The 288,358-nt window shown below is 42.8% G+C and overlaps 2 protein-coding genes across 4 annotated transcripts in view; one reads left to right on the top strand and one right to left on the bottom strand.

The window, feature by feature from the left end:
* Positions 1-364, top strand: part of rgmb (repulsive guidance molecule BMP co-receptor b) — a 6,678-nt gene extending 6,314 nt beyond the window's left edge. The window contains exon 3 of the mRNA XM_068029755.1: positions 1-364. This exon is cut by the window's left edge and continues 2,269 nt beyond it. The gene's annotated coding sequence lies outside the window, so the exon portion shown is untranslated.
* Positions 365-10,791: 10,427 nt separating this feature from the next.
* Positions 10,792-222,547, bottom strand: chd1 (chromodomain helicase DNA binding protein 1). Of its 3 annotated transcripts, none has more exons than XM_068029758.1 (37): positions 222,350-222,547; positions 221,177-221,374; positions 139,615-139,825; positions 139,105-139,209; positions 138,052-138,125; positions 128,205-128,330; positions 109,791-110,056; positions 108,874-109,099; positions 105,211-105,311; positions 95,542-95,720; positions 92,694-92,821; positions 91,131-91,347; positions 84,837-84,926; positions 83,145-83,335; positions 81,622-81,810; positions 80,036-80,195; positions 76,484-76,636; positions 73,478-73,549; positions 70,737-70,886; positions 70,258-70,406; positions 66,220-66,316; positions 57,505-57,600; positions 55,887-56,054; positions 50,000-50,157; positions 46,656-46,697; positions 46,357-46,484; positions 42,129-42,267; positions 40,288-40,438; positions 39,331-39,450; positions 34,956-35,090; positions 34,212-34,475; positions 31,515-31,646; positions 27,658-27,836; positions 19,679-19,778; positions 13,987-14,038; positions 13,582-13,798; positions 10,792-12,915 (listed from the first exon to the last, which is right to left on the bottom strand). In XM_068029758.1, the coding sequence occupies exons 2-37, from the start codon at positions 221,227-221,229 to the stop codon at positions 12,531-12,533; spliced, it is 5,403 nt and encodes a 1,800-aa protein (XP_067885859.1). In that variant the 5' UTR covers positions 221,230-221,374; positions 222,350-222,547; the 3' UTR covers positions 10,792-12,530. The 3 variants fall into 3 exon arrangements, with proteins under 3 accessions (XP_067885859.1, XP_067885857.1, XP_067885858.1); XM_068029756.1 differs by having other exon boundaries at positions 138,052-138,128; XM_068029757.1 differs by lacking the exon at positions 222,350-222,547 and adding an exon at positions 221,630-222,181 and having other exon boundaries at positions 138,052-138,128.
* Positions 222,548-288,358: the final 65,811 nt, after the last annotated feature.

A 288,358-nucleotide genomic window follows, 5' to 3' on the forward strand; every position in this document is an offset into this window, starting at 1 on the left:
TAGAAATGAGCTGTGGTAATTTTGCTTACTATGTAGCTGTCTAACTGAATTGCTGGAAACTATACTGTAGCTCAGCATGTTTATCACATCTATAGGATGTATTTTCGCTACAGAACAAAGTGTAGGAGTCATAGATCAGCCATGAGGCAATGTTGACCCCGGATTTTTTTTTCTGCCTTCTCTCTTTTGTGCTAAAATTCTGGGGATTCCAGTAAGGTTAGTTAGACCACCAAGTCTCTCTTTTGTACTCAGCTACCATTCCTATTTCATCAAAGTGGAAAACCTGCAAGTTTGTATATTTAAAATTGCTATTGAAGTCAAACATACTGTTTAAACATGAATTAAAATTCTGTTAGGAAGTATATGTCTAGTGTCTCTTTCTTGAATTAAATTGACAAATGCAGCACAATTAACATATATGGAGGAACTGACTTAGTGATTTGGATTTTATTCCTTCACCAGGAACGTTCAAAAACAGTGATTTATTTGGAAAGTGTTTCTAAGCTACATGTTCACACTTAGAAGTAGATAACTTTGCTATAACCATAGCAGCTTGTACCTTTCAAACTGTATTAAGTTAATGAATATAATAGTTGGCTTAAGGGGCTGGATTTTGTTCTCCAGGTGCGGATTGCATGGTAGCTTCAGATCCCCATCTGGGGAAACGTGGCACCACACTGGTGAGGAGGTACATTTGTCAGTGCCGGGGTGGTGGGGGGGGGGGGGGTGGAAATGGAGTCAAACATACATAATAGGTGTAAGAGATGGTGGGAAGCGTTGAACTTTGTGCAGTTTGAGGGGGGGTCAGATGCAAAAGGTAAGTGTTGGGGGGTGGGTTAAGGGAAAATACTGTAAATGTTATCGGGGTGGGAAAGGCATTAGAAAATTGTAATTATTGGGGGTGGGGGTAGGAAAAATTTAAATCGGGCAGCAGGGCTGGCTGCTCTTTAAAAATGGTGCCAGCGCCTGTACATAGGCAGCTGACGCTATTGCTGGGGACAGGCAGCCCACCCCAACTATTTAATGAGCTGCCACGCTTGAGATTGCAGCGGCCTTTTTTTTTTAAGCTCGCTGCTAAGGTGTGCCGTCTGCAATTGTAGTTATATAGAATACATAAGAAATAGGAGTAGGCATAGGCCCTTTGAGCCTGCTCCACCATTCAAAAGATTTATCCCCCTATCCCTTAATTCCCCGAGTACCCAAAAATCTGTTGACCTATGTCTTGAATATATTCAATGACTGAACATCCACAGCTCTTTGTGTTTGAGGACTCCAAAAATTTACAATGATTTGAATGAATAAATTTCTGCTCATCTCTTTATGTAGTATGAAGCATATATTTAAAATGTAGTCTTAATCACTTACATTTTATTTTTGAGAATACAACCTGGCCATTGTGGAAAGAAAATCAGACAGGGTATATAACAAGCAGCTGATTGGATGTTACTCATTTTAGACCAGCACCAGAAGTTAGCATGAGCCCCCCAATGACATAAGAAAACAGCACTATTAAAAGGTATATTTTAAGTTCAAAGGGTAGTGTGTATGGATTTTATGGTCATGTTTTTAATGCACTGAGAGGTTGAATGCACTCCAGTTCATGAAGGTCATAAACCTTAATACAGGGATGGTTGAGGTGAATTGGAGTGCCAGTTGTGCGCTTGAGTAGTTCATTTTGTTCATGCTTAAAAGGCGGGTAGGCTCAGTATGCTTAGGCCTGGTTCATTGAAGGAGGCCATTTGGCACAGCATGCCTGTGCTGGCTCACTGAAAGAATTACCAATTAGTCTCTCTCCACCTCTCTTTTCCCCATAGCTCTGCAAATGTTTTCTTTTCAAGTAGAGATCCAGAAAGATTGTGAGACTAGTCCTGATAGAGGAAACACAGGGTAGCAAAATCTATTATTGAAACATCTCTGGAATATTTCCCAGTTAGAATAAATTATTTTCAACTCCTGCCTATAATTAGTGAGATACCAGGTAGTCGGTCAGCTCCTCTGAGAGGACACAGTCAACACAAGCCTACTCTCAAAACCCAGCAGGAAAGAATAGAACAACAATGGAGAATAAGCCAATAACAATAACTCACCCGATACTAGCAAAGGGCTGTTTGAGGTAAAAATTACATTGAGTCAACGGAAGTTAATGTTAATCTGTCCCCTTCCAGCCACTTTGCTCCCAGTCCTGTACATTCCTTGTTCCATTTCCAGCCAATCAGCAGGCCTTCAGCTTTTTGCTGCTTCCTGTCTCTAAAGAGAAAACAAGTATGACTAAATGTGAATCCAAAATGAAAGGAGGAAATATAATTGGGTGAAAGAAAAAAAAGAAATTCGTCTGAGAGACACAGAAGCATTTTTAGGATGTATTCCAACTTTATCACTCCCTTTGCCAGAATTCTAGGGGTGCAGCTGGTCCTGTAACTTCATAATTGCTGCTTAAAACAAGAAGGTTCACTTACTGAACTTCAAATTTTAGTTGGATCGTTTGCTGTGTATCATTTATTCGAGAGAGTGTGGAGGTCTCTAGCCAGCTGCTAGGTCAACTTGCCCTCCAATTTTCCCCTCCATTTAACTCTACCTCCTGATAACACATTAGACAAGGGAATGATGACAGGATCTTAAATACCTAATTTCTTGACACAGGTATGCAACTGTTTCATGCCATGGATACTTGGCTTTTACAGTGAACAGATTAGCAAAAACTTGGTGGGTGACCCCTGGCTGCCATAGTGGGTTAGTTCATGGTCTGTGGTTAAGGGACTTTGTTCAGGCAGTTGAAAAACTAACATTACTCTGCATCTAATCTAATATGTGTGCTTTGGAAATGCCAAATGCTGCCATTGGATATATAAAAAAGGAAAACATTCATCCATTTACAAGCATACTCAAACTATACACGTAAGTTATAATACCAAAGAAAAGTTGGTGTGAACGTAAAAGAGCAGGAGGGGTTTAATATTGCTAAGGAGTTACCATTTTTAAACCCAATTACGTTCAATTATGTTCAGATTATATTAATTACCAGACTGCAGCCTGCCATTGAATATATAACTTGATTAGGTAAAGGTAGTTTTTATCTCCAACAATAATAAAAAAAAATAACTTGCAATTATGTAACAGCTTTAATGTAGGAAAACATCCCAAGATGCTTCACAGGAGCATAATCAGCCAAAAATTGACACTTGGGCAAAGGAGGCGATATTAGGATGGGTAACTAAAAACTTGATTAAAAAGATAAAAGTTTTAAGGAGGGCCCTCAAGAAGGTGGAGAGGTGAAGAGGTTTAGGGAGGAAATTTTAGAGCTTAGGACAGTTACGGCTGAAGGCACAGCATAGGTACATATATCATTAAAATGTCATAAGCAAGTATAACATTGCTGGCCTTTCAATCTAGCTAACTAGAATACAATGGGTTAGAAGTCATACTTCAGCTATACAAAGCCCTTGTTAGACAACACCTGGAGCATTGTGAGCACTTCTGGGCACCAGACCTTAGGAAGGAGATATTGGCCTTGGAGGGAATGCAGTGTAGATTTACCAGCATGATATCTGGACTTCAAGGGTTAAATTATCAGAGCAGATTACACAAACTAGGATTGTATTCCCTGGAATTTAGAAGGTTAAAGGATGATTTGATCAAAGTTTTCAAGATATTAAAGGGGAACAGACAGGGTAGATAGCAACTCTTTCCATTGGATAGGGAGTCTAGGACTGGGGGCATGGTCTAAAAATAGAGGCAGACCTTTCAGGAGTGAATTTAAGAAACACTTCATGCAAAGGATTGTAGAAATTTGGAACTCTTCCACAAACGGCAATTGATGCAAGATCAATTGTTAAATTTAAAAGTGAGATTGATAGATTATTTTTAGCTAAAGGTATTCAGGGATATGGGGCAAAGGCAGGTATATGGAATTAGATTGCCGATCAGCCACGTTTTCATTGAATGGCAGAACAGGTTCGAGGGGCTAAATGGCCTACTCCTGCTCCTATGTTCCATTGTCCACCATTCATATTATCCATCACAGTGTCCTATACGCATCCAATCTAATTACCTTGGCAAATTGCTGCTCAAAGATAGCAAGCATTTGTGCATTTAAAAACTCTTAGGCTTTCATATTAAAATGTTTAATTTCTCTCTTCTGCATTAGGTACTCATTCAAAGGAATAAATATTAATCGGTGTTGCATTACATAACAATTTGGAATCATTATATGATCAAAAGCTGAAAATATTGATGAAAATACTTCCATAAATCAACCAGGATGATCTTCTGTCGATAATTAAGAGACCGTTAATATTTAGAGTCATAGAGAGATACAGCACCAAAACAGGCCCTTCGGCCCACCGAGTCCACGTCGACCATCAACCACTCATTTATACTAATCCTACATTAATCCCATTTTCCCTACCACCTACCTACAGTAGGGGCAATTTTTTTTTTTAACAATGGCCAATTTACCTATCAACCCGCAAGTCTTTGGCATATGGGAGGAAACTGGAGCACCCAGCAGAAACCCATGCGGTCACAGGGAGAACTTGCAAACTCCGCACAGGCAGTACTCAGAACCGAACCCAGGTTGCTGGAGCTGCGGTGCTAGCCACTGCGCCGCCCACATTTGAGTAGTCAAATCATAGAATGGCACGTTGTGGTGATTGTTGGAAACCACAGCAGTGAAAATGATCTCACAGATGAATATATATAATTCTAATATGAACTGTAAGTAATTATAAAAATTATTTGAGTACAAATAACTAACTACTTTTAATTCTTCTGATCATTCAATATACAACAGAACTATTTGCACTATCAAGACAGAATTTATCTGGTGTCTGCTATTGTGATTTGACAAACTTTTGTCTCTAAATACTGATTTTTAAAAAAAACATTAGCATATGCTTATATCTGAATTGTGGACAATAACCTGAGAATGATTATTACTATTTGAAGCCTATATCATCATCAGCTTAGAAATAAATTCATGCATGACAACGTACAAAACTTGCAAAAGTTGGTACAGTCAAAAAGCATTGCATAACTAAATAGCCCTTAAAATGACCAGTTTCAAAGTGAGCACATAATCAAATCACTTTTTAATAGATTGTATTTCAAGATCTTGGTGCTTTGAGGTCACATTCTGCAATTCAGCTGGTTTCTCTATGGAAAATGAAACCTGATGGTCTCTAGTATGAACAATGAAAAAAGTTACAATGGGTATAAGCAGGACATGAGCTTGTTGTGACTGAAGCTGCAGCAATAGCAAAATTCCATCAGTTATAGGGACAGTAGTAGTTCACAAATGTATAACTTTTGTTAAGTTGTATTTAGCATGTCTTTGGCGGGGGGGTGGTACGAAGAAAATTTATTTTCTGAAGACCACTGGGGAAATGCCTCACACAAGGAAACTTTGATTGTTGACATTTAGAACATAAGCCCTAGGAGCAGGAGTAGGCAATTCAGCCCCTCAAGCCTGTTCCGCCATTCAATAATATCATGGCTGATCTCATCTTGGCCTCAGCTCCACTTTCCTGACCATTCTCCATAACATTTCAACCCATTACTAATTAAAAGTCCTATCTCCTCCTTAAATTTACTCAATGTCCCGGCATCCACCGCACTCTGTAGTGAATTCCAGACTCACGACCCTTTGAGCGAAGTAATTTCTCATCTGTTTTAAATCTGCTACCCCTTATCCTAAAACTATGACCTCTCGTTCTAGATTGCCCCACCAGAGGAAACATCCTCTGTACGTCTACTTTGTCAATCATCTTATATACCTCAATAAGATCTCCTCTCATTCTTCTAAACTCTAGTGAAGGTCTAAACTGCTCAATCTCTCTTCATAAGACAAACCGCTCATCTCTGGAATCAATCTGGTGAACCTTTGCTTGATACACATTCCAGCAGTTTGAAGTGCATATGCTTTTTTACCTTGTTTTCTTTCCATCATAGAGCGTCCTACAATTTCCAGCGTATAAAGCCTATTTTGTGTCACCTGACCACTACTTCTTGATTAATCTTTCCTCGTTGTTTATTCTTTTCCTCTGATGGTATCTTAAACTGTGGGCCTGAGGCCTGTACTTAAGTGTCTCAATAGCACAGGAGCAGTAAGCTGTACTTCAGATGTGGTTTAATGAGAGGTTTGCAAACAGAATCCCACAGTGAGAACAACAAATTGGGGATTCACAGATGCTGTAAAGACCCAAAAGACCTTAACAGGTTCTACTTTGTCACTAGAATTGTCAAGGTATCTTCAGCATGTCAAAGGTTCGTTAAAAGTATTACAATGTATTGGATCACCAGTCCCAACAGTACTTACTATTCGTTTTGAAAATTATCAGCATAGCTTCAAGTCATAACTATCATTACCCACCAAGATATCAAGAATTAGATCTATTATTCTGCTAGTGTTAGTCATTCAATGGCTTTTCGGGAGTGAGGTGGGAAGCTGCTCAAATAACAAAGGGATTTATGACAAGACCTTTTATCTTCACAATAGTCCAGTCACAAATTAAAAACAATTATATAGCAATTGACAGATAGGAAAGAAAAATAATTTGCATTCTGAATAAGTTGGATGGTGATAATTTTCACTCACCTGACTTGGAAGCTGCAATTCAGAGTTAATCTTATCATATAGTGGAGGAGTGCAAAGACATAATTATTGTCTCCTATATGGTGCTCACCTGTTAGGGGGCAGTGTGGAGTTGTGGGTCATAAAGGTTTGTAGAAAGTTAAAGTGGCAAACCAGAGGTACCATATTGCGAAACCTATCTCACATTTTCTCTTGAAATGACAAGCATTGAGCTTTCAGAAAAGGCTCAGGTGGCAAGAGATGAGGTCACCACCCTTCACCTTACTTTAAACATCTCATTGAAACCACATATTTTCTCGGATTTTACAGGGTCATGTATGAAATGAGATTCGCTGGAAGAGCTTTCTGTTGTGGTTTGCCAGATACATCTTGTGTGAGATTTATAGCACTCTTTGTGATAGGCTTGTGTTTCAGGAGATATAGGAAAAGGTTATTCAAAAACAAGCTTTGTACAAGTCATTACACTGATACCCAGATTGACAAAGGAATTCTCCAGGACAAAACCCTACTGTAATTCTCACCCTTATATCTAACTTCAATTTATTTTTAATTTGAATATTTTTTTTTACCAAGACACACCTGGTTGGAAATGCCATTTTCAGAACTTACCGAGGCTGGAGCATCTAATGTTGGCCTATTAAGTTGCAGCTTCTATTTTTTTATTCCATCCTTCACGTTCTACTGCTTCAAAAATATTTATGCACTGAAGCAGATTTAGATATTCAGTACTGCCACTCCATAATACAGCTTATAGATCTGCCAACACACCAATCCACTTTTCACATCCACAGACTCTAACATTCTGTCCTTGGGGTAATGCAGTTTTACAATCAATATTTTTTTGAAGATTGTTTTTATTATAGAGATACAACTAGTACCCTGATAGTAAACATAGATCACACAATCAATATCATTCGATTTAGAATGTGAATGTAGAGGTAGAGCAGTAGGGGCGAGAGTGTTCTTTTTGCTAAAGTTGGAGTGCGATACCTGCATTTAAACCTGAGGACTTCCCTAAATCAATGGATATATGGGTCAATTTGGAATCACGTAACCAAAGCACACAAGACATGTGTGCTAGCCTAGAATTCTGAAAGCACCATTTGTTTTCATGTAAGTAAATGTGCGATTTGCAAGCATGTATAAATAACTAAAAACGTATGGTTTAGAATTTTTTTTTAAACTCACTATTTTTATAGTTAATTACTCTGCCCTCTTTATGTTTGGTCCCTTTCATTGCTGACAGCACAGAGCAGCAATCTGCAGTCTCTGCTTGCTTGCTATTCATCCCCAGAAAGCACATGGGAGACAACAGCTAACCCAAAGCCCTTCACTGGCTGTTGGCACCAGACAATGCATCCCTGGTGCTTCTGGCACATCTTGAGTTATGTACCTGGAGTGCTAGTAAATTAAGAAAGTGGCCTGATCTCTTCATCCATATTGCATTGGTACCAACGGGCCAGTGTGCAAGATGCATTATTGACTTCAGGGAAACACATTTTATCAGGTGTTAAAAAAAATGGAAGATATATAGAACAAGAGCTAGGCAATCACAGACACACAAAGTATGAGACACAGAGCAGTTAACAAAAGACAGTGAAGAGATTCTCAATATTTTAGCTCCCCCCTAATACTTCTCTCCCCTTTCTACCTCCTGATCAGTATCCATTTGCTGTCCTGTAAAATAGTCCTAGATGTCCCTCTGTACGAGATGATTTTAGAAATGTAACCTGTTGCATAGTGCTGACGAGAGAAAGTGGAAGTGTCAAAGACAAACACAGAGAGCCAATTTGTTATCTTAGTAGCATAGAGGATAAGCGATGAGAGTTGGAGGTAAATAAAGACAGTTAGAAAATGTAAGTTTTTCCCTTGCACTCTATGCTTCACATTATTTCTCTTTCTGTCTGCATGTCTTCTATGCTTAGACAATCAGAAAGTTAAAAGGAACAGAAATGTACAATTCTTCTCATTTTTGACAGCGAGCAATGTCATGCAAGATCAATTATTACCTAATACATTTAATTCAATGACACATTCAACATTATATTTATTGTAGCTCCAGTAGCTATGAGGAAAGATTGGATAGCCTGGGGTTGTTCGCCTTGGAACAGAGAAGGCTGAGGGGGCATCTGATTGAAATGTACAACATTTTGAGGGGCCTAGATTTAAAGTGATTGGTAGAAAAATTAGAGGGGAGATGAGGAAAAACTTTTTCACCCAGAGGGTGGTCGGGGTCTGGAACTCACTGCCTGAAAAGGTAATTGAGGCAGAAACCCTCAACTCATTCAAAAGTAGTCTGGATATGCACCTCAAGTGCCGTAATCTGCAGAGCTACAGACAAAATGCTGGAAGGTGAGATTAGAATAGGTGGATAATTTTTCAGCTGGCACAGACACGATGGGCCAAGTGGCCTCTTTCTGTGCCTTAAACTTTCTATGATTCGAGCTCATTTTGTGATACTAAGGGTAGCATTATTTCTGAAAACCCAGGTCACGTTGTTCACTTCTGATGAACTTAGACACCTAGGCAGCTCACCACTACTTTCCCAAGGGCAATTAGGGATGGGCAATAAATGCTGTCCTTGCCAGCGATGCCCACATCCCACAAACAAATAAAAAGTCAAATGTGGAAAGAGATCTTGAGTGACATCCCCAAGGTAAGGTTGTCATTTTGCAGTCACTCACTCAAGCTTCACCTTCATTCGATATAAGACTTAGAAATTTTGGATGCATCTTAATGTTTAGGTGGGAAAAAAATCTGAAGTTTGGGAAAAATATTAAATAAATTTCTACTGGCTTCATGTAATATTGAACACAAATTTGTTTCAGTACATATATAGATGCTAATATCCTGAAAATCACATTGTCACTCCATCGGGGAAGAGAATCACCTGATAATGAGCAACTGAACTTTTCATGATATTAAATGTTCAGAATAAACACTTTGGTCTAGGTCTATTCAGTACTTAATTTCAACGGATTTATATTTTAAAGTGCCCTAAGTTTAAAACTTTAAATATATGTTTTCCTTTTTTTATTATTTTCTTGCCTGCCTTTATGTTCCTGAACTGCACCCACCACTCTCACCCTGCCCCTCCCAAAAAGAATGGTCCATATGACACTGTCCAGAGACAGGAAAGAGAGGGTGAATGGGACTATTGGATTGCTCTCTGAAAGAGCTGGGCAACAGCCTTTATCTTGTGCTTTACTATTCTAGGATTCTATAGTATGGTGAGATGGCAATCTTCTCCTTTTGTAATTATCATTACAATTCCAAAATCAGCATCCGACAATGGTCTGGGGTGATCCCCTCTTTTGAAGCAGTTGGCTTCTGCTCGCCGCCTGCCTTATGCTACAGCTGTGCAACACAGTTATGAACTGTGAATGATTTGAGTGAAGAACGATTGCTGTTCCAGCTTAGCTCAGTTGGTAACACTTTCATCCCTGGATCAGATCCTAACCAGGAATAAACTCAATTGCTTAGACTGACACTATAGCACAGCACCGAGAGAATGCTGCATTGCCAAACATTCTTACCGTTAACTTAGGATTCCTGTGATTATACCCTCAAGGGCCACAATACCCATCAAATGATCAGGTGATGATTTCACAAAAGATCCAACAAATGCTTTATGAAGCATTACCTCATTAGTTCCTCTGCTAATTAAATCTAGTAGCATGGCTTGACCTGAACAGTAACAGCAAGAACTGATAAGAATCAAGCTGACAGGCTCTGCAGCAGATAAGCATTCCAACTACCAATATCATATAATCCTCATATCAAATAAAACCAAGAGCGCACTAGCCATTCAAAGAATATTTTGAATTTAAAAAATCTAGGCTTTTGTACACTTACATTATTCTATTTTAAAATATTTAACAGTTGCCAAGCTTAAAAAATAGTGCCATTGCAAATGTGTGACAAACATACATTACTGCACAGGATGAAGGATTTAGCATGCAAAGCAATAAATGTCCATTGTTGAGAGGATAGCAACAATTACTTCAACATAATTATTGATAAATGTACTTGAAAAGAGTCAATACCAGTGTGTTTTCATAAGTATTCAATGGTTTCAGAGTATGGATTATTCATAGGGTCTGTGTATTGTCACATGACACATAACACAGGTGGAGTTATTAGAACATCTGTGGTACTCCAGTTACCCAACCTTTCATACAACACCCAGGGACAGAGAAAAAATTAGTCTCAACATTTAATACTTTATCAGAACCCTTTGATTGAGGTACAGCCTTCCCATGTTTTATTCTATATCACAATTATATTAGATAATAGAATATCATTTATCCAGCCCTTTAACACATTAATGCAACTATTTTATGGAACTACAAAAATACTTTTTGTGTCTAAGTAAAAGAATTGTGTTGACCATTTCTCCTTGAATTGTCACTTTTTAAGGGGTGAGAAATATGAGATTGAATGGCATAAATCACATTTTTCAGATCACAATATATTTGCATATAAAACTATATGTACATCTCTAACAGTTCTTTCGGTGTATTTATTCACAGTTATGTTGTCTACTGCATTATCATTTGGCACAGCTGGCAATGCTTACCAATTTGAACCACACATTTGCCTGGGAGAGTTACAAAATTACTTTATTAAAAAGTCTGTGATACGTTCTGGCAAAACAAAGGGGATGGGAAGAGAGACTTATGAATTTGTTGGTTTGTACAAATCTGACATTTTTCTTGCATGGTGAAAAAGATGTCAGAAATCCACACATTTCTCTGTAAATTTAATTTGCAATATATAGTATATATTTACATCGGTGTGCATTATAACAGCATCTAATTTCCCCAATTTATCAATACATTGGAAATTCATCTGAATGCATAGCACATAATTTCATATTATTGCCCATTTTAATAGGGAAAACAAAATAGGGAAGGTGTTATATCAAATTTAGCTAACTTTATTTTTCTTGTTGCAGGTGGAATCTTAAGGGGAGAGGTTGGTGTCTGTTTATAAAATGTATCTCAAACTATAATCTGACATCTGGATTTGTAAGGAATTTCTTTGCACTATTTAGTTACTACAGCAATCACAACGCTGACTTTTTAAAGGAAATAAACACATTTCTAATACAAGTTATCAATAAAAAAAGCACAATGGGACTAAATATAATGGAACTGATCTTCCCTTTCCCCTTTTACATTCTATACAGCAATTTAATCAATGACAATTCATTAAAAACTGTACTACACGGATTTTGTACTCATGATGTGAAGGCCTGAGTTGGTAGGGAAAGGAAAGTTGTCAAAAAGCCTGAGAAGAAAAAAAGCTCAGATTCGATCCACTAAATTTACAATAATTTACAGTGTATCTTCAAAGGCATTACAATTGATCAACAAAAAAATATTTTACAGTTGTAAGTACAGAATTTAAATATTCAAGCTTGCCGAGAACTGGGCAATGTGGTCGCAGTGTAAAATGTAAACAGACTCGATACAAATAACTTTGGAAGGTGAACCAGGGTCCTCTGCCTTTTGAACAGTCTAAATTTTTACTCCGTTCCTAAGTTCCTGCATAATCTTCTGTTAAAACGGATTTAAATTTGTTGTTCTTCAACACAATTCAGGTTGATTAGGGTGAAGCTCTCCAGATCGGAGAAGATTGAATACTATGATCCAGTGTGTTTGGGGCAGTTTTCCAATATATGAAGTAGTAAACATGTCCATCTTTGAATTTAAAAAAAAGGAACAAAACATGCCACAGAGCTTGTAGCACAGTGCAGCATTAACCTCAATACAAAAATATTTTCTTCTTGAGATAACAACCTTGCAACCTGTAAGGAGGAGTAACAATACTGCTCGAGAAGCAGCTCTTGTCTGCACGTTTTTAAGTCGTGTAAGGCATTTACTGTGTTCACTTTTTTATGGCTGCATTGCGCGAAGACATGGCATCACATGCCCTGTTATGTTTTACGGCTGTTCCAGATGTGCTCTGGGGTACTTTTGTGATCAGAGGAGTATTCAAGGGGAGATCTGTGTTCCAATGGTGATCTGGAGTCATAAGGGGACCTCTGGTCCAAGGGTGACCTTGGTCCACTACCGGATGGCCTGTGGTCCACTGGCCAGTCTGAGTGGTATCTGTAATCCCTGGAGGATTTGTGATGGCCTGAGTATTCTGAACTGGATCGGTGATCTGAATGGGATCGATGCTCTGAGCTGGATCGGTGATCTGAGTGAGATCTGTGGTCTGCATGTGATCTACTCTCCTTTGAGCTAGCTTCTGGGCCGGACCGGTGATCGCGACTTCTGTGATCATCAAGTTTTCTGTGCTTGCTTTCACTGTAGTACCTGTAAAATCAGAAGCGATAAAGTTGACTGAATTCATTTAAGTACAGTTATGTGACATATTGTTAAGTCAACCAGGATTCATTGTAGTTTGTGGGACCTGAAGCAGGAACGATCAATAGACATTTAATAGTTGTTTTTACAATTAAAAGGAGGGTTTTTTATACGATGAATAGGAAAATAATATTCCCTCTGGTTCGAGTGCCAATGAAGGTTCAATTTGAAATGGTCAGTAAGAGAATTAGGTTAGGAGAAATGTTTAGAATTGTTAAGCATGGCATGCTTTGCCACTGAAGTAGTTGAAGCCAAGATCATTGCATATTTTAAGGTAAAAACATTTGATGCAGAGGATAGAGTTTTATTAGCTGACACCGACATGTTGGGCTAGACAGCCTTCTGCTGTGCTTCTATGTAGCTGCCAAGTCTTTAACCCTCGAGTACTAAATTGCTCCACTTTCGATAAGTGAATGGAAATAAATCCACCTAACAACTTCTAAACTGTTCCATACATGTCCACTGCTGAATATTGTAAGGCAAAACAATTTTATATCAATAGTCTTTTCCACATAAAACTTAAATAAAAGCTCGTAAGACTCCAAAATCCTCAAAAGCTAAAGTATTTTATAATTGAAGTGGTACCTTTCGAAGTATGCAGCTGCTTCAACCTACCTGCTATCTGATCGGTAATGATCTCTGTCCCTGTGGTCTTTGCCATTGCTAAATGAAGAATATGGTCTCTTTCTGGAGGAATCACTTTTTCGATAGGAATCTCCATGGTGCCGATCTCTGTGATGGTCATGATAATGTGATGAGTGATGTCGTTCAGATGAATGGCTATCCCTACTGCTATCATCGTTGTGAGAATTCTCCTTAGATTTTTCAGATTCTGTTCAATAAAAATGGAATCATGATTTTGTTGTCAGACACAAGTTTCTTTCACAACAATTATTGGCTCCCTTTATCCATCCAATTGGAAGATCGCCCTTGAACTTTCACTGGAAGTTGTGGGTTACCTTAGAGAGAATTTAATACTTTATACAACTGGCATGATGAAAAAGTAAACTACAGTCTTACCTGTGTGTTTGGCATTGTGAGTGTTGAGGCTACTGCTGTGCTGATCGTTATGCTGCAGAGACAAAATACAGATGATGAAGCACAAAGAATGGATCCAGACAAGTTGACTGCAGAGAGGGTTTCACAACACAAACGAATTATGCTATTACATCAGACTTGCTCTTCTTCAAGAGCTGCTTGTTAACATTCAGGATGTTGTTTGCAGTGTCAGTTTGGCTCAGTTTGAGCCATGATTGCCTTAAAGCTATAGGTATAAGTCCAACTCCAGGACTGAGATACGAGCTAGCTCGACCCTTTGGTGCAGTTTTGATGCAGCGCTACATTACTGGCAGCGCAGTATTTCGCTTGAGACATTTAACTGAGGGCCACTCTGCCTGTTCCGGCAGTTCAGGTGAATATTAAAGATTGCACAGCAATATCCAAAGAGCAAGAAGTTTTTCCTGTGTCCTGGCCAACACATTTCCCTCAAATAATGCCATCAAGGCAGAATGACTGGTTAATTACTTTGTTCCTGTTTATGGTATCTTGTTGTGCACAAATCAGATTTTACCTATAGTTACTGCATTTTAAAACAATTAACTATATGAGGAACAGTTTGTGGCATTTTGGAGAGACGTGGTAAGGTGCTGCAAGGGTGCAGATTTTTCCTTTTTCTATGTTGATATACCTGTAGACCTCTTTTGTCTAATGCCCAATTCACACATTCATATCATGAGTTTTAATTACTTTTGTTAAGCCTTCCTTTCTTAAATAACACACTGATTGATTCAGGAAATTAAAATAAACTGTCAGCCTTTGCTCAGTAGTAACACTCTCACCTCTGACTCAGAAGGTAATGGGGTCACTTCCACTCTAGAGACTTGAGCACATAATCTAGGCTAACATCACTGGAATACTGAAGAATTTTTCAGTCAGAGATATCATCCATATTATGAGACATTAAATCAAGGTCCCATCTGCCCTCTTCAGTGGGGCTAAAAGATCCCATGTACTATTCAAAGAAGAGCAGCAGAGTTTTCCCAGTGCCCTGGCCAACATTTATCCCTCAACCAACATCGCTATAACAGATTATCTGGTCACTTATGATAGGGCTGTTTATGGGACCTTGCTGTGTACAAATTGTCCACACTTCCTACATTACAAAGGCACTTTGCAACACTAATTGGCTGTGAAGTACTTTGAGATGGTCTGAGGTTGTGAAAGTCGTTATTTAAAATGCAAGCTTTTTCTCTTATTCTTTTCAAAGGCTAAGAAATATCTTAGGAAACAAAATGTTGTGTGAGCTAGGAATCATACAGAAGCCAAAACGAGTAATAAGGGAGAGAAATCTACCATCTTCAGCTGCTTCATCAATGACCTTCCCTCCATCATAAGGCCAGAAGTGGGGATGTTCGCTGATGATTGCACAATGTTTAGCACCATTTGCTACAGAAACTGAAGCAGCCCATCTCCAGATGCAGCAAGACCTGGACAAAATCCAGGCTTGGGCTGATAAGCGGCAAGTAACATTTGTGCCACACAAGTGCCAGGTAATGACCATCTCAAGCGAGAGAGAATCTAAGCTTCTCCCCTTGACGTTCAATGGCATTACCATCGCTGAATCCCCCAACATCAACATCCTGGGGGTTACCATTGCCCAGAAACTGAACTGGACCAGCCACATAAATGCTGTGGCTACAAGAGTAAGTCAGAGGCTGGGAAATCTGCAGTGAGTAACTCACCTCCTGACTCCCCAGTGACTGTCCATCATCTATAAGGAACAAGTCAGTAGTGTGATGGAATACTTGCCTGGATGGGTGCAGCTCCAAAAACACTCAAGAAGCTTAACACCATTCAGGACAAAGCAGCCCACTTGATTGGCACCCCATCCACCACCTTCAACATTCACTCCCTTCACCACCAAAGCACGGTAGCAGCAGCGTGTAGCATATACAAGATAAACTGCAGCAACTTATCAAGGCTCCTTAGACAGCACCTTCCAAACCCGAAACCTCTACCACCTAGAAGGACAAGGACAGCAGATGCATGGGAAAACCATCACCTGCAAGTTCCCCGCCAAGCCACACACCATCCTGACTTGGAACTATATCTCCGTTCCTTCACTGTTGCTCGGTCAAAATCCTGGAACTCCCTTCCTAACAGCACTGCAGTTGTACCTACACCCCAAGGACTGCAGTGGTTCAGAAGGCAGCTCACCATCACCTTCTCAAGGGCAATAAATACTGGCTTAGCCAGCAATGTCCAAATCCCACGAACGAGTATAAATAACAAGGATAGTTTGTTGAATGTGATCCTGAAAATACTTTATGAAAGAAAATCCAAAATCCCAATTTGGCTTATTTTTAAATGAGGATTGTTAATCACACTGAACCCTTATTTCAGTTTATTGGTTACATGCTTACTTATTCAGAAGTTTTTGAGCTCTGCAGGCCACCAATGAATGTGTCCATCTTTCAGCAGCCTTTTCTTGTTTAATGCAATTTTACATGACAAATATTGACCTGGCCACACGCATAATGACCCCAGGTCAATATTCTTATGAACATACGAATTAGGAGCAGGTGTAGGCCACTCAGCCCATTGACCTGCTCCACCATTCAATAAGTTCATGGCTGAACTGATTACTCCACATTTCAACCTACCCCCGATAACCTTCCACCCCCTTGCTCATCAAGAATCTATCTACCTCTGCCTTAAAAATATTCAAAGACTCTGCTTCCATCGCCTTTTGAGGAAGAGAATTCCAAAGACTCACGACCTTCTGAGAGAAAAAATTTCTCCTCATCTCTGTCTTAAATGGGCGAACCTTTTCTTTTTTAAACAGCGAACCATAGTTCGAGATTCTCCCACAAGGAGAAACATCCTTTCCACATCCACTCTGTCATGACTCCTCAGGATCTGGTACGTTTCAATCAAGTCGCCTCTTGCTCTAAATTCCAGCAATACATGCCTAGCCTGTCCAATCTTTCCTCGTAAGACAGCCCACCCATTCCAGGTATTAGTCTAGCAAACCTTCTCTGTACTGCTTCCAACGCATTTACACCCTTCCTTAAATAAGGAGACCAGTACTGTACACAGTATGCCAGGTGTGGTCTCACCAATGCCCTGTATAACTGAAGCATAACCTCCCTACTTTTGTATTCAATTCCCCTTTGTGATAAACGATAACATTCAATTAGCTTTCCTAATTACGTGCTGTGCCTGCATACTAACCTTTTGCGATTCATGCACTAGGACACCCAGATCCCTCTGCATCTCAGAGCTCTGTAACCTCTCACCATTGAGATAATATGCTTCTTTTTTTATTCTTCCCAAAGTGGACAATTTCCCACTTTCCCACATTATACTCCATTTGCCAGGTCTTTGCCCACACACTTAACCTATCTATATCCCTTTGTAGCCCCCTTAGGTCCTCTTCACAACTTACTTTCCTACCTATCTTTGTGCCGTCAGCAAATTTAGCAACCATATCTTTGGTCCCTTCATCTAAGTCATTTATATAAATTGTAAAAAGTTGAGGCCCCAGCAGAGATCCCTGTGGCACACCACTCGTTACGTTTTGCCAACTTGAAAATGACTCATTTATGCCTACTCTCTGTTTCCTGTTAGCTAGACAGCCTTCTATCCATGCCAATATGTTACCCCCTACACCATGAGCTTTTATTTTCTGCAATATGCTTTGATGTGGCACCTTATCAAATGCCTTCTGGAAATCTAAGTACAACACATCCACTGGTTCCCCTTTATCCACAGCACATGTAACTCCCTCAATGGACTCCAATAAATTGGTTAAACATGATTTCCCTTTCACAAAACCATGTTGACTCTGCCTGATTACCTTGAATTTTTCTAAATACCCTGCTAAAACGTCTTTAATAATAGCGTCTAACATTTTCCCTAAGACAGATGTTAAGCTAACTGGCCTGTAGATTCCTGCTTTCTGTCTCCCTTTTTGAATAAAGAAGTTACATTCGCTATTTTCCAATCTAACGGAACCTTATCCAAATCTAGGGAATTTTGGAAAATTAAAAATAGCGCATCAACTATCTCATTCGCCACTTCTTTTAACACACTAGGATGAGGTCCATCAGGACCTGGGGACTTGTCAACCTGCAGCTCCAACAATTTAAGTATCACTTCCCTGGTGATTGTAATTTTCTTGAGTTCCTCTCTCCCTTCCATTTCCTGACTTACAGCTAATACTGGGATGTTACTTGCATCCTCAGTAGTGAAGACTGATGCAAAATATCTGTTCAATTCATCTGCCATCTCCTTATTATCCATTATTAACTCCCCAGACTCATTTTCTGTAGGGCCAACGCTCACTTTAACTCTTTTTAAAATATCTATGGAAACTCTTACTATCTGTCTTTATATTTCTAGCTAGCTTTCTCTCGTATTCTAATTTTACCTTCCTTATCAATCTTTTAGTCATTCTTTGCTGTTTTTTATACTCTGTCCAATTGGAATTAAAATTAGAACACTACAGCGCACTACAGGCCCTTCGGCCCTCGATGTTGCGCCGACCTGTGAAACCATCTGACCTACACTATTCCATTTTCATCCATATGTCTATCCAATGACCACTTAAATGCCCTTAAAGTTGGCGAGTCTACTACTGTTGCAGGCAGGGCGTTCCACGCCCCTACTACTCTCTGAGTAAAGAAACTACCTCTGACATCTGTCCTATATCTATCACCCCTCAACTTAAAGCTATGTCCCCTCGTGTTTCCCATCACCATCCGAGGAAAAAGACTCTCACTATCCACCCTATCCAACCCTCTGATTATCTTATATGTCTCTATTAAGTCACCTCTCCTCCTCCTTCTCTCCAACGAAAACAACCTCAAGTCCCTCAGCCTTTCCTCGTAAGACCTTCCCTCCATACCAGGCAACATCCTAGTAAATCTCCTCTGCACCCTTTCCATAGCTTCCACATCCACAATCTTCTGACCTGCCTCTCATCTTTGTACGATTATAGGCTTTTTCTTTAAGTATGATTCTATCTTTAACTGTTTTAGTTAACCACAGATGGCGGGTCCCACCCTTGGAATTTTTCTCTCTCATTGAAATGTATCTATTCTGTGTATTCTGAAATATCCCCTTAAATGTCTGCCACTGCATCTCTATTGACCTATCCCTTAACCTAATTTGCCATTTCACTTTAGCTAGCTCTGCTTTCACGCCCTCATAACTGCCCTTTTTATATTTAAAATACTAGTCTTGGACCCACTCTTCTCTCCCTCAAACTGAATGTAAAATTCAATCATATTATGATCGCTGCTACCTAGGGGTGCCTTAACCCTGAGGTCATTAATTAATCCTATCTCGTTGCATCAGTCTTTGATCTTTATTTGGCTGAATAAAATCAGCTTCTGAGGTCTGTTTTCACCAATGAGAACTCAGCTTTTGAAGTTGCTCTCATCTTCAAAATGAACAATAAGATAAAGCAGGGAGGTTTTAAAGTTACTATGTTTTTAAACCAAGAGAGAAGATTAGGTGAAAAAAAGTTAAAGTTAAAACAAAAAGGACACAGGAGAGGGACTGATGGAGAAACAGACGTAAAAGTGCATAAGATGTTTTTATTTAAAGCAAAATTTAGTAAACTCGTCTAGCACAATGAGATCAGTTTCTTGACCTGCCAAGAATATTCTGCTAAATAATTTTTCCACATGTATCAATGTCCCCATACCCGAGAGTTCTCTAGTCGTTTCTTGATTGCATGCTTGTAGAGTTTGTGTAATTTTCTTGCGTCAAATTCTGTGAACTTCGAAACAAAGATCCAGAGATTTCTAGAAATAAAAATCAGTTACATAGGATTAACAAAAGACAACATGAACAAAGTTCTTTTCTATCAATAATGACTCACTTGGGGACTACTGGCAGCTTAAAAGTGCAAACATTTAAACTCCACTGACTTGGGGGATCAGAGTACTGGCCTTTCACTTCTGGGATTAGGTTCAAATCGAGCCCATATTGATGGATCAACGTTCTCTTTGTTTACTCTCTAAGAATTCGATGTGAAATAAGCTTGGCAGTCTTTCCAGTTACTAGTGGGCTTACAGCCCAAAACTGGCCCTAATTTAATGCTAATTAACAATGTCACTCAGACAAAGTATGGCTGATGAAGAAATGAGAACAAAATGCCAAACTGTTGAAGCATATGTATGCCTCTGATGTTGAGGCTAATGCACATTGTTGGATCAGTGTGGTGTGCTTTTCTCTGCATCTAAAATGGAAAATTTCGGATCCCTAGAACTTACATCTCTCTCCTGATGAGCAGAAAAATAACTTTTTTTAAATACAAAAAAACTGCACTGAATCTACGGCTACTACAAAGGGACGGGGCGGGGGGGAGGGGGCGGGGAGAGATGTGAACAACAGAAAATGTAAATGCACGTACATTCTTTGATGTCCTACTTAATGCAGATGGCACATCAGTATATAACCTACATAATTGATAAATAATACATCACTTATTAAAATAAATACTGAATGGTTCCCTAGGAGAATAATATGAAGTACTGGATGGATTCGCAGACCAAGTAACCGCCTTCATAGCAGCCAACAAGGTGTTTAGTCCCAAATGAAGGGAGGGTTTTATGGGTTCCCTTAGCCCATGGACACGCACGCCACTGGACACAACTATTCAACTGGATATCAACCCAGAATTGCGAGTGGGAGTCCCAGTCTCTGCTTGCTGGGACCGTCTGGAACATAGGAACAGCAGTAGGCCATTCAGCCCCTCGAGCTGGTTCAACCATTCGATAAGGTCATGACTGATCTGAACGTGGTCTCAATTCCACTTTCCTGTCTGCCCCCCCATAACCCAAGACTCCCTTGTCGATAAAGAATCCATCTAACTCAGCCTTGAATATATTCAATGACATAGCCTCTATTGCTCTCTGGGGAAGAGAATTCCAGACCAATGCCCCTCAGAGATAAAGGTTTCCTTCATCTGTCCTAAATGAGAGACCCCTTATTTTCAAACTGCGTTCCCTAGTTCTAGTCTTACCGAAAAGTAGAAAACATCCTTTCAGCATCCATTCTGTCAAGTCCCCTCAGGATCTTATGTGTTTCAATAAGATCACCTCTCATTCTTCTAAACTCCAATGGGTATAGGCCCAACCTGTTCAACTTTTCCTCATAAGATAACCTCTTCATCCCAGGAATCAGTCAAGTGAACCTTCTCTGAACTGCTTACAATGCAATTTCATACTTTCTTGCATTAGGAGACCAAAGCTGTACACAGTATGCCAGATATGATCTGACTAAGGCCCTTTACAGCTGTAGCAACACTTCCCTACTTTTATACCCCATCTTCCTTGCAACAACATTCCATATGCACATAGCATTCAAAACAAAACAGATGAACTGAGAGCGCAAATAGAAATCAATAAGTACGATCTGATAGCCATTAGAGACATGGCTGCAGGACGACATAGATTGGGACCTACATATTGAAGGGTACATGACATTTAGGAAGGAGAGGAAGCTAGGAAAAGGTGGAGGGGTAGCTGCTAATTAATGATGGGTTAGTGCAATCGAGAGGGATGACCTAAATTCAGGAGACCAGGATGTAGAAGCAGTTTGGGTAGAGATGAGAAATCATAAAGGCACTTGTGGGAGTGGTGTATAGTCCACCTAACATTAACCATACTGGAGGACGGGGTATAAAGAAAGAAATAATGGCAGCTTGTCAGAAAGGTACAACGATAATTATGGGGGATTTTAACCTACATATAGAACGGAAAAATCAGATGGGGGCAGAGGTAGCCTAGATGAGGAGTACACAGAACGTTTTGGGATAATTTCTTGGGATAATAAATTCTAGAGCCAACCAGAGAACAGGCTATACTAGACCTGGTATTGTGCAATGAGATAGGATTAATTAATGACCTCATAGTAAAGGCGCCCCTAGGAAGCAGCGATCATAATATGATTGAATTTTACATTCAATTTGAGGGAGAGAAGAGTGGGTCCAAGACTAGTATTTTAAACTTAAATAAGGGCAATTATGAGGGCATGAAAGCAGAGAAAGCTAAAGTGAACTGGCAAATTAGGTTAAGGGATAGGTCAATAGAGATGCAGTGGCAGACATTTAAGGGGATATTTCAGAATACACAGAATTTCAATGAGAAAGAAAAATTCCAAGGGTGGGACCCGCCATCCGTGGTTAACTAAAACAGTTAAAAATAGTATCAAACTCAAGTAAAAAGCCTATAATTGCGCCAAGATGGGAGGCAGGTCAGAAGATTGGACAGAATATAAAGAACAAAAAATGACTAAAAGATTGATAAGGAAGGTAAAATTAGAATACGAGAGAAAGCTAGCTAGAAATATAAAGACAGATAGTAAGAGTTTCCATAGATATTTAGAATAGAAAAGAGTTAACAAATTGAGCAATGGCCCTATAGAAAGTGAATCTGGGGAATTAATAATGGATAATAAGGAGATGACCGATGAATTGAACAGCTATTTTGCATCAGTCTTCACTATTGAGGGTACAAGTAACATCCCAGTATTAGCTGTAAGTCAGGAAATGGAAGGGAGAGAGGAACTCAAGAAAATTACAATCACCAGGGAAGTGGTACTGAAAAAATGTTGGAGCTGTGGGCTGACAAGCCCCCGGGTCCTGATGGACTTAATCCTAGTATGTTAAAAGAAGTGGCGAGTGAGATAATTGATGCGTTAGTTTTAATTTTCCAAAATGCCCTTGATTTGGGAAGGTTCCGTTAGATTGGAAAATAGTGAATATGTAACTCCTTTATTCAAAAAGTGAAGACAAAAAGCAGGAAACTACAGGCCAGTTAGCTTAACATCTGTTTTAGGGAAAATGCTAGATGTTATTAAAGACGTTATCACAGAGCATTTAGAAAAATTCAAAGTGATCAGGCAGAGTCAACATGGTTTTGTGAAAAGGAAATTATGTTTAATCAATTTATTAGAGTTCTTTGAGGGAGTTACATGTGCTGTGGATAAAGGGGAACCGGTGGATGTATTGTACTTAGATTTCTAGAATGCATTTGATAAGGTGCCACATCAAAGGTTATTGCAGAAAATAAAAGCTCATGGTATCGGGGGTAACATATGGGCAAGGATAGAGAGTAGGCATAAATGGATCATTTTCTGGTTGGCAAGGCTACCTTTGTCAATCTGATTCGTCCGATCTATATGTAGATTAAAAATTACCCATGATTATTGCAGTACCTTTCTTATAAGCCCTCATTATTTCTTCCTGTGCACTCTGTCCTACAGTGTAGCTACTATTAGGGGGCCTATAAACTACTCTCACAAGTCACTTCTTTCCTTTATTATTTCTTATCTCTACCCAAATTTATTCTACACCTTGGTCTTTTGAATGGTCATCTCTCACTACCGTACTAATGTCATCCTTAATTAACAGAGCTACCTTATCACTTTTTCCTCGCTTCCTGTCCTTCCGAAAAGTCAAGTACCCTTGAATAATCAGGTCCCAGGCATGGTCACCTTGCAACCATGTCTCTGGAATGGCTATCAAGTCATACATATTTATTTATGCTAACGAGTCATCTGTTTTGTTACGAATGCTGTGCGCATTCAGATATAAAGCCATCAGTTCTGTCTTTTTACCATTTTTGCAAGCTCTTGCTTTATCTGTTGGTGCACTCTTAAGTTTGTACACTCTGTCCCTTTCTGCCACATTCTGGTTATCATTACGCACGTCGTTACCCTGCACTATTGCTTTGTCCCTTCCCTTTGATTTAACACATCTCCCCTCACTTTACCCACCCCCCCCCCCATCCCCTCCCACTATTTAGTTTAAAGCCCTCTCTACTGCCCTAGTTATACGACTCACAGAACACCAGTCCCACACGGTACAGGTGAAGACTGTCCCAACAGTACAGCTCCCACTTTCCTCAGTACTGGTGCCAATGCGCCATGAATCAAAACCCATTTCCCCCACACCAGTGTTTCAGCCACGCATTCAAGTCTCTAATCTTACGTACCTTACACCAATTTTCTTGTGGCTCAGGTAGTAATCCAGAGATTACCACCTTTGTGGTTCTGCTTTTTCATTCAGCCCCTAGCTGCTCATAATTCCTAAGGAGAACCCCTCACCTAGTTCTATGTCGTTGGTACCCATGTAGACCACGACAACTGGATCCTCCCCCTCCCACCGCAAGTTCCTCTCCAGCCCGGAGCACCAGGCAGGCAACACAGCCTTCAGGACTCATGATCATGGTTGCAGAGAACTGTGTCTATCTCCCTGACTATTCTGTCTCCTACTACCACTACATTCCTATTTACTCCCCCCACTTGAATGGCTTCCTGCACCATGGTGCCATGTTCAGTTTGCTCATCCACACTACAGTCCCCGCTCTCATCCATACAGGCTGCAAGGACAGTGTCGCCTCCACTTGTACCTTCGCGATCCCCTTGCTTGCCTGCCTCACACACAGTCACACACCCCCACCCCAGTCCCTGACTACCGACCAAATCAGAAGATCCGAGCCCAAGTGTCCAGGTAATTTTCCTTCTCCCTGATGCATCGCAGTGTCTGTAGCTTGGCCTCCAGCTCATCTACTCTGAGCCGAAGCTCCTCGAGCCGCAGACACTTACTGCAGATGTGGTTGCCTTGGATCACACTGGTGTCCACCAGCTCCCACATACTACAGCTGCAACATATCCCCTGCCCTGCCAGCCTTACTGTGTTTTACTTAACTAATTGTTTTCTGAATTAATTTTTAATTAATGCCTCTACTCATCAGTCACTTACATTACTAACTTAAACCCGAATACTGATCAACCTTACTACTTATAAACAAAACAGAAGATTCAACAGCTTCTTACTTTCCTTCTACTGGCATTTTTTTTATATAAGGAATTCATTATAAGGAAGCTAACTGAGCTAGTTAAAACTTATTTAAAAAAATCATTTTTTAAATTTGTTTTTCTAATCTCCACTTCTTTACACATACTCAGCAGCTCTTTACACACACACCCTAACAGCAGTTCCTCACCAACCAACTTACGGCTTTCCTTTGATGTTATTGCCCACTCCCCCACCTTCCCCTCAAACTCAGGGCTCATCTGGACTCCTCCTACAGATCCATTATCCGTTCCTCTCCGGGAAGGTAAATGGCGAAGGCCATGTACCTCAGGCTCTGTTTAACTGCTCTCTGGATATGGCTGATCTGTCACCCAATTCCATATACCAGCCTTTGCCCCATATCCCCAATACCTTTGGCTAACGAAAATCTATCCATTTCATATTTAAACTTAATAGATCTCGCATCAATTGCCGTTTGCAGCAAAGAATTCCAAACTTCTGCCACCCTGTGTGTGTAGAAGTCTTTCCTAATTTCACTCCAGAAAAATCTGGCTCTAATTTTTAAACTATGCCTCCTAGTCAGAGATTCCCCAACAGAAAGAAATAGTTTCTTCCAATCTACTCTATCTGTTCCCCTTAATATCTTAAAAACTTCCATCAAATCATCCCATAATCTACTAAAAACACATCTCAGTACTCCAGATGTGGTCTAACCAGGGCTTTGTGTAGCTGAAGCATGACTTCTACCCCTTTGTAGTCTAGTCCTCCAGTTATTCCATTAGCCTTTTTGATTATTTTCTGTACCTGTTGATGACAATTTAATGATGTGTGTCCCTGGACCCCCAAGTCTCTATGGCCCTCCACAGTTTCTAGCTTTTCACCATTGAGAAAGTACCCTGTTCTAGTTCTAACCTTTTATAGGTCAAAAACTCTTATTTGCCTACATTGAAATCCATTTGCCGCAGTTTTTGTCCGCGGATGTATATTGTACTTGGCTGTAACTCTTCCTTGCCGCGTGGTTTTGCCCTCAGCCATTTCTTTCAGTTTCAGGGATGAGAAATTTCTTCCGGTCCACCAAAGATTTCTATAATTGACGATCTGCCGCCTCTGCTGCTTTCAGTGAGTGAACACCCACTGGGAAATGTAGCCACCCCTGCTCTCCGGTCCCTATGGACCGAACTGTAATCTGGGATGACAACTCCCAGTGAGCACCGTGACCCCAGAGGTTAATGAGCAGAGGATCTCATGATAAAGTCGGCAGTCACAGTCAGCATGCTGATCAAAGCGAAGGTGAGCCCGAAGCTCGCGCCCTAGGCCCGGCAAGAGCTAGAGAGAGGTGGCCAGGGGGGAGTGGGAAGGCAGAGCGAGAGTCAGAGAGGGGGAGAAGCCAGGGAGGGAGAGAGTCACAGAAAGACGGGGGATGGAGAGAGACAGGGACACAGACACTGAGAGGGGGAGAAGCGAGGGAGAGAGAGAGAGCGGGGGGGGGGAGGGGCGAGGGAGAGAGAGAGAGCGGGGGGGGAGGGGCGAGGGAGAGAGAGAGAGCGGGGGGGAGGGGCGAGGGAGAGAGAGAGAGCGGGGGGGAGGGGCGAGGGAGAGAGAGAGAGCGGGGGGGAGGGGGAGGGACACAGAGCGGGGGAGGGACACAGAGCGGGGGAGGGACACAGAGCGGGGGAGGGACACAGAGCGGGGGAGGGACACAGAGCGGGGGAGGGAGAGGGACACAGAGTGGGAGAGAAACAGACACAGAGGGGGAGGGAGGGCGATCGCGATCACTCCTGACAGATGGACATCTGGTGTACTCTGCAGTCATTGACTACTAGTGCAAGCAAAACCAATGCCAGGCATCTCACTAAATCAGTGTCCAACATCGCAAATTAATAAATTAGTCCTCATTCAAAGCTTGTTCACAAAAAAATGCACATTTTTTTTTGTTGATTTGAATAATAGTAGAACAAATTTCTAATGCCTTTGTCGTTCTGAACTTTGCTCACCGGCCCCCTATGTCAGACAAAATTTGTAATGTGGCCCCTCACGAAAAGGTTGACACTCCTGATTACACCCCGCAACCTCCTGTCTTAGAGGCAGGAATGCTATCCCTAAGTCAAAAGCTCACTTCTGACTGAAAGGTTTTGTGTTATCAATATTGTCAAATTTATGCTGCTTGTTCATGATATTAAGGAACTGTTCCACTGAGGTCATTGAAATTCTGCCATCATCTTTACATTTATTCAACAGATATTACCATCAGAAGGCCAACTTCAAGAGGAGCCATTCATATCAGATACAGGCTCAAGCATTTAAATATTGGATTTTAATAAGGGACCCCTACCTGAAGTGCTAAAAAAAAAAATTCAACTTAAAATTCACAAGAGATGTCTACATTTAAACCATGAGCAACTTTATTCATGAATAAGCAGTATATTATTTCCACTGCAACAAGTGTCATTTAAAAAACGGAAAAATTTACTGAAAAATTTATCAACTTGGGACTTTACGCGGATTGTGCTATCACGCAGATCCCTCTCACCCTTCCCTCAATCTCTTCCATAAACACAATGTTTTTCTCTGCTGTATATCCTGTACTTAAGTTGTCATTGTCGAATGGGTTTTGCAATTGTTTTGATCATCAACAAGCTGTTCCAAAAGTCTGTTTCTTGTCAAGAATACAAAACCTTCTATGTAACTTGGCTTCAAGGTCTATGATGAAAATACTGCTATGAAAAGTGAATACATTGTGTATAATTTTATAAACTCTCGATCTTAGCAGGGAATATCCATGTGATGTGTTCCCCATTGATTACTTATTGCTTCAGTTTCATGTGAAGTTAAGTGAAGAAATGACTGAAATTGCTTACTTTCGCCATTGTTTGATTTGTTCCGGGTTTGAGTACTCTTTCAAACACTCAGTGATGTGGTCGCCAATTTTAATCAGGCACTGCCTGGTGTGCTCTAGCTGCTCCTTTTCTGAGAGGCCCTTCTCAGGCCTGTCCAACTGTTTCAATGCCGCCTTTACAGGCCTCATCCTTTCTTTACACTGAGAGAAAACATAAGTAATAGGTTATAATGACTGACTCTTGAGTTATGGCAGTGCTGGACAAGACATAAAATTGTATTCCCCATATTTATATATTACAAACATGTGACAGGGCAACTCACTTTCACACGCGTGACTCATTTAAAAAGGGTCTAACACTTTGGGTTGACTTGGGACTTGATATGAAGCCGATTATACCAAGAGCAGCACAGTACCAGCCTGCATATTCAGCTGGTACAAAGCTTTAGAGTTGGTTCCCAGGCCGGTTCCAAGTGCCTGTCCTCAATTAAGTAACTAGTCTCTGGGAGCGACTTGACTCTTTCATAATTGAAGTCAATGAAGCAAGGAGGAGAAAAGTGGATCCAAATTGGCTGATTTCTACAAGGCTGCAACTTGATCATATTTTATTTGGGAAAGCATATACTGTTATTAATATCCTTTTCAACCAGAACTGGGAAGGGGAAGCATCAAACATTTTTGCACAGATCAATTAGCAAGCTCCACACTGCTCTTTGTAGAAGGAAAACAGTCTTCATAGCATAGTTAACCAAGTGCTGTATTTTGTAATAAATGCAGATGTCCTTTTGGATTGAGATACCTTGGACTAGCTGTAATATTCTGTACTCAATTTAACCAAGAGAGGGCACCTTTTGTGCTTGGCGCAGACCAAAATATTCTTGGGGTGCAGGCGATCCATCTAGGCCTCCTCCTGAAGTCCCCAGCATGACAGATGCCAGACTTCAGCCAATTTGATTCACTCCGCGTGATATCAAGAAATGACTGAAAGCACTAGATACTATAAAGGCTATGGGTCCTGACAATATTCCAGCAATAGTACTGAAGATCTGTGCTCCAGAACTTGCCGCACCCCTAGCCAAGCTGTTCCAGTACAGCTGCAACACTGGCATCTACCTGGCAATGTGGAAAATTGCCCCGATATGTCCTGTTCACAAAACGCAGGACAAGTCCAACCCGGCCAATTACCGCCCCAACAATCTCCTCTCGATCATCAGTAAAGTGATGCAAGGTATCGTCAACAGTGCTATCAAGTGGCACTTGCTTGGCAGTAACCTGCTCAGTGATGCTCAGTTTGGGTTCCGTCAGGGTCACTCAGCTCCTGACCTCACTACAGCCTTGGTTCAAACATGGACAAAAGAGCTGAACTCATGAAGTGAGGCAGCATTTGACCAAGTATGGCATCAAGGAACCCTAGCAAAACTGAAGTCAATGGGAATCAGGGGGAAAACTCTCTGCTGGTTGGAGTCATACCTAGCACAAAGGAAGATGGTTGTGGTTGTTGGAGGTCAATCATCTCAACTCCAGGACATCACTGCAGGAGTTCCTCAGGATAGTGTCCTAGGCCCAATCATCTTCAGCTGCTTCATCAATGACCTTCCTTCAATCATAAGGTCAGAAGTGGGGATGTTCGCTGATGATTGCACAATGTTCAGCACCATTCGCGACTCCTCAGATACTGAAGCAGTCCGTGTCCAGATGCAGCAAAACCTGAGCAATATCCAGGCTTGGGCTGATAAGTGGCAAGTAACATTCATGCCACACAAGTGCCAGGCAATGACCATCTCCAACAAGAGAGAATCTAACCATGTCCCCTTGACATTCAATGGCATTATGATTGCAGAATCCCCTATCAACATCCTAGGGGTTACCATTGACCAGAAACTGAACTGGAGTAGCCATACAAATACTGTGGCTACAAGAACAGGTCAGAGGCTAGGAATCCTGCAGCAAGTAACTCACCTCCTGACTCCCCAAAGCCTGCCCACCATTTACAAGTCACAAGACAGGAGTGTGATGGAATACTCTCCACTTGCCTGGATGGGTGCAGTTCCAACGATTCAAGAAGCTCGACACCATCCAGGACAAAGCAGCCCGTTAGATTGGCACCCCATCCACAAACATTCACTCCCTCTACCACCAAGTCACAGTGGCAGCAGTGTGTACCATCTACAAGATGCACTGCAGCAACGCACCAAGACTCCTTAGACAGCACCTTCCAAACACGCGACCTCGACAAACTAGAAGAACAAGGGCAGCAAATGCATGGGAACACCACCACCTGCAAATTTCCCACCAAGCTACACACCATCCTCACTTGGAACTATATCGCTGTTACTTCACTGTCGTTGGGTCAAAATCCTAGAACTCCCTTCCTAACAGCACTGTGGGTGTACCTACCTCACATGGACTGCAGCGGTTCAAGAAGGCAGCCCACCACCACCAAGGGCAATTAGGGATGGGCAATTAATGCTGGCCTAGCCAGTGATGCCCACATCCCATGTATGAATAAATAAAAAGAAAATAATATGGCTAGGTCACAGTTACCTCCCATGCCTAACTGCCAATACTAGAATCAGAGCACAGGAGGCCATGCAGTGCATCTTACCTGTGGCAGTTCTTTAAGCTATCCAAGTAGTCTAATTGCACTGCTCATTTCCTAAGCCCCTGCAGATTTTTCCTTTTCAAGTTTATATCTAATTGCCTTTTGAAAGTTACTATTGAATCTGCTTCGATTACTCTTCAGCGCTGTGCATTCCAGATCATTGTAACTTTTTTTTTTATTTAGAGATACAGCACTGAAACAGGCCCTTCGGCCCACCGAGTCTGTGCCGACCATCAACCACCCATTTATACTAACCCTACAGTAATCCCATATTCCCTACCTACACTAGGGGCAATTTACAATGGCCAATTCACCTATCACCTGCAAGTCTTTGGCGGTGGGAGGAAACCGGAGCACCCGGGGAAAACCCACGTGGTCACAGGGAGAACTTGCAAACTCCGCACAGGCAGTACCCAGAATTGAATCCGGGTCGCTGGAGCTGTGAGGCTGCAGTGCTAGCCACTGTGCCACCCTTAGAGCAGAGAAGGCTGAGGGAGGACCTGACTGAGGTATACAAAATTATGAGGGGCATAGCTGGAAGAAACTTTTTCCCTTAGCGGAGGTGTCAGTAACCAGGGCGCCGCCCCTAACGTGCTGTGTAAAAAATCTCCACCTGCCCTTCCCTATTTCTTTTGCCAATTATATTCCTAAATCAGTGTCCTCTGGTTACCAATGCTCCTGCCAGTGGAAAGTTTCTCATTTACTCTTCATAATAGGTCTCCCCCTAACCTTCTCGGCACTAAGGAGAACAACCCCGGCTTCTCTAGTTTCTCCACATAACTGAAGTTCCTCATCCCCGGTATTGCTCCAGTAAATCTTGGTTGTACCCTCTCCAAGAACTTGACATCCTTCCTAAAGTGTGGTGCCAGAATTGAGCACAATACTCCAGCTGAGGCCTAACCAATGATTTATCAAGGTTCAGCATAATGTCCTTGCTTTTGCACTATATACCTCTATTTATAAAGCCAAGGATCCCATTTTTCTAACTGCCCTATCAGCTTTTCCTGCCACCTTCAGAGATTTTCAAACACGAACGATATGCAAACTGCCAAGCATATTCCATTAACTAGCTGCAGCTGGAAACACAATTCTCACCAATTAAGCCAATCTTCAACTACGTAGTAACAGGAGTAAAAGGGAAAAGAAATGCCGAAGGGAATAGAATTAAACTAACACTGCTCATGGGACAACTGAGTGTCTTCATCTGGAACTCTAAGAAACAGCAAACCTTAACGTATCTTAAATGGTCAGCAGTGGCTATCAATACTTATACTTACAATGCTAAATGTGTTTTGATCAAGTTCTTCTGCCTCTTCTGTGATGGGAACTGGATCATTGCTTGCTGTAATATGAACTGGGATATCAGTCTTTTTCGGCTTCTCCTTCATCTCTGATTTAGCTTCAATTGCCTACATCAACCAGTTACCCATTAGTAGCAGCATTAGTCAAAAGAGAAATGCACAAAGTTCATAGAAATTACAGAAGAGGTTATTATTCATCCTTTGCACCTTTTAGCATTAATAGCTCTTCACTTGGAGATACCAACTTTTATTTCCCTCCTTTTCCTTGAATTCTTTTATATTTTTCAAATACATCCAATTCCATTCCATATTGGCCCAGATTTTGTGTTCAGCGGTACAATGGCAGTGCTCACCGCTGGCCTCAAAGAATGATGACCACAAAGATCTAACATTCTCTGTGGTGCGGATGTCCCCTTTCCTGACGTCGTTTTAAATCTGGCACCAAGTCAAAAGAGTCTCCAAGCATCCAGCAACAGTGATGTCCTCAAACAAGACAAGCAGTCTGTCACATTGAAGTATTCTCTCAAGTAGCAAACCAGGAAGTTAAAATGCACTGATTATCCTTCACTTTAAATTTTACTGGGAATGATATAAATTATTGAGACACACAATAAAAGCTGAAATATCTAAACTTTTAAAAAATATTTAAAAACCTGGAATTATCAGAATGGAAAAATTTGACATTACACAAAAGTAAAATTTGTTTTTCCAGGGCCAAAGAGGTTCTTTAGCAGTAATTATAACTTAATTTGTCATTAAAAACCCAACTACACCTCATGAAAGGTGCAATGTTTTCGGGGGCTTTCAACGGCAACATTACAATAAAAAAGGGCAAGTTCAGTGATTTCTAATTGATAGAAGTCTGTGGGGACTTCAACAGTATACTCTGGCAAAGCATAGAATCACTGACAGCAACTTCTGGATTTGCATGTCAGTTTCAGAAAGATGACGGCAAACGCTGACAGTTTTTCCGTCATCACGACCACAGAGTCTCGGCCGTTATGTTATAATCTTTGCAGTAAAGCATTTCATGATGCAAGGCTGATTTTTAAAATTTCACCTTCTATTTTGCTTAAATATTTTCATAGTTTTCATAGTTTTTTGCATGCATTATCCCCTAAATTTATCAGATGCCCTTTTGGGCAATAAAATGCTGGCCTAGCCAGCGATGGTCACACCCCATGATCAAATAAGAAAAACCTATTTATCCATGTATTGCCAGCCATTGATGCATCACCTTCTCAAGGGCAATCAGGGATGCCCTTGCCAACGGCGCCCACATCCCAGGAAAAAAAAAATTAAAAATTACTTCCAGTCAGTATGTATATAGCTTATACCGTTTCAATCCTGTATTTCAACATCTACTGACTGACCTGGCATTATTTCCAAACAATTAATGGGTGCTATGCCCTCTTTCACCCCATTTAAATGACCCAAGTCCAGACCAACAGCTTTATCTTTGATTTTTGTTAAATATCCATTTTCAATCTAAACCTAACTAAGTTGTGATCATTATTTCCAAGCAGTCGCCGATCTTTTGGTTGCTTGCTCTCCTTGTTGGACATGTTACAGCTTCATTAAAAAAATAGTTCTGGATGTATTCTTAAAAACCTTTCCCCATTTTCACCACAAACCTTTGTCTTGGCCCAGTCTACTTTAGGATAGTTAAAATACACCATTGTTAGAATCTTCTTACTGTTGTAAATGTATATAATTCTAGTTTCTTTCAGCTTACATTGGTCTATAATGTGCTCCCAATATGGTAACAGATCCCTTATTATTTCTGAACTCAACCTAGACAGACTCCAATAAAGGACCGTTCAATGAAGGGTCAACGACCCAAAATGTTAACTCTGTTTCGCGCTCTCAAAATGCTGCCTGACCTGCCGAGTATTTCCAGCATTTTTTGTTATTTCAGATATTCAGCATCTTCAGCATTTTGTTCGTGTCTTATCAGATTCCATCTCAACACAATCACCAATAAGAACTTGCCTGTCTTCAGCCGTAATTGTGTCTTAATTTAATAAAGCCACCCCATGCTCCCTTTTTTCCTTCATCTCCCCTAAAAATTTTAGATTCCTGACTTTACTTGGCTGAAGCCTAATTCCTGCCAAAGTGACACCATTTCTTCAACTTTATTTCTAATTTCTTTTACATTTGCAAATAAACACTTCAACACTGTCCATTTATACTCAATTTCCTTCTTTTTTTTCTATCCTTCATTATCCTCTTTAACCTGTTTCCTATTTGCCCTAAGGTATGTCTCTCCATACTCCACTTTGAGCGGAGATTGCTTTTCCCTTTCACTGCACTTATTGTTAATACCCGCGCCCCCACCCCACCAATACCAGCTGTTACTCTGCTGTATTTTATGACATGGAAATCGAACTACTATAAAATTGAGCGGTTAACTCAAACTCTCCAATTCGCATTTGCCGTTTGTGAAATTCCTACAATTCCACATTGTCCTGAAGCTACATCACTCTATTTGGAGGAATAAAACAGGTATGAAGGCGCAACATAGTGGTATACAATTCAACACAGCCAACATTGGACTATTTTCTTCAGGAAGTTAGTAAAATTGATTGAAATTTACTATTTAATGCAACTGTAACATTTACAGTAAAGCTTTGCAAACATCCACATCAACCATTTTGTTAAATATAATTTTACCTTCTCTTCTTTTATTTCTTTATCTTTAGAAACAGGTTCTTTATCTTTTTCCTCCTTTTCTTTCATTTCTTTCTTGACATCTTTCTCTTTTGCTTCTTTCTTTTCCTCCTTTTCTTTTTTGTCTTTTCTTGTTTCCTTTGGCTCTTTTTTGATTTCTTTCTCTTCAGCCTCTCTCTTGATTACAGTTTCTTGTTCTACTTTCTCTTCATTTTCTTTTTCTGTTTTCAATTTCTTTTTTGTGGGCTTTGTTCCTGCAGCATCATCCTATAAATAAAGAAAATTCAGTTCATCTAAAACTCTGCTGCACATATCCTATTCCACACCATGTCTCCTTGCCCTTTGCCCTTGCTAACGTACATTGACCTCTGGTCCCCAAAAAGCCTCCAATTTTAAATTCTCATCCTTTTATTTAATTATTTTCATAGCCTTGCCCATCGCTTATCAGCTCAGCACTAACAGGACAACAAATCTGCACATTGTTTGGCTTGGCTTGAGTGAGCAGCAGGGAGACAAATGGAATGGGTGACAAGAGTTCGTTGTTTCTGATGCCAACTAAACAAGATAACTTTGCTCTTGCTAATGCTTAGCTGGAGGAGGTTTGGGTTTGTCACTGTTAACGTCAGACAGGTCGTCAAATAGCACAGCAGACAGTTGTGGAATCGAGGGTGAAGATGGAGATGTAAAGCCAGTTAATAATCTTCCAGTTTAATTAAAAATACCATGATCTATTTGCAACAATCTTACCTTGATCTCTCCTTCTTCATCTGAACTTTTGACTGAAGGTGGTGGTGGTGATGAGTCACTTCTAACCTCTTCTATCTTCACTATTTTTACAGCTTTACTCCTTTTATTCCTGGGCTTCCTTTTCTTTGAATTAGCCTTTTTAAAATAAAGCACAAGACCAGCTTAAGCAAGTCAACTTCAACATGAATTCAATATATGCAAATTTAAAGCACTAGGATCGATCATCAGTGCTGTCATTACAATGATCAAATAATTAAATGCTTTTTATTACATGGCTTTCCAGGATTTTTTGGAATCACATTCTGTCCAATTTTCTGTGAAACCTGGAAATCAGTTGCCTTGAATGCATCCTGCAGCTGTTCACAATAACTGACAAATCACACTATTATACGCGAGGCCAAGTGTGTTACATATTGAAATAAAACAGGCGCCGAGGTGTGTGCTCATAAACATTTTCCAAATTAAGAAAGAACTGGAATTTAACAGCATTTCGGCATATCCTTAAGACATTTCAAGAGCTTCATAGCCACTTTATTAATTTTTGAAGTGCAATGACTGCTGTTGTGTAGCCAAATGCAAGTCAATTTAACTTAACACAATGTAAGCAATGCATTAAATGAATAACCAGTTAAACCAGCGTGTCAAATAGATTATGTGCCCAAGTCAAGAATGGGTTTAAACCACAAACTTCTGACTTAATAAAAAGTGCTATCAACAGAACCATGTGCATTAAAAGGAATACTTCACCCAAATTTCTGACATCTGATCTTGAAATTGTTGAAAATTTGGCACCCACCTTCACCATAATATTTTAGTTGGCACTGTATTTCTCCAATCACATAACTTTAATTAAAAAAGTGGAAAGATACCTGTACAATTACTGTTTGCTATTCCCTCTTATTCCTGTCATTTTATACATGAAAAGTATATGGAAACAACCTTGTGTTTATGACTGTCTCTGATGTGACATTGTGAATCCCCATTCCAGGAACAATGCAATTGAAGAGCACTGATCGCCCATTCCCAGGCTGAAACCATGGTGATGACCACTATATTGGAATCTGAGGTCACCGTACATGGAGAATTCCACACAAAAGGTCAGTTCCCAGCTTGCCTCTGATTAGCAGATCTTGAGCCACAGTGAAACAATGGGCTCAATTTTAATGTCCCGTGGTTCACCCATCAGGTGAGAACAGTGCATGGGATGGGTTAAAATCAAGCAAAGTGACTAGCCAAACTGAGGGTGCGCCGACCCCTGGAGCGGCAACTTTCAAGTTGGCCAAGGTTTCCACTACAGGCAGATAGGAGTCTAATTGAAATGCAAAACATTTTGGCCCGATCACATAATTGGTGTCACATTGCTGTTTTTACTGCATGCGGGGGAGGAGTGGTGGCAGGCAGAGAAATCTGGCACGAGACAGCAGAGTGGCCATCAGAGGCCAAAGTAAGTTCCATTTTTTTATTTTTGGAAAGATTCCTTGGGTGCCAGGAACAGCAGAGCAACAGGGGTGCTCCTTTGGGCCCTTCAAAGGAACCCTCCCTCCCCACCTTAATCTTCTCCCTCTTTCACTGGAATGACGGAGGTGGAGGGGCGACATGATAGAGGTTTACAAAGTTATGAGCGGCATGGACAGAGTGGATAGTCAGAAGCTTTTTCCCAGGGTGGAAGAGTCAGTTACTAGGGGACATAGGTTTAAGGTGCGAGGGGCAAAGTTTAGAGGGGATGTGCGAGGCAAGTTTTTTTACACAGAGGGTGGTGAGTGCCTGGAACTTGCTGCCAGGGGAGGTGGTGGAAGCAGATACTATAGCGACGTTTAAGAGACATCTTGACAAATATATGAATAGGAAGGGAATAGAGGGATATGGGCCCCGGAAGTGCAGAAGGTGTTAGTTTAGGCAGGCATCAAGATCGGCGCAGGCTTGGAGGGCCGAATGGCCTGTTCCTGTGCTGTTCTTTGTTCTGACTGGCATCGGCTATGCAACAATCCACCGCAATAAAAGTTGACTTGCAATCACACACATAGCTCTATAACACAGAAATCATACAATCAAGCAACGTTGTTCCCTTGTTGTCAAAATGCTGGAATTAACTTCCAAATCCCATCGTGGGAGCACAAACACTGCTGTGGCTTAAACAGAATGCCCACCAGCACCACCAGCTCATGCCAACTAGGGATGGACAATAAATGCAGCCTTGCCCACATCCCAAGAACGAATACAGACTTTCATTAGTCATCACAACACCTTTACTGGCTTCTAAAATAGAGTCATTGAGTTATACAGCACAGAAACAGGCCCTTCAGCCCATCGTGTCTGTGCCGGCCATCAAGCAACTATCTATTCTAATCCCATTTTCTAGCACTTGGCCCGTAGTCTTGTATGCTATGGCGTTTCAAGTGCTCATCTAAATACTTCAGAAATGTTGTGAGGGTTCCTGTCTCTACCACCTCTTCAGGCAGCGTGTTCCAGATTCCAACCACCCTCTGGGTGAAAGATTTTCCTCAAATCCCCTCTAAAGCTCCTGCCCCTTACCTTAAATCTATGCCCCCTGGTTACTGACACCTCCGTTAAGGGAAAAAGTTTCTTCCAGCTATGCCCCTCATAATTTTGTATACCTCAGTCAGGTCCTCCCTCAGCCTTCTCTGCTCTAAGGGTGGCACAGTGGCTAGCACTGCAGCCTCACAGCTCCAGCGACCCGGGTTCGATTCTGGGTACTGCCTGTGCGGAGTTTGCAAGTTCTCCCTGTAACCGTGTAGGTTTTTGCCGGGTGCTCCGGTTTCCTCCCACAGACAAAGACTTGCAGGTTGATAGGTAAATTGGCCATTATAAATTGCCCCTAGTATAGCAGGGGTGGTAGGGGAAGGTGGGGATGTGAGAGGGTAAGGGGATTAATATAGGATTAGTATAAATGGGTGGTTGATGGTCGGCACAGACTCGGTGGGCCGAAGGGCCTGTTTCAGTGCTGTATCCCTAAATAAATAAAAATAAATAAACCCTAGCCTTTCCAGTCTCTGTTCATAGCTGAAACGCTCCAGCCCGGGCAACATCCTGGTGAATCTCCTTTGCACCCTCTCCAGTGCAATCGCATCCTTCCTGTAGTGTGGTGACCAGAACTGTACATAGTACTCTAGCTGTGGCCTAATTAGCGTTTTATACAGCTCCGTCATAACCTCCTGCTCTTATATTCTATGCCTCAGCTAATAAAGGCAAGTATCCCATATGCCTTCCAAATCACCTAATCTACCTGTGCTGCTGCCTTCTATGGACAAGTACAACAAGGTCCCTCTGACCCTCTGTACTTCCTAGGGTCCGACCATCCATTGTATATTACCTTGTCTTGTTTGTCCTCCCAAAATGCATCACCTCACTTCTCAGGATTAAATTCCATTTGTCACTGCTCTGCCCATCTTACCAGCTCATCTATATTGTCCTGTAATCTAAGGCTTTCTTCCTCACTATTTACAACAGCACCAATTTTCGTGTCATCTGCAAATTTACTGATCATATCTCCTATATTCACGTCTAAATCATTAATGTACACTACAGCACCTATCCCTGTGGTACAACACTGGTCGCAGGCTTCCAATCGCAAAAACAACCCTCAACCATCACCCTCTGCCTCCTGCCACTAAGCCAATTTTGGATCCAATTTGCCAAATTGCTCTGGATTCCCTGGGCTCACCTTCTTAATCACCCTCCCATGTGGGACCTTATCAAAAGCCTTACTGAAGTCCATGTAGACTACATCAACTGCTTTACCCTCATCTACACATATGTCACCTCCTCGAAAAATTCAATCAAGTTTGTTAGACATGATCTCCCCCTGACAAAGCCATGCTGGCTATCCTTGATTAATCCCTGCCTCTCCAAGTGGAGATTAATCCTGTCCCTCAGAATTTTTTCCAATAGTTTACCAACCACTGATGGTAGTCTCACTGGCCTGTAATTATCTAGTTTATCCCTGCTACCCTTCTTGAATAATGGTAACACATTCGCTTCCTCCAGTCTTCTGGCACCTCTTCTGTGGCCAGAGAGGATTTGAAAATTTGTGTCAGAGCCCCTGCTATCTCCTCCCTTTCCTCACTTAACAGCCTGGGATGCATTCCATCTGGGCCTGGGGATTTATCCACTTTTAAGCCCGCTAAAATGTCCTCCTTTTCAATGCTGATTTGTTCGAGTGTATCACAATCCCCCTCCCTGATCTCTACACCTACATCGTCCTTCTCCATAGTAAACACAGATGAAAAGTAATCATTTAAAACCTCACCTACTCCTCCGGCTCCACACACAGATTGTCACTTTGGTCCCTAAAGGGCCCTAATAATGTACAAATCCACGAGGCAGGAAACAGTAAACACTACAATATATCATGTACCTCAGCAAGCCTTTGTGCCTCCTTCCTGGCCAGGTCTTTACTAAGTAATTTGATGAGGTAGTCAGCTCTGGTCTGCAATTGTTTGGCCTGAGGCTTCTTATCTGGATCATCAGGCAAAATCTTAAAGAGCAAGAAAATGTTGTTACAATTAACAAAAGCCAAAGAATATCAAACATTTTCCGAACTGGAAATGGCAGCAGGAGTTAAGCAGAAAAAAAAGCTATCCCTTTGCACAACTGGTCGAAATTAAAATTATTCTGCTTTTAACATGATAAACCACCTTCAAAGATGGCATCCTTAACCCAAACCAATTAAGTTTATTGCAAGACTTCACTTTCTTCCAACTATCCCTGTTTGACAGGGACAGCACAATGCTTTTTTTTTTACATTAACGCTACTTCTATTGTCCATTTTATATTAATCTTCCAAGAAACTGTGCTTTTATATTGTAGAACTGCTTTAAGCAGCTGATCTGGCCAAAAAATAAATCATCTATTTTTGCTACAAGGCGATTTTAACACCAACCAGGGCCAAAAAAAAACAACCAAGGCGGAGAGTCAGTAGAGGTATGATCTGGTTGGAAACCAAAAAACTCAAAAATTGATTAGTTTTCAGCAAAATATCCTGGAACAATTAAATCTAGTAGCTGGAAACAGATGTGCTCAAATGGATGTTGTAATTTTAGAAAAGTGGAGACATATAGATGACAAATGCATAGGCTTGTAAATGAAGTTAGGACCCAGGTTGAGATGTCTTATATCAACACCTTAGCAACATAGTTGTACCACAGAGGGAATGTTTAATTAAATGCAAGTTTAATTTATAATGATGACCACTTAGTAATACATATACAACTTTACAAGAGACCTAAATATGTGTAAATTATTTTGACCTTTTACAAAATAATTATGCATGCAAACTATCAAGTTGATTGACGTTCAAAGATCAATCTTGTACCTTGTGCGTTAAATTGAGGTCAGGGTCCATTTTAATCATTTCCCAGCTGCCATAGCCATATTCATAGATGCCTATTAAAAGATTGGAGTCGTCTTCCTTGTTCCACTCCACATCAAAGTGAGCTGCTTTAGTGTGACATGGGATGGTGTACCTTTGGGAGAAAGAAAAAATAAGTACATGAAATTGAAGTTAAGAGCAACACATTTGGTTGTGAATACCGAGCACGGTTGGTCCATTACTTTTTGATCAAAGGATTACTATGAATTTTATAACGGTTTCTGTAAATAATGTGTTCTCTGTAAAGTACCAAATAATGCCTACAAAACTACAATACTTTACAAATCTACATTTTAATGCTCTTTTCAGGATAGCCAGAAACAGTTATTTATTTTGTGTATGTGGTTTATGAGCAGGGAACATTTGAGCCTCTAACATTGTGTCATCTCAATGTATTATGAAAACTCAAAGCTGAGATCAATCTTACTATTTGTATATTTTTTCCATTTGTTCTCGGGGGGGGGGGGGGGAAGGAGAGTTAACACTGGCATGGCTGCCCATTCATAGTCACCCTGAGAAGATAGTGGGCTGGATTTTATCAGCTAGCCCCCAAAATGGTGACCTACGACATCGCGGAGCTGCTGCGATATTCAGCGCGGCAGATCATTTAAATGGCCGGGGGGGGGGGGGGACCGCCCCCACAATCACATGGAGGGGGCGGGCGGCCTGTCCCCAGCAACGGCGTCAGGCGCCAACTCTATTTTTTAAAGGGCTTCAAGCCCTACAATACAATTTAAATTTTTAAAGGGATAGTGTTAAAATAGATTTGAAAAAAATCAAAATAAATGTTTCCAGCCCCTCTCCACCCCCCCAATAACCATATAATTAATTCCTTGCCCTCTCCCACCAACACCCCCCCCGCCACCCGAAATACTTACCTTGTGCACTTGAACTTTCCCCTCCCCAAAGTTCATACACTATGCACGTCACGACCCCTGATTTTGGGGGGGGGGGGGGGGGGGGTAAAATCCAACCCAATGAACCTTCTCTGTGAACCACTGCAGTCTATGTGGTCAAGGTATTCCCCCAATGCTGTTAGGTAGTGAGTTCTAGGATCCTGACCCAGTGATGATGAAGGAATGGCGATGTATGTTGTGATGAAAGGTCACCGAGCTGAAATGTTAACTCTGTTTTTCTCTCCACAAATGCTGCCAGATCTGTTAAGCATTTCCAGCATTTTCTGTTTTTTATTTCAGAATTCCAGCATCTGCAGTATTTTGCTTTTGAATGTTGAAGTCAGGATGATTTGTGACTTGGAGACAGCGGTGTTCCGACAGGATCAGTGTTGTTGTCCTTCTCAGTGGTACACATCACGGTGAGGGCAATACTGGAAAGGCTGTATTTAATGCCCATCCCTAGCTGCCCTGAGATTCTGGTGAGTCTGCATGCAACAGTGTAGTCCATGTGGTGGCGGTGGTCCCTCAATTTGAAATGTATTCCATGTTGCATCTCTACTGCCTCCCCCTTCCCCTCCCAGCAGTTACAGACCATACACTAGTGTGTTAGTTCAACAGATCCAATATTTTTGACATTTCTTGTGATTTATGCAGATGACACCAACTTATGAAATGAGGCCAAAGATAATTTTTTTTGTGAATTCCATTTTGTCAAGGTAAAATTAAAGCAGCACAATAAAACAGTTTGAATATCACATGGGGAATTCTATTTTTGTCAAGCCGAACAGTTTGTATGATGTATCTGATAGTTGCTGAGGAATAGGAAGCAATGATAATAGAGGCAATAATACCAACACATAATAGCGTTTAAATAATATAAAAACTTACTTCTTCCTGTCCTCTGGATCTGGTGGAATGGATTTGTGCAAAGGTGCCAGTTCCTCTTCATGAGCAATGACTAGCTTAGCGTTCACCTGAACACCTGAGATTCGGAACGTAGGTCCCTTCACTTTACCACGTCTGGCGGCTGTTTCAGAAACAAAATTTCAGACACTTTCACTGCATGAGTTCTGCATCTGCAAAAAAAATCTATTTCAACAGCAAACACAATATTAGGACTTAGTTATATTAAAGGAGGTATGACCCTTGGATGGGTTTCAGGAGCAGCATTAGATCAGTAATCACTGTCGACAGCTCGATAATGGTGCGATGATACACATGAAATTAAGAGTCTGCTGCCACAGCCACCAGACATTTTAATTTATGTCTTAGCTGCTCTTTACCTATTCTTGGACAGGCTGCTTGGTGAATAAGGCGAGGATAGCAGCATGGATAGAAACTAGATATTCGTTGTATTTGCTTTAAAGTCAGATAGAGAAGGGATTAGGAAGGAGAAGTGGTGAATGAGGGAAAGCCTGCGACTGCTTCTTAATTTTTTCTTGGGACATGGGTATTGCTAGCATTTATCGTTCATCCCCAGTTGCTTAAGAAGGTGATGGTGGAGCACCGCCGTCTTGAAGTTGTCAAGTTCATAATTTATGTGGTATTTCATGCCAATAGGTCAAACTGATGAACTTTTATAAAGCCATGGTTAGGCCCCAACTAGAATATTGCATCCAGTTCTGGTCACCACACTTTAGGAAGGATATGAGGGTCCTTGAGATAGTGCAGAGGGGAATTACCAGAATGGTTCCAGGTATGAGGGATTTTAGCTGCAACATTAGTTTGGAGAAGCTGGTGCTATTTTCCTTGCAGCAAAGGAGATTGAAGGGAGATTTGATAGAGGTGTGCAAGATTGTGACAGATTTAGATAGGGTAGATAAATAAAAGTTGATCCAAGTAGCTGATTCGGGAAGAGATGCAGAAGGGATGTGAGGAAGAGTTTTTTTTACGCAGCGAGTGGTAATGACCTGGAATTTGTTGCCTACCAGGATAAAGGGATCAAAGGATATGGCGGGAACAGGTTACTGAGTTGGATGATCAGCCATGATCATAATGAATGTCATTATAGATGGCAAAATAGATGTCAACATGGAGTTCTAAATATGTATCACAATGAAAAACCCGTGAAAAAAACGAACTTGGGAATGGGGGAATCTATTAAAATAATGCAGTTGCTGTCTGTCCACACTTTGATAGGTCGGTGGATTTAATAGGTGGCCGGAGCCAGCACTCAGCAGAAAGCTTATTGGCCCCATTTTCCACTGCAAGGGAGGTGGGTTGTGCAAGTGAAAACTTTTTTTGGCATTTACATTTGGCTCTAAACAAGATAAAGTCTACAGTGGATATTGTTATGAGTGAGAAGGCATCTGTCTTCAGATAATTACTCAGCAGGGATCTTTTTTGACTTAGGGAAAGATGTCTACAAAGAAGTGACAGGTCAAGATTTACAGGGGTCAGGAGGCTTGACTCCGGAGATATTTTTGGTTTCACTTTGGACAGGCAGTTGAGATAGGGACAATGTTTTGAAAAGGAGTTAAAGAATCAACCTGCCAAGGACAAATCCCAACTCAGCCTGTCCCAGCTCTTCGAAACGCCTGCCAGTTTTTCATCTCTTTGAGAAGCAAGTGTAAGAAACAGAATGAAACTGTTGCTGCATTTTTCTTGGAAAGCCTGCCCAAACTGATCTTCAACGTCGCCAAACAAGAACTGTTCTTGGAAGATCCCAGTGACTGCCGTCTATGCTGGGACGCCAAAACAAAACAAAGGACATCGACATCTTTCCATATCTTCTCTTTTTGCTTCAAGCATTAGCAAATATTTGGCCAAATAATTCTTCTCGGTTTTTTTTGTAATAGAGCTCTAAAGAGTAAATCTCTACTTTTTCAGTTAACCGATAATTTTATTGTTTATTAAAGAAATCTGGTTGGTGTATTTTATTCTGGGATAAAAATAGAGTCTATGATTGACCGTATCAGTAACTGGGAAAAAATTTAAATATATGTTGCGATCTGTGGAGAAATGAAACTAGAATAAACAGTGCACTCCTTCTGCCTCAGTCGTAACAATTTGTTTAAGGTTTTCACATGTACAGTGGGAGGTGAGTTTCGTATGCACTTGCGAGACTACAATATATAATTGAGACACTGAGGTAAAATTTAATCACTGTAATATCAAATAGAAAGAGACAGATTTTAAATATAGCCAATATAATATGAAAGAGAGATTGAGGTACAGTAAGTTAGAGATTGCAGAGGGAGACCCATTTCAAAAATAGGACAATTTCAGTTAGGTTTATAGGTCATGGTTTGTGGAGTGTTTTGTAAGGTCCAGTGAGGTTTTGCACCTATGGACTGACGGTTGATTAGATATTGTAACATTTTGTTCTAACATTAAAGTAGTGTGCGCTGAGTGACAGTTTTATGATTGATTTACTACAAGGGATCTAGTGAATAGGGATGACACATGCTAGGCGGGTGGTGCCTGGCATGCGTGGAGACGCGTAGGGAGGGGACTATGGTGATCAGTACTGGAAAGGTTTGGAGGTATATCGGGATAAAAGAGGTTTGGCATTGCAGAGTTTAAATAAAAAATAAAGACTGAGGTAGAGTGCCAAGAGGATATATTGTTAGAAGTTGTATTAACAAAAGCAACACTTGGCCACAAATGAGGAAATTCAAACTTGAGGAAAATATGGCATGAACACCCAACAAAAAAGTGTTTGTGCATTGGCTGCTTAATCTAGGGGATGGAAATTCGGGAGATTCAATTCAAATACAGGAGAATTGTTTTTCCGAGGAGTCACATTGTGCTGATTTCCTATTTGGTGAAAGCATTGATGCATTTGATACAACTTATTATTCCAAAGCTATTCTTTGTGCAAAGAATAAAGATTCACTATATTTGAGCGAAAATGTTTTAGAAAAGCTGTTCGGTGAATTAAAAGAATACATCAGCATTGACTCTATAGAAGAAGAAGCTGATAGCAGTCTGCACCCTCCAGAGTTTTTACACAGTTTAACTCTAATGGGCAATGATACCGCACAACCTTAGACTCAACTAAGGAGCGCTTATAATGTTGCTACGAAACTTGAATCCTAAACAAGGACTTTGGAATGGAACAAGATTGGCAGTTAGGAAGCTGTTTTCTTTGATGATAGATGCTGACATTAAAACAGGCAGATTTGAAGGAAATTTGGGAGTTTTTATTTCTCGAATTATATTGAGCCCATCGGATGGGATGTAATCCTGTCTCTTCAACTCAGGAGAAAACAGTTCCCAATTAAACTTTCATACTCTATGACTATAAACAAGTCACAAGGCCAGACGTTTGTCAAAATTTATATTTATATACCTAGCCCTGTTTTTGCACATGGGCAGCTTTTTGTACCTTTTTCTACAGTGAGAAGTTTTGATTCTGTTAAAGACTTTGGTGAAATAACTAGAAATCCTGTATTTGAAGTACAGTTGTAATAAAGATACTAATTTGACTGCAAATGTTTTGCTGGTCTCTGCTAGTTTAGTAATAACTAATGTTTATCCACTGAAGGTTTTCCCACAATACTTGTGTTCATCTTCTCCTTGGACAGTTCTACTGCAACATTAGTAAGAAAGACAGACTTGTACTTTTATAGCACTTTTCAAAACCTCAGAATGTCCCAAAGGGCTTTACAGCCAATTAAGTACTTTTTTGAAGTCTAGTTATTATTGTCATATAGGAAGCGTAGCAGCTAATTTGTATGCAGCAAGCTCCCAAAAACAGCAACGTTATAACAACCAGATAATCTGTGTTAGTGGCATTAGTTCAGGGATAAATATTGGCCAGGGCACAGGGGATAACTCCACTGCTATTCTTCGAAATTGAGTCAATTTAATGTCCACCTGAGTGGGCGGACTCAATTTAACATCTCATCCAAAAGACAGCACCTCGAACCATGCAGCATTCTTTATGTACTGCATTGAATTGTCAGCCTAGCTTTTGTGCTCAAGTTTCTAGAGTGAGACTTGAGCCCACAACCTTATGACTCACGAGGTGATAGGGCTACCCACCGAGCTACAGCTGAACAAATTATAAATGTTAGTGTCAAGTTCACTGTATGTATAATTCAGGGCTACTGCTTCACCATTCTGTCCACATCAATAATTTTCAAAGGAATTATGAACTATAAATGTGTACCTGTCTTCTCCTGGCCTGTGGACTCTCGTAGAGCCTTAATACAACCATTGTGCACCATCTCTCCCAACCGCCTGAGATCCACCTCCGACTTATCCACCAGTTCAGCATCTCGTGCAATCGCTTCTAACCTGTAAAACAAGATCCAGCAGATTACAGCAAACAATAGTTTTAACTATAATTTTGCAACTATTATACTGTTATGGGCAATGGGTTGAAAAATAAATCGTTCAAATTCAGGATAAGTTATTCCTTATTCTCTGCTCTAAATTGTACACAAACTTTATTTACACAAAGCATACCTTTCCAGAGGTCCACCAAACTTCTTGTAACTCTTGATAAACCTAATAAACACAAAATAGTATTAATAGACACATAGAAAACAGGAGCATGAGTAGGCCATTCGGCCCATCGAGCCTGCTCCGCCATTCATTATGATCATGGCTGATCATCCAACTCAGTAGCCTGTTCCTGCTTTTGCCCCATATCCTTTGATCCCTTTAGACCCAAGAGCTATATCTAACTCCTTTTTGAAAACATACAATATTTTGGCCTCAACTGCTTTCTGTGGTAGCGAATTCCACAGGCTCACCACTCTCTGGGTGAAGAAATTTCTCCTCATCTCAGTCCTGAAAGGTTTATCCCGTATCCTTAGACTATGACCCCTGGTTCTGGACTCCCCCACCATCGGGAACATCCTTCCTGCATCTATCCTGTAAAGTCCTTTTAGAATTTTATAGGTTTCTATGAGATCCCCCCTCACTTTTCTGAACGCCAGCGAATATAATCCTAACCGACTCAATCTCTCCTCATATGTCAGTCCCGCCATCCCAGGAATCAGTCCGGTAAACCTTCGCTGCACTCCCTCTATAGCAAGAACATCCTTCCTCAGATAAGGAGACCAAAACTGCACACAATATTCCAGATGTGGCCTCACCAAGGCCCTGTATAATTGCAGCAAGACATCCCTGCTCCTGTACTCGTATCCTCTCGCTATGAAGGCCAACATAACATTTTCCTTTTTGACCGCCTGTTGCACCTGCATGCTTACCTTCAGTGACTGGTGTACGAGAACACCCAGGTCTCGTTGCATATTCCCCTCTCTCAGTTTACAGCCATTCAGATAATAATCTGCCTTCCTGTTTTTGCTACCAAAGTGGATAACCTCACATTTATCCACATTATATTGCATCTGCCATGCATTAGCCCACTCACTCAACTTATCCAAATCACCCAGAAGCCTCTCTGCATCCTCCTCACAACTCACCCTCCCACCCAGTTTTGTGTCATCTGCAAATTTGGAGATATTACATTTAGTTCCCTCATCTAAATCATTAATGTATATTGTGAATAGCTGGGGTCCTAACACCGATCCCTGTGGTACCCCACTAGTCACTGCCTGCCATTCGGAAAAAGACCCATTTATCCCTACTCTTTGTTTCCTGTCCGCCAACCAATTTTCTATCCATCGCAATACACTACCCCCAATCCCATGCACTTTAATTTTACACGCTAATCTCTTATGTGGGACTTTGTCGAAAACCTTCTGAAAGTCCAAATAAACCACATCCACTGGCTCCCCTTCATCAACTCTACTAGTTACATCCTCGAAGAATTCTAGTAGATTTGTCAAGCATAATTTCCCTTTCGTAAATCCATGCCGACTCTGTCCGATTCTACCACTGTTCTCCAAGTGCTCTGCTATAAAATCTTTGATAATGGACGCTTGAATTTTCCCCACTACCGACGTCAGGCTGACTGGTCGATAATTCCCTGCTTTCTCTCGACCTCCCTTTTTAAGTGGCGGCACAGTGGCGCAGTGGTTAGCACCGCAGCCTCACAACTCCAGCGACCCGGGTTCAATTCTGGGTACTGCCTGTGTGGAGTTTGCATGTTCTCCCTGTGTCTGCGTGGGTTTCCTCCGGGTGCTCCGGTTTCCTCCCACATGCCAAAGACTTGCAGGTTGATAGGTAAATTGGCCATTAGCAATTGCCCCTAGTTTAGGTAGGTGGTAGGGGAATATAGGGACAGGTGGGGATGTGGTAGGAATATGGAATTAGTGTAGGATTAGTATAAATGGGTGGTTGATGGTCGGCACAGACTCGGTGGGCCGAAGGGCCTGTTTCAGTGCTGTATCTCTAAATAAAAATAAATAAAAATAGTGGGGTTACATTAGCTGCCCTCCAATCTGTAGGAACTGTTCCAGAGTCTATAGAATCTTGGAAGATGACCACCAATGCTTCCACTATTTCTAGGGCCACTTCCTTAAGTACTCTGGGTTGCATACCATCAGGCCCTGGGGATTTATCGGCCTTCAATCCCATCAATTTCCCCAACACCATTTCTCTACTAATACTGATTTCTTTCAGTTCCTCTCTCTCACTAAGCCCTGCATTCCCCAACATTTCTGGTATGATATTTGTGTCCTCCTTTGTGAAGACAGAGCCAAAGTATGCATTTAGTTGGTCAGCCATTTCTTTGTTCCCCATAATAAATACCCCTGTTTCTGACTGTAATGGACCGACATTTGTCTTCACCAATCTTTTTCTCTTCAAATATCTATAGAAACCTTTACAGTCAGTTTTTATGTCCCCCGCTAGCTTGCTCTCATTCTCTATTTTCCCCTTCTTAATCATTCCCTTGGTCCTCTTTTGCTGAATTCTAAACTGCTCCCAATCCTCAGGTCTGTTGTTTTTCCTGGCCAATTTATATGCCTCTTCCTTGGATCTAATGCTATCTCTAATTTCCCTTTTAAGTCATGGTTTGGCTACCTTTCCCGTTTTACTTTTGCGCCAGACAGGAATAAACAATTGTTGCAGTTCATCCATGCGTGCTTTAAATGTTTGCCATTGCCTATCCACTGTCATCCCTTTAAGTAATGTTTCCCAATCCATCATGCATTAAAATGCTTGACTGGACTAATAACTGCATTAAAGTGAATCAATTCTCCAACCTCAACAATTCACAATTAACCCAATGTATACAAAACAAAATTCAAAAACAGTGCACAGATTACGCATTCACTTTTCAAACTGTGATAAAGAAACAAATGACACCACACCACTCTGCCATGTGTGTGCATGCCACTAAAAATTAAATGCAAGTGGGTTTACATTGCATATTGCACAGTCTATGTACTATTTGTATTCGGATTCTATAGCAGTGATTTTGCACCATTTACGGACAGACCTCCCATAGTGTCACTCATATTAAACCAGATCATATACAGTTTGATAAGGATAGAAGAAGTGCCATACCACGTAATTCTCAATGTATTATTCTGTTACGGTGAAACTGTCTGCCTTTAATCCAAATCATTGTGAACACAGACTCGAGGCAATCAGAATTTATTTTTTCTATGGCCAGAAAACTTTGCAGATTGGAATATACTTATTGGTTTCAGGTGAGCAGCATCTGGCATTTAAGATTGTGATGCATCTGTAACAAGGTGAGAGAACTGGGCCTCCTAACCACATCATTTTTCATGCATTAAATATTGATGCATATTTCTACTAAATTCCAAACCATTAATATTTTATGAAAGAAGCTTTAGAATTCAGTAGATAAAAGCAATTGGTGTGACAAGATGAAAAAGGAAGAGTTGTTTCATTGCATAAATTAGTATAATTTATATTCAAAAGCATACCTTCGAATCTCAGCATCGCTAAACCCTTTAATATTTTCACGAGGAATTGTTCGAGGTCTCCCGCGCTTTTTAGGGCGCTTTCCTTCAGAAACGGAGTCACTGTCTGACTCTGATGAACGCCTCCTCCTGCGCCTCCCTTCGCTTCCGTTAAAACTAATCTGAGGTACAAAAAGAAACATTAACAAAACACTAATGCTACATTCTACCTCATCAAAGGCAAAGTTCTTTACCTTTATAAATATCACTAAAAATATTTAAGACTCACAAATTGTATTCTTCACCGACTCTGAAAAATAGGCTACTATCCTACTTTCCAAGAACAACCTTTATAAATATCACTAAAAATATTTAAGACTCACAAATTGTATTCTTCACCGACTCTGAAAAATAGGCTACTATCCTACTTTCCAAGTAAGCCAAAGAGAGCATTCTAAAGGAATTGTCATTCGTCTTGCTGTTTAAGAATGGATTGACAGAAAGTTGTAAAATTGAAAAAAAATGCAAACCTGTTATTGCAATGTATTTTTTAGCCACAGGATGGCAGCAGTGCACTTTACTAGCACAGTAAGTTTCATTTTGGGGTATTTACATCAAAATACATAGTTGCAACAGACATGCACGAATACTCACTCATTTTGATTACATCAGATCAGAGGATTAAATCATCCTGTTTGTTGTTATCTTGATCTGTTTCTAACTATAATATGTCACAGTGCTTGGGGAATAGTGGGTGAAAATTAGCACCACAAACTAAATGTCCACAAAGAAAAAAATTACATTTAATTAGCACCTTTAATTAAGAAAATGCCCACGATGTTTCAGAGGCATAATTCTGTCCCCTCTCTGCACTCCAAAGGCACCATACCATCTGTGACACCCGGGTCCAATCTTCCACCACCCCATCCTCCTACACACACATACCACCCCCCCCCACCCCACCCGCCTCAATCCCATCCCCAAGCACAAGAGAGATAATGTCTACCCTTTCATCTTCCCACTGTCCAGAGGCCCCAAACATCCTTCCAGGTGAAACAGCAATTTACATGTACTTCTTCCAATTTAATACACTGTTCGCTGCTCACAGTGTGGTCTTCTCTACATTGGGGAGATCAAACACAGATTAGGTGATCACTTTGCTGAACATCTCTGTTCAGCCCACAAGCATAACACTGACCTTCTGGCCAGTTTTAATTCTCCATCCCACTCTGACATCTCTGTCCCTGGCTTCGTACACTTTTCCAATAAAAATAAAGCTCAAGGAACAGCACCTCATCTTTACATTGGGCACTTTAATGCTTCTGTGAAGTGCCCTGGGGCGTTTTATGACGATAAGGCACTATATAAATAAAAGTTACTGTTGTTTACAGCTTTCCAGCCTTAACAGTGAATTTAAGAACAGTAGCTCCCACGTTCTCAGACAGCAGGTGCTGATAATGTAGGATGGCTGCAGCAGACTCATTCGGAATACAGGAGATGTGGGCTGGTGCTTGGGGTAGCCTGCACCCCGGGGTTTACCCAACTTTGTCATTTTCCCGGGCCACCGGAGCCTTCTCCGCTTTGCCAGATTGTTCACGCTTGGCCCCACCCCTCTGCTCTTCTCCCAAAACCATTTACACATGAGTTCTGTTTCTTTACTTGTCCCATTAACACGCCCTATGACAGACCTTTGCTCTTGCCCGCTCCCAATTTTTCTCTGCCTTTGTACTTGCTTATGAAACTATTACATCTCTAGCATCTTCCAGATCTGATGAAAGGTCATTGACCTGAAACATTAACTCTGTTTCTCCCTCCATAGATGCTGCTTGACAAGCTCAGTATTCGCAACATTTTCTGGTTTTGTTTCACATTTCCAGCTTCTGCAGTATTTTGCTTTTAGTTTCTCTTTCCTGTTGTGGCACTTAGCTTTGTGGGCAATGGTGCCAGCAAAATAAAGGAATGCAAATGTTACAGCCCTGTTCAAAAAAGCAGAGAGAAACCCAGTAAGCACAGGCAAGGCAGCCTAAGTGGGGAAACTCAAGAGACAATAATCTGGGACAAAATTAATTGGCTCTTGGGAAAAATTTGGGTTAATAACTGAAAGCCAGTATAGATTCGTTCAAGGCAAATCATGTTTGACTCACTTGATTGAGTGCATTGATGAAGCAACAGAAAGAGTTGACGAGGGTTGTGCGGTTGATGTGTATATAGACTTTAAAAAGGCGTTCAATTAAGTGCCACATAATAGACTTGTTAGTAAGTTGAAGCCCAGCCCATGGGATGGAAGGGGCATTGGGTGCGTAGAAAAAAAACTGGTCAAGGACAGGAAACAAATAGTGGCGAATAGTTTCAGACAGGAAGGTAGTGTGCAATTGTGTCCACCAGGAGTCAGTTTTGGGACCATCACTCTTTTTCATGCATGTTAATAAACAGAACAAGGCAGAATTTCAAAGTTTGCAGAGGAGCTAAACCTTGAAAATGTACGACGCAGTGAGGAGGATAGCAACAGACTCCAGGAGGACAGACATGGGCTGACAAATAGCAGATGAGATTTAACACTGAAGTGTGAAGCGTTTCATTTTGGTGGGAAGAATGAGACAATATAAACTAAAGACAGTGTTTGCTGACAATGCAACCACTAGGCGGCACAAAACTGGCACATGCGCAAATGCAGCCTCATCCATTGAAACGTCACTATCTGCGACGTCTCAGGCAGCTGCCAGGATTAAAGATGGCCCTGCTCAATTTATCACAAAACAAATTAAACCCAAATCCCCTCAATGGTTGTGATCACCGCCTCCATCCCACCCCCAACAGTACCCCCGCTCTCTCCTGTGCCTGTCTCCGTGCCGCTCACTCCCAGCCTCGCCACTGCCTTCCCTCACTCAGCCACTCGCTCCCGGCCTCGTCGCTCGGTCCCCGCTCTCCCCCACCTCCCAACCCCCCCCCCCCCCAGCTGCTAGCTCCAGGCCACGCCGCTTCCCTCCTCTTGGCCAGTCGCTCCCGCGTTGACCCATCACCCCTCATTCCCCACCTTGCGCGTCAGCGGCTTGTTCCCCGCTGCTTCTTCAGGCGGCGCGGAACAATTGGCGGGGGGGGGGGGGGGGGGGATGGTGGGGACAAGGCTGGGAGCGAGTGGCTGGGGTGTGAGTGGGGGTGGTGATGGCGGCGAGCCATAGTGCGAGCGGCCAAGGAAAGGCAGTGGGGAAGCGGCGATTGAAGCAGGGAGCAAGGTACTGTTCGGGGGAATGGAGGAGGCGACTGATGGGTGAGGACATCATTGCGTGGTTAAGACATGCGCGCATTCATACTGGCAAGCTGCCAAATGTTCGCACACACTGATGACACCTATGATCGCTCTGCGTAGTCAGGAGCCACTGGAAAACTAAATGATACAATTTCAAACAGGGTGCAGCAGCAGAGACCTCAGAATGTACATACACAAGTCTATGAAGGTGGTAGGATAATTTGAGAAGGCTGTAAAAAAATGTATATGAAATCCTTGGCTTTACTAATAGAGGCACAGAGTACAAAAGCAAGGAAGTTATGCGAACCCTTTATGGTTATGCCCAGCTGAAGTACTGTGGGTAATTCTGGGCACCACTGTTTAGGAAGGATGCCAAGGCAGAAGAGATTTACCAGAATAGTAGCAGGGGATGAGGTGAAAGCAGATTCAACAATAACTTTCAAAAAGAGATGTGACACAAATAGTAAGGGAAAAATATGAAGGACTATGGGTAAAAGCAAGGAGGTGGGACTAATTAGATAGCTTATTAAAAAGCTGGCACAGGCACAATTGGGCCGGAAAAAAGCTTTTGTGAGAATTGCATGAATTTGGTACCGAAGAGGTAGTCTTTGAGGGTTTTGAAATCTCACTTGATTGACACTTCTGTATCCAGAGACAGCTCAGGTTATTAATAGTTATGGTAAGCTTTCTATATTGTTTTAATTCATCTAGCCACCCTCCCCCCTCCACCCAATACACTGTGATGAGGTGGAAATCCTTGGTCCTGCAATATCATGCAAGTAAATTTATCAAATGCTGCTAAGAATCTCAAAGTACTTTGGTATCTTGCCTCAGATACAGCTTTATGATGCCGGTGAAAATTAAGAACTGCTACTTTTAATTCCTGCTTCTGAAAAAAAAAACTGTACAGTATATTCAATCCAAATTAGTAGTTTTGCTCTGAGCTACACATTTATCAATTCAGTGCTCTTCCATCTTTCAGAGAGAACACAAGTATGACACTGCATACTATTTTCACTGCAGAACCAGCAGTATAGGGTAAATTTTTTATTTTAAGTTTGTTCATGGGACGTGGATATCATTGGCAAGGCTAATAGCCCTTGAGAAGCTGGCATTGAGCTGCCTTCTTGAACTTCTGCAGTGTGTGTGGTGTAGGTACACCCACAGTGCTGTTAGGGAGGGAATTCCAGGACTTTTCACTCAGCAATGAAGGAGGAATGGTAATTTAGTTCCAAGTCAGGATGGTACGTGCCTTGAAGGGGAACTTACAGGTAGTGGTGTTCCCATGTATCTGCTGCACTTTCCTTCCAGGTGATGGAGGTCGCTGGTTTGTAAGGTACTGTTGAAGAAGCCTAGGCGAGTTGTTGCAGTGCATCGCGCAGATGGCAGCCACTGCAGCCACAGTGTACCAGTGGTGGAGGGAGTGAAGTTTAAGGCGATGGATGGGGTTCCAATCAAGCAGGCTGCTTTGTCATGGATGGTGTTGAACCTCTCGAGTCTTGTTGGAGCTGCACTCATCCAGGCAAGGGGAGAGTATTCCATCACACTTCTGACTTGTGCCTTATAGATGGTGCAAAGGCGGAGTCAGGAGATGTCACTCACCGCAAAACTTCTGATCGCCTCTTGTAGTCACAGTATTTATATGGTCCAGTTAAGTTTCTGGTCAATGATGACACCCTGAATATTGATAGTGGGGAATTTAGCAATGGTAATGGTGCTGAATGTGAAGGGGAGGTGGCTAGACTCAATCACGTTGGAGATGTCATTGCCTGGCATTTGTGTGGTGCGAATGTTAATTGCCATTTATCAGCTGAATGTTTTCCAGGCCTTGCTGCCTGAAGGCAGGAACTGCTTCAGTATCTGAGGACTTTCAAATGGTACTGTACATTATGCAATTATCAGCGAACATCCCCACTTCTGACTTATGCTGGATGCTAAGTCATTGATGAAGTCAAGAAGACTGCCCTGAGGAACTTCTGCAACAATGTCCAGGGGGCTGAGATGATTGGCCTCCAACAACTACAGCCATTTTTCTTTGTGCTAGGTATGAGTCCAACTACTAGCGAGTGTTCCCCCGATTCTCATGGACTTCAGTTTTACTAGGGCATCTTGGTGCTACACTTGGTCAAATGCTGCCTTGATGTCAAGGGCAGTCACTCTCACTCTGGAATTCAGCTCTTTTGTCCATGTTTGACCAAGGCTGTAATGAGGTTTTGAACCGAGTGGTCCTGACTTGAGCATCAGTGAGCAGGTTATTGCTGAGTAAGTGCCGCTTGATGGCACATTTAACGACATCTTCTTCATTTTGCTGATGTTTGAGAGTAGGCTGATGGGCTGGTGACTGGTTGGATTGAATTTGTCTTTTTTTTTTTGTGGACTGAACCTACCTGGGCAATTTTCCACATAGTCAGGCAGATACCAGTGTTGTGACTGTACTGGCACAGCTTGGCTAAGGGCGCAGCTAGTTCTGGAGCACAAGTCTTTATCACTACAGTCGGGATGACATCGAGGCCCTTTGCTGTATCCAGTGCGCTCAGCTATTTTTGACATCACGTGAGGTTTTAGTTCATAAAATGCATGAGTTTGCCTGTGGAAACTGACCCTTTTTTTTTTCTTATTGAGTACCAGTGAAGAAACCTGAATTGCAACACCTTTAACACTTACCTGTTTGGCACAGTTGCGCATACGAGGAAGCAAGTAGATCTCTTGAAGTTCCTTTTGCCGCTCCTCTTCTTCCATCCTTCTCCGTTGTGCTTCTGGAATAATGTCATCCCAGTCCTTGATATTGCGCTGAGGTTCAAGGTCATCGTCCATTGTGGAAAAATTTGCCACCTAATAGTGAGAAGAAAGTTCCAGAATACTTTCTACAGGAGTGCACAGGATTAAGTTAGACAATGAGAAATCAATGCATTGAACAGCAATATAGGCAACGACCAGCTAATCCTACCAATAAAATTAAACTGTAAATCTTAGGTCAGTAATATTTATTGCGTGACACAGGAGGGCTATCTGCAGGCCTAACTCGCCCGTGCTTGACTGAGAGATGTCAGCTGAGCTGGAATCTTGCGCTCCAGCACAAGAAAGCACATTATATAAGAAGTTGAAACATCTTTTATAAGGGACAGATAGGCGGCTAGATTCCCTACCCTACAAACAGACAATGTAACCTTTGAACACAGCTTTCCTGCTGTAACTTGTACATATTATTGATTAGGCTGTAGTTAGAGCACTGTGTCTGATTTAGGCAGCTTGGAATCAGACAAGGGTGATCATCCAGAAAAACAAGGAGCAACTTCTCAAACACTGCAGGCAACATTTCCTGAATTCAGTGCATCCAAGATGAGTGCCTCTGTTCTGTTTCAATTGCACTGCTGAAACCCCCAAAATAAGACAAATAACTGCATTCCATTAAGATTCCTTACCCCTTTGTCATTTGGCATTACAGATTTACTTTTTTTTTTGAAGCAACCACATACCTCATTTTCACACCTGCAGTTCTCTAATATTCACTTTTAAAATGGAGGTGGATAATATGAAAAACAACAAGGGTATGGGGAATGAGATTAAACAGATAGGTCTTTCAGGGAGCTTCTAACTGTGCAATGGGCCTAAATGATCAATTCTGAAGCTTGTGAACAGGTAATACAGCTAACCTTTACATGTAACACAATTAAAAACAATTAAAGTTAATAGCTCTCGATGCTTTGAAAGAAAGCAGCTTAAGGAAATGACCAGCTTCCCCCACCCCTCCCCAACCAACACACCCTGATGCTAACACATATCAAGAGTATATCATTGTTATATCACTGAACAATTCAAAAAACAGTTTTAAAGATTTTTCTTTTGGTCTCAGCATCCACTCATTCCACTGCTCATGTTATGATACTCCATGCTTTAACTTCTTTCAATTTTTGTTTTCAAATTTAAGTTCTCTATATATTTTTTTTTATGTGCCCGTGTAATTTCAAGGACCATCCTGGAACTGGAACTCAACCTGCCAAAATTTATATTCCGACTTGCTTAAAAGCCAGGTCCAAAAGCCATTTTTTGTTTTAAGCTATTTTAGCTAGTCAAGGTTCTTGGTACTGCTAATTGACTTGGCCTTCAAACTGCAACAGCTATAGCAACAATTTTTGTTTCACTGTTCGTTTGGGTGATCGCATTGGTCGGATTGATGAGTTATCTCATCAATACCCCAGCAGCGCAGATGCTTATTGTATCTTGAAAGCTATGGACAGGTTCGCAGATCCAGCTGGATGCAACAGCAAATACTTTCCAGCACCTTGAATTGGGATAGCAGCTCCTCTCCCACAGTGGTAGGTCCAGGTTCATTCTCTCGAGTTTCAGCACGGCAAAGAATTTCATCAATATCCATTTCCTACAAACACAATTCCCATTTTTAAATATAACTGCATTGTTAGCAAAGTTCATTATAGTGTGTTTTTAAATTAAATTTTAAAACAGTTCATCCTAGTTTTCATTCTATGCCTTTACAGGAAAGTTTTAAAAAAGCATAAAGATATTTTAAAATGGATTTGAAGTACTGGAGAGAAAGCTAAGATAACCTGCATGTTCAAAAAACGTAATTCTTAGTTAGAAATCATATGAGCCTACATTTTCCTCTATGTTGGTCTCACCACCAGAATTGCGATGGGGCGGGACATTTTGCCTGCTCCACTGATCTCAGTGGTATTCCTGCCTGCATTGGATGTGGAGGAAGAGGGGGAAGAAAGGGGGCACAGAGAAATAGATATCACTATTTAAATTGCTTCTGGCAATAAATTCAAGGTACAGGAATCAGCAAAAGAAAATCTTTTTTTCTGGCAAGTGGGATTATTATTCGCAAAGTGTCTCAGAGTTCAGCTGCAAGGTACAACACCCCCAGCTTTTCAGAGGCATTCATAGAAGTGTTGGTAAACCAAATTCTGAGAAGGAGACTTTGTTTAGGATGCAGGGCAGCCAAGGGGACTGCCCAAGAGAATGACAGGAAGTGGAAGTGCTACCTCGTCGATCCTGTGTCACAAAATTTTAATGACTCATCAGTAAGAGTTAATTTGCCACACCCTCCAAGAACGTCCTGCATTAAATATGCTTGCCACTTACGACCACCTTCCCTTTACGGAGATAAAGTCCTTCAAGAGCTTAACATTATGGTCCATAAGGATCTTTACACCTTCAATGGCATGAGATTCTTCACTGACAGCATTACATGCAAATTCCACATTAAAGTTTAACATAGTATCTGAGTACTTATTTCAAGTAAACGTTAACTCTGCTTCTCTCTCCACAGATGCTGCCAGACCTCCTGAGTATTTCCAGCATTTCTTGTTTTATTTCAGATTTCCAGCATCTGCAGTATTTTGCTTTGATTTTAGTGTTCAATTCACTGCCACTTCTCTTCCAGGAATGCCTACCTTGAAGAAGTTCTGCTCTTCTATCTGACGGGATTTTCCTTTGTCTTTTTTTACCTTGTTTGCCTTCATTGCTTTCTATTTCCCTCCTGGTATATGATAAAGTGTCTACCAAAACTTGTTTTCACAGCCACATCTCCTTCCTCAGTAACTGTCTCCGGCTCCGACTTATTCCACGTGGATTCCAATTGAAGTTTCATCCTCCACGTTTTGAATCCACCCAGGATTACAGGTATCTCCGAAAAATACAACGTTCCTCGGACTGCGGTTCTCGTCACATCCTGAGATCCAAACACAGTGCCATGCACTGCCACATGTACACACTGAACCTCTCTCTCCAGCAGCACCGCCTCACCTTATCTCAAAGCTGTTCTACTCTGCAGTTTCATTTCATCCTTCGTCTTACTGACGCATTAAAAAAAGCTTTTCTTCTTCCTTTCAGGTGTTAAGGAACGCAAGCCCCAGCAGCTGATGGGGACTAAAGCCCCTCCAGATCCTTCTTCTCCTTCACTTCCCTCTGACCCCACCCCTTCTGATCTGACCCCTTGCCATGTATTCACTATACCCTCTGACCTTTCCCTCACTGACACTGAACATTCTGTACTCAGCAAAGGACTCAGTTTTATCCCCTTGCGCCCCTCAATGAATTTTGTGCTCGGCATGATGTTGAGCATTCTTCCGTCGCCTTCATCTCCAGGCTCGCTTCTTTGACCAGAGTCCTCCCCCCGACCCATTCTGCCGCCTCCAGAATTCTCCCTCTACCTGGACCCCTCCCTCTGATCTTTGCATTGAAAACCGTCAGCGAGACATCGGCCGTCTCAATTTCTTTGCCCTCCTCACTCACTCTAACCTGTCCCCTTCTGAACTTGCCGCACTCCATTTTGTCAGGTCTAACCCTGATAGTCATCAAACCTGCAGACAATGGTGGTGCTGTTGTTGTCTGGCGTACCTCTACCTTGCAGAGGCTCAGCGCCAACTCTCAGACACTTCTTCCTACTTCCCCCAGACCATAATCCCACACCAAACATCAAGCTACTGTCCACAGGACTGTCACTGACCTTATCTCCTCTGGAGATCTTCCCTCTACAGCTTCCAACCTCATAGTCCCGCAACCCCTTACAGCCCGCTTCTACATCCTTCCCAAAATCCACAAACAGGACTGTCCCGGCAGACCCATTGCTTCAGCCTGTTCCTGCCCCACTAAACTTATTTCTTCCTATCTTCACTATCTTTTCTCCGCTGGTCCAGTCTCTTCCCACCTACAGCCGTGACTTTTCTGAAGCTCGACGTCATTTTGACAATTTCCAGTTTCCTGGCCCCAACTGCCTCTTCTTCACTATGGACGTCCAATCTCTCTACACCTCCATCCCCCACCAGGATGGTTTGAGGGCTCTCCGCTTCTTCCTTGAACAGAGGGCCAACCAGTTCCCATCCACCGCCACCCTCCTCCGCCTGGCTGAACTTGTTCTCACATTGAACAACTTCTCCTTCAGCTCCACTCACTTCTTTCAACTAAAAGGCGTTGCTATGGGTACCCGCATGGGTCCTAGTTATGCCTGTCTTTTTGTGGGATATGTTGAACATTCCTTGTTCCAGTCCTACTCAGGACCCCTCCCCCAATTCTTTTTCCAGTACATTGATAACTGTATCGGTGCCATTTCCTGCTCCTGCCCGGAACTGGAAAAGTTTATCAACATTGCTTCTAATTTCCACCCTTCTGACACCTTTACATGGTCCGTCTCCAACCCTTCCCTTCCCCGACTTCTGTCTCCATCTCTGGGGATAGGCTGTCTACTAATATTCATTATAAGCCCACCGATTCCCACAGCTACCTCGACTACACCTTCACACCCTGCCTCCTGTAAGGACTCTATTCCATTCTCCCAATTTCTCCGTCTCCGACGCATCTGCTCTGATGATGCAACCCTCCACGACAGCGCTTCTGATATTTATTTTATTTTTATTTATTTAGAGATACAGCACTGAAACAGGCCCTTCGGCCCACCGAGTCTGTGCCGACCATCAACCACCCATTTATACATTAATCCCATTATTTATTTAGAGATACAGCAATTTATTTAGAGATACAGATATATCTTCCTTTTTCCTCAACCGAGGATTCCCCTCTACTGTGGTTGACAGGGCAGTCAACCGTGCAGGGCCCATTTCCCACACCTCTACCCTCACCCCTTCCCCTCCCTCCCAGAACCACGACAGGGTTCCCCTTGCCCTCACTTTCCTCCCCACCAGCCTCCACATCCAAATGATCATAGAGTCATACAGCACAGAAAGAGGCCTTCGGCCCATCATGTCTGTGTCGGCCATACAGCACCCAACTATTCTAATCCCATATTCCTGCAGTTGGCCCGTAGCCCTGTGTGCTATGGCATTTCAAGTGCTCATCTAAATACTTCTTAAATGTTGTGGGGGTTCCTGCCTCTACCACCTCTTTAGGCTGTGCGTTCCAGATTCCAACCACCCTCTGGGCAAAAAAATGTTTCCTCAAATCTCCCCTAAACCTCCTGTCCCTTACCCTAAATCTATGCCCCCTGGTTCTTGACCCCTCCACTAAAGGAAAAAGGTTCCTCCTATCTATCCTATCAATACCCCTCATAATCTTGTACACCTCAATCATGTCCCCCCTCAGCCTTCTCTGCTCCAAGGAAAACAGCCCTAGCCTTTTCAGTCTCTGTTCATAGCTGAAATACTCCCGCCCAGGCAACATCCTGGTGAATCTCCTCTGCACCCTCTCCAATGCAATCACATCCTTCCTATAATGTGGTGACCAGAACTGTACACAGTACTCCAGTTGTGGCCTAACTAGCATTTTATACAGCTCCATCATAACCTCCCTGCTCTTATATTCTATGCCTCGGCGATTAAAGGCAAGTATCCCATTTGCCTTCCTAACCACCTTATCTACCTCTGCTGCTGCCTTCAGTGATTTATGGACAAGTACACCAAGGTCCTTCTGATTTTCTGTACTTCCTAGGGTCCTACCATCCATTGTGTATTCCCTTGCCTTGTTAATCCTCCCAAAGTGCATTACCTCACACTTTTCAGGATTAAATTCCATTTGCCACTGCTCTGCCCATCTTACCAGCCCATCTATATCTCCCTGTAATCTAAGGATTTTCTCCTCACTATTTACAACACCACCAATTTTCATGTCATCTGCGAACTTATTGATCATACCTCCTATATTCACGTCTAAATCATTAATGTACACTACAAACAGCAAGGGCGGTAGACTACTAGTCACAGGCTTCTAATCGCATCCTCCGCCATTTCCACCACGTCCAACGTGATGCCATTACCAAACGCATCTTCCCCTCCCCACCCGTCAGCATTCCAAAGGGATCGTTCTCTCCGCGAAACCCTGGTCCACTCCTGCATTACCCCCACCACTCGTCCCCTTCCCACGGTACCTTCCCATGCAACCGTAGGAGGTGTAATACTTGCCCATTTACCTCCGCTCTCCTCACTATCCAAGGCTCCAAACACTCCTTTCAGGCGAAGCAGCAATTTATTTGTACTTCTTTCAATTTAGTATGCTGTATTCACTGCTCACAATGTGGTCTCCTCTACTTTGGGGAGACCAAACACAGATTAGGTGACCGCTTTGCAGAACACCTCCGCTCAGCCTGAAAGCATAACCCCGAACTTCCGGTTGCTGGTCATTTCAACACATCCCCCTGCTCTCATGCCCACATCTCTATCCTGGGTTAGCTGCAGTGTTCCAGTGAACATCAACGTAAGCTCGAGGAACAGCACCTCATTTACCGATTAGGCACGCTACAGCCTGCCAGACTGAACATCGAGTTCAATAATTTCAGAGCTTTTTTTATATTATTTTAGTTTGTTTAGTTTGGTTCTACTGTGCCTACCCACTGTTTTTTCCATGTTTGTGCTTGGGACCAGGCTGTTCATTTTTCTGTCAATTAACACCCTCTCTGCACTAACGCTCTGTCTTTCAACTCAACATTAACATACCGTTTGCCTTTGCTCCATGACCTGCTGGTCAGTTATTCTTTGTGACCTTGTCCTATCAACACCTTCTCTTTGGTTATCTCTTGCCCCACCCCCGCTTTACTTGCTTAAAACCTATTACATTTCGAATATTTGCCAGTTTTGATCAAGGGTCACTGACCTGAAATGTTAACTCTGCTTCTCTCTCCACAAATGCTCCCAGACCTGCTGAGCATTTCCAGCATGTCTTGTTTTTATTACTTATTTCAAGTACCTGTCAACACCCACATATTGACACCCTGGTTTCACTGCACCTAGGAAGCATTCTTCTTAAAGGAGAATATAGGTCAGAACAGCAAAAAGGGAATGATAAGTGGTGGACTATCTAATCACCAGTCTCTTAACCATGAAGAGAAAGCACTGAAGTTCCTGGGAAGGCAGAAAGAATAGGTCAGTCAAACACAGTTCCTGGTAACAATGAAGCTGACTAGAACTGCTGCAGAGATGCAGTCCACAATGCAGCTTAGGAAGTCTTGGGCCCATCTGTCTATAAACAGCAGAACTGGTTTGATGAAAAACACTGCCTGGACTCATCATGGATAAAGGACAAGTCATCAACCAAGAAACAAGTTTATGATAACATTTGTAAACAACTCCAAACTGAACTAAGGATTGTGCGGGATTCCTGGTGGAGCAAAAAGGCAGATGAATTGCAATGAAATGGTGACCAGAATGACATGAAGAACTTTCAAGATATGCTTAAAACAGTATATGGCCCTTAATCTAGTGGCTCCACCCCTATTGTCAGCACTGATGAAACCATTCTTCTCACATCCAAAAGTCAAATCCTGAAAAGATGGACTATTTCCAAAACCTTCTAAATTAGCTATCAATGAGTAAGCCATTGATCAGCTGCCTCTGTGCCAACGATATCCTTGCAAAAGAACATACTGTAGCTGAAAAAACCATTTGGTTATCCTCAAATGTGAAGGCACCTGGTTCTGATACTATCCTAGCTGAGACATATACAAGGCTGGTGGCGACTACTTAGTCAAACACCTCAACATTTTAATCTATGTGGCACTGAGGAAAGATCCCCCAAGAGTTCAAAGATGCTTCAATTGTCCACCTCTAGGAGGGAAAAGGAAATTGTTTTATCTGTGCTAATCACTGGGGAATCTCTTTGTCATTGCTACAAGATCTTTGCAAGAGTGATGCCTAATCACTTCATTCAACAGATTGCTGAAAACTTCCTCCCAATCAACGTGAGTTCAAAAAGGCCCAGCTGATGTGATCTTTGCAGCCAGACAGCTCCAAAAAAAAAGGTAAAGAACAAAATGCAGACTTCTACTGTGTTTCTGTTGACCTGGCAAAGACATTTGACACAATCATGAAGAGAAGGTGTCTGAAAAATCCTCACCAAGTTTGGTTGTCCACACAAATATACTGAAGTGATCAAACTGGCTAGTGTGATGGAAGACAGGGACAATTTAATCTCCTTCCCCTTTAAAAGCAGCATTAAGCAAGGATGTGGCCTTTCACCATCACTCTTCCACATTTTCTTTGCTGCTATCCTTGAGGCTTTCAGTGATCTTGAAGTTCGAGCAAAGATTAAATTTAGGACTGATAGGTGGCTCTTCAATTTTAGAAAGTTACAAGCTAAAATAAGGGTGCTGTCAGAACTTCTTTGTGAACTTCTATTTTCTGATAACTGTACTCTCATGTCCCACTCCCAAGATATAATGCCAACAATCATGAACCATTCTGCAATCGCTTGTCTGCAATTTGACACAGCTATCAGCCTTAAAAAGATGCTGGTACTTCTCCAACCAGCCCGAGGCAAGGATTACACACCAATTATCAACACTATTGGCAATAACATGCTTCAGGATATTGCCAGATTCGTCTACCTGGGTCTAGGGAAGACAATATCAATACAGAAGCATCTTGCAGAATCCCCAAAGCCAGCTTCGTTTATGACAATTTCAGAAAGTGGCTCTGGAACAAGAGAGGCATCAGCCTGCAGACCAAGCTTAAAGTCTTTAGGACTGTCATTCTGATTACCCTGCTTTATGCCTGTGAAACTTGGTCCATGTATTCACACCACATTAAGAAACTGCATCACTCAACTAAGCTGCCTGAGATGACTTATGAAGGCTAGATGGCATAACAAGATCCCTGACTGAAGTTCTTAAAACAAAGCTTGCATGCCAAGCACAGATGCTCTAATCATGAAGGCACGGTTATGCTGGTCAGATATGGTGCAAATGCCTGATGACCGAATCCTGATCCTTTATGGTGTATTGATAACTAAGAAGCAATCTCAGTTGGATAGCAAGAGTTATAAAGATTGCTTAAAAGTGACTCTGAAACAGTGCAACACAGACATTCACAAGTAGGAACAACTTTCTCAAGCTAAGAGCAAGGCAAGAAACCACTCATAAAGGCAACTCTTATTATGAGAGCCATCGCATTGCTGATGCTGAATGTAAATTCCAGCTGAGTAAGTCTCACTTGAAAAATCAAGAACGCCAACCTGGTCTATTTGGGATCCATTGTTCACTCTCTGGACGCGCATTCCAAGCAGAAATCAGTCTCAGCGGTCATCAAAGAGCTCACTGCTGAAAATATGGGGCTGGATTTTGTGATCAGTGACAAAGCAACTGCGCTCGCCACTGACCTCGAAGAAAGCTTTACGCAAAGATGGCTATGGTGTGGATTTCCCTTTTCCAGATGTCAGTTTGAATCTGGTGCCAAATCAAGGGGATTGTCAAGCTCCCAGAAGTCATGTCATCAAACAGGGTTAGCAGCCAATCACATCAAAGTATTCTCACAGACAGCAAATCAGGAAGTAGAAACCACAGATTCTCTTCACATTTGAGTTTAATCTTAGAGAGAGAGAAATAAATGCTTGGGACATACACAGGATTAAGGTAGAAGCTAAAATATCAAACTTAAAAAATTATTTTAAAAATGGAGAAATCTGGCATTCAACAAATATAAAATTACTCTTTCAGGGTCAGTGAGGTTTCTCAGCAGTAAATATGTACGCTGTTAAAAATCCAATTGCACCTCATTCAATAAGATGTAACTTTTGAGGGCTTTTACAGTAAGTCTAAGAACTTAAGAATGGAAGTTCATGTCAGTTCAAGGATTTCTAATTGATTGTAATCAGGGAAGATCTCAAAAGCGCATCCTCTGGAGAAGCGCAGAATCACTGACAGCAACTTCTGGAATTCCACTTTTAACTCTGCATGCGCAGGCTCCAGAAGTTGCTCTGAGTTTCAGGGGAGTACTGAAAGCTGCTGCTCTCAGTTTCACCATTATTACTACCACAAAATTATGGTACTTTAGCTGTCATTTCCAATATTGAAGGATGAATGGATTGGGTAGCAAACAAACTTTTGATCTCAAGAAACTCGAGTTGGTTTTAGAGACAAGGTCAGTAACACTAACCAAAGAGACTGATGAGGATAGGGATGAAATTTGTAAGCAAGACACAGAAATGAAGAACAACCAGTGAACATACCAAACTGAAGTAAGGTACATTTCCAACATATAAATTTCAGAAAAGCATTATTATGTGAGTGTACAAAAGATGGTTGTGGTTAAGCTACCTGTGGTTCTTGCTCTTCTCCTTCTGGCTCTTTGAAAAGTTCCTCTGCTCCAAATTTCAGGATAGCTGCCAGTTCTTCTTTATTAAAAGGGGTAGAACTGAAATTAGAAGAGATAAGCCATATAAAATGTGAATTTTTGATTACAATCTTATGTATGAGCACACTAGATAGATTAGAAAATGAACTGAAATTCTGGTACACAATCTACAACATTTAGCGGTGCAGTTGAGTCCCAGAGGTAAAATGATTTCTAAGTTCTTTGTAGCATTTACAAAGACTAGACCCAAATTTCTGATTACTCGTTTACAGTAGATTATATACAATGATATGTGCAACATTTTACCATTTTTATAGGACATTGGACTAAACAAAATAAATTACACTAAAGTAAAACATTGAAATAAATTTGACTTGTACCATGAATCTGTGAGTATCCTACTAATGTAAATATATTAAAATAGAAACAAGAAATTCCCTGTTTTCCATTTGAAAATGACATACTTAAGATCAACTTTTTTTTTGCAATAGTGAACTTTTAGATTTCTCTCTCTCTCTCTGTCAAGAAAGTACAACTACATAATGGACAGCCTATTCTCAAATACATCAGCACAAGAAGAGCAATTACCAGATGGTGGAGCCTATTCCAACATTGGATATAGTCTTGCAGTTTAACAAAAGAAAAGCCAGACTTCAATGCTCCTTTTCCTTTTGTATTAAAGGAAAACTTTAAATGGAATATAAAGTTTAACCAAAGCAGAACACCACAGAGTGGCCTTTTAAATGGATTATGTCTAGAAGCTGATAACAGTGGCAATATTGTCACTCAAATTTCAGTATAATGTAATAGTGGGTGCATAAAACCTTCATACTGTGCCAAATTGGACTGTGGAAAACATCTAGCAGTGTGATTGAAGAACCCTAGTCTCTTGAGGGCACTTTTGAGTTACAGTCAAGAGGCTATAAAACACTGTGGGCAGCAATGGTGGGAGCAATTTGACAGCTTTACAGTATCATACAAAATTAAAATGCATTGGTTTAAATGGAATGATTCCTACACTGAATTGGTGCAGGACTAGTACTAATACATTAAAAAATACTAGTTATAACAATTTTTAACACACTTAGTTGTACAAAGACAGCACCCCTCCCCCCTCCACAGTAACAATAAAATCTGAGCTCTGAACAAAAAACAATTAACTGGATATTTTGAGACAATTCTATTTTGCAGGATTATACTTTGCATTGAAAGACATTACAGCCATGACAAACATAATTTATTATGGGTATGGTAGCATTATGGTTATGCTGCTGGATTAATAATTCAGAGACATGAGTTTAAATCCCACCACAGCAGTTGGTGAATTTAAATTCAGTTAATTAACTAAATTGGAATAAAGAGCTAGTATCAGTAATGGTGAATGAGACACTACCAGATTGTTGTAAAAACCCTGGTTGGCCTTTATGTGACTCCAGATCCACAACAATATAGTTGGCTCTAACGGCCACCTAAAATGGCCTAGCAATGCCACTCAGCAGTCACTACCACCTTCTCAAGGACAATTAGGCATGGCAATGAACACTGGCCTTGCCAGAAATGGCCACATCTCGTGAATGAATAAATTAAAAAACGTACTTTGTTTTTATATATATATGCAAATCTGAGATGAGTTTCATGATCACTGTGGAGCGCAGTCTAATCAAATGGGGTAATTTTTAACCGCCAGTCCACTGCTTCTCAATCAGTGGTTGGGTTGTGGGGGCAACAAAGCCATTTCATTGATGCCCAAGGCCTATCTGATATAAAACCAATGCTTTATTAACTGTTTTGTTAATCTGTCCTACCAACTTCAAAGATTTGTGCACAAACACTCCCAGGTCTTGCTGCTCTTGCACCCCGTTAAAAATTGCACCATTTAGCATGTATTAGCACTCCTCATTCTTCCTACCAAATGCATCACCTCACTTTTCTGCACTGAATTTCATCTGTCATGTGGGCTGGATTTTGTTGCCCAGCTCAGGGAGCAGCATGGGTGTAGAAAATGGCGGCTGCCCCCTCCCCAATCATGTGGCAGGGGTGGCATTGGCGACGCCGTTCACAGTGTCACCTAATGCAGGAGCAGGTACTATCCCCATTTTTAAAAGGCTGCCAGACCTGCAAACAGTTCAACATACAAATCATGCAGAGTTGACACCTTCCCCCACTTCCCGATACCAATCATGCAGCGCTGACTCCTTCACCCCACAAATCATGCAGAGTTGACCCCTTCCCCACCTCAGTGGCACCAGCTTCTCCTGGATGGGAAAGTGAAGGCGGGTGAGTGCCACATGACATGCTCAAAATTGGGAATTAAGGCAAGATTGCAGCTAATTAAATTTAAATTTATGCAGAGAAATATTTTAAATATTTAAAGTAGGGTCCTGTCACAGAGTGGCGGAGCTGCCGGCACGGATCCTTGCCGCCGCCAGGAAGATCAAGCCCAGCAATCCAGGCATTGGGCTCCTTGGCAGCTGCTGCCGCTCCGATTCTCCGGCCCCCACTGCCACAAAACCCGATATGGGCTGAGAACAAAATCCAGCCCTTAGTGTGTTCCACTGAAGTCTGTTACTATCCTCTTCATTGTTTACAACATTTCCAAGTTTCAGGTCATCTGTAAATTTCAAAATTGTGCCCTTTACTACCCAAATGTCAAATCAAAAGCAGCAGTGGTCCTAGTTCTGAATTTTGGGGACCACCACTGCCTATCTCCCTCCAGTCTGAAAAAGAGCCATTCATCACAACTCTCTATTTTCTATTCCTTAGCCCATTTTGTATCTATACTGTTATTGCCTCTGTCATCGCATGGGCCAGGTAAGGGCTCATGGTGTTGGGGATAATATATTAACGTGGATTGGTTAACAAACAGGAAGCAGAGAGTAGGCATGAATGGGGCATTTTCAAGTTGGCAGGCAGTGAATAGCGGGGTGCCGCAAGGATCAGTGCTGGGGCCTCAGCGATTTACACTCTCTATTAATGACTTGGATGAAGAGACAGAATTGTAATGTACCTAAGTTTGCTGATCATACAAAGCTCAGTGGAAAGGTAAGTTGCGCGGCGGATGTGGAGAGGCTGCAAAGAGATATAGACAGGTTAAGTGAGTGGGCAACAAGATGGCAAATGGAGTATAATGTAGGGAAGTGTGAAGTTGTTCACTTTGGTTGTAAAAATAGAAAAGCAGAATATTTTTTAAAAGGTGTGAAACTGGTAAGTGTAGATGTTCAGAGAAACTTCGGGGTACTCGTACAAGGAATGCACAAAGTTAACATGCAGGTGCAGCAGGCTATTTGGAAGGCAAATGGCATGTTGGCCTTTATTGCAAGGGGATTGGAGCACAGGAATAAAGTCGTCTTACTAAAATTGTACAGGGTTTTGGTGAGATCGCGCCTGGAATACTGTGTGCAGGTGAAGGGAGATTTAGAAATCCAAACAGAAAGGTGCTGCCTCCTCAAGCTTGCGTTGATGTTCACTGCAACAATGGAACAGGCCAAAGACAGAAATGTTGGTACGAGAGTGACGGGGCGGTGTTGAAATGGCAAGCGATTGGAAGTGCGAGGTCATGCTTTCAGACTGAGCGGTCACTCAACTTTTGCCCAAAAGCAATTCATTATTTGATGTGGTTTAAAAATTAATGCTGTGTTGAATTCAAGTATTTCTTTTCAGAAATTAAAATAATTGATCATTTTTCTACAATACTGCGAAACCTAAATTCAGGGTGAAAGTTCACATTGTAGGTCATCAACAAAGCTGAAAAGAATAAAAGACCAAGTAAATCAGGAAGCATGTGTTATGTGACTCCAAGATTGACCTTGAAGAATCTGCCAAAATGGGAAATCCCTTCTTTTCTCAGTAAACTGTTAGTGCATGAAGATAACCTGATAACACCAACAACAGAGAATCGAGGGCAAGAGATTTAGTTGAGCTTTCGAATAACAATTAATAAATGACAAATTTTTTAGTTACTTGTTCCAGTACCACAAAAGATATCACAGAAGGATACGTACTTTGTAGGATTGGAACCAGTGTGTAGCACAGTTTTCCCTGTTGTATCCATTCGCTGTATAACAAGGTGATCCAGCACCATCTTTTTCTTTGCTCTTTCAATGATCTCTTCTTCTACTGTTCCCTTTGTAACCAGCCGATATATATTAACCTGAAAGACAAATTACATAAATTATGTCCTCACAAATGAATTTTGAATCAAACTTTTAAAAAGCTGATGGTTAGGAAAAAAAGTTCAAAAACAATCACAAGTTTTTAAACATGGTGCATCTTTGATAATTAGACATAAAACAATTTTTGGGTTTGGAGTATGACTTTTTAAATAAGGGAAAGAAAAGTGTGTATGAATATTTACGGAGAACTTTTAAAGTTAACAAATTACACTCAACATGGTTATGATTAAGTCCCACTATGATGTTAATCATAAACATTAACATTAAGTGAAATGTTGTACCTTAACCAGCAGCAGGGGAATAGTTACCTGCTTTTTCTGACCGATTCTGTGAGCTCTTGCTTGCGCCTGTAAATCATTCTGTGGATTCCAGTCTGAATCAAAAATAACTACAGTGTCTGCAGATGCCAGGTTTATACCCAACCCTCCCGCTCTGGTTGACAGCAGAAAGCAGAAGTCCTGTGGTTATAAGGAGACAAATTCCTAAAAGATTCTTCACAACAGTGCACAAGCAATATCCCCTTTCCCAGTAACCAAAGCTGAAAATTATATTCATACATCATTTGGTTTTCCAGTTTGAATAGCTACAGGTAGCTAAACATTCTAACTTTCTCTTCCTTCCTATTGTTGTAAAATAAACATTGCAACCAATCTTTATGTACAATAATAAACATAGTAATCGATGAATGCTAAATCTATGAAATTCCACAATACCGAAACTAAATTAAGTAACAAATTAAGCTTACTTTAATTGCTCTTATGAATGTACCCAAATAATCTCTCACTATGAACAGTCTTGGACTTACAGAAGTTGTTGAATACCATACTTATTTCGCAAATGAAGACAATAGCAACTTGAAAGTGAGATATCTGGGCTGTTTTACAGATGGAACAAATATCAATTCAATACCCGCCCATATAAGACTGTTTATACAATGCATGTGTTTGATTTAAAAAATAATAATTTATGCTTTACACATCGAGTTTGATCCAATAGAATGTGTTTTTCTTTGAGAAGCAGTACAGAGAATGTCATGCAAGAGTTATTACCGCATGTGATTACCACACGGAGGGTGGCTGGCGAAGATCTAAAGGGGTGCTGCTGGTTATTGGGGTGTCGAGGGCAGATTTACCTATTTCATTCTTGGTTTAGTGATAAAAACAATAAATACATTACACAGTGAGTGTTCACATTTAAAACAATTATAAATCACTGGTTAGGCTTCAGCTGGAGTATGGTGTCCATTTCTGGCACCACACTTTATGAAAAGGGTGTAGAGGAGATTTACCAGAATGGTACCAGGGATGAAAGACTTCAGTTACGTGGATTAGAGAAACTGGGATTGTTCTCCTAACAGCAGAGAAGGTTGAGGGGAGATTTAGTCGAGGTGTTCAAAATCATGAATGATTTCGACAGAGCAAATACAGACAGACTATTTCTAGTGGCAGAAGGGTCAGTAACCAGAGAACACAGATTTAAAGTAATTGGGTGAAATGAGGATAATTTTTTTTTGATGCAGCAAGTTATGATGATCTGGAATTCACTGCCTGAAAGGTTGTTGGAAGGAGAATCAACAGTAACTTTCAAAATGGTATTGAATGAATACTTGAAGGGGGAAGGTGTGCATGGTTATGGGGAAAAAGGTGAATAGAATTAATTGAATAGGTCTTCCAAAAAGCTGGCAAAGGCATGATGGGCTGAATGGCCTCCTTCTGTGCTGCATCATTCCATGTTCAGAGAGAATTTTAACATTGCCTTATTTCTTCTGCCACTACTAGAAATTTAAAAGTAGATATTTCAGGATCTTGCTGTTTGTTATAAATTCTCTGTACAATTCAACTGGATCTTTGGAAAGTACATGTGATTGCCTTTATATGTCACAATATATACAATCTAAATGAAAATTTACATTCTAACAATCAATTTCATTGCTTTCTGTCAAACAAAAATGTTTGTTAAATGATACACACAATAGGAAAGTTATTGGACAGTTGCTGCTGTGGGTATTGCTACAAGTGATTTGATTATGACTTTTGCCCCTCTCAATGTCAATTATGGGAAAGCAGTTTAAGGTTGGTTGATGAGTTATCTGGTCACATATGTGGGGTTAACTCTACCTCCCACATACGTGTGAGCAATTTATCAGCTACACTGGTCATATAAGTATCAAAACCTTGGTCACAAGCACAGTTTACAACTTCCAGGCTAAGAAATGTAATAATGGCTCCTGAAGGCAGGATTAGTCGGAACTGCTGTATTTCAATATATTTCTACATTAACTGTATTGAAACTTTTTCACTATTTAATCAAACCTTTGGTGTAGCTAAATTCTCTCGTGGCATTTTTCTACAGCTTATGGCAGTGAGTTTTCCTTTTGTAGATAGAGTGCAGCATCAGCTATCGCACATATAAGAATCTCTAAAAGGTCAGAAACAATCATTTCACTAAAGCAAACAGACCTTGGGCAATCTCACAATCACTAACAGTAACTACACTATCATACTAAAATCTGAAATAAGACAAAAAAATGCCAGAACTTCATAACAGATCCAACAGCATATGAACCAGAAAGATAGATCAAAATTTCAGGGGTAACTCTTCATCAGAGCAGGAAAAGTTTGTAATAGTCATAATTTAAATGAAAAAAAATCTGATGACAAGACCATTTCTATCTCATTTCAGAAGATGACAGGTTCAGAAAATTTCAAAATTGAATCACTTTCCCCACCTTTCTCCTCTCCCTTGCTAGCTGTTCACCAACATTAGGTAGTGAACAAAGGATGAACTGAACCATGGCCTTACCCCACAATCAATGGCTATGCCAGTTTAACTGGCTGGCTGAAAATGTATTGACTGGATGACGTACATCATTTCTCCCTCAAACGACCTGGCTAGGACCAGATGAAACTCAGCTGAACAAAATGGGCAGCGTCAAGCCCTGGGAATCAAATCCACAGCCATCTGAAGAGGGGTTAAATCCCCACTTCTTATCCAATTGCTCACTCTCTCCCTCTCGTGCGCTCACACACAAAAAACTTAAAAGTCTTACATCTGATCCTTCTGCATTGAAATGGTCCAGTGCTTGCTTCCTCAGCTCTCCCTTAATAGATCCATCTAGTCGCTGTAAGAGAAAGATCAATAACCAATATTGTAAGGCACACTACAGTGAAGTGCAGAAAAATTACTACATTCTTCAGATATGTCTTTTGCTGATGGACTCTGGCTATTCATTAGAACATAGAACATAAGAGACGGATGAGAAAAAAGATTTGGCTCAAAGACTGATCCTCTAATACTCAAATTTACCTATTTTCACATCAAAAGTGTCACGTGTAAACAAGTTAGTTTTGAAATCTTACATGAAGCAATTTTTCATACCTTTGGAATATGAGCTCAAACAAATAAGGGGAGCCAGGTGGATCATATTAAGTATGCCTTTTTGTAACAGGAGCTTTTGAAAATTCACCTTTTATTCCTAAAATTTTAAATTTAGGGCCACATGCATGTGCTTGTGCTCATAAAAGGCTGTTTCTTTGTCATTATCACATCAGAATACAGAACATGCAAGAGTTTCACCTTTACAATTCATTAGCACCAGAGCTTTGTTTTGTGAGGGGAGATGCACATATTAACATAGTAAAAACACAAAAGATTAAAAATCACTTTGAACAAAAATCTGGCAAAACTCTTCACTGACTGTATAAGGCTGCAGCAAAAAAACATACGATGGAAATACGAGGATGGTAATCTAATTGGATAATTCTGTAAGATCCAGCAATTGGCTGCACCAAATAAATTGTGTGCATTTATTACAATTGCATGCTGGAATGTATCTGTCAGTCACAACAATGATCCTTGGAAAAGCTGCAAACTGCAGGTGGCCCCAGAGGAAACAACTAATGATGTGATTCACAGGTTATGTTGCCTTGTGTTTAGTGGCCATTATAACCACTTGGAGCAATTTTGGATAAAGTAAATAAACAAAAAACATATCACAACCAATTTGTATAGTGGCTATCAGTATAAATCAGGATTTGAGCATTCCTGGAACAATTTAGCATGAAGTAGCTTTCAGTGATTTTTTTTTTTTTACAGTGTTATAGCGTAACTTAATAATAAGGGACTTCCAGATCAATCCCACGGTGAGGAATAAGTATGCTATGTGAAAATTCCTTTATTGGAGATCAGCTCACAAATGGAAGAAACAAAACAACAACCGTCATTTGTCCCACTGGACGTGAATAAACAAATTATTTGCACGAATTAGCTCATGTGCATGATTCAGTGGGTTCAAAAAGAGTGTTTGAAGCTGTTATTTAGCTGGAAAAGAGTTAATCCCGCTAAAAAAAAAAACACAAATTAAAAAGGTGGAAATATTGCAGTTCAGTAATCGCAGAATCATACAGTACAGAAGGAGGCCATTCGGAGCTTCATACCTGTGCTGGCTCTTTGAAAGAGCTATCCAATTAGTCTCACTCCTCTGCTCCTTCCTCATTGCCCTGTAAATATTTCTGTTCCAAGTATTTATTCAATTCCCTTTTGAAAGTCACTATTGAATCTGCTTCCATCAACTTTGCAGGCTGTGCATTCCATATCATAACAATTCACCGTATAAAAAGAAATTCTAATCACCCCTCTGGTTCTTTTGTTAATTATCATAAATCGGTGTCTTACAGTTACTGACCTTTCTGCCAGTTGGAACAGTTTCTCCCTAAACCCCTTAAAATGTATTCAATCTCCCCTTAACCTTTTCTACTCCTAAGGGGAACAACCTCAGCTTCTCTAGTGTCTCCATATTACTGAAGTTCCTGACCCCAGTACGATTCTAGTAACTCTCCTCTGTGCCCTTTCCTAGTCTTTTCCTATATTACAACAGTGACCACACTTCAAAAGTACTTCATTGACTGTAGAGCACTTGAGAACATCCCTTGGTCATGAAAGGAGCTATATAAATCCAAGTCTTTCTTTTTTGACATTCTTCCAAAAGTACGGTGCCCAGAATTGGACACAAATACTTCAGCTGAGACCTAATTAGTGATTTATAAAGGTTTAGCAATACTTCCTTGCTATTGTACTCTGTGTTTATAGTTATAAAGCCAAGGATCCCAATTTTTGTTAAAATCAGTCGTATCAACTTGTCCTGCCACCTTCGAAGATTCACATATGCACACCCCCAGGTCCTTCTGTTCCTGCACCCTTTAAAATTGTACCATTTATTTATATTGCCTCTCCTCATTCTTTCTACCAAAACTTTCTTCACAACTCTCAAAAGATGCCACTACAAAATGACTACATTTTCTTCCCAACCAACACACCTATTCCTAACATGGAGAAGAGATAGGCCACCTGCAAGCCTTTTCCAATGTTGTACTGTAACTAATTACCTGGATCAATGCAAGAGTAAACCAGGGTTAATTTGCTTCTTCCATGCAGAAATTTTAACATCGGCTCAGTTCAGAGCCCAGATGAGATCAGGCGCTCTCTGTATGGTGAAGCACAATGGCACCAATGACCTGCTGCAAAAAAGAATTGTCTGCAAGCACATAATTTGGATCAGTCACTCCAGTAATGCGTCTGCTAGATCTGTGCAAAGGTACTTCTGAAAATTTTCATTTTTCCAATCATGCGGTAATATTTAAGGGCATGTCATCTTTTACCTGCCGATAGATTTCTCCCTTGCAAGTCCTTTTTGGATCCTGCACTTCCTTGGTGCCTGCTCCTAGACCACTTATGCTACACCTAACCACATAAAGTAGGGAATGAAGGAAACGTATCAGCTGATTTTCACTCTACTTAGAACCTTCACACGTAACTTGGTTGAGATTGGGAACTCAACAGATTGGGCTGGGAGGAAGGAAGTTAATCCTTTCATTCCATGATGCCATATATTGGCACTCCAATATGCCACGATGCTCTATGATTTTGTTCTACTACCATTGACACATAATGCAGTATATGTCTGAAGAGGAAGTGACATGAAAGACTAAAAGCACTGTCATCTACGGTTATGTGTAAATTTTTCATAATGCTTAATAACTAGAGTGAGAAAACTGACCTGGAAACAAAACTGTTGGCACTTCAAATATTCTGCTAGAATGTCCAGCATCCGAACCATTTGAGAGAAGATAAGAACTCTGTGGCCTCGCTCCTTTAGTCGACAAAGGAGCTTGTCCAACAGTATCAGCTTCCCACTATTACGGATCAAATGCTAGGAAAAGAAGAAATCAGGAAAAAATGACTCAAGCGAAAAAAAGAGACCCACATAGCTTTTCATAGATAGTTAAATGCATAACCAATTGAACGGCCTACAACAACCATAGTTATTTTCACAGAAGGTTTTGTAGCATTATAACTACATTCATTTCAAATTCATAAATGGACACTGCAGATTTTCTCCTGTCTTCTCTTAAGTTAAAAGTGAAACCAATCATTATCTGTACACCACTATTTTTAATATCAATAAGTAAATTGTGAAGATGATTATAGAACATAGAACAGTACAGCACAGTACAGATGTTGTGCCGAACCTTTAACCTACTCTAAGATCAAACTAACTACCTACCCTTCATTCTACTATCATCCATGTACCTATCCAAGAGTCGCTTAAATGCCCCTAATGTATCTGCTTCTACCACCACCGCTGGCAGCGCATTCCATGCACCCACCACTCTCTGTGTAAAGAACCTACCTCTGATATCTCCCCGAAACCTTCCTCCAATCACCTTAAAATTATGCCCCCTGGTGATAGCCCTTTCCACCCTGGGAAAAAGTCTCTGGCTAGCCACTCTATCTATGCCTCTCATCATCTTGTACCCCTCTATCAAGTCACCTCTCATCCTTCTTCGCTCCAATGAGAAAAGCCCTAGCTTCCTCAATCTTTCTTCGTAGGACATGCCCTCCAGTCCAGGCAGCATCCTGGTAAATCTCCTCTGCACCCTCTCTAAAGCTTCCACATCCTTCCTATAATGAGGCGACCAGAACTGAACACAATATTCCAAGTGTGGTCGAACCAGGGCCTTATAGAGCTGCAGCATAACCTCGCGCTCTTAAACTCAATCCCCCTGTTAATGAAAGCCAACACACCATACGCCTTCTTAACAACCCTATCAACTTGGGTGGCAACTTTCAGCGATCTATCGACATGGACCCCAAGATCCCTCTGTTCCTCCACACTACCAACAATCCTGTCTTTAAGCCTGTATTCCGCATTCAAATTCGACCTTCCAAAATGAATCACTTCACACTTTTCCAGGTTGAACTCCATCTGCCACTTCTCAGCCCAGCTCTGCATCCTGTCAATGTCCCGCTGCAACCTACAAACAGCCTTCCACACTATCCACAACTCCAGCAACCTTCGTGTCATCGGCAAACTTGCTAACCCAGCCTTCCACTTCCTCATCCAAGTCATTTATAAAAATCACAAAGAGCAGAGGTCCCAGATCCTTGTGGAATACCACTGGTCACCGAGCTCCATGCTGAATACTTTCCATCCACTACCACCCTCTGTCTTCTATGGGCCAGCCAATTTTGTATCCAGACAGCCAACTTTCCCTGAATCCCATGCCTCCTTACTTTCTGAATGAGCCTACCATGGGGAACCTTATCAAACGCCTTGCTAAAATCCATATACACTACATCCACTGCTCTTCCTTCATCAATGTGTTTTGTCACATCTTCAAAGAATTCAATAAGGCTTGTGAGGCATGACCTGCCCCTTACAAAGCCATGCTGACTATCTCTAATCAAACCATGCTTTTCCAAATAATCATAAATCCTGTCTCTCAGAATCCTCTCCAATAATTTGCCCACTACCGACGTAAGACTGACTGGTCTATAATTCCCAGGGTTATCCCTATTCCCTTTCTTGAACAAGGGAACAACATTGGCCACCCTCCAATCATCCGGTACTACTCCAGTGGACAGTGAAGACGCAAAGATCATCGCCAAAGGCGCAGCAATATCTTCCCTCACTTCCCGTAATATTCTTGGGTATATCCCGTCTGGCCCCGGGAACTTATCTGTCCTCATATCATTCAAAATTTCCAGCACATCCTCCCTCTTAACCTCAACCTGTTCCACGCTGTCCTCACAAACGACCAGGTCCCTCTCACTAGTGAATACTGAAGCAAAGTATTCATTTAGGACCTCCCCTACCTCCTCCTACTCCAGGCACAAGTTCCCTCCACTATCCCTGATCGGCCCTACCCTCACTCTGGCCATCCTCTTGTTCCTCACATAAGTGCAGAACGCCTTGGGATTTTCCTTAATCCTACCCGCCAAGACTTTTTCATGTCCCCTTCTAGCTCTCCTAAGTCCATTCTTCAGTTCCTTCCTGGCTACCTTGTAACCCTCTAGAGCCCTGTCTGATCCTTGCTTCCTCAACCTTAAGTAAGCTTCCTTCTTCCTCTTGACTAGCTGTTCCACATCTCTTGTCACCCGAGGTTCCTTCACCCTACCATCCCTTCCCTGCCTCATCGGGACAAACCTATCCAGCAGTCGCAGCAAGTGCTCCCTAAACAACCTCCACATTTCTGTCGTGCATTTCCCTGAGGACATCTGTTCCCAATTTATGCTCCCCAGTTCCTGCCTAATAGCATTGTAATTCCCCCTCCCCCAATTCAATATTTTCCCATCCCGTCTGCTCCTGTCCCTCTCCATGACTATGGTAAAGGTCAGGGAGTTGTGATCACTATCACCAAAATGCTCTCCCACCGAGAGATCTGTCACCTGGCCTGGTTCGTTGCCAAGCACCAAGTCCAACATAGGCCAACTAGAGGGGAGACTATCTACATATTGAGTCAGGAAACCTTCCTGGACACACCTGACAAAAACTGCTCCATCCAAACTATTTGCACTAAGGAGGTTCCAATCAATATTTGGGAAGTTGAAGTCACCCATGACAACAACCCTGTTACTTCTGCACCTTTCCAAAATCTGCCTCCCAATCTGTTCCTCCCTGTCTCTGTTGCTATTGGGGGGTCGATAGAAAACTCCCAACAAAGCGACTGCTCCTTTCCTGTTTCTGATTTCCACCCATAATGACTCAGTAGACAAACCCTCCTCGATGACCTCCCTTTCTGCAGCTGTGATACTATCCCTGATTAACAATTCCACTCCCCCACCTCTTTTACCTCCCTCCCTATTCCTTTTGAAACATCTAAACCCCGGAACATCCAACATCCATTCCTGCCCCTGTGATATCCACGTCTCCGTAATGGCCATTGCGATACACAAAAAACAATTGAACTTCCACATATAGTCTTATTCATACAGTACACATTGGGGGCAATTTTGTAAAATGGCGGTATTAACCCCGCCAGCCTTTAAACAATTCTCCCCATTTTCCTTTCTGCTTTCAATGAAAATGAAAATCGGGGGAGGTGTTTAACCTCAAGTCAAAATTACTCCGATCAGTGCTAGTTACTAAACTAGCAATCCATAGGCCTGGATTAATAATCCAGAGAATGTGGAGTTCAAACCCCACCATGACAACTTGAGATGCTTTGATTTTAAAAAAAATCACTCAAAAGGACTGTCATTAATCCAGTGCACATGCACATATATCACATACATACTTCCCGTATGCACATCCTCTCTGAAATTATACCTGTAAGGCCTCCTGCCTGTCATAGAAATTATCTTCTGGCAGTTTAATGAGGTAGCAATGGTTGCAACACTTTTTAAGTTCCATCATGATATTGAGAAAGCCGGACGTGCTGCCTTTGCACCCTTTGCTCAAGGCTTTGTAATTCCTGGTTAAAATCCATCTATTGCATTGCAAGAAAAAAATATTGACAATTAATACCAACATTATAATAAAAAGCAACAGTAAATACAGCCAACTAATTGAACTATTAGTTACATCACAGAGCTTATTTTGGAGAAGTCTGTTGAATGTCCAGAAGTTACAGTTCAAAAAAAATTGAATGGCTTTATACACAAACATTATCCACTACTAGTCAAAATCAAACGCCTAACAATACCACAGGTAACCATTCACTTATCCATTCAGTGCTCCTCTGAGCAAGTTTCATGCATTATACTTCCCCACAATGACTCAAAAAGTTTATATACATTTGACCTTTTTTTTGCAGGTCTGTCAGCATCTGAAAAGGGAAATGATTAACACTTCATGTGTAGACCCTTCAACAGAACGCAAAACCTGGCCAGTCCTCTGAAGAAGGGCCTCTACACCTGAAACATAGGTTTACTTTTTTTACTTACAAATGTCAACAGACCTGCTGTGTATTTCCAGCATTTGCAGATTTTTCTTTAACGCCTCATAATCTTTGTATATGATCTACAAATACTGCTCGAGTATTCAGTTTAGCCAATTCAAATTGCTTTTGTATGCACAGGACTGGATTTTAGAACCTCTCCAACGTCGGGGGTCATGGTGGGGGGGGGGGCGAAAAATGCCTCTGGGAGAGACCCTCCATGGGCCTTGGCGCCAGGAAGGCCCCGCCCGATATTGCCGGTGGGAGCGAGGCCTCTTGGCAGCCTCCCTACTGCTTGGCGACAGGACCAGGATTTACATAAGCAAATTTATTTAAATACTTGCATTAATGAGCATCTTGCTCCCGACATCCATGCTGCACCGATATTAGTGCCAGTGGCCGCCACTCCCGCGCCTTCGGATCTCCATTCGGAGAACTGAGGCGTAACACTGGTGGGGAGGGGGGAGCAGGTAAGTTTCTCTGTGCGGGGTGGGGTCAACCTATTCTGATTGGTCTGGGTATAGTGGGAAGGGGTTGAAGGTAAAAGTTTATAAACATTGGGGGAGCGGAAAGGTCAGATACATGGTGGGGGGGGGGGGGGGGAAGAGGGAGGGCAAGGAATGTATGGTTATTGGGGGGTGCGGGAGAGGGACTAGAAAATTTAATTTAATTTTTCTAATTAAAGTTAACATTGGTATATCTTTAAATATTTTAACTAATTTGAAGGGCTCAGAGCCCTTTAAAAATGGTGCCGGTGCCTGCGCAGTGGCGCCGGATGCAGTTGCCGGAACACCCGCCCCCTCCACATCCTTGGTGGATGTGGCCATTTAAATGAGCTGCCGTGTTTAATATCTCGGCAGCTCCGCACGAACGGTCCACGCGTGCAGGTCGCCATAGTCTACGGCCACCGAATCCAGGCCACCACCTTGGCCAATAAGAAGTCTGAAAGAATTTGTTCTTATGGGGCATTACTTACTTATAGTATTGCTTTTGTACTGCACTCATTTCCACTCGCAAGATTTGTTCAACTTTAGCAGGTAGAGATTTCTCAACGTCTTTTTTCACTCTTCGCAGCAAGAATGGCTCCAGTTCCCGGTGAAGGCTTGTGTATCCAACTTCTCGTCCTTTACCGTGTTCCTCTTCAAACACTTCCCAGGAAGAAAATCTTTTCCCCCCCAAACAGAAATATCACTTTTATTTAGTAACATACATAAGCTACTCACAAACAAAATTATTTCAAAGTGATTACGGGCAGCAATCTATCGGACAGTAAATTTTCCTGACAATTTTTTCAAACATTTTTATATTGTCGATGCCACAAAAATAAATTCTCTACTAACTGATAAAGACAGATAAGCCTTTCAAATCAATGATTCAACTGACAAAAACATGATTTTTAATCATTTATTTTGTATATAAAATATTAACCAAGGTACCTTTTTCAAAAAACAATTACAACGAAACGTAAAATTGCCACTGCTATTAAAAATTGCAATCACGAGAATTCAACCGAGATATGTACAGGCCATTCATGATCACTTGCAAGAAACAAAACCCAATTGTCAAGGTTTCTTTCACAGGCAGAAGAAACGGCATTTGGATTACCGTAGAATATTAAGTTGTGTCAATAAATTGATGGGCTAAATTGTTAACTTTTAATGACTGTATTTTGCAAAAAATTACGAGACCACGAGATTCACTGCAGTTTCTGCCACAAAGCTGACGAGTCTCCTATTCTTCAGCTATCATTTTGTGAAATACTTATTTTTATGCTCTGCACCTACAGAAACTGGAATTGTCAGGAATAAGCCATCAAAAATTAGCATAAACTAATTAAACTTTTTAATTCTGGCTGTCAGGCTGCGTATTTACTGAAAATACAGAAGTAAAACACAGACACACACAACACACACATCCCATAAAAATTGTTTTAAACACCAATGCCTGACAAATAAATCAACAAGGTCGGCTTAAATCAATTCCAAAGAGGGAAAGAATTTTTCCAACAATGAAACAAAATGTGCCATTGTTGTTGTTGAGTCGATTGGATAAGCAAAAGCTCAAATGAGCCACAGTACTATCAGAAGACAAGGCACAGAAATAGTGCAGGGCTAGAGATGGAAGAGTGAACAGCTGACTTGAAACTACAGAATTTTTTATAAAAACCCATTAAAAAAGACCCTGCATTTATATAGCACCCTTCATAACCTCAGGATGTCTCAAAGTGCTTTAAAGCAAATGAAACGCTTTTGATGTGTTGCAATGTAGGGAACACAACAGCTAATTTGCGCTCAGCAACATCCCACAAACAGCAATGTGCTAATGACCAGATAATCTGCTTTACTGGTGTTTGTTGACATAAATATTGACTGTGACATCGAGGATTCCCTGGGTTAAGATATTTTCCTAAAGGGAGTGAAACTTTCCTGCTGTAAGACACCTTTACCCTTACAATTTTTGCTCCTATATTATCAAACTTGAATTCTTAGTCACACTTACTTTTCGGGCATGATGAAGTGAAGGAGAGACCAGAGTTCTTTGAGTGAGTTTTGGAGTGGAGTCCCAGTAATGAGCAGCCTGTGATTGGACTTAAAGTCCATCATGGTTTTATAAAGGAGAGAATCATCATTCTTCAGACGATGGGCTTCGTCCACCCCGATGAAAGCCCAGTTTACACCTCCAAGGAATGACTGAAACAAAATGTCAAACCATAATATTAGAAGTATTTTAAACCTACAATTTGGTGACATTTCACATTTTGAACTTTTATCCGGAAATGGTTCAAAATCTTGGAATGGATTTTACTACCCCTCAATTCTGTTATGTTTCTATTCAGTGGCCTAAAAAACTTTCCACATTAAAACTACATAACTGTAAAATCTAGTGACTCATACTAGGATATAGTTGCAGAGGTTGGCAATCCACCTGTAGCTCACCCAAATGGAAGCTGTTTGAGCATGATCCTAGGCAATGTCCAAGGGCTATTTTACACTGGGCTCGTACAGCTCAACCTGATCCTGACCTCACATGATATACATGTTTTAGCACTTTCGAACACAGCTCCCTTGATAACTGATTTTTTCATCTCCCTTGCCCAGAGATTTTAACTTATCAAAGATATGGACCAAATCTTGAATCTTCCACAGCAGTGAAAGCTGCTACCACACTATGTGTTTATCCACTTAGCCATCATAGGTCTGTTCCAATGTTATGAGCTTTCAAGTTGAATTTTTATTCATCTAGTCCCAATAATGTCATAACCCCACTGTCTGAAGAACATCCTTTACTATCATGTGACTTCCTACTTTCCCATAGCAACTATCTGACCTCTGAATGAAAATGCATTGCTAATGAGCAGTCTTTTCCCTAGTATGTTAAAAACGTTACATGATCAGTGCTAGCTACATTCAGATTCATGTTTCATAGGTGAAAAGCATTCAAATACACAAAAACAAAATACTACGGATGCTGGAAATATGAAATAAAAACAGAAAATTCTGGAAATCCCCAGCAGGTCTGGCAGTATCTGTGGAGAGAGAAACAGAGTTAACATTTCAGGACATGACCAAAACTGATGAAAGATCATTGATGTGAAACGTTAAACTCTGTTTCTCTCTCCACAGATACTGTCAAACTTGATGAGTATTTCCAGCATGTTCTGTTTTAATTCAAATACACATACTTTCTTTTGCTACTTCCCATCCCGAAAGTGGAAAATTTTAAAAAGTGTTCAGGGACCTGCATACAGAACTTATTTGTTGAAAAGTAACAGGGCCTTCAATGAAGATATTCCATAAATCTAAATCAAATCACGTCAGATGAACCTGTTTTATTGGTCCTCAGCCCTCAATTTTATTAAAGCCACATCGCGGTCTATTACACATTCAATACTATGAATTGCATTTCTAGATCTCGTGTCATCTTTGGCATTTCCTTGGTTATTAGCATAATTATGCGCACTAAACAGTACAGCTTCATCAGATAAGTATAAGAAGCATTTTAAACTTATGGATTATTAAATGAAAAGCTCCACAAATATGAAGGATTTTTGCACTGTAGCAAACCTGTAAATTACAGAATTGCTGGCTTTTAAAGACATCACTGGGGCGAGTGTGGAGTGAGGATTTACATCGGAAATGTCCCTTTGTGATGATTATAACTTAAAAAAAAGAGAGCTGGTTGCATACTTACTTTGTCCTTCAGCAAAATCTCATATGTTGTCAATAAGATATTGAATTTTAACCGCTTAGTCTGAGGATGCATCCATTCATATGTTCTTATCTAATAGGAAGCAAACAAATTTAAAATAATCAAAGGGCTGGATTACATGCTTATTGATAGATTATTTCACTTTGACAGATTGGCAAGGGGACATGTATTTAAGCTATGAAATAGTAAGAATCGGGGAGGCAGGGGCGTAGCGATGATGTCACTGGACTAGAAATCCAGTGCCCAGCTAGTGCTCTGCGGACATGGGTTTGAATCCCACCAAGGCAGATGGTGAAATTTGAATTCAATTAAGAAATCTGGAATTAAAAGCTAGTCTAATGGTAACCAATGTTGATTGTTGTAAAACCCATCTAGTTCACTAATGCCCTTTAAGGAAGGAAATTTTACCTGGGGTCTGGTCCAGACCCACAGCAATGTGGTTGACTCTTAAAATGCCCTCTGAAATAGCCTAGCAAGCCATTCAGATCTAGGGTAATTCAGGATGGGCAATAAATGCTGGGCAGCAACATACACATCCCATGAACAAATAAAAAAAATCAGGCCGTTTGTTTCCCAGGAAGTAGTGAGCCTCTGGAATGTGTTGCCAGCTGGTGCAGTGTATGCTGACTCTTTGCATGCTTTCAAAGTAGAGTTGGACTGGTTGTTCGCTGGGACAGAGATCGCATCATAATTAGTTTAACAGTTAAAGTACGCATGCTCAATGCAATCTCCCAGACTGGTTTCAATCGGGATTGAATCAAAAGAGAAATTTTCTAGATTTTTCCCTCCCTTATTGGACCTGGATTTTTTTTTTTTACCTCAGCCAGGAGATTGCATGGTTGTGGGAAGGGTGGGAGGTGCTGAGGGTCATTTACGACTTTCATTTTTTTATGTTCAAAAATGAAAGTTACTGGTAAGAACAACCTCTGTAAAAATCTCCACAAAGTTAACTTTTAGCATACCAAAACTCTGGTTTAGCCATTCTGCACCAGATCTAGCTGGACCACATAAAGCGCCATTGGGTCCTACTCTCATCTGCTAAAACTGATCATCCTGGAATGCAAAGATCATCCCCAGCTTCTTTTCTCTGCTGCAAATCATCTCAAACCCCACACCCCTGTTTCGCCCACCTCCAGCAAGTTGCAAGAGCTCATGAACTTCTTTGTCCCCAAGACTGAAACCATCAGCTGCCTCTGCTGCTTCCATCGCTCCTTACCCTAGCCCACCAGGCCAAACTTCTTCCAAGATTCTCCCTGCCCCAACCTGGAATTCCCATCTTTCTCTAGTTTTTCTCCTATCTACCCTCATACTCCCTCCGATCTCATCTCGGCCATGAGACTCATCTCCTGCTCCCACACCCTATTTTCACTAAACTGATCACCCAACATCCCTTCCGAGCTCCGATGATAGCAGATACTGTTGACAGCTGACCACGCCATTCTCCTCCAATGCCTCTCTGTCATCCAGCTGGATGGGACTGCACTCACCTGGTTCCATTCTTACCTATCCAGTCATGGTCAGAGAATCACCTAAAATTACTGCTCTTCCTGCTCCTGCAACATTACCTCTGTTGACTCCAAGGATTTATTGTTGGCCTTCTATTTCTCATCTACATGCTGCCTCTTGAAGGCATCATCCAAAAGCACACCATTAGTTTTCACATGGACAATGATGACACCCAGCTCTACCTTACCACCACCTCTTTGTTCCTAAATTATCAGACTGCTTGCCTGACATCCAGTACTGGATGAGTAGAAATTTCCTCCAACTATATACTGGGAAGACAGAAGCCATCGTCTTCGATCCTCATGTTCGCAACTTGATGTCAAATCTGATCCGAGATGAGCTTCCAATCACATATCCATGCCATCAATAAGACCGCCTATTTCTACCTCCGTAACATTGGACGTCTCTGCCCCTAGCTCAGCTCATCTGCTGCTGGACCCTCATCCATGCATTTGTTACCTGTAGAATTATTCCAACACACTCCTGATCAGCCTGCCGCATTCTGCCCTCCATAAACTTGAGGTCATCCAAAATTCTACTGCCTGTATCCTAACTCTCATCAAATTCTGTTCACCCAATGCCGCTGTTCTTAATGACATACACTGGCTCCAGGTTAAACATAGCCTCGGTTTTAAAATTCTTATCCTTGTTTTCAAATCCCTCCATGGCCTAAGGTGGCTGAACAGCTGGTGCAGGAGGGAGGGTTTCAGATATCTGGATCATTGGGATCTCTTCTGGGACAGGTGGGACCTGTACAAGAAGGACGGGGTGCACCTAAACTGGAGGGGCACAAATATCCTGGCTGCGAGGTTTGCTAGCGTTACTCGGGAGGGTTTAAACTAGTGTGGCGGGGAGGTGGGAATCAGAGCAGTAGGACAGCAGGAGAAATAACTGAGGGGGAACTAGTAAATAAGGCCAGTAAGACTTAGAGGAAGAGCAGGCAGGGAGATGTTGCTGAGCACAGCGGGACTGGTGGTCTGAAGTGCATTTGTTTCAATGCGAGAAGTATAACAGGTAAGGCAGATGAACTTAGAGCTTGGATTAGTACTTGGAACAATGACGTTGTTGCTATTACAGAGACTTGGTTGAGGGAAATCAGAATTGGCAGCTAAATGTTCCGGGATTTAGAAGCTTCAGGCGGGATGGAGGGGGATGTAAAAGGGGTGGGGGAGTTGCATTACTGGTTAAGAAGAACATTACAGCTGTACTGCGGGAGGACACCTCGGAGGGGTCATGCAGCGAGGCAATATGGGTGGAGCTCAGGAATAGGAAGGGTGCAGTCACGATGTTGGGGGTTTACTACAGGCATCCCAACAGCCAGCGGGAGGTAGAGGAGCAGATATGTAGACAGATTTTGGAAAGATGTAAAAGCAACAGGGTTGTAGTGGTGGGTGGTTTTAACTTCCCCTATATTGACTGGGACTCACTTAGTGCTAGGGGCTTGGATGGGGCAGAATTTGTGAGGAGCATCCAGGAGGGCTTCTTGAAACAGTATATAGATAGTCCAACTAGGGAAGGGGCCATACTGGACCTGGTACTGGGGAATGAGCCCAGCCAGGTGGTCGAAGTTTCAGTGGGGGAGCATTTCGGGAACAGTGACCATAATTCCGTAAGTTTTAAGGTACTTGTGGATAAGAGTAGTCCTCGGGTGAAGGTGCTAAATTGGGAGAAGGCTAATTATAACAATATTAAGCAGGAACTGAAGAATTTAGATTGGGGGCAGCTGTTTGAGGGTAAATCAACATCTGACATGTGGGAGTCTCTCAAACGTCAGTTGATTAGAATCCAGGACCGGCATGTTCCTGTGAGGAAGAAGGATGAGTTTGGAAAGTTTTGGGAACCTTGGATAACGAAGGATATAGTGAGCCTCGTCAAAAAGGAAAAGGAAGCATTTGTAAGGGCTAGAAGGCTGGGAACGGACGAAGCCCTTGAGGAATATAAAGAAAGTAGGAAGGAACTTAAGCAAGGAGTCAGGAGGGCTAAAAGGGATCATGAAAAGTCATTGGCAAACAGGATTAAGGAGAATCCCAAGGATTTTTATTCGTATATAAAGAGCAAGAGGGTAACCAGGGAAAGGGTTGGCCCACTCAAGGACAGAGGAGGGAATCTATGTGTGGAGCCAGAGGAAATGGGCGAGGTACTAAATGAGTACTTTGCATCAGTATTCACCAAAGAGAAGGACTTGGTGGACGATGAGCCTAGGGAAGGGAATGTTGATAGTCTGGGTCATGTCGTTATCAAAAAGGTGGTGGTGTTGGGCAAAGCATTAAGGCAAAGCATAAGTCCCCAGGGCCTGATGGGATCTACCCCAGAATACTGAGGGAGGCAAGGGAAGAAATTGCTGGGACCTTGACAGAAATCTTTGTATCCTCATTGGCTACAGGTGAGGTCCCAGAGGACTGGAGAATAGCCAATGTTGTTCCTTTGTTTAAGAAGGGTAGCAAGGATAATCCAGGAAATTACAGGCCGGTGAGCCTTACGTCAGTGGTAGGGAAATTATTAGAGAGGATTCTTCGGGACAGGATTTACTCCCATTTGGAAACAAATGAACTTATTAGCGAGAGGCAGCATGGTTTTGTGAAGGGGAGGTCATGTCTCACTAACGTGATCAAGTTTTTTGAGGAAGTGACTAAGATGATTGATGAAGGAAGGGCAGTGGATGTTGTCTATATGGACGTCAGTAAAGCCATTGACAAGGTCCCTCATGGCAGACTGGTACAAAAGGTGCCGTCATACGGGATCAGAGGTGAGCTGGCAAGATGGATACAGAATTGGCTCGGTCATAGAAGACAGAGGGTAGCAGTGGAAGGGTGCTTTTCTGAATGGAGGGCTGTGACTAGTGGTGTTCCGCTGGGATCAGTCCTGGGACCTTTGCTGTTTGTAGTATATATAAATAATTTGGAGGAAAATGTAGCTGCTCTGATTAGTAAGTTTGCGGACTACAAAAAGGTTGGTGGAGTTGCGGATAATGATGAGGATTGTCAGAGGATACAGCAGGATATAGATCGGTTGGAGACTTGGGCAGAGAAATGGCAGATGGTGTTTAATTCGGACAAATGTGAGGTAATGCATTTTGGAAGGTCTAATACAGGTGGGAAGTATACAGTAAATGGCAGAACCCTCAGGAGTATTGACAGGCAGAGAGATCTGGGCGTACAGGTCCACAGGTCACTGCAAGTGGCAACGCAGGTGGATAAGGTAGTCAAGAACGCATACAGTATGCTTGCCTTCATCGGGTGGGGCATAGAGTATAAAAATTGGCAAGTCATGCTGCAACTGTACAGAACCTTAGTTAGGCCACACTTGGAATATTGCCTGCAATTCTGGTCGCCACACTACCAGAAGGACGTGGAGGCTTTGGAGAGGGTACAGAAGAGGTTTACCAGGATGTTGCCTGGTCTAGAGGGCATTGGCTATGAGGAGAGGCTGGATAAACTCAGACTGTTTTCACTGGAACGACAGATGTGGAGGGGCGACATGATAGAGGTTTACAAAGTTATGAGTGGCATGGACAGAGTGGATAGTCAGAAGCTTTTTCCCAAAGTGGTAGAGACAGTTACTCGGGGACATAGGTTTAAGGTGCGAGGGGAAAAGTTTAGAGGGGATGTGCGAGGCAAGTTCTTTACACAGAGGGTGGTGAGTGCCTGGAACTTGCTGCCGGGGGAGGTGGTGGAAGCAGGTACGATAGCGACGTTTAAGAGGCATTTTGACAAATACATGAATAGGATGGGAATAGAGGGATACGGTCCCCAGAAGTGCAGAAGGTTTTAGTTTAGACAGGCATCAAGATCGGCGCAGGCTTGGAGGGCCAAATGGCCTGTTCCTGTGCTGTACTGTTCTATGCTCTAAGGCCCTCCCTACCTCTGCAATCTCATCCAGGTCTACAACCCTCCGAGATATCTGCACTCCTCTAATTCTGGCATCTTGCGCATCCCTGCTATTGATCAATCCACCGTAAGGGGGCAGTAGCATAGTGGCAATGTCACTGGGCTAGTAATCTGGAGGCCCAGGCTAACGCCTTGGGGACACGGGTTCAAATCCCATCATGGCAGCTGGGGAAATTAAACTCAATTAATTAATAAATCTGGAATAAAATGCTTGCCTCATTAATAATGATCGTGAAACTACCGGATTGTTGTATAAACCCATCTGGTTCACTAAAGTCCTTCAGGGGAGGAAATCTGTCATCCTTACCGAGTCTGGCCTACATGTGACTCCAGACCCACAGCGATGTGGTTGACTGTTAACTGCCCTCTGAACTGGCCTAGCAAGCCACTTGGTTGTGGGTGTCTCAAGGAGGATGTGCAATAAATGCTGACCTTGCCAGTGATGCTCACATCCCAAGAAGAAATAAAAAAAACCACATTGGCAGCCACGGCTTCCCTCCTTGAACCATTCAGTCTCCATTTCCTCCTTTAACGCATCTCAATATATGATTTGGTGTCAAATTTTGTTTGATCATGCTCCTGTGGAGCACCTGAGCATGTTTTACTGCTAAAGGCGCATTATAAGTGCAAGTTGTTGTTGAATGAAACAGCTTGGAACACAAGATATTGTCCCATCTGATACTTATTTGACTTATAAATTTACATTAACTAATTTGAACTCGTAGAAAAACTGCACTGCTGCACATGCAAAATTATATGATGCATCATTTCAAACTGACCATGTAATTCAGACTATACAGTTAAAGTTCAGCTGTATCCCTTTAAGGACAAAAAGTTTAGTTGCTTGATGCAGCAACATATATGACATCAAAAAACAATTTACCATATTACGGCTACTGATGTCACCCAAATAAACTACGACATTCATTTCAGGTGCCCACATCTCAATTTCTCGTTGCCAGGAAGTGAGTGTTGAGAGCGGAACTACTAAAAGGAAAGGACCATATAGCTGGTGCTCATGGAACACGTAGCTGAGGAAGGAGATGGTTTGTATGGTTTTCCCAAGACCCATTTCATCAGCGAGAATAACGCTATTGTTCCTAGGAAATGAAGACAGCAACAAATGATCATTGGAAAATAGCATACTTTAACTGCTCGCTTTTATTTGTCTAAACTGTCAAGAGAATTAAAATGCAGGGAAAGCTATTTAAACCATAACATTTAGATTGTTTAATGTTAGTTTAAGTACTACATCACTGCACATTTTATGGTTATCACTACACAGGCAAGAAAACAAATAGGAATTTTAAAAAGTACTTCAGACAGGAAAGTTCCCATTTCAGAGATCTGATTCTAAAGGAATCTTATACATATAAATGGGTAATGTGCTAAACTGATTACCATGCCAATGAAAAAGGAAAACTTGCAATACCATTAAGTGTACATATGGTTAATTTCACTTTCCTGAATAATACTGGCTACAGACTTAAATCAAAATTGTTTCCCTTGCCTCAAAGATTCAAAAGACAAGAAATAATAGCAATTGAAACAATTACAAATAAAGACCTAGCGTTTCCACTAGTTTTATGAGCACAATTTTTTTTTCTAGAAAGCAAGGTGATGAAGTACAGACTAGAGCTAATCTTTGCACACTTTTATCAGCATTATTTATAGATACACATTACAAACATGTACCTGCTAACCTAGCCACCACAGTTTCAGTCTGCTCCTATTTATAGGAACACACAATTAATAAACAATTAACATACAGAGTGAAATCAGCTGAACCAGCACAAGGTTGGGGAATATTAAACTTCAGTTTCGTCAAGCTACAACTGAGTTTCTACAATCTTTAACAATAGTTTAAAGATAATATTGTATGAAGTTGGCTCTGGCCACAAAACTGGACATACCCCCATATCAAAATAATGAGCTGCCAAGATTCCACCAACTGTGCCATTCGAGGAGGGTCTTCAAATTGTGCTCATTTTCTTAGGCACATAGGTACTACTAGGCACATTTTAAATGTTCTACATATCAAATATTTTATTTACTAAGAAACTGGTGTATACCAACGAAACTAGTAAAAGGTTCAATGATTTAAAAAGCAGGTTCATTACAGGTGGAGGACTAAATTCTCATTAAAAATGCTTATTCTTTGTGATAAACAATTTTGAGCTGTATTAATAAACCTGTACCAGGTTACCACTCTTAAGTACAATTAATGCTTTTCAATGCAAGAAAAAAATGATTTTTCTATTACACCGACCAGTTGCACTGGCTCATGGAATATTTCACATTTGTGATTATGTCAATGCATTTTAGCAGGAACTTGAACTGTAACCTAACCAGTGTAATATGCACCCGATTTCCCATTTCCCATTCCTAAAATGGAAACTTACCCCCATAATCTTGAAATCTCAAACATGGATGAGTAACTACTTACTTGCACCAAGAGTGTGCCAACCAATTCAAACCATTTAACTGATAGTCTCGGAGCTCCAATACATCAGAACTTCCAATATAGGCTGGCTGCTTCTTCAGTGTAACAAACCTGGGTCTTTGTTTTAAAACCTGCATAAGAAACAAAAGTAAATGTCTGAGCACTGCTCGACGAGGCAGCCTTGCTATATATCACTAAAATAAAAGCAAAATACTGCGGATGCTGGAAATCTGAAACAAAAACAAGAAATGCTGGAATCACTCAGCAGGTCTGGCAGCATCTGTGGAAAGAGAAGCAGAGTTAACGTTTCGGGTCAGTGACCCCCCACCTCACTTGCTTATAATCTGTGACCTTTCTAATATTTGTCAGTTCCGAAGAAGGGTCACTGACCTAAACTGATAAAATGCATATTTAGAGTTCTATAAGCTTCCCACAATGGAAAGGTCATTCCATTTCTAACTAAATGGGTAAAATGATTAGGTAACTTCTCATTGCACTAAGAAGCAACTTTAGGTTAAAAAGTTACCAATATCAGATGTCAAATCAAATATGGATGGTCTACAGTCAAGACTTGCTCTAATTTCACAAGTTAAAACTACTGACAGTTCGACTTTTTAAAGAAAAATCTTTAAAACTCGTGTTCAAAATAGGTTTGAATCATGGGTACATTAGTTCCTGAAGAACAAAATAAAGGTCTCAACTGGGAAACAGAATGGTCCTAACTAAGCTCAATTTCCTAATAGGTTTCAAGAGGAACACCAAATGATATTAACGGCCATGAAAGACTGACATAGCAAGATGACCTCAAATAGGGGAGGCGGTGGCATAGTGATATTGTCACTGGACTAGTAACCCAGAGACCTAGGGGCATGGGTTTGAATCACAGCAGAAGGTGAAATTTGAATTCAATTAATAAATGTAGAATTTTTTTTTTAAAAGCTAGTCTAATAATGGCCATTGTCGATTGCTGTAAAAACCCATTTGGTTCACTAATGTCCTTTAGGGAAGGAAATCTGCTCTCCTTACCTGGTCTGGCCTACATGTGACTCCAGACCCACAGCAATGTGGTTGACTCTTAAATGCCCTCTGAAATGGTCTAGCAAGTTGTATCTAACTGCTACAAAGTCAAATAGCATTAAGTTTTAAACCAAATCTTGAACAGGAGCTGGAGATATGTCAGATTATCTGTAAAATTGGACAAGCTGACTTACCGCAACATTATTACCCATTGTGTTGTAGCGTCTATTCATGCATGTTGTGCAAGAACTAATTAAGGTATGTTTCAGTAACCAGGCCATCAACTTGAATGTTTCAGAGTTTGAAAGCAACATTTGAAGACCTAAGTGCAAGGGAAGATCTCTGCTGCAAAGCAGTGGGATCCTGCCTCAGGTAATTGCCAATGTCAAAGAGCTGTACAGAGGAATCCCGATATGAGGAATAATGCTATTCTACTCGAGCTTAACATTAATCACACTCCAATTAGTGGATCTTGCATCCCCTACAATCCACAAAGAACAAACTTCAATTTATGCAGCGTCGATTATGTCTTCAGGATATTTCAAAATTCCATGGTCAATAAATCTGTTCCAATGTACTCTGGCTTACTGCAAAGTACATGGGTTCCATAGTGATTTTTTCTTTTCTTAATTTTAGTAAGTGGATTGAATATACACCATCAGATATCTAGAATCGGTCACTGGTGTTCTCATTTGATTTACAGCACACAGTTTTTCTTTCTTGTTTTCTGTTGCTGTTCCTGTAGCCAGGCTATCTCAAGAAGACTAATAATTTCCAATTTGTCAGGATATAATGGATGAAGGGTCACTGACCCGAAACGTTAACTCTGCTTCTCTTTCCACAGATGCTGCCAGACCTGCTGAGTGGTTCCAGCATTTCTTGTTTTTATTATATAATGGACATGTAACCATTCTATGATTCTAACACAGAAGGAGGCCATTCAGTCCGTCACATCTATGCTGGCTCTCTGCAAGAGTAACTCACCTAGTCCCACTCCCCCGCCTTCCCACCAGCCTGCTAAATTTTCTCTTCATATAATTATCCAACTCTCTTTTGAAGGCCTCAATTGAATCAAGACCAGTCAACATTAAGTACAAAATATATTACGAACTTTATCATTTTTATAACTAAAAACATATCAAATTAATTAAGTTTTGCAATATAGTAAGCTATGTAGAAATAGTTTAACATGTATGAACCCAGATAGCCACATAACTACTGTGGCTACAACAGCATGTCAGAGGGTGGAAATTCTGTGGCGAGTAACTCACCTTTTGACTCTCCAAAGCACAAATCAGGAGAGGGATGGAATACTTTCCATTTGCCTGGATGAGTGCAGCTCCAACAACACGCAGGAAGCTCGACACCATCCAGGACAAAGCAGCCCGCTTGGCTGGCACCCTATTCACCACCTTCATCATTCACTCCCTCCACCACCAACGCACAGTGGCAGCAGTGTGTACCATATACACGATGCACTGCAGCAACGCACCATGCCTCCTTCAACAGCACCTTCCAAACTGGTAACCTCTCCCACTAAAAGGACAAGGGCAGTAGATACGTAGGAACACCACCACCTGCAAGTTCCCCTCCAAGTAACACACCATCCTGTTTGAAACTATATCGCCATTCCTTCACAGTCGCTGGATCAAAATCCTGGAACTCCCTCTCTAACAGCACTGTGGGTGTACCCGAAGCAGATGTACTGCAGTGGTTCAAGGCAGCGGCTCACCATCACCTACTCAATGGCAATTAGGGATAGGCAACAAATGCTGGCCTTGCCAGTGATGCCCACATCCCATGAAATGAATTTAAAAAAATTAAATTTAACTACCTTGCACTCCTTCAAGGGGATGCATCTTGATTGATTCCGGTTTGTATATGCATCAATGTGGGACTGAAACTTTCGGGACATAAGAGCACCATCCTCCCAGCTGCACTCAGAGTATGAAAGGCCTTGCCATTTGCATAAGTAGTCTGGATGCCCCGAAGCAGATTTCTGGTTGGAGTGTGCTGAAAACAATTAACCATATTATTTAATTGAAGACTTTCTTGATGGAATGTCAAAAATATACATACCTAAAAAGACTCATTCTTGCATACTGTTCTGTCATTCATAATTCTCAGAGTCAAACAATTTTACAAAGTATTATACAGATTACAAGAAGGAAACAGTTTGGCCCAAATAGATGTTGGCATTTATACTCCACACGAAAAGTAGCACTAAACCATGTGCCCACTCAGTACCAATATTCCTTTACGATCCCTTTCTTACAGCCATCTAAATAACCTATTCTTAAATTTTGACAGTCACTGCTTCAATCACCAACTCGACAGCCTCCCACCTCAAGAAAAATTTTCTTCTGCTCTCTGTCCTTAATATTTTCCATTTAAACTTAAAGCTATGCCCCTTATTCGAGCACCCTCAATCAGTTTGAGGGCGAGAAACTTGGGTCTTAAACTTAAATAAAGGCAATTACTCGGGTTTAAAGACAAAGTTAGCTAAAGTAAACTGGGAAAATAGGTTAAAACGTAATACAGTAGAAAAGCAGTGGCAGACATTTAAGGAGATATTTCATAACTCTCAACAAAGTTATACTCCATTGAGAAAGAAAGACTCTATTACAAGGATGCACCATCCATGGATAACTAAGGAAGTTATAGAAAGAGAAGGCGTAAAATGTTGTGAATGTTAGTGGTAGGCCAGAAGATTGGAAACATTTTAGAAACCAGCAAAGGATGGCTAAAAAAGAGAAATTAGAGTATGAAAGTAAACTAGCAAGAAATATGAAACAGACAGTAAAAGCTTCTACAGGTACACAAAAAGGAAAACAGTAGCTAAAGTAAGCATTGGTCCCTTAGAGGGTGAGGCTGGGGAATTAATAACGGGAAAGGAGGAAATGACAGAGACTTCAAACATGTATTTTGTATCTGCATGTACAGTACAAAACACAAAAAGCATCCCAAGAATAGTAGAAAATCAAGAGACAAAAGGGAGGAACTTAGAACAATGATCACTAGAGAAAAAGTACCAGGGGAAACTAATGGGACTAAAGGTTGACAAGTCCCCTGGCCTTGATGGCCTGCATTCTAGGGTCTTAAAAGAAGTGGCTGCAGAGATAGTGGATGCATTGGTTGTAATCTTCCAAAATCCTTTAGATTCTGGAAATGTCCCAATAGATTGGAAAACTGCAAATGTAACACCTCTATTCAAGAAAGGAGGAAACTACAGCCCAGTTAGCCTAACGTGTGACATTGGGAAAATGATGGAATCCATTATTAAGGAAGCAGTAACAGGACATTTAGAAAATCATAATACTAATGAGCAAAGTCAACATGGTTTTATGAAAGGGAAATTGTGTTTGACAAATTTATTAGAGTTCTCGGAGGATATAACAAGCAGGTGGATAAAGAGGAACCAGTGCATGTAGTGTATTTGGATTTCCAAAAGACATTCAATAAAGTGCCACATAAAAGATTACTACACAAGATAACAGCTCATGGTGCTGGGGGTAATATGTTAGTATGGATAGAGGATTGGCTAACTAACAGGAAACAGAGAGTTGAGATAAGTGCAGCATTTGCAAGTTGGCAAACTATAACTAATGGAGTACCACAGGGATCAGTGTTTGGGCCTCAACTATTTATAATCTATATTAATGATCTGGATAAAGGGATCGAGTTTATTGTAGGCAGATCTGCTGACGGTACTATAAAGAAAAATTCAAAGGGAGGATCCACCATATATGGTTAATTAAGGAAAGCATTAAACTTAAGGAAAAAGCATATAATTGCGCAAGGTTGAGTGGCAGGCCAGATGATTTGTCAGAATATAAAGAACAGCAGAGAATGACTAAAAGGTTAATCAGGAGAAAGAAATTAGAGTATAAGAGGAAGAAAGCTAGAAATGTAAAAACAGATAGGAGTTTGTACAGGTATTTAAAAAGAAAAAGAGTAAGTAAAGTGAGTTATGGTCCTCTAGAGAGTGAGAGTGGGGAGTTAATAGTAAATAATAAGGAAATGAAATGAACAAATATTTTGCTTCTGTCTTCACTATAGACGACACAAAAAACATTCCAGTAATAGTTGTAAATCAGCAGGTGGAATGAAGAGAGGAACCTGGTGAAATTACAATCACCAGGGAAGCGGTACTGAGCAGACTGATGGAGCTACAGGCTGGCAAGTCCCTGGACTTCATCCTAGGGTCTTAGAAGAGGTGGCTAATGAGGTAGTCAATGCATTGGTATTAACTTTTCAAAATTCACTAGATTCTGGAAAGGTTCCATCAGACTGGAAAGTAGCAAATATAATCCCTGTATTCAAGAAGTGGGGGGCAGGAGGCAGAAAACGGGTAACTATAGGCCAGTTAGCTTGACGTCTGTCATGGGGAAGGTGTTAGAATCGATCATTCAGGAGTTAATAGCTGGGCACTGAGAAAAGCTCAAGGTAATTGGGAATAGTCAGCATGGTTTTGTGAAAGGGAAACCATGTTTAACCAATTTATTGGAGTTCTTTGAAGGAGTAACATGTTCTGTGGATAATGGGAAGCCCGTTGACGTACTATACTTGGATTTCCAGAAAGCATTTGACAAGGTGCCACATAAAAGGCTATTGTGCAAAGTAGGAGCTCATGGGGCAGGGGGTCACATATTAGCATGGATAGAAGATTGGCTGGCTGGCAGAAAACAGAGTATGCATAAATGGGTCCTTTTCTGATTGACAAGATGCGACGGGTGGAGTCCCGCAGGGGTCTGTGCTGGAGCCTCAACTTTTTACAATTTATCTCAATAACTTAGATGAGGGGAGCGATGGCATGGTAGCTAAATTTGCAGATGACACAAAGATAGGTAGGAAAGTGAGGTTGTGAAGAGGACATAAGGAGGTTGCAGACCGATATAGATAGGTTGAGTGGGTGGGCAAAAATCTGGCAGATGGAGTATAATGTGGAAAAATGTGAATTTTGTCACTTTGGCAGGAAGACCACATCTCAAATACTGTATGCAGTTTTGGTCTTATTTAAGGAAGGATAGAAACATAGACATAGAAAATAGGAGCAGGAGTAGGTCATTCGGCCCTTCAAGCCTGCTCCGCCATTCATGATCATGGCTGATCATCCAACTCAGTAACCGGTTCCCTCTTTCGCCCTGCATCCTATAGAAACATAGAAAATAAGATAACTCATCTATTGCAGAAGTTTGCATAATTAATTTTGTCTGAACTGTTTCCATCCTTCCACAAACCAAGACACCAACACTGGACACACTCGTTCCAAGATAAGCACTAGCTTTGCATCGACTGGAAATCGAACCTATGCCTCCCGCATGGCAAGCCAGAATTCTACCACTAAACCACCAAAGCCATGTAAATGCGTTGGTGGCGGTTCAGAGGAGGTTTACTAGATTGATATCTGGAGTGAACGGGTTGTCTTATGAGGAAAGGTTGGACAGACTGGGCTTGTTTTCACTGGAGTTTAGAAGAGTGAGGGGAAACCTGACTGAAGTATACAAGATCCTGAACGGAACTGACAAGGTAGACGTGGAAAGGATGCTTCCTCTTGTGGATGAGTCCAGAACTAGGTGGCACTGTTTTAAAATTAGGGGTCACCATTTTCGGACAGGGGAGATATTTTTTCTCTGAGGATTGTGCGACTTCGGAACTCTCTGCCTCAGGTGGTGGTGGAGGCGGGGTCATTGAATATTTTTAAGTCGGGGGTAGATTGATTCCCTTGCCGAACAAGAATCTAAGGTTATCGGGGTAGATGGGAGTGTGGAATTTGAAACACAAACAGAGCAGCCATGATCTTATTGAATGGCAGAGAAGGCTCCAGGGGCCAAATGGCCTACTTCTGCTCCTAAATCGTATGTTTGTAAAGCTGGTAGGAAAGCCAAGTTGTGAGGAGAACATGAAGAGTCTTCAAAGGGATATAGATAGGTTAAATGAATGGGCAAAAATCTGACAGATGAGATATAATGTGGGAAAATGTGAGGTTGTCCACTTTGGTGGGAAGAATAGGAAAGCAGATTATTTAAATGGAGACTGAAGAATGCTGTGGCACAGAGGGATCTAGGTGTCCTTGCACATGAATCACAAAAAGTTAGCATGCAGGTACAGCAAGTAATTCGAAAGGAAAATGAAATGTTCGCATTTATTGCAAGGGGGATGAAGTATAAAAGTAGGGATGTCTTGCTACAACTGTACAGGGCACCAGTGAGACCACACCTAGAATACTGCAGTTCCGAAGAAGGGTCACTGACCCGAAACGTTAACTCTGCTTCTCTTTCCACAGATGCTGCCAGACCTGAGTGGTTCCAGCATTTCTTGTTTTTATTTCAGATTTCCAGCATCCACAGTATTTTGCTTTTATCCTAGAGTACTGCATACAGTTTGGTCTCCTTATTTAAGGAGGGATATACTTGCATTGGAGGCAGTTCAAAGAAGATTCACTTGATTGATTCCTGGGATGAAGATTGTCTTATGAGGAAAGGTTGAGCAGGTTGACCTATACTCAAAGGAGTTTAGAAGAATGAGAGGTGGTCTTATTGAAACATATAAGATTCTGAGGGAGCTTGACAGGGTAGATGCTGAGATGATGTTTCCCCTCATGGGGGAATCTAGTACTAGACGGCATTTCAAAATAAGGGCTCTCCCTTTTAAGACAGAGTTGAGGAGGAATTTCTTCTTCCAGAGCGTCATTACTCTTTGGAATTCTATTCCCCAGAGAACAATGGAGGCTGAGCCATTGAATATATTCAAGACTGAGTTAGAGTTTGCTCTACAAGGGAGTCAAGGGTTGGGGGGGGGGGGGGCAGGGGGATGGAGGCAGGAAAGTACAGTTGAAGTTGCAATCAGATCAGCCAGAGGAGGTTCACTAGATTGACTCCAGAAATGGGGGGGGGGGGGGGGGGGGGTTTGTCTTATGAAGAGAGATCGAGAGGTTTAGGCCTTTACTCTCTGGAGTTTAGAAGAATGAGGAGATCTAATTGAGGTATATAAGATGATTAAGGGATTGACAAAGTAGACATAGAGAGGATGTTTCCTCTTGTGGGGCAATCTAGAACGAGAGGTCATAGTTTAGGATAAGGGGTAGCAGATTTAAAACAGAGATGAGGAGAAATTACTTCTCTCAAAGGGTCGTGAATCTGTGGAATTCAATACCCCAGAGTGCAGTGGATGCCGGGACACTGGGCAAATTTGAGGAGATAGACAGATTTTTAATTAGAAATGTGTTGAAGGGTTATGGAGAACAGGCAGGAAAGTGGAGTTGAGGCCAAGGTGAGATCAGCCATGATCGTATTGAATGGCGGAGCAGGCTCGAGGGGCTGAATTGCCTACTCCTGTTCCTAGTTCTTATGTTACGTTCTTATGAATAGCGGAGCAGGCTCGAGGGGTCAAATGGCCTACTCCTGCTCAAGTTTCTTGTGATCTTATTAGAGTCATCCAAGAGGAAACCTTTATTTTAAAATTAGGCCAGTCTGAACATCTGAAGTGGTGTTCTGGCCCTCCAGTTGCATTTGAATGAATGTTCTGGTTTTAATGAACCTTCCACTAATTCCCTAGCATGTCAAGTGCTTCTTGGCTACATCGCTATCCACTGGTCACATTCAGCTAGCGATGGGTCTCAGATCTCAGTCCTGCTCATGTACATGCTTCCTACTATATTAGTGGCCACACTTATCCTGTGCTAAATTTTTTGTTACTTGTGATTTAATTTCTATTTAAAATTGGTGACTACGGCATTTCAGAGATCTTTTATGTAGATACAATTAAAAAATCATGTTTTATGTATATTTTCTCTTGCGATGGATGAACTGCTCATTTAGAGTAGTCAGAATTACAGCTGAGTATTAAAAAATTCTTTAACAAATCATCTTCATGTGTGTTTTGTTTTAAACATCTCAGTTTAATAAAGATTCATACTTAAAAGGTTTGCCTATGCACTTACTATTCTTTAAGTCAAAGGAATTCTGCCTTGGATATCTCTATAACATGAGGCAAGACTGTGTAAGTATCATTAAAGGTAAATACCTCTAGACTTTAATGAATATTAACATTTATTTTGATAGAACCCTTCTTTTAACAAATATTTGGCAGAGACATAAAATATCTATGCTTTAATAAAGAACAAAATGCAAGGACACCAGTAAAAGTGTTAGAGATTTCCTTAGATGAAATCAGGCTAAACATCCACTTCAACATAAGTTGAAAAAATGGCAGTATACAGAACTCAAGGGTGACTGATAAATATATTGTAAAAAAGACAAAAAAAAACACATGGGGGTGATTTACTAAGCATATTCACAGGGAACAAGACCACAAATACAATATTAATTGATTGAATTACAAACACAAAGCTTAACCAGCTGGAATAAATAGAGAATCAATAAAAGGTCATGTCTTAAATTATATTAAAACCAGCCTCTGTTCTGATCAAATTACTACAATTTTACATGGATTTGTTGCCAAGTACACGATCAGATGTTATAAGCCTATTTAGCACTAAATGCCATGAAATAATTTATTATCCCCAAGCAGCATACAGTTATCGTGAATCTATAAGTAATCTCAACGTACTGCTTGTAAATAATTTGGTGTTGAATTTCCTCTTATTTTTAACTGTGGTGCTGAAGACCAGTGCACCAGAATTAGCCATACCTGTAGCCAAGCTGTTCCAGGACAACTATAACTCTGGCATCTATCTAACAATGTAGAAAATTACCTAGGTATGTCTCATCAATAAAGAGAAGAAATCTAAACAAGCCAATTACCACCCCATCTATCTCCTCCTAGTCATTTGTAAAGTGATGGTACAAGCCATCAACAGGGTAATCAAGCATCTAAACTCAAAATAAGCTGCTGCTGACACTCAGTTTAGGTTCCACCAGAGCAATGCAGCTGCAGACTCTGTCACAGCCTTCAGCCAGACATGGAAACAACCTCGATGACAGAGAAAAGATGACAGAGAAAAGGTGACAGTTTCTCGCTTTTGACATCAAGCCAGCACTTAGGGGAGTATGGTACTAGGTAGCCTTAGTAAAACAGAGGGTAATGGAGATCAAAATGAAAGCCCTTCTTTGACTGGAATCGTACCAAGCAAAAAGGATGATGACCATGGTTTACACTGGCCAATCATCACAACCCCATGATATTGCTGCAGCTGTTACTCAGGGAAGTGTCGTCAGCCACTTCTTCAACAACACGCTCTGTGTCATATGGTCAGTACAGTGGGTGTTAACTGACAACTCTACAGCTCATTTCACAACTCCTTTTACAATGAAGCAGCCCAAATCAGCCGACAGTATGACCTAGACAACATCTAGGCTTGGACTGACAAGTTGCAAGGAACATTCAAACCAGGCAATGATCATCAGCCTAGCCATTCTTCTTGATCTTCAACAGCACCATCATCATCATCAGGGGTTCATCACTGACCTGAAGCTTAAGTAGATCAAACATATCAACATCACAGCTACAAGAGCAGGGCAGAAATTCTGTGATGAGTGACTCATCTTTTGACTTCTCAAAGCTTCGCTACCACCTACAAGATTCAAGTGTAACAACCTACAGAATGCCCTGCAGCAACTCACCAAGGCATGGACAATGCCTACCTCCCTCCCTTACTCTCTCTACCACTGAGAAGCACAAGAGCTGCAATGTTGTAAGATCATCACTTCCAGGTTTTCTTTCAAGACAAACACCATGATGATTTGGATCTATATTGCTGTTCTTTCATCATGGTTGAATCAATACCCTGGAATTCTCTACCCAGCAACAACATGGGAGCATCACCACACAGACTGCAGTGATACATGTAAAGCCCCACCAGTTCCTTTTCAGGACAAGTAGGGATGAGCAATAAATGCTGCCTTGCTAGTGTTGCTCACTTATTAAGGAGAAATTAAAAAATACTTACCTTTTTCTTCATCAAAGGAAAACATTCTGACTTGTACCCAGAAAACTTATGTGGGCAGAATGCACCAACTTCAACATTGCACTCTCAGAATCCATATAGTTGATCTAGTAATATATCCCATAATCTCCAGCTATACTCCATAGAATGTTCCAGTTGGTCATCATATTCCAAAACTTATGCTAAAATATATACATATTTGTAATAAAATATAGATTATTAGGTACCAATACACAGTTAGAACCATAAATGCTTACGGCACACAGAGAGATCATTCATTGTTTGTGTGCCAGCTCTTCACTAGAGCAATCCAAAACTAATCCCACTGCCCTGCTTTATCCACATAGCCCTGCTTCTTCTGATTCAAATGTTTATCTACTCTTTCCTTCTGATGCAGTGGTCCCTTCTTCAACCAGGCTTGGTGGAAAAGCATTCCTCATTCTTAACTCTGCATAAAATAATTATCCTCTCCACTTCCCTGATGAGCCAGGATTTGCAAACGAGTTTAAATCCACAGGTGTATTTGTGCTTATTTTATATGTGCTTTTTTCCAGCAGCGTGGCTTAGGATGCTCTTTCTGCTGCGATGGTTGTCGGACTCTAAGTGGTGCTGAACTTTTGCCCGCTGTGTGTGATCCAACAAAACAGTGTTGCTTGTACAAAACAGTACACCACCATTGGCATGCAGAATTTGGCTTCCAAATTCTTTTACTTGGTGCACTGCAATAATGGTTGTGGCCGCTTTTGATTTGCTCATTCTGGCATTCTCACTTGTCAGCTAACACTTGAGATTGGTACTCTCAAAACTAGACCAGCACTCTCAAAACTAGACCGGAAGCCCTCCCTCATCTACCAATCAGCCAGTTGAGCCTTGTGTCGATCAGTAAAACGCGCAATGTTCACAACATGCCCAGCAATCAGCGAGTTCACCTTGAATCAGTAAAATATGCGAAGTTTGCAAAATGGCTGATTTCATGAAGGACCCGAGATTTCAGTCTGTGACGCATTTTTCATGGCTGTGATTTTGGTAAGGCCCTAGTTATAATCTTTGTTGTTATTGTCAAATCCCACTTTCGTCAATATCTCAATGTAAGAAAGCACATGACAGCAACTTATTACACCTCTCAAAATATTCCAAAGCACTCCATATCCAATGAATTACTTTTTGAAGTGCAATCAATATTGGTACATGAGAAAAATGGGTAACTAATTTGTCCGCAGTAAAATGCCACAAACAGCATAAGAGTTGAATGATAATTTTTTTTTGTGGTGATTGCCGCAGGAGGAATGTTCCTCTTTCAAATATTGCAACAAGATCTTTCATATCTACCTGAACCACAAGAATTGACAGACAGGTTTTCAGTTCAATTTTTAATTGAAGACCCCCTTCCAACAATGCAGCACTCCTGCCATCAGACTAAGATTATGTGCTGAGGTCCAGACTGTGGATTGAATACATAACCTTCTGGCTCAGAAGTGAGTGATACTACTGAAGCAAGCTAATACGATACAAGTTGATCATAATACAAGTTGAAACAATATAGTTCTACTCACACTGTATTTGGGGTTTATCAAGTACCTGTTTGTGAACTCTTACCAATTATTCGTTCCACAAATTGATATTGCCTGTGCAAGTCATCCACCAACTCCTGTTGACAGTTCAGGTACTCTATATCTTCGGGAGAAGCCATTTTCAACCTATAAAGTTAATGTTAAAATGTTTTCAAAGAAAATACATTTTGTTCAAAGGGAAACAAGATATGCACAGCAAATGAATTGTAGACTAATTAGCTAAACTTTTGGCTGAGAAGAATTTCTCTCCCCATTACCTTAATATTTATCTTTCCCAAAATATTTCTCCAGGTTTTCACTATATCTCTATGGATGGAATCAATACTGCTCTTTGGATCAATGTGCCAGTAATGTGCTCAAGCAGCAAGTTAAATAGCCCCTCCCCAGGCAGATACAGTCATTAGAAGAAGCCAGTATATATCCTGAGGGATCTTCCTGCTCTCAAATGTCTGACAACTGGCTGAGTATAACAATGCCGTGTTTTAATTATATACCCCAACATAAAAGCCATCAAAATCTGCCAAAAATAAATGTCAAGTGGTCTTGTTACTTCACATGGAGTGATTTGTCAAGTGGTGAAATTACCAGCTACTATACCTTGAAAACTCAGGTTTATTCCCAATGAAGTTCACAAAACATATACTTCATGCAGCCTGAAGGAAAACTACCATAATTTTTCAAAATGACAGTCCTTTACATAGAAACAAAGAAACATAGAAAATAGCAGCAGGAGTAGGCCATTCGGCCCTTCGAGCCTGCTCCGCCATTCATTATGATCATGGCTGATCATCCAACTCAGTAACCTGTTCCCGCTTTCCCCCATATCCTTTGATTCTTTCGCCCCAAGAGCGAGATCTAACTCCTTGAAAACATACAATGTTTAGACCTCAACTGCTTTCTGTGGTAGCGAATTCCACAGGCTCACTACTCTCTGGGTGAAGAAATTTCTCCTCATCTCAGTCCTGAAAGGTTTACCCTGTATCCTTAGACTATGACCCCTGGTTCTGGACTCCCCCACTATCAGGAACATCCTTCCTGCATCTACCCTGTCAAGTCCTTTTAGAATTTTATAGGTTTCTATGAGGTCCCCACTCACTCTTCTGAACTCCAGCGAATATAATCCTAACCGACTCGATCCTCATGCGTCAGTCCCGCCATCCCAGGAATCAGTCTGGTAAACCTTCGCTGCACTCCCTCTATAGCAAGAACATCCTTCCTCAGATAAGGAGACCAAAACTACACACAATATTCCAGGTGTGGCCTCAGGCTCTGTATAATTGCAGCAAGACATCCCTGCTCCTGTACTCGAATCCTCTCACTATGAAGGCCAACATACCATTTGCCTTTTTGACCACCTGTTGCACCTGCATGCTTACCTTCAGCAACTGGTGTACGAGAACACCCAGGTCTCGTTGCATATTCCCCTCTCTCAGTTTATAGCCATTCAGATAATAATCTGCCTTCCTGTTTTTGCTACCAAAGTGGATAACCTCACATTTATCCACATTATACTGCATCTGCCATGCATTTGTCCACGCACTCAACTTGTCCAAATCACCCTGAAGCCTCTCTGCATCCTCCTCACAACTCACCCTCCCACCCAGTTTTGTGTCATCTGCAAATCTGGAGATATTACATTTCGTTCCCTCATCTAAATCATTAATGTATATTGTCAATAGCTGGGGTCCCTGCAGTATCCCACTGGTCACTGCGTGCCATTCGGAAAAAGACCCATTTATTCCTCCTCTTTGTTTCCTGTCTGCCAACCAATTTTCTATCCATTGCAATACACTACCTCCAATCCCATGCGCTTTAATTTTACACGCTATTCTTTTATGTGGGACTTTGTCAAAAGCCTTCTGAAAGCCCAAATAAACCACATCCACTACCTCCCCCCTCAACAACAGCCGCGAAGAATTCTGGTAGATTTGTGAAGCATGACTTCCCTTTCGTAAATCCATGCTGACTCTGTCCGATTCTACCACTGTTCTCCAAGTGCTCTGCTATAAAATCTTTGATAATGGACTCTAGAATTTTCCCCACTACCGACGTCAGGCTGACTGGTCTATAATTCCCTGTTTTCTCTCTACCTCCCTTTTTAAATAGTGGGGCTACATTAGCTACCCTCCAAATCTGTAGGAACTGTTCCAGAGTCTAGAGAATCTTGGAAGATGACCACCAATGCATCCACATTTCTAGGGCCACTTCCTTAAATACTCTGGGATGTAGATTATCAGGCCCTGGGAATATATCAGCCTTCGATCCCATCAATTTCCCCAACACCATTTCTCTACTAAATCTGATTTCTTTCAGTTCCTCTCTCTCACTAAGCCCTGTGTTCCCCAACATGTCTGGTATGATATTTGTATCCTCCTTCGTGAACACAGAGCCAAAGTATGCATTTAGTTGGTCAGCCATTTCTTTGTTCCCCATAATAAATTCCCCTGTTTCTGACTGTAAGGGACCTACATTTGTCTTCACCAATTTTTTTTCTCTTCACATACCTATAGAAACTTTCACAGTCAGTTTTTATGTTCCCCGCAAGCTTACCCTCGTACTCCATTTTCCCCTTCTTAATTAATCCCTTGGTCCTCCTTTGCTGAATTCTAAACTGCTCCCAATCCTCAGGTCTGTGTTTTGTCTGGCGAATATGTATGCCTCTTCCTTGGATCTAATGCTATCTCTAATTTCCCTTGTAAGCCATGGTTTGGCTACCTTTCCCGTTTTACTTTTGTGCCAGACAGGAATTATCAATTGTTGCAGTTCATCCATGCGCTCTTTGAATGTTTGCCATTGCCTATCCACCGTCATCCCTTTAAGTAACGTTTCCGAATCCATCATAGCCAACTCGCACCTCATACCTTCGTAGTTTCCTTTATTAAGATTCAGGACGCTAGTCTCAGAATCAACTACGTCACTCTCCATCTTGATGAAGAATTCTATCATATTATGGTCGCTCATCCCCAAGGGGTCTCGCATAACTAACAAAGAACAAAACAGCACAGGAACAGGTCATTCGGCCCTCCAAGCCTGCGCCGATCTTGATGCCTGCCGAAACTAAAACCTTCTGCACTTCCGGGGACCGTATCCTTCTATTCCCATCCTATTCATGTATTTGTCAAGATGCCTCTGAAACGTCATTATTGTACCTGCTTCCACCATCTCTCCCGGCAGCAAGTTCCAGGCACTCACCACCCTCTGTGTAAAGATTGTCAATTATTCCTCTCTCATTACACAATACCCAGTCTCGGATGGCTTGTTCTCTAATTGGTTCCTCAACGTATTGGTCCAGCAAACCATCCCGTATACACTCCATGAATTCCTCCTCTACGGTATTCTGACTAATCTGATTTTCCCAATCTATATGCAGATTAAAGTCACCCATAGTTACAGATGTTCCTTTATCACATGCGTCGCTAATTTCCTGTTTAATGCCATTCCCAACATCACCACTACAGTTTGGGGGTCCATTACCATTAGTCTATAGGTAAAGAAGTTAATTGACTTCAGGGAATAAAACTTTTTTACATTAACACACAAAATATTTTGGGGTCTAAAACAATGAATTCCAACAGGAAATGAGCAGTGTACAGTTGCAACAGAACTAAACTTAGTAATACAAAAATATATATGGTTTCAGCAAGTTTTGCATCCGTTAGGTGGATAGATTCTCATCTGCATTACATACCATCGTTTGGTTTCCTCCTCCTTTTTCTTGTAGTTCTCTAATTTTTTCATTCCTTTTGTATTCTGTTGTAAAAGTGTTTCTTCACTTTCCCAGGTGTTGTGGAGGTGGGACCATCCCTTCCATTTAATCAGATACTGCCATTCTCCAACCTCTCTCAAGGGGTCAAACCCAGAATTGGGATTACCCTCAGCCTCTACTGCATAGGTAGTGGTGGCAGCACCAGTTGCTAAAGAACAAGAAATAATATTTAAAACTGAAGGAACGTAATTTATGTTGCAAAAAAGCATAACGACCGAAGTGTTCCAATAATGGAAGACAAAATAGAATCATCCCATGCCTGACCACCATCCAACAACCTCTGCTGGAAGTTGCCTATGTGCGCGCAAAATTAGGCTTTGCTGTGATGCTCCTACTGCATCCGCCTCCCATTAGCGACATAATGGGCCACCCACAAGCCTTATGCATAATGGCCACCTGAGCCAAGATAGTGGGGCTGCCAATTGCCTGTGGCTCCATAATCCAGTAAGGAATTAATACCTGCTGGAGGGGAACTGAATATTAATATATATCTGCAGGGTCTTATCATTGAGGGGCAAGATAAAAATCAAATAGCACTGATATCCTTCTTGATACTGCTTCACAATTTCATTGTCTTCCAATGATTTATTGAAATAAGTATGATGAAGTTTTCAATTATGGTGTAATAGGATACAAATAAATGTGTTCCATCAAGGATGAGAATATAATCCAAAAGTTACCAAGAAAGGCAAGTCCATTATTAAGGTCATATTCAGCAGGCAATGCACAAACTGGCAAAATTATATCTAAATAAGCAAAGCTATTTTACCAGTTGGCAAGCCTATAATGTACCATTATTCATGTAATATTTTAATACCTATTTGAAGATTAGAACACACCTCCTTTCCGCCCTACTCGTGATTCCATTATTCGCTCTAATGTTTCAAATTCCTCTTCTTCCTCAGGGGGAGGAGGGAGATCCTCCCCACAGACTTCAAGCAAATCATCAGAATCTGTTTTAGCATCCTCATCTTCCTTGTAGCTGACATTAACTGTTGCCTGGCGACGAGAACCCCTCTTATCGTGTTCTTCATCATCGTCATCATCTGATGATTCAGTTGGTCTCTTCAATCCCTTTCCTTTCTTCATTTTCTTTGTTTTCATCCTTTAATTGTAAAAATTACAATTATAAGATTCCAGCTGCATACTTTGCCGACATCTCACAAAGACTGAAATAGACACTGAAGCAATAATGTTCCACAAGACATACTTTTGGGCAAGATAGACTATTTTGACAGTGCAAATTTTCCAATCTTTGCAAAAAAAACTAGATAAACATCTGGGAGTAGAATTTACAATTCTCAGTTCATAGGTGAGCAAACTATCTATGGACCTTGATTGTTCCTTACTAAGATCAGTGTCTGTGGGTGGCAGCCCACCTCAGAAAAATTAGAGGATGGGGATATTCCATAAGAGAAGAATGGGCTAGATGGCAATGAACTTTTCTTGTTCCAGATATGCAACTGTTTTGAAATGTGGTTCAAATGGACAAAATTTAAAACCTCCTTCAATAACTAAGAAAAAAGGAACATTTCAACTATTCCAGATGACGGCCTTCATTCCTTCAGTTGAGATTATATTCCACATGATAGGTTAAGTTAGTTAGATATGTCGTCAAAGTGACCCTGCTTCTTAGGAAGCTACTTACACTGCATTTATGGGACTGCAGAACCCTTGACGCATTTATTTAATTTCTTTCAACCAAAAGGAGACATCTTAGCATCAAGTTCAGGAATATAACAGTTACAACCTTATGACCTACATTTTAATCGCAAAAAACAAACTTGGATAGAAATAAGTTATTCCAAACATTTGTTTGTTATAGCACTAACAAGTCAAAAAACCTTGAAAACATGGAATGTAAAACTTACTGTAAAAGAAAATGTAAATGATGGGTGCAGCTCATTTCTGTAAAGGCAAGTTTTTCTTTAAAAATAAAACTGGAGATACTTGGAAATTACCCAGGAAAAACTAGCTCCTGAATAAATATGCTGAATCAAAATCACCGTTGGTACATTATACAATTTTCATTTGAAATTGAGACTATCCTTGTCCAAAAGGCAATTACTTTTTCCCTCCACATCCATTTTAACTCTTCCTAGGTAGTATATTGCATGGGCCTTGGTGTACGATAAACCCTTTTCTCTCAAGTTAAAAGAACACTCAAAGATAAGGTAATTTAATATTGTACCCTCCCCAGAAGGGTAGTGCGATTTGCCATGCTGAGACGGGGGAGAAAATCTGATGGGGTTTCTGCTCCTGAAAGCCATCCAGGCAACCTCTGCACGTGTGTGGACATTAGGTGATGGAAGGTTTAGGCCCAGTGCTCAAATTGCATGGCAACACCTCTGCACAGGATCACACATGAGGAATGGCCACTTAGACAGGGTAACAGAGGGATTCCAGTGTCTAGACTCTAGTTTGGAACACTGCCTATAGAGGAGAAAGGGAGAAATCAGAAATGCACTCCTTAATGGGTATTTCCTGTCATGGTGTCATCTTCACAGTATTCCAGAGCTTGGCATAAAAACCTTGGGCTGTTCAGACTTAATCCCTAGTATATCAGTTGCTCAAAATTATTTTGCTGATGGACATTTTGGTCCTGTTCAGGCTAAATGAGTCGAATTCCCTTCTCTGAACTTGTCAGCAAAATGTGACTATCCTGGAATAATGTTTCAGATTAACTGAATACAAACCAGGAATTGAAGTTGGGATGCTCCTGGTCTGTATACGAGTGGAAGATGCCTGTGTATGTTTTTCTTTAAAACATGGGATGGTCATTGCACATCAGCCAACACACGGCCTTGGCAGAGTGGGGCAGTGGTCCAATTGCAAGGGGGTTCGAAGACAACTGGAGGCCAGGCTCTGCTGTGCAATATGGACACAGTTTGTGCATGGTCATGCACAGGCTCATATGTGGTCATGGCGACAGATGTTATTTACATCCCCCCTGCATTTCCCTCCCCCACCACAGTACCCTTCTACACGCGCCATGCCAAACCCACCCCCGACCCCAGCCTCCACCCCTCCTCTAGACTTCCTCACCATCCGACAGGACCCCAGTCCTCGGCCCAGCCCTCTCCAGTGTTTTCCCTACCCCCAATCCTTTGCTCTCAGAGGCACCCCGGCTGCCATCCTCCCTACTCTCCAGACCTCCTCTCCCTCCCGCTCTTGCCACAGTTCACCTGCTCCAGCTCCACCCTGCCTGCCACCACCACCCCCCCACCAACCCCGTGAGGGGTCCCTCAGGGTCACCCATTCCTCTCCTAAGGCAGCCTCAGAGTGAAACAACTTCTACTAAATGTATTACCTGCCCAATAGTACTGTCCATTGCATCTCATGCAGTATTTGAGGACTCGCTGCTGCTGCCACTGGTCCCCTGGAAATTGTCGGACACTGCGCCGACACTGGCCGGGCTCCCCTCCCCGCTACTCACCCCACAGACCCCGGTGAAACATTTGCTTGGATGGCCACTTTCCCAGCCTTTGCCTCCATCACCTGCCACAATGGGGCCAATTCCTCAGGACAATTCCTTCAGTGTGGTTTCCCACCCCATCTAAATGAAGTTTGGGACCTGAAACAAGAGGATCCTCATGGACAGCCCAACAGCGACAGGCCTGAGCACCACATCACCATCATAGCTCGGGAACTCAGACACTTCGACATCGACATTGCCACCCTAAGTGAAACAAGAAGTGCAGGAGACGGCCAACAGAAGGAGCAAGGCAGATGATACACCTTTGTCTGGAAGGGTCTCCCAGAACAGAACCTCCATGGACTGGGCCTCGCCATCAAAAACAAGCTTGTCTGGCGCCTCAGCGACTCCCCCTGTGGGACAAGCGAGTACCTCATGACTGTTCAGCTCACCCTAACAAGAAACCGGCATGTCACTGTCATCAGTGCATACGCTTCTACTCTTGAGGCAGACAAGGCCAAGGAGGGATTCTACACGAGCATTGAGCAATCCCTCGTTCCAGTCCCAGCAGATAACAAACTGATCCTCCTTAGAGACTTCAACGGGAAAGACACGAATCTCAGGAAGAGAGTGATTGTCAAGGAAGGACTGGGGACGGCAAACTTCAACAGAGTCCGACTCCTGACGAAATGTCTTGAGCATGATCTTATCATAACTAACACCCTATTCTGGAGCGAGACAAACAGAAGACCTCATAGCAACACCCAGTCCAAACACTTGCTCCTACTTGACTACGTCATCGTTTGAGCGAGGGACCGCAGAGATGTCCACATCATCTGCGCCGTGACAGGTCCTGACAACTGCTGGACCGACAACCGCCTCATCCGATCTACCATCTCCATCAGCCTAGCCCCCAAGCAACAAAAACAATGCCACAAGAAAATTAACTTTGAAGGCCTCAAAAATCCCACCAAAGCAGCCCTTCTCAGCGAGCGTCTGAGCAACCTCTCAACCTACAGCCACCAGGAACCGCTGTGTGCCATCAGAGCCCGGTCGACCCTAAAGGCCACCATACCAAGCACCTGCAAAGAGGTCCGTGGCTCTCCACCAGGAGGTACTGTGGCTGGTTTGATGAGAATAACCGAGAAATACAGGACCTAATTATGCAAAAGCAGAAAACTTTTGCAAACTGGAAACTTCACCACACAACTAAGGTAAAGCAGCAATTCAACAGGCTCCTGTAGGCAGTCGAGCAGAATAAAACCTGGGACATAAAAAAACAAATGGTGAATAGAAAGAGTGCAAGAGATCCACCAACATGCAGACACTAATGACACCAACACCAAACGTGGTTTCTTCAGCGCTGTCAAGGCGATCTATGGCCCCCTTGGGGGAGGCGGTGGTTTAGTGGTATTGTCACTGGACTAGTAACCCAGAGACTCAGGGTATTGCTCTGGGGACATGGGTTCAAATCCCACCACAGCAGAAGGTGGAATCTGAATTCAATTAATAAATCTTGAATTAAAAGCTAGTCTAATGATGGCCATGAAACCATTGTCGATTATTGTAAAAATCCATCTGAATCACTAATGTCCTTTTGACTCTTACATGCCCTCTGAAATGGCCCAGCAAGCCACTCAGTTGTATCTAACCGCTACGAAGTCAATAAAAAAGAATGAAACCGGATGGACCACCCGGCATCGACCTAGGCACCGGAAACGACAACGGCAAACCCAGCCCTATCGACCCTGCATAGTCCTCCTTACTAACATCTGGGGGCTTGTGCCAAAGTTGGGAGAGCTGTCCCACAGACTAGTCAAGCAACAGCCTGACATTGTCTGTAAGGTATGATTCCGTGAGTATGATTATGTCCCAGACACTGCCATCACCATCCCCGGGTATGTCCTGACCCACCGGCAGGAAAGACCCACCAGAGGTGGTGGCACAGTGGTACACAGGAGGGAGGGAGTTGTCCTGGGAGATCTCAACATTGACTCCGGACCCCATGAAGTCTCATGGCATCAGATCAAACATGGACAAGGAAACCTCCTGCTGATTACCACCTACCGCCCTCCCTCAGCTGATGAGAAGCACTGAGTGTGGCGAGGGCACAAAATGTACTCTGGGTGGGGGACTTCAATGTCTATCCCCAAGAGTGGCTCGGTAGCACCACTACTGACCGAGCTGACTGAGTCCTAACGGACATATCTGCTAGACTGGGTATGCGGCAGGTGGAGAGGGAACCAACAAGAGGGGAAAACATACTTGAACTCTTCCTCACCAATCTGTCTGCCGCAGATGCATCTGTCCATGACAGCATTGGTAGGAGTGACCACCGCACAGTCCTTGTGGAGACGGAGTCCCGCCTTCACATTGAAGATACCCTCCATCGTGTTGTGTGGCACTACCACCGTGCTAAATGGGATAGATTTCGAACAGAGCTAGCAATGCAAAACTGGGCATCCATGAGGCGCTGTGGGCCATCAGCAGCAGCAGAATTGTACTCAACCACAATCTGTAACCTCGTGGCCCGGCATATCCCCCACTCTACCATTACCATCAAGCCAGGAGACCAACCCTGGTTCAATGAAGAGTGCAGGAGGGCATGCCAGGAGCAGCACCAGGCATACCTCAAAATGAGATGTCAACCTGATGAAGCTACAACACAGGACTATCTGCGTGCCAAACTGCGTAAGCAGCATGTGATAGACAGAGCTAAGCGATCCCATAACCAACGGATCAGATCTAAGCACTGCAGTCCTGCCACATCCAGCTGTGAATGGTGGTGGACAATTAAACAACTAACTGGAAGAAGTGGCTCCACAAATATCCCCATTCTCATTGATGGGGGAGCCCAGCACATCAGTGCGAAAGATAAGGCTGAAGCATTTGCAACAATCTTCAGCCAGAAGTGCTGAGTTGATGATCAATTTCGGCCTCCTCCTGAAGTCCCCAGCATCGTCGATGCCAGACTTCAGCCAATTCAATTCACTCCACTTGATATCAAGAAATGACTGAAGACACTGGATACTGCAAAAGCTATGGGCCCTGACAATATTCCGGCAATAGTACTTAAGACATGTGCTCCAGAACTTGCCGTGCCACTAGCTAAGCTGTTCCAGTACAACTACAACACTGGCATCTACCCTGCAATGTGGAAAATTGCCCAGGTATGTCCTGTACACAAAAAAGCAGGACAAATCCAACCCGGCCAATTACCGCCCCATCAGTCTACTCTCAATCATCAGTAAAGTGATGGAAGGTGTCATCAACAGTGCCATCAAGCAGCACTTGCTTAGCAATAACCTGCTCAGTGATGCTCAGTTTGGGTTCCGCCAGGGCCACTCAGCTCCTGACCTCATTACAGTCTTGGTTCAAACGTGGATAAAAAAGCTGAACTCAAGAGGTGAGGTGAGAGTGACTGCCCTTGACATCAAGGCAGCATTTGACCGAGTATGGCATCAAGGAGCCCAAGCAAAACTGAGGTCAATGGGAATCAGGGGGAAACCCTCCGCTGACTGGAGTCATACCTGGCGCAAAGGAAGACGGTTGTGGTTGTTGCAGGTCAATCATCTGAGCTCCAGGACATCACTGCAGGAGTTCCTCAGGGTAGTGTCCTAGGCCCAACCATCTTCAGCTGCTTCATCAATGATCTTGCTTCAATCATAAGGTCAGAAGTGGGGATGTTCGCTGATGATTGCACAATGTTCAGCAACATTCGTGACTCCTCAGATACTGAAGCAGTCAGTGTAGGAATGCAGCAAACCTGGACAATATTCAGGCTTGGTCTGATAAGTGGCAAGTAACACACACAAGTGCCAGGCAATGACCATCTCCAACAAGAGAGAATCTAACAATCTACCCTTGACATTCAATGGCATTACCATCGCTGAATCCCCCACTATCAACATCCTAGGGGCTACCATTGACCAGAAACTGAACTGGAGTAGCCATATAAATACCGTGGCTACAAGAGCAGGTCAGAGGCTCGGAATCCTGAGGCGAGTAACTCACCTCCTGACTCCCCAAAGCCTGTCCACCATCTACAAGGCACAAGTCAGGAGTGTGATGGAATACTCTCCACTTGCCTGGATGGGTGCAGCTTCAACAACACTCAAGCTCGACACTATCCAGGACAAAGCAGCCCACTTGACTGGCACCCCATCTACAAACATTCGCTCCCTCACCACTGATGCACAGTGTGTACCATCTACAAGATGCACTGCAGCAATGCACCAAGGCTCCTTAGACAGCATCTTCCAAATCAGCGACCTCTACCAACTAGAAGGACAAGGGCAGCAAATGCATGGGAACACCACCACCTGCAAGTTCCCCTCCAAGTCACACACCATCCTGACTTGGAACTATATTGCCGTTCCTTCACTGTCGCTGGGTCAAAATCCTGCAACTCCCTTCCTAACAGCACTGTGGGTATACCTACCCAAAATGGACTGCAGCGGTTCAAGAAGGCAGCTCACCACCACCTTCTCAAGGGCAATTAGGGATAGGCAATAAATGCTGGTCTGGCCAGCAACGCCTACATCCCATGAATGAATTTAAAAAAAACTCAACAGCCCACTCTGCTGACAGCCAAGCATGGAGGAGAACTCATCAAGGACAGGGAAGCAGTCCGTGCTCGCTGAACTCCTCAACCGAGACTCTGTCTTCAACTTGAATGTCCTCAACTCCATCCCTCAACATCAGTCTGGCTCAGCCTCAGTGCTACCCTAGTCCGCAGCAAAGTCAAAAAAGCGATTCAACAGCTGAAGAACAGCAAGGCCATCTCTCTGGTTGTTATGGCCCCTTTTATTTCTCCCCTCCCACTGCCCTCCTAAATCCCCACCCCAACCTCTCAGCGCTCTTCAACCTTCCTACTTTCCTGCTGCCGTCCCAGGCTTGATTCCCTCTTAGACAAGCCTTCAGCTTCCCTCTGTGCCTCTTGGCATCCTCTGAAGGGGTCATCGAGGCACTTGTCGTAGCCTCCTTACGAGCAGCAACCCAGCCAACCTTTGTGCCCAATGCACTCACTAGGGGATAATCTTTCCTACCCCTTTCCACTTCTCCCTCCAGAATGCCCATTCACTTGTGAACAAGGCCTTTGCCATCCATGAACCTATTATACAAAAGTGCATGAACATCACAGCCTTAACGAAAACCTGGCTGAGGGGGGACGACAGCCTTCCCCTAAATGAATTCTCCATGCCTTCCACCACTTGCCCTGCCCAAAATACCACGGTGGCAGTGTGGATCTCATCAACAAATGACACCTTGGTCTGCTTCCCTATCCCTTCGGGTCCTCCTCCTCCTTTGAGTGTCTCATCTTGTTCTACCCCACTCGCCCCATTTAAAAATCCTCATTCTCCTCTCCCCACCCAAATGCCATGACAAATTTTCTCATATCTTCACTCCGTTCCTCCCTCAGCCGCTGCATTGAGTGGCTTTCCATCTTTGTGGATTTGAATTGCTATCTCAGCACATCAAATTCTCTCCTGGGTCACTGTCCTCCTATCCTCCCTTATTCCCTCCCGTCACAAAGTCCATTACCTAGATTCATGGCCACCACTTAACTTTGCAATAACACTACTCCCATTGTGTAAAACACAGATAAGACCATCTCTAATCACTTCTTTGTGTCGCTCTCCACCCACATCCCCCTCCCCTCACCTCCCACCCAACTTATTTCCTCCCGTGTCTGCCCATAAAAATCTATCCCCCAATTCACATACAACTACACTTTCAAAATCCCAACTGTCTGGCCTTTACATTCATTTATTTTTATTCACTGTAGCCAACTTAATCCAATAACATACCATCAAAACAATACACTTCTTGTCTTCGTACTCATTGAAGATCCAGTGTAATAAAAATAAAGATTATATATTCACACACAAAAGACGAGCACAACCTTGGGCACATTCCTGGTTAACATATCTTGGAGTTGAGGTAACACTGATAACTGTTAAATGTGGTCGTGACAGGGTACAGTATAGTCAGAGGAATAGATACTGTTCTCGGCATCTGCAACTGGGAGTTCCGAAGGTTGTGCTGCCTGCCCAGTGCCAGGGTTAAAGACTTCTCCTTGTGGCTAAAGAACCTGGATGGGAAGGGAAGGAGCGAGCCGTTGTGGTCCACGTAGATACCAGCGACAGACAGAACTAGGAATGATGTTCTGCTGAGAAAGTTTGAGACGTTAGGGTCCAAATTAAAAAAGCAGAACCTCAAAAGTAATAATCTTTGGATTGTTACCCGAGTCACGCGCCAATTGGCAATGGGATAGCAGGGTAGAAATTTAAATGAGTGTTTCAAAGGAGTAGTGCGAGTGGCCGGGGTTTTGCTTCATGGATCACTGGCATCAATATTGGGGAAAGAGGGAGCTGTTTCATTGGAATGGGTTCCACTTAAACCTGGTTGGGACCAGTGTCCTGGCGAATGGAATACCTAGGGCAGTAGACAGGGCTTTAAACTAATAAAGAGCGACAGGGTGGGGGGCATTGGCAGATTCAGGAAAAGGTAAATTCAAAAATGTCAAGGCTCCAGAACAGAGCAGCGTTTTGGGTATAAATAAGCAGAGTGGGTCAGGAAGGGACACAAGAATAACAAAGGTAATAGGGTATTAATGACAAGTTGACGTCAGGGAAAACTGGAAAAAAGGTCAAAGCTGAAGACATTAAATGTGAATGTGTGAAGCACTCACAACAAATTAGAGGAATTAATAGCACAGATAGAAATTAATAGGTTTGATCAAATAGCCATTACAGAGACATGATTGCAAAGTAACCAAGGTTGGGAAAGAAATATTGCAGGATTCTTAACTTTTAGAAGACATTGGCAAATGGAAAAGGAGGATGGCAGCCCTGATAAGAGGATGGGATAAAGATAGTAGAGAGAAAGGATCTTGGCTCAGAAAATCAAGTAAACGACTCGGTTTAGGTGGAGCTAAGAAACAGCAAGGGGCAAAAAACATTGATGGGGGTTGTTTACAGGCCCTCTAACAGTAGTTGTAGTGTAGGGCAGAGTGTAAATGAGAGGCATATATAACAGTCATACAGTAATCATGTGTAACTTTAATTTTCATATGCAACAGGCAAACCAAATTTGCAATAATAGTGTGGAGGTCAAGTTCACGGAATGCACACAAATAGTTTTCTAGACATTATCATTGGCTGTCCCTCAATTCGAGGATGACGTCAACTCAAAGTTGTGAGTTTCTGCCATGGGTCTTCAGGTGACTGAAAAGACCAATTCTCGACCCACAGATCTTTGGCCATATGGGGAAGGACATCCCACGAAGTAGTGGGATCCACAGTGCAGGATTTGATTCCTTTTCTTTCCTTCTCTTCTGCCGCTCTGCCTTATCATTAAGGCGTTTGGACTCAAAGCATGATGCTGCTTGTTGGACAAGTTGTCACCATTTTGAATGATTGGGAGCAAGCTCCTCCCAGTCATCAATGTCAAAGCTGCTGCGCTTCAAAAAGTGCTTCAGAGTGTCTTTGAAGCATTTTCTTTGCCCTCCCCAGAACTCAGGCCATTTGAGAGTTGAGAAAACAAGTTCTGGCAGGGGAGACTGTTTTCAGCCATTCGGACACAGTGTCCAGTCCATCGAAATTGGTTTTGCAGGAGCTTTGCCTGAATGCTTGTGGAGCTGCCTTCAAGAAGGACACTAGCGTTTGTTCAACAGTCCTCCCATCAAATCCGAAGGATACGGCATAGGTACTGCCGATGGAATTTCTCTAGCACTATTATGTGTTGCTGATACACAGTCCAGATCTCACTGCAGTACAGGACTGTGGTGACAGCAACTGCTCTGTATACTAGGACTTTTGCTGACTTGCAGAGGTCTTTGTTGTCAAACACTCACTGCCGTAGTTTGTAGAAGGCTGAGTTGGCGCAGCTGATCCAGTCTTGGATCTCCTCGTCAATGGTGGCCTTTAGAGAGAGATGGCTGCCAAGGTTTGGGAAGTGCTCAACATATTCCTGAATTCTCTCCTTCAATATATATGGGAGGTGGAATATTTGGCTGACCAAGTGTGGGTTGATATATGAGGTTTGTGGTGGTAAGAAAAAGCCCAAGAGATCCAACAATATGCTGACCATCATGACATGTGAAACTTTTTTGAAGCCAGCAGGGCCAGCTATAGACTAAGACCAAATGGACAAAACCCCCTTCGTTTACAGGATGGTGTCTCTCTTAAGGATGACACTGCCATCCGTCAATGCTGTAAAGAACTTTAACAACTACTCAACCTTGACTCCACAGTGGCAGCTGATACTCTCTAGGCTATCCCCCAGTATCCTGTGGTAGAATCCATGGCTGAACCACCATCAATGGGAGAGCTGCAACAAGCAATCAAACGGATGAAAAGCTTGCAGTCCCGATCATGTTCCAGCTGAAGTCGTCAAAACTGATGGGCTTTTGCTCACTTCAAGACTCCATGCACTCATCCTATGGATTTGGGAGGAAAAAGAACTCCCCTCCCCACTCCCGACTTCAGGAATGCGACAATTGTAACCGTCTTCAAGAAGGGAGCTAAATCACGCTAGCGAGGTATTTCCCTCTTGTCCATAGCAGGGAAAATCCAGACATGCATTCTCCTGAATTGCCTACTTCTTGTGGCTAAGGAAATTCGCCCAGTGACACAGTGTGACTTTAGATCTTCCAGAGGAACCTCTAACTTGGTCTTTGTTGCCCGACAAATCCATATATTTTCTAGATCAGTATGTGGAGGAACCAATTAGGGAACAGGGTATTTTGAATCCAGTACTGTGCAATAAGAAAGGGTTATTTAACGGCCTTGTAGTAAAGGGGCCACTAGGGAAGAGTGATCATAATATGCTGAATTCTATATTGAGTTGAAAGTGAATTAATTAAATCAGAAACTAGGGTCTTACTTCTAAACAAAGAAAAGTAGGCAGCTATGATAGATTGTGAAATTATATTAAATGATATGACAGTAGATAAGCACTGGCTCACATTTAAAGAATACATAATTTGCAACAAGCGCACATTCCTTTAAGGCAAAACAACTCCACAGAAAATGTGGTCCAATTATGACTAATGAGAGGAGTTTTAAGTTATTATTAGATCAAAGGAAGAGGCCGTTGCCAAAAAGAGTAGTAAACCTTAGGACTTCAGAATTCAACAAAGAAGGACCAAGAAATTGATAAGGAAGAGAGAAAAGAGAATGAGAGTAGACCAGCAAGAGAAATAAGAACAGACTGTAAACATTTCTATGAGTATGTAAATACGAAGAGGTTAGTGAAAGTAAACTAAGCCCACTAGAGGCAGAGGCAGTTAAAATTACAATGGGGAACAAGGAAATGGCAGAGACATTTGTACCTGTCTCCACAGTAGAAGACACAAATATGTTCTGGAAATAAATGGGGAACCAAGGGTCCAGCAAAAATGAGGAACTTGAAGAAATCAATACAAGTAAAGAAATAGGAGAAATTAATGAGACTAAGTGGGGACAAATCCCCTGGAACTGATGAACTGCATCCTAGAGGTTTAAAAGAGGTGGCTGCAGAGATAGTGGATGCATTGGCTTTGATCTTCCAGAATTTCTTATATTCTAGAACAGTTCCCAAGGACTGGAAGGCAGCAAACATAACCCTGCTATGTAAGAAAGGAGGAAGAGAGAAACAGGGAACTTCAGGCCAGTTAGCCTAACATCAGTTGTAGGCAAAATGCTAGAAGCTATTATTCGGGACGTGGTAAAAAAAACACTTAGAAAGCCATAACATGATTATGCAGAGTCAAGACAGATTCATGAAAAGAAAATGGTGTTTGAAAAATCTTGAGTTAATTTTGAGGACGTAAGTAGGCCCTAAGCTCTGGAAATCCCTCCTTACACCTCACTTTCCTCCTTTAACACACTCCTTAAAATCTACCTCTTTGGCCAAGCTTTTGGTCACGTGACCTAATATCTTGTGGCTATTTTAAAATGCTCCTGTAAAATGCCTTGGGGTGTTTTATTATGCTAAAGGTGCTACATAAGTAGCTGTTATTGCTTTTTTTTCAGAAGGATAAGAGGGAATCAGTGGATATGGTGTATTTGGACTTCCAAAAAACATTCAATAAGGTTCCCTGCAAGTGGCTATTACACAGAATTAGGACTCATGAGATTGGGGATAATATATTAGCATAATATATGAGCGTGAGATAGAGGTACAAATATGTAAACAGATTATGGAAAGATGTAGGAGCAACAGGGTGGTGGTGATAGGAGATTTTAATTTTCCCAACATTGACTGGGATTCACTTAGTGTTAGAGGTCTAGATGGAGCAGAATTTATAAGGAGCATCCAGGAGGGTTTTCTAGAGCAGTATGTAAATAGTCCAACTCGGGAAGGGGCCATACTGGACCTGGTGTTGGGAAATGAGCCCGGCCAGGTGGTTGAAGTTTCAGTAGGGGACTACTTTGGGAATAGTGATCACAATTCCATAAGTTTTAGAACACTCATGCACAAAGAAGAGAGTGCTCCTAAAGGAAGAGTGCTAAATTGGGGGAAGGCCAACTATACCAAAATTCGGCAGGAGCTGGGGAATGTAGATTGGGAGCAGCTGTTTGAAGATAAATCCACATTTGATATGTGGGAGGCTTTTAAAGAGAGGTTGATTAGCGTGCAGGAGAGACATGTTCCTGTGAAAATGAGGGATAGAAATGGCAAGATTAGGGAACCATGGATGACAGGTGAAATTGTGAAACTAGCTAAGAGGAAAAAGGAAGCATACATAAGGTCTAGGCGGCTGAAGAAAGACGAAGCTTTGGAAGAATATCGGGAATGTAGGACCAATCTGAAACGAGGAATTAAGAGGACTAAAAGGGGTCATGAAATATCTTTAGCAAACAGGGTTAAGGAAAATCCCAAAGCCTTTTATTCATATATAAGGAGCAAGAGGGTAACTACAGAAAAGATTGGCCCACTCAAGGACAAAGGAGGAAAATTATGCGTGGAGTCAGAGAAAATGGGTGAGATTCTAAACGAGTACTTTGCATCGGTATTCACCGAGGAGAGGGACATGATGGATGTTGAGGTTAGGGACAGATGTTTGATTACTCTAGGTCAAGTCGGCATAAGGAGGGAGGAAGTGTTGGGTATTCTAAAAGGCATTAAGGTGGACAAGTCCCCAGGTCCGGATGGGATCTATCCCAGGTTACTGAGGGAAGCGAGAAAGGAAATAGCTGGGGCCTTAACAGATACCTTTGCAGCATCCTTAAACACGGGTGAGGTCCCGGAGGACTGGAGAATTGCTAATATTGTCCCCTTGTTTAAGAAGGGTAGCAGGGATAATCCAGGTAATTATAGACCGGTGAGCCTGACGTCAGTGGTAGGGAAGCTGCTGGAGAAGATACTGAGGGATAGGATCTATTCCCATTTGGAAGAAAATGGGCTTATCAGTGATAGGCAACATGGTTTTGTGCAGGGAAGGTCATGTCTTACCAACTTAATAGAATTCTTTGAGGAAGTGACAAAGTTGATTGATGAGGGAAGGGCTGTAGATGTCATATACATGGACTTCAGTAAGGCGTTTGATAAGGTTCCCCATGGTAGGTTGATGGAGAAAGTGAAGTCGCATGGGATCCACGGTGTACTAGCTAGATGGATAAAGAACTGGCTGGGCAACAGGAGACAGAGAGTAGCAGTGGAAGGGAGTTTCTCAAAATGGAGACGTGTGACCAGTGATATTCCACAGGGATCCGTGCTGGGACCACTGTTGTTTGTGATATACATAAATGATTTGGAGGAAAGTATAGGTGGTCTGATTAACAAGTTTGCAGACGACACTAAGATTGGTGGAGTAGCAGATAGTGAAGGGGACTGTCAGAGAATACAGCAGAATATAGATAGATTGGAGAGTTGGGCAGAGAAATGGCAGATGGAGTTCAATCAGGGCAAATGCGAGGTGATGCATTTTGGAAGATCCAATTCAAGAGTGAACTATACAATAAATGGAAAAGTCCTGGGGAAAATTGATGTACAGAGAGATTTGGGTGTTCAGGTCCATTGTTCCCTGAAGGTGGCAACGCAGGTCAATAGAGTGGTCAAGAAGGCATACGGCATGCTTTCCTTCATCGGACGGGGTATTGAGTACAAGAGTTGGCAGGTCATGTTACAGTTGTATAAGACTTTGGTTCAGCCACATTTGGAATACTGCGTGCAGTTCTGGTTGCCACATTATCAAAAGGATGTGGATGCTTTGGAGAGGGTGCAGAGGAGGTTCACCAGGATGTTGCCTGGTATGGAGGGCGCTAGCTATGAAGAGAGTTTGAGTAGATTAGGATTATTTTCATTAGAAAGACGGAGGTTGAGGGGGGACCTGATTGAGGTGTACAAAATCATGAGAGGTATAGACAGGGTAGATAGCAAGAAGCTTTTTCCCCCAGAGTGGGGGATTCAATTACTAGGGGGCACGAGTTCAAAGTGAGAGGGGAAAAGTTTAGGGGGGGATATGCGTGGAAAGTTCTTTACGCAGAGGGTGGTGGGTGCCTGGAACACGTTGCCAGCGGAGGTGGTAGACGCGGGCACGATAGCGTCTTTCAAGATGTATCTAGACAGATACATGAATGGGCAGGAAGCAAAGAGATACAGACCCTTAGAAAATAGGCGACATGTTTAGATAGAGGATCTGGATCGGCGCAGGCTTGGAGGGCCGAAGGGCCTGTTCCTGTGCTGTAATTTTCTTTGTTCTTTGTTCATAATTTGAGGATTGGTTAATAGACAGAAAACAGAGCAGCAGCAATAAACAGGACATTTTCCGGTTGGCAGGCTATAACCTGCAGGGTACCACGAGGATCAGTACTTAGGCTTCAGCCATTTACAAACTATATTAATGACTCCGATGAGGGGACTGATTATGACGTATCCAAGTTTGCTGACGATACAAAGTTAGGTGGAAAGTTAGCTGTGATGAGGTTGCAAAGAGGCTGCAGATTGGGTGAGTGGAAAGGAATATAGCAGATGGAATACGATATGGGAAAATGTGAAGTTATCCACTTTGGTAGGAAAAGTAAAAAAAAAAAATCTGCATTTTTTTGAATGGTGAGAGACTTGGAAATGTTTGCATTCAGAGGGACCTGGGTGTCCTTAAAATGAATCACAAAGTTAACATGCAGGTTCAGCAAGCAATTAGGAAGGAAAATGGTATGTTAGCTTTTGTGACAAAGGGATTGGAATATAAGAGTAAAGAAGTTTTACTACAGTTAAACTGGGCAGTGGTGAGGTCACACTTGGGAATACTGTGCAGTTCTGGTCTCCTTACATACTTGTCCCAGAGTGAGTATAACAAAGGTACACTAGATAAGTTCTTGGAATGAGGGAGTTGACCAGGCCTATATTCCATGGAGTTTAGAAGAATGAGAGGTGATCTAATTGAAACATATAAAAATTTTTAAGGGGCTTGACAGGGTAGATGCTGAGAAAACCTTTCCCTTGGCTGGGGAATCTAAAACAAGTGGTCACAGACTCAGAATAAGGGGCTGACCATTTAGGACTGAGATGGGGACAAATTTCTTCACTCAAAGGGTTGTGAATCTTTTGAATTCTCTATCACAGAGAGCTGTTGCTCAGTCATTGAGTGTTTTTGGGTCCTAAGGGAATTAAGGGATATGGGGATAACGCAGGTAGATGGAGTTGGGGTAGACAATCAGCCATAATCTTACTGACTGGCTGAGCAGGTCCAAAGGGCCAAAAGGCCTACTCTTGCTCCTATTTCTTATATTCTTAAATGCCCTCACTAATTACATCTGAATCTCTCAATATGTTGCTAATTTTGGACCTGCTATAGGCTCTGTATCACCTGCCTACCAGATTTCCATTACTAACGTTTCCTCACAAGAAGTTTCAGAAAGCATTCTGTTACGATCAATAGCACATAATTTACATATAGACACAAATCCATTAGCTGTCAAAATTACCAGTTAAACATATGAATAATTATTGAACTTATTATCCAACTCTTATTTCTCTGCGCTTTCCATCATCTTCTGAAGGCATTAATTCCTTGTGTGGTATTGTCGCAATGCCAGCCATTCTGCGCTTTTTCCAGCCAAATTCCAGAAATTTTTGAATCAGCGTTAGCCACAGGTGAGGTACCGGAAGACTAGAGGATAGCTAATGTTGTGCCTTTATTTAAGAAGGGCAGCAGGGATAAGCCAGGGAACTACAGGCCGGTGAGCCTTACATCAGTGGTGGGAAGGTTATTGGAAGGGATTCTGAGAGACAGGATTTATATGCATTTGGAAAGTCAAGGTCTGATTAGGGATAATCAGCATGGCTTTGTGTGTGGGAAATCATGTCTCACGAATTTGATTTGCATTTTTTGAGGAGGTGACCAAGAGGATTGACGAGGGCAGGTCGGTGGACGTTGTCTACATGGACTTCAGTAAGGCCTTTGACAAGGTCCCACAAGGTAGACTAGTCCAGAAGTTCGAACACATGAGATCCAGGGCGAGCTAGCCAACTGGATACAAAATTGGCTTGGTGATCGGAGGCAGAGGGTGGTAGTGGAGGGTTGTTTTTCAGATTGGAGGCCGGTGACCAGTGGTGTACCGCAAGGATCGGTGCTGGGCCCTCTGTTGTTTGTCATACATAGTAATGACTTGGATGTAGGGGGCATGATTAGTAAGTTTGCAGATGACACCAAAATTGCTGGTATAGTGGACAGTGAAGAAGGTTGTCTAAGGTTACAACAGGATATCGATCAAGTGGGAAAGTGGACGAGGGATTGGCAAATGGAATTTAAGGCAGACAAGTGTGAAATGATGCATTTTGGGAAGTTAAACCAGGACAGGACATATACAGTGAATGGCAGAGCCCTGGGGAGTGTTGTTGAGCAGAGAGACCTTGGGGTGCAAGTACATAGTTCCCTGAAAGTGGCAACACAGGTAGACAGGGTGGTGAAGAAGGCGTATGGCATGCTTGCCTTCATCAGCCGAGGCATTGAGTCCAAGAGTTGGGACGTCATGTTACTGTTGTACATAACGCTGGTTAGGCCGCATTTGGAATACTGTGTGCAGTTCTGGTCGCCGCACTACAGGAAAGATGTGATTAAGCTAAAAAGGGTGCAGAAAAGATTCACAAGGATGTTGCCTGGTTTGGAGGGCTTGAGTTATAAAGAGAGATTGGATAGGCTGGGTCTGTTTTCCCTGGAGTGAAGGAGGCTGAGAGGGGACATGATTGAGGTATATAAAATTATGAGAGGCATAGATAGGGTAGATAGCCAGAGTCTGTTTCCCATGGTAGGGGTGACTAAAACTAGAGGGCATAAATTTAAGGTGAGAGGGAGGAGGTTTAAAGGGAATCAAAGGGGTAAATGTTTCACACAAAGAATAGTTGGTATCTGGAATGAGCTGCCTGAGGAGGTGGTGGAGGCAGGAACAGTAGCAACATTTAAGAGGCATCTGGACAGGTACTTGAATGAGCAAACCACAGAGGGATACAGAATTAATGCAGGCAGGTGGGATTAGTATAGATAGGCATTATGATCGGCATGGACGCGGTGGGCCGAAGGGCCTGTTTCTATGCTGTACGACTCTATTAGCCTTGACAAAGAATGTGGGATGGATACCTAGAATTAGGAGGGCATAACATCCAAGCACAATCCTGTTGTCACCTGACATTCACACGTACTTACTTCTAACAAGGGGCATGGAATAGTGCACAAAAATGAGAAACCTTCCCAGTTTTTTCCTCCCTAACCTAGCGAGCATTAATATTGTTTCAGTGGAGATCAGTTAACAGCACAGACTAGTGAATGAACTAATGTATGACAGAGCTATTTAATGAGCATCTGGGTGGAGCTGAATACCTCTTAAATGGAGTTTCCTTAAACTGTTACCTGTTCTGAGGTTTCCTGCTTTTTACTTTGTTGTCGGGCTGGTAGTCAGACTCGCTGTCTCCTGAGGTACTCTTCTCTCGATCTTCCTCCTCCTCAGAACCGGAACCAGACATCTGCCAGTCTTCACTAGAGAAATGAAATATAATCACGAGAGAATTCTCATGAAAACATAATATGACGTGAAATGCTTAAGCAGACCAACCTACCTACCCTCAGCAGTTTCTGAACACACATTATTCCTTCATTGTTGCTGGGTCAATATCCAGAACAGCCTACCTACTATTGTGGAAGCACCATCATCAGAAGGATTGCACTGCTTCAAAAAGGCTCACCACCACCTCAGGACAAGGAATGGGCAATAAATGTGATTTTCTCAATATCACCCACATCCAGTGAAGAGGGAAAAAAAATTACTCGACTTGCCAATACCCAAAATATATTTAGTTCACATGTAAAGATTGTACTTTTATATTTTTCATTCTAAGACTAAGTTTTATTAAAAAGTGAAATGCATATTTAAACCAGTTTCCACTCCAAAGTATTCTAGTCACCAGTAATGGATCATTCCATATGCACATCCACTTTACAAGTCTACAACAGTTGTAGGGAGACTATTTTTAAGCTTACGTTAGCAAGTTACTGATAGGAAACTGATATTTGGCAGAAATCCACATCAATGTTGCAATAGTTCAGTTCAAGTATTCATTCACCCTATCTTACAAATCAAATGTTAAAGGTTTTAAGACACTGTCTTTGATTGTCAGTCTCAGAAATCTTAATTTGTTGATTCACATTTCTTGACCAATGTGAGTGAACACATTGAACTTAAAGATGACATTTGAACCAATCCATCTTCAATTATTCCATCATTTTATCTTTTATTTTTATTTAACTCTCCCTCTATTATTGTATTCATTATGGTGCTAACAATTTTTGCTGTATTTCTCTCCAATGCCTTTCATTTTGAAACCTTTTTAACTCCTTTTAACATTTCCTTATCAAAGTTCTTCTTCCTTTTCCCTCTGGGTTTTAAATATTATGGTTTTCTTCCAAATATCTATTTTAATTTCTGTTTAGCCATTGCAGACTGCTGGTTTAGCTTGTGCTTCTCTTTTGTATATACTTTTTTTGCACATTTTATATGGTTTTTAATATTTTCAATTTTTCTTCAATTTTTAATCAGGATTATACCCTTAGTTTCTTTTAGTTCATCCCTGATTCCATCAAAATTTGCCTTCTTGAGATTATTTTCATCTCAGCCCTTGCTAGTACTCATTGTCAGAAAGTGTCACACTTGATCATATTATGGTTATTTATCCCCAGAGGTTCCAATACCTATGGATTATGGATGGCATCTGATTTTTTTCAAGTCTAGATGGGAGCACACCCAAGGAAAGTCTGTGGCATGCTGTGTCAAGAAGTCTTGTGCCACCCTTGCAAACTCAGATTCAATCGTTGTACTTCCAATTGGGCATTTCCAGTTAATATCAATGGATTGATGTCACCATTATTATATTATATTAACAATACACCTATCTAAACTCAACATGCAAGGTGCTATTGACTTCCTTTATATACCTTAGTAGATTTGCAGTGGAACCCAATTATTAATCCATGCCTTTGCCTTTTAAAAATTTTTCAACCATATAATTTCATTTTTTCCTTCCTGAAATGGTTCACATCTAGATTACTGTAAATCCAATCTATCGCTTCATCACTGTTTAGCAATCTATATCGCGCTATCAAATTAATTTTAATCTTCTTGCATGAACCATGCTTCTGCAATCCCTATGACATCTGCTACATTTGCTTTCAATTATTTTCAGTATTTTGCTCCTAATGCTTCTGGCACTAAAGTAAAGGCACTTAATTGTGTTTGTGACTTGGTTGAATGATAATTTTTTAAACCACCGGCCAAAAACCTGAATATTAAACTGGTGGAGACGAACCACTCAAACCTTGCACGATTTGAACTCTGCCTGCTGACCGTGAGCGCCGAGGTATATTCCCTGCTGCGGACTGTAGTGTTCAGTGGTTTAATTGATCTGTGTTAGTCTGTTCACCGATCGATGCTCACTGCACTTAATTACTTAAGCCTGAGGGGGAGCTAGAGAGAGAGAACTTTCCGAAAAGGACAGAGAGATCTCCCTTGAAGGAATTCAATTACATTGCTGTCTCCCGGAGAACCACCGAATCTGCGTTCACCTCGACAGACCGAAAGCTTCAGAACCACTGAATTCAGCCTGAAGCTAGCTGAGTCACCAACCTCCACAGACAGTATACCCCTTTTATTTCTCGCGACTCTAATTCATCCAATCTATCCTTCCCCACTCTGTAACCTATTTATTTGTGTGTGTGAGACAGAGAGACAAAAAAAGAAAGTTGGAGTGTATTTTTATTATTTTTACTTAGATCAGTTTAAGCACAATAAAGCTAACCTCTTTCTTTATTAAACTCAACAGAACCTGGCTGATTGGCTCTTTTACGGCTTAAACATTCACTGAATTGGCAAGCATATCCACTTAAAAAGAAATAAATCTGTTGTGGTCAAACAAGGAGAAAGGGGAACCCTTCGACCCCTTCTCACCTGATCGTAACAACGTTTTGTCTACAGTTTCAACCTCTACAATTATTTACAATGCCAAAATTATTTTTTTTTTCCATTACCACTCTCCAAGTTCTGATTTTTCAAATAATCACAGCACGAACAAATTTTGTGTTTTTTCTTCAAAATCTTGTTAAGAGCAGAGACAAATTGTCAATAGCACCAACACCAATTGTTGTCAAGTGGTGACAGATGGGGCTTTGAGTCATCACTCAAGTCCCAATCTGAGCTGCCTCATTCGTGAGATGCCAAGCAGAGGCTGCAGCATCTTACTGCAGGGAGAAGGATAAACAATGAGGAGATAATGCACCTGGAAATCCCCAAAGATCCTTGGACAGTTAAGGGTGAGGACATTAATAGTGCTGTGTGATCAGGCCAAAAATTCAAGCGTAGAACTAACTGGTCTAAACAAATGAAGATGATCATTTCCAAACAGGGAAATTAACCAAAGGGAAAAGAAGCTGAATGGCAGGTGAAGGAACCACACTTTTTAAATTTGTTTGAATGCATTGGCTCATGATACAGACCCAAGTCTTACAACCTGTAACCACATTAGCAGAATTCTCCTGAGTTTGCAATGCTGCCTTTCACCACCCAAGTTCCATTCACCCATCACCTGTGTACTTGCTGAACTATAATGGCTCCCAGTTGAGCAAAGCCATTTAAAAATTTTCATCCTTGTTTTCAATCCATCTATGGTTTCGTCTTATCTTTGTCTATAGCCTTCTCCAATCTGAGATATCTGTGCTCCTCAAATTCTGGCCCCTCCCACAACTCCAATCTTATTCATGCCATATTGGTCGCCATGCCTTCAGCTGCAGAGGCCTTAACTTCTGCAATTCCCTCCCTAAATCTCTCCGTCCCCCTCGAAAACTCTCCTCAGAATCTACCTCTTGCACCAATCTTTTGGTCATCTGCTCCTCCGGGGGAAGTGGTGGCATAGCGGTATTATCACTGGACTAGTAACCCAGAGACCCAGGGTATTGATCTGGAGACATGGGTTCGAATCCCACCGCAGCAGAAGGTGGAATTTGAATTTAATTAATAAATCTGGAATTAAAAGCTAGTCTAATGATGACCATGAAATCACTGTCGATTGTTGTAAAAACCCATCTGGTTCACTAATGTCGTTTAGGGAAGGAAATCTGCTGTCCTTACCTGGTCTGGCCTATATGTGACTCCAGACCCACAGCAATGCGGTTAACTCTTACATGCCCTGTGAAATGGCCTAGCAAGCCACTCAGTTGTATCTAACCGCTATGAAGTCAATGAAAAGGAATGAAACCGGACGGACCACCTGGCATCGACCTAGGCACCGGAAACAACAACAGCACACCCAGCCCTGTCGACCCTGCAAAGTCCTCCTTACCAACATCTGGGGGCTTGTGCCAAAGTTGGGAGAGCTGTCCCACAGACTAGTCAAGCAACAGCCTGACATAGTCATACTCATGGAATCATACCTTACAGATAATGTCCCAGACACTGCCATCACCATCCCCAGGTATGTTCTGTCCCACTAGCAGGACAGACCCAGCAGAGGTGGCGGGACAGTGGTCTACAGTAGGGAGGGAATTGCCCTGGGAGTCCTCAACATTGACTCTGGACCCCATGAAGTCTCATGGCATCAGATCAAACATGGGCAAGGTACCTCCTACTGATTACCACGTACTGCCCTTCTTCAGCTGATGAGTCAGTACTCCTCCACGTTGAACACCATTTGGAGGAAGCACTAAGGGTAGTAAGGGCACAAAATGCAGTCTGGGTGGGGGACTTCAATGTCCATCACCAAGAGTGGCTCGGTAGCACCACTACTGACCGGGCTGGCCGAGTACTAAAGGACATATCTGCCAGACTGGGTCAGCGGCAGGTGGTGGGGGAACCAACACGAGGGAAAAACATACTTGACCTTGTCCTCACCAATCTGCCTGCCGCAGATGCTTCTGTCCATGACTGTATTGGTAGTCCCGACTTCACATTGAGTATACCGTCCATCGTGTTGTGTGGCACTATCACTGTGCTAAATGGGATAGATTTCGAACAGATCTAGCAAAGCAAAACTGGGCATCCATCATCCATGAGGCGCGGTGGGCCATCAGCACCGGCAGAATTGTACTGAACCACAATCTGTAACCGCATGGCCCGGCATATACCCCACTCTACCATTACCATCAAGCCAGGAGACCAACCCTGGTTCAATGAAGAGTGCAGAGGGCATGCCAGGAACAGCACCAGTCATACCTCAAAATGAGGTGTCAACCTGGTGAAGCTACAACCCAGGACTACTTGCACGCCAAACTGCATAAGCTGCATGTGATAGACAGAGCTAAGCGATCCCATAACCAATGGATCAGATCTAAGCTCTGCAGTCCTGCCACATCCAGTCGTGAATGGTGGTGGACAATTAAACAACTAACTGGAGGAGGTGGCTCCACAAATATCCCCATCCTCAATGATGGGGGAGTCCAGCACATCAGTGCGAAAGATAAGACAGAAGTATTTGCAACAATCTTCAGCCAGAAGTGCCGAGTTGATGATCCATCTCAGCCCCCTCCTGAAGTCCTCAGCATTACGGATGCCAGACTTCAGCCAATTCGATTCACTCCGCGTGATATCAAGAAACGACTGAAGGCACTGGATACTGCAAAGGCTATGGGTCCTGACAATATTCCGGCAATAGTACTGAAGACCTGTGCTCCAGAACTTGACGCACCCCTAGCCAAGCTGTTCCTGTATAGCTGCAGCACTGGCATCGACCCGGCAATGTGGAAAATTTCCCAGGTATGTCCTGTACACAAAAAGCAGGACAAGTCCAACCCAGCCAATTACCGCCCCATCAGTCTACTCTCAATCATCAGTAAAGTGATGGAAGGTGTTATCAACAGTGCCATCAAGCAGCACTTGCTTAGCAATTACCTGCTCAGTGATGCTCAGTTTGGGTTCCACCAGGGCCACTCAGCTCCTGACCTCATTAAAGCCTTGGTTCAAACATGGATAAAAGAGCTGAACTCAAGAGGTGAGGTGAGAGTGACTGCCCTTGACATCAAGGCAGCATTTGACTGAGTATGGCATCAAGGAGCCCTAGCAAAACTGGAGTCAATGGGAATCAGGGAGAAAGCTCTTTGCTGGTTGGAGTCATACCTAGCACAAAGGAAGATGGCTGTGGTTGTTGGAGGTCAGTCATCTCAGCTCCAGGATATCACTGCAGGAGTTCCTCAGGGTAGTGTCCTAGGCCCAACCATCTTCAGCTGCTTCAATCATAAGGTCAGAAGTGGGGATGTTCGCTGATGATTGCACTATGTTCCGCACCATTCGCAACTTTTCAAATACAGAAGCAGCCCGTGTAGAAATGCAGCAAGACCTGGACAATATCCAGGCTTGGGCTGATAAGTGGCAAGTAACATTTGCACCACACAAGTGCCAGGCCATGACCATCTCCAACAAGAGAGAATCTAACCATCTCCCCTTGACATTCAATGGCATTACCATCGCTGAATCCCCCACTATCAACATCCTAGGGGCTACCATTGACCAGAAACTGAACTGGAGAAGCCATATAAATACCATGGCTACAAGAGCAGGTCAGAGGCTAGGAATCCTGCAGCGGGTAACTCACCTCCTGACTCCCCAAAGCCTGTCCACCATCTACAAGGCACAAGTCAGGAGTGTGATGGAATACTCTCCACTTGCCTGGATGGGTGCAGCTCCAACAACACTCAAGAAGCTCGACACCATCCAGAACAAAGCAGCCCACTTGATTGGCACCCCATCTACAAACATTCACTCCCTCACCACTGACGCACAGTGGCAGCAGTGTGTACCATCTACAAGATGCACTGCATCGACGCACCAAGGCTCCTTCGACAGCGCCTTCCAAACCCGCGACCTCTACCACCTCGAAGGACAAGAGCAGCAGATACATGGGAACATCACCACCTGCAAGTTCTCGTCCAAGTCACACACCATCCTGACTTGGAACTATATCGCTGTTCCTTCATTGTCGCTGGGTCAAAATCCTGGAACTCCCTTCCTAACAGCACTGTGGGTGTACCTACCCCACATGGACTGCAGCGGTTCAAGAAGGCAGCTCACCACCACCTTCTCATGGGCAATAAATGCTGGCATAGCCAGTGATGCCCACATCCCATGAATGAACAAAAAAAAAAATCTCATGTGGCTCACTGTCGAAAATGCTCCTGTGATGTGCCTTGCGACAGTTTGCTGCGTTAATGGTGCTATAAAAATGCAAGTTGTTGTTGATGATGTAGATAAGGTCAATGTTTGCACCAGAAGTATCAGAGAATTTCAATTTATTTCATATGAACACCTTTAAAGTTGTGCCTGGATAGGGACAGCATTAAAAAAGGGACTTCAAAAGGCTACCAAGAAAAGATAACCTGGATGTTTATGTTGATGAGCCCTGGTAACTTCCCTGCAGTATCACTGATGCCAGGGCACCCCTTCTTTTCATGATCAGTTGCAAGCATAAATAAAAATATTTTAAGATGTATCATCTTCTAAACATCTAATTTTTAGATTTCCAATAGCATGAAGTGTCCAGGTCAATTCTTTTGCCAGCTGTGACTGATAAGGCAGTACTGGACTGAATTAATCAGTTGCCGTGTCCACAAAAACGTAGCTTGCATTAATTTGGGTAAAAATTGTAGGAGCTTCCATAAACTCGGGAGCTATTATTTAGAAAGGATTTCTATTCGAATGAACAAAGCACATGTAGAAATTTCTAAAACAAATATGAATAGTTGACATCTTACAGGGTTGGGGGAAGACAGGGGAATGGGAAAAAAAATAACTGTGCCTTTAAGAAATACACTCATTTTACTGCAATTTTGAAAGGGTGATTTCTGTGACTGCCCTGTACACATTGAATATAATCTGAATCACACCTGTAGTACTTTGACCGAAGGAAACATTAAGAACAAATGTAACAGGGAGAGCAATGGAACACAAGTTAAAGCACTATCAGATCAGTGAAAGAATCAAAGACAATTTCATTAATGGCATACAAAACATTACCAATAAAGGTAACCCAATCCATTTATCAAATCTTGCGTGCAAACTGGACTACACCACTCAAAGAAAGAAGCTGAACATCTAAACTCTCGTGCTGGCTTTGATCAACTGCTAAAGACTTAAATTTACTAATACTGTGTGCAGAATGTGGGAGACATAAGATCATACTAACAATTCAAACCATTCTGGCTGAAATTAAGCTTACTCAAAACATGATTCAATTCCCAGGTGGGACTCAACTGACATCTGAAAGGATCTTCTTTCCAGTTGTCTTTTACAAATTTTCCCAGCAAAAAGTGACACCTCTTTCGTTCACAAGAGAGATGTCAATGGGAAGGTTTAGCAGCTGGAGCAGTTTGATCCTGTTGTTTAGGACTGTCACAGTTAGAACTATCCTGAGCACAGGATAGTTCACTAGCCTGTCTTTATAATTTAACCTTTAAAAGCCCTGGTATCACTGTACTCCCTTCCAAGACCAATAAATCCTTCCTGAGGTGCAGTGTCCAAAATTGAACACCATAATCTAGCTGGGGTCTGACCAAGGTCTGTGCAACTAAAGCACAAGTTTCTTCCCTGTGTATTCCAGCCCCCTTGAGATAAAGGCCAACACTCCATTTACTTGTTTGATTAACTGTGCACTGCTTTTACTGATTTGTATAAGCACATAAAATCCTTTTCTCATCCACATTTTGCAGTCTCTCCCTGTTCACAAAATATTTTGATTTGTCTTCCTTAGATTTAAAATGTATTACCTCACACTTCCACACATTAAACACCATTTACCATAGTTTTGCCCACTTATTCTGTCTACGTCCCTTTGCAATTTCCTGCTCCTATCCACACATTTACTGTGCCTTCTAACTTAGTGTCATCTAAGATAATACTCACATTTGGAGGCTATAATAATGAGGAATGACTAGAGAAACTGGGGCTTTTTCAAAAAGAATTTAGAAGGTTGAGACACAATCTGATAGAGATATTCAAAACTGAAGTTTTTGATAAAGTAATTAGAAAAATATTTCCACTGATTAGTGTCAGTAAATAGGGGGCATGAATTTAAGATCTCACAAAAAGGATGAAGGAAGAGATTAGGAACATTATTTTTAAATTATAGAGGACTGCAAGGACATGGAACACCCTACAGAAACAGTGGTGGGAGGAGAATCCATATCAGTTTTTAAAAGGGAAGTGCATAAATATTAATGCAGAAATAAAGTAAAATTGAAAATGTTTTGGGGAGAGGACCAAGAAATGGAACTAAATGGACAATGCTCTCAGCGAGATGGTGCAGATGCAATGAGCCATATGGGCTTCTTCTGTTGTGTAAAATGCTATGATCTCGTAACCATTTCTAGACAAAGATTTTCCTTGAAATCACATGTATTAAAGGGTATTTGAAAATTTAGTTATCTTCAAATTGAGAAACCTACATAAAGGTCAAAGCCATGACACAGCATATCAAGGTATGAAGAAAATAAGTCAAAGCGATGACAAGTTTGGCTTTAAATCCCTGTTAACGGAAAGAGAAAACAAGGCAGGGAGGAAAGGAGGTCCCCTATTTTGAGGTTTTAGGGAACAGAGAGTTACAATATAGTGAAGTTATAACATGGAAACAGGGAATTCAGCCCAGTCAGTTCATGTCAGTGTTTATCCACACGAGCAAATGAAAGTGAATCGAGGAGGATCATAAATTTGTACACTTGGAGGTTACACGGAATAAAGTAGTTCCATGGAGTAATGACTGCAAAGAAACTAATCTGATTAACCTTTACCCATAAAAATTTATATGCAGTATAGTTCAGATACTGTACAAGATCAAAACGAAACAAGGATTGCAATGGGGAGGGGTGAAGAGAGAAACAGAGGAAACAAGGGACAGAGAGGCAGCAAGAGAGTGCGCCAGAAAGAGCAAGTGAGCGCGTGGGAGACAGCACGCATGAGATTTAAGAGCAAAGTGGACAGGAGAATTGCTTTTCAGATGACAGGTATTTAGAGCTTTGATTTTTGGGGACTGCATTCAAGGTGATACAGGAAATTTAATTAATGATCTCCGTTTATATTCACCTGTCGTTCTACTGTAAATCTTACACAAAATTACTTTCTCCACACACCGACTTCAGAAAACTTTCTGCAAATATGTTAAGAACAGATCAGCTGTGAAAGATAATAAAAGACACATTTAATCATAAACAATCGATAGAAATATAGGCTTACTCTCTGCGTTTCACATGTCTGGCAGTGTTCTCCGAGGACGAATCATCGTCAGAATCTTCACTGCTTGATGATTCCTGCTGAAACATAAAATATAGTACAAAATAAATTTCCTCAAATATACTAAGCTCCACAGTTACAAAAACAGATTTTGTGAACAGTTGTGGAGTCAATGTTACTTTCACCAATTTAAGGTATACTGCAAAATGACAATACCATTTAAACGAACAGATAAAGGTTAGACACCAAATCTATAGATTATGCATTTAACAGTAGGATCCACTCGAAAATCAAGCTCAAAACTAATCTAATTAACTTTTACCCATAAAAATTTCTATACAGTATAGTTCAGATACTGTACAAGATCAATTCCCACTCATGATCACACTACAACAGTAAATTTTGATCCCCTTTTCAAATTCCTTTGTAATTTAATAGCTGCACCTGAAATTTTGGATTGAGTGATGTTAGAGACAAGCAGAACAGGCACTGAGGATACTTCATAATATTTCCAAGATAAAATTTTAATTAAGACTTCTCCATAAAAATAAAGTTGATATTGTTTTGACCTTGATTATTTGTAAAATTAGACATTGAAGTATATCAGGCCGTGTTATGTTTCTTGGCGAACTACTGTGTTACCGTACCGACACTGGATAGATTTCCAGTAGCCTTCATAACCGCTTCACTATGCCTGGCATTGAATACAACTCTAATTGCAAATGATAGGATGGCAAGAAAGAGACAAAACAGAGCACGATGTGAACTGTGCTTAGAATTTTCATTAAAAAATTAGTTTGGTCCCATTGGCTAATGATTTGATGCCCAATTTGAATTGAATGATTATGCTTCAATAATAGTCAATGTGAATTCCCAGTTTGCTAGTATTACCTTGCTACAAACTCATTGTTGTATTGGCTCACTGATTCACTTGTGGCACAGAAGGAGGCTACACGGCCAATCGAGTCCACTTTGGTAGCCTTATCACAGTTCAATAATTACCTGCTCTAGTGTAATAAATGCCTCTCAGTTACTAATTTTAATTAAATTTCAAACCTCTGAACTGTTGTTTGAAGAAAGATGTTGCTGCTGTAGTTGTTGCTGCTTCCTTATCATGGCAGATCTCTGTACAGCTAAAATACTTGGATTCGATTTCCAAAACTGCAATAGAAGAGGGAAAACGGTCAAAATTCAAAACTTGCAATCATCATCCAAACCCGTGAAGTATTGATAGCACAGAATGTCACCGCCTCCCTCTGCACACAAGCTGGTACGTTTGAAAGATTTCAAGTCAATAGTTTCTTTTTGAGCTACTCGGTAAGGACTTATTCTTGCCTTACAGCTTTTCTAGCAATCTAAAGGTTAATGCAAACATTTAAAATTTTCCTGCCCCCAATTGTTTTATATTTTCTGCCCAATTGTAGTTTGTAATTTATTGTATCATGCAGAGTACTTTGTGTGGAATTCCAAGGACTGAGATACACCAACTCCAATTTCAAGGACCATTTCTTAAAATTAAAATCAGACAAATATGAATTAGTCACACAACATACTAATTGTATTCACCTCTGCTCCATCAGTTTTTGGAATTTTGCTCTCAACTGGTCTCTTTCCTCTGGATGATGACGCGTTACTTTCTGAACCAGATGAATCAGAATCAGATTGGCTGCCTGAGTCTGAACCGCTATCAGAGTCACTGGAGTCATTGCTATCTGATTGGCTGCTGCTTCCATCACTGCTGCTCCCAGAGCTTGAGCCAGATTCCTTGTCTGATTGGCTAAAAAGAAAAATTCTGAATTTTACTAATACAGATCAGACAATGTGACCAAATCTTCTCTACAATTAAATCGTATCTAACATTTTGGAATAGATTTCTATAAACAGGTCTGGAAACCAGAACAAAAACTTGCATTTGCACAACACTTTTAACATAGTTAAACAACCAAAGGCGTTTCACAAGAGCGCAACCAGACAAAAACTGACAAAGCCAAAGAAGCAGATGCTAGATCAGGTGACCAAAAGGTAGGTCAAAGAAGTAACTTCAAAGGGGCATTTTAAAAGCACGAGTGGTGGAGGGGAGAAGAGATTTAGGGAAGGAATTCCAGGGATCGGGGCTGGACACCTGAAGGCACAACCACCAATGGTGGGGTGAAGGAAATGGGGAATGCAAAACAGCCCAGAGTTGGAGGAAAGCAGAGTTCCCAGAGTTGTAGGACTGGAGGAAATTACAGAGATAGGAAGCAGAGGTTTGAACACCAGGAAGAGAATTTTAAAATCAAGGTGTCACTGCATGGGGAACCAATGTAGGTCAATAAGCATAGGTGTGATGGGTGAACAGGACTTGGTGCAAGTCAGGATTTTTGCAAGAAAGCTTTGGGTGTGTTTAAATTTATGGAGGACGGAAGATAGGAAGTTAGGGGAGCTGGATATGGAATTTGTGGCAGGGAGCAAAGTCAATGGCTGCAGTCTTCCCGATGTTTAATTCAAGAAAGTATCATTGCATCCAGGACTGGATATTGGACATGCAATTTGACACAGAAATAGTGGAGGAGTCAAGAGTGGTGCTGATGAGGTAGAGCTGGCAGTCTTCAGCATGCGTGCGGAAATGGATGTTGTGTTTTCCAAAGGTGGTACAAAAGGGCAGCAAGTACATGGAGTCTCCCATATAGGTAACGGCACGGGGACAGGAAGAGAAGCCATTGTGGGAGATTCTCTGGCTATGACTGAATAGGTAAGAGTGGAACCAGGCAAGGCAGCTCCACTCAGCTGGACAATGGAGGTGAGGTGTTAGAGAAAGCTGGTGTGGCCACTTGTATCAAAGGTTGCAGACCAAGAGAGAAGGATGAAGAAGAACTGTGCACTATAGCTACAGACACATAGGATATAATTTGTGACTTTGATTAGAACCACTACACTGCTGTGCCAGGGCGGAAGCATGTTTGAAGAGGTTCAAATGTAGAGTTGTGGGAAAACTGGACACATGTGGGAGGCAAAAACACATTCAAGGACTTTGGAGCGAAAAAAGAGGTTGCAGATGCGGTGATAGTTTGCAAGGATGGATAGGTTTTTATTTTTGAAGACGGGGATGAAGACGGCAGAATTGAAAGGGAGAGAGAACAGTCTGCACTATAGCTAGCATGGGGTCATTAAGGGAAATGAAGTGGTCAGCAGTTTAGTGGGAAGAGGGTTGAGAGAGCAGGAGGTGGGAATCATGGTCAAGATGAGCTCTGAGAGGGCATATGGGAGATAGGAGAAATATTAGACAACGATGCAAGTTCTGGGGCAGGGAAGGAGGGAGCATTGGGGCTATGTGGCTTGGTAGGGAATGAGAACGGAAGGTTCCCTTTGTAGCCGCTGAACAGATGATGTCAATCTTAGGAAAAAAAGGTCTATGAGCTCCTTTCACTTATCAGAAAACATTTTTTAATTCACATAATGATCCCATAAACTAAAAGTAGGGCAAACACTTAAACAATGTGGTTTTTATTGGAATATTAGTTTTAAGTAATGAAAAAAAACTTGATCCATGGACTATACTGGTCTGAATACTTATATATTCTACAGAAAATGTAATATGAACTACTTTGGAACTTTAAATGTCTCTATATGGGGAGCAATTATTTCTGGAAGATAAACCCAAGAAAGTGGTAACGCCACAGAAAGAAATTGTGGACGTAAGGGAAGGAAATGGGTGAGGGAGAAGACAGGAGGAACAATACAGGAAATTCTGTGGGGATGCACTTGTATGATAAGTCAGATTGTTCTTGTTACCTATGAGGAGGACACAGATGTAGGCATAAGGGAGGGTAAGCATGCTGTCATACAGCAATTGCATACCCATGGCAGAACAGACAGAGACAATAATTCAGAGCTGGCATAGGTTAGTAAAGAAGGATAGGCAGCAATGACCTAAAGGCCTAACTGGTGTCTTGCCTCCTTAGTGCTATTGCATGAGACATATAGCAGAGAGAATAAAAAAAACTTTAGTTAAGAGAGGGAAACTAGACAAAATTATGACTCTCATAATAACCAATGTCACATCCAGACTTGACTTTGCCAGTACTCGTTTTGTTGGTTTTCCACTGTTCACCCTCTACAAACTGCAACTTGTCCAAAACTGAGTGGTCCATATCCTGTCCTGCATGTAGACCCACTCTCCCATCCTCTCAGACCTGCACTGTCGCCCTCTATCCCCAATTTAAAATCCTTATCTGCATCTTCAATTCTTTCTATGGCTTTATACATCAGCACCCCCACAACCTTCTCCAGCCATATTAACCCTCATCCCAGAGTTGTTTTCTCTTCCCACTCCAGCCTCCTGTGCATCCCAAAATCTCAGCCCTTCTCTGTGGAACTTTCTCCCTAAATTCCTTGCCTCTCTAGTTCTCTGTTATTGTTCAAAATTTCCTCAAAATCCACTGTTTCAAGCTAGCCTACAGTCACTGTCCCAACCTCATTTCCACGTCTCCAGTTATTTCTACAGGATTCCTTCGTAAAATGGCTTGGCTGGTAAAAGTACCAAGTAATGCAAGTTCTTGTTGGAGAATGCATGCCTTGCAAAGGGAGCTTGGAGCATTAGGTTCTAGACTGAAATGCAAGATTTCGAAGATACAAATATTCCAATGCCATATGCAGAACCGGTCAGGCAAGAACAGATTAAGCATGTCAATGCATAACTAGAGAAATAGTGTCGAAGGGAGGGCTGTATAGATTCCTGGAACAAGTTCTGAGATGAGGAAAGCCATTAAAATATGGGTTAGTCATCACTCAAACCAGATTGCTGTCAGTATCTTTCATTTTAGTACAAATGGAACACTCTTAAAGACCATTCTACTCAATGTGCAGTGTAAGTACATAATAAGGATTGGCGAATGTATATAAGAGAATACAAAAGAAAGTAAACTTTACAGACTTAGAGAGAAGAGTGAAGGAAACCAGTGAGGAAAATATAAAGGATCTCTAAAAATATTTTTTAAAAGACCATTTAGTGGTAAAGAGGGAACTGGAAATAAATACAGCTGTAGAAGCCAAATGAAAAATTCTTCCTGCAAAAGGGTTACCCAATAAGAACTAAGGTCACTTAAGGGTGCAAATAGAATTAAAACTGAGGGTGAACAGAAAATACTCAACATAAATTATCACTTCCTGGAAGAATTCATTGGAGAAGGCACTGGTAGCATGCCATGATAGGAGGCTCTGTAGCTAAATTTCATGACTTTGATATCACTTGCATAGACAGGCTTAAAGGGCTCAAAACCAATATCCCCCAAAGATGGATTATGGGTGTTAAGGGTAGGGATGATGGCTGTGAAACGTTGCTAGTCCTGGAGTCAATTAACACAGGGAAGTCCCACTGATAGGAACAAACAAGGAAACACTATTTCAGGTTGCAGCAGAACAGAAGACCAAGGAGACATGAATAAGAAATTGCAAAAGGCAATTTCAGGAAGTACTGATTAGTTAGTGCCTGAAATGGATTGCCATGCAAGGAGATGACAAACATGGAGACATTCAAGGGCAGCCGAATATGCAACTGGGGGTTGGTGGGGAAGGTACGAGAAGATTTCAATTAAAAAATAAGGTAGATGGAATGAAAGGCATTGTTCACCAAGTCAGATTGTTTTCAGTCCAATCCGCATTCCAAGTCTTAAGCACGTGATCTAGACTGACATTTCAATGGAATATTTAAAATGCATAGTATTGTCAGATGAGATTTTCTGTAAAGATCAGGGAGATCTTCAGATTTCCTAACCAGCATTTCTCCCTCCACCAAAAAAAAATTAACCAGTTCTTCATCTCAGTCCTTGAATGTGTTGTCGCCACCATCCCCACCACACCCACCCCCCCACCCCCCAAATTCATGCCTATCTTTCCCGCAATTCCAGGTTTGAATCTCACCAATCAGGTTTCCAGCCTTGCCACAGTATAGAAACGGCCCTCATCTAAGTCACAAATGACATTCTTTGTGGCTGTGACCATGATAAATTATCCCTCCTCAACCTATCTGCAGCTTTCGACACTGTTAGTATACCATCCTCCGCCAACATACCTCTCCAGTGTCCAGCTAGATAAAACTGTCTTTGCTTGGTTCCATTCTTACCTATCCAGTTGTAGCCAAAGAATCACCCACAATGGCTTTTCTTCTTGCTCCCACATCATTATCTCTGGAGTCCCCCAAAGATCTATCCTTGACCCCATCCTTTGTCTCATCTACATGCTGCCCACCAGCAACATCATCTGAAAACACAGCATCAGTCTGCATATGTATGCTGATGACACCCAGTTCTACTGCAGCACTATCTCTCTCTACTCCTCCACTGTCTCTTATTTTTCAGTCTGCTTATCCAACATCCAGTACTGGATGAGTAGAAATTTACTCCAATTAAACATTGGGAAGACCAAAGCATTGTCTTCAAACCCCGCCACAAACTCCGTCCCTGAGCCACCGACTCCATTCCTCTCCCTGGCAACTGTCTTCAGACTGAATCAGACTGTTCACAATCTTGGTGCCGTATTTGACCCGGAGATGAGCTTCCGACCACACACGCATGCCAAAATCAAGACCTTCAGTAGTATCGTCCCACTCCACCCCTGCCTCGACACATCTGCTACTGAAACCCTTTTCTAACTCTCGACTTGACGATTTCAACAGACTCCCGGCTGGCCTTCCACATTCTACCCTCTGCAAATTTGAGGTCATCCCAAACTCTGCTGTCTGTCTGCTAACTCCCAAGTCCTGTTCATCCATCACCTGTGCTCACTGGCCTACAGTGGCTTTGGGTTAAGCAAAGACTCGATTTTAAAATTCTCATCCTTGTTTTCAAATCCCTCCATGGCCACAGCCCCCTCTATCTCCACAATCTCCAACAGTCCTACAACTCTCCAAGATACCTGCGGTCCTCCAATTCTGGCCCCGAGCATCCCCGATTTTAATTGCTCCACGACTGGCAGCATGCCTTCAGCTGCTGAGATACTAAACTCTAATGCCCTCCCTAAACCTCTACTCCTCTCTCTCAAATCCTTCTTAATTCTCCTTAAAACCTTTCTCTTCATCTGCCCTATCTCCTTATGTGGCTCCATGTCAAACATTGTCTGATAGTAAAATGCCCCAAGATATGTCACATGAGCGCTATATTAAAGGTGCTATATAAATGGGAGTTGTTGTTGTTCATCTCAATGCTTGTGTGCCTTTGCTGTGTGCACATTTGCTGCTACCATTGCCTACATAACAACAGAGGCTACTTTAAAAGTAATTAGCTGGTTATGCAGTGGTGCGACACCCAAGGATGTGATAAGACACTACATAAATGCAAGATATTTCTTTCTTACCAATAGGACCAATCCGACAGCTGATGATGGGGTGAAATCACCAGTACCAGAATACAGAGAATTACATAGAATAAACAGCACAGAAACAGGTTATCTGGCCCAATTAGGCTGCATTGGTGTTTATACGAAACACAACTCTCCTCCCATTCCATCTCGATCACCTCAGCTTTTCAGTGCATCATTCTATTCCCTTTTCTCTCATGTACTCAGCTAGTTTCCTTTTTGAAAGCGCCTAAGCTATTTGCCTCAACCACTTTTGTGGTAGGGTGTTCCACATTCTAACCAGTCTGAGTGAACACATTTCTCCCTATTTCCCTATTGAATTTGTTAGCATTGATCTTGTATTCTCATACAAGTAGAAACATTCTCTCCACATCTATTCTGTGCAAACCATTCACAATTCTAAAGAATAATGCATACATGACTCCAATGAGTCAATATAAACTGCAGAAAACTATCTGTATTTCTGATGCTGCCACAGGTCATTTCAAATATGTGACAAATATTCCAATCAAACTGTTAGTAGAGTAGAAGCTCATTATAACTATTAATCTAAGCTTACCGAACTACTTAAGCCTACTCACCTCACTTTTTCCAGAGTACAACCTATCAAAAATAACCTAACATAATGAGTACATAGGATAACTATTTTCCATTATAGCGGTATTGTTATCAAGAAAAAGAAATTAACCTTTCACAACCTCACGGCATCTCAAAGCCCTTTACTGCAAATGATAGACTTTTGGCAATCAATACAGTAATGTAGAAAACGTAGCAACTCACTTGCACACAGCAAAATCACAAACAGCAATGAGATAACCAGATAATCTAGCTTATTGATGTTGATTGAGGGATAAATATTGGTCAGGACAGTGAGAGAATACTACTTTAAATAGTGTCACGGGGTTTTTTATATTCACCTGAGAGGGCAGGCGAGGCATTGGTTTAACATCTTACTCAAAAGAGGCACCACTGAAAGCGTAGCAATCAAGACTCTTGAGGGAACACTTGAACCCACAAACATCTGATGGGGAGGAAAGCCAGGGCTGATGTCTGAACTGCACAGAACCAAATCTTTTGATGTCAAAATATTTTGTGATGTGCCAATTTTGAATGAAGATCAGTAAAACTATTATCAAAGCCAAAACAGAATCAAGGATTTTCTTTTTGAAAATTGGCACTGTGGAAATTCACATTAAATATGTTTGAAATTACAAGCTAAACTAAAATTTGAGTTTCAATTGCTGGTTTCAAAACAGCCCAAGCTGTACTTGGTGTGGGGGGTGGCAGAGAATGGGGAGGGGGGTGGGCACAGGCACAAATCAACATACTGGACACTGATAAGGGAACAAGAGACTCATTTGGTAATGGTGCCTGTTGCATACCAAACTGTAGGAGAAATGGGAATCACTCAGTTTGCAAAGGACCACAACTATAAGGAACCACTCATTTTTCATGTTCAGGATACCACTAATACATTGCCCACTTTTACATGTTAAGATGGGGGGGATATTTCAGATTTTTTTTTTTTAAGAACCCTCTTCTGCCTCCAACGCATTCACAAATGCACAAGCACTCTTTCAATACATAGAAAAAAAACCTGTGGATCAACACTTTCCTCAACATGTTCTGATTTCTTAGCTACCCATTCAAATGCAGATACCATAGATACAATTTTATATTATATTTGGGACCTGGGGCACTTGCTTCTTCAGAAACACTTTTTTTTTTGTTTGTTCTTGGAATATGGTTAACACCAGCAAGGTAGCATTTATTGTCCAATCCTGGTCACCCTGGAGGCATTAAGAGTCAACTACAAACTACATAGTGTGGGACTTGGGTCATATGTAGGACAGACCAGGCAGAGGTGAACCAGCTGGTTTCTTAATAGAATTTGGCAGCTTTCATGATAATTGTTAACAGCTGCCAAAACACAAATTAACATATTTACCAAATGCAGATTCTCAACTTGCCACGGTGGGATCTCTGAGTTGTTAGTCCAGAATTATAACCACTAGACCACCATACTGACCCCTGATACTGCTGGAGTTGGAGTTGCGATGGGTATTTTTATTGTTAAAGACTGTGACAGACAATAGTTGCTATTTTCTAATGAGTCACCTGAAGTCTGCGCAATCTGGCCATCAGGTTCCCACAAGTCCCTCAGAAATGCCATTTACCAAAATAAAGGTTTAAACAAAAGAGAAAAAGTTTGAAAACTGCATATTTCATGACATGATTAAATCTTCAGTTTCACTAAAGTTTTGTCATTTTTTCCATCTTGATTTTAAAATTCGCCCCTTGTTTTCAAATCCCTCCATGGTCTTGACCCTCCCTCTTATCCCCTACAACATCACAACTCTCCAGGATATCTGCATTCTTCTAATTCTGGCCTTTTGTGCATCCCTGAATTTAATCTCTCCACCACTGGTGACCGCACCTGCAGATGCCTAGGCCCCAAGCTCTGGAATACATTCCCGAGACCACTCCGCCTCACTTTCCTCCTACAAGACGCTGCTTAAAGCCTAGCTCTTTGACCAAGCTTTTGGTCATCTGACCTAATATCTCCTTTTGTGGCTTGTGTCATACTTTGTTTTATAATGCTCCTGTAAAGCATCTGAGGACATTTCATTATGTTAAAGGCGCAATATAAATATAAGTTGTTATTTGAAAGCCACAAGCTCTCCCAAAAACCTGGGTTTGGAGTGGATACCTTTGCCCAGTGCCGTGACACTGCAAGCTGAATTTGAACTCTACAGTCTGGTGAGAGGGAGAGAGAATGGGCTGGATAAGCAGAGGGGAAGGGGAAGGGAGAGGGGAGATGGGAGAGGGGAAGGAGAGAGGGAATTGGAGGGAACAAGGTGGACATCCAAACTGGGGAAAGTGAATGCAAGAGGAGATTGCAGCAAGATTCGAGGGTAGAACCTCCATGGAGGGCGGAGAGGGTAAAATAGGGGAAGGGAGTGAGATTGTAGTGGGAGTGAAGGGATGGCAGGAATGGTAACGGGTAGTTGATAGATGAAGGGTGGGGGGAGGGATTCACATATGATCGGGGAAGGGATGAAATGGGAGCTGAAGGTCACATTCTTTGCACAGCCTATACCCCCAGTGGGTGGCAACTCCTTTCCCCACCACATCACTCATTACTTTCCATCCAAAAGGAAAGGAAGTGGAGGAGAGAAATGGAGGTGGGCAAAGAGAAACAAAAAGCAACTTCGACAAGTAGAACGGATACCATAACAGCAAATGTAGATACCCCAGACAAAAAAAATGGCCACATTCTGACTGTTTTTTAAAATTTGTTTGTGGAATCTGGGCAACACTGGCTGGACCAGCATTTATTGTCCATCCCTCATTGCCTTTGAGAAGGTGGTGGTGAGCTGCCTTCTTGAACTGCTGCAGTCCTTGGGACATAGGTACACCAACAGTGCTGTCAGAAAGGGAGTTCCAGGATTTTGATCCAGCAACTGTGAAAGAACGGCAATATAATTCAAAGTCAGAATGGTGTGTGGCTTGGAGGGGAACTTGCAGATGGTGGTGCTCCCACGAATCTGCTGCCCTTGTCCTTCTAGGTGATAGAGGTCATGGGTTTGGAAGGTGCTGTCGAAGTTGGTGAGTTGCTGCAGTGCATCTTGTAGATGGTACACAATGCTGCCACTGTGAGTCGGTGATGGAGGAAGTCAATGTTGAAGGTGGTGGATGGGGTGCCAATCAAGCGGGTTGCTTCATCCTGAATGGTGTCGAGCTTCTTGAGTGTTGTTGGGGCTGCACCCAACCAGGCAAGTGGAGAGTATACCATCACACTTCTGACTTGTGCACTGTAGATGGTGGACAAGCTTTGGGGAGTCAGGAGGTGAGTTACTCACCAAAGAATTCCCAGCCTCTGACTTGCTCTTGTAGCCACAGCATTTGCGTGGCTGGTCCAGTTGAGTTTCTGGTCAATGGTAACCCCCAGGATGTTGATAGTGGGGGATTCAGTGATGGTAATGCCATTAAACATCAAGGAGAGATGGTTAGATTCTCTCTTGTTTGAGATGGTCATTGCCTGGCTCGAATGTTACTTGCCGCTTATCAGCCCAAGCCTGGATGTTGTCCAGGTCTTGCTGCATATGGACATGGGCTGCTTCAGTATCTGAGTCATTGTGAATGGTGAACAATGTGCAATCATCAGCGAACATCCCAACTTCTGAACTTATAACAGAGGAAAGGTCATTGATGAAGCAGCTGAATATGGTCGGGCCTCGGACACTACCCTGAGAAACTCCTGCAGTGATGCCCTGGGACTGAGATGATCGACATCCAACAACCACAACCATCATCCTTTGTGCTAGGTACGACTCCAGCCAGCGGAGAGTTTTCCCCCTAATTTAGGAGCAGGAGTAGGTCATTCAACCTATCGAGCCTGCTCCGCCATTCAATATGCTTATGGTTGATCATCCACTTCAATGCCTTTTTCCCACACTATCTGATGTCCGTAAATTACTATTGACTCCAGTTTTGCTAGGGCTCCTTGATGTCCTCCTCGGTCAAATGCTGCCTTGATGTCAAGCGCATTCACACTCACCTCACCTCTTGAGTTCAGCTCTTTGTTCATGTTTGGACCAAGGCTGTAATGAGGTCAGGAGCTGAGTGGCCCTGGTGGAACCCAAACTGAGCATCAGTGAGCAGGTTATTGCTGAGCAAGTGCCACTTGATAGCACTGTCGATGACACCTTCCATCTCTTTGCTAATGATCGAGAGTACGCTGATAGGACGGTAAGTGGCAGGGTTGGATTTGTCCTGCTTTTTGTGGACAGGACATACCTGGGCAATTTTCCACATTGCTGGGTAGATTCCAGTGTTGTCGCTGTACTGGAACAGCTTGGCTAGGGCCGCAGCTAGTTCTGGAGCACAGGTCTTCGGTACTATTGCCGGAATGTTGTCTGGGCTCACAGCCTTTGCAGCATCCAGTGCCTTCAAGCTGCTTCTTGATACTGGATGGAGTGATTGGGATTGGCTGAAGACTGGCATCTGTGATGTTGGGGACCTCAGGAGGAAGCAGGGATGGATCATCCACTCGGCACTTATGGCTGAAGATTGTTGCAAATGCATCAGCCTTGTCTTTTGCACTGATGTGCTGGGCTCCCCCATCGTTGAAGTTGGGGATATTTGTGGAGCTTCCTCCTGTTAGTTGCTTAATTGTCCACCACCATTCACGACTAGATGTGGCAGGACTGCAGAGCTCAGATCTGATCTGTTGGTTGTGGGATCACTTAACCCTGTCTATTACACGCTGCGTCTGTTGTTTGACATGCAAGTTGTCCTGTGTTGCAGCTTCACCAGACTGACACCTCATTTTTAGGTATGCCTGGTGCTGCTGCTGGCACGCTCTCCTGCACTCTTCATTGAACCAGCATTGATCCCGACTTGATGGTAATAGTAGAGTGGGGGATATGCCGTACCATGCGGTTACAGATTGTGGCTGAATACAATTCTGCTGCTGATAGCCCACAGCACCTCATGGATGCCCAGTTTTGAGTTGCTAGATCTGTTTGAAATCTATCCCACTTAGCACAGCGGTAATGCCATACAACACGATGGTGGATACCCTCAATGTGAAGACAGACTTCGTCTCCACAAGGCCTGTGTGGTGATCACTCCTCTCAATACTGTCATGGACAGATGCATCTGCGACAGGTACATTGGTTAGGACGAGATGAAGTCGGTTTTTCCCTCTTGTTGGTTCCCTCACCACCTGCCGCAGACCCAGTCTGGCAGCTATGTCCTTTCGAACTTGGCCAGCTCGGTCAATAGTGGTGCTACTGAGCCACTCTTGCTGATGGACATTGAAGTCCCCCACCCAGAGTACATTCTGTGCCCTTGCTGGCCTCAGTGCTTCAGGAAATTGGTGTTCAACATGGAGAAGCACAGATTCTCAGACAAAGGACTGGCGGCGGGGGTTGGTAAACAGCAGGAGGTTTTCTTGCCAGTGTTTGACCTGATGCCACGGGACTTCATGGGGTCCGCTGCCAATGTTGAGGACTCCCAGGTCAACTCCCTAACTCCCTCCACCGTGCTGCCACCTCTGGTGGAGCTGTCCTGCCAGTGGTACAGGGCATGCCCAGGGATGGTGATGGAGGTGTCTGGGACATTGTATGTAAGGCATGATTCCGTGAGTATGACTATGTCAGGCTGCTGCTTGACTCGTCTGTGGGACAGCTCTCCCGAATTTGACACAACCCCCCAGATGTTTGTAAGGAGGACTCTGCAGGGTCAACAGGGCTGGGTTTGCCGTTGTCGTTTCCAGTGCCTAGGTTGATGCCAAGTGGATCGTCCGGTTTCGTTACTTTTCTTAGACTTCGTAGTGATTTGATACAACTGAGTGGTTTGCTAGGCATTTAAGACTCAACCACATTGCTGTGGGTCTGGAGTCACATGCAGGCCAGACCAGCTAAGGATGGCTGAACCAAATGGGTTTTTACAACAATTGACAATGGTTTCATGGTCACCATTAGAATAGATTTTAATCCCATCTTTATTAACAAAGTGACTCCTGACAACGTAGCGGCCAGAGTGCGCCAAACCGTGCACAGCTACATATTGCCAGGACGAAGTGGTGCATGCGCGGGATGACGTCATCGCGTATCCGCGCCTGGCCCATCTTCGCACATGTGCAGTAAAGCGTCATCGGGTATCCAGTCCCCCACTCGGCTGGAGAAAGCGGCTGAATGGGAGACTTTGAGGGTGCCACCCTCCCCCCTTGGCAACTCGCTCCAAGCCTCGACGCTTCTTCTTCTCAGCCGCTCGCTCCAGACCTTGCTGCTCCCCCCCCCATCCCCTCCCCCCACCAATTGTTCCTCGCTTCGCACCACCCCGCTCCCGGCCACTCGCTCCCCAATGCCCCCCCACCTCCCCCTTCCCTGTCCAACCGCTAGTTCTAGACCGCGCAGCTTCCCTCCTCTCAGCCACTCGCTCCTACATTGCCCCATTACCTCTTGCGGCCCACCTTGCTTCTTCAGGTGGCGCATGGAGAACGATCAAACATGGGAGAGAGTGGCCAACAGGAGGGAAGCGGTGCTGGTGGCTGAAGTGGGGGGGGGGGAGGGGGCAGGGAGCGAGCGACCAGAGAGCGGGGTTGCGCGAGCGGGAAACAATCGGCCAGGGAAGTGAGGGGGAGCAGTGAGGTCTACAGCGAGTGGCGAGGGGGGTGGGGGTTGCGGGGGTTGGCGCAGCTGGTGGGGAGGAGGGGGAGAAGGCGAGTTGCTGAGGGGGGATAGCGGCCAGTGGGGCGGGAGCTAGTAGCTGCGTTCAGGTGAAATCAGACCTGGTCAGTCATATAAATGAATCTCGATAACAGATTGGCAGTACATTTTATACTCTGCCCGATTTTCTTTTCCATCGATTGGGGTGCCAATTCACTATCTTCCAATGGAAATTCAATCATAAAATTCCTTTTGTAGGATTTCTAGGATTACTGGAATATTAAATGGATCTGAGAAATACATTTAGTACCCTATACCTACATGGTAGCATATTACTGGGCTTCCAACCAACTTAATGTAAGGTTAGTTTGCTGGAACGATCTAGCCATAAGCATTTCCTGTGATAAGTTGAGCCGCACCATCTTTAATCCTGGCAGCTGCCTGAACATCACAGACACTGACATTCCAGTTGAACAGCCTGCATTTGCGCATGTGCAAGTACATGGTTGCGTTGTCAGCAAACACAGCCATTTATTAATTGAATTCAAATTTCACCATCTGCCGTGGTGGAAGTCGAACCCATGGCTGCAGATAATTAGCCTGGGCCTCTGGGATTATTAGTCCAATGACATTGCCACTACACCACCACTTGCCATGTTTCATCATAAGCAGTCATGTCTAGCTTCTTCCTAAGGATAAAACACATTATAGCGCTTGTGGTACCTATTATGTCTATAGACAACACTGTAACAGAAGCTTTAAATGCCAAGGATGTGGCAGCCTGCTTGTCACAGATTCAACCATTCTGGTGTCCCATAGAATAGGTAATACTGAAGTTATATGGCAAAAATACATTTTACCTATTTACATTAATATTTTAGTAGTTTATATCAAATAATTTTTAAATCCTTATGTATATATGCTTTCCCCCCTTCTCGGCCTTTTGATCTTATTTTTTGTTACTAATACCTGCCTCTGGATACCAGTAATGCATAGTTTTTAAATATTAAAGTTGTTCCAGGTCTTTCCTCCTATACTCTCAACATAGTCCTTATGCCTTTTTTAAAAAAAAATTATTTTTAAAAGTGGACTTTCTTCAACATTGAGCCACCCTGCTTTGCTTCTGATGGTATAGGTTCCTCTCATGCCCATGTCACACATTAAGTGCATGAAGTTTCTAGATCAGTGTCTATCATTCCCACAAATTAAAACTGATCTTAAAATATACAATAATAAAGGAGAGTGGTTTTAAGGTAGTAAACTCATCCAGGCACGCTGATGAATGCTTATCTTTGTAAGCTTTATCGTTGCTTTCAATACCACCTCATGAATTGTATATTTGCCTTGAATCACTCATGTACATGACCCCTGCCACCTCCACCCGCCAATATTAAATTCGCATGACATTATTTATCTTTAAACTGATATCTTTACTCACCCTGGGCACATATTATACCAACTTTAGATTCACATGCATCATTTTCCTGTAGAATATTTTCTTTCTGCCAGTTAACTTCCTTCTGCAGCCCCCAAATCAGCATGTTTTAGCAGTTATATGCAGTAATACAGTAAAAAAATAAATACATTGCCTTTGCTCCATCGATCAACATCATTCTTATATGGTACAATGTGAAAAGAATTAACAAATTTGCATTTATACAACACCTTACCACATTCCTTAGGATGTCCCAAACTGCTTCACATCTACTTTATTACTTCTTTTTAAAAAAGGACTATGGTCATCTACGGTTTTGCAGACAATAACAGCAGCCAATTTGCATGCAGCAAAGTCCCTCAAGCAGTGAGAAAGATAAATGGTCAGTTCATCCACTTGCTGATGTCCATTGAAGGAGAAATGTTGTCCTTTAATTTCCTGAACAATGTCTGTTTCTACATCATGTTAAGGTGTTAAGGTACACATACTCTTTTCAAATGTGTACCTTTGGAGCTCACTCCTACATTACAAAACTGTCTTGACAGTTTCTGATCTTAATATACAGGATGCGACTTCAATGTTTTAATAGTAAAGGTTAAGTAGATAAGAACACATATGATATTATTATATCAACAGATTTTGTTTAAAAAAGTGCAAAACAAATAAAATATAACTAGTTTCCAAATTAAATCATGTGCCCAAACAGGAAAAGCTTGCTACTTACACTACATCAACTTGACACTATTGCAGCACAATTGATTTAGCAAGATAAGCTGCCACAAAGTTAACCTGCTTATTTAGCAAAACTCACACAAAATTAAAATGGCTGTCTTTAGTCAATGAAAACAATTTAGCACAAATGTATCAGCAAAGCAGATCAAGGAGCTGGTGTAGCACAGGTGACAATAAAGACCTTCATTCATGTTGCGCTTTTCAAATCCTCAGAACATTCCAAAGTGTTTCAAAATCAATTAAGTATTTTTGAAGTGTACTCACCGTTATTATGTAGCCAAACATGGGTCAATTTGCACACAAGGTCCCACAACAACAAATGAGATAAATGACCTGCAAAACTGTTTTTGTGGTGTTGATGCAGAAAAGCAAGGAACAAATTAAGGTAGAATGTCTAGATTGGAACAGGGCTAATTTCAACACGATGAGAAGTGATCTAGCTAGGGTAAAATGGAACCAAAGACTGACAGGAAGAGCTGTATCGGACCAATGGTTATCTTTAAGGAAGAGATGCTTCAGGTACAGGCTAGGTACATTCCAACAAGGGCAAAAGGTAGGGGAAAAAAAGTCAGGGCTCCTTGGATGACAAGGGAGATAGAGATTATGTTGAAACAAAAAAAAAATGATGCATGTCAGGTGAACTCATCAAGTGAGAACCAGGCCATATACAACAGGTTGAGAGGGAAGGTGAAGAGGAAAATAAGACTGGCAAAGAGAGAACATGAGAATAGAATGGCAGTCAACATAAAATGGAACCCAAAGATCTCCTACCAGCATGTAAATAGTAAGAGGTGGAGTGGGGCCTATAAGGGACAAAGAGGGTGATATATGCTTGCAGGCGCAAGGCAAGGCTAGAATACTTAAGAATGCCTTGTATCAGTGTTCACTAAGGAAATGGAATCTGACAAAATATCAGTAGAAGCAGAGAAGTAGAGGCAATGGATAGGATAAAAATTGAGAGGGGGAGGTACTAAAAAGGCTGGCTATACTTAGAGTAAATAAGTCACCTGGTCCGGATGGCTTGAATCCCAGGTTGCTAAAGGGTATGGGGGATGAGATTCCAAAGGATTGGAGAGTGGAAATTGTAACACCCTTATTCAAGGAAGGGTGTAAGGACAGTCCTAGCAACTAGAGGCCAGTTAGTTTAACATTAGAGGTGGGCAAGGTTTTCAAAACAATAATCAGGGAATATATCAACACATGCTTAGAGAGGTTTAAGTTAATTATGAATAGCCAGCACCAATTTGGAAAGGGCAGACCATGCTTGATGAATCTAATTAAATTTTTCGATAAGTAACAGTGAAGGTTGATGAAGGGAATGCGGTGGATATTATTTATATGGATTTTACAAAAGCTTTCGATAAGGCACCATATAAAAGGCTGGTTAACAAAACTGAGACACATAGAACAGGAGCATCAGCATCCAAATGGATAAAGAAAATTGGTTGAAGAACAGAAAACTGCGAGTTGTAGCAAATGGTTATTTTTCAGACTGGAGGATGGTAGACAGTAGTGTTCCCCAAGGGTCAGTGCTAGGACCACATTTTTTTATATATATATATATATATATATATACATACACATGACTTAGATCTTGGAATACAGAGTAAATTCTCAAACTTTGCCGATGACACCAAACTTGGAGGTGTAGCAACAGTAAGGATGAAATGAACCACCTGCAAGAGGATATAGATAGGTTAGTGGTGTGGGCGGATAGGTGGCAGATGGAATTTAATACTGACAAGTGTGAGGTGATGCATTTTGACAGAAGGAATACGGAGAGGCAATATATACTTCAGGCACATATCTGGAGAGTGTGCAGGAACAGAGGGGCCTGGGGGTGCATGTGCACAAATTTTTGAAGGTGGCAAACATATTGAGAGAGTGGTTAGTATAGTATATGGGATCTCCATAAACAGAGGTATTGAGTACAAAAGCAGGGAAGTTATGCTGAACCTTTATTAAGCTCTGGTTAGGCCCCAATTGGAGTACCGCATCCAGTTCTAGTCACCACACTTTAGGAAGGATGTGAGGGTCCTTGAGAGGGTGCAGAGGAGATTTACCAGAATGATTCCAGAGATGGAGGATTTTAGTTACAAGGTTAGGCTGAAAAAGCTGGGTTTATTCCCCTTAGAATAAAGGAGATTGAGGGGAGATTTAATAGACATGTATAAAATTATGACAGGCTTAGATAAGTTAGACTGGAAAAACTGTTCCCATTTACTAATGGTACAAGGACTACAAGACACAGATTGAAAGTTTTGGGCAAGAGATGCAGGGGGGAATATGAGGAAGCAATTTTTTTTTTTACACAGCAGGTGATATTGACCTGGAACTCGCTGCCCACAAGGCTGGCAGAAGCGCAGACAATGACTTCAAGAGGAAGTTGGATGGCCACTTGAGGGACATAAACTTGCAGGGCTACGGAGATCGAGCGGGAGAGTGAGACTGACTGGACAGCTTCGCGAAGAGCTGGCATGGACTTGATGGGCCGAATGGCCTCCTTCTGTGCTGGAAATGGTTCTCAGAGATTCAGGTTGCATCCTGTGCTGTTCTTTGAATAGTACCACAAGATATTTTACATCCAACTAAACAGGCTCAAAGGGCATCAATTTAATGTCTCATACAGAAGTTGGCGCCTCAGACAGTTGTACGCTCCCTTAATGCTGCACCGAAGTGCAAGTCTAGATTATGCGCTCAAGTCTACAGTAGGGTACGAACCCACAACCTTCTGACTCAGGAGTCAGTGTTATCACTGAGCAAGCTGACACTAAATGCCTGAAAGGGTGAAGTATTCTTTTACCTTCAGGAAATGAGTTCCAAACCAGCAAAGACAGAGAAATGAAAGGCTTACCTCTGTTGGCTGGAAGTGTGTAAGCAAAATGTACTGAAGTGGTTGAAACCAGATCATAGTAGTGCAAGTGTACATAACTGAACAATAGTTTGTTAAAAAAGAAATGGCATATTTGTGTGGGCTGCGCATGGAGAAAAAGAGCATAGTTGTTTGCTGAGGAAAAAATAATTAGGAAAAATTAGCATGGTGATCCAATTATATTACAGGTGAGCAAAATATCAAATGTACTGTATCTTTTCTTCAACAACGCCTTCCAAATCCAAGACCTAAACCACCCGGAAGAACAAGGGCAGCAGGCGTATGGGACCACCACCACCTGCAAATTCCCCAAGTCACGCACCATTTTGACTTGGAAATATATTGCCATTCCATCACCATTGCTGGTTCAAAATTATGGAACTCCCTCCCAACAACACTGTGGGTGTACCTACATCACACGAATTGCAACAGTTCAAGGAGGTGGCTCGCCACCACCTCCACAATTAGGGGTGGGCAATAAATGCTGGCCTTGCCAGCGACGTCCACATCCAATGAATAAATTTTTAAAATCTATCAAGTGTTGCTTCAGTCTTTCATAATTGATATGCAACATAGAGAAATGGAACAAAAAGAAAAGACAAGATCAAGAATGATGCAAGCTTTGAGATTTTACTGGTACCAGTAGTGTGCACAAAATAGCCAGCTCATAAACGCTGGAGCAATCATGGCATTAATTGGTGTTCAAAATGGGGATTGAGAGGCATTTGTTACAGCAGAGTAAAGATCCGGCTCTGTCAGATACAAGTGAGAAGAAGCTCCAGACTGAAGTTCTTGTATAACTGTCAGCCATGGTTCAGTTGGTAGCACACTCACTTGAGTTACAAGGTTCCAGGTTCAAATCCTACTCCCAGATTTAAATTCAAAGCTGACATTCCAGTGCAGTACAGGAGGAGTGCTGCACTGTTGGAGGTGTTATCTTTCAGATATTCTTTTCTTTTGGGCCTCCTTATCTCGAGAGACAATGGATACGCGCCTGGAGGTGGTCAGTGGTTTGTGAAGCAGCGCCTGGAGTGGCTATAAAGGCCAATTCTGGAGTGACAGGCTCTTCCACAGGTGCTGCAGAGAAATTTGTTTGTTGGGGCTGTTGCACAGTTGGCTCTCCCCTTGCGCCTCTGTCTTTTTTCCTGCCAACTACTAAGTCTCTTCGACTCGCCACAATTTAGCCCTGTCTTTATGGCTGCAGACGTCTGCAAACGCGACATGAAATCTTTCAGATAAGACATTAAATAAGTCCCATGGCACTATTTTAAGAATAGGGGAATTATCTTCTGTGCCCTGGCCAATATTTATTCTTCAATCCACACCACAAAAACAGATTATCTGATCATTATCGCATTGCTGGTTGTGGGAACTTGCTGTGCACAAATTGGCCGATTTCCTACAACAGTGACTACACTTCAAAAGTACTTCATTGGCTGCAAGTGCTTTGGGACATCCTGTGGTCATGAAAGGCACTATATAAATGCAAGTTTTTTTTTTACATATTGATCCAGATTTTGCTGTCATAATAGTGGTGAGGTTAAAGGTGCTAACTTCATTTACACTTAAATGGTATAGCAACTTCAGGTGAGGTACAGATAGGCAGTTAAATGCAAATATCCAAAAGTTGCTATTCAAGGTGCCACCGCTAGCACTGCAAAAACAACATTTTGCTGTCCATTTCTCAATCCTTAAATCTCTTGGGTTAAAGAGATACGATATTTCTTGCCCTATTCACACAGGTTTCAAATGCCCCATTTCCTTTGCTGCAATGTTATTAGCTGACACTTTGAGCAATATAGTGGGCAAAAATGTTTTTGGCGAAAGGGTGCAGGGGCAAGTCTAACAACTGGCAGGCGTTGATAGATGTCCAGCTGCAACACTGACGAGACTACAGCAGACAATGAGGCTGTGGCTCTCGGAGTTGCTTTGCTCTTTGGCCTAGCTTTCTGTATAAAACCAAGTACAGAACTCAAAGGAATACTGCCCTGTATTCTCTTCAGTTGAGCAATAGACATAAATCTGAATTAACTTTTACAAATGTGAAATCTCATTTCTTCAGATTATAGTTGTTGGGAGATTTTTAACAATTTAATTTTTTTAACTTTCTCTTTTATCACTCTCTCTCAATCTCACATTTCTTTCCCTCCTTATTTTGGTTTCTGTACATGATTGACATTGAATTATATATTCTAACTTGCACTTTCTGGTTTAGACTCAATGTATTATGCAGAGAAATAATGACCCAGATTTTCCAGTCAGCGTCGAACAAACAGCATTTGCTGTTTATTACACTTACACAATCTTTATGTAGGCTTTTACACTAGAATTTGTGGTTATCAGAGAGCCAAAACAACATGGTACCCTCTACAAGGGATCAGGGACCTGAGTGAGCAGGACAAAGTGTGCCTCCTTAACCAATCAGCTTGAAGAATCCTTACTGAGGCACACCAGAGTCTAAACCAGGAAGTGCAATTTAGTACCCACCACAAATTAATTTGCTTTCGAAATAAGATTCCTTCCTCACTTCCCTTTCTTCTCATTGCCCCTCCTCACGTCTTCTCATTGCTCCTATACTGCTCTTTCTTGTCTCACTGAAAGACAGAAATGCTACTCTACCACATCTTTTGAATAAAGATGAGGAGAGATATCAGTGCTAACCATGTAAATGCTTTGAGCAAAATGGCTCTTCAATACATACATGTTGTAATCAAATTGGAAAACTGTGATTAAAGCCTCTGCTCGCTCCTCTATGACTTCCTTCAACAGCCTAGAGTGTATGCCAACAAGACCCCGGGATTTATCCACCTTGAACTCTGCTAATTTATCTAGAACAAATTTCTTTTTTAAAGTTATCTTTAATAATTCTTCCACATCCTCCTCTAGTATTGCTGCATTCTCATTTCCAGCATCACTTGTGAAAACAGGTGTCATAGAGTGATACAGTACTGAAACAGGCCCTTCGGCCCACCGAGCCTGTGCCGACCAACAACCACCCATTTATACTAATATTTATTCAATACTTCCGCGATAACTTCATCCATCAAAACGGAGTTTCCTCCTTCATCTTGGATAGCAGTAGGTTTCTCACAGCCAACAGGGGCATTCATCTCATCAGTGAGGTGAAGTTAAAAGCAGAGGTGAAATGACCACGTTCGACCTGCAATTCCTGAGCCCTGGAAATCAGTCCTATCAATACTTATGTTTTTTATTTGCTGGTTTGTTCTGTCAATTTGGGGGCCTGTAGGTTAGGAAAATAATTTTTTTCAGTGTGTTACCTCCTAAATCAGAAAATTAGGCCTGATAATACTAGCAATTTGAAACTATGCTAATTAATAGGAACATGAATTTAAGCTTTATATGTGTCATCCGAGACAATATTATACACCGATGCAGCACCTCGGGAGACAAATCCCTGTTCTAACCCACTGTGTATGTTGCACCTCAACATAAGAACACAACAGCATTTCTTTCAAAAAGTACTTCATTAGCTGTAAAGTGCTTTGAGATATCTGGTGGTCATGAAAAACGCTATATAAATGCAAGTTTTTTTTTTCCTCAATAGGAAAACAAAAGATTCATTTCTTAGGCATGTAGTTTATAGACATACTCCTTCTATTCCTCCCCCAGCTCGCTTCTAGTTTATTACAATAAAGTAGTTGGAAGGTATGATCATCCTTGGGCAACAGTGACTCTGTTCCTAGACCTCCTTGCAAAGCGATGTGACTTGGAATTGAGAATTCATTTCATAGTGCTGAACAAATAGATTCAAATGAAGAATGCATTTCCATTTCATCCAATGATAGAACAAAATATACATAGAATTAAATATAAACAAAGTGTCCAACAAAGTAAAAGCCTAAAAGTCGCTTTACATCAGAGTGATCTTTTGTACAACTTAATACACAAGGACATCACCAGTTTTCAGGTAACTAACAAAACAGCTCAAAAAATTTCCATGATCTCATTAAATGGTTACAGCACAGAAAGAGGCCATTCAGCCCATTGTGTCCATGCTGGCTCTCTGCAAGAGCAACTCAGCTAGTCCCATTTCCCCACCCTTTCGCTATAGCCCTGCAAATTTCTCTTTTATGCTTATCCGATTCCCTTTTGAAAGCCATGATTGCATTTATCTCCACCATGCTCTCCAACAGTGCATTCCAAATGCTAACCACTCACTGCATAAGCCAATGGAACAGTTTCGCTCTATGTTCAGACCACTCATGATTTTGAGCACCTCTATCAAATCTCCTCTCAACCTTCCCTTCTCGAAGGAAAACAACCCCCGCTTTTCCAATCTATCCATGTAACTGAAGTCCCTCATCCTTAGAACCATACTCATAAATCTTTTCTGCTCCCTCTTCAATGCCTTCACATACTCCAGTTGTGGTTGAACCAGAGTTTTATAAAGATTCATTGGAACTTTCTTGCTTTTGTGCTCTATGCCTCTATTTATAAAGTCCAGTATCTGGCATGCCTTTTTAACTGCTTTCTCAACCTGCCCTGCCACCTTCAACAATTTGTACCCCCCCCCCCACCCAGGTCTCTCTGCTTCTGCACCCCCTTCAGAATTGTAACCTTTATTTAATATTGCTTTTCCTCGTACTTCCTACCAATATGCATCACTTCATACTTCTTTGCATTCTCTGCCACATGTCCACCCATTCCTCAGCCTGTCTACGTCTACTTGAAGTCTATCACTATCCTCCTCACAGTTCACAATACTTCTAATTATTGGGTCATCTGTAAATTTTAGAATTGCGCCCTGCACACCAAGTCCAGGTCATTAATACAGATCAAGAGAAGCGGGGTCCGAATACTGACCTCTGGGGAACGCCACGATATACCTTTTTTCAAGCCAAAAAACAACCATTCACCACTACGCTCTGTTTTTTGTCACTCAGCCAACTTCATATCCATCCTGCCACTGTCCCTTTTATGCCAAGGGCTTCAACTATGCTGAATAGTCTATTATGTGGCACTTTATCAAAACGCCTTTTGGAAGCCCATTAACACCACATAAACCACATTACCCTTGCTGTTACCTCATAATAAAACTCAATCAAGTTAAGCACGATTTGCCTTTAACAAATCTGTGCTGGCTTTCCTTAATTAATCCATGCGACTATTAATTTTGTCCCAGATTATTGCTTCTAAAAGTTTACCCACCACTGAGATAAACTGACTGGCCTGTAGTTGCTGGGTTTATCCTTTTACAACATTTGCAATTTTCCATTCCACTCTTGTATCTAAGGAGGATTGGAAGATTATGGCCAGTGACTCTGCAATTTCCTCCCTTACTTCCCTCAGTATCATCGGATGCATCGTATCCAGTCCTGGTGACTTATCAATTTAAAGTACAGCCAGCCTTTCTAATGCCTCCTCTTTATCAATTCTTAGCCCATCCAGTACCTCAGCTACCTCTTCTTTCACTATGACTTTGGCAGCATCTTCTCCCTTGATAAAGACAGATGCAAAGCACTCACTTAGTACCTCAGCCATGCCCTCTGCCTCTATGTGTAGATCCCCTTTTCAATCCCTAATCAGCCCCACCACTCCTCTTACAACCCTTTTATTATTTAAATGCCTATATTTTAGATGCTCTTTTATGTTAACTGCCAGTCTTTTCTCATACTCTGCCTCGCAGATTTCCTTTTTCACTTCCCCGGTGCTCACTTGTATGCTCCTTTACTGATCATGTCCCAAAGTGCTTCACAGCCAACTACTTATTTTGAAGTGCAGTTACTATTTTCAAGTAATGCAGTAGCCAATTTTCACTCACCAAGGTACCACAAACAATAAATGAGATGAATAACAACTTTGTTTGGTGGTGTTGGTTGAGTCGCAACAATTGGCAGGAACACAAGAAGAATTCCCTTCTTTTCTCTGAATCCATAATCCAAGATTCATCCATTTTAATGGTAACTTGAACAACCAAATGGAGCTTCAATTTTGTGTGCCATTCAAAAGCCGAAAGATTTAAGCAGCATAATTTTGCTGGTGGCAAATGAACACATTTTAGAATTAAATGTTTTGCTACACTGACAGGATTCGACAACAGTTGGAGGGAAATAAAAGTGTTCTTCAGCTTTAAAATTTTAATTTCAGGGAAATTTTCAACAAACTGAATTACTTAATGTTGTTGCTTTGAATGCATACACTGTTCAAACTATCATTTTATTCCCTTTGCATATAACAAAATAAACAATTTACTGTTTTTCAGATAAAATGTTTAAAGGTTTTTTTTGCCCATTTGCACACAATGTCATAATAATTTTTAAAAGGGCAAATGTGAATGTAGCAACTGAACAAACCTTCCAAGAGAATACTCATTCCCCCACATATAAACTTCTAATGAAGGATTGAGATCACTTCCCTGTTGCATGGCATAGAGTATTGTGAAACAGCAGTACAGAACAGTCATTCTGAAATTATCTAATTGCATAAGAGTCACCTAACCAAGCTACAGGGCCCAATTTGGAAATTCCTGTGGGAAGTCACAATGGAGCACATTGCCAGCATACAGCTCACAAATTACATCAATACACTTCCTGCAAGCACAATTTCCTACTGGGACTGAGATGAGGAGAAATTACTTCACTCAAAGGGTTGTGAATGTTTGAAATTCTTTCCCCTAGAGGGTTGTAGATGTTCCATTGTTGAATACATTTAAGGCTGGCTTGGACAGACTTTTGGCCTTTCAGGGGATCAAGGAATATGACGAGAGGGCAGGAAAGAGGAGTTGAAGCCTAAGATCAGCCACGATCGTACTGAATGGCGGTGCAGGCTCAATGGGCCATATGGTCTACTCCTGCTCCTATTTCTTGTGCTATGTTCTTGTGAGTGCAGGATTAGCCCTTATACACCTCAAATTCTATATCTGTTTATTCAATAAGAAACTAGGATACCACCAGCCTTCAGAAGGAGCTAGCTGAAAATAACTTCATTTTCATATGTGTGGTACAAAAGAGACATTTAGAAGCACCGACTGCACACTTCAGATTGCAAGTTTACAACTGCAGCAAGTAACTTTAATTAGAGAATGGAAAGAGAAAGGATTTTCAGATCAAGTTAGTGCATTAGACAACACAAGACTCTTCACAGCCATTCAAGAGAAAAACGGCGTGAAAGTTTTCCCCTGTACTTTGTCTTTTCCTTGCCAAGCCAACATAACTACTATTCCATTCCATCAAGCACCAGACAGTGGTTTCCTAATGTACTCACCCACCCAAGTTCCAATGCTGCTGCTTTTATCCCTTAAGTTGCTCCCTGCATTTGCCTCTAAATCAGCCATTCAGAGATAAAGAAAAAGGTGTAAAATTACAAGAATAAGAAAAGGAAAAGTAAAAGTGCAAATAGGAGGCAGAGACATAGTTAAATGGACTTAGGGAGAGGGACAAACGAAGATGGGAAAACATAGAATCTCGTGATTATGGTACTAGACCACCAGCCTAGAAATTGCAAAATTGAATTAAATTTAGTAATTTGTCGGCTGGCATCACAAAGAAATGATCTCAAAAGCTGGCATATTGTCTTAAAACACAACTCCCTCACTAATGTCCCTCAGGGAAGGGATCTGGCATCCCTACCCAGACTGGTTTACATGCAATTCCAGGCTCAAGCTATATGGTTGATTCTTAACCTCCTTACGGCAATGAGGGATGGACAGTAAATAATTCCTTGTGGGTGTCTTAGGATCAGATTGAGAAACAAAAGCAAGGAAGGAGGGGATGAGACAAGTAAGAGAGCAATTTTGCACACATTTACAGTACAATTGGAGCATCAAGATAAAGTGGTTTTTGTTTCTCTCCCACCAGCAAGTTATATTGCGTGCAGTTCTGGTCACCGCATTATAGGAAGGATGTGGAAGCTTTGGAAAAGGTGCAGAGGAGATTTACTAGGATGTTGCCTGGTATGGAGGGAAGGTCTTACGAGGAAAGGCTGAGGGACTTGAGGTTGTTTTCGTTGGAGAGAAGGAGGAGGAGAGGTGATTTAATAGAGACATATAAGATAATCAGAGGGTTAGATAGGGTGGATAGTGAGAGTCTTTTTCCTCGGATGATGATGGCAAACACGAGGGGACATAGCTTTAAGTTGAGGGGTGATAGATATAGGACAGATGTTAGAGGTAGTTTCTTTACTCAGAGAGTAGTAGGGGCGTGGAACGCCCTGCCTGCAACAGTAGTAGACTCGCCAACTTTAAGGGCATTTAAGTGGTCATTGGATAGACATATGGATGAAAATGGAATAGTGTAGGTCAGCTGGTTTCACAGGTCGGCGCAACATCGAGGGCCGAAGGGCCTGTACTGCGCTGTAATGTTCTAATTCTAATTCTATAGTTTAAATAGATCCTTAATCACTTAACCCACTTAAGGATCCAGCCACCTTTCCAGACGGGTGGACACCCCTGCCAGACTGGAAATATTGTGTATAGTTTGACACCATGCCTTCAATACTTTACTGATGTATTGAAGAGGGTTCAGAGAACAGAGACAGAAATCATTCTGGGACAGTGAAAAGTTATGGGGAGATACACATTTGATTGTTGCCTTTCTTGGCATATTTTCATGGTCCCAGCGGTTCAAGAACTGTCACAGTCAACACAACATTTGATATTTATATGTATTTAATTATCCATTCTTACAATCCATAATTTAGTTTCTAAACAGATATACATCCAGCCATTTTACAGGCTTTGGCTGAGATTCTATTCCATATAAAAAAAAAAGCACCAAATCTTCAGTTTTGCTCCAAACTTGCTTCTCTAGCTCTCAGTTCACCATCCAGGTCAAACAGCCTGCTTACACCTATGTCAACTATATACTTCTAAAAGCATGCCTACCTTTGAGTTAGAGGGACTTAGAACTGAACTTGTTTCCTTTCGAGTGAAGAAAATTCAAGGTAAAGTCCAAAGTTCCAGAAATTTTCCATTCTTTTTGGGAACCCTCTTCAGCATGAGTAAATTGTTAAAGACAAGGTGTCAAACTACACACAACATTCCAAAATAAGGCTTCATTTAAAGTTAGAGTAACTTATGACATACAGTCGAAGATCACCCCCCTCAAATCTAAATCGGGGGACATAATCACTGACCAACGCAAACAGATGGACCGCTGGGTTGAGCACTACCTAGAACTGTACTCCAGGGAGAATGCTGTCACTGAGACTGCCCTCAATGCAGCCCAGCTTCTACCAGTCATGGATGAGCTGGACATACAGCCAACCAAATCGGAACTCAGTGATGCCATTGATTCCCTAGCCAGTGGAAAAGCCCCTGGGAAGGACAGCATTACCCCTGAAATAATCAAGAGTGCCAAGCCTGCTATACTCTCAGCACTACATGAACTGCTATGCCTGTGCTGGGACGAGGGAGCAGTACCCCAGGACATGCGCGATGCCAACATCATCACCCTCTATAAAAACAAAGGTGACCGCGGTGACTGCAACAACTACCGTGGAATCTCCCTGCTCAGCATAGTGGGGAAAGTCTTTGCTCGAGTCGCTCTGAACAGGCTCCAGAAGCTGGCCGAGCACGTCTACCCTGAGGCACAGTGTAGCTTTCGTGCAGAGAGATCGACTATTGACATGCTGTTCTCCCTTCGTCAGATACAGGAGAAATGCCGTGAACAACAGATGCCCCTCTACATTGCTTTCATTGATCTCACCAAAGCCTTTGACCTCGTCAGCAGACGTGGTCTCTTCAGACTACTAGAAAAGATCGGATGTCCACCAAAGCTACTAAGTATCATCACCTCATTCCATGACAATATGAAAGGCACAATTCAACATGGTGGCTCCTCATCAGAGCCCTTTCCTATCCTGAGTGGTGTGAAACAGGGCTGTGTTCTCGCACCCACACTTTTTGGGATTTTCTTCTCCCTGCTGCTTTCACATGCGTTCAAATCCTCTGAAGAAGGAATTTTCCTCCACACAAGATCAGGGGGCAGGTTGTTCAACCTTGCCCGTCTAAGAGCGAAGTCCAAAGTACGGAAAGTCCTCATCAGAGAACTCCTCTTTGCTGACGATGCTGCTTTAACATCTCACACTGAAGAATGCCTGCAGAGTCTCATCGACAGGTTTGCGTCTGCCTGCAATGAATTTGGCCTAACCATCAGCCTCAAGAAAACGAACATCATGGGGCAGGATGTCAGAAATGCTCCATCCATCAATATTGGCGACCACGCTCTGGAAGTGGTTCAAGAGTTCACCTACCTAGGCTCAACTATCACCAGTAACCTGTCTCTAGATGCAGAAATCAACAAGCGCATGGGTAAGGCTTCCACTGCTATGTCCAGACTGGCCAAGAGAGTGTGGGAAAATGGCGCACTGACACGGAACACAAAAGTCCGAGTGTATCAGGCCTGTGTCCTCAGTACCTTGCTCTACGGCAGCGAGGCCTGGACAACGTATGCCAGCCAAGAGCGACGTCTCAATTCATTCCATCTTCGCTGCCTTCGGAGAATACTTGGCATCAGGTGGCAGGACTATATCTCCAACACAGAAGTCCTTGAAGCGGCCAACACCCCCAGCTTATACACACTACTGAGTCAGCGGCGCTTGAGATGGCTTGGCCATGTGAGCCGCATGGAAGATGGCAGGATCCCCAAAGACACATTGTACAGCGAGCTCGCCACTGGTATCAGACCCACCGGCCGTCCATGTCTCCGTTATAAAGACGTCTGCAAACGCGACATGAAATCGTGTGACATTGATCACAAGTCGTGGGAGTCAGTTGCCAGCATTCGCCAGAGCTGGCGGGCAGCCATAAAGACAGGGCTAAATTGTGGCGAGTCGAAGAGACTTAGTAGTTGGCAGGAAAAAAGACAGAGGCGCAAGGGGAGAGCCAACTGTGCAACAGCCCCAACAAACAAATTTCTCTGCAGCACCTGTGGAAGAGCCTGTCACTCCAGAATTGGCCTTTATAGCCACTCCAGGCGCTGCTTCACAAACCACTGACCACCTCCAGGCGCGTATCCATTGTCTCTCGAGATAAGGAGGCCCAAAAGAAAGAAAAAGAAAAGAAACAGTCAAAAGCCCTTGTAGATGCACCAAGAAATCTGATTGACCTAGTCAATAACAGCTTCACTCTCTCTAAACAAATTGTAATGCTGTCAGATTTATAGATCACTAAATAATAAGAACAGCAAAAGATGCACAGAAAGATTTTGATCATTTATGAAATTGGACAGATGGCAGATGAAATTTAATAGAAAGTATTGCACACTAGGTTAAATAGCATACAACATAAGCACTAAATGAATAAAATAGAATTAGCCAGTATGACTCAGAAAAAGGCCTGGGGAATAATAAAGGATAGGTCAACAGTTCTTTCTAATAGTAATCATATTTAGCGATTCTTCCTTCTCTACCTTTGCGAATAAAGACTGTGCACATTTCCTGTTCACATCATTTGATCCTAATTCCCAACTCTATAGCATCACTTTCAAATTCCATATACAAAATATAGCATAACTATATAGCACTCAAACAGACTAAAATGACCATGCAGTCATATTTTAAAAGTCAATTAATAACAGAATATACAACACAGAAACAAGCCATTTAGCACAATTGCTCGATGCCAATGTTTATGCTGCACATAAGCCTCCTCCCACCCTACTTCATTTAACCCCATCAGCAAATCCTTCTATTCCTTTCTCCATCATGTACTTATCGACCTTCCATGAACCTCAATTATTTGCCATAACGCAACCCCTCAACATGGTAATGAAAGCCAAGTCTCCAAGGTATATTGCCACTTGCTGCTCTGAATTTTGAATACCTTTTCTTATCTGCCTGCCTCCTTTCCTCTGCTTCTGGCAGCATCAGCTGTTCCTGGAACAGGTAACGTTCAATTCCACTGATGTCCTCCATTAATGAGGGAAAGCAACCTGCTGTTCTTCCACAGTCAGGCCTGCAATTCCTGCCCAACACCAATATAGTTTACTCTTAACTGCCCTCTGAAGCAGCCTAGCAAGCCAATCAACCATATCAAATTAGTACAAAGAATAAGAATAAAACCAGACGACTGAGTCAGCTGTGATCTCGGCAGTGAATTAGGACATGATAAAGGCACAACCAGCTCAGTCGGCCCTGCAAAGTACTCCTCACCAACATCTGGGGACAGATTCCAAATTTTGGGCAGCTGTTCCATGTACTAGGCAATCAACAGCCTCACACATTCACACTTTCAGGATCAAAGGTAGCGCCAGTGTAGAAAAGCATGCCAAGAGCAGCACCAGGTTTACCTAAAAATGAAATTCAACCTGGTGAAGCTACAACACAGGATTACAGGGATGGTAAACAGCAAAAGCTGAATGCTATCGAAAGAACTAAGCAACCAGAGAGGTAAGCAACCAGATCAGGTTAAATTTCTCTAATCTTGCTATATCAATCACGAATGGAGTTGGATAATTAAGCGACTAATGGTAGGAAGAGGTGCATGAACATCCTCATCCTTAACAATGGCAGAGCCAGCACAAGTGCAAAAGACACGGCTGAACCGTTTACAACCATCTTCAGCGCGAAGTGTCAAATGATTGATCCTTCTTCACCTCCTCCTGTGGGCTCCACCATGCCAGAAATAGCTGTAAATCAGGAAATGGAAGGGAGGGAGGAACTCAAAAATTACAATCACCAGGGAAGTGGTACTGAACAAATTGTTGGAACTGCAGGCTGACAAGTCCTCAGGTCCTGATGGACTTCATCCTGGAGTGTTAAAAAAGTGGCTAGTGAGATAGTTGATGCGTTGGTTTTAATTTTCCAAAATTCCCTAGATTTGGGGAAGGTTCCATTGAATTCGAAAATAGCCAATGTAACTCCTTTATTCAAAAAGGGAGACAGAAAGCAGGAAACTACAGGCCAGTTAGCTTAACAGCTGTCTTAGGGAAAATGTTAGAAGCTATTATTAAAGAGGTTATAGCAGGGCACTTAGAAAAATTCAAGGTAAATAGGCAGAGTCAACTTGGTTTTGTGAAATCATGTTTAACCAATTTATTGGAGTTCTTCGAAGAAGTAACATGTGCTGTGAATAAAGGGGAACCAGTGGATACACTGTACTTAGATTTCCAGAAGGCATCTGATAAGGTGCCACACCAAAGAAAATAAAAGCTCATGGTGTAAAGGGTAACATATTGACATGGATAGAAGATTAGCTAGCTAACAGGAAACAGAGAGTAGGCATAAATGAGTCATTTTCTGGTTGGCAAGGTGTAACGAGTGGTGCGCTGCAGGGATCAGTGCTGGGGCCTCAACTTTTTACAATTTATTTAAATGACTTGGATGAAGAGACTGAAGGTATGGTTGCTACATTTGCTTATGACATTAAGATAGGTAGGAAAGTAACTTGTGAAGAGGACTAAGGAGGCTACAAAGAGGTATAGATAGGTTAAGTGAGTGGGCAAAGATCTGGCAAATAGAGTGCAATGTGGGAAAATGTGAAACTGTCCATTTTGGCAGGAAGAATAAAAAAGCATATTATCTAAATGGTGAGAGATTGCAGAGGGATCTGGGTGTCCTAGTGCATGAATCGCAAAAAGTTAGTATGCAGGTATAGCAAGTAATCAGGAAAGCTAATAGAATCAATTATTGCAAGGGGAATTGAATATAAAAGTAGAGAAGTTATGCTTCAGTTATACAGGGCATTGTGAGACCACATCTGGAGTACTATGCACAGTATTGGTCTCCTTATTTAAGGAAGGATGTAAATGCATTGGAAGCAGTTCAAAGGAGGTTTACTGGACTAATACCTGGAATGGACAGGTTGTCTTATGAGGAAAGACTGGACAGGCTAGGCTTGTATCCGCTGGAGTTTAGAAGAGTAAGAGGCAACTTGATTGAAACATATAAGATTCTGAAGGGGCTTGACAGGGTGGATGGGGAAAGGATGTTCCCTCTTGTGGGCGAATCTAGAACTAGGGATCACGGTTTAAAAATAAGAGGTCGCCCATTTAAGACAGAGATGAGGAGAATTTCTTTCTCTGAGGGTCATAAGTCTTTGGAACTCTCTTCCTCAAAAGGCAGTGGAAGCAGGGTCTTGAATATTTTTAAGGCACAGGTTGATAGATTCTTGATAAGCAAGGGGGTGAAATGTTATTGGGGGTAGGGAATGTGGAGTTGAGGTTACAATCAGATCAGCCAAGATCTTGTTGAATGGCAGAGCAGGTTTGAGGGGCTGAGTGGCCTATTCCTGCTCCTACTTCGTATGTTCGTATGTAGGTATCACAGATGCCAGCCTTTCGCCAGCTCTATTCACTCCACATAGTAAAAAGAAATGGCTGAGTGCACTGGGAATAGTAAAGGCTTCAGGCCCCGACAATACCCCAGCTGTAGCCCGAAGACATGTACTCCAGATAAATCTGCAGCTCCTAATTCCATAACAGCTACAACACTGGCATCCACCAGACATTGTGGAACATGGCCCAGGTATACCCTGCCATACCCGCATGCAGCAAAACCTGAACATCCAGGCCTGGGCTAAGTGCCAAATAATAATGAATACAACAACATAGAACAGTACAGCACAGTACAGGCCCTTCGGCCCACGATGTTGTGCCGAACCTTTAACCTACTCTAAGATCAAACTAACTACCTACCCTTCATTCTACTATCATCCATATACCTATCCAAGAGTCGCTTAAATGCCCCTAATGTATCTGCTTCTACCACCACCGCCGGCAGCGCATTCCATGCACCCACCACTCTCTGTGTAAAGAACCTACCTCTGACATCTCCCCGAAACCTTCCTCCAATCACCTTAAAATTATGCCCCCTGGTGATAGCCCTTTCCACCCTGGGAAAAAGTCTCTGACTATCCACTCTATCTATGCCTCTCATCATCTTGTACCCCTCTATCAAGTCACCTCTCATCCTTCTTCGCTCCAATAAGAAAAGCCCTAGCTCCCTCAATCTTTCTTCATAGGACATGCCCTCCAGTCCAGGCAGCATCCTGGTAAATCTCCTCTGCACCCTCTCTAAAGCTTCCACATCCTTCCTATAATGAGGCGACCAGAACTGAACACAATATTCCAAGTGTGGTCGAACCAGGGCCTTATAGAGCTGCAGCATAACCTCGCGGCTCTTAAACTCAATCCCCCTGTTAATGAAAGCCAACACACCATACGCCTTCTTAACAACCCTATCAACTTGGGTGGCAACTTTGAGCGATCTATGGATATGGACCCCAAGATCCCTCTGTTCCTCCACACTACCAAGAATCCTGTCTTTAAGCCTGTCTTCTACATTCAAATTCCACCTTCCAAAATGAATCACTTCACACTTTACCAGGTTGAACTCCATCTGCCACTTCTCAGCCCAGCTTTGCATCCTGTCAATGTCCCGTTGCAACCTACAACAGCCTTCCACACTATCCACAACTCCAGCAACCTTCGTGTCATCGGCAAACTTGCTAACCCAGCCTTCCACTTCCTCATCCAAGTAATTTATAAAAATCACAAAGAGCAGAGGTCCCAGAACAGATCCTTGTGGAACACCACTGGTCACCGAGCTCCATGCTGAATACTTTCCATCTACTACCACCCTCTGACTTCTACGGGCCAGCCAATTTTGTATCCAGACAGCCAACTTTCCCTGAATCCCATGCCTCCTTACTTTCTGAATGAGCCTACCATGGGGAACCTTATCAAACGCCTTGCTAAAATCCATATACACCACATCCACTGCTCTTCCTTCATCAATGTGTTTTGTCACATCTTCAAAGAATTCAATAAGGCTTGTGAGGCATGACCTGCCCCTTACAAAGCCATGCTGACTGTCTCTAATCAAACCATGCTTTTCCAAATAATCATAAATCCTGTCTCTCAGAATCCTCTCCAATAATTTGCCCACTACCGACGTAAGACTGACTGGTCTATAATTCCCAGGGTTATCCCTATTCCCTTTCTTGAACAAGGGAACAACATTTGCCACCCTCCAATCATCCGGTACTACTCCAGTGGACAGTGAAGATGCAAAGATCATCACCAAAGGCGCAGCATCTCTTCCCTCGCTTCCCGTAATATCCTTGGGTATATCCCGTCTGGCCCCGGGGACTTATCTGTCCTCATATCATTCAAAATTTCCAGTGCATCCTCCCTCTTAACCTCAACCTGTTCGAGCATATCAGCCTGTTCCACGCTGTCCTCACAAACGACCAGGTCCCTCTCACTAGTGAATACTGAAGCAAAGTATTCATTTAGGACCTCCCCTACCTCCTCCGACTCCAGGCACAAGTTCCCTCCACTATCCCTGATCGGCCCTACCCTCACTCTGGCCATCCTCTTGTTCCTCACATAAGTGCAGAACGCCTTGGGATTTTCCTTAATCCTACCCGCCAAGACTTTTTCATGTCCTCTTCTAGCTCTCCTAAGTCCATTCTTCAGTTCCTTTCTGGCTACCTTGTAACCCTCTAGAGCCCTGTCTGATCCTTGCTTCCTCAACCTTAAGTAAGCTTCCTTCTTCCTCGACTAGCTGTTCCACATCTCTTGTCATCCAAGGTTCCTTCACTCTACCATCCCTTCCCTGCCTCATCGGGACAAATCTATCCAGCAGTCGCAGCAAGTGCTCCCTAAACAACCTCCACATTTCTGTCGTGCATTTCCCTGAGAATATCTGTTCCCAATTTATGCTCCCCAGTTTCTGCCTAATAGCATTGTAATTCCCCCTCCCCCAATTCAATATTTTCCCATCCCGTCTGCTCCTGTCCCTCTCCATGACTATAGGAAAGGTCAGGGAGTTGTGATCACTATCACCGAAATGCTCTCCCACCGAGAGATCTGCCACCTGGCACCAAGTCCAAGTCCAACATAATGTCCCCTCTTGTCGGCCTATCTACATATTGAGTCAGGAAACCTTCCTGGACACACCTGACAAAAACTGCTCCATCCAAACTATTTGCACTAAGGAGGTTCCAATCAATATTCGGGTAGTTGAAGTCACCCATGACAACAACCCTGTTACTTCTGCACCTTTCCAAAATCTGCCTCCCAATCTGTTCCTCCATGTCTCTGTTGCTCTTGGGGGGTCTATAGAAAACTCCCAACAAAGCGACTGCTCCTTTCCTGTTTCTGACTTCCACCCATAATGACTCAGTAGACAAACCCTCCTCGACGACCTCCTTTTCTGCAGCTGTGATACTATCCCTGATTAGCAATGCCACTCCCCCACCTCTTTTACCTCCCTCCCTATTCCTTTTGAAACATCTAAACCCCGGAACATCCAACATCCATTCCTGCCCCTGTGATATCCACGTCTCCGTAATGGCCACAACATCGTAGCTCCAAGTACTGATCCATGCTCTAAGTTCATCACCCCTATTCCTGACACTTATGGTTAAAATAGACACACTTCAACCCATCATACTGGCTGCAACTTCGCCCTGTCAACTGTCTCACCTTCCTCGCAGACTCTCTGCACTCGGTATTTTTTTATTTTTTAAAATTTTTTAAAAATTTTTATTTAGAGATACAGCACTGAAACAGGCCCTTCGGCCCAAGTCTGTGCCGACCAAAAACCACCCATTTATACTAACCCTACAGTAATCCCATATTCCCTATCACCTCCCTACACTAGGGGTAATTTACAACGGCCAATTTACCTATCACCTGCAAGTCTTTTGGATGTGGGAGGAAACCGGAGCACCCAGCGAAAACCCACGCAGACACAGGGAGAACTTGCAAACTCCGCACAGGCAGTACCCAGAATCGAACCCGGGTCCCTGGAGCTGTGAGGCTGCGGTGCTAACCACTGCGCCTGTTCAACAGCTACCCCATCCACTGATCCGTAGCTCAGGTTCCCATCCCCCTGCCAAACTAGTTTAAACCCTCCCGAAGAGCTCTAGCAAACCTCCCGCCCAGGATACTGGTGCCCCTCCAGTTCAGATGCAACCCATCCCTCTTGTACAGGTCCCACCTTCCCCAGAAGGTATCGCAATGATCTACACATCTGAATCCCTCCCTCCTGCACCAGTTCTGTAGCCACATGTTCAGCTGCACTCGCTCTCTGTTTCTAGCCTCACTAGCACGTGGCACCGGTAACAATCCTGAGAATACTACTCTGCTCGTCCTGCCTTTCAGCTTCTAGCCTAACTCCGTATATTCGCTTTTCAGGTCCTCATCCCTTTTCCTAGCTATGTCATTGGTACCGATATGTACCACGACCTCTGGCTGCTTCCCCTCCCCCTTAAGAATCCTGTAGACTCGATCCAAGACATCCCTGACCCTGGCACCCGGGAGGCAACACACCATCCGGGAGTCTCGTTCGCGACCACAGAATCTCCTGTCTGTTCCTCTAATCACTGAATCTCCTATCACTATCGCTCTCCTATTCTCCCCCCTGGCTCAGTTCCAGAAACCTGGCCCCTGTGACTTTCCCCTGGTAGGTGTTCCCCACCCCCCCAACCGTATCCAAAACGGTATACTTATTATTGAGGGGGACGGCCACAGGGGATCCTGCACTGTGCGCCTATTCCCTTTCCCTCCCCTGACGGTTACCCAGCTACCTTTATCCTGTAACTTAGGTGTCACTACTTCCCTATAACTGCTCTCTATCATCCCCTCAGCATCCTGAATGATCCGAAGTTCATCCAGCTCCAGTTCCCTAACGCGGTCTGCAAGGAGCTGGAGTTGGGTGCACTTCTCACAGGTGAAGTCAGCAGGGACACCAGTGGTGACCCTCACCTCCCACATCCTGCAAGAGGAGCATGCAACTGCCCTAGCTTCCATCCCCTCTGCACTAAATTGACAACAGAGATTTTTTTAAAAATGAAAACCTTACCCTACCAAACCCTCCACACGAGGCTTTTTTTTTTTGGTTAGAGGAGGAGGATGGGTGGAAGACACTACACGTGCAGTGTTTCGGGTTTAGCCACTGCCCAAATATATAAGTTTACTTACCCAGCAGTCCCCGTGTCCGCCAAAACAAAAAGCAAGTTACTTTAAACTGAAACTCACCTTCCCAGCTGACACCTCGCTCGCACTATCGCTGCTTCAGAAAAAGCTTCCCAGCTGACACCTCGCTCACAATATCGCTGCTTCAGAAAAAGCAATACTCAAGCAGTTCAACACCATCCGGGACAAAGCATGTCGCCATGATTAGCACCCTCACCACTGAACTCGATATACACCCCAGCTCCACACTGTGGTTGGAGTATGTACCATCTATGGAATGCAACTCACCAAGCTTACTCTGCCAGCAACTTCCAGCTCTGCAACCTCTATCATGGAGAAGGAAGACAGCAGCTATGTAATGGAAACACCATTACCTCCAAGTCACACACCATTCTGACATAGGCATATATAACCAACACCGTCTCAAACACAACAAGGAATTAGCAATAAAAATGCTGGCCATGACAGTGTCGCCCATATCCCAAGAAAGAATAAATTTTAAAGAAGCACATTCTCCGACTCATCGGCATAAGAACACATTTCAACATGCAGGCTCTCTGCTGATGTCACAATGACAATATTGTGGCTTTGGCGCCCATCCCTTTAGCATGGGAGGATACACAAGTGGACACTTCTGAAATTGTTGAAAGCAGTGCACTTACAAATACACTGGCAAACATATATCTATATTTTTATACAGTATGATGGCTTCCAAAATGATTCTATTGATGTGAATACATTGTAAGTTGTTGTTGGTTGGGTTGGGGGGGGAAAGAGAGTGGGGAGGGAGCAGATAAAACCAGTATCATCTCACTTTATCACAGCTGAAAATATTTCAGCTCGCACAAGTATGACAATAGAAAACGAGAACATACCATTGTCAGATTTGAAAGACTAATTTAAACTGAACAGATTCAGATTTTCAAAGTTCACTGAGATATGTACAAACAAAAAAAAAACAAAATATTTACTGGGCCCTTCTTTAGCGAATAGTTGAAAGTAGCACCACAAAATAAAGTGTGTAGTTATAACATGTTCCTTTTCCGGTTGCCAATTGTAGATTTTTATTCATTCCACTGAAGCTGAATTTCTGAAACAAAGCAAGCACTGACAAGCCTGCTTTAAAAAACAATTGTTACATAGAAGGCTTCAATCTCCTTCATTTTCCTCTCAACATTCCATCTGCACGCTTACAAAAAAAACTATATTTATACTGCAGGCCTTGCACTGAAGTACTACATTCTTTCAAAATGCTCCAATGTAAGACATGCACTAAAGATTCTGCTGATCTGGCATTGCCGTAGAATTTGGAACACTGCTTCGAAAGGGCAGTCCCCCCCAAAAAAAATCACAAGTGATGCACAACTGCTACAGTCTAACCACAGCCAGAGCACATCAGGTTCTTTGAAACTTTTACGTGTAGATCAGCTGTTCTCAAAGCGTGGGCCCATGATGGTCCTCCAGGTGGCCCACGGCTGGTTCAAAATGCATGTCACTGATGCACAATGCTACGGCCGAGGCCATTATGGAGAACAGGCCAGAACCCTCATCCCAAAACTCGCTTGACGTCACACAACTAGACCGGCTCCCGCGTGCACGGCACAAGTCATCATAAGCACAAGCAACAACAATTTAATTTTATAAGCAAGATTTATGTTACTGCTGATATTGATTGATTAATATGGATATAATGTAAGTATTAGTTTCTCAGAAGGAGATTATGATGATTTTATATTATATCAGAATGTTTCAAATAAACATTCTCTTCTAGTATTAACGTTTATATGAAAATGTCTACTTTTGATTATGGCATGAATTAATTTACTTATATTTATACATTATTTAATAAAAAATTAATGCATATAAATTTGTTACATTTAGTAGCAAAAAGCAGCAAAATATTTAGAGTTTCCATTAATACCGCTGAGATCAAGCGGATCGGACCGTGGTCCATTTGGTCTTTGCCCAGCCTAAGTGGTGCATGAAGGAAAACGATTGAGAACCACTGGTGTAGACAAACATTAGGCAATCCAGTGCACCATATTTTCACCTGCAGTGACTGAAAAGACTTAAATGCATGCTGGAATTTGAAATACAACTTCTGTTCTATGTAAAAGTTTGCCTTAAAACAGACAGGTCAAGTTGAATTATTTGTATGTCCAAACACTAGAGGGAGCGACTGGCTGAACACCTTGCACACAGCAAGATACTGCATTGCTATTGAAAAAAACCTGGTATAAAAATAATTAAGAGTGATGGGTGGAACATGCACTACTTACAAGTGACCTGAGAAGGACACCAGTGGGTATTTGGAATACATTATTAGTGAGAGGGACTGATCCAAAGCCCTCAGAATAATACACACAACATTGGCATGTCTGGACACACAGATAATTCTGTGTGAACTAACTATGTCCACTATAAGTGGAGCACACTCAATAGAGTTAGAGCAATTTTTTTTTTAAAAAGTCAGCCACCAGCTCTGCAGTCTTAATTTCAAGCCCTGCTAAGTGATCAGAAAAGCTGATGTATAGAGACAGATGCATATGCTCAGCCCTTCTAAGCATTAACATCTAATCTATCCACAGATACCAAGTACTTCTAGCATTTTTTTGAAATTTCTCAATTTCTAAAAACAATGTGCTATTCTTCATAAATTTACCAATTGTCAGAAATTATAAAGTATTACTCTTGCTGTAAGCAAACCACAAAACTGCAGCTTAATAAGTTACTTTGAAGGCTCAAATTGCCAGCTCCATCAGTCTATAAAAGAAAATACTACCATAAGGTTAAAATCTGCACGACAAAACGTGCGGCACAGTGGTGCACTGGTTAGCACCACAGCCTCACAGCTCCAGCGACCCGGGTTCAATTCTGGGTACTGCCTGTGCGGAGTTTGCAAGTTCACCCTGTGACTGCGTGGGTTTTCGCCGGGTGCTCCGGTTTCCTCCCACAGCCAAAGACTTGTAGGTTGATAGGTAAATTGGCCATTATAAATTGCCCCTAGTATAGGTAGGTGGTAGGGGAATTGAGGGAAGGTGGGGATGTGGTAGGAATATGGGATTAATGTAGGATTAGTATAAATGGGTGGTTGATGGTCGGCACAGACTCGGTGGGCCGAAGGGCCTGTTTCAGTGCTGTATCTCGAAATAAAATAAAAAAAATAAACCTTCATGAGAATTGCTCATAAGGAATGGAGCAAAGAAAAGGGGGAAAAGGCCACATTCACAAGAAAAGGAAACTAATCGGCTTTAAAATGATGAGCTTGAAAAACAGGATATTGTCACATGACCGAAGTAATTTGAACTGGCTGGCAATATGCTCGAGTCTCTATCTGTTCATCTAGGAACGCTATAGCTCTTAACTTCTGTCTGTATGCACGAGTGTTTTTTTTCCTGGTCACAACTGAGACACCGTCCTCAAGACATTTGTTTGCTGACCGAGTTCTTTGCGCAAGGCCATCTGTGTTTGCAGTCTCATACCTGACATAACTGTTGCTGTGGAAAGAGGGCAGTCGGCTGGAGGAAAGTGTTTTTAAATGGCTCAAGATAGGGCAGCACAGCAGAAACAGCAGTGGGCAGGATACCAGGGCCAGAAGATTAAAGAAAAATTCAAGAAAACCTACATAGTTGAAAAACAAAATGGTGAACAAAACTAGGTGATTCACACCACAAGCACTTTTGCATAGGAATTCTCATTTTAAATGTTTTGTTATTGACATAAGAAAAGTTGAAAGAACTCAGTAACAGGAATAAGGCTAGCGAGAGGGATGGATAATAAATGTGGCCTTGCTAGATATGTCCACGTCTCAAGAACAAACTAAAAACGGAGGCGCGTGCTATATACAAGACATTTTAACATAAATCCGCTCCCACCCGACATCTGTAGCCTATATCTTCAAACTTCATATTCAATAATAAGAGAGAACTGTAATGATGTTATTGAGACTGCAGTCACCTTTGTTTAAATATGTGCTGAACCAAAAGATTTGGAAGTGTCTGGAGAGTTAGGGCCAAGCTGATGTCGTTAATTATAAAAACGATAACACCATTTATAGCACGCCTTTAAGATAATGAAATGCCTGAAGGCGCTTCACAGGAGCATAATCAGATAAAAACAGACACCAAATCATGTGAGGCCATGTCTTAAAAAGTATATGCAGCTTGGTCACTATCTCAAAATTACAGTATGTTGTGTTAAAACAGCACAAAATTTCTAGATATTCAATATTTATGATTTTACTTAACACACATTGAGAGGAACGATTCTGCACATTTCAAGAAAAGGAATGAATCATAGCCCAAGAGCACATCCATACAACAAAAGGCAATATATAAAATATATATATAAAAATTTATAAAAAGACAGCCATCATGCCAGCTGACTCTACAGGACTCTATAATACTTGTAAAACAGCGACACAATAGCTTTACTGCATCAAATAAAATTAACACTTGCAATATACAATAATGTAAAACTAAAGATTTTTTTAAGCATTCTGGATGATCACCGACTAATGTAGCTTAAGAATGATAATCAGGCCCTTCCACTGAAGCACTGCTCCACACTCAATTATGAACTGTTAACAAATTTATCTATCTTTTTATAAAGCAGCATCTAGGCTATATGTAAACTCCCTCCTTCAGGTCTTCCGTTGCCTGCTGCAGCATCATGCTGAAAAAGATGGTGCATAGGGTCAGGGCCAGCACACATCCATGCTTCATGCCATTGGAGATACGGCAAGGACTTGAGTGGTCGCTGTTTTGCTTGACTTGTCTCTACTGATTTTCATGAAACTGCTTCACCATGGCCAGGAACCTGGGTGGGCATCCAAGTTTTTCAAGGATTTTCCAAAGTCCATCTCTGCCCACAGTGTCGAATGCCTTGGCGAGGTCTACGAAAGTGATGTACAGGCCATTGTTTTGCTCACGACACTTTTCTTGTAATTGTCTGAGTGCAAATGCCATGTCTGCGGTGCCTCTGCTTTCTCTGAAACCACGCTGGCTCTCTAGGAAGTTTTCTTCTGCAATGGTAGGCACAAGCCTGTTCAGAAGTATTCCAGCCAGGATTAAGGAGGGAGTTTATGTACGCTTTCAGACTCAGGGAGGCCTTTTCAACCTCAGGCGCCTTCAGGCTCACACAAAGACACAAGAAAAACTAATCCGTGAACTTCTTTTCAGTCAGACCTGCAACATATAACAACACATTTTTCCGAGGCAGCACAACTCTTGGGACTAAAAATCAGTTTAAAGAAAACTGAAGTCCTGCATCAGCCTACACCCCAAGAAGAATATGGACACCAAGCATCGTCATCGAGGGGACCAAACTGAATGCCGTTAAGCAATTTACTTATTTGGGAGCGTCATCACGTTTGATGCCACCATAGACAAGGAAATGGACAACAGGCTCTCAAAAGCAAAAAGTACATTCGGCAGACTCTACAAACGTGCGTGAAGCAACCACAGCCTCAGAGCACAGACCAAACTCAAAGTCATGGAGAGATACAGCACCGAAACAGGCCCTTTGGCCCACCGAGCCCATGCCGACCATCAACCACCCATTTATACTAATCCTACATTAATCACATTTTCCCTCGCACATCCCCACCTTCCCTCAATTCTCCTACCACCTACCTACACTAGGGGCAATTTACAATGGCCAATTTACCTATCAACCTGCAAGTCTTTGGCATGTGGGAGGAAACCCACGCGGTCACAGGGAGAACTTGCAAACTCCGCACAGGCAGTACCCAGAACTGAACCCGGGTCACTGGAGCTGTGAGGCTGTGGTGCTAACCACTGCACCACTTTGCCGCCCAAGTTAAGCTTTCTCTTGTTGGAGATTATCATTGTCTGGTAATTGTGGGTTTATTATTAAGAACAAATGTTTTTAACAAACAAGACTACTCCAAGTGTTGAAGTAAAATACTATGGATGCTGGAAATCTGAAGTAAAAATAGAAAATGCTGGAAATACTCAGTAGGTCTGTCAGCATCTGTGCAGCGAGAAACAGTTGTTTCAAGTTGATGAATTTCCATCGTTCAGATGCTGCCACACCTGCTGAGTATTTCCAGCATTTTCTGCCTTTACTCCAAATGTTAACTTACTGCTCCTGAAACCCAGTTGGCATAGTCACTGCAGAGGTAGGCAGCGAGGTTGGCAATTTCATTCACTGTACAAAGCGTGTACAAAGCCATAGTCTTCACCACCCTTCTGTATCGCTCCAAGTCATGGGTCCCATACCGCCGTCATGTACGCCTTCTAGAGCGTTTCCATCAGCGTTGCCTCCGCAGCATCCTCAAGATCTGTTGGCAGGACTGCATCACAAACATTGAAGTCCTAGAAACAGCCAACATCACCAGCATCGAGGCCATCCTCCTGAAAAACCAACTGCGTTGGGCGGGTCATGTTACCCAGATGGACAACAGTTGCCTGCCCAAAATCGTGTTGTATGGAAAGCTGACCATGGGTAAAGGGAACAGAGGGGCCACATGCAAACATTTCAAGGACTCCCTGAAGAAGTCTCTTTCTGTGTGCCACATCGAACATCGGCAGTGGGAAGCACAGGCCATAGATCGTGATGCCTGGAGAGGCTATATTAGGAGGGCTACAGACACCTTTGAGACTGAGTGAAGAACTAGAATGAAAGAGAAAAGGAGAAGAAGAATAGATCAAATTGCCCCCAGCAGCAACTACATCTTCATTTGTACCCGCTGTGGGAGAATATGCCAGTCACGGATAGGCCTGACTAGCCACCAGCAGGCCTGCAACCGATGACTACAACCTTCCCAAAATCTTTGTCCACGAAGAAATGCCAAGAGCAATCTAGGCTATAGAAGTCTCGTATTTCTTTAGGATTATAAGCATGCCTCTTAATTGCAGTTTGTGCTTGAAAGAACAATCACCAGAGTTCAATGCAAATTAGTCACATGATGATTAACTCTACAATCGGTTCATTAATGTAACTGAGATGCCAATATTTAGCCATAACTTGATCAGTGGCAGAATTTATTTTTCAATTGGAAGATTTCTATTAAAGCAACAGGCCATGAACTGAACAAAACATACAATGACAATAGAATAAACTGAATATTTCCATCTGGGATATGTACATATGTTCAAGACCATCTGCTTCTCTCCAATATTTGAGACAAGTTGTAGGTATGGAGTGAGCTTATAAGGATATAATCGGAATTAGTATTACAACAATCTGCATTTATATACTGCCTTTGACAATTTGTATTTATATAGCACCTTTGACAAAAATTTGTATTTATATATTGCCTTTAATGTAGTGAAGGTAACAAGGTGCTTCACAAGAGCATTATCAAACAAAATTTGACACTGAGCCATATTAGGAGACATTAGGGCAGATGACCAAATGCTTGGTCAGAGAGGTAGGTTTTAAGGAGCATCTTAAAGGAGGAGAGAGAGGTAGAGAGGCGGAGAGGTTTGGGGAGGGAATTCCAAAGCTCAGGCCGCTGAAGGCACAGCCACCAATGGTAGAACGATTAAAATCAGGATGCACAAGAGCCCAGAACTGAAGGAGAAAACATTATCTCGGAGGGTTGTAGGAGATTTCAGTGATAGGGAGGGACAAGGCCATGCAGGGATTTGAAAACAAGGATAGGAATTTTGAAATTGAGATGTTGCTTAACTGGGGTGACAATGGAGGTCAACAGGATTTGGTGCAAGTTAGGAGAGAAGAGTAGAGTTCTGGATGGCCTCAAGTTCACAGAGGGTAGAATGTGGGAGGCTGGCCAGGAATGCATTACAACAGTCAAGTCTCGAGGTGACAAAGGCATGGATGAAAGTTTCAGTAGATGAGTTGAGATGAGGCAGGGATGGAATCATGCAATGCTGGAGCTGTGAATAGGTGTCTTAAGTGATGGCATGGATTTCTGGTCAGAAGTTTATCTTGGGGTCAAGTACAACATCAAGGTTGCAAAGAGTCTGGTTCAGCCCCAGACAGTTAGCCAGGGAGAGGAATTGAGTCGGTGGCTAGGGAATGGAGTTTGTGGCAGGGACCAAATATAATGGCTTTGGTCTTCCCTATATTTAATTGGAGGAAATTTCTGCTCATACAGTACTGAATGTAGAATACAAAAAGGTCCCATGGTGCTTCACAGAAATGCGATCAGATGACCATCAACACAGGGCCAAAGGAGATAGGGAAAAAACGATTGGTCAGATTGGTGGATTTTACGGAGATTTTAGCATACAAACTTATGAGCAGGAGTAGGCTACTCAGCCCTTCGTGCCTGCGCCACCATTCAATAAGTTCATGGCTGAACTGATTACTCCACATTTCCACCTACCCCCGATAACCTTTCACCCCCTTGTTCATCAAGAATCTCCCTCTGCCTTAAAAATATTCAAAGACTCTGCTTCCACTGCCTTTTGAGGAACAGAATTCCAAAAACTCACGACCATCAGAGAAAAAATTTCTCCTCATCTCTGTCTTAAATGGGCAACCCATTATTTTTAACAGTGATTCTTGACAACGCAGTCAGCCGCTAACGTCATCAGACTGCGCCAAACTGCGCACATGCGCAAATGGGCAAATGGGCTCCTGCTCTCTACGCGTGCATGGCATTCCGCATTGCCAGGACTGGTTGGTGCATGCGCAGATGATGCCATCGCGCAATGCGGGGGGGAAGTTGGGGTGAGCGCGGGGGGATTGAGGGACAGAGCAGTTGAAGACCTTGGTGGTGGCGGCAGGTGCACTCTCCTCACCCCCCCCCCCACCCCCCCGACCCGCTCTCCCCCCGCCCGCTCTCGCCCCCCCCCCCACCCCACAGCCCCCCACCCCCTCTGTACACAGTACTTCAGATGTGGTCTCACCAATGCAATGTATAGCTGAAGCATAACCTCCTACTTTTGTATTCAATTCCCCGCGCAATAAACAATAACATTCTATTAGCTTTCCTGATTACATGCTTTACCTGCATACTAACATTTGCGATTCATGCACTACGACATCCAGATCCCTCTGCATCTCAGAGCTCTGCACTCTCTCACCATTGAGATAATATGCTTCTTTTTTATTCTTCTTCCCAAAGTGGACAATTTCCCACTTTCCCACATTACACTCCATTTGCCAGATCTTTGCCCACTCACTTAACCTATCTATATCCCTTTGTAGCCCCCTTATGTCCTCTTCACACCTTACTTTCCTACCTATCTTTGTGTCATAAGCAAAATTAGCAACCATACCTTCCGTCTCTTCATCTAAGTCATTTATATAAATTGTAAAAAAGTTGAGACCCCAGCACAGATCCCTGTGGCACACCACTTATCACATCTTGCCAACCAGAAAATGACCAACTTATGCCTACTCTCTGTTTCCTGTTAGCTAGCCAATCCTCTATCCATGTCAATATGTTACCCCCTACACCATGAGCTTTGATTTTCTGCAATAAACTTTGATGTGACCTTATCAAATGCCTTCTGGAAATCTAAGTACAGTACATCCCTTTATCCACAGCACATGTAACTCCCTCAAAGAACTCCAATAAATTGATTAAACATGATTTCCTTTTCACAAAACCATGTTGACTGCCTGATTACCTTGATTTTTTCTAAATGCACTGTTATAATTTAATATCTAACATTTTCCCTAAGACAGATGTTAAGTTAACTGGCCTGCAGTTTCCTGCTTTCTGTCTCCCTCCCTTTTTGAAGAAAGGAGTTGCATTCGCTATTTTCCAATCTAATGGAACCTTCCCCGAATCTAGGGAATTTTGGAAAATTAAAACTAACGCATCAACTGGCTCACTCGCCACTTCTTTTAACATCCTAGGATGAAGTCCATCAGGACCCGGGGACTTGTCAGCCCGCAGCTCCAACCATTTTTTCAGTACCACTTCCCTGGTGATTGTAATTTGCTCGAGTTCCTCCCTCCCTTCCATCTCCTGACTTACAGCTAATACTGGGATGTTACTTGTATCCTCAAATAGTGAAGACCAATGCAAAATACCTGTTCAATTCATCTGCCATCTCATTATCCATTATTAATTCCCCAAACTCACTTTCTTTAGGCCCAACGCTCACTGTTAACTTTTATTTTTTAAATATCTATAGAAACTCTTACTATCTGTCTTTATATTTCTAGCTAGCTTTCTCTCATACTCTAATTTTACCTTCCTCGTCATTCTTTGCTGTTTTTTATATTCTGTCCAATCTTCTGACCTGCCTCCCATCTTTGCGCAATTATAGGCTTTTTCTTTGAGTTTGATACTATCTTTAACTGTTTTAGTTAACCACAGATGGCAGGTCCCACCCTTGGAATTTTTCTTTCTCATTGAAATGTATCTATTGAGAGATACAGCACTGAAATAGGCCCTTCGGCCCACCGAGTCTGTGCCGACCATCAACCACCCATTTATACTAATCCTACACTAATCCCATATTCCTACCACATCCCCACCTGTCCCTATATTTCCCTACCACCTACCTATACTAGGGGCAATTTATAATGGCCAATTTACCTACCAACCTGCAAGTCTTTTGGCTTGTGGGAGGAAACCGGAGCACCCGGAGGAAACCCACGCAGACACAGGGAGAACTTGCAAACTCCACACAGGCAGTGCCCAGAATTGAACCCGGGTCGCTGGAGCTGTGAGGCGGCGGTGCTAACCACTGCGCCACTGTGCCGCCCCACTGTGTATTCTGAAATATCCCCTTAAATGTCTGCCACTGCATCTCTATTGACCTATCCCTTAACCTAATTTGCCAGTTCACTTTAGCTAGCTCTGCTTCCATGCCCTCATAATTGCCCTTATTTAAGTTTAAAATACTAGTCTTGGACCCACTCTTCTCTCCCTCAAATTGAATATAATATTCAATCATATTATGATCACTGCTACCTAGGGGCACCTTAACTATAAGGTCATTAATTAATCATATCTCGTTGCACAATACCAGGTCTAGTACAGCCTGCTCTCTGGTTGGCTCCAGAACATACTGTTCCAAGACATTATCCCAAAAACATTCTATGTACTCCTCATCTAGGCTACCTGATAAGAGGCTATAGCCAGAGGAATGCAGAGCTTATACAGAGTTGCAGGGCTGAAGAATGTTACAGAGTTAGGGAGGGGCAGCAGAGTTTTGGAAGGGCTGAAGTTTATGGAGGGTGGAGAATGGGACAGTGGCCAGGCGAGCATTGGAGTATTTGAGTCTGGAGCTGACAAATGCATGGAGGAGGGTTTCAGCAGCTAATAGTCCAAGGCAGGGTGGAGATGGGCAATATTAGACATTGAAGTCGCCAGCCTTTGTGATGTACAGAATACGAATGAGATTAGTAGAATGCTTTTCATTTAATTTTTCAGGCCATAAATTAGTTCAAAACTATTTAAAAACCCTATTTATTTATTTATTTAGAGATACAGCACTGAAACAGGCCCTTCAGCCCACCGAGTCTGTGCCGACCATCAACCACCCATTTATACTAATCCCATATCCCTATCACATCCCCACCTGTCCCTATATTCTCCTACCACCTACCTATACTAGGGGCAATTTATAATGGCCAATTTACCCATCAACCTTCAAGTCTTTTGGTGGTGGGAGGAAACCAGAGTACCCAGCAAAAAAAAAAACTATTCTTCTTTGATATCATTTTCCCTATACTAAATAATAAAATAACATTGAGGGCATAGCAGATGCAAGACCACAGACTAATTCCTAGCCATACCAATTAACTATAAACTTTTATATACACATACACACAAACACTACTTAGTTTGAAGGCTAGAACCACCATTGACCTACTGTCTAATGGTTCTGCAGCCTACACAGCTATCTAGAAGGAAAAGGGGAAACCATCTTTGATGGGGAGAGTGTACCAGTTATGTGCATTTAGATCCTGGTACTCCCAACAGTGCCATGGGAATACTATGGCATAGTTCTGCGATATTCATCAGAGATATGTACTAAGCAATGGAACCTCAGATCAGAAATTGTATGAACGGATCTCTACCTCATTTATATTAAGTCTGACAAACACACTGATTATTTTAATAGACTACGTGACCAGAATAAAACCATTTGAAAAATATTAGTTTACATATGGGTTCCATATGAGTTAGCCACTTGCACAATAATCCTGTATTATCACACCATTGGTGTGAAAAGGCAAACTTCAAGCCCATCCATACAAACAGTTCTGAGGTCTTTTTCTTGCTTTTGATTTACAAAATTTTAATTATGCCTTGGGACCTGCCTTTCATACCCTCCTTAAAACCCAACTTTCCTTTGGATCAGCGTCAACTTTCATTTGATTAGGCTTCTGTGACGTGCTTTGGGAGGTTTTTGTAAATTAAAAACACATCAATACAAGTTGCAGTTGTTGATTGAACTTATTTTTGCAGTTTGAACACTGTAATTAGCTTACTTGAAATTACTCTAGCATTGGGATTGGCAGTCATGCGCCATATGGTCAAATCTCCCACCAATAGTCATTTAGCCAACGTAGCAAGAGGGCTGTCATGCCCATGAAACTAAACCACTGCAAGAATCCATGTTTTCAGAAGGTGAGAAAAGTAGAAAAATAGTTGGATGGATCTTCAATCCAACCATTGGATAGGACATCTCCTCTTGAGGCTGATCATAACTGAGGTATAACTGTCATTCCTAACTCAGTGCATCCACTGAAGGAATTTTTTTTAAAAATCCAGTTGGGAAAGACATTACAGACAAGAATTTTGGTCATTTCTATAAAAGATTGCAATGCATTACTGGCAAACACTGAATTGGACTTTTGATCTTCACTGATGAACGCAGGAGACTCAGACGCGGACCTGAAAGGTTAACTCTTTCTCTCTCTACAGATGCTGGCTGACCTGCTCAGTACTTCCAGCACTTTCTGTTTTTATATAATTAAACAGTTTAGATAGACATAGAAGAGCATGCGGTGTGGAGTAGCTGCAGACTATGCGAGTTTCTGGACAGCACTGCGGTGCAGACAACGACATCTGCATTAAGTGTCTGCAACTCAAGGTACTTGAGCTCAGAGTTGTCGGGTCGGAGTCCAAGCTGCAGACATTGTGGAGCATCCAGGAGAGGGGGGGTTGGGGGGGGGGGGGGGGGGGGGGAAAGAGTTACCTGGACACCTTGTTCCGGGAGGCATTCACACCTCTTGGGTTAAGTAGTCGTGGACAATGATCATGGGCAGGAAGATGTGACTGCAACTCAGGCAGGTACGGGAATCAAGGGTGAAAGATGGAGGAGCCTCAGCCCTTGTCTTTGACCAACAGGTGCTTGCTGCCTGTGTAAATGAGAACAAGGAATGCAGAGAGGATGGGCAAATTGACCATGGCATCATGGTGCAGGAGGCCATTCAAAGGGGGGGGGGGGGGTAGTAAAATGTGGTAGTGGTAGGTGCAAGCATAGTCAGGAGGATAGATACTGTTCTCTGCAGCCATGACCTCCGAAGGTTGTGTTGTCTGCCCAGGGTTCGGGATATCTCCTCAATACTACACAAGAACTGGGGGTGTGTGGGGTGTGTGGGGGGGGGGGGGTGGTGGAGGATGATCCAGTTGTTGTGGTGAAAGTAGGAACAAACAACATAGGTAGAACTAAGAATGAGGTTCTGCAGAGAGATTTTGAGGAACTTGTTTCTAAATTAATAAGCAGAATCTCAAGGATAATAATCTCTGGATTACTATCTGAGTCACTTGCAAATTGGCATAGGGGTAAGCAGTTTGCAGAATTAAACACATGACGCAAAGAGTGGTGTGGGAAGAAAGGGTTTCAATTCATGGGGCACTAGCACCAGCACTGGAAAAAGAGGGAACTGTACCATTGAGATGGGCTCCACTTAAAGCGGGTTGGGATTAGCATCCTCGCAAATCACATAACTAGGATTGGGGATAAAGCAAGGGTCAGCAACCTTTTTTTTTTAACCCAAGAGTCTTTTTTAAAAATTGCCTAAAATAAAAACTATTGGGAGCTGCAAGACAAAGATTTGGCATTTCTAAACCAAACACATTGCAAGTTGCCAAGTGTCTCTGGTAGAATACATAATTTTTGTCTATAATAAATAGAATAGATGTATTAAATTTATATCAATGTTGGGTCCTGGGGGTGGTTGGGGAAGCCCCCGGGGAACTGACAGGCCGCCAGCTATTAGCTGGTGGTGTTTCCCGGCTCCAGGACACCCACTTGCCTCGCATAAAATCCGCGAGGAAGCAGGCGAAGGCCCTTAAGTGGCTGTTAACTGGCAACTTAAGGGCCTTGATTGGCCTGGGGCAGACTGCCCGTTTCTCGCCCCCGCCACCCCTGACCTACGTAAAGTGGGGTGGAGGCAGCAGGAGGTCGGGAAGGCCTCCCGGAGCCTCCCACTCCATTTAATGCCACCTCCCCCACCCACCCCCACCCGGCTCATTGGGGTGGCGTAAAATTCCGGCCAATGTTTCAGCTATATGAAACAATAATTGCCACAACCTTAAAGCCTGTTCCTCGAACTAAAGGCATTATCTGTAACCATGGTGTCACTATACCACTCAAACAGGTTTATTTAGAGTACAATGATTTTTTCTGGTTAAAATAATCATTTGAAACTGCAAAGTGGGGTATAACGATTATTAGCCTTTTCTCCCCCACAATAAAACACAGCTCTTACTTTCCTTGACAAATTCTTTTGGCTTTTTGGGAGCCAGAAATGAGGTGTTAAAGAGCCGCATTCGGCTCCGAAGCCACAGGTTGCCGACCCCTGAGACAGGGCATTAAACTAAAAGAGGAGAGAGATGTCAGGTGACAATTTAGAAATCTAAAGAGAAAAGTTGAGGCAATGGAGCAATGTAGCGATATAGGTAAAGACATGGACAGTGGGACAGGAAGGAGCAGAGTGTTTAGCAGTAATAGTGCATTAGTGAATAAGATCCATACAAAGCTGGTGATAAAAAAATAAAATTATGGGCTCTTCATCAGAATGCACAAAGCATTCATAATAAGACAGATGGACTAGCAGCACAAATAGAGATACATGGGTTTGATATAATCACCATTCCAGAGACATTGTTGCAAGGTGACCAAGGTTGGGAAATAAATATTCCAGGATATACAACAGTTTGAAAAGACAGCAAAATGGAAAAGGAGGAAAAGGAGTAGCCCTGATAGTAAAAGATGGCTTAAGGACAGGAGTAAGAAAAGATCTTGGCTCAGAAGATCAGGAAGTAGAATCAGTATCGGTGGTGTTACGAAAGTGCTTCCAAATTTTTTGTTAAGTATATGTTTTTGAGGACTTATATTTAAGTTGTGGAGGTGGATTTATTGGAAGGCTGAAGATTTCAGAGAAGCTGGACTTTGCTGTTATTGACAGTTCAATGGAAGGACACCAAGATGTTGTTTCAAAAACAACTTTGCTGGAAGTCATGTGCTTTAAGCAATAAACAGAAACCTTGGTAACCTGGAGAAGATGTTCAGAGAAATGACAGGTCAAGATTTATAGGGGTCAGGAGATTTGACTCTTATGATACTGTTTTTGGTTTTGCTTTGGACAGTGTATTGGGGTGCGAACTGTTTTGAAGACAGTTGGAGAAAACCTGCCAAGACAGCAGTCACCATCAGCTCACCCTCTTCCATCTCTTTGAGAACTTACTGAGAATCAAGTGCAAGAAATAGAGAAACTGATGCCGCATTTCTCCTGAAAAGCCTGCCAAACTGATCCTCACCATCACCTGAAGAACTGCTCTGGAAAGATCCTAGGGACAGCCATCTGCGCATATTTAGGACGCCAGACCAAAAAGGGACAACTGACATCTTTCCATATCTTCTCCTTTTGCCTTCAAGAATTATCAAGTACTTGGCCAAAGTATTCTTTTTTGTCTTTTTTTTTTGTGTAACAGACCTCTGCAGAGAATTTCTGTATTTTTTTTTTTAGTATGTGAGAGAGTTTGTGTGGGGAATTTAAAAAGGGAACTTTCATATCTTAATCTGTGTGTTAATGCTTTACTTCATTACTGGTTAAGTCTTGTTTTATAATACACTGATAATGTTGCTGTTTATTAAAGAAACCTGGTTGGTGTATTTTATTCTGGGATAAAGAGTAGAGTATATGATTGACTGCATCGGTAACTGGGTAAACATCTAAAAAAAATATGTTGTGACCGGTGGAGAAGTTGAATTAGAAAAGACAGTCCTCCATCCTCGCTGGTAACAGAAGATGTTTGGAATCAGAAGGGTCAGAAAATGCTGGTGGGAGTAGTTTATAGGCTCCCTAATGATAGTAGCCAGAGCATTGAGTAAGAAATAATTGGAGCTTCTAACAAACACAATTTAATAATCGTGGGGATCTTTAATCTTCATATAGACTGGAAAAATCAAATTAGCAAAGGAAGTCCGGAAGATGAATTCATGGAATGTTTACGCAAGTTTCCTGGAACAATACATTATGGAACTAAATAGGAACAAAGCTATTTTAGATCTAGTATTGTGCAATGAGGCAGGATTAGTTAGTAATCTCACAGTAAAATATCCTCTAGAAAAAAAGTGATAATACAATTAAATTTCATATTAAGTTTGAACGTGCCATACTCAAGTTCAAAACAATAACATTAAACGCAAGGCTGCGTTTGCTGACAACGCAACCACTAGGTGGCGCTGCAGTGGCACATGTGCAAATGCAGCCTGTGCCACTAAAACGTAACAGTCTGCGACGTCAGGCAGCTGCCAAGACTCAAGATGGTGCTGCTCAAATAATCACACAAAGACAACCTAAACACATGGCAGGACACAATGACCGGAGGGAGCGAGCAAGCAGGCCGGGGAAGGAGAGAGCGAGCGAGCGAGGGGAGGGGAGGGAGGGAGAGAGCTGGTGGGTGGTGGGGGGGAAAAGAGTGCACCCGCCACCCCCAAGCTCTCTCCCCACTTACCCCAACCCCACTCTCTCCCCACATTAGTCGATGACGTCATCTGTGCATGCGCCAACCAGTCCTGGCAATGCGGAACGCAGCGCATACGCTGCTGGCGCAGTCTGATGACATCAGCTGCTGCCTGCGTTGTCAGTAATCACTTTGTAAACGTAATGCCAATTACACAGATACGAGGGAAGAGCTGGCTTAGGCTGATTGGGGAAATAGACTACAAGGTATGGTGGTAAATAAACAGTAGGAAAGAATTAAACAACTCAAAATTTTCAACAAAAATACATTCCATTAAAGACAAAAGCTTGGTGAGAAAGATAGATCTGTGGCTCACTAGGGAAGTTGAGGATAGTATTGAATAGTAGTAAGCCTGAGGATTGGGAGAGTTTTAGAAACCAAAGGGCAATCAAAAGGTTGATAAAAGGGGGAAGAAAATGAGAGTAAACTAGCCAGGAATACAAAAACAGATTGCAAGAGCTTTTACAAGCATATAAAAAGGAGAGTAGCTAAAGTAAATGTTGGTCACTTAGCGGCAGGGACAGGAGAAATTATCATGGACAATGAAGAAATGGCAGCGACATTGAACAAATATTTTGTGTCTGTCTCCACAATAGAAGACACATATTACATACCAGAAATAGAGGGTAACCTAGGGGCTACTAAGAGTGAGGAACTTAAAGTAATATCAGCAGAGAAAAAGATTTGAGGAACTTAAGGGACTAAAAGCTGACAAATCCCCAGGACCTGATGACCTATATCTTAGAGTTCTAAAAGAGTTATCTGCAAATATAGTGGATGCATTGGTTATGATTTTCCAGAATTCCCTAGATTCTAGAAGGGTTCCAGCAGATTGGAAGTTAGCAAATGTAACATCGCTATTCAAGAAAGGAGCAAGAGAGAAAACAGGGAACTACAGGCCAGTTGTCTGACATCAATTGTCGGAAGAATGCAGGATTCTATTAAGGAAAATCAGAGTACAATCTGACAGAGTGAACATGGTTTTATGGAAGGGAAATTGTGTCTGACAAATCTACCAGAGTTTTTTGAGGATGTAACTAGCAGATTAGATGAAGGAGAACCAGTAAATGGATTTCCATATCCTTGGATTTCCAAAAGGCATTCGATAAGGTGCCACGCAGAAGGTTAATATACAAGTTTAGGGGTCATGGAGTTGGGATAATATATTAGCATGGATGGAGTACAGGGACAGAAAGCAGAGAGCAGGTTTAAATGGGGCCTTTTAAGTTGGCAGGCTACAACTAGTGCAGTGCCGCAAGGATCAATGCTGGGGCCTCAGCTATTTACAACTTATATTAATGACTTAGATGAAGAGACAGAGAATAATGTATCTAAGTTTGCTGATGATACAAAGATAGGTGGAAAGGCAAGCTGAAGGGAGGACACAGAGAGGCAGCAAAAAGTTGTAGGCAGGTTAAGTGAGTGGGCAACAAAGGTGGCAGACTGAGTATAATGTGGGGAAGTGTGAGGTTATTTACTTTAGTACTAAGAGTAGAAAAGCAGATTTTTTTTTAAAGGCACAAAACTTTTAAAAGACGATGTTCAGAGGGACTTGGGTATACTCGTACAAAGAACACAAAATTAGCATGCAAGTACAGCAAACAATTAGGAAGGCAAATGGTATATTGGACCTTATTGCAAGGGAAATGGAGTACAAGAATAAGGAAGTCTTGCTAACATTGTATAGGGCTTTGGTGAGACCACACCTGGAGTACTACGCACAGTTTTGGTTTCCAAACCTAGATAAAGATATACTTGCCTTGGATGTTGTACAACAAAGGTCCATTAGATTGGTTCCTGATATGAGAGGGTTGTCCTGTGATCAGAGGCTGAGAAAATTAGGCCTATATCCTCTGGAGTTTAGAAGAATGAGAGGTGATCTTGTTGAAAGATTGTGAAGGGGCTTGACAGGGTAAACAGAAGCTGTTTCCCCTGCCTGAGGAATCTAGAACATGGGGGCACAGTCTCAGGATAAGCAGAGAAATTTCTTTAGTCAGAGGGCGGTGAATCTATGGAATTCTCTACCCCAGAGGGTTGTAAATGCTCCATCATTGAGTAGAGTCAAGGCTGAGACAGACAGATTTTTTGGTCTCTCAGGGAATCAAGGGATATGGGGAGCAGGTAAGAAAATGGAGTTGAGGCAGAAGATCAATCATGATTGTAATGAATGGCAAAGCAAACTCGAGCAGCTGTATGGGCGGTTCCTATTATGTTCTTAATCAGGCAATCATGCCACGTCTTAGCAAAAAATGTTTATTTAATCAAGCTTGCATTCCATTCAGTGATACACAGATATAGCTGTCCTATACAACAAATGTACAGATAACCAAGATTGTTATTTCTGCCATGCTTTAAATTAAACTATGAGATATTAATCACGATGTAATTTTCCGATGAGGGTTGCTTGAACGGATTACTGTAGTGATTGAGCAGCCATAATAATTTATTGAGCTGAACACTTCAACATATGGACAGGCTAAAGTATTCAAATATCCAATTAACTATTTAATAAACAACTGCTCTGTTAGAATTGAATTCTGCAGAGTTTATAATATAAATAGTTATTTTCAATATTGGAGATGATGAGATGATAATAGACCAGATTTCAAGGTCAGCAGCGAAGAGACAACGTTGCTGGCGACATCAAAGAAAGTGACCCACAAAGATCTAGTGATCTCTAGGTCTTGGGTGTCACCTTTCCGAATGTTAATTTGAATCTGGCGCTAAATCCAGGGGATCTCCACACATCAAGCAACAGTGATGTCATCAAGCAAGTTAAGCAGTCAATCACATGGAAGTATTCTCAAACAGCAAACCAGGAAGTAAAATGCGCTGATTATCCTTCACTTTCATCAATTAAATTTTACAGATAGTGAAATAAATGATTGGGACAAACACGAGACTAAGGTTGAATCATACAAATTGTTTCAGAATTGAGGTAAAGCTAAAAATATTAAAAACAAATCCTATCTAGATATTGTCTAGCTACCTTTTTTTTTACTAATTATAGCAAAAGAAACCTCCAAGTTAACAGGAATTTAATCGTAACCAATAGCCTCAAATACTATATACCTATCTAATTAATCTATTACATATTAAAATGGTGAGTGGTCTCAAGATTCCAAAGACAGTTGGTGTTGTAACCCTACATCATTACATGATGGATTGAAAATGATGAGGAGCCATCTAACATGGAAGACGCAAACAGGTCTCAGAATAATCATTATGCACCAGCCTCTCATAAAAATTAATGACTGTGACTTCCCAAAGACAATTCAGAGCAAGCAAAAGTATGGATCAAACTGAAGCAAAATGGAACTTTAAATTAGGCGAGGAATGGAAAACCAAAAGTCCCAATGCCCTATCCAAGCACCTTTGGATGTGGAAGCAAAGTGTCCGTTAAGACAGCAACAGCGAAATGGAAGTGCTGCAGTAAAATAGCAAACAAGCTTGCAACTTCTTTACCACTGCTGAACTTAGCTTTTGAATCTCTTCTTTTTCCTGACCCTCACAACCAACCAGAGGAAAATATGTTCGGCCAAGAACATCTCCTTACTATAATAAAAGCAAAATACTGTGGATACTGGAAATCAAATAAAAACAAAGTGCTGGAAATACACAAAAGGTCTGGCAGCATCTCTTTCAACAGATGCTTTGTATTTCCAGCACTTCCTGTTTTTATTTAACTGCTTACTGCTGTCGATAACAAACAGTTGGCAACTTTACTTTTGAGAATGTATCAAGACTAGAAAGAATAGATAAATGATGTAAAATAAGCCTACTTAGGTAAACCTCTGGTATCTACCAACTATCTAAAGGAGAAACAAAACCAGACAAAGCTGCAAACATGCAGGGCAGTCAGCTACTGCAGAGAGAATGGAGTCAACAATTCAGGTTCACCTTTCTGTAGAACTGATATACAGGAGATGAACAAGGATATTCATGGAAGCAGAAAATGAGGAAGGAGAGAAAAATATGGACAGGAAGTAACAGTGTAATGATTGCTGAACTATCTAGTACATGAGCTAAGTAATACAAAGAAAGCATAAAATAAATAAAAGACATTAAAGAAACCAAGGACGCGTTATTAACTAAGGCAGTGGGAGACCTAAGGAAAATGCAAGAAAATGGGGGAGAGAGAATATAGAAACCTGGGGTAAAAGCAGAAAAAGCTGGAAACATTCAGGAGGTCAAGCAACATCTGTGGTGACAAAGGTAGCACTAACATTTCAGCAGAACCTGAATCATTAGCCCTACCTTCCTCTCTCCATAGATGGTACCTGACCTGCTGAATGTTTCCGACATTTTCTATTTTTATTTCAATTTTACAGAAACCTAGGGATCAAGCTGAAGTCAAACAGAAAATGATGAAGTGCAACTGGCCTATCAACTCCAAATAGAAAGTGAGCAGGTCAACTAAGAGGAGACACCCTTGCTTGCAATGCACACTCATGAATGATCAACCCCCAGAAGCAGTCAAGGTCTTCCCATCCAGCAAAAATCCAGCTACTTTACTATACCACTAATTGTCAATAACATTAATAATAGGATATTACAGCAACAATTTACTTATATTCGAGTACTGGCCTTTGTATTTCGACGTGAAGCTTATTTGATACTGAGCATGAGGGTTGGTGGTGGGAGGGGAATCAATCTTAACAAAAGGACACAACGTTAAAATAGGAGTAGGCCATACGGCCTCACGCGCTTGCTCTGTCATTCGATAAAATCATGGTTGAACTTCTACATTAACTCTACTTTCCTGTCCTATCCCAACATCCCTTGCTTTCCTAGTGCCCAAAAATCTGTGCCTTGAACATACTCAATAACTGAGCATCCACAGCGCTGTCGGGTAGGTAATTCCAAAGATTCACCACCCTCAGTGAAGAAATTTCTCATCTCTGTCCAAAATCGCTGACCTCTTATTCTGAGACTCTGACCCTGAGTTCTAGAACATGCCCCCCACCCCGGGAGGGGAAACAGCTTCTCAGCATCCACCCTGTCAAACCCTCTAAGAATTTTATACTTTTCAGTGAGATCACCCCTCATTCTTCAGAGAACATGACAAGTTAAGAATTTCCTTCCATACATTACATGCAAAAAATGGCTACTTTTAATGTTACATATTAATTGCAACAGTAACTCTCATCATTCATATATGAGAGGGGGGAGAAGATTTCTATTTGCTGCATTTTAATCTCCACATAAATGCAAAGAAAGCCCAAGAAAAATAGCAGTCCCCTGAAACACTTCTGATCTACTTGCCCTAGACCAGCGTTGATAATCTAACTCCTAGCTCTGCAATTATTAAAACAGTAATTCAGCAAACAGCACTAAATATCTGCCTTTTAAAAAGGATTCTCATTTCTACAGGTGAGTTAAATCAATAGCTTGTGAGTAATAACATAAAAAGTAAATTATAGCCAGATTATGAAGGGCACATAGGGGGAAATCACATTTCTGAGGGTACACAGACAACTTTATGTCTTACAATATTTTCCAGTTTTCAGAGATATGGATAACCTGACAAAGAAGAGAAAACTATTAAGAACTCCAATCAACCACATGGGATCAATGAAGTATGGAAAATATTTCCACAGAAGGCACTTCAGAGTGATATAAAATGCCCTGATCAAAATATCTTTGAAACTCATGAGTGTTTACTTGCACATGTAAAGTCACACAGGCTGTGTCAACCAAGTCACTGAATGTTCTGCTGATTGAGCTAATTAGATAATAATGATACAATTTTCTGGTTCAACATGTGGTCATGGAGCTGCGCGTCAACATTGTACTGGGAGAAACCAATTAAAAGTGGTTTTCCAAAGTTCATTAAGTGAAGTTAGTTGAACACTGGTCTTTGGGATAAAAACGGGAAATGTTGGAAATACTCAGCAAATCAGGCAGCATCTGTGAAGTGAGAAAGAGTTAATGTTTCAGGTCAGTGACCCTTCATCAGAACTGGGCTATGCATAGAAGTTCTGAGGAAGGGTCACCGACCTGTAATGTTAACTCTGTTTCTCTCTCTCCACCGATGCTGCCGGACCTGCTGGGTATCTTCAGCATTTTCTGTTTTTATTTCAGATTTCCAGCATCCACAGTATTTTGTTTCTTTATTGGTCTTTGGGACCTGGGTTCCAATCCAACCCAGACTAAAGTGTCAATAAGGATCTGGTGAAATGAATTTAGGCCATTACAAGCCGGCTGCACCAAAACATCTGAATTCCACACTATTGGTTGGTGAGGGAAAAAAAAAAATCACACTGGTACAAGCAGGGGTTACTCTTCTAAGGTTGTGCTGAAACATTGTTAGGGAAGAACACAGGAAACTCCATCGGGCTGTACTGTATCTAGCCAGACCTGGGAATGCCTGATTCTGACACTGAGTGCCTGAAATAGGAAGATTGTTCCCCAGCACCAACATCCCTCATCTTGATTATTTCTAATTTACATAATTGCTAAGGTTACTGTGAACAATCATGTCAAGTACATACTCAAATAAACTTTTGGTGTTTAATTGTAATAAAGACAATATTCTTCAGAGTAAAACCTGAAAGCATATACCACTTCCTGGTTGAAAGGCAATTAAATTTATGGTCTGTCAAATCAGTGCATGCAAGTCGATGTGAGCCTCCAACATTTTGACACATGAAAAACATTAGTAAAAGCAGGGCACCGAACAGTACATTTAACTTTTTTAAATGTTGGCACAGTAAATTGCTCAAAGTACAAGCTGATAGCATGGCATCAGTGAGTGAAACAAGTAATCGGGAACCTAACTGAACAGGCAAACAGCTGTGTATATCCTTAACCAAACTGAATGACTGAGATATTAACAGTACAAGGACTGCTAAGGAAGCATAGATTAGAGTGGGTGAATTCAATGTCAAATCTGGTACAAAGAGAGGGAGAAATAATGATTGGATTGAGAGAAATGAAAAGGAAAAGAAACAATTAAAACCTGAAGGAATGAGACTCCACACTTGTAATAGTTAATTTTCAGTGCCAGAGTTGATTGGCAGTCATTAAATGGGTACTTAGGTTTGAATGGGCAAGATTTCCTTCATCCTAGTTAATGTCTTGTTAAACAAAAATGGTCTGCAATTAATCTATTCATCATTAATAGCCATTCATTAGTAAACATCCAACTTGGGGCGGCACAGTGGTTAGCACCGCAGCCTCACAGCTCCAAGGACCCGGGTTTGATTCTGGGTACTGCCTGTGCGGAGTTTGCAAGTTCTCCCTGTGACCGCGTGGGTTTTCACCGGATGCTCCAGTTTCCTCCCACAGCCAAAGACTTGCAGGTTGATAGGTAAATTGGTCATTGTAAATTGCCCCTAGTATAGGTAGGTGGTCGGGATTATGGGATTACTGCAGGGTTAGTATAAATGGGTGGTTGTTGGTCGGCACAGACTCAGTAGGCCGAAGGGCCTGTTTCAGTGCTGTATCTCTAAAAAAAAAACTTCATGCTGAGTAATAAAAATCTGGAAGATTTGCCAAAGTGTAGACTTCTTGAGACAACTGTGTATAGGTTACTTAACCACAGAAGCAGAAATTTCTTTGCAACAAGTTTGGAATCTCTGTAGATAAACATCGCAAGCAATACAGTCTCAATCAGCATTTTGTATCATTGGTATTCATCTGTCTCCCTAATTTAACTTTATTCCCAACATAATTGTATGTTCTCCAATAGCTACTGGATTTCAATAGCAGGCTCATTGTGAGGGAGTAGAGAACACAACAGCTAGGGAATTAAAATAAGAACATAAGAACTAGGAGCAGCAGTAGGCCATTCAGCCCCTCAAGCCTGCCCCGCCATTCAATAGGATCATGGCTGATCTGTCCCAGGCCTTATCTCCTCTTTCGGGCCTCTCCGCATAAGCTTCTACTCCCCGAGATTTCAAAAATCTATCTAGCTCCACCTTAAATACATTTAGTGGCCTAGCCACCACAACTCTGAGGTAAAGGATTCCAGAGATTCACTACCCTCTGAGAAGAAATTCCCTCGCATCTCAGTTTTAAATGTGTACCCCCTTATTCTGTAACTATGTCCCCAAATTCGAGATTCCCCCACTACAGTCATAGAGAGATACAGCACTGAAACAGGCCCTTCGGCCCACCAAGTCTGTGCTGACCATCAACCACCCATTTATATTAATCCTACATTAATCCCATATTCCCTACCACATCCCCACCTTCCCTCAATTCTCCTACCACCTACCAACACTAGGGGCAATTTACAATGGCCAATTTACCCATCAACCTGCAAGTTTTTGGCTGTGGGAGGAAACCAAAGCACCCGGCGGAAAGCCATGCGGTCATAGGGAGAACTTGCAAACTCCACACAGGCAGTACCCAGAACCGAACCCGGGTCACTGGAGCTGTGAGGCTGTGGTGCTAACCACTGAGCCACTGTGCCACCCCTAGTGGAAACATCTTCTCAACACCTACCCTGTCAAGCCCCCTTAAAATCTTATATGTTTCTATAAGATCACCTCTCATTCTTCTAAACTCCAACGAATAAAGGCCTAACCTGTTTAGCCGTTCTTGATAAGACAATCCATTCATCCCAGGAATCAGCCAAGTGAATCTTTTCTGAACTGCCTCCAATGCTCGTATGTCCTTCCTTAAATACAGGGACCAAAACTGCACGCAGCACTCCAGGTGTGGCCTGATCAACACCTGGACAGTTGTAACAAGACTTCCCTATTTTTAAACTCTAACTCCCTAGCAATAAAGGCCAAAATTCCATTTGCCTTCCTAATTACTTGCTGCACCTGCATGCTAACTTTTTGTGTTTCATGTACAAGAACACCCAGATCCCTCTGTACTGCAGTATTCTGTAGTCTTTCTCCATCTTAATAATAATCTGCCTTTTTATTCTTCCTACCAAAGTGGATGACCTCACGCTTTTCCAAAGAACACCATCTGCCAAGTTTTTGCCCACTCACTTAACCTATCTATATCCCTTTGCAGATTCTTTGTGTCCTCATCACAACACGCCTTCCCATCTATTTTTGTATAGTCAGCAAATCTGGATACACTGCACTCTGTCCCTTCCTCCAAGTCATTAATGTAGACAGTAAATAGTTGAGCCCCTAGGACCGATCCTTGTGGCACCCAACTGGTTACGGCTTTCCAACCTGAAAAAGACCCACTGATCCCGACTCTCTGCCTTCTGTGTGTTAGCCAATCCTCAATCCACGCCAACACATTACCCCCAATACCCTGAGCTCTTATTTTGTACAATAACCTTTTATGTGGCACCTTTTCGAACGCCTTCTGAAAATCCAAATACACTACATCTACTGGTTCCCCTTTATCTACTCTGCTTGTTATATCCTCAAAGAACTCTAACAAATTTGTTAAACATGATTTCCCTTTCATAAATCTATGTTGACTCTATTTGATTGCATTATGTTTTTCTAAATGTCCTGCTATTTCTTCCTTAATAATGGACTCCAGCATTTTCCCATTACAGATGTTAAACTAACTGGTCTATAGTTTCCTGCTTTCTGTCTCCTTCCTTTCTTGACTAGGGGCGTCACATTAGCGGTTTTCCAATTCGCTAGTACTCTACTGGAATCCAGTGAGTTTTGGTATGACCAATGCCTCCACTATCTCTGCAGCTACTTCTTTTAAAACCCTTGGATGCAGCCCATCGGGTCCTTGCGACTTGTCTGCCTTTAATCCCATCAGTTTGTCCAGCACCTTTTCCCTCGTGATAGAGATGGTTACAAGTTCCTCCCTCCCATTTACAACTCATTCATCTATTATTGTTGGGATGTTTTTAGTGTCCTCCACCGTGAAGACCGATGCAACTAACTTGGTTTAAATTATCTGCCATTTCCCTGTTATTAATTCCCCAGTCTCATCCTCTAAGGGTCCCACACTTACTTTAGCTACTCTCTTCCTTTTTATATACCCATAGAAGCTCTCTTACTGTTTGTTTTTACATTTCTTGCCAATTTACTCTCAATCAATTTTCTCCCTCTTTATTAGTTTTTTAGTCATCCGCTACTGGTTTCGAAACAATTCCCAATCCTCTGGCCTACCACTAGCTTTTGCCACATTGTATGCCTTTGTTTTTGATTTGATACACTCCTTAACTTCCTTTGTTATCCACGGGTGGTTCATCGTCCTCGAGTCACTGGAATTCTTCAGTTGCCATTAACTTTTTGGCCACTGCTTAATTTTCTAATGTGCAAACTGTGTTATGCAATGAATTTACCTTCTATTTAGAAAAAACTATCTTGAGGGGAAAGCTATCACAGGTACCTGCATCCTATAGAATTAAACTAACATTCCAAAAATTGTTCAAAATGGAGAACAGAAATAGGCAAAATGTACTGATGGACTATATTTTCTTAAAATTCATTCATGGAATGTGGGCGTCGCTGGCCAGGCCAGCATTTATTGCCCATCCCTAATTGCCCTCGAGATGGTGGTGGTGAGCTGCCTTCTTGAACCACTGCAGTCCATTTGGGGTAGGTATACTCACAGTGCTGTTAGGAAGGAAGTTCCAGGATTTAGAACCAGCAACAGTGAAGGAACGGCGATATAGTTCCAAGTCAGGATGGTGTGTGGCTTGGAGGAGAACTTGCAGGTGGTGGTGTTCCCATGCATTTGCTGCCCTTGTCCTTCTAGTTGGTAGAGGTCGCGGGTTTAGAAGGTGCTGTCGCAGGAGCCTTGGTGTGTTGCATCTTGTAGATGGTACTCACTGCTGCCACTGTGCGTTGGTGTTGGAGGGAGTGAATGTTTGTGGATGGGGTGCCAATCAAACGGGCTGCTTTGTCCTGGTGGTGTCGAGCTTCTTGAGTGTTGTTGGAGCTGCACCCATCCAGGCAAGTGGAGAGTATTCCCTCACACTCCTGACTTGTGCCTTGTAGATGGCAGACAGGCTTTGGGGAGTCAGGAGGTGAGTTACTCACCGCAGGATTCCTAGCCTCCGACCTGCTCTTGTAGCCACGGTATTTATATGGTTACTCCAGTTCAGTTTCTGGTCATTGGTAGCCCCTAGGATGCTGACAGTGGGGGATTTGGCAATGGTAATGCCATTGAATGTCATGGGGAGATGGTTATATTCTCTCTTGTTGGAGATGGTCAATTAGGAATGGGCAACAAATGCTGGCCTTGCCAGCGATGCCCACATCCCATGAAAGAATAAAAAAAATGATTGAAACAAAAGCAGAGTTGCTTGTTGAAAGCACCACTGGTCTTCAAATAAAGAAAACACTGAACCGTTAACCTGATAGAGACAGCCTCACTGCACATCAGTTTGAAGCAATTTACAAAAACCTTCACAAGAAGTGGTGTGTGAGAGAACAGCAGAATGATCTGGTGCTGCTGCTGGAATGCACTGGTCCATTACACCAGTAACAATACTGCTGTCACTTGTCTACAGCTTTCTGGGTCACAAGGTTGTGGGCTTCAGTCACAAATCAGGACGTGCACACATAATCTAGCTGACACTTTAATGCAATAACAAGTGAATACTACACTGTAATAGGTACTATCCTCCATCTGTCTCTGAAAGTGGATGCTGAGGTGCAACTTAAAAAGGAGCTATTTAAAAAAAGAGCAAAAAATTTAGGCATCATAGCCAACATTCTTTTCCCAAAGTGCATCACAGAAAACAAATTAACAGATCATTTATCTCATGTGTTTGTGGCATTTTATTGGTACAGAATGGTTGCCATGTTTGCCTACAAACACATATTCCAAAAGTAATTTGCCATCAAAATATTTCAAAGAGCTTCACACACGTCATTAAGCAAAATTCACTGGTCACAAAGTACAGCGAACCAGGGCTAATACTGTACACTGTATTCAGTGGCATATTACAGAATCTTCTTGCAATTCACCAATTCAATTCAGGCAGACCACATGTCACAGAAAATCTGATCGTAATTCAATGTAGCTGCCAGTTGAGTAACATCATTAAGTATACTATTATGGTCAGTGCTTCTCTGAACTTCTCTCTTTGATTGCTATGAGATCTAAGTGTTTCACCTTAAATGCTCTTTTGCTTCCCTGTATCCTCAATATGTTGAAATAAGGGCTCATTGCACTAGTTCTACATCAAACCATTCTTTTCCAGCAATTCAAATCCCTCAGTCTTTCCATCTTCAGGCTTCTGAAACCCAGGTTTGGCATCAACAAATGGAAACAACTTTCAAAATTCCATCCAGCATTTAAAGCAAAAACTATCTCAATGCCTCTGTCCAATACCCAGTTAACACCTACAGGTTGCTTAAATCTGAAACCTCAACATCTCTGCAAAGTAACTGAATTTTACACTCCAAATCAGTCCCAACAGTGAAAGAAACAAATTCTATCTGTGCATGCAACGAGAAACATCAATGCTCCCCTACACAATAAACTAAACTAGTTTATTCCATCCATAATGAAAATTTATTTACTGAGCACCACATAGATACGATTCCCTCACCGCATTTTACGATTATGGCAATTAAGGATATTAACCACATCTTAGGTTGAAGTACAACTTAAATCTGTATCATATGCAAAGATACATCTCAGAGTACTTTATAAGGTGGTGGACAGCAAGCCAAGAAACAGAAGAAGGTTGTAAGCTTCTTGAAGGCAAAGGGAAGTGCAAAGTGAAGATACTGTGGGAGAAAGTTCCAGTGATTGGGTTAAAGTGAAGCACAGGCAATGTGGGACAGGCAGTAGGTTGGTGTTGCAGGGAAGAAGGTGCAGGCATACAGGGACAAAGAGATGATCATGGAAGCTATGGGGGGGGGGATTTGAAAATGAAGCAAATAACCTTCAAGTCAATTCTATGTGGTACAGAAAGCCATTGGAGTTTGGTGAGGACAAGAATGATATAAATACAAGCCTAAGTGCAGTTGAGAATACAGGTTGCAATATTCTGAATAACTTGCTTATACTGAGCATAGACTGCAAAGTGTCTGACACGAAAAGCATTGCAGAAACTGAACGTCTCCTGACAACGCAGAGCATGTGCAGAGCAATCGGCAACATCATCAGTGCATCCGAGTATTTGCCAGCATAAATCCACGCATGAATGCACCGACCTCACCATGCAATGACATCACATGTAATGACATCTGCACGTTTTGACATAACCATGCACCAGGCAGCCAATGGGGGGAGGGGGAAGCCATGCAGTGAGGGAGCCCGGGGGGGGGGGGGGGGGGCAGGGGGAGGAGCAAGCAGCGAGCAGATGGGTGCAGGAAGGAGCGGGGTATTGTTGCGGAGGATGAAGTTGGCGATCGCGGCCACTGAGGAGTGAGGGGGTTTGGGGTTTTTTTGTGCTCAATTGAGCAGTGACATCTTTATTACTGGCAGCTGCCTGAGGCGTCACAGACAGTGACGTTTCAATCGATGAGGCTGCATTTGCGCATGTGTCAGTAGCGCGCCACCTAGTGGTTGCATTGTCAGCAAACAACCTTGTAGAAATCCTGCTGTGAGGCTAAAAAAAATCAGAGGAGGCTTTGGTGGCAATCAGGAGTGAGATGGGCAAACAATGTTATGTTGATAAAAGAAAGTAGTTCTGGTGATAGAACAGACGTGGGTGACGAGGCAGAGATCTGGTTCAAGCAATGTGCTTAGGTTCTGCAGGTTTTGGCTAAGCTTGCATTGCAGTTGGGGAAGGAGATGAAGGCGCACAAACGCTCACAGGAACTGAAGAGGATGGCTTCAGTTTTGTGATAGTAAACTGCAGAAAGTTTTGGATCATCTCAGTTTTAATATCAGATAGGCAAAAGTAGCAGTCAAATGTGTAAGACGACCAACCTAAAACATTAACTCGGTTTCTCTCTCCATAGATGCTGCCTGACCTGCTGAGTATTTCCAGTTTTTCCAATACAGATACAAGTCTGGGTGAGCAAAACAATGTCTTTCTCCCCACTTAGTTTGCATACTTCTTTGGCCTCCTTATCTCGAGAGACAATGGGTAAGCACCTGGAGGTGGTCAGTGGTGTGTGGAGCAGCGCCTGGAGTGGCTATAAAGGCCAATTCTAGAGTGACAGGCTCTTCCACAGCTGCTGCAGAAAAATTTGTTTGTCGGGGCTGTTACACAGTTGGCTCTCCCCTTGCGCCTCTGTCGTTTTTCCTGCCAACTACTAAGTCTCTTCGACTCGCCAAACTTTAGCCCCGCCTTTATGGCTGCCCGCCAGCTCTGGCGAATGCTGGCAACTGACTAACAATTGCTTAATTAGCTTTCATTTAACTTGCTCAAGTTTAAAACTGTGTATGTGTTATCGAAGTCTGTGTTTCTTTGTTTTTTTAAAAAAAAAGTTTTAAAGTGCAGTTTCCTTGCTTTTGCTCATTGCAGAGTACAATAAAGCTTGAAAAGTTATGAAAATTTCAGCCATCAGCTTCTTCAGTGAGAAGGAGAAAGCTAGTCAGTCTAGTTTATAGTTTGGCACTTTCCTTTTATGAACTTTACGATCTCTATTCATTTTTACAATTCCATATGGATTTTATCTGAGGAAGCCTTTAATTAAATCCAGTAGCTGATGGCACCACTGAAAATATAAACTAGCTGTTCTCAGAACACAAGCCTGAAGATTTTTTTTAAAAATTAGAATTTCTGATTTGCATGTCAGAAATTCCCAATGCCAAATCTTTAACAAGCTTCACTGGTAGTATGATTTTCCAAATTATCAAAATTCACACACTGAGCAGACTGTTCTCGTTCTAGGTAAGTGCATTTTTTAAGAACTGTTAAAGGATGACTTACAGCTACTTTACTACACTTTCAACGTCAAAGCAATGAACATAAAAGCAGATTCATGCAAAAATTAACAAAAAGCCAAGTTGAGATGAAAGGCAAAGCCAAGTGGAGAAAAGGGCTAATACATTAAAATTAACACACTGAACAGAGCAAAATCCGAGTCAATAAGCTGGATTACTGCAATGTTGCTCTTGCAACTTGACATCCAGCCATAATACCAGCCGCACTCATAAGGTTTGTCGATTATAAAAACGTGCAGGAAGGTACAAACTCTTCAATGTTTACACATCTGCCACGAGAAAATAATCCTCAATACTACAAAACAAGTAATGTGATGCCTAAACCTTCAATTTTTAAGACAGTTTCAGAATTATCTTTTTCACCTGTTATATTACCTACATTATTTCACCTCGATGGTATTCAGTGCACCTACATAACAAAAGTCAAAATATATACTTCAAAAAAATGCAAACAATGACATTTTACTAGCAAGTGCCTTCCAGAGAGTTTTAAACAGTGTATGAATCTTAGGGTTCTGCAGATCTTCACAAGAAATACAACACCAAAATTGACTCTTACTTATGTGGTTCTTGATCATTTCCAATATATATTGCTAATCCAATTATCTTTTAAAAATAAGCTGCATGAGCACCTGGCAAGAAATAGGACTGACCATTATGAGGGTAGATTTAGGCATACAAGTGATCAAGAGGAGAGGTGAGAGTGACTGCCCTTGACATCAAGGCATCATTTTACTGAGTATGGCATCAAGGGGCCCTAGCGAAACTGAAGTCAAACTGGAATCAGGGGGAAAACTCTCTGCTGGCTGGAGTCATACATAGCACAAAGAAAGATGGTTGTGGTTGTTGGAGATCAATCATCTGAGCTCCAGGACATCACTGCAGGCGTTCCTCAGGATAGCGTCCGAGGCCCAACCATCTTCAGCTGTTTCATCAATGACCTTACTTCAATCATAAGGTCAGAAGTGGGCAGGTTCGCTGATGATTGCACAATGTTCAGCACCATTCGCAACTCCTCAGATACTAAAGCAATCCATGTAGAAATGCAGCAAGACCTGGTCAATATCCAGGCTTGGGTTGATAAGTGGCAAGTAACATTCAGGCCACACAAGTGCCAGGCAATGACCATCTCCAACAAGAATCTAACCAACTCTCCGAGACATTCAATGGCATTACCATCGCTGAATCCCCCACTATCAACATCCTAGGGGCGACCATTAACCAGAAACTGAACTGGTGTAGCCAGATAAATACTGTGGCTATAAGAGCAGGTCAGAGGCTAGAATCCTGCGGCGAGTAACTCACCTCCTGACTCCCCAAAGCCTCTCCACCATCTACAAGGCACAAGTCAGGAGTGTGATGGAATACTCTCCACTTGCCTAGATGGGTGCAGCTCCAACACTCAAGAAGCTCGGCATCATCCAAGACAAAGCAGCCCGCTTGATTGGCACCCTATCCACAAACATTCACTCCCTCCACCACCGACGCACAGCGGCAACAGTGTGTACCATCTACAAGATGCACTGCAGCAATGCACCAATGCTCCTCAGACAGCACCTTCCAAACCCACGACCTCTCCCAACTAGAGGGACAAGGGCAGCCGATGCCTGGGAACACCACTGCCTGCAAGTTCCCCTCCAAGTCACACATCACCCTGACTTGGAACTATATCGCCATTCCTTCACCGTTGCTGGGTCAAAATCCTGGAACTCCCTCCCTAACAGCACTGTGGGTATACCTACCTCCCATGGACCACAGCGGTTCAAGAAGGAAGCTCACCACCACCTTCTCGAGGGCAATTAGGGATGGGCAATAAATGCTGGCCTGGCCAGCAACGCCCACATCCCATGAATGAATTAAAAAAAAGTTAATGGAACAAGAGCATGGCTACCTGACCCGAACCAGACGGGACCCGACGACATGTGTCGGGTTCTGGTCGGGTCGGGTCACTCTTCCGGGTCCAGCATTTGGGCTCCGGTCGGGTTGGACACGGACAGCCAGTCAAGGCGGGAAACACTCCGCACTAGTCTGCAGTGAGCAATTCCATCCAAAGTAGACAACAACCTCTTTAATATAATCAACTTTATTCCGGTGGTTCAGTCGACTTGGGCGCGGGAGAAAATGTAAGGATTCGGGCCGGATCGGATGTGGTTCAGTCGGGCTCGGGTTGGGTTTCATCTGCAGACCCAAGCAGGTCTTTAAAAGGAACACTTTATGTGTGTTATTCAGTATACACAAAGACTATTTGAAGAGGTTTATTTTGGGCTCTTCTGGGAGTCTCTTCTGATTTAAAAAGCCTTCAAGAAATTCTGAATAAGTTTATGTGGAGTCCATGACAGTATACTATTGCATGGCAAATTGGAAGGAATGGGCTTGATAGGTTGAACCTTATCAACACCCCTTTTGTTATCTCTTGTCCCACCCCCACTTTACTTGCTTAAAATCTTTTACATTTCTAATATTTGTCAGTTCTGATGAAGGGTCATCAGAACTCTGCTTCTCTCTCCACAGATGCTGCCAGACCTGCTGAGTATTTCCAGCATCTGCAGTATTTTGCTTTTATTATATTGATAGGTTGAATATGTTTTCTTGTTTCATGGCTTTTTATGGTCTTATTTAAACAGTAACAAATTAACTACACAAAACTACCATGCTGACTAGCAGTTACAAAGACAATAGCTTGGTTTTTAGCATATAATACAATAATGAAAGGACAATACTGAAAGCATACATGTAAGGGAGTACAAAATAAAACGCAATTATAGACAGAAAGGCCTAGTAAAAAGTACATTACTATTTTGTTTCCTCCTCTCTTCCCTTCTCACCCACCGCTGAGTTTCCCTGAACTGTGCCCATTTCCCAACTGAGGGGGTAATTCAGCCAATGTAACATAAGGAAGGTCAATCTGGAGTAACTTGCTAACCTAAAAGCCCTGCATTTGGAGAGATACTTTTCTTGCAGATATAGGTGAAAGCAAGGCACTATCGCATAAGGGATCAGAGACTCAAAGCCACATCCTACCACTAGCTGCTGAATACTTTGATCATCAGACAACCTGGTCTATTTCCTGTATTAAAGAATGCATGAGAAATTAGTGAATTGTGTGTGATCCAACTAAGGCCATAGACTTTCTGCTATTTGTGTGTGTTAGAGAATGGGTAATTGCAGTATATTATGACCATTGTTTGATCAATAACAGGGTGACTTCTCATTCCTAAAAAAGTGGCGAACAATGCAAAAGGTACTTGCCTGTTGTTTAATGCTATTAAATCTCCCTTAACAGCGCAGATTACCATATCTGTTTAACACACAAGATTGGTACGCAATATGAAATGAATATAATTCAAAACAAAAATAGGACAAATTTTTCATCCAAACTGAGAATTTTAACTAAAGGTTTACAGGCAAAACATATAATGCCCATTTCTTGAAAGTGTTTCTGGATTACTCAATAGGAAACTTGAAGTTAAGGCGAAAGAGCAATTCTTCACAATTAATCTGTTACTCAAGGTACACCCTGCCCAACTATCGCGAGATTATTCATAGAATCACACAGCAAAAAGGAGACTATTCAGCCCATTCTGCATGTGCCAGCCCTTTGGTAGAGTTATTCAATTAATCCCACTTCCCTGTTCTTCCCTGTTACACCCAAGGTGCAGGCAGATAGATGGGTGACCACTAGAAGGGGCAGGCAGTCAGTGCAGGAATCCCCTGTGGCTATCCCCCTCTCTAACAAGTATACCGTTTTGGATACTGTTGGGGGGGATGGCCTATAAGGGGAAAACAGCGGCAGCCAGAGCAGTGGCACCACAGCTGGCACTGTTGTTCAGCAGGGAGGGACAAAGTGCAGAAGGGCAATAGTTATAGGGGACTCTATAGTCAGGGGCACAGATTGGCGCTTCTGTGGACGTGAAAGAGACTCCAGGATGGTATGTTGCCTCCCTGGTGCCAGGGTCAAGATGTCTCTGAACGGACAGGGGGCATTCTGAAGGGGGAGGGTGAACAGCCAGAGGTTGTGGTACACATCGGTACCAATGACATAGGCAGGAAGAGTGATGAGGTCCTGCAGGGGGAGTTAGGTAGAAAGTTAAAAGACAGGACCTCAAGGGTTGTAATCTCTGGATTACTCCCTGTGCCACGTGCCAGTGAGGCTAGAAACAGGAGGATAGTGCAGCTAAACACGTGGCTGAACAGCTGGTGTAGAAGGGAGGGTTTCAGATATCTGGACCATTGGGATCTCTTCAGGGACAGATGGGACCTGTACAAGAAGGACGAGTTGCATCTAAACTGGAGAGGCACAAATATCCTGGCTGCAAGGTTTGCGAGCATCACTCGGGAGGGTTTAAACTAGTGTGGCAGGGGGGTGGGAACCAGAGCAGTAGGACAGCAAGTGAAATAAATGAGGGGGAACTAGTAAATAAGGCCAGTAACACTGAGAGGAAGAGCAGGCAGAGAGATGTTGCGGAGCACAGCGGGACTGGTGGTCTGAAGTGCATTTGTTTCAATGCGAGAACAGGTAAGGCAGATGAACTTAGAGCTTGGATTAATACTTGGAACTATGATGTTGTTGCCATTACAGAGACTTGGTTGAGGGAAGGACAGGATTGGCAGCTAAATGTTCCAGGATTTAGAAGCTTCAGGCGGGATAGAGGGGGATGTAAAAGGGGTGGGGGTGTTGCATTATCTGTTAAGGAGAATATCACAGCTGTACTGTGGGAGGACACCTCGGAGGGGTTGGGCAGCAAGGCAATATGGGTGGAGCTCAGGAATAGGAAGGGTGCAGTCACGATGTTGGGGGTTTACTACAGGCCTCCCAACAGCCAGTGGGAGGTAGAGGAGCAGATATGTAGACAGATTTTGGAAAGGTGTAAAGGTAACAGGGTTGTACTGGTGGGTGATTTTAACTTCCCCTATATTGACTGGGACTCACTTAGTGCTAGGGGCTTGGATGGGGCAGAATTTGTAAGGAGCATCCAGGAGGGCTTCTTGAAACAATATGTAGATAGTCCAACTAGGGATGGGGCTGTACTGGACCTGCTTTTGGGGAATGAGCCCGGCCAGGTGGTCGAAGTTTCAGTAGGGGAGCATTTTGGGAACAGTGACCACAATTCCATAAGTTTTAAGGTACTTGTGGATAAGGATAAGAGTAGTCCTCGGATGAAGGTGCTAAATTGGGGGAAGGCTAATTATAACAATATTAGGCAGGAACTGAAGAATTTAGATTGGGGGCAGCTGTTTGAGGGTAAATCAACATCTGACATGTGGGAGTCTTTCAAACGTCAGTTGATTAGTATCCAGGACCAGCATGTTCCTGCGAGGAAGAAGGATACGTTTGGCAAGTTTTGGGAACCTTGGATAACGCGGGATATAGTGAGCCTAGTCAAAAAGAAAAAGGAAGCATTTGTAAGCGCTGGAAGGCTAGGAACAGACGAGTCCCTTGAGGAATATAAAGACAGTAGGAAGGAACTTAAGCAAGGAGTCAGGAGGGCTAAAAGGGATCATGAAAAGTCATTGGCAAACAGGATTAAGGAAAATCCCAAGGCTTTTTATACGTATATAAAGAGCAAGAGGGTAACTAGGGAAAGGGTTGGCCCACTGAAGGACAGAGAAGGGAATCTACGTGTGGAGCCTGAGGAAATGGGCGAGGTACTAAATGAGTACTTTGCATCAGTATTTACCAAAGAGAAGGACTTGGTGGATGATGAGCCTAGAGAAGGGAGTGTAGATAGTCGCAGTCATCTCATTATCAAAAAGGAAGTGGTGTTGGGTGTCTTGCAAAGCATTAAGGTAGATAAGTCCCCAGGGCCTAATGGGATCTACCCCAGAATACGGAGGGAGGCAAGGGAAGAAATTGCTGGGGCCTTGACAGAAATCTTTGCATCCTCATTGGCTACAGGTGAGGTCCCAGAGGATTGGGGAACAGCCAATGTTGTTCCTTTGTTTAAGAAGGGTAGCAAGGATAATCTAGGAAATTATAGGCCGGTGAGCCTTACGTCAGTGGTAGGGAAATTATTAGAGAGGATTCTTCGGGACAGGATTTACTGCCATTTGGAAACAAACGAACTTATTAGCGAGAGGCAGCATGGTTTTGTGAAGGGGAGGTCATGTCTTACTAATTTGATTGAGTTTTTTGAGGAAGCGACAAAGAGGATTGATGAAGGAAGGGCAGTAGATGTTATCTACATGGACTTCAGTAAAGCCTTTGACAAGGTCCCTCATGGCAAACTGGTACAAAAGGTGAAGTCACACGGGATCAGAGGTGAGCTGGCAAGATGGATACAGAACTGGCTCAGTCATAGAAGACAGGGTAGCAGTGGAAGGGTGCTTTTCTGAGTGGAGGGATGTGACTAATGGTGTTCCGCAGGCATCAGTGCTGGGACCTTTGCTGTTTGTAGGATATATAAATGATTTGGAGGAAAATGTAGCTGGTCTGATTAGTAAGTTTGCGGACGACACAAAGGTTGGTGAGTTGCGGATAGTGATGAGGATTGTCAGAGGATACAGCAGGATATAGATCGGTTGGAGACTTGGGCGGAGAAATGACAGATGGAATTTAATCTGGACAAATGTGAGGTAATGCATTTTGGAAGGTCTAATGCAGGTGGGAAGTATACAGTAAATGGCAGAACCCTTCGGAGTATTGACAGGCAGAGAGATCTGGGCGTACAGGTCCACAGGTCACTGAAAGTGGCAACGCAGGTGGATAAGGTAGTCAAGAAGGCATACGGCATGCTTGCCTTCATCGGTCGGGGCATACAGTATAAAAATTGGCAAGTCATGCTGCAGCTGTACAGAACTTTAGTTAGGCCACACTTAAAATATTGCGTGCAATTCTGGTCGCCACACTACCAGAAGGACATGGAGGCTTTGGAGAGGGTACAGAAGAGGTTTACCAGGATGTTGCCTGGTCTGGAGGGCATTAGCTATGAGGAGAGGTTGGATAAACTCGGATTGTTTTCACTGGAACGACGGAGGTGGAGCGGCGACATGATAGAGGTTTACAAAGTTATGAGCAGCATGGACAGAGTGGATCGTCAGAAGCTATTTCCCAGGGTGGAAGAGTCAGTTACTAGGGGACATAGGTTTAAGGTGAGAGGGGCAAAGTTTCAAGGGGATGTGCGAGGCAAGTTTTTTGCACAGAGGGTGGTGAATGCCTGGAACTTGCTGCCGGGGGAGGTGGTGGAAGCAGGTACGATAGCGAAATTTAAGAGGCATCTTGACAAATACATGAATAGGATGGGAATAGAGGGATACGGTCCCCGGAAGTACAGAAGGTTTTAGTTTCGGCAGGCATCAAGATTGGCGCAGGCTTGGAGGGCCGAATGGCCTGTTTTTATGCTGTACTGTCCTTTGTTCTTATCCAATTCTCTTTTGAAATTTATATCTGCGTTCACCATTCATTCAAGCAGTGCATTCCAGATTTTAACAACTCACTGTTTAAAAAAAAAATTTCATGTCATCGCTATCCTTTTGCCAATCACCTTAAATCTATAATAAAAGCAAAATACTGCGGATGCTGGAAATCTGAAACAAAAACAAGAAATGCTGGATTCACTCAGCAGGTCTGGCAGCATCTGTGGAAAGAGAAGCAGAGTTAACGTTTCGGAACTGGTTCCGAAGAAGGGTCACTGACCCGAAACGTTAACTCTGCTTCTCTTTCCACAGATGCTGCCAGACCTGCTGAGTGAATCCAGCATTTCTTGTTTTTGTTTCACCTTAAATCTATGTCCTCTGGTTACCAACCCTTCTGCCATTAGAAACAGTTTCTCTTTATTTACTCCATCAAAATAATTCATACTTTTGGACACCTCTATCAAATCTCCTCTTTAACCTTCTCTGCGCCAAGGAGAACCACAGCTTCTCCAATCTCTCCACATGAAGTCCCTCATCCCAGGCAACATTCTAGTAAATCTCTTCTGTAACCTATCCAAAGCCTTAACATGTTTCCTAAAATGTGATGTCCAGAACAGAACACAATACTCCAGATGAGACCTAACCAGTGTTTTATGAAGGTTTAACATAAACCTCCTTGCTTTTGTATTCAATCCCACTATTACCAAAACCAAGGATCCCATATGCTATATTAACAGCCTTGTTCAAAGAATCATTATGGCACAGGAGGCTGCCATTCAGCCCATCGAGTCCATGCCTGCTCTCTGTACAGCAATCCAGTCAGTCCCATTCTTCTGCTCAATCCCCATAGCCCTGTAAATTTATTTCCCAGAAGTGCCCATCCCATTTCCTTTTGAAATCACTGATCATCTCCATTTCCAGCAGCCTCATAGGCAGCGAGTTCTGGGTCATCACCACCCGCTGCATAAAAATGTTCTTCTTCACATCCCCCCATATCTCTTGCCCAAAACCTTCAATCTGTGCCCCCGAGGCCTTGTACCATCAGCAAATGGGAACAGCTTTTCTTTGTCTACCTTATCTAAACCTTTCATAATCTTGTACACTTCTATCCAACTCAACCCAAGAATCATTCTGATAAATCTCCTCTGCATCCTTCCAAAAGTGTTACCAGAACTGGGTGCAATACTCTAGCTGTGGTCTAACCAGAGCTTTATAAAGGTTCAGCATAACATCACTGCTTTTGTACTCAACATCTCTATTTGTGTAGCCCAAGATCCCATATGCTTTGCTAACTACTCTCTCAATATGCCCTGCCACCTTCAAAGATCTATGCACATGAACCCCCAAGGTCCCTGTGCCCCTGCACATTCTTTAGAACTATGCCATTAAATGTATATTGCCTCTTCCTATCCCTTCTGCCAAAATGCCTCACCTCACACTACTCTGCATTAAATTCCATCTACCACTTGTTTGCCCATTCTGTTAGCCTATCTATACCCTGTTGCGGTCAATTGATATCACCCTCACTGTTTCCTAAACCTCCAAGTTTGGTATCATTGGCAGGTTTTGGAATTCTACTCTGTATTCCAATATCCGTATCATTTACCTCTATATCGAAAAAAAGCAGTAGGCCCAGCACTGACTCTTGGGCAACACCACTGTCGACCATCCTTCAATCTGAAAAACAACCATTTACCACGACTCACTGTTTTCTGTCCTTAAAGCAATTTTTTTATTATCCAAGCTGACACTTATCCTCCTATACATTGAGCCTCCGTTCTGTTCATCAGCCTTTTATGTGATACTTTGTCTAACTCTTTCTTAAAATCCATAAAGACAACATCTACCACATTTTCCTCATCAACCTTCTGTTACTTCATCAAAAAAAATCCGTCAGTCAAAAACGAGCTGCCTTTTACAAATGGCTCTCGTTAATTAACTCAAACATCTCCAAGTGCCTGTCCATCCCTAGTTGTTCTGAGAAAGTGATGGGCTACCTTTTGAACAACACTTCTTGAGGGGTTAGTTGGGGGAGCATTAAGAGTCAAGCATGGTTTGGGACCGGAATCACATATCGGCTAAACTAGATAGGGGTGCCAGAATCCCTTGCTTCAAGGTCATAGTGAACAAGTTGGGATTTTACGACAAAACTTTTTTTTGAAGCTCTTAGCCCACAGTTACCATATTTATTGAACTCAACTGCATAACTTGCTCTGGTGGAACACAGCCTGAGGGTTGGTAGTCCAGTACCATAACCAGTACACTACGGCATGCAAGTATATCACATAATCTTTAGATATATAAAGGGTACATGGACCATCAAAGCAGAACTGTAGTAACATTTAGCAAATTACATTTTTATAGCCCAATGCACGATACGCATAAAACATATTTTCACTGAACATGATGCACGTTTTAGCTCTTTAGCCACAATGATTAACAGCTATGCAAGATCTTCAGAGAGCTGTAATCCTGATTATTACTCTTCTGGACCAAACTTCAAATGCCAAGTTACTGATCATCAGTGGTCAAAATCAAAACACAACTAAATTGGCGACTAACTTGCTAAATAAGCCAATCCATTCTCAATACATAGTAGCACTGCAATTATCCAGAAATATTTTCCTGTACTACTGGTATCCAATCATGCGATTGGATATACCAGAAATCTTTCAGAATTGAAGCTGTACCTTCCTCCTCCATTAGCCAGGAAACACTATCTTCTGAAGACATCTTTGACAAGACTCCACAGCCCTATAATCATTTATAATTACAAAAATAATCCAGCCACTACACATTTTGTAAAGATCTTGTGATGCAACAAGTTATGGGCTGCATTGCAACTTGAGTTCATTAGCTCATTAAAATATGCTTTCAGTATAATCACCCTGCCCACCCATCAGACTTCAACTTAGATAAAAACAGAAAATGCTAGAAATACACAGCAGGTCAGGCAGCATGGACAGAAAAACAGAGTTTGCATTTCAGGGCAATGATATCTCATCAGAACAATTCTGACGAAAGGTTTTTAACCTGAAATGCAAACTCTTTTTCTCTCCATATTGCCTGACCTGCTGAGTATCTCCAATATTTTGTGTTTTAGTTCAGATTTACAGCATCCACAGTACTTTGCTTTTGCACTAAACCTTGATACACACCTACCCAATTTATATTCTCTCACCACATTCCTTTTTCTTAAAGAATTTTGAAAATTCTCTCAAGAAAATAAAATGCTGTGGGGCGACCTAATAGAGGTCTTTTAAATTATGAAGAGGTTTGATAGGGTAAATATGAAGAAAGTGTTTTTGCTTCTGTGGGAATCCAAAACTAGGGATTGTAAATATGAGATAGTCACTCGTAAATCCTACAAGAAATTCAGGAGAAGCTTCTTTACCCAGAGACTGGTTAGAATGTAAAACTTGAGCCAAATAGCATAGATGCATTTAAGGGGAAGCTAGACAGGCGCATGAGGGAGAAAGGAATAGAACGTTATGCTGTTGGAGTTAGATGACAGAGGAGGCTCGTGTGCAGCAAAAACACAGGCATAGTCCAGTTGTGCCAAATAGCATGTTTCTATGCTGTAATTTCTATGTAATGCTATGATTTGTTCACAAATAAGTTCCGGTGATTCCCTTTGTTTAATCTCTTTGGGCAACTGTGCACTAAAGGAAAGATAAATCTTTGATGCGTTATTAATGGTGCGCCAGACTCATGAAAAACAAATGCCTTTATGTGATGGGCAAGGGTGCAGGGGGGCAAGAAATCAGGTAATGCCCCAATCATTGCTCTCAAAATTATTTACTGAATTGACACTGGCAAAGGGCATCTCTAAAGCAATACAATATTCTGGCAATAATGCTAAAATAAGGATTAGAAGAAAAGAGTGTACAATATTTGGGTACTATATCATGCAAATGTCTCTCCTCTCAACAGAGGGGCAGTAGTTTAGTCCATATCCATTAAAACCCAATGAGTATTTGTACACTTTAGCACAGTTCAAAGCTCACTTTATATAAAGTTAGGATTTAATGGGATCTAAAACTACAATTTTAATTCAAAATCTTTTTATTTCAGAATCTAGAGGTATCATATCAATGTTTACAAAACAAAGTTATTTATTGTGAGAATGTTCTCCCTCTCCGTCAAGATGTTGACTTCGTGCTAGGGTCCACAAGATCCATGTCCCTACAGTACATAATCCAAATAGCCATTAATTATGTGTACAGCTTGATTTTTGTTTGAGATAGGAAAAAAGAACAAAAACATGTTTGCTTTTTCTCTCTCCTCATTTTAGCAGCAACCATTATTTGGGAGGTGCCTTCTGTAAACTGGATGGTATGGAGAACATACTTCTTCACAGTATCACCAGTGCTTCCCCAGGAAGCATGCTTACACTAAAGAGCTACAGGTTTTATTTCCCCCTTCTGAGAAAATACATTTTGTAACTGTGCCACATTCCATGAACTGAAAAGCAATGATAACAAAAATTCACTCAACCAGTGACAGCAGAATTTAAGTAGAAGTTTATCATGATACACGTGTTGGGAAACAGACACCCTACTAGTTTTGCTGAGACCCCCCCCTCCCTCCTTAATTAAATGCCCAATCTCCTTCATTTTAAAATAAGGATAACCTGAATCCAAACCAAAATATGTGCATGCAGCTATATTACCTAGGCAAGTATAGTTATGATAAAACATGATTGACCTGAAACATTAACTGTTTCTCTCTCCACAGATGCTCCTGCCAAATTATTTCTCACATTTTCTGTTTTAAGTATAAAATTATGTTGTGGGTATGGGACACTTTCCAGTTTTTGTGATAACTGAAAGAATAAATAGGGTTAATCAAAACTAATAAATTAGTATGATGTGGCCTAAAGCAATATGATCTTTTACATCCTACCCAAAATTTCACAACACTGTGCATACTGAACACGTCTCCTGGTAGCTTGATTATAATTGTGGTTTATTCACCAGTGAAAGGTATCAGAAATGACTTCTACAAAAAACATTTTTGTTTCAACCATTTTCACTATTCTGTTGTCTCCCACACCATGAATCTACACTGGCTACTGGAAGATGCACAAGGCCACACCTCCGATTCCTCTTTCTCCGATGACTAGCAGCTGAAACATGTTGCCAGAGGATTGACGAAGCCAGAACTCAGGACTCATTTAACAAAGTAGCCAGATGCTGCAATGGAAAGACAGCAAGACTGTATTCTGGGTAGCCTAGTCAGCAATTTTCAACCAGGAATGGCTGATATAGGAACTCTGTGTGAGACGAATCAGATAGATAAAGATACCCCAAGGTACTGGAAATTCAATGGATTGCGCCACTCACTTTAGTGTCTTACTAGAACTTGGTTTTGCTGCAACACACTTGAAGGGTCATGCTGTCAAATTATAAAAGCAAACAAAACCTTAAAAAGCATTATAGCCTTGAACACAAATATATTTTTGGAGCTTTCTCGGTGGGAATTATACCAGAATTTGCATCTTCTGCTGGCATTACTATCCAAATTATTTTTTCAGTAGTATTGCGCATGTGTAAATTGTATAAATTATTAAGGGGTTGAGGGGGAGAGATACATTTCCATTTTTATATGCACAACCCATAAGGATTTATCCCTTAACATGTTAACATCCTACTGTTCTAGTGCAGTAACACAGTACATTTCTATTGCGTACAGAGTTAATAAAGCTTTTAATACCTGGAGTCTCCACTACTGTTACTGACGCTGTCCTCGTCATCGTGACCCTCCATTTCCAGGTTCGAAAAGGAAACTATCAGATGAGAACCTTTACTCAAGCTTGAAACTGCTAAGATCCTACTCCGAAATAAAACTTATTTATCGTTCCACGGTGATTCTGTAACTTCTGCTTCGTCTCCAAATGCGAACTTCACGTTTCTGCAGTAAAAGAAATTTAAGTATTTAGGAGTCTCACCACCATCTCAAATTACAGATAAACGCGGATCACGTATTATGACACAGTTATCGCTGCCTGACAAAACCCAAGTCAATGATTGTGAACGGACATGTCATTAAACATTAAAAAAAATAGAAAGCAAAATGTTCTGCTTTCGATTCTCAATCGATTTCGATTGTCTAGGTTTCATTTTTATACTGTGTGGGATCACCATGCGGACTCCTACTGTTACTTACAGAATAAATGTAGGTGTAAAAAACAATCTTGATCATCGAAACAAATGACCACATTGTAATGTCGCTTCCACCATTAACGTCTAATGAAAAGTCATTTTTGCTGAAGAATACCAGCCGCAACATTCGGTCGTCATCGCGCATGGGAAGAAGCACGACTTCCCCGATTCCCGGGAAGAGAATAAGCCAGACAAAGGAGGTGTGTGGGGGAGAAATCCCCCCCAAAAAAGGGGGGGGGGCGGGGAAGAGAGAAACGAGAAACAATATCGTTTCTGTAAATGTCTGCAGTCTTCTAATTCAGCCTGTTATCATTTCGGCCCGGTAGTACACTGAGCCTTCGGTGACTAACAAAAGCGCCTGTGGGTCGGACAGTGGGATTGCAGTGTACAATCCATTCCCAGGCCTGGGCTGAGGCCTAGCACGCTGTAAAGGGGTTTGTGTCGGTGCCTGTCCGCCTGTCTCTCCGGGTGTCCTCTCCACACCGTGAGTTAACCGCTTGCTGCTGATGGAATGTGCGCGGAGCACGAGAGCCGCCAGCGTTCTCTCGCCGGCTCCCAGCGCATTCCATTCGAACGCCCACCCTCCCCCGGCCGAACGTCAGCCCGGAGCTCGCGCTCGACATTCTCCCACACTTGTAAGATACTATCCGCTGCCCAACTCGATCCCGTCTGGTCCCTGTCCTCCTGTACGGGGAGTCCAGCAGGAAGGAAGGAAATTTCTCACCCGGCACCTCTGTTTTCTTCTCCTTGAGTGTTATTTGCCGTGTCTCGTGCCCCTGTTCCTTTTTTTTTGTCCTCTCTGTATTTTCCCCCCTTCTCCTTTTCAGTTTGGCTGCCGACACAGCAGTTTTATTTTGTACACACTATACTCTGTCCCTGCCGGCAGACACCGCCGCCATGACTCTCGTTCACACTTCGGGCTGGGACTCGCTTGCAATGACGTCACCCGCACGCCGAGAGGAGGGGGGATTGGAGCTGCTCTGCCCAGGGCTGACAGGCACGCTAGGCTCCCCAGCCTAACACTCGCAGCCATGCAGTAACATCCAGAGATGCACCAGTGGCCTCATGAATCTAAGTTTACTCCACCAGAACCTGAACGGCACGCTGCACGGAAATATTGCAAATTGATGGAAAGGGGCATGAAAAATATGCAGGAGGACTGTAAGGAGAAAATGTAAGCCTTTAAATCATAGATCCCAGGTGGAGGTCCACACCTGTGTGGAACATTGACGCCTGTTGTAGGAACTGCTGTACATTTCAGCTTCGAGTATCGTGAATTTCCTAAACCATGCACAAGTTAAATGTTTCCAGGAATCTGAGTTGCCCCACAAAATAGTGGAAATATAAAAATCTATCCAGTGTTGGCTATGAGCCTGCCATTCCTATATCTTTTAAATAATGCTATTGCAATATTTATGAAAAAATTAAAAGATAATAATGGATTGATAATTAGTGATTTTATAACATTTTTGCTTCTAGTCCCAATGATCATGTGTGAGTGCCCCTGGGATCCATTCCCCTGTGTACTATATACTATATATATGGCAACACAATACCCTAACATAGATTCAGCTTTTTAAGTATGAAACCTTCAAAATCTTAGATAGGAACATAGGAAATAGGAGCAGGAGTAGGCCATTCAGCCCTTCAGGCCTGCTCCACCATTCAACTAGATCATGACTGGTCTTCTACCTCAATGCCATTTTCCCACACTATCCCCATATCCCTAAATATCTTTAGTTTTTTTTATTCATTTGGGGGATGTAGGCGTCGCTGGCTAAGCCAGCATTTATTGCCCATCCCTAATTGTCCTTGAGAAGGTGGTGGTGAGCTGCCTTCTTGAACCACTGCAGTCCTTGGGGTGTAGGTACACCAACAGTGCTTTTAGTCTAGTATCCAGAAATCTGTCAATCTCTGACTTGAACGTATTCAGTGACCGAGTCTCCACAGAAATTCCTCCTCATCTTAGTCTTAAATGGCCTAGCTCTAATTCTGAGACTATGTCCTCTGGTTCGAGACCCTGCAGCCAGGGAAACATCCTTCCTGCATTAATCCTGCCCGAGCCCTGTAAGAATTTTTTATGCTTCAATGAGATCACCTGTCATTCTTCTAAACTCTAGAGAATACAGGCCCAGTCTCCTCAATCTCTCCTCATAGGGCAGTCCTGCCATCCCAGGAATTAGTCTGGTGAACCTTCATTCGACTCCCTCTATGGCAAGTATATCCTTCCTTAGGTAAGGAGACCAAAATTGTACACAATACTCCAGATGCGGTCTCACCAAAGCCACAATTGCAGCAAGACTTCTTTACTCCTGTACTCAAATCCTCTTGCAATAAAGGCCAACATACCATTTGCCTTCCTAATTGCTTGTTGCACCTGCATGTTAGCTTTCAGTGACTTATTGATGAGGACACCCAGGTCCTTTTATACATCTACACTTCCCAACCTCTCACCATTTAAGAAATACTCTGCATTTCTGTTTTTCCGACCAAAGTGGATAACTTCACATTTTTCCACATTATATTCCATCTGCCATGTTCTTGCCCACTCACTTAGCCTGTCTAAATCCCCCTGAAGCCTCTTTGCATCCTCCTCACAACTCACTTTCCCACCTAGTTTTGTGACATCAGCAAACTTGGAAATATTACATTTGGTCCCACATTCAAATCATTGTTATAGATTGTGAATAGCTGGGGCCCAATCACTGATCCTTGTGGTACCCCACTCGTCACAGCCTGCCAACCTGAGAATGACCTGTTTATTCCTACTCTCTGTTTTCTGTCCATTAACCAATTCTCAATCCATGCCGGTATATTACCCCAATCCCATGTGCTCTAGTTTTGTTTACTAACCTTTGTATGGGACCTTAGAATCATAGAAAGTTTAAGGCACAGAAAGAGGCCACTTGGCCCATCGCGACTGTGCCGGCTGAAAAACGATCCACCTATTCTAATCCTATTTGGTCTGTAGCCCTGCAGATTACAGCACTTGAGGTGAATGAGTTGAGGGTTTCTGCCTCAACTACCCTTTCAGGCAGTGAAAGCCTTCTGAAAATCCAAATACACCACATTCTCCATGTGGTGGAGAGGCTTATGTGCTCCAACGATCTCTTGAGCGATGTCTTTGGGAGCTCCTTGTTCCTGGTAGGGCCAGCCATGACGGCTAGGTTGGGGGGAGGTGCCAGACAAAGTGCAGTCCAAAAAGTCCTCAACAGCAGAACAGGCGAAGGAAGACTGGCTGTGAAGGTGGAAGAAGGCTGCAGCGGCAATGTGGTCCCCGTCATTGTGGTTCAACACGTCACCAAAATCTGACCACCAATCCATCAGGATCATGTGGACAATGACGACGCCCCAAGGTCCCCAGATTAAAGTCACTTTCAGGCATCTACCAGGGTCCATTTGCGAAGTCCTGTGGCAATGGAGAATTGGCAGCCGGGACAGAGCTGTGAACCTGGAAGTCTCCAGTCAAGAGTCTGCACACAGGCGACAGATGCATGAAGATCGTTGGACACCTGTGTTGGGGCAGAGGTGTCTTTGGGCAGCAGCATCTGTGACTGAGTAGTGCTCTTCAGGATACCCTCTGCTCACCCAAATGGAGAGGGGATGAGAAAAGGTGCCCCAAAAATAGGCTGTCCCGCTTTCCCTTGGCTGGGGAACCGCACCCTACAGGATCACCACCTTTGTGGTCAAAGAGAAAACTTTAAATTTTGCATCTTGAAATTTTCGAGCACTCAGGATAATCTCAAGAGTGACTGGCTGGAAAGAAGAACTGCAATCATATCATGTGAGCTACCAAGACTTCAAATTGACATCGCCAACCTCAGTGAGACCACCCCCCCCCCCCCCACCCGTCCTGGGGAGGGGCAGCTGAAGGAACAAGCAGGGAGATACGCTTTCTACTGGAAAGGAAAGGCTGACAGCGACCACAGAGTTGGTCTTGCCATCCGGAATAGGATCTTGGATACACTGCCAGAACTCCCCAACTGCATAAATGAAAGACTCATGACACTTCACCTACAACTCAGCCATAACAATATTCCACCGTCATCAGCGCTTATGCCCTATCCCTTGTCTCCGATGAAGGTGTGAAGGAAAATTTCTATTCTGACCTTGATGAAGCCAGAGAGGGTGCTGAAAAGATTCACAAGGATGTTGCCTGGTTTGGAGGGCTTGAGTTATAAAGAGAGATTGGAATAGGCTGGGTCTGTTTTCCCTGGAGCGCAGGAGGCTGAGAGGGGACATGATAGAGGTATATAAAATTATGAGAGGCATAGATAGGATAGATAGCCAGACTCTGTTTCCCATGGTAGGGGTGACTAAAACTAGAGGGCATAAATTTAAGGTGAGAGGGAGGAGGTTTAAAGGGAATCAAAGGGGTAAATGTTTCACACAAAGAATAGTGGGTATCTGGAATGAGCTGCCTGAGGAGGTGGTGGAGGCAGGAACAGTAGTGACATTTAAGAGGCATCTGGAAGGTACTTGAATGAGCAAGGCATAGAGGGATATAGAATTAATGCAGGCAGGTGGGATTTGTATAGATAGGCATTATGGTCGGCATGGACGCGATGGGCCAAAGGGCCCGCACGAGGCCTCGCCGCCGCCGGCAATATCAGGCTGATCCCTCTCTGCGTCAGGGTGCGTGGCGGCCCTCTCCCAATGGCATGTTCCCCCGCCACAACCCCCGACATTCTATCAGCAATGTCTCCGCCACATCCTCCAGATTCAGTGGGAGGACCGTCGAACAAACGCTAGTGTCTTGAAGCCAGCTCCACAAACATTCAGGCAAAACTGCAAAATCAACTTTGATGGACTGGACACTGTGTCCGGTTGGCCAAGAACTGTCCTGTTTTCTCAACTCTCAAATGGCCAACCTTCCAGGGGAGGACAAAGAAAAGACTTCGGAGACACTCTGAATCTCTCTTTGAAGTGCGGCAGCATTGACATTGATGAGTGGGAGGAACCAATCGTTCAAAATGGCAACAACTTGTCCATCAAGTTGCATCATGCTTTGAGTCCAAAAGCCTTAATGATGAGGCAGAGTGGCGGCAGAGAAGGAAAGAAAAGGAAGCAAATCCTGCACTCCGGACCTCACTACCTCGTGGGACATCCTGTCCCATGTGCCCAAAGATCTGCAGGTTGAGAATTGGCCTGTTCAGTCACCTAAAGACCCATGGTAGAAATTCGCGACTTTGTGTAGATTTCCTCTTCAAATCGAGGGACAGCTGACGATGACATCCTCAAAAAACTCTACCAGGTTTGTCAAACATGATTTCCCTTTCATAAATCCATGTTGACTCTGCCCAATCCTACCACTATTTTCTAAGTGTCCAGTTATCACATCCTTTATCATAGATTCTAGCATTTTCCCTACTACTAATGTCAGGCTAGCAGTTCTGTAGTTCCCTTTTTACTCTCTCCCTCCTTTCTTTCTCCTTTCTTGTACTGGAAAGGCTGGCGATGCTTAGAGTGGATAAGTCACCTGATCCAGATGCTTACTTTCTAAATTGCTAAGGGAAGTGAGAGTGAAGATTATGGAAGGGCATGCCATAATCTTCCAATCTTCCCTAGTTACGGGGAAGGTGCCAGAGGATTGTAAAATGCAAAATGTGACACTCTCGTTCAAGAAAGGGAGTAAGGACATTCCTAGTAACTGCACACCGATCAGTTTAACGTCTGTGGTGGCTAAGTTTTTAAAAACAATAATCAGGGACAAAATTAATAGATACTTGGAAAGGTTTGCTTAGTTAAGGAAAGCCTACGTGTATTTGTAAAAGGCAGATCGTGACTAATTGATTTTTTTATGAAGTAACAGAGAAGGTTGATGGAAGGAATGCATTGATTGTTGTCTGTTTGGATTTTAGTAAAGCTTTGGGCTAAGTACCACATAAAATCATGGCTTTCAAAAGGGAATTGGATAATTATCTGAAGAGAGAAAAACTTGCAGGGCTAATGGGAAAAGGCGACGGAGTGGGGCTGGCTGGATAGTTCTTAGAGAAAGCCCGCACAGACACAACAGGCCGAATGGCCTCCTTCTGTGCTGTAACTATGCTATGATTCCAAAAGGCTGGTTAACAAAATTGAGGCTCATGGAATAGGTGAGTCAGTGTCAGCTTGGATAAAAATATTGGTTCAAGGACAGAAAACAGCAAGTTGTGGTAAATGGTTGTTTTTCATACTAGAGGATGTTAGACAGTGATGTTCCCAAGGGTCAGTGCTAGAACCAAAGCTTTTTTGATACATATACATGACTTGTATGTTGGAATACAGAGTGGAATTTCAAAATGTGCCGATAGCAAACTTGGAGGTGTGGCAGACAATGATAATGATACCAACTGACTGCAACGCAACATAGATAGGCTAGCAGAGTGGACAGACAAGTGGTACATGGAATTTAATGCAGAAAAGTGTGAGGTGTTGCATTTTGACAGAATGGATAGGGAGAGGCAATATAGACTTCCTGGTACTGTTCTTAAAAAGGGAGTTGGGGGTTCATCTGCATAGATCTTTGAAGGTGGCAGGACATATTGAGAAAGCAGTTACAAAGCTTCTGGGATCTTGGGCTTCATAAATAGAGGTATTTAGATACAAAAGCAGGGAAGTTATACTGAACCTTTATAAAGCTCTGGTTAGGCCAAAACTAGAGTATTGAGTCCAGTTCTGGTCATCAAACCTTAGGAAGGATGTGAAGGACCTTGAGAGGGTTCAGAGAAGATTTATCAAAATGGTTCCAGGGATGAGGGAATTTAACTACAAGGTTATGTTGGAGAAGTTGGGGTCGTTCTCCTTGGAGCAAAGGAGATTGAGGGGAGATTTGATAGAAGTGTACAAGATTATGACAGGTTTAGATAAGGTAGACAAAGAAAAGCTGTTCCCATTAGCTGATGGTAAAGGTCTGGGAACACAGATTTAAATTTTTTGGGCAAGAGATATGTGGGGATGTGAAGAAGAAACTTTTTACACAGTGATTGGAAATGACCTGGAACTCACTGCCTCCAGGATTGTGGAAGTGGAGACATCGATGATTTCAAAAGAAAGTTGTATAGGCACTTGAGGGAAATAAACTTACAGGGCTATGAGGAGAGCGGGGGGGAATGGGACTGACTGGATTGCTCTACAGAGAGCCGACATGGACTCGATGGGCCAAATGACCTCCATCTATGCCTTAATGACTCTATGACCTCTACAATATCACAGACAACTGGCACATGTAACCCACACTTGCACTGAAGCTGTCATCCATGCTTTATCTAGATTCAATTTCCAATGACCTTGTTGATCTCCTAACTTTGACCATGCATAAGCTTCAACCTGTTCACTCAGCTGCCTATATCCTGTCTCCCACAAAGTTCCACTTGCCCATCACACTCACTCTCCCTGATATACAGTGGCTCCCTGCCCCCAACACATTTAATTTAAAACCCTTTTCCTTGTCTTTGTCTGCAAATCCAACTACAGCCTCCCCCTGCCCCAACCCCACCTTTACTTGGCAACCTCCTCCAGTTCTTGCATCCCTCAAACACTGACCTTCAGTGCAATTCCCTCCTTCTTTCTACCACTGGTGGTAGATCCTCCAGCCAGCTGGACCCTATTGTTTGGTATTCTCTTCCAAGAGCCCTCCACTTCTCCTTCACCTTCCCAACTCTTAACTGTCGCACCACATCTCATTGTCCATTCCTTTATTATTTTTATCTACCTATATTTTTATCTGTGTACAGTACCTTGGGATATTTTCCATATTAGAGGCACTATGCAAAATGAGTTGCTGTCATATTTTATTGGTGTTGTATGATAATATCCAGTGCCACCATTGACTCTAAGCTTGTTACTATGGTATCTGGCTGTCTGATATGTAGTCTCAAATGAGCCAAAATTTCCTTCAGCTTAATGTAAAGAAAGAACGATCTTGCAATTACAAAGCACCTTTCAAAACATCAGGATATGAAGAATGCTCTCACTGGAAAAGAAGTTTGAGAAGTGGCATGATTGGTGTTTTTAGGATTCTAAAAGGAACTAGATAATGTAGCCTATGACAGGTTTGTCCAGAAAGTATAACCAGAAGACACAGCCTGCGGTAGGGGGTGAGGGTGGGGGCAAATCCAAAATTAATCTGTGGGAACAGTATTTCGGTGAGAGTGGTCAATCTATGGAACACTCTGTAGGCAGACAATGCAAGCAATTAGTTTTGATTTTATCAAATGCAAGTTAGATAGATTTATTTCAGGACATAACTATTTGGGATACAGTATATGAATAATTTGAGACATTATGTGGTAGGTGTAGCATCCTTCGGAAGAAAAAGGTGACATTGGACCAATGGTTCCCAAAGCTCTCGACCACTAACACAGAATCATAGAATGGTTACAGTACAGAAGGAGACCATTCAGCCCTTCGTGTCCGTGCCAGTTCTCTGCAAGAGCAACTCAGCTAGTCCCACTTCCCTGCCCTTTCCCCAAAGCCCTGCAATTTTTTCTCTTCAGATAATATCTAATTCCCTTTTGAAAGCCACGATTGAATCTGACTCCACCACACTCTCAGGCGGTGCATTCCAGACCTTAACCACTCACTGCTTGAAGTTTTCCCTCATGTTGCCTTTGGTTGTTTTGCCATTCACCCTAAATTGCTGCCCTCTGTTTCTCGATCCTTCCACCAAGGGGAATGGTTTCTCTCTACTCTGTCTAGACCCCTCGTGATTTTGAATACCTCTAACAAATCTCCTCTCAGCCTTCTCTTCTCTAAAGAAGCAATGGCGACATGAGGAAATACTTTTTTTTACTCAGCAAGTGGTTCGGATCTAGAATGCACTGCCTGAGAGTGTGATGGAGGCAGATTCAATTAAGGCTTTCATAAGGGAATTGGATAATTATCTGAAGAGAAATTTTTTTGCAGGGTTACAGGGAAAAGGTGGGGGACTGGGATTAGGTGGGGGACTGGGATTAGGTGAGTTGCTCTTACAGAGTGCCGGCACAGACATGATGGGCCAAATGGACGTTTTCTGTGTCGTAACCAATCGATGATTCTATAATAGGAAGAATGGAAGAACATCAAAAACATGGGTAGAATAGCACAAGACAAAGAAAGAAACATTGCAAAATTCAGAGAGAAACATTTATTATCAGAGATAAGGTAATTCAGCACGGAGAGGGCATCAAAGCTTGAGCTTTCCCGGTCAGTTTAAATGAGTACCATACGAGATGTTGTGTTTTTCAGTGAGTCATCAGGGAAACATGGGTCACACTTGTTTCAAGTGCATCTCTTAATGCCTCCTAAGCAGTGGTCTTCTGTACAACTGAGAAGAAGATTTTAAGGTGTTTGGAAGAGGATGCAACATGGTTAATAAAAGGTTACTTAGATACAGGGAGGGTGCCAGTGGACCAACACTACAGGAAACCAAGACAAAAAAGAAAGTTGCAGCAACAATAAAAGTGAAGAAAGAAAAACAAAAATGTTGGAAAACATTCAGCAATTCAGGCAGCATATGTGGAGAGAAAAACAGAGTTAACATTTCAAGTTAATGACCTTACGTGAGAATGTTGGAAACAGAGAAGTAGAAAGGGTAGAAAGGAAAAAGGCACAGGAATTAAAGGGGTGCATGCCACAAAACTAAAAGAAGATCATGTGATTTAGAGTAAATAATATTGTGAGAGAAAATAGGGAGCTGGATTATATAAAAAAAGGATGTCCTGTTACTAAGATAAGTGGTAGTCAGGAACCATATAAAAGTAAGTAGATATCGTAGGAGAGGGAAGAGGACACAGAAAGAGGTAAAGGACATAGATAGAGGTAAAGGACAGAATGAAGATCTATTGGTGGCATAGAGAAGATGCACTATGTTGTATTATGTTAGCGTAGTTCGAGTGTTGTTTGCAGATGTCTTAGATTCTTTGTAAGGCTAAACAGTAACTCATTTATTTTATATTCATAGCTATTTACACAATCAAGTCCAGTGAGCACCTCTCATGATGGTTCTCGCTTCTTCCAAGCCTAACACCCACTGAACTATTAAATCATCATAATTACAGTGAGAGGAGTTACTCTCACTGTCTCCGACATTAACCCTTTCAGACCCTCATCTGCCCCCCAAGTCTCTGCCATCACAGATTCTGTCTACCAGGAGGCTTCACGGCTCTCCCTGATCGTGTTCCTGTTGGACTCGGAAGATCAGTAGTCTTTCTTGAAAGTTTTGTTTGACGACTTGGATGGCCTTGACCAATGTGTGTGGTATCCTGTTGTCTCTGGGTTTCTTGATCATCATCTGAGTCTTCCAGATATATAACTGGTTGTTGCGTTTGAGGAATAGGGATAAGGTTTCTCCTATTTCAGCGTATAGTACCCTCGGAAGTGTGTACTACATTGGATCTCAGATGAACTTCATCTCTCTGGATGACTCTACCTTCACGTTCTGGACCTTGTATCCATACCTTCTCTCCATCCTTTAACATTTGTAGGTTTTTGGTGCTAAATTTCTTAGTGTAATTGTGAGCTTGTTGGTTCCTGTAAGACTTCTCTCTGTCTTGAACTTTTTTGTCCATCCCTATTTGCCCTTGAGAAGGTGGTGGTGAGCAGCTGTCTTGAACCACTGAAGACCTTGGGGTGTAGGTAGACTAACAGTGCTGATAGTAAGGGAGTTCCAGGATTTTGACCCAGCGACAGTGAAGGAACGGCGATATAGTTCCAAGTCAGGATGGTGTGTGGCTTGGAGGGAAACTTGCAGGTGGTGGTGTTCCCATGCATCAGCTGCCCTTGTCCTTCCAGGTAGAAGAAATCATGGGTTTGGAAAGTGCTTTCGAAGGAACCTTGGTGCATTGCTGCAGTGTATCTTGTAGATGGTACACACTGCTGCCATTGTGCATTGGTGGTGGAGGGAGTGAATGTTGAAGGTGGCATATGGGGTGTCAATCAAATGGGATGTTTTGTCCTAGCTGGTGTCGAGCTTCTTGACTGTTGTTGGAGCAGCAATGGGTGTGTCATCTTTCTTGGTGTAAAGATACATACCCATCTGGCATCTTCTTTTAACATAATGCTATACTCGGTTTTCAGTCTTCCTAGACCCGAAAATAGCTTTGGAAAGTCTGTTTGAAAGTGACTGTTGGACTCTGGCTATTTGATTTCATCCACCTTTTTGATTAAATGTCGGTCTTAACAGAGGAAATTCTTGGTTTTTTACAATGTATAGAGTTTCCATTATCTGTCTTTGCTTATATTGAAGTGTAGCTTGTAGCTTTCCCTTGACTTTCAGTTCGATCCCTCCTGGACTGTAACTGAGTGTCCATGGGTTGTAAGCAATGTGTCAACAACTATTGCTGTTGGTCTGACAGAACTGTGACACTTGCTCCTGTGTCCACTTTTAAATTAGTAATATGTCCATCAACATAAATGTCTGCTGTCCAGAATGCCTGATTGGGGTCATTAATTTCCCCTAGGAAGTCTCCTGGTTTGTCTTCCAGTGGAAGTTGTTACCCTTCATTCACAGCTGTGTGTGTGAAGGCATTTTGCTTGACATTTTTGTAAGAAGAGGTCTTGTTCTGGCACATCTTTCCAAAATGGCCTGTCTTATTGCAATTAAAGCATTCAGCTTTATTAGCAGGACACCGTGGGTCTTTCTGGCTCCGCAGCACTAGCAGGGTTTCACAGCGTCTTGCACCTTTCCCCCTGAATGTACCTTCTTATCTTTAGAGTGCTTCTCCACCCTGGGCTTCAGGAACTGTACCGTCATCAAATTCTTTCTGATCCAAGGCTTCTCTTCAACCTGCAGGACGGCTCTATTTTGTCTTCTGACCTCTGCCTGTCGCACAATCTGAATCGCTTTCTCAAGAGTGAGGTCATCTTCTGACTGTAAGAGATCTGATAAAGACTCATCAGCTATTCCCACTACTATTCGGTCCCTGATCAACTCAGACTTCAGTTTTTCATAGTCACATCCCTCAGCCAATACGTATAAATTGTTCCTGAAAGTGTCCACAGATTCGCCCAACTTCTGGACTCTATTAAACATTGCTCCTTCTAGGATCTTATTACTTCTTAAAGTATTTGTCAAATCTTGTAAAACATCATCAAACTTGTCTGAAGCCTCATTTATACCTTGCCTTACGATTATGTCATCCGTAGTTACACTCATGGAATATAATAGTTATTAACTTGCTCAGCCTTGGATTTGGTGTGTAACTGAGAAGCTATTCTAAATCTTCGAAATCTTTTTTTCCACATCGACAAATTCTGTATCTAATTGGGTCCTTCCATATTCTGGAAGCTTTCAGGCATCATGTATTTCAAATTAATTTTTTCCTAGCTCTTTAGGATTTCTTTTTCTTTTAAAAAAATTTTCTTTGCTTTACTGGAGGTGTCCCTGCTCTTTTCAGGTGTTCCTGCACTTTTTCTCCACGGTCTGCTCGAGTAATTGCTGCTGACTCCGTACTCACCCTCACAAGGGATCGACTTTTTAAAAATCTTGCCTGCTCAATGCACCATTAAACACTAAATACACCCTTTCCAAAAGGTTTCTCACCCAATCTCTGACCATTGCTCGGTACTGTGACTCACAGCCCAATCGTTGAAACTGGATTCTGCTCACAGACCACCATGCTTTTGTGGTGCAGCCTGAATGCCTGCACGGCTGACTCACTGACTGCCCATCTCTTCTTGAGCAGCTCTGGAGCTCATCTCAATCTCCCTTCAAGATCTGCCGTCTTCTTGGCGCTCCTGTACTAGGTGAGGTCATTCAATAATTTCTGGGTGTTTTCACTGCTGCCACCATATTGTATATTGTTGTTAGCACAGTTCGAGCATTGTTTACAGATGTCTCAGAGTTTTTGTAAAGCCAAGCAGTAACTCATTTATTTTATATTCATAACTATTTACAGTCTCATTAATCAAGTCTAGTGAGCACCTCTCATGATGCTTCTAGCTTCTTCCAAGCCTAACCCCCATGTGACTCTTACATCATCATGACTACATTGAGAGGGGCTACTCTCTCTGTCGCAAACATTAACCCTTTCAGACCCTTCTCCTACACAATGTGATAGAGATTAAATAGCAGGTGAAAAGGAATATACTCTCAAAATCAGTGAAAGGGACATAAGCTTAAAAAGTGCAGCTTGAGATAGGTAATATGCTCGGAACAGAGAACAAAGAGAAAATAAAATAAAGTATAAAAGGGAAGAGAGGGTGCTGTGATGCAATTGAGAGGGATACTTAAGATGTTTTTGAGGTAAGGTGATTAGATTAGATTAGATTAGAGATACAGCACTGAAACAGGCCCTTCGGCCCAACGAGTCTGTGCCGACCATCAACCACCCATTTATACTAATCCTACACTAATCCCATATTCCTACCAAACATCCCCACCTGTCCCTATATTTCCCTACCACCTACCTATACTAGTGACAACTTATAATGGCCAATTTACCTATGATGTTATAAAATGTAATTGACATTGGCCAAAAAAAGAGAAATGTCAAACCAATGCAGGACGACATGCCTCAGGATTAAGAAAACAGAATGGAAGAGAAAGAATGGAGGAACCTTGGCAACATTGGAGAAATAACACAAAAGAAAGATATATTGCAAGATTAAAATAAAAACAGTAAACTTTATTGTTAGAGAAAGAAAAGAGGCAACATTTACAAGTAACAGCAATTTGAGTTTTTTGTATAAAACTTCAAAGCAGGGTAAAATATAAACTAACTTTTCCGAGGTACCTTTCCGAACAACTATATTTAAGTGGTTGTTTATTTAAGTTGAGTGTGTAACAAATGAAAACTCTTCACTTTGAAATTTGCCTTATTTATTAACCTTTATATTTAGAATGCATATGTTGAGTGCAAACACAGCTCAAACAAAATAATTAACATAAACAGCAGAAATTTTAGAAAGGCAGTACTTGCCTATATTCAAGTTTAGAATGAGAGGGACTACTGTAAACAACTCTCCAAACTTGAAACATTTTTGTTTCAGCAGAACGTATTGGAATGTTAAGTACTGTTGCAGAGATATTTGGTGAAGAAAAGTACAAATTAGTTTAATATTAGTTTTATACATATTATAGAAATCATGATAAAAACAGACACTAAACAAAAAAATAATAAAGGTGAAGACCCAGTCCCCCATTGATTATGTGTTAAATTAGCCGAGCAGGTCACAACATTTTATTTCAAAATGTGTTGAAAACTCATATGTGATGTGCTGTTTGGAGGAAAATCCATCATAATAAGAGGCCGGAACTTTACCGGCCCCTTGGCGATGGGCCGGGAGGTGGAAAGCCTGGCAGAATAGCGCAGGAAGACCTCAGGGGGGCATGCCTGATGTCTTCCTGTTGCCATGCCATTTTGCCAGTGGTCAGAAAGCTGACAGGCATACCACCCACTGGGACTCAAAATAAGCACTAACATGGCCAATTAAGGGACTCTTCCTGCCTCCGCAAGCATTTTTCTGTTGTGGTACATCTTTAAGAGGCGATGTTATAATGCAGAGCAGTGTAAGAGCTGTGATGTAACACACTATGTGACTGCTGGTGTGAGGGCAGTCTGAAGTAAGTACCTGTACAGTGAAGACCTGTGTTTGCATGCAGACCAGCCTTAAATAAAGAACCCACGTTATTGTGTTACCGATCCCGTCTTGAGTGGTCAGTGCCTTGTGTGTAGTAATCACTAACACAGAGGCTAAGGACACACAATATGGCGGCAACTTGTGGGAATTTCAACATCTCAACCTTTTGAGCTCTCTTCCACACCTTCGAAGAAGTGCTAGCCACAACCATTGTCAACTCCATGGGAACTTCAAGGGCCTGAATAATGGTTTCATTGCTTTCACAACAGCCACAGTGTAGGCAGCTGGGTAAGTTTGTGTGCACTTGGGGCTGTGAGGTCGGGCAGTTACAGATTCCAGTTAGACTCAATATCCACAGAGATTCTGAATGTCAGATTTCTTGCGTCAGGAGCAACTAGGGAAGGTCTGAACGTACTGGTCACTGTACAGATTAGATTTTATAAGATTAAATGAAAAGGCCTATAAAGTTACCAGAAATAGTAGTAAACCTGAAGATTGAGAGGATTTTAGAATATAGCAAAGGAGGATCAAGAAACTGATAAAGGAGAATAGAATATGAATGTAAACTAGCAAAAAACATAAAAACGGACTGTAAAAGCTTCTATAGGTATGTAAAAAGGAACGGTTTGGCTAAGTCAAATGTGGGTCCATTATAGGCAGAGTCAGGAGAATTTATAATGGGTAATAGAGAAATGGCAGAGAAGCTAAATGATTACTTTGTGTCTGTTTTCACTGAGGAAGATACAAGAAATCTCCCAGAATTAGAGATCCATGGGACTAGAGAGAATGAGGAATTGAAGGAAATTAGTATTAGTAAGAAGGTTGTATTAGAGAAATTAATGGGGCTGAAGGTTGTTATGCCCCCAGGACCAGATATTCTATATCCTAGAGTGTTGAAAGAGGTAGCTATGGTGATCATCTTCCAAAATTCTATAGATTCTGGAACGGTTCCTGGAGATTGGAAGGTAACAAATGTCACCCCATTATTTAAGAAGGGAGATAGAGAGAAAACAGAGAACTACATACTTTTAGCCTCACATCAGTAGTAGGGAAAATGTTAGAATCTATTCTAAAGGATGTGATAAATAGACACTTGGATAATAATGATCTCCTTGGGCATATTCAACATGCACTTATGAATGGGACATCATGTTTGACCAATCTGTTGGAGTTTTTTGAGGATGTTACTAATAGAATTTATAAAGGAGAGTCAGTGGATGTAGTATACTTGGATTTTCAGAAGGCTTTTGATAAAGTTCCCCACAGGAGGTTGGTTAGCAAAATTAAAGCACAGGGGACAGGAGGTAATATACTGGCATGGATTAAGGATTGGTTAACAGGCAGAAGGCAGAGAGTAGGAATAAATGAGTCATTCTCCCATTGGCAGGCTGTGACTAGTGGGGTACCGTAAGGATCGGTACTTGGGCCCCAGCTGTTCATAATATATATCAATGATTTGGATGTAGGGACCAAATGTAATATTTCTAAGTTCGCGGATGGCACAAAACTAGGTGGGAATGTGTGTTGTGAGGAAGATGCAAAGTGGCTTCAAGGGGATTTGGACAGACTTAGTAAGTGGGCAAGAACATGGCAGATGGAATATAATGTGGAAAAATGTGAGGTTTTCCACATTGGTAGGAGGAGTAGATGTTCAGAGTATTTCTTAAATGGTAAGAGATTAGAAAGTGTAGATGTACAAAGGGACCTGGGTATCCTCGTCAATAAGTCACTGAAAGCTAACATGTAGGTGTAGCAAGCAATTAAGAAGGCTAATGGTATGTTTGCCTTTATTGCAAGAGGATTTGAGTACAGGAGTAGTGAAGTCTTGCTTCAATTGTATAGAATCTTGGTTAGACTGCACCTGGAGTAGTGTGTGCAGTTTTGGTCCCCTTACCTTAGGGAGGATATTATTGCCAGAGAGCGAGTACAACAAAGATTCACCAGACTTGTTCCTGGGATGGTGGGACTGTCTGTCCTATGAAAAGAGATTGGGAAAACTGTCGGCAAGACATCGGCCATCTCAATTTCTCTGCCCCCTCACTCACTCTAACCTGTCCCCCTCTGAACTTGCCGTACTCCGTTCTCTCAGGCCTAACCCCGACCTTGTCATCAAACCTGCAGACAATGGTGGTGCTGTTGTTGTCTGGCGTACCTCTACGTTGCAGAGGCTCAGCGCCAATTCTTAGACGCTTCTTCCTACTTCCCCCTGGACCATAACCCCACCACCGAACTTCAAGCTACTGTCCACAGGACTGTCACTGTCCTCATCTCCTCTGGAGATCTTCCCTCTACAGCCTCCAACCTCATAGTTCCGCAACCCCAGACAGCCCGCTTCTACATCCTTCCCAAAATCCACAAACAGGACTGTCCCAGCAGACCCATTGTTTCAGCATGTTCCTGCCCCACTGGTCCAGTCTCTTCCCACCTACCTCCGTGACTCTTCTGACGCCCTATGTCATTTTGACAATTTCCAGTTTCCTGGCCCTAACCGCCTCCTCTTCACTATAGACGTCCAAACTCTCTACACCTCAATCCCCCACCAGGACAGTTTGAAGGCTCGCCACTCCTTCCTTGAACAGAGGCCCAACCAGTCCCTATCCACTACCACCCTCCTCCACCTGGCTGAACCTGTTCTCACATTAAACAACTTCTCCTTCAACTCCACTCACTTCCTTCAAGTAAAAGATGTTGCTATGGGTACCCACATGGGTCCTAGTTATGCCTGTCTTTTTGTGGGATATGTCGAGCATTCTTTGTTCCAGTCCTACTCAGGCCCCCTCCCCCAACTCTTTTTCCGGTACATTGATGACTGTATCGGTGCCGTTCCCTGCTCCTGCCCGGAACTAGAAAACGTTATCAACTTTGCTTCTAATTTCCACCCTACTCTCACCTTTACATGGTCCATCTCTGACACTTCCTTTCCCTTCCTTGACTTCTCTGTCTCCATCTCTGGGGATAGGCTGTCTATAAGCTCACCGACTCCCACAGCTACCTCGACTACACTTCTTCACACCCTGAGTCCTGTAAGGAATCCATTCCATTCTCCCAGTTTATCCGTCTCTGACTCATCTGCTCTGATGATACTACCTTCCACGACAGCACTTCTGATATGTCTTCCTTTTTCCTCAACTGAAGATTGCCCCCCCACTGTTGTTGAAAGGACTCTCAACCGTGTCTGCCCATTTCTCACACCTCTACCCTTACTCGTTTCCCTTCCCTCCCAGAACCGTAACAGGGTTCCCCTTTTCCTCACTTTCCACCCCATCAGCCTCCACATCCAATGGATCATCATCTGCCATTTCCGTCACATTCAGCATGATGCCACTACCAGACGCATCTTCCCCTCCCCTCCCCTGTTAGCATCCAAAGGGATCATTCCCTCCGCGACACCCTAGTCCACTCCTCCATTACCCCCACCACCTCGTCCTCTTCCCACGGCACCTTCCCCTGCAATTGCAGGAGGTGTAATACTTGCCCATTTTCCTTCTCTTTCCTCACTGTCCAAGACCCCAAACACTCCTTTCAGGTGAAGCAGCGATTTACTTGTACTTCTTTCAATTTAGTATACTGTATTCGCTGCTCACAATATGGTCTACTCTACAATGGGGAGACCAAACACAGACTGGGTGACCGCTTTGCGGAACACCTCCGCTCAGTCCGAAAGCATGACCCCGAGCTTCCGGTTGTTTGCCATTTCAACACACCCCCCTGCTCTCATGCCCACATCTCTGTCCTGGGATTGCTGCAGTGTTCCAGTGAACATCAATGCAAACTCGAGGAATAGCACCTCATTTACCGATTAGGCACGTTACAGCCTGCCGGACTGAACATTGAGTTCAATAATTTCAGAGCATGACGGACACCCCTTTTTATTTTTAGTCATTTTTTCTTTTTTCTTTTTTATGTGTTTATTTTATTTTAGTTTGTTTCTACTGTGCCTACCCACTGTTTTTTTCATGTTTTATGCTTGGACCAGGACTGTTCATTTTTATGTCAATTGACACCCTCTCTGTACTAATGCTTTGTCTTTCACCACACTATTAACATACCTTGCCTTTGCTCCATGACTTTCTGGTCAGTTATTCTCTGTGACCTTGTCCTATCAACACCTTCTGTTTTGTTATCACTTGCCCCACCCCCGCTTTACTTGCTTAAAACCTTTTTACATTTCTAATATTTGTCAGTTCTGATGAAGAGTCACTGAACTGAAATGTTAACTCTGCTTCTCTCTCCACAGATGCTGCCAGACCTGCAGTATTTTGCTCATTATATTGGGGAAGCTGGGCCTATATTCTCTAGAGTTTTGAAGAATGAGAGGTGATGTCATTGAAACTTACAAAATACTTAAAGGGATAGACAGGGTAGTTGCAGGTAAGATGGTTCCCCTGGTTGGGGAGTCTAGAACCAGGGAACACAATTTCAAAATAAGGAAGAAGCCACTTAGGACAGAGATGAGGGGAAATTTCTTTACTCAGAGGGTTGTGAATCTTTGGAATTCTCCACCCCAGAGGGCTGTGGAAGCTCAGTCATTGGGTATGTTTAAAGTAGAGATTGACAGATTTCTAAATACAAATGACATAAAGGGATATGGGGATAGTGTGGCGAAAAGGCAGTGAAGTGGATGATTAGCCATGATTGTATTGAATGGCGGAGCAGGCTCAGTGGGCTGAATGGCCTACTCCTGCTCCTATGTTCCTAGTCGGATCCACAATTGAGAGGTGCGTCAGATTAGCGCCATAGCAATAGTGGGCTACTGGATCGAGCACGAAAATTGACCAGCTTTAATAGCAGTTGCACCGCAATCCGACAGCAAACTGGGTGAGGAAAGGGTGAGATTTCAGGCATGGAATGGAGGAAAAATCATCATTGTTGTTTCGGGTCTTCAACATTTTTAGCGTCCAAACCACCCTGCATGGGCGGGGCCAAGTTAAAACTGCGCGAATCCAGCGACAGCACCACACGCTCCTAGTGGAACTGCAGGCAGCTCCTGTTGCTGTATTTCTGTTTACCTGTACAGCAGGAGATTTCTTTTAACTTCACACCAAGCAATGGCAGTGAGTCATTAAATGAATGAAAACACAGTTTCCTACCATCGACTGGAAAGCAGCTGACCTGCTGTCAGAATTTCAGCTCTTCAAGCAAAGAATTGAGCTTAAATAAGAGCAAAATACTGTGGATTCTGGAACTCTGAAATGTGAACAGAATGTGCCGGAATTAATCAGCAAGTCCAGCAGCACCTGTGTAGAGAGAAACAGAGCTAATGTTTCCGGTCAGTGACCTTTCATCAGAATGTTCTGATGAAGGGTCACAGACCTGAAACGTTAACTCTGTTTCTCTCGACACAGATGCTGCCAGACCTGCTGAGTATTTCTGGCACTTTCTGTTCTCATTAAGGAGTCAAGCTATGCTTAGTAGTCCTGGATCCACAGAAGTAGGCAGTGAAAATACGCCATGCCATTGGCAATAAAGGTTTATGTCGCTTTAACACTTCTGGTCTCACCGAAGAAGAGCAGAAAGGTCCTGCAAGAATCTGGTCCACATTAGAGGATCAACTTCGTGTCAATCTTAATTCTTGGGTCCTTCGGCTCGAGATCATGTCTTTTTGACAGCAGCCGTCTGAATCTATCTACCAGTTTGTCATTCAATGTCAAGCTAATGGTCGCAAGTGTGACTTCACAGAGGCTGAATTGGCAGACTGTATCATTGAGCTTGCTTGAAAATTTGAGTCTATCATTGCAGGCCGCTGCATGGGGAGACCATCCAGTGCAACCTGGTGGTCTCCTGGCAGTTTTCGTGGGGGGGAAGGGGGGTGTGTCCCTCCTTTTTCAGCACTCCATGTCCCATGGAGTGGGACATCAATGGCTGTCCCCACCCCCCGCCATAGCGACGGCGCTGCCTGCCATCAGCAATCCACCCCACCCAACCCTCAAAGGCTGGGACCTGCCTGCTTGGCCCCGGAGCCCCATACCCAACTTGCCTGCCTTCGAGGGTGCACAACCATCAATGCGCCCTTATCCTGCAGATGCAGCCCCAGCAATGGCTACTGCTAACGGTGGTGCTGCTGAGGTTGCTGTGCTGCTGGCCCTCTGATTCAGCTGGCAGCTCTTGGGGATGGGCTGCCATCCTTAATAGGAACGGCAGCCTCATTGGTGATCAGTTAATTGGTCACTGCCAGGGACATACCTCCCTGGGTCATAGGTCCCACTGCCCGCAGAAGTGGGATCAGCGCCTGCTTTTGGCCTGCCGCTGTAAAAATTCAACCCAGTGAGTGTCCACCTGTAGCTGCAGTACCAATGGCACCTGTAGATGGTGCTGTTATAGGGGTCTTCTGCTTGTGTTTTGTTTTACAAAGTGATTGATGACAACGCTACGTCATCAAAATGCGCCGCGGTGCGCACATGCGCACAAGGTCTCGGGCCCTCTGCGCATGCGCTGCAATCCGGATTGCCAGAACCAGTTTGCGCATGCGCAGACAACGTCATCGCGTAACGTCATCTTCCTCGGGGAACACGCCAGGTTGGCCATTGCGCATGCGCAGACTGGTCCTGGCAATCTGGACCGCAGCACATGCGCAGATGACCGGAGCCCGTGTGCGCATGTGCGTCAATCTTCCGAAAGCTTCGGTGCGAGTTTTTGAAAATGGAAGGAGGAGAGGTTTCGTCGGGCATTTTATCTCAATTATTTAGTCATTTTGGACATTTGCTTCATTTTTATTAGACAGAGGAGATTGTTCCAAGGTAAGTTGCTCTGAAAATACATTTCAAGGGAGGGAAGGGAAGGGAGGGGAGGGAAGGGAGGAGAGAAGGGGGAAGGAAGGGAGGGAGGGAAGGAAGGGGGGGAAGGGAGGAGAGAAGGGGGAAGGAAGGGAGGGAGGGAAGGGAAGGGGGAAGGGAGGGGGGGAAGGGAGGGAGGGAAGGGGGAAGAAGGAAGGAGGGAAGGGAGGGAGGGACGGGGGGAAGGGAGGGAGGGAGGGACGGGGGGAAAGGGAGGGAAGGGAGGGAGGGGGGAAAGGAGGGACGGGGGGAAGGGAGGGACGGGGGGGAGGGAAGGAAGGGAGGTCGGGGGGGGAGCAGCGGAGCGGAAGGAGAGTGCCTTTTTCTGTGCATGCGCCATAAACACAAGGACTGGCTGATGAGATGGAGCCAATTAATTTGCCCAACAATTGCCCGGAAGCACCTTCGGATGGAGGTGTCCACGTGCTGGACATCAGTCGCGTGCCACAATCCATGGCTCCTGAGTATTTCACCCCCTGGCCTAATGATATGATGGACCATACATACGCCTGCCTGTTCAAAGCTCCACTTCCCCCACCTGCGGTACCCTCTCCTTGCTGGTCAGTTACACAGTCACCTGTTCTTGCACCCATCCAAGCAGTGCACGTGGACACACAGCCACATGTTTCCCCATCCGCCCTTGAAACAACCATGCAGAGCCTTGTGAGACTCCGCAATTGCCAGCTGCTGCCTGTCAAGCAGAGAAGGCGTCCAAAGGGGTCAAGCACTTGGGGAACATTCAGCAAGAAGAGACTGAGCACTAAAAGAAACAAGCATGCCGTGTCCAGTGGTAGCACAAATGTGAATGCTCTTGCTGCGTACACAACTGGTGAGGTGGGAGTGCAGCCACACCATTCTCCATCCTCAGTGTTGCTTTAAGGCAAAGGTAGATAAGAGTGAAAGAAATGGAAGATGATGCTGATAGTAGTAGGCAGGATTAAATGGGAATGGATGGGAAGACGCACGAGTAGCATAACCACTAGCAGGGAACAGCTGGGCTAAATGGCCTGCTTTATGTTCATAGTCAAAAAGAAATGTGCTTCTTTTTCCAGCACCCTCACATCATTCATGTTTTCCCTGAGAGCAGCATTGAACCATCACGAGATAGGGACAGTTACATCATCCTGACTCCTACAGCTGAGGTGGGTACTAAGTGATTCATTGGCCTATACTGCAGAGCATAAAGCATGCGCAACAGTAATTTCATTGGAGGGAGGGAAGCTCTGACACTGATTTGCTTTTCTTCTTTTCATGTAAAACATGCCATCGAGAAAACAATCCTCGAGACTTACGGTCAGCATTCAAGCAACGAGGGCAACTGGATCATGCTGCGGAGCTCATCACGATGTGGAAAGGAACATTGCATTTATGGATGAATTGGGAATGCACATTGGGATGCGCTTGGGGAACATTCACCAAGAATAGACTGAGCTCAGACTCTTGTGACTTTGCCTTCTACACATGGACAATACAGTAGTGGAATAGAGAGCCAAGCGTTCATTCACCACAAGGCTCTCCAGGAACAATCTCTTTAGCTGTGCATAGCAGAGACTCGGCCTGTCTGTCTAACGGGAATGCTGGACACAACACTCATGTATCCATGCACAGCAGTTCCTCGGATACTTAATGAACTTAATAAAACTTTTCAATAATTAAACCCAGAATTGTTGAGGTTTTGTTTTGCATGCTATTTCCCCGACTTTGTAACTGCACTTCAGATATTCAACTATGGTGGAGGGGTGGAGGTAGGGGGGTAAAGGAGGGGTGGAGGTAGGGGGGTGAAGGGGGGGTGGGTGAAGAGGGGGAGGGGTAGGGAGAGGGAGCATGCAAAATGCAGGGACCAGACAGTTGCAATGCCTGAAGTACTGTGGAGAAGTAGAGAAAGCAACTGGGTAGGGGAGAAAGCAACTGGATTGGGCATCCGCAGCTGCAGGGAACGGCTGAATGGAGAGGGCCGGAAGCGAGAGGCCGTAGAGAGCCGCGGGGAGCGAGCGTGCGAAGACCTTGGTGTCACCGGGTCCAGGGACTGGCCAGTAAGTCTTTTGCTGTTGTGTTTATAGCGCATGCACAGAAAAAGGCACTCCTCTTCCGTTCCGCTGCTCCCCCCCCCACTCTCTCCCCTTCTACCCCCCCACTCTCTCCCCTTCTACCCCCCCCACCCTCTCCCCCCTCTCCCTCTTTCTCCCCCCCTCCCTCTTTCTCCCCCCTCCCTCTCCCTCTTTCTCCCCCCTCCCTCTCCCTCTTTCTCCCCCCCTCCCTCTCCCTCTTTCTCCCCCCCTCCCTCTCCCTCTTTCTCCCCCCTTCCCTCTCCCTCTTTCTCCCCACCTCCCTCTCCCTCTTTCTCCCCCCCTCCCTCTCCCTCTTTCTCCCCCCCTCCCTCTCCCCCCTCCCTCTCCCTCTCCCTCTTTCTCCCCCCCTTCCCTCTCCCTCTTTCTCCCCCCCTCCCTCTTTCTCCCCCCTCTCCCTCTTTCTCCCCCCCTCCCTCTCCCTCTTTCTCCCCCCCTCCCTCCCTCTCCCTCTTTCTCCCCCCCTCCCTCTCCCTCTTTCTCCCCCCCCGGCACCGCTACGCTGGTCTCCCCCCCCCCACCCCCCCGGCACCGCTACCGCTGGTCTCCCACTCCCCTCCCGGCACCGCTACTGCTGGTCCCCCCCTTTCTCCCGCCCCCCCGGGCACCGCTACCGCTGGTCTCCCCGCGCTGCTCTCCCCGGCCCGCTCCACTCTCTCACTCCGGCCATTGTATTCTGCCACGTGTTTGTTAGGTTTCATCTCTGTGATTTTTTGAGCAGCGCCATCTTTAGTCCTGGCAGCTGCTACAGTCGCAGGCTGTGATGTTTTCGTGGCACATGCTGTATCTGCGCATGTGCCAAAACAGCGCCACCTACCGATCGCGTTGTCAACAATTGCGGTCCGTGCTGGCGTAACCATGCAATTATGTCATCACCCCTCAATAGCTGCGATCGCCGACTCCATTCTCCCGAACAGTACCCCGCTCCATCCCGCCATTCCTGCTTCAATCGCCACTTTCAATTTCCTGCTCCATTCCACCTCGCAGCTGCCTTCCCTCAGCCACTCACTCTCGCCCTCGCCACTACCCCCCTCGGTTGCTCACTTCTTGGGCGCCACTGCCCCGCCCCCACCGCCCCACCCACCCCAGCCACTCGCTCCCGCCCTCGCCGCTTTCTCCCCCCCTCCCGGCCACTTGCTGCAGGCTTCGTCGTTTCCCCCCTTGGTCACTCGCTCCCGCCCTCGCTCTTCCCTCCCTCCACTGTTCACTCCCGGCATCGTCTCTTCTCCCTTTGGCTGATCGCTCCTTGCTGCATCGCCTGTAGCAGCAGCGGGGGCGGGGAATGGTTGTCAGCCAACGCAACCCAAAACAAAGCTCCAGACATGTTTCCTGCTGGACTCATTAAGAGTTGTCATAGAATACCACCAGCCAGAGCCACACTTGAACATATTACTTTCATTCTTTTTTGTTTCCACTCCAGTTCTTGAACATGTTAACCTGCTTGTCATTTTATTTAGTTTTTTGTGCCTCTTTGCCCACTGTCTCACAGCCTCAATCTCTTCAAATAGCTGCCACCACATCGCACAGAGTTGAAAAAAATTCTAAAGCAGCTTCTTTTGTGAATAAAGCCTTTATGTATTTATATTAATTCTCTGGATGTGGTTTCTCTGGCAAGGACAGCATTTATTTCCCATTCCTAGTTGCCTTTGAGAAGGTGATAGAGGGCCTTCTTGAATCACTGCAGTTCATGTGGGGAAGATGCCTGCAGAACATTGCTTTGGTGCAGCCTGCTAGGCTACTCCAGAGGGCAGTTATGAATCAACCACTTTGATGTGGGACTGGAGTCACATATAGGTTATACCAGGTAAAGACGACAGGTTTCCTTCCCTAAACGACATTAGAAAACCAGTTGGGTTTTTAAAAAAATCCATCAGATTCATGGTTATTTTTTATTGAAACCAGGTTTATTAATTTTGAGATTTAAAAAAAACACTGAAATCATATTCTCAAACTGCCATATTGGAATTTAAACTCCATTCTCTATGGCATTGCATAGAAAATGTATGACACAGAAGGAGGCCGTTTGGCCCATCGTGTCTATGCCAGCTGAACAGAAAAGCTATACAGCCGAATCCGGCTCTTGATCCATAGCCCTGTAAGTTACAACCCTCCAAGTACACATCCAAGTAATTTTTAAAGTGATGAGGGTTTCTGCCTCTGCTACCTTTTTAGGCAGCGTGTTCAAGACCCCCACCACCCTCTGGGTGAAATAATTTTTCCTCAATTTCCCTCTAACAGTTCTGCTAATTATTTAAATCTATGTGCCCTTATTATTCACCTCTCTGCTAAGGGGAATAGGTGCTTCCTATCCACTCTGTCTAGGCCCCTCATAATTTTGTACTCCTCAATTAAATCTCCCCTCAGCCTTCTCTGTTCCAAAGAAAATAACCCCAGGCTATCCAATCTTTCCTCATAGCTAAAATTCTCCACACATGGCAGCATCCTTGTAAATCTCCTCTGTGCCCTCCATATAGTGCAATCACATCCTTACTGTAATGCAGTGACCAAAACAATATGCAGTACTTAAGCTGTTGCCAAACTAGTGTTTTCTACAGTTCTAGCAGAACTTCCCTGATCTTATATTTTATACCTTGGCTAATGAAGGAAAGTATCCCCTATGCCTTCTTAACCACCTTATCTAACTGTCCTGTTACCTTCAGGGATCTGTGCACTCCAAGGTCCCTCTACACTACTCAGTATCCTACTCTTTATTGGGTACTCCCTTGCCTTGTTTTCCCTCCCCAAATGCATTGCTAAACACTTTTATTTATTTAGAGATACAGCACTGAAACAGGCCCTTTGGCCCACCAAGTCTGTGCCGACCAACAACCACCCATTTATACTAATCCTACATTAATCCCATATTCCCTACCACATCCCCACCATTCTCTTACCACCTACCTACAGTAGGGGCAATTTACAATGGCCAATTTACCTATCAAACTGCAAGTCTTTGGCTGTGGGAGGAAACCAGAGCACCTGACGGAAACCCACGCAGTCACAGGGAGAACTTGCAAACTCCACACAGGCAGTACCTAGAACTGAATCTGGGTCGCTGGAGCTGTGAGGCTGCGGTACTAACCACTGCGCCACTGTGCCACCCTAACCACTGCACCACTGTGCCGCCCTTCTCTGGATTGAATTACATTTGCCATTCTCTGCTCACTTGCCCTGTCCATTGATATCTTCCTGCAGTTTACAGCTCTTTTCCTCCTATCAATCACATGGCCAATTTTTGTATCATCTGCTAACTTCTTAATCATGCTCCCTACATTTAAGTCTAAGTCATTGATAAAAATATCATGAAAAGCAAGAGACTTTATACTGAGCCCCGCAGAAGCCCACGGGAAACAGCCTTCCAGTCACCAAAACAACCCATTGACCATTACACTTTGCATCCTGCCACTGAGCCAATTTTGGATTCAACTTAACACTTGCCCTTTGATCCCATCGGCTTTTACTTTCCTGACTAGTTTTCCATGTGGGACCTTGTCAAAAGCCTTGCTAAAGTCAATGTAGATTACAACAAACTCTTTGTTACCTTATCAAAAAATTTTGTCAAGTTAATCAGACATGACCTTCCCTTAACAAATCCATGCTGGCTGTTCTTGATTAATCTGTGCCTTTCTAACTGACGATTTATACTGTCCCTCAGCAATTTTTCCAATATTTTGCCCATCACTGAGGTTAGGCTGACTGGCCTGTAATTACTTGGTCTATCTCTTCCTTCCCTTTTGCACAAAGGTGCAATGTTGGCAGTACTCCAATCCTCCAGCAGCACACCTGTAGCCAGAGAGAATTGGAAAATGATGATCAGAACCTCCGTTATTTCCTCCCTTACTTCTCATAGCAGTCTGGGACATATTTCATCTAGGTCTATAGATTTATCCACATGCAAAGATGCTAAACCTCTTATTATTTTCTCTCTCACTGCATTTATACCATCCAATATTTCACACTGCTCCTTAACAACAACGTCTGCATCGTCCCTCTCTTTTGTGATTCATTAAAAATCATGCCCACGTCTTCTATCACCACACACAAATTATCCTTTTGGTCTCTAATAGGCCCTATTCTTTCCTCAGTTATCCTCTTGCCTCTGGATTACTAGTCAAATAACATAACCACAGTAGGAATTAAAGGGTTAGCATCTGCCATGTTTTATCTGTTGGATGAATTTATATAAGTTATGGTCTAACACAGAAGTCCTCGAAGCGGCTAACATCCCCAGCTTGTACACACTACTGAGTCAGCGGCGCTTGAGATGGCTTGGCCATGTGAGCCGCATGGAAGATGGCAGGATCCCCAAAGATACATTGTACAGCGAGCTCGCCACTGGTATCAGACCCACCGGCCGTCCATGTCTCTGCTATAAAGACGTCTGCAAACGCGACATGAAATCCTGTGACATTGATCACAAGTCGTGGGAGTCAGTTGACAGCGTTCGCCAGAGCTGGCGGGCAGCCATAAAGGCGGGGCTAAATTGTGGCGAGTCGAAGAGACTTAGTAGTTGGCAGGAAAAAAGACAGAGGCGCAAGGGGAGAGCCAACTGTGCAACAGCCCCGACAAACAAATTTCTCTGCAGCACCTGTGGAAGAGCCTGTCACTCTAGAATTGGCCTTTATAGCCACTCCAGGCGCTGCTTCACAAACCACTGACCACCTCCAGGCACGTATCCATTGTCTCTCGAGATAAGGAGGCCCAAAAGAAGAAGGTCTGATAAAACTCACATGAGATGCAATGTTTTAAATTAAAATGATTTGAAATGATCTTGTGGTTATTCTTGGGAATAGTTAAACTTTATATATATATATCAATATATATAGCCCACTGTGTAACAGCCCCGACAATCAAATTTTTCTGCAGCACCTGTGGAAGAGCCTGTCACTCTAGAATTGGCCTTTATAGCCACTCCAGGCGCTGCTCCACACACCACTGACCACCTCCAGGCACTTACCCATTGTCTCTCGAGATAAGGAGGCCAAAGAAGATATATCAATGTACTAGATTAGAACTAAGTTGTGGACTTTGTATTTAGAATCATGTTGTTAAAATGAAATGTGAAGGTGGAAGACAGTGTTTTTTTTCACAACCATACCAGCTGTAGCATTGCTATGAGACCGGATGCCCATTCTGCATTTCAAACTAAGACAGATTCATTCACAATAAGGGATCGACTTGGTAGGCCTCATGAAGGATGATAATGCAAATAAAGATATTCAGAGACCATTCAAGACTTGAATTGACAGCAAACATTCCCCATTGTGTGACAATAACTGGGACATCAAGCTGCCTGCACAGACTATGTACAGAGTGTAAGTCATCTTTGCTGTAATCTGATTACTATAACCTAATCAAGAAGAGACAATGTACAGCAGGTGAGGTTAAACCTGACCAATCAAAGGGTTAAGGTGGACTATAACCTAATATGGAAGGAAGGAACCTTCAGAGGGGGCCATAAATGACAGGTGCCGGGACAACTCAGGATGCACCGATTCAAGAAACCAACCTACAGTCAACAGAACACCTCAAGAAAGAAGACAGCGCCACAGCAGCTTGGAAGACAAGGACCGAGGACACACTATATCCTGCTGTATAACTACTGCCGTTGGTTAAGTATTGCTTGTATATTCCTGCTGTATTTAATAAACACTCTATCTTGATTAAAGAAGCCAGAGTTTGTGGGTCAAAAGCTAGTCAACAACCCACCTAAAACACTCAAAAATCTTACACCACTATGCTACCATATCCACAGATACCTACATACATCTTTGGGGACGTCCACAGTCTAGCAGTCCTTTGCCATATTTGCAGGCTTCTTTTGTGGGAAAGATGGCAGATGCATCTCTAGCCTGTTAAAGGCACTTAATTTGTGGGACATCCACTTGATCACATGGACTGCATCAGATTCAATTCATCATGGGAGTCTAGGACAGGAGCGAGCAGAGAGAATTTAGGTGACATTTTCATGGAATCATATGGCACAGAAGGAAGCTATTTGGCCCATCGTGCCTTTGCTAGTTCTTTGAAAGAACTATCTTATATTAGTCTGACCGCCTTACTCGTTTCCTGTGGCCTTGCAAAATCTTCCTTTTCAAATATATATCCAATTTATTTTTGAAAGTTACTTTTCAATCTGCTTCCACCCCCTTTCAGGGAGTGCTAACCAGAGCATAACAACTCACTACATAAAAAAAAACCCCCACCTCATTTCTCCTCTGTTTTCTTTTTTGCCAATTTTCTTAAATCGGGATCTTCTGGCTACCAACCCTCCTGCCCGTGGAAACAGCTACTCCCTATTTACTCTCAAAACTCTTCTATGCAATGACTACTTTTAAAGGAAAACCTACCAGAGCAAAATGCTTCATTTATGTCATTTCTGTCAAGAACATTCTGGTGTAAATACTGCCAATATAAGAATGTAATGAGCTAAATATTATATAACTGTATCATCCAATGAAAGTACTTTGCAGTTACTTCTGAAAATTGCCAATTCTGTGCAGGTAAGAAGCTGTAATGTCCCTAATGATTTTCATATTTGGTTCAACATATCAGAAGGTATTATTTATATTGTTATGATCACCTGATTCATGGTTTATATTAATATTTTAGAGGTCACTTTTAGTTTTGGGAAATTAAATGAGTAGCTGTAAGAATTTCAAGAGGTTGCAGACCACCCAAGATTTAATGTTCAAAAATCTCTCCATGAGGGCTTACAGAGACAGAGTTAGAGAGGTGGGAGCCCTAAAACCACAGGTGGGCTCATTTAATTGGGCAGTTGGACCCAAAAAGTTTCGAAGAAATTGCTCTGTCATTGTTAGCAATATCAATTATTCATATGAATATCAGAAATCAAAGAGATGTTTTGGGATTTGGTAGTAATTAGCTTAAATTGCTATCTGGGACATTCCATGTGTATTAGAGATAGATGATGCAAGGGTGCCTGTTGGTGTTTGTTCTGTGTGCTTGCTGACAGACAAGTCGTTGGCTTTTGGACAAGCAGTTGGCTTTTTGAAAGCAGTTGGCTTCAGAGAAAGTAATTGGCTTTTGGAAGTCAGTTAGACTCAGGATCGAAGAGGCCACCGGGAACTCGAGGTATTTTCATTTTGAGTAAAGCCCACACTCAAGCTTGGAAGTCCAGATGCAGAGGTGTTGGAAGAGAACTGGAGGATTGCCTAGCAGATGCTAGCAGGAGAATTCCAAGAAGATCTCAAACTTTAGAAGACAGTTTGGAAGTACACTTTGGATTGGTCCCAGGAGAGGTAAACAAACTGCCAACATCCTCAAAAGTATAGGGAACTCTTGGGGTGGAAGTAACTGTCAAACAGGAGTATTCTGTTGAGATTTAGAGTTTAAAGTATTCATCTTCATGTTCTGTTAAGATTTTAAGTTTCACATATGTGTTTCAAAATTGTAGAGTTAAGTTAATACTGTTTTGTTTAACTCTTGTACAGTAAAGATTTTTTGTTTAAAACATGAAATCTTGTGCCATAATTCTTTCAGTAATAACTGGAAATTGGACTTTCTCTTTTTAAAAGTTAATGGTCCCTAATGGGATCAAAACAATATTGAAGTGGATATCATCTGCTTTTGAGAATATTGAATTTAAATGAGGGGCAATGCAACAAAATCATTTGAACCTCCAGAAGGTGCAACCACAATCCTGATACTGATACGTAGTAATCTAAATTATTAAATCATGAACAGACAGCATACAAAATGAAATATTAGAAATCATAAACAGTTGGTTTAATTAGTCTCAAATTGATATGTGAAACTAATTATGCCAATGGTATATGATTTCTTAATTTATTGCAGAATGGATAGGTATATTGGTAAAACAAAACTTGCTACCACATAGTTTAATTTGGCCAGCCATCTGTTATTGAATGTTTCACCTAAATAGTCACATCTTAGATTTTACAGATTAGGATGATTCCTGGAAGGAAGATTTTCAGTGTTAATTATTTATAGAGAAGGTGTACCCATGGAACCCTGCAATACGGTCACTTTGCAAACAGGTAGTGAGTTTAACTGAAGTCATTAATAACTTTCACTGGGAAAATACTGGCATGGATTGAGAACTGGTTAATGGACAGAAGACAGAGTAGGAATAAATGGGTCATTTTCAGGTTGGCAGGCTGTGACTAGTGGGGTACTGCAAGGATCAGTGCTTGGGCCCCAACTATTCATAATCTATATCAATGATTTGGATGTGTGGATTAAATGTAATATTTCCAAGTTTGCAGATGACACAAAACTAGGTGGAAATGTGAGTTGTGAGGAGGATGCCAAGATGCTTCGTGGGGATTTGGAGAGGCTAAGCAAGTGGGCAAAGTTTTGGCAGATGGAATATAATGTGGGGAAATATGAAGTTATCCACTTTGGTAAGAAAAACAGAAATGCAGAGTATTTCTTAAATGGTGAGAGATTGGGAAGTGTTGGTGTCCAAAGGGACTTGGGTGTCTTTGTTCATGAGTCACTGAAAGCTAACATGCAGGTACAGCAAGCAATTAAGAAGGCAAATAGTATGCTGGCCTTTATTACGAGGGGATTTGAGTATAGGGGTAAAGATGTCTTACTGCAATTATATAGAGCCTTGGTGAGTCCGCACCTGGAATATTGCATGCAGTTTTGGTCTCCTTACCTAAGGAAAGATATACTTGCCATAGAGGGAGTACAATGAAGGTTCACCAAATTAATTCCTGGGATGGAGGGATTGTCCTATAAGGAAAGATTAAATAGACTGGGTACTTTATTCTCTGGAGTTTAGAAGAATGAAAGGTGATCTCATTCAAACATACAAAATTCTTACAGGGCTTGACAGGGTAGATGCAGGAAGGGTGTTTCCCCTGGCTGGGGAGTCTAGAACCAGGGGACACAGTCTCAGAATAAGGGGCAGGCCATTTAGGACTGAGATGCGGAGGAATTTCTTCACTCAGAGAATCTTTAGAATTCTCTGCCCCAGAGGGCTGTGGATGCTCAGTCATTGAGTATGTTCAAGACTGTGATCAATAGATTTCTACATACTAAAAATATCAAGGGATACGGGGATGGTGCAGGAAAATGGTGTTGAAATAGGAGATCAGCCATGATCTCACTGAATGGCGGAGCGGGCTCGAAGGGCTGAATGGCCTATTCCTGTTTCTATTTCTTGTGATCTTATGTTCCACGAACACTCAATTATTTTGATGGAATGTTCTAGATGTTAATGTCAGAACACAAAACTATGAAAATGAATTAATTCTTCTGTTGTCTCTTACATCCAAACAAAAGCCAATTAAAATATGATGGGTTTGAAAATCCTAGTGGATTGGCGGTGCAAGTCTGGCACTGGAGACTCACAGAAATGGCAATTTGTGCTGTGTCCAGAAATTGCATGTGTTCCAACCATACGTGTAGAGGTAGGAACTTTGTTTTAGGGCCTTGTGTGAGCTGAAGTTCTGTTTACGCCAAATGTGGCTCCTTGCGACAGAGGAGTTGGGTCTTTTCCATGCAGGGAGGTTTCTCAGCTCCAGACTTCATTGTGCTCAGTGATTTGAATGCCAGGAACAACACTGCACACAGGTCGCTGCATGAAGAGAAGTGGGGCCCATCAGGATCTCCAGGCTAGGATCAGAGTCTGGGAGAACGAGGCATCTAGGAACTTCAATATTTGGACGAGCCTTCCCACCCAGGGATCAATCAGCTTGGCTACCTGCATTTCAAGGGAACTGCCAGCAAACTCCTCCCACCCCCCCCTCCCCCCCCTCCAATTGGTCGTCGGTATTCCATGCCATCACCTGCCTCCCATGCTCCAGCAGGTCCCTATGCTTTCATGTTTTGAATGTATGAACTAATAGCAAAAGTAGAACTTAATACCTCACTGTTCCACATTGTCACTCATTTATGATAGGGGCCATGAAAGTCCTCAGGCCAGCTGTATGCCTGCTGAAGATATGTTAACAAGATGACCACCACCTTGACCCTGAATTCTCTTGTGGAGTCAAGACCAGAAGTCAGCAGTGCTGCACTTATGCTGGCGGAGATACTTTTGCTATTAATTCATACACTCAAAATATGAAAGCTTGGGAATCTGCTGCTGGTGGAGAACCCACCCGAGGCCCAAGAGTGGCACTTGACCCAGGTCACGGGTAGGTCAGGACAAGAGGGATCTCATGGAGTGATGTGTAAGAGGGTTGACAGCAAGTGGTTCTCAGCGGGCACCCCCTCCCCCCCTTCATGCTGGGTCCTTCATTCAGGCACTACGTGCCTTTTAACGGGGGACATCCCCCCACCCCGGACCACCCCCTCCCCACCCCCAGAGCTAGCAAGCAGCCCACACATTTTTTCTTGCCATGCTTCCCATGCAGCAACAGGGCCACCCACCGCCTGCCGCTCGGCTAATTGCAATGGCAGCAGGATGAGGCCCTTAATTGGCAATTAATTGCCCACTTAATGGCCTCAACTGGTGGTGGAGCAGGAAGGCCATTCACAGGCCTTCCCACCCCAGACTTAATTTTGGCAGAGGCAGGAAGGTGGCAGGATCCCCTCCTGACACTATGCCAACTGATTATATGCTCTCGCTGCCTCCAAACCCCCAGGAATTTGGGGTGTAAGTCAGGAATGCCATAGTTACACCTGTTTGAAAATACTCCCTTAATTCCAGTAGTAGCAGTTGCTGGCAAAAGATTTGCCTGCCCCTAAAGTGCTGTACATATCAAAATGACAGGACAACGAGGACAAAATTTGCTGAGCCAGAAATTCTGCCATTTGAATCAGAATTGCACCTGTTTCAAGTTAATCTTGTAGAAAAGAGAGATAAGTTACCTGCATGACTTGTCAAACCAGGAAGTGGTTGAATATCCACAAACTGTCAGAAACATCAGCTTTGACTAAAGCAATTAAAAAAATATTTCCACAGTTTTGCTACTAAGAAAGCATTCAGCAAGCTGCCAATCAGCAGCTTCAGACATGGAAATCGTTTGCTGTCTGCCCTCTCTCACAGAGCCCCTTACAGGGGTTCACCATTTTCATATATATCCTTACAATGGAGACAAGACAGGAGCAGGGGGAAGATGAAATAACAGAGGCAGGCAAGATAAGGCTACATAAACGGAAAATAACAAACACCCTAGAAGTAACCTTCTACCTTCAGCTGCCTAGGCCCTAAGCTCTGGAATTTCCTCCCCGAACCTCTCTGCCTCTCTACATCTTTTTTCTCCTTTAAGACGCTCAAATTTTGCTTTATAACACTCCTGTGAAGAGCCTTGGGTGGTTTAACTATGTGAAAGGTGCTATTCCCACACTGTAACCTCTGTTATCTCCCAAGGATCTATTCATGGTCCCTCCTATTACTCATCTACATGCTGCCTCTGGCCACATCATCCGAAAGCGCAGCATAAGTTTCAACATGTATGCTGATGATACCCAGTTCTACCTCACCACCAGCTCTCTCGACTCCTCCACAGTTACTAGACTATCAGACTGCTTATCCAACATTCAGTACTGAGTGAGCAGAAATTTCCTCCAAATAAATATAGGGAAGACTGAAGCCATTGTTTTCAGTTCCTGCTCCAAACTCCGTTCCCTAGCTACCCACTCTATTCCTCTCCCTGGCAAGAGTCTGAAATTAAGCCAGTTTGTTCGCAACCTAGGTGTCACATTTGACCCCATGATGAGCTCCTGACCTCACATTTGCACCATTGCTAAGATCGCCTATTTCCACCTCTGTAACATCACCTGATTTTGTCTCTGTTTCAGCTCATCTACTGCTGAAACCCTCATTCATGCCTTTGTTACCTCTAGATTTGAATATTCAATGCACTCCTGGCTGGTCGCCCACATTCTACCCGCCATAAATGTGAGGTCATTCAAAACTCTGCTGCCCATGTCTTAACTTGCATCAAGTCCCGTTCACCTATCATATCTGTGTTCACTGACCTACATTGGGTCCAGTCAAGCAACAGCTCTATTTTAAAATTCTCATCCTTGTTTCTAAATTCCTCCATGGCCTTGCCCCTCCCTACCTCTGTAATCTATTCCAGCCCTGCAACCCTCCGAAATATCTGCACTCCTCTAATTCTGGCCTCTTGAGCACCCCGATTTTAATCGCTCCACCATTGGTGGCCACACCTTCAGTTGTCTAGGCCCAAGCTCTGGAATACCCTCCCTATGCATCTCTGCCTCTGCACCTTGCTTTCCTCCTCTAAGACACTCCTTAAAATCTACCTCTTTGACCAAGCTTTTGGTCATCTGATCTAATATGTCCTTATTTGGCTTGGTGTCATATTTTGTTTTATAAGACTCCTATGAAGTGCCTTGGGACATTTTATTACATTAAAGGTGCTATAAAAATATAAGTTGTTGTTGTTACATAAATATAAATTGTTACTGTAGACACTACAGACCTTGTAGCAGATATTTGCTTAAGGAGGCAATTATTCAGTAAGGAGGTATAGAAGAACTCTGTCTCCTGTTGTAAATTAATCTCCAAACATCCTCTCAAACACAAGAAAGAGAGAACAGACTTACTTTATACCAGTGATTTTACAGTACACATGTTTATTTACAGCCACCTCCCTCCACAAAGTATACACTATGTTCTTGCTAGTTCTTCAGCCTCTGATTTGGGACAACCCATCCCTCTTACACCGTCTCCCCATTATGAAGACATGTAGGTCTGGTTTAGTGATGCTTGCTGCTTGATTCTTTGATCTGGTTTTTCACCTAAGTCGCTTGTTTCATCCAGTGCTGTCATTTCCCTTTAAGCAGCAGCAGGTTTGAAATGCTTCTGTGGCACCAGGTCTGTGCCTTTCATGCAGACTTCACCCTTCTAGGTACTTTTTAGCTTCCCACAACTGCTTCTCATTTCTGTCCGAAGTGGAGCCTAACAGCCAGATCTGCAGAAGTTTTCCAGCCATCCCCTCACCCCCACTTGCGTGAGCGTTTTCCATTCATACTTAGACACCCTGCACTCCTTTGTGTATTTAAATTAGCTACTCTACAATTTACTGTGGGCTGATGCATCAACCTCAAGGTGAGTCCTGCCATTCCTCAATTTTGGGCCCAATGTCTTTGGAAAATACATCATATTTTTCAGCAAAATCTATTTTTTTCCAATTTACTGATTCAATTATACCCTTCAGGGTCTGGATCTGGTTGTCAACTAAATAGTGAAATAGCTAGTGGCTGCTATCAGATCCTGAAAGCCCTGTGAGGCAGCTGCTGTATTCTGGCTTTATACCCTTCATTAAGATCATAATCTATGGTGGTGGCAATTAAAGTTCCAAACTTTAAATAAGCTCATAGGGGAATGCTCAAACATTTTTAAATAACCCCAAAAATTACAGGTCTCAAATTCCTGGGTTGGGAGAGTGCATGAGTCTGATTTCTACTGAGGGGCCTGGAATGTGGGTTGTAACTAGATTCCACCATGATTCTACACTGTTTAGTCTGGATTTCAATAAGGAGGGCCATGCTTCTTTATGTTGTTCTACAACATCAGTGGTTTTCAAACTAGTTGTGACCTAGTGGTAGTTCCTTTGAGAATTTCTGAACATCTCAAGACTTTACTATAATGAGAGATAAAGAGTCACCAAAGGAAACATTCTTTAACTTGTTGGAGCCTTTGGAGCTTCATGCAGAGTGGCAAGGTGCAGCTCCGCCTTCCAAAGGAATATTAAATTTAGATTGTCAAATTTTGTTTGTTAACGCTTCTGTGAAGCACCTTGGGACACTTTACTACATAAAAGGTGCTATATAAGTGCAAGTTGTTGTTGTTGAATGACGAACTGCACAAGTTTTCCTTCAAACTGCATTATGTTCTTTACCTTAGAGGAGGTGTTTCTAACTCCCCTAATAATTTGCATGTAGAACCTTAAAACCCCTTCTTCTACTTTAAAAATGTGCCATCATCAGACCTATAGGGACCAATTTTAACCCATTCAAAACCCATCCACTTTCACAGAGTTTAAATCCGGCCCATAATCTCAGCTGCATGATGCTTCCTGAGGGACACCTCTCACATCCAAGCTTTCACCACTTGGACGCAAAAATCAACAAAGCCATTTTCACTGGAGTTGCATCACAGTGACAGCACTTCTGCCCAGTGCTGACCCTGCCATATGTTGCGGAGTCAGTTCATGACAATATGCTTTGGTATTGCCTGAGAGTAACTCCCGTGTAACATGTGAGTACTGCACTGGAGGGAAAGATGCTGTAGGTCCAGGCCTTTAAGGATCCTCAGGAGAACAGCAGATAAGTACTAAACTGGCTTTCAAACTTATAAAAAGTGTTCTGATGAAAGGTCACTGACCTGAAACAATTAACTCTACCTCTCTCTCCATAGATGCTGCCAGACCTGCTGAGTATTTCCAGCACTTTCTGTTTTTATTTCAGATTTCCAGTAACCACAGTATTTTGCTTTTATTTCAAACTTATAAAGCCAGAATACAGTAGCTGCCTCACAGGGCTTTCAGGATCTGACAGCAACCACTAGCTATTTCACAATTCAGTTGACAACCAGATCCAGGGCCCTGTTCAATGGTGACAGCTGGAATGGACCTACAAAAAGCTGCTGTTTCTCAAGACAGTAATATATGTCAAGGATCGGGTCTGCCTGCTCAGAGCATCATGTAAGTGGCATGTGGGGGATGAAGCCAGGACAGCCACACAGATATTCACCAGTTGTAGAATGAAGCAGCTTCTTCCCAGGACTAAGCTATCTTGAGAAAAAAGACACCTGAGTCCCATTTGAATCATAGGAGAAGCCTACCCCTTGCTGCTATACTGGCCACCAGCTTACACATAGGAGCAGAACTAGAACAGGAGAAGGAAAGACATATTTAGTCACACAGGAGAAGCATGGGGCTGAATTTTATTCGGGCACCGCGTTGTTCGGCGGTGCCCTTTAAACTCAGCGGGGTGCCGGCATTCAGCGGCCGCCAAGAAGCCCCCATGATATTTTGCACAGGGGCTCATTTAAACAGTGGGGGTGGAGCGCCCACCTCCGATGACCTGTGGGGGCAGTCGCCGCGTCCCCGGCAATGGCGTCAGGCGCCACCGCACAGGCGCCGGTGCCATTTTTAAAAGACTTTAAGCCCTTACAAATAATTATAATTTTTAAAGGGAAAATATAATTGATTTTTATTAAATATAAAATGAAGTGATGGAGGCCCTTCCCCAACCCCCCCAATGGTCATTTCATTACCTGCAATGACCATCAATTGATTTTTTAAATACCCGAACCTGCCCCCGCAACCTTCAATCTTTTGCCCTTCAACCCCTTCCCACCATCCCCATATCCAATAAAAATTGATTTCCCTGCTCCTCCACTATCCCGCCCTGAAAATTTTATTCCTCCCCCCTCCCTGCCAGGTTCTCGCCTCGGAAATCCCGGCAGAGTTCTGAAGGCACGCGAAGGCTGACCGGAAACCGTAAAATCGGCATGGGACGGCAGGTAAGTTATTTTGCATACATTTATTGGCAATCTGCGTATGGAGATGAAGGGCCCGACGTCAGGCGGTAGGGCGGGGGCCGCACCGAGGTCCCCCCACTGCCAGTAATATGCTGCGGGCCCTTCTCAATGTCGTGGATCAAAGAACAAAGAAAAGAACAGTACAGCACAGGAACAGGCCATTCGGCCCTCCAAGCCTGCGCTGATCATGATGCCTGACCAAACTAAAACCTTCTGCACTTCCGGGGACCGTATCCCTCTATTCCCATCCTATTCATGTATTTGTCAAGATGCCTCTTAAACGTCGCTATCGTACCTGCTTCCACCACCTCCCTACGCAGCAAGTTCCAGGCACTCACCACCCTCTGTGTAAAGAACTTGCCTCGCACATCCCCTCTAAACTTTGCCCCTTGCAACTTAAACCTATGTCCCCTAGTAACTGATTCTTCCACCCTGGGAAAAAGCTTCTGACTATCCACTCTGTCCATGCCACCCATAACTTTCATGTCGCCCCTCCACCCCCGTCGTTCCAGTGAAAACAATCCAAGTTTATCCAACCTGTCCTCATAGCTAATACCCTCCAGACCAGGCAACATCCTGGTAAACATCTTCTGTACCCTCTCCAAAGCCTCCACGTCCTTCTGGTAGTGTGGCGACCAGAATTGCACGCAATATTCTAAGTGTGGCCTGCCAATTTTTATACTCTATGCCTCGACCGATGAAGGCAAGCATGCCGTATGCCTTCTTGACTAACTTATCCACCTGCGTTGCCACTTTCAGTGATCTGTGGACCTGTCCGCCCAGATCTCATTGCCTGTCAATACTCCTAAGGGTTCGGCCATTCACTGTATACTTCCCACCTGTATTAGACCTTCCAAAATGCATTACCTCACATTTGTCCAGATTAAACTCCATCTGCCATTTCTCCGCCCAAGTCTCCAACCGATCTAGATCCTACTGTAACCTCTGACAATCCTCATCACTATCCGCAAATCCACCAACCCTTGTGTCATCCGCAAACTTACTAATCAGACCAGCTACATTTTCCTCCAAACCATTAATATATACTGCAAACAGCAAAGGTCCCAGCACTGATCCCTGCGGAACACCACTAGTCACAGCCCTCCATTCAGAAAAGCACCCTCCCACTGCTACCCTCTGTCTTCTAGCCAGTTGGATATCCATCTTGCCAGCTCACCTCTGATCCCGTATGACTTCACCTTTTGTACCAGTCTGCCATGCGGGACTCGTCAAAGGCTTTACTGAAGTCCATTTACACAACATCCACTGCCCTTCCTTCATCAATCATCTTCATCACTTCCTCAAAAAACTCAATCAAGTTAGTGAGACATGACCTCCCCTTCACAAAACCATGCTGCCTTTCGCTAATAAGTTCATTTGTTTCCAAATGGGAGTAAATCCTGTCCCGAAGAATCCTCTCCAATAATTTCCCTACCACTGATGTAAGGCTCACCGGCCTGTAATTTCCTGGATTATCCTTGCTACCCTTCTTAAACAAAGGAACAACATTGGCTATTCTCCAGTCCTCTGGGACTTCACCTGTAGCCAATGAGGATGCAAAGATTTCTGTCAAGGCTCCAGCAATTTCCTCCCTTGCCTCCCTCAGTATTCTGAGGTAGATCCCATCAGGCCCCGGGGACTTAACTACCTTAATGTTTTTCAAGATGCCCAATGCCTCCTCCTTTTTGATATCGAGATGACCCAGACTATCTACATTCCCTTCCCTAGACTCATCATCCACCAAGTCCTTCTCTTTGGTGAATAATGATGCAAAATACTCATTTAGTACCTCGCCCATTTCCTCTGGCTCCAAGCATAGATTCCCTCCTCTGTCCTTGAGTGGGCCAACCCTTTCCCTAGTTACCCTCTTGCTCTTTATATACGTTAAAAAAGCCTTGGGATTCTCCTTAATCCTGTTTGCCAATGACTTTTCATGACCCCTTTTAACCCGCCTGACTCCTTGCTTAAGTTCCTTCCTACTTTCTTTATATTCCTCAAGGGAATATAAATGTTCCCAGCCTTCTAGCCCTTATGAATGCTTCCTTTTTCTTTTTGACTTAGCTCACAATATCCCTCATTCTCCAAGGTTCTTGAAACTTGCCAAACCTATCCTTCATCCTCACAGGAACATGCTGGTCCTGGATTCTAATCAACTGATGTTTGAAAGAATCCCACATGTCAGATGTTGATTTACCCTCAAACAGCTGCCCCCAATCTAAATTCTTCAGTTCCTGCCTAATATTGTTATAATTAGCCTTCCCCCAATTTAGCACCTTCACCCGAGGACTACTCTTATCCTTATCCACAAGTACCTTAAAACTTACAGAATTATGGTCACTGTTCCCGAAATGCTCCCCGACTGAAACTCTGACCACCTGGCCGGGCTCATTCCCCAATACCAGGTCCAGTACGGCCCCTTCCCGAGTTGGACTATCTACATATTGTTTCAAGAAGCCATCCTGGATGCTCCTTACAAATTCTGCCCCATCCAAGCCCCTAGCACTAAGTGAGTCCCAGTCAATATAGGGGAAGTTAAAATCACCCACCAAAACAACCCTGTTGCTTTTACATCTTTCCAAAATCTGTCTACATATCTGCTCCTCTATCTCCTGCTGGCTGTTGGGAGGCCTGTAGTAAACCCCCAACATTGTGACTGCACCCTTCCTATTCCTGAGCTCTACCCATATTGCCTCGCTGCATGGTCCCTCTGAGGTGTCCTCCCGCAGTACAGCTGTGATATTCTCCTTAACCAGTAATCCAACTCCCCCACCCCTTTTATATCCCCCTCTATCCCGCCTGAAGCTTCTAAATCCCGGAACGTTTAGCTGCCAATCCTGTCCTTCCCTCAACCAAGTCTCTGTAATAGCAACAACATCATAGTTCCAAGTACTAATCCAAGCTCTAAGTTCATCTGCCTTACCTGTTATACTACTCGCATTGAAACAAATGCACTTCAGACCACCAGTCCCGCTGTGCTCAGCAACATCTCCCTGCTTGCTCTTCCTCTCAGTCTTACTGGCCTTATTCACTAGTTCCCCCTCAGTTATTTCACCTGCTGACCTACTGCTCTGGTTCCCACCCCCCTGCCACACTAGTTTAAACTCTCCCGAGTGGGCCTCTCCCCACAGAATTTTACTGGCCCCGCACCGCGACCCACGGCGTCAAGGGGCCGGTAAAATTTAACCCATGGTGTGTGAAAAGAGTAGAATGGCTTATGTTCACGTTCAAACTGTTTGTAATAAGAAAGAAGGTGCACTTATTCCATGCTCACTTATTCTTGAAGATTATAAAAACTGTTAACGGTAATGCAGAGCCAAAAAAGTTTAACCTGCTTTGAGGTTAAAGGATTGGTACTGCATTGAAGGAATTGGAATTTATGAAAATTTGGAAAATGGAGTAAAGACAATGGTTACAAAGGGAAATGTCAAACAGAGGGGAACATTTCATTGATATGTTGAATTCTGATTCTTCTTGCAGCTGTCTCAGAGGATGAGGCCTTTGGGGGATGGTCTATAATGCTGCATTCCATGAACTCCAAAGTGACTAGGGCCAGTTCCCTTTTAATCTCTATGTTCAAGTCTCTTTGGACTGCAAAATTACGGAGGGCATGGCAAGCTATGGAACACATTGCTTAGCCCCTTAAGATCTATCAGGACGGAATAAGTGCTCAGTTAAGACCATTATAGTTCTCTGAAATGCAACTCTTGCATGTAGCTCAACTTCTGGCCTTGAATTCACAGAAGGCTCATGATCCACGCCAGCAAGGAATACTCTTTGTTGTCCACAGCCATCAGGTTACTTCAGCTTCTTCTTTGAAGAGTTCAGGGAAGGCAGCATTTCTTAAGACAGAAATATCACGGCAAACTCCAGGAAATCCAGCCTTAATGTGTAGAATTCTTTACATTTTGGTTGCACAAGAACAGTACATTCAGTGAGTGGAAAGTTGACTGTACGAGCTCACAATGTCAAGCGAGTGCCATCTATTGCATCCTGCACTTTGCACCCAGAAACTTGATGAAACTTGAAACTCAATGGCTCTGTATTGCCCGGCATTCATGCAAAATTGAACTGACTCCCTTGCTGTCCTAAAAATGGTGTCAGTGGCCTGACAAATGCATAACCAGATGTTACCCCATGTTTTATTGTGGCTGCTTGAACTGATGCTATAAAAGTCGAGTGAGGTGGTTACTTTTACTGCTACGGTATCTATATTGGGGTAAAAGTTGGTATGCATTGATTGGTTGCAAAACACACATAACAATGCCAAATTAGCACTGGGAGGGACCTAGGCTAATTTGCATTGTGCTTGGACTGCTGTTAAATTTGTTGAGCCTATTTTCTAGACATCCGGCACAGCTAACCAAAACAATTGTTATGCCTCTTGCATGTGTTGTTTGAGGGCCCTTCTATGAAACAGGCCTCCAATGAATGAAGCAGGAGCCTGGTTGTTCCGCTAAGGATTCTTCGGCAGTGGCTGTGGCCTAACTAGTGGCCGCCACCAATAAGTTAACGCGCTTAATTTCCACGTCAACATCCGCAGGAGTTACATTTGAGCTGCTGCTAATGAGATACTAATATTGTTCAAATGCGTGAGCAACCTGTGGAGCCATGTCTGGCACCGCCAGCTCTTCCAATCAATATTAATGCGATCCGAGGCCCAATTTTGACTGATGTGTAGTCTCTCACACATGGTGACTTCATTTTCACCTTCACACCTGAAAACCGCCATCGAAAAATTTCTACTTCATAACCTTGACTGTAGATCTTCATGCAGAAGGTGGCACAGCTCTCCTATAGTCTCTTTGGTGAAACGTACTCTTCTTGTGAAGAACTATTCACTTACATCTCCAAAAGATCTAGCCTGCAAATTGTTTGGGAGGTGTTGTATTATCTCTTTCTAGATTAATACAAATGAAGCTGAAGGACAGGCATACAAATTGAACAGAGACTTCTTGTTTCAGCTTACACATGCTAACTGTGCAACAGAACTGAATCATATGATATTGTATCACTTCCTGTGATGACAGACATATTAGCATAAACATTTATTAAATGATTATATTTAACATACTAACAAATACATTATCACAACAGGAGGGGTTGGGGAATAAGATCTTAAAAGCACATCCTTTGTAAATGCTGCCTCACCCTCCTTTCTGCCATCCTGTACTGGTCCTCTCCAGTAAAATTTAAAACAAAGGAATGCCTATTGGGGACATTACAACTATAACTCAGGACCTCTGACTTTGTTGAGGATTGAAAAATGTCTCATAGATCCTCCAGTTGTTAGAAGTGAGGTCAACTCTATACAGGTGTAAAGCATAAAAAGTGCTCCAAAAACTCTTTTATAATGTCCCACAATCACTCCACAAAGTTGCTGCAGGCTCCAAAACAAAACACTTTCAACAGCATCAGCTGATACTGGCAACAAGTACACCTCTTTTAACTCTGTTAATTATTTTTGCTCCATTGGAGGAGGGTGGGTGGGGAATGGGGGTGGGGGGGTGGGGGATGGGGTGGGGAGGCCCAAGTCAAGGATGTTAGGCACTCGTTTATCAGCCATTGTAATATATGGTAATGAATTCTCAGTAGCATCAGGAAGCGCATAAATGGAAGGTTTCAGGCCTTATTGGAAATGCCAATACAGCTCCTATAAAGTGGAAACTACACAAGAATATGCCCCCAAAAATGCCAGTATGAATGATCCCAATGGCTTAAATCACATAATGCAGCTAGCATTACTAATATTTAATAGCATTAAGAATTAAAAGCACTTGATTGTCATGGAATTCATATTGTTATAAATCCCTCTAGTATATACTTAATGTTTCCTCTCTAAGATACATTTTCCATATTTTCCAAACTTTGGGCTAGATTTTACAGATCCGCTGGAGTTGGGCTGGGAAATGGGGGGGAGGCGTGTGGGGGGGGGGGGTGGTAATCCTGTAAAATGGCGCAGGAAGGTGGGGGGGGGGGTGGTGGTGTGCCTAGGGTCTTGCCACCACCATGCCATCTTGCCAGCAGCAAGGAAAGTGGCAGATAGTCCTCCCGCCCAGAGCCCAATTGAACCACTTAAGTGGCCAATTAAGGGCCCCTTTGGTGGCGGGGGGGCGGGGGAGGGGGGGGTTGGTGGGGTGGAGTGGCCCTCTTGTTTAGGCACTCTTTGGCCCATGCAGTGCCCTCCCAGTTGCAATGGCATTATCTGCCCTCACCAACCATCAATCCCACTCCCTTACTGGGAACTGCCTGACTGGCCCTGACACCCCCAGACTCCACTTACATGGTTGTTAGGATGTTATCCATCCATTGCACCCTCTTCTTCTAGGTGCAGTCCCAGCAGTGGCCACTGTTTCTGGTGGTGCTGCTGAGACTGCTGAGCTGCCAGCGCTCTGATTTGCTGGCAGCTCCTTGGGTGGGTGGCTGTCCTTAATAAGGACGGCCGGCCGCCCTGGTGGCCCGGGTCCCGCAGACCGCTAAAATGGGTCGCACCCTACCTCCACCCCCACCCCCCAGCTTTCGAGCCCATCAGCAGTACCCTCGCCTTGATGACTAAATCCAGCCCTTTGCTCCAAATTGTTCATCTTCTTATTAAAACGCATACTGCATATTTAAAATTAAATGCGTCTTCAGCACCTAGTACTCTGTTCTCTACTTCAAATAGGAGTAGGTTATTTTAATTTGGTTTTAATTACCTCTTGAGTTTTTAATCAACAGTTCTAGGTGATCATTTTCTGGTTTAGAGAATGTAGTTCAAATGTCTATATTTCAGCCACAGTAAACAAACCAAATCGTAATTATTGCCTTTAATGGAGTAAAATGTCACAAGGCGCTTCACAGGAACACTAACAAAGAAAATTTGACACTGAGCCACATAAGGAGATATTACAGCTGATGACCAAAAGCTTGGTCAAAAAGTCAATTTTAAGGAGCCTCTTCAAGGAGCAGACAGACAGATAGAGAGACTGTGAGGTTTAGGGAGGAAATTTCAGAGCATTGGGCTTTGCAGCTAAAGGCACGGCTGCCAATGGTATAGTGAATGAAATCAAGGATGCTCAAGAAGCTAGAATTGGAGGAATGCAGAGGTCTTGAAGGGTTGTAGGACTGGAGGAGGTTACAGAGATAGGGAGGGGCGAGGCTATGGACGGATTTGAAAACAATGATGAGAATTTTAAAATCAAGAGGTTGCTTAATTGGGAGTGAGTGTAGGTCAGTGAGCGCAAGGGTGATGAGTGAAGACACAGTCAACAGAGTTTTGGATGACCTCAAGATTTGGAGGGTGGAATGTGGGAGGCCAGCTAGGGACCTTGAAATAGTTAAGTCTATAAGTAACGAAGGCATGAATGAGGGTCTCAGCAGCAGATGAGCTGAGACAGTCATAGAGTTGAGTGATGTCAAGGAGATGGTAATAGACAGCTTTAGTGATGGTGTGGATATGTGACCAGAAGCTTATCTTGGGGTCAAATATGATACTAATGCTGTAAACAGACTGATTCAGCTTCAAACAGTCACCAGGGAGAGGGATGGACTTTGTCTGAGTTTAGAGTCATTTACAGCATAGAAGGAGGTCATTCGGCTCATCAAGTCCATGCCCACTGCACGCGGAGTAATCCAGTCAGTCCCATTCCCTTCCTCTGTCCCCGTAACCCTGCAAGTTTATTTCCTTCAAATACACATCCAATTTCCTGTTGATCATTGATTGTCTCCACTTCCACCACCCTCGTGGACAGCGGGTTCCAGGTCATTACCACCCGCTGCGTAAAACTGTTCTTCCTCACATTCCCTCTGCATCTCTTGCCCAAAACCTTCAAACTATGTCCCCTAGTCCTTGTAGTTAATGTGAACAGATTTTCCTCATCTAACTTATGTAAGCCTGTCATAATCTTGTACACCTCTATAAAATCTCTCCTCAATCTCTTTTGCTCCAGGGAGAACAACCCCAGCCTTTCCAACCTAACCTTGTAACCTTGTCCCATCCCTGGAACCATTCTGGTAAATCTCCTCTGCACCCTCTCAAGGACCTTCACATCCTTCCCTAGGGCTGGATTTTGTGGAGCTCCCGACATCGGGCTCCATGGTGGTGGGGGGCATGGGGCCGGAAGATCGCACCAGCGGCCCCCCACCATGGAGCCCGATGCCAGGATTGCTGGGCCCAATCATCCCAGCGGCGGCGGTGAGGCTCCGTGGCAGCTGCCCCGCCACTCAGTGACGGGACCCAACTTTAAATATTTAAATAAAGGATGGGCATACATTTACATACCTTTCACTGTGATCTTGCTGTCTGTCTGTGATCTTCCGTGCAACAGCCGGCACTCTTGTGCCTTCACGTTCCCATCCAGGGAATGCTGGAGCCACCGAGGTGGGGAAGGGGGGAACTTAAGGATTTTTAGTGAAGTGGGGGGAAGGGGACGGGGTCAACTCTGCATTTCTAGTGTGGGGGGGAGGGAAGGGGTGACCTCTGCACTTTGTGCAGTTGTTGGGGGGTGGAAAGGTCATATGTTAAATGTACGTGTTTTGTTGGGAGTGGGGGTGGGGTAAAGGGCGGCCATTTATTTTCTTTGTATTTAGGGGTGGGGTGGGGGGTATAGGCCACAAATCAATTTACACTGTATTGGGGGGGTGGGGGGTACGGGCTTCAAATGAGCATGTCTGGCAGTCCTTTAAAAATGACGCCAGCGCTTGCGCAGAGGTAACTGATGCCATTGCCAGTGTCGCAGAGCCTGCCCCCGCCACATGGGGGGGGGGGGGGGGGGTGGCGAACCGTGCTGTGTATGTAGATGAGCTGCCGTGCGCTAGATTGCGGCGGCACGGCGGCGCGTGGCCAGGCTGCCTTTTTTTTCGCCTGCCGCCAGGAACGGCAGCGGGGAGAATACAGTTCAGACTCTAAAGTGTGGTGACCAGAACTTGATGCAGTACTCTAGTTGGGGCCTAACCAAAGCTTTATAAAGGTTCAGCACAACTTCCCTGCTTTTGTACTCATGGCTCTATTTACGAATAGATCCCATATGCTTTGCTAACCACTCTCTCAATATGTCCTGCCACCATCAAGATTGATATACATGCATCCCCAGTCCCTCTGTTCCTGCACACTCTTTAGAACTGCACCATTAAGTCGATATTGCTTCTCCCTATCCCTTCTACCAAAATGCATCACCTCACAATTGTTTATATTAAATTCCATCTGCCACTTGTCTGTCCATCTGTCTTGTACTTTTTTGATCTTTAAATAATTCATTTTCTTACATCTTAATATTCAATTAAATGCTCCTCAATTAGAAAAAACACAACCATAGTAATTTTTAAGCCAAGCTAAATTAGCCAGGTCACATCAGCTGAAGATTTTATATCATTCCTGTTTATATAATTTTCTTCTGATGATCACCAATCAATAGATTTCAAAATGATTCTCATAAGTGAGTTTCACCCATTGGGACCCATTGCACATAAATAATATAATTTTAGTATTGCTGAAACTAGGGACATGTTGTCAAAGCTGTTCGTCTTGCACTCATCAGGACAATCCGCAAGAATACCAATGTAAGGGAAAACAACAACTTTCTACTGTATGAGAAGAGAGTGCCGATTGCCTGGCAAATGAACTTTGATTGGTAGAGGCGTTGCCACGGAGAATGCACCAGTTTACGTTAACTGACAGTTAACTGCCAAGCTTTGTTTGAAATTTAAACCAGGCAGTTTGACTCTGATTGGCCAAGGCATTGCCCTGAGGAATGAACCAGCGAATGGCTGTCACATATTTTGTTTAGCTGAAACAGATGCAATGTGTGTACAGGTTCTTTCTGTCTTCAAAGAACAGGTCCCTGTGGATTAATATATGTAGCTTCCGGTACGTGTAAATGCACCACACTTTGAGCCCACCTGACAATTCGTTGTCAGCATTATTCTTAGCACACTGAGGATTATTTCGCAAATGTTGTCCAATCGCGGAATCACATCTGTTTCTGCTGTGGACACTGTGTTTTGAGTTTTGCAAGTACGGGCTGGTTGGGTGCGGCCTGTACCTTGCCCGTTGCAAGCAGCAGAAGGGACATGTTGTTTGATACGATCTGCCAGTCTTTGGAATGTATGGCCTATATACCTAGCATTACACTGGCATTGAAATTCATATATCACATTACTCATTTGTGTGTTAGGCAAGATGTCTTTTTGGCTTGACGGCAGCAGCTTGTTAGTGGCGAACACCACCCATGTTGCTACTGCATAGTCGCAGCGTGAAACAGCTAGCTTCACCTGTTGCTCAAATTTTTGGGATTACATTACCCTTCCAGGGTAATCTGAGGTAGACTGGGCACTTTTCAGGGCCGAAAATGATGGCCTTAGGCCCGTTCATAAGTTTGCGCGATATTACAGCGAGAAATGATCTGATCAGGGTAGCCATTGTCATGCAGGATGTCTTTGATTCACCCTATTTCAGCATCAAGCTTGCATGGTGAGCAAATGGCTTGGGCCCTATTTACGAGGTTGGTGATAAGGCCAATCTTATAGCGTGTGGAACTGTATGAATCACAATGCGTGTATTGACCAGTGAAGGTAGGTTTGCGGTAGATCATGGTAGAGAAACCCTTAGCAGATCTCTCAACAAGTGCATCCAGGAAAGGGAGCTCATTAGACTGCTCCATTTCAAAGGTGAATTTGAGAGCAGGATGGAGCTCATTAAGACGTGAAAGGAAATATTGCATGCAGCTGTGGATTCAAATATAGCAAACGTATCATCTGCATATTGGAAATATGCAAGAGATATGAGGTTAGGTGTCATTCCCTCAGAGACACATTGCTCAGGGAACCCAATAAAGATGTTTGGGTGGAAGGGATCCCATGGCAACACCATCTATTTATTTATTTAGAGATACAGCACTGAAACAGGCCCTTCGGCCCACCGAGTCTGTGCCGACCAACAACCACCCATTTATACTAACCCTACAGTAATCCCATATTCCCTATCACCTACCTACACTAGGGGCAATTTACAATGGCCAATTTACCTACCACCTGCAAGTCTTTGGCTGTGGGAGGAAACCGGAGCACCCGACGAAAACCCACGCAGACACAGGGAGAACTTGCAAACTCCGCACAGGCGGGCATACATGGTGTCGTTAAAACTGAACTCAACTGCGCAAGTTCATAAGTTCAATAAATACTGATTCACGCAATGGTGGCGGGTCTAGATCGCCATGATATAGTGCTCCAGTGCAAATATCTATGGCTTCCTTAAGTGGTACAACTTTGAGAGGTATTACTGTGGAACAAATGGAATAGAAGATCCAGCTGCATCTATTGGCAGAGGAGAACATTCAAAGTGATCCTGATCCACAGTTACAGCCAGGTAACAGTTGTGTTGCAATCTCTAATTGACAAGATAATTCCTCTGCTGCTATTCTATTGTTCCTTATGCCACAGTACACAGTTGAAATAAAGTTAACCAAGTGTGAAGAGTATATGTGCTCAGTGTTTCTTATCCCAGTGCTATCCCATTACAACATAGTGTGGTGAGTGCCTTCTATACCTAACATATGATTTTTCTAAGTTATTTCTCAATGGAAGAAGGATATGTGGAAGCTGGCTACTGCTCTTCATTGCCTTTTGGAATGGAGTCCTTCCTTCTGTTTGGTCATAAGATGGTCCTGCAACTGTTGCTACTATATCAAAATCGCAGCTTGTACGTTATCTGGTATATCTGGAGTTATTTGAGTAAGGTAGCTGGGTGAGATGAATGTTGTATACCCTGACCTCCAGTATATATGCAAACTCTTGCCATTCACCTGCTGCTGGCTATTGCCTCCTGCACCACCTCCCCCCCCAACCCCCCTCTCCCAACCCACCACAATGTTCTGTGATTCATGTGGGAAAAAGACACAAATCACCAGGCGGCAATAAGTTCACGGAAGTTGTCTGTAATGACTCTTTTAACCCTATCCCCCCAGCATGTTGAATATGGGCAATACAGACTGCTGTGCATTGGAGCTCAAGGTCTCAAAAATACCCATCTGAGTCCTTATAAATGAAGACATGGCTGTTCGTAGGACTTTTCTTACTGGAAGCTCTGGTATAAATTAAATTACTGGTATTGTCATGCACTGCATGGTGGTCTGCAGTTCAAGTAAGCAATCCTGCATCACTGCTCAGATGAGGCAGATACCTTCACAGTTGGTGCTAGAATTTTCAAAGCACTTGACATATGCTGGCTGGGATTTAATGAGGCTGGAAAGCTGTGGGGAGCTCACCTCCGCCAGCCCTGGAAGCCACGATGATATTTTGCATGGTTCAGGCAAATAATTGACTGTGGTCATGGCTTCCACTCTTTGAGGCAGGATGTCTTGCCTCCAAGAGCTGCTGGCCAATCAGAGGGCTGGCAGCTCTTCAGTCCCCGCAGTGCCACTGGGAGTGGTGACCACTGCTGAGACTGCAGCAGGCCCTGGACCCAGCAGCCATGAAGGCTTGAGACAAAGGTGACTGGGGTCAGGGTGAGGAGGGGGGGAAGGTCAATTGCGAGAGCAGTGGTGGTCTTTCAGCGGGTTGGCCCGTACCGCTGGTGGGAGCCTCCAGGGAGCACAGGGTGCCCAATCAGGAGGGAACCCCCAGCCCGCGAGGAGGCCGCCAGTTTAACTGGGTGGTCTCCCCAGGTGGCGAAGTGCCCATCTGCCACTGGTAAAATGCCAGCAGTGACAGGAAGAAGTCTTTAAGTGGTCATTAATTGCCACCACCTCCCCTGCTGCTGGTAAAATACCAGCTGCAGGAGGGCAACAGGCATGACACCCCCTGGCACCCCACCCGATTTTACAACACCCGATCTCCCAGCCCGCTCCTGGGTTGGGAGGGGTGGTCTTAAAATACCAGCTGCTGAATTGATTGCATGAAACATTGTTGCTCAAATATCAGACTTCTTTTGTAGGTAGGCCTCACGAGGTTCCAATCCCTAGTTTAGCAAAGGAGGAAGGACTCAAACTAACACTCTACTGCCACCTCCATTTGATCCTCATTGTTCATATTCTGTGCTTCACACAATTCTGCATTCAGTAACTCACTAATGAACCCTTCATCTCCCAGAGTGGACATACCTCCACTGGTCCTTGCCACAGTTACAGTGAGTGACACAGGGTGCTGCAAGATTACGGGAACACGCCGGATATTGCGCTCACGGTTTTCCTCCTCCTGAGACCTATATGAACAGAAAAAACAAATGTTGGAATTCTAGCAGAAAAACACCCTTTCAAACAGAGTTTATATAGCAAGATATTGTGCGTTATGTTGCTGTTGTATCTTGTATGCTTGCATGATAATGAGTGAATAAGTGAGTGGCTGGGGAGAAAGTATAAACTAAGGATTATACTAGCTTTAAACTTACAAAGATCTCTGCATCACACCCACGTACCCCCTCACCTACCACAAACCTCCCACCACCCCACCCTTTCCCCATCACCCCCACTCTGCTGGCCCCAGAATTTTGATTCAATGATCAATAGTTGGCAGAGACTCTACTGGCCCACATTTAATCCTGTCTGTTATGTGCTGTCTTTACTTATAAGCACCTACAATAGACAGTTGTTGCAATTTGGAAGAGCATCTTATCGCACCTTTTCCGAATCTATGAATTGGTAGTCCAATCTTACAAAATTTATGTATTTCAAACCTAGCAACAAATGTGAAAGAATTGAAATGCTGGAGTCTGTTGTAACTTGCCTCAGTAAAGTGAAGGTAGATTAGAGAGTAATTCTTTGCAACATACATCCTATAAGTATACGTGAATTCTGGTTCCTCTTTACATTGACAATCTTCCTGCGCCATGAAAACCTTTATTGTATTTGCTCCCACAATCTATTGATATGGGAGACAATGTTCATTTACTTCTCCACCTCCAACCAGGCATTTCAAATGCTGCTCCTGATAGGAATGTGACTACAGGTTCAAGACCTGTCATTCAGGTCTTTGTTTTGCAATTCCTTTAAATCTGAGTAACAACCCTTTAAGACCTGCTGGATCACTAGTTATCCCACCCATGCGTAAAGTGCACTCCCTTTGCATGGGTTAATGTGGACAGAGGAAGTATATCAATTATTATAATAAACTGACATTCCAAAGTTAGCTGGGTGGGGAAAAATGCAAAGTATGTGTTGCAATCCAGGCTTGCCAGAATTGTGCCAGGGCCAGACAATTGGCCCTGTGGAGTCAAGCAAGATGGCACTATTTTAGAGTTTGAATTGCAGTTCTTCAAAATCATTTGCTTTGCTCATATCCAGGAATATAAATTTCAGCTAAGCAGTGTATTTAATGTATCAGTTCAAGTGTGATATTTCCTTCCATTCATATGCCAGAATTTTATGTTGGGTAGGAGGCCCCGCCCACCAGCCAAAAAGTTGGGGGCAAGCCCGCCAGGCCTGGGAGCCACGCTACAATTTTACGTGGCCCAGGCCCTTAATTGGACTTGGGCGGGACTTCCACCTCTCTGAGGCAGAAAGTCCTGCCTAATGAAGCTGCCAGCCAATCAGCGGGCCGGCAGCTCTCAGTTCCAGCAGCGCCACCAGGAGCGGTGGCTACTGCTGGGCCTGCACCCAGCCAACAGCAGGATTGTGGAAGTCGGCCCCAGAAGATAGATAAGTTTTGGAACCTCATCGGGGACAATCAGCTGGCCCCCAGTGAGGCAAGGGGGATCGGTTGGGAGATGGGGTAGGGAATGTTGTGCAGTGGGGGTAGTTGGGCTGTGGGGGGATGCCCTCTGTGGGCACAGAATGCCGGATCAAGAGGGGCCCCCCCCACCCCCCGCAGCCTGCAAGGAGGCCGCCAGGTTTTACCTGGTGGCCTCCTGGGGACCTCAGTTAATTAGTCACTTGAGAGCCTTGATTGGCCTGGGGTGGGCAGGCTGTTTCACGCTGCCGCTGCCCCTGGTAAAATTGCAGCGTGGGCGGGAACGACAGCTAAAGGCCTGCTCTGGTCCGCAAATTAAATCCGACCCGAGCCCGACAGAACCACATCTGACCCGAGCCCGACCTGGCCTGAGTCCTTTCATTTTTTCCCGTGCCCGACCCGACCCGACCCGACCCGACCCGACCCGACCTGACCCGACCACCGGAACAAAATTGGTTATATTAAAGAGGTTGTGCCCTACCTTCGATGGAATCGCTCACTGCAGACCAGTGCGGAGTGTTTCCCATCAGTCGGTTTGGCAAACAGTTACAACAGTACTATTTCCCAGATTGCATTTTTTAAAAAATGTACATTACAGGGCACTTATGATCCTTATCTTTTCTTATAGATAGATGCACACAGGACAGCTAAACACTTTGAACTTCTAGCACCAGTACATTTAACTGTAAATACTGGCACGTAATCACTGAAAGCATTGTGAACATGTAATTGTGCACAATCTGAAATTGACCAATCTCAAAAGCTTCAGAGTGTTGATGTCAATGAATTAACACTCCAAATTCATTATTGGACATAATATTAATCTTAATTTCTGCTTAGCATTTTAAAATATAAATAGCAATCTAGATATATGGGTAATGAAAAAAAATGATAGTTCTGGAAATCTAAAATAAAAATAGAAAATTCTGTAAATACACAGGGAGCTAAGCATTCTTTTTAATAATATATTGTCAGTGTAATATTTGATATGGCTGTACTGAGGCTGTGCCTGTAGTGATTTATGAAGGGAGCAATCAGTATCCTCAGTGGAATTGTGTCAGAGAATGCTACCAACATTGCTTTGAGTATGTGTTGCTATCTAAAAACTTTGTGGAGGGCAGAGACAGTATTGAGATAAAATTTGCAATCCTTTTGCCATTTTTGAAGTAACGCTTGTTTTCTGCCATGCAACCTCATTATAAAAATGGCCATGAAGATAAATGCAAGAAAGTTTTAGTATAAACTGGCAAACCTCTTGAATATAGTCTGTTCATCAATTGTATTCACTGCGATAGTCTTTCAAATGATAGACCTTCATTTGGATCACAATGACTTCAGGTCACCAGGATTGCCACCAGTGTAACATTATAGAGCGGTTTGTCACAATACTGGTTGCAAATTTGTTTTAATTGGTTTGTGATTTCCTTAAAGATGAATTAACGTTTTATGCCTACAGATTGCTCATTTTTAGTGGCACTCAGTTGGTGATGCTCTAAAATATCTCTCTCTCCCTCACCATTCTCAACTGTTTTTCATGGAATTTACTAGAACTTATGAACATACAAACACACGAATTAACAGCAAAAGTAGGCCTTTTGGCCCCTCTAGACTGCTCCACCATTCAATGAGATCATGGCTGATTGGTTTGTGTCTCAAATTCCACACTCCCATCTACCCCTATAACCTTTAATTCCCTTGCCTAACCTTAAAGTTATTCAATGACCCCGTCTCCACCACCTTCTGAAGCAGAGAGTTCCAAAGTCGTACATTTACTTCCAAAAGGCATTTGATACAATGCTGCACAACAGACTTGTGAGAAAAATCACAGCTCATGGAATAAAAGGGATATGAAATTGGCTGAGTGACAGGAAACAGAGTGTAGTCATAAATGGATGTTCTTTGGGCTGGAGGAAGGTTTGCAGTGGAATTCCCCAGAGATCAATGTTGGGACCCTTGCTCTTCCTGATATATATTAATGGCCTAGACCTTGGTCTACAGGGCACAACTTCAAAATTTGTGGTTGATACAAAACTTGGAATAATTATAAACTGTGAGGAGGATAACATAGAACATTAAAAGAAAATAAACAAGTTTGTGGAATGGGCAGACAAGTGACAGATGAAATTCCACACAGAGAAATGTGAAGTCATTCATTTTGGTGGGAAGAACATGGAGAAACAATATAGCATAAAGGTGCAATTCTAAATGGAGTGCAATAGCAGAGGGACCTGGGTGTATATGTGCATAAGTCATTGAAGGTGGCAGGACATATTGAGAGCGCAGTTAATAAAGCATACAGTATACTGGACTTTATTAATAGGGGCACAGAGTACCCACAGCAAGAAGGTTATGTTAAACTTGTATAAGACTCTAGTTCGGCCTCAGCTGGAGTATTGTGTCTAGTTCTGGGCGCTGCACTTTAGGAAAGACATGAAGGCATTGGAGAGAGTACAGAAAAAATTCACAAAAATGGTTCCAGGGATGAGGAACTTCAGGTATAAAGATAGATTGGAGAAGTTGAGACTGTTTTCCTTGGAGAAGAGAAGGCTGAGAGGAGATTTGATAGAGGTATTCAAAATCATGAGGGGTCTGAACAGAGTATATAGAGAGAAACTGTTCCCACTCAGGAAAGGATCAACAACAAGAGGGCACAGATTTAAAGTGATTGGCAAAAGAAACAAAAGCAACATGTGGAAAATCTTCTTGAGCAATGAGTGGTTAGGATCTGGAATACGCTGCCTGAGAGTGTGGTGGAGGTAGGATCAATAAAGGCATTCCCAAGGGAATTAGACTATTATCTGAAAAGTAAGAATGTGCAGGATTATAGAGAGAAGGTGGGGGAATGGCATTTGGTGAATTGCTCATTTGGAGAGCCAGTGCAGACACGATGGTCCCAAAGGCCTCTTTCTGCACTGTAATGATTCTGTGATTCTCTGATGGAGGAAATGTGGAAAAGATTCTGAAATTTGTTGCATTGGAAAGGACATTTCTCATTGATTTTAAAGTCATTGAGGAAACATCTTGGAGAGAATACAGAGGAGGTTAATCAGGATAATATCAGGGTCGAAGTTGTGTGGCTCGATTGCAGAAGCTGCTTAGAGCACAGAAGTTTAAGGCTTAAAAGTATTCAAAATTATGAGGGGTTTTGATAGAGCAAGTATGGAGAAACTATTTCCTCTAGCAAGTGTGATGGTAACTAGAGGTCTTAGATCTAAAATATTTAGGAAATATTTTCACATCGAGTTGTTAAGATTCGAAACGCACAACCTGAAAGACTGGTGGTAGCAGATTCCATAGGAACATTCAAAAGGCAACTGGACATGTACTTGAAAGAGGACGGTTATGGGGATAAAGCTGGTGTGTGGGACGAAATTGGACAGTTTCTTTCAAAGATTCGGCACAGGCATAACGGGCCGAAAGGCCTTCTTCTGTGCTGAAAAATTCTCAGGTCTGAATGTTTTGTTGTTCTTTCCAATGGATGTACACACGTGTAGGTGCAACACAGCTACAAGAATGTAGATATCTCAGCCGTCTTAAGCGCCTCGCAGTGTAGTTAGAGTTGTCCAATTCATTCAAGTACATGAACTGATTCGTGTCTGGAGATGCTTAACTTCAACCTTCCCCAGCCACAAATTCACAATATACAGGGGCGCAGAAATATAAACATATGTACGATCTACAGTTTACTTCACTAAATACGGCAACATCACTAATTCCTTCAAACAGGCCCTTGTTCCCGAACCGACCATCGTATTGCGCAAAGGGCAGATTTACAGTTGATAATCTTCATGGCTTGGCCATGTGAGCCGCATGGAAGATGGCAGGATCCCCAAAGACACATTGTACAGCGAGCTCGCCACTGGTATCAGACCCACCGGCCGTCCATGTCTCCGTTATAAAGACGTCTGCAAACGCGACATGAAATCGTGTGACATTGATCACAAGTCGTGGGAGTCAGTTGCCAGCATTCGCCAGAGCTGGCGGGCAGCCATAAAGACAGGGCTAAATTGTGGCGAGTCGAAGAGACTTAGTAGTTGGCAGGAAAAAAGACAGAGGCGCAAGGGGAGAGCCAACTGTGCAACAGCCCCAACAAACAAATTTCTCTGCAGCACCTGTGGAAGAGCCTGTCACTCCAGAATTGGCCTTTATAGCCACTCCAGGCGCTGCTTCACAAACCACTGACCACCTCCAGGCGCGTATCCATTGTCTCTCGAGATAAGGAGGCCCAAAAGAAATCTTCCCACTATATATTACAGTATTAACTGCCACTGTCAAAGATGCAAGTACATAAACAATCTTGTTATACCAGGCTAGCATAAGGATTCCGCCTAAAAACATGGACTGCTGGACAACTGAAGGTTACTGCTGGGTTCTGGTACAGTCCAAGTTAATGTCCAGTCCAGCACTAGTTATAAAGATAAACCCTGCAAATAGATTGGACATTCAAATTAAAACCATTGCACAGAGAGTAGTCTTTCCTCCGTTTCCAGTTTTATGTTAGTCTCGACTCTGTAATAACAGTATCAATTTGGAACAAACGTACATTCGATTAAAAATTGTGTCATTCCGCCTCATTCTACGTTTAATCTATCAAACTCCACCACTGTGAATACCAATTTCTGCTAGCGTGATTAAACAATATCAATTATAGCCAATTAAGAATATTGATGATAAATTTTAAAGGTATGGACTACGGAGATGAATTACTTTTCTGAAGTTTTAACTCCAATCTTTCGATTTTGTTGAGCCTGAATTCTTGGAGCTTCATCGTGCATTTCAATATGTAAATATATCAGTCTGACAAAATATGTAGCGGATGTATTTACTTACAGAGTCCAGGACGCTGCCGAAACTGCTTAATATTGTCAAGTTCGATCTACATGTTGATAAAGCTGAAGGTGTGATTTAATTGATTGCGATTTTTTTATGTGGAGCACCAATGACACATTAATACTCATAAAGTTCTATGCACTAAACTGCGAAAAAAAAGTGCTCCAGTTCATTACCCATTGCCTTGTGAGGATCACTTTGTCACTAGCGGATCAATGGTTTCATCGCCAGCCTTATCCACCGGTAAACGGGTTTCCTTGACCGACCCTATGTTGTAGGTTTCACCGGTGCTGAAATTGACGACTTACAATTACAAACCAGATCAAGATCTTTATAAAGCGCTCGCAACATTACTGTTTTGAACCGCTGTGTGGCAGTTGGCATACCCAGGCCAAACAGCGGGAAGCGAAGGCTTCACTTTCCCGAGATACAGCCGTCCAGGTGGCAGATAGAAGCGAAGCCGGCAGCTGCTGCAGTGATTATTCCAAACCGACGAGATGGTATTCGAGATGGTCGAACGTTGCAGCCTGATTTTCCTGCAATGTTAGCACAATTAGAGCATTTTAAAAATGCAAACTATTTTATGTTAAAATTATAGCGTATTTGAGAATAAAGGAAACATTGCAAGCATCTTTCAAAACACACACACTTGGCTTGAATGGCTGGATCAAAAAGAAACCTGCGGAGCTTTCTAATAATTCTCCAATATCATATATTGTGTCGAACAACCTTTTTCAATCATCTGGCGTTCTTATTTATTCATCTACGATGTACAAGCATTAGGTTACTCTAAAGTACATAAGTAAACCCAAAACAGAAGTAACGGAAACCCGAAAAATAGTCAGAATTCCATATTTATGTACGAGTCTTTTTTTTTTGTCCAGATTATCATTTTGCAATCGTTTCTATGTCAAACGGTTTGTATCAGTGCCCTCACTTTCCATCATACTCTTGTTGGCTGCTGTATGACGGTTTACATTTCACTTTAGAAAGTGGGGCCGCTTGTTTGAGCTTCGTACAATCTGAAGATAAGCCCCTACATTGTAGACCCAGGCAATAGGTTCATATATCTTTAAGATTAATACTTTTTTAAAAATACAAATATTGGTCACGGCAACTACCTTCCTTGTAATAGTTCAGAGTAATTCAAACACGATTATTGTTCCATTCCATGCCTTCTAATTTGCAAATTAATAAAATGAAGCTTCATCGTTTCACAAAAGCAACTCACATTAAACATGTTTAAACAACACAGTGACACAATTAATCCTGATCATCTTCACATTATAATATTTGAATATCCGTTTAACATATTTGGAGGCCAAAATGCTATAGATATGACTAGGTTGCTGCCGTGTTTTTGAAAGTCGTTGATACATATTTCAGGATAGGAACACCCACTTAAAAAAATCAAAATAAAAACAAGAAATGCTGGAAATACTCAGCAGGTCTGGCAGCATCTGTGGAGAGAGAAGCAGAGTTAACGTTTCAGGTCTGTGACCCTTCATCAGAACTAAATAAATCAAAAGTCATCCACAAAACAGAAGATATTACGTTCGATTGCTTATTTTTTTGTATCGACAGTTGTAAGCTTACACATCCCAATTAACCTTCTTTTTGGCCTATTTAAAACAATCAATATAAACTTATATCTTGTGTTATTATCATAATGTGCAATTAATAAGCATAGTGGTGACATTAAAGGGAAGTGGAACGCAATCGTGGCAGCCAACTCGTATACTCCAAAGTCCCACAAGCAGCAATCTAATAAATGATTGGTTGAGGAACGACTATTGGCCAAGACATCTGGAAAGCTCCCCTTTTTGAGTAATGCCATGGAATCCTTTATGCCCAGCTAAACAAGTAGAAATGCCTCAGTTTAACTTAGGGCGGCACAGTGGCGCAGTGGTTAGCAGCGCAGCCTCACAGCTCCAGTGACCTGGAGTGGAGTTTGCAAGTTCTCCCTGTGTCTGCATGGGTTTTCGCCGGGTGCTCCGGTTTCCTCCCACAAGCCAAAAGACTTGCAGGTTGATAGGTAAATTGGCCATTATAAATTGCCACTAGTATAGGTAGGTGGTAGGGAAATATAGGGACAGGTGGGGATGTGGTAGGAATATGGGATTAGTAGTGTAGGATTAGTATAAATGGGTGGTGATGGTCGGCGCAAACTCGGTGGGCCGAAGGGCCTGTTTCAGTGCTGTATCTCTAAACTAAACTAAACTAAACATCTCATCCATAAAACATCACCTTCAAGAATATACCACTCCTTCAGCAACATCTAACTCATTGAGTCAGAAGTCAAGGAAATACTGCAATGAAGACCTGATACCAGTGACATATAGTTGTTCAATGTTGGGGGTTTTATTCTAGATATTTTTTCTCAAGTTCAGGATCTCCAAACATCCTGTAGACAAGAAATCACTTCCTATGGCAGGGAAATACACTAAACTGCAATGTAAAGTTGACCAGACATAAGGGGCTGAATTTTATGAGCGCACTGCAAATCTTGGTGGCGCGCTCTGATGTCAGTATTCGCCCCACGCAGCTGCTCCGTCGCTGAGCCCCTGCAATATTTCATGCGGGAGCTCATTTAAATGGAGGGTGCAGAGCAGCTGCCCCAATGACATAGAGGAGATGGCTGCTCCGTCCCCGGCAACGGTGTCTGGGATGACCGTGCAGGTGCTGGCGCCATTTCTAAAGGACTTCAGGCCGTTCAGTCTCATTTAAATTATTAAAGGTCCTGCTTCAAAAAGAACTGCAGAATACTTTAAATTTTACGATGATTCCCCTATCCCACCCCCTAACCTAATTTGAAATATCCACCCAGAAAAACACCTTTTGTTATTCTGAAATTTCCCCCCCCACCCCTGACTTCAGCACCTTTGACCCTCAACCCCTTTCCATCATCCCCACAACCAATAACAATAGTTCTCCCTGATATTCTACCCCCACCCTGAGAATTACACTCTTCCCCACTCCCCACCAGTGTCTCACCTCGGATCCCCCTTTGGGATCTATTGCAGGATTTTACCCTTCCTGGACAAACCAAAATCATCCTTACGAATTTCCATCACTTTAATTACTGTTTTAACATTATTTTTAAAATTTTACATTCTTTGCATATACTATGTTAGAGAGAAAAGATCAGTGGTAAAATGACACCAGTGACTTTCAGCCATCGGCTGGAATATTGCCGTGGGACAGCCGCCCGGTCCAGGCAAGTTATTTAACATTTATTTGCATTCATTATAATACGCAAATGAAGGCTCCACTGCTGAGCAGTGGGGGGTCGCACCGAAGCCTCACCCCAACGGTAAAATGCGACTAAACCTTTCCGCCATCAGGGGTCATGGCGGGCCTTCCCGGAAGCATTTTCCGGGCCCCCCCTGCCATGACCCCTGACGTTGGAGGGCCTGTAAAATTCAGCCCAAGGTCCCTGAATATTTATCTTTGCTTTGTGGTTTGTTGCATACTATCCATGGTATGTCTCTAAGGCTTATCCATCTTTCTCTAAGTGCTTCATACAGATTATTCAATTTCAAAAAGACAAACTGAGAAATACTTACTAAAATTTTACCAGGAAAATGAAAATGTAACTGTGAGTCTCTTAGACTCACAAAAAAAAACTAATTAAAAGAACTGCCAAACAATCATATATGGAAACAAACCCATCAAGGTGCTTGCATTTGAATTGAATAACGTGGTCCCTCCCTCAGATACCTGAGAGACGGTGGGTGGGGGGTGGGGGGCGGTTGCAATGCAGGGCTTGGGGCAGAATTTTCCTCTTTAGGACAAAGTTTTGGTGGAGTGGCACTTCCACCTGCCTCTTTGGATCTGCCCCAAACCTGATCCATTTTCTTGGGTTGAGGTTTATTCCATATGCATAGCATCAATCCTGCTGTCAAGAGAAATTAAGCAGGCAGTAAATCTCATTGGTGCTGGGGATATTGCTGCAGCATCAGAAGAGATAGCTAGAGAACTTAAAAGGCAAAAACATTACCGCTTGATCTTCCCCCCTCATTCTCCATTGTGATTCTGCCCAATTATGAGCAGGATTTTGCAGGTGATTTCCCCCATAATGTCTACATTTTAGCGATTTTGTTTATCATTCTAGCTGAGCCATTATCTGAGAGTGAACACAGTTTTTAACCCTATTTGTTACATCACAGAGATTAAGAAGCCAATTCCAAGATACATGGACAAAAATGCTTATTTTTGTCACAAGTATACAGATATAATCAGAGACTTTATAAAGTTACATTACTTTGGGTTATAATTATAATATGAATTAAATCAGTAGAGATGTTGATCCTTATATATTGTCTGAAAGAGTTGAGTTTGGACTTCAAAAGATGAAAGATTCACCACTGACTTAGTGTGATACTGGAAGAGATCATACATTAATGAGTAGGCATCTCTTCTTAACTATCAATTGAATGAAGGAGCCCCTGCAGAACTCAGTCATTCATCAACCCACACCAGAGAGAATGAGAATTAGAAAAATTTATTTTATAGAGGATGTAAATTAATCTCCATCACACATCAATGACAACAGCAAAGAAGTGTCTGCAGCGACATCATTTATGAATCAAAGTACTGATGGTGATATTACTGAAAGCTTTTCACCACGTGCACTCAAACAATGTCAAGTGGATGGCAAGCTCTTGCCCTGAAATGGCAAAATTTGCCACCATCTTTGATTAAAATAAAATGATATATTTAGTCTGAAAGAGCAAAGTATGCATCACCTGTGGAGAATTGCCAAATGATTCTACCCCTGATAGCATTTACATTGATTTAAACTTCCAGTAGGAAGACATTTAATTTTAAGCAAGAACCCTGTTAAGAAAAGTAATACTTAAGGACAATAGGCAAATGTTATTTTTCTCTCTATTAACATGACAGGAGCATTGCATTGAATTATTTTTTATTCATTCAGGGCATGTGGGTGTCGCTGGCTATGCCAGCATTTATTGCCCATCCCTAATTGCCCATCCCTAATTGCCCTTGAGAAGGTGGTGGCGAACTGTCTTCTTAAACCGCTGCAGTCCATGGGGTGTAGGTACACCCACAGTGCTGTTAGGAAGGGAGTTCCAGGATTTTGACCCAGGGACAGAGAAGGAACGGCGATATAGTTCCAAGTCAGGATGGCGTGTGGCTTGGAGGGGAACTTGCAGGTGGTGGTGTTCCCATTGTTATGGCCAGGTGAGGAGGGGGTCTCAGGGGGTCTCCCTGACTGCAACAGGGTTTATTCCTTTTGAACAGTGGTTGTGCTTACCACCTCAATGAGTGTTTTACCTTTTTCCTTTACTGTGATCTTCAAAGAACCAATCGGACAGGTTTTCTTGAGTTTAAACAAGAAAGAGGTAAGTTTATTATACTTAACACTCAAATCCTGATTTAAAGTAATTAAAAATACGCTACACATTCACGCACACATTCACATGAGAATCACATGCACACAAATAGATTACAGAGGGAAAAATAGATTTGGTGGCTGGATTCAAGTCCAGAATAAATGGAACTTAAATACACACAGTCTGTGAAGTGGATGATCCAGTAGTCCTTGGCTGAAGCTGTTTTCTTGAAGTCCTCAGTGGTGAAAGTGCACTTTGTTATTGGCCGGCTCAGGGTTTTCTTGAAGACAGAATTGTAGTTGGCTCTCTTCCCCTGGTTGCTGATTCTAGCAATCTGTAGGCTTGGAAGGTCCACAGTCACAGACAGTTTTCAAACTTGATGTTTTCTGGGGAGAGAGAAAGAGGGAGAGAAAGGGAAGCACGCAACCTTCTGCTGCTGCACACTCTGAGTTACTGCTTGCCTTCTGTGAGTGTAATAAAAATTTCTTTTTTTGCAGAGATATACAGATGGTCACATGGTTCTCTCAATCCCCTTTGTTTTTAATGATAGTGGGTGATTCAACAATTGTAATGTAATTGAACGTCAAAGGGCAATTGTTAGATTCTGTCTTGTTTGAGATGGTCATTGCCTGGCACTTGTGTGGCGTGAATGTTACTTGCCACTTATCAGCTCAAATCTGAATGTTGTCCAGATCTTGCTGCATCTGGACAAGGGCTGCTTCAGTATTTGAGGAGTCGCGAATGGTGCTGAACAATGTGCAATCGTCAGCGAACATCCCTACTTCTGACCTTATGATGGTTTTGAAGGTCATTGATGAAGCAGTTGAAAATGGTCGGGCCTAGGACAACTGTGAGGTACACCTGCAGTAATGACCTGGGTACTGAGTTGATTGACCTACAACGACCACAACCATCTTCCTTTGTGCTAGGTATGACTCCAACCAGAAGAGAATTTTCCCCTTGATTCCCATTGACTCCAGTTTTGCCAGGGCCCCCTGATGCCATACTCAGTCAAGCCTTGATGTCAAGAGCAGTCACTCTCACCTCACCTCTTGATTTCAACTCTTTTGTCCATGTTTGGACCAAGACTGTAATGAGGTCAGGAGCTGAGTGGCCCTGGCAGAACCCAAACTGAGAGTCAGTGAACAGGTTATTGCTGAGTAGGTGCTGCTTGATAGCATTGTTGATGACCCTTTCCATCACTTTACTGATGATTGGGAGTAGGCTGATGGGGCGCTAATTGGCCAGGTCGGATTTGTCCTGCTTTTTGTGCACAGGGCATACGTGGGCAATTTTCCACATTGCCGGGTAGATGCTAATGTTGTAGCTGTACTGGAACAGCTTGGCTAGGGGCGCGACTAGTTCTGGAACACAGGTCTTCAGTACTATTGCCAGAATGTTGTCAGGGCCCATAACCTTTGCAGTATCTAGTGCCTTCAGCAATTTATTGTTATCACTTGGAGTGAATGAGATTGACTGAAGATTGGCATCAGTGATGCTGGAGATCTCAGGAGGAGGCCAAGATGGATCTTCCAATCGGCACTTCTGGCTGAAGATGGATGCAAATGCTTTATCCTTATCTTTCGCACTGATATGCTGGGCTCCCCCATCATAGAGGATGGGGATGTTTGTGGCGCCTCCTCCTCTTGTCAGTTGTTTAATTGTCCACCACCATTCACGACTGGATGTGGCAGGACTGCAGAGCTCAGATCAATGGGTTGTGGGATCGCTTAGCTCTGTCTATTGTATGTTGCTTCCGCTGTTTGGCGTGCAAGTAGTCCTATTTTATCCCATCAGCAATTCCTTCAATTCCTTTTTCCCTCATGTGCTTATCCAGCTTCCCTTTAAATGCACCTATACTACTCATCTCAACTATTCCTTTTGACAATGTGTTTCACATTCTAACCATGCTTTGGGTAAATAAATTTCTGCTGAATTTACTATTCGATTTATTGGTGACTATTCATGACCCACAGTTTTGGTCTCCCTCACAACATCTTTTCTACCTCAATCCTATCATCCCCCTTCATAATTTTAAAGACTTCTACTAGGTCACCCTTTGACAAAAGGACCCCAGCATGTTCAGCTTTTCCTACTTGGGGTTTTAAAATAATGTGGATACAAATTGGGATATCAATAAAGAATTATGTAAGAAAGTCATACTAAAAGAAGGGAAACATTCTGATGACATGATCTGGACATAGGGTTAGATGGAGTGGTGTCCAGATTTGATGATGATTCTAAAATAAGAGGCAGCGTACATAATTCAAAGGATCAAAGGAAAATGCAAGGGATATTGATAAGATGGTGGAATGGGCAAAAAAGTGGCAGATGAAATTCAATGACCCCACCACTGAACATCAAGAGACTGTCCACAGGACTGTCACTGACCTCATCACCTCTGGAGATCTTCCCTTTCCAGCTTCTAACCTCATAGTCCTACAACCACGGACAGCCCGCTTCTACATCCTTCCCAAAATCCACAAACAGGACAATCCCGATAGACCCATTATGTCAGCCTGCTCCTGCCCCACTGAACTTATTTCTTCCTATCTTGACTCTATCTTTTCTCCGCTGGTCCAGTCTCTTCCCACCAACATCCGTGACTCTTCTGATGCTCTACGTCATTTTGACCATTTCCAGTTTCCTGGCCCCAACTGCCTCCTCTTCACTATGGACGTCCAATCTCTCTACACCTCCATCCCCCACCAGGATGGTTTGAAGGCTCGCCACTCCTTCCTTGAACAGAGGCCCAACCAGTCCCCATCCACCACCACCCTCCTCTGCCTGGCTGAACTTGTTCTTACATTGAACAACTTCTCCTTCAACTCCACTCACTTCCTTCAAGTAAAAGGTGTCGCTATGGGTACCCGCATGGGTCCTAGTTATGCCTGTCTTTTTGTGGGATATGTCGAACATTCCTTGTTCCAGTCCTACTGAGGCACCCTCCTCCAACTCTTTTTCCGATACATTGATGACTGTATTGGTGCTGTTTCCTGCCCCCGCCCCGAACTGGAAAACGTTATCAGCTTTGCTTCTAATTTCCACCCTTCTCTCACCTTTACATGGTTCATC

This window comes from Heterodontus francisci, chromosome 4, assembly GCF_036365525.1.
Source record: "Heterodontus francisci isolate sHetFra1 chromosome 4, sHetFra1.hap1, whole genome shotgun sequence".
NCBI classification, from domain to species: Eukaryota; Metazoa; Chordata; class Chondrichthyes; order Heterodontiformes; family Heterodontidae; genus Heterodontus; species Heterodontus francisci.

What these genes read in the sequence shown, in the direction of transcription:
- chd1 (XM_068029756.1), bottom strand. Translation starts at nt 221,229, where the DNA reads ATGGAGGGTCACGATGACGAGGACAGCGTCAGTAACAGTAGTGGAGAC. An exon ending in GAATCGGTCAGAAAAAGCAG is followed by an intron (nt 70,407 to 70,736) that starts GTAACTATTCCC and finishes TTTGTCTTTCAG; the next exon opens with GTTAATATATATCGGCTGGT. An exon ending in GAGAAGAGCAAGAACCACAG is followed by an intron (nt 57,601 to 66,219) that starts GTAGCTTAACCA and finishes TTGTGTTTGTAG; the next exon opens with GAAATGGATATTGATGAAAT.